At 44.7% G+C, this 288,358-nt stretch overlaps 1 protein-coding gene across 1 annotated transcript; it reads left to right on the top strand.

Annotated features, from left to right (window-relative positions):
• Positions 1-64,444: 64,444 nt before the first annotated feature.
• RAPGEF5 (Rap guanine nucleotide exchange factor 5) lies at positions 64,445-281,171 on the top strand. Its single transcript, XM_037136283.2, has 26 exons — positions 64,445-64,676; positions 111,689-111,739; positions 113,489-113,595; positions 117,262-117,383; positions 118,855-119,023; positions 132,207-132,273; positions 151,714-151,762; positions 176,578-176,651; positions 186,545-186,670; positions 215,173-215,282; positions 215,760-215,848; positions 236,997-237,075; positions 242,773-242,917; positions 244,121-244,218; positions 247,962-247,992; positions 248,856-248,934; positions 251,059-251,208; positions 254,926-255,023; positions 257,853-257,975; positions 259,639-259,817; positions 263,502-263,592; positions 265,775-265,825; positions 266,581-266,668; positions 269,740-269,804; positions 273,852-273,906; positions 277,141-281,171. The coding sequence occupies exons 1-26, from the start codon at positions 64,497-64,499 to the stop codon at positions 277,257-277,259; spliced, it is 2,595 nt and encodes an 864-aa protein (XP_036992178.2). The 5' UTR covers positions 64,445-64,496; the 3' UTR covers positions 277,260-281,171.
• The last annotated feature ends 7,187 nt before the right edge of the window (positions 281,172-288,358 follow it).

Below are 288,358 nucleotides of genomic sequence, written 5' to 3'. Positions count from 1 at the left end.
TGAGATCAAACCCATCACTCAGAGCCACAGGTGTGGTTCCCGTAGGAGGCACAGTGCGCCCTTTTGTTCTGTCGAAGGCCCTGGCCTCCAGCAGAGCCTGCGGTGCTGAGTGCGGGGCTCAGTGAGCTGACCAGTGAGTCTACTGGGACGGTCCAGGGGCCCTGCAAGGCTCCTGGGAGGTGTCGCTTCAGAAAACCTCTGGCAAGGAGGAGGGAGGTGGTATTTTAGTTTTCCTTTTTTCTTTCCTTTCTTCTCTCTCTCTCACTTTCTATGAGGGAGTAGGTAAGAGTGGAATGATACATAGGTAGAGGGAAGTGAAGTTAACATAATGGCTAGAGCCAGGTACACAAAAGCAACAATAACCCGCCGCTCTTATGCACTTTCGGGTTGCACTGCACCGTGTTAAGTGCTTTCTAGACATCATCTTATTTCATCCCCACAAGCCAAGGAGGTAGGTGCAGCTACTCCGCTCCCTTCAAGCAGAGGAAACGGAGGCCTAGGAAGCTGAAGCATTCAAACCATGACCTCCCCCAGAGCTCCAGCCTCCAGCCTCAGCCCCAAGCTGGCTCTGCCCCACCAGACACCCCGGCCTGGCTCTGCGCTGGTCTGCTCTGTGTGCTGCTCAGCTTGCAGGGACCTCTGGCTTCCTCGAACCACACAGGCTGCAGGTGCGGGGGGGCTGGGGAAGTGGGGCTCAGGCAGCACCCCCGTGAGAGCCAGTTTATAGGGACAGCCCCTGAGGATGGCCCAGAACTCTGTGAGGCCTCCCTCGTCCCATTCCCATGGGCTTGCACACGTCCTTCCACCTTCCACTGGACTCTAGCTCCTGGTCAGCTCCTTCTCTGGCCCGGACCCTGTTTGGCTGGGGTGACTGGGGAACTCTACATAAACCAAACTGGTGGTGGTGCAGGGCCAGAGGAAGTGCTTTGCCTGACACTCGGGTGTAGTGGGGGTGAACAGGGGGCGGGAGCAGAAGGCAGATGCCCACCCTAGACCTCTGCGGAGTCAGCCACACTGTGTTGTTATCTGGCCGTGGGGGGGCAGCTGCCCTTCTCTAGGGCTTGCTGGTGGCGGTCCCCGAATATGTCCCACTGTGGAAGGGCTACAACCACAGCACAAGTTATGTTGCATGGAACCGAAGTTCTGTTCAGCGTGGTGGGTGGGACGGTCATCTGCGTGGTTTTTCACCAGGTAGGAAGTACAGCTTTGAGTTTTCACCCAGAGAGAGCTGTTCCTGCCTGAACTCCTCCTGGTCTTTCATTCTCCAAGTTGCCTAGATAAGAGCGTTGCTCGCTTCTTCCTCATTTATCCACGTATCCCCAGATCCAGCATAGCTCCTGGTGCGTGGTGGGCACTTAATGAACACCTGTTAAAGTGACTGATTACATGAATAATTGAATGGGCGAATCAATCAAGCATTAATATTGGGTGCTACATTCCTGGAGACGACCTGAGAACATGGCCCCAGGATTTTCCCTGGGTCTTAAAAAACGAACTGTCCCTCTGAGAGATGTAGGGAGTATGTCGGTTCAGGTCCTACAGGGAGCAGGTTTATTGGGGGAAACTCCTGTGAAAAGTAAACAAGACAGAACTGGGTGAGCAAGACCACTGTGCAGATCTGACGGTCTTAAAGGAAAGGGAGGAGTGAGCCGTGGCAGGCGGCCACTGGTTCCCCAGGGCACAGGGCGGCCACCGGCCGGGAGTCCACTGCAATCACGTCCCCGAAGACACATCTGAGCTCTGAGAGGGGCACCTCCGCGGTTCTCAGGGAGAGCTGGTGGAGAGCTGTGGCAATGGCTAGTGCTTTTCCATCATCAAGCAATGCCTTTGCACCCCATGTTTCTGCCATTCAGGGGCCCCTGAGTCTCCATCCCCTCTACACCTCCTGCTTCCCGACAGCACCTGAGTTCTCCCTCCAGGGAAGGGGTGGGGCAGGGGACTCGGGACACCACTGTGGTGCTTTCAGCCTCGCCACATTCTCTGTTTCTGACCAGTTTCCAAATGTCTCTAACTCAACAAGTCCAAACTTCCCCGGAATGTACTTCTTCCCAGGACAATACTTCTTCCCAGGACAATTTCTCTCCTGGAATTCCACCTCTGTCAAGAGCACCGTCAGGCGCTGTCAGTTGCTACAGATAAGAATCTACCCTTCTTCCAGAGTTCTGCTCTTCCACCTCTCTCTGCTATGTCCCTTTCTCCATGTCTCAGATGCTCTACTGTCCACCCCCTCCAATCCCAGCCCCTTGAAGAAGGGCCCTGCTGGACTTTACTCCTGCCTCCAAGGGGGCCTGACGGAAATCCAGGGCCTGGCAGAACGGGCCACACTGCAGCCTTGTTTTTGTCACAAAGTGTCTGGTTATCGAGATCTCAGTAAACAGGCGACTGCAGGAGGTCCCTGTTATCAGCAGGGGAAAAGCACATTTGTTTTCTTGACTCCTTGCATCCTGGCAGTTGATGGGCTGAATAAACCATCCTGTTGACTTAAGTCGCTTTTCCTTGAAAAGCGCTGGTTCTTACTCCAGACCTTTCAGCCGTGCTGAGAGTATGAAGTTGTGTGTCAGGTCCTCCCTCCCACTGTGATCTTTTTTCCTCTCATGGTTACAGTGGTGGCCACTGACTTCCTCCTGTTCATCTGCTCATCAGTTCCTTCACTCATTCAGTTTCTGCTCATTCCAGAGTTACTGAGAGAGAGCCACAGGAGGCTGTACTTACAGAGGCATGGGCTCTCTAGCCAGACTGACTGGTCTCAAGTCCTACTGTCTTGGATGTGGGGCCATAGCCAAATGACCTGACCTCTCCTCCCCTCGGTGTTCTCATCTGTCAATGGGGTAATTAGAATGCCCATCTCAGAGGCTAATAAGGATTCAAATAGTTAAACAGTGCCCGGCACATGGTAAGATAATTAAAGGGATGCTGCGTCAGTAACTTCAAATCCTTGCTCACCAGGAAGTTCTTTCTGAATGATGCATGAATAGTCACAACAAACGTTGGTGTGAGCAATGACCAGGGTGAGCTTAGAACTCTCCAGCCTGGGACCCTTCTGAAATGGGGGTACTAGAATAATGAAAATTACATAGTTCTTGATATTATTTATTAGTTTCAGTGTACTGATAAAAGTATAAATAATTCTCTTCAAAAATTAATGTAAAATTTTTTTTTAAGATTTCATTTATTTTTAGACAAAAGGGAAGGGAGGGAGAGAGAAAGGGATATCAATGTGTGGTTGCCTCTCGCATGCCCCCTACTGGGGACCTGGCCTACAACCCAGGCATGTGCCCTGATGGGAATCGAACAGGTGACCCTTTGGTTTGCAGGCTGGCACTCAATCCACTGAGCACCACCAGCCAGAACATAAAATTCTTTTTCACAAATAGAAAATAATTTTGTGTGCATAAAGCAGTTTTTAAATAAATAATTTTTATAAATTTAGAAAATATAAGCAAAATAGAAAAATATTATATGTATTGTTCATAAATACATATTTGTACACTCTAATAAATATTTCAGTTATAACTGTGTTGCAGTATGTCTCCAGCATTTTTGAAGAATGTATTTATTTCAACGTCTTTTTATTTTTAATTCTTAAAGTAAAATCGAATGCCATATTAATCACACTTAAATTTTGTGAATCATAAGCTGGAAATTGACCCTTCTCTGTGGACCAAAATATCTTTAATCGAGAAAATACTCTCTCTAGATGTGCTGAATTATTTAGTAAGCTCAGAGCAGATGCAGCTTAATGGCAGATATTCTTAATGCTAATGTTTCCGAATTGGACTGTGTTAGTATTTCAGCCCAGATGACTTTACAAGGTTTGTCTTCTGCTCACATTCAGAGGATCTTTACTCAACAAATAATTTTACAAGGCCTGAACTGTCGAATGATTTCTCGCTATTTATGATTCTTTTGAATGTTTTCCAAAGATGGGGTGTTGTCACATTGCAGGCTTTTTCAATTCTATTTCACTTCAGTGCTGAATATAAATTGAGCTGATTAAAACCAGGAGCTTCGTCAGAAGACCATTCCACTAGGCAAGGTGCTGCGTACCTCAGAGCCTCTGCAGTCCATGTCCTCGTTTCTTTCCTGACCGGGGAGAGAGCATCTCAGCGCGTCACAGCGTAAGCGTGTTCTAGATCATTACATCGCAAAAAGCTTCGCTGCCTGAATTTTTCTGTGCTCTGCTTATTGAATAATTTGTTAAAACATTCCAATTGATTTTCATCAAAATGTTACCAACACACAGGGGTGTCCAACCCACAGCCTGCAGGGCTGCCTGCGGCCAAGGATGGCTATGAATGCAGCCCGACACAAAATCACAAATTTACTTAAAACTTTTTTTTTTTTTGCTCATCAGTTTTCATTAGTGTTTATGTATTTAATGTGTGGTCAAGACCACTTTTCTTTCACCACTGGGGCCCAGAGACGCCAAAAGGTCAGACGCCCTTGATTGAAGAATTATCCCAGGTCACATAGGTAGATTTACAAAATAGTTACTGGAAGGTTCAAAGATCTTAAAAATTGGATTGCTAGTGGGTGCCAGAAAATGTTTACTGTCATGCTGAACTTTTTGTTATTGTTGATAAATGGGGTTGGTTCATTGAGAGAGAGTGACTGGATACTTACCATAAGCTCCGTCCCAAGAATTTTGTACTTTACTTTGTTTACATATGGAAACTCTTGTAATTTTTGACAATGACACTTTCTGTTTCCTTCAGTGGAATATCACAGTTGTTTGGATGCAATCGTGAGTTCTGTGTTCCACAACAGTTTCCAAGTACATTCTTAATTTGGTAAGAACATTCTTTTGCATGAACCTCAGTGCCCCTCAATATTTGTATTCCTGTTACTCCTGCCAAAACACATCTCACCTTCAATGCTGAACTTTTGAACTGAATTTATAACAGCATTCCCAACAATTTCAGATATGTTACCGGAGAATAAACTTCCAACAGTTTTACTTTGATTTCATGAATTGTATGGGGAAAAAACCCACAGTCGTTGGAATCCACAGATTTTCTGTTTGAACTGTCTGGGGACCCGTAGAAAGCGGGCTTCGTGTGGCTGGTCAGCCTCTCCTCCCGTGGCAATGTCGCCACCACTGTGTGTGCACAGACTTGGAATAAGTTTGGGCAAGACAAATTGAGAAGAATGGTCCTTTGGTCGACATCAAAGTCAAGCTTCCCAGGGTGCTACGTAAACACACATGCCTTCTGCAGCTGCACATGTGAATTAGCCCTTGTGGGGCACAGCCTTCTGAAAATAGTTCTAATCTTTGATGCAGCCACTGGAACTTCTTTGTGCCATGGTGTCTGGTTTTTAGGCAGCCCAGTGTCCCCAGGATGCAGTGGTGGAGGGAAAAGTCATCAAAGAATTTCTACAAGTTACATATTTAACCACTTTTTAAAAAGTACTTATCTACTTACTTATTTGAGAAGGGAAGGGAGGGAGAAAGAGGAGAGAAACACTGATGTGAGAGAGAAACAGTTATTGGTTGCCTCTCACTCACACCTGGACGGGGGCCACACCCAAAACCCAGGCCTGTGCCCTGACCGGGAACCAGCCGGTGACCCTTTGCTTTGTGGAGTGACACCCAAGCAACTGAGTCACACTGGTCGGGGCCCCACTTTCTTGATGCCTGGAAATCCAGTACTTAGTTTTTCATTTGACATTCATTATCTGTGTTTTAATTGCTGCTGAAAACAGTTATCGCCAAGTTAAGAAGTGCTATCTTGTAGTAAAATAAATAGTTGTAATTTTATGCCACATTGTGAATGAAAGATTTCTACCATGAGAGCATTCAGAGTACTCATTACGTTCAGTCTCTAACTCCCATGTATTTTACACAGGCAGCCAGTGTACAATGTGCCCCGTTTTCCAGACAACACTAAGGGGAGGTCTGGGACTTGTCCATCTCTCAGGCCACTGCACTGGCCACGGCACACTGGCTGGTCCCCCAAGTGCCAGCAGGGAGAGCGGTGCCAGTCACATCCCCCATCTCCTTCCAAGGAGGGGATTATATATAGAGAGAGAGATAGATTATATATATATCGATCTATATCTAGAGATTATATATAACATATATATACATAACCCATATATATATACACATAACCCACATATATATGTGTACATCTATCTATATCTGTATCTATATCTTTATCTATATCTATTTCTGTATCTGTATCTGTATCCATATCCATATCTATATCTTTATCTTTATCTATTTCTGTATCTGTATCTATATCCATATCCATATCTATATCCATATCCATATCCGTATCTATATCTATATCCATATCTATATCTATATTTTTATCTATATCTATTTCTGTATCTGTATCTATATCTATATCTATATCTATATCTATAATATATAAGTGGGTGCTGTTCCAGGTGAAGTAGATGGAGGTATTATCTCACTGGTGATGAGTGAGGTGAGCAGACATCCCTTTGGGATGGAGACCCAGTGGCAACTGTCGTCAGGGCAGGTTCCTCAGAACAGTGAGTTCTCGGGCAGATCCGTGAATGATTGGTTGGAAATTGTCAGGTAAAGTATGAAAAGCGTTTAAAAAAATAAGAGCTCTGTGTAAGCCCTTTATTTATCTCTTGTGATATCTCTTTTATCACAAAAGTCCTAGGGGTGGATAATGCCACTGTACTTTTAGATAGGAAACCGAGGCTTAGAGAGGAATTTGCCTGAGGCCCCCACCTCGGTGAGGCTGGGATGCAAGCAGATGTCTGCGATGCCAGCACTGGGTGCCCGTTCCTGGCAGGGCCACCAGGCCGATCTGTACACACAATGGCTCAGAACAAGAGGTGGCGTGCACATCGGGAAACTGCAAACCATTTTGGCAAAAACAGTGGTGGGGTGGGGTCTGATGAAAGATGCCCCTGGAGGGAAGCGGAGGCCGGTTGTGACAGGCTCGGATGCCAGGCGAACTTGAATCCAGTCCTGATAGTGGCGAAGAGCCCTAGCAAAGCTTCCCTTCTCCGTGGAGAGCTCCAGGCGACTGCAGCCTTCACTTGCCCTGCTCCCTACCTCTAACCTGCAGTGCTTACCATTTACAGGTGAGCCGTGGCTGTACATACAGTTCAGTGCTTTACCGAATACTGTCTTGGGTAGTTTTCTTACTGTTCTACGTGTGTGTGTTTGGTCTCCTAAGCAAGAGCTTCAGCTTTTCTAAGGCAGAGGTCGATGCCTTATAGATACTATAGGTTTCTTAATAAGCCCCTCTTGAGGCTGAGCACACAGAAGTGTTCAGAAAAAGACATTTGTCGATGGTTGTCAGTCAGTGGAGTTCGGATTTCATTCCATTGATTTCTCTATTACAGTTGTGTTTCACTTTCAGGACGGGGACAGGCTTTGAGGCATGAGTCATTAGGTGATGTCCTCGGTGTGCTGACACCACGGAGTGCGCTCACACGAACCCGGAGGGCAGAGCCTGCGTCTGTGATCGCACACGCTGTGCTTTCCTGCCAGTGGCTGCGCGGCTGGTGTGTTTACGCAGCATCACACACCGTGTGGCCTTGTGGGTCTGCGACATCACTCAGCAGTAGGACCGTTTTAGCTCCGTTACAATCTTATGGGACCACCGTCATACTCGTGGACGGTCATTGACCGAAACATCATTATGGGGCGAATGTGACTGGAGTTTGGACCTGTTTTAATTCTGCTTTTTGACACTCGCCTGCTTCGTGCTGCCCCCCAAGCTTACTCTCCGTCCTGCTCTTGCCTGGGGCGTCCGTGTTGGTTGCTTGGCCTTGTGTCACGGTTGCCATTTCTACTTCCTTTTCTGCCCCATCTGAGTAACAGGCTCATTTTCTTCCAGACATTTATGGTCGAGTAAGTCCAGATGGGCAGGCAGTTGACCCCTTAGTGCCTCATTGGCCACGCCCATTGGAGTGTTACTTGACTTTAATCACAGTTGATTAGCCTTCACTCATGCTGGTAAATCTGGCCAGATCGACACAGGGCTAGAACTCCGCAACTGTGTTAGGCAGCGTGGTAGCCACTAGCCACGTGTGGCTATTTACTTTTTTATTTTTTTAAATATTTTATTTATTTATTTTTAGAGAGAGAGGAAGGGAGAGAGGGAGGGAAACATTAATGTGTGATTGCCTCTCGGAGGCCCCCTACTGGGGACCTGGCCTGCAACCCAGGCATGTGCCCTGACTGGGAATCGAACTGGCAACCCTTTGATTTGCAGTCCGGTGCTCAGTCCACTGAGCCACACCAGCCAGGGCACAAGGGGCTATTTAAATAAGATGTAAAATTCACTTCCTCAGTCATACTAGTCACATTTCAAGTGCTCCATAGCCACATGTGGCTAGTGGCTATCCCACCAGGCAACACTAATTGAGGACCTGTTCGGCATTGCAGAAAGTTCTATTGGAACAAGGCAATTGATTTGGGGTATGGATATTGAATAAATTAATAAATTCTGTAGCCAAAACTGAGCAGTTTTGAGAAATGATTCTTATTCCGGCTTATTTATTATTTGATATAATATTAACAGAATTCCCAGGGATAAAATTACTTATATAACTATTTGTTTAAGTATCTATGTCTTTCAACAAATCTGTGAACGCTTCCAGGATGGGGAACGCATCGTATCTTTCCCTCTGCCAGGCTTGGCTTGGCGTCTGGCACAGAACGGGCTCAAAACCTGTTTGGAGAATGACTCAGTACACGCTTGGAGATATCATTTAAGGTTCTCTATTGCTAACTATAGCTATTCGTCTCACAGATATTCCGAGATGTACCGATGTGTTTAACCTATTCTTACTATTCTTAATGCTGTGTATCCTGAGAATACGAAGGAAAGGAAAAGTTCAAGAATGACATAGAAATACATTTGAAAGTGTGAAAAATCTCTGGTGGGAAACACAGAAGGAAAAGCTCCCCAGGGGACCCACCGGGAGACACGTGGCCTCCTTTGTCTTCTTCGTGGAGTTGGCGGGAGCCGGCCTGGGTCATCAGAACTTTTGATGGCCACAGGTGCCCTGTCCTTCAGTCAAGGAAGGCAGGACAAACTATGGAAAGCCAGCTTCCTGTCCCTCTTCTCCCCCTGGAGGGCCCTCTGCCAGGGCCCTGTGATGCTTATCTGGGCTGTGCAGCTCCTCATGGTGAGGTCATCCGGGAAGTCGAATGCCTTTGATACAATGATCCCTGCATCCTCTGCCCTTTGTTCTCCTGGAGAATGACGGGTGACCCTCGTGCTTCTTACGTGGTTGACACAGCTGTTGTGAGGCGGAATGCCAGGTGCAGGCATCAGTGTGGCCGAGCATGTCCTTCCCCAGCATCAGGATGGGGCCCGTGGATGCGGGTGGGCTCCCCAGGAGGGGAGCAGAGACTTTATCCGTGCTGGGGGCTCTCCCTCACACACAAACGCACACTTACATACACACGTATGCACACACGCATTTGTCATGACAGAGCCAGTGGTTTTTCTTTTTCAATGATCTCAGTTGACAATCAGAGCAGTCCTAAGGGCTCATTCTTCCCTGAAGACGTAGGGGTGGGTAGCTTTTCGGAATGCGATTTCTCCGGGCCCGAGCCCATCTCTTCACATCTTAATATACATTTCCTTGTTGTATGAGGTCACCCTGTGGTATTTCCTACCCGGTAGGAACTCTCCTGGGTTGCAGGCCTTTCCCCAAACCTCACAACTCGTGCCTCGTTTCCTACATAAATCCCCTCTTCCCATCCTGCTGTGAGCCCTGGGTCACCTCTTCCCAGGGGTTACAGTGAATCAGGGTGGGGGTTGGAGCTGGCTGAGATGAGGGGGAACCTCCCAGCCATTGCCAAGGTCCAGTCAAATAACCAGACTTGCGAAGTTGTGCTTTCCTGTGGAATAACTCGGTCATTTAGGTCTTGATTCATTGGGAGATTCCCTGTCTACTCACCCTTTGTCTCCTGCATCTCTCTTCCATCCTCTCGTTGATTATGGAAACACGCTGTGAGCGATCAGGCAGCCTTTGCTGACAGAGACGGCAGGTCTGAAGATCTCAGGATTTTTCTGCCTGGGCTTGAGTTTATGAAGCAACTGGAAGCCCTTGGCTCTCAGGGAATGATGAGAGCATTTCTCTAGAAAGAGAAACGACTCTCCCGTGCGTGCGTACGTGTATGTATAAATGCTTCATTGTTCATGTCCTCAGTAATCCACAGCAGAGTAATGGGCTAGAATAGTAAACTGCCTCGTGGAGACCCGTGAAGGGGAGGGCTGCTGGGTCCCACTGGTGCAGGGGAGCGGGGGGAACAGTGGGTAACACAGGGCATCTGCTGACTGGGGCCCCTGGTATTCCTTCCCTCTTCCTCATGGGACATTTCCCCAGCCTTCATTCAGATGTGACGCTGGTCAAGGAAGGGAACGGGTGGCACAACCTGAGGGCTTAGCAGAAGGGCTGGTGACAGAGGTGTGGGCAGAATGCAGACCAGCAAGGGACGGAGGAGCGCTAAGGAGCTGGCAGCCGCTGAGAGCACTGCAGGGAAGGGTTTTAGATGATCTGGTTTACTGTATTATTTATTAAATACAGAACTCTTCAAACTTTCCATTCTTTCATGTAGTGTACAGGGATGCAACGAAGGGCAGACTTCCTCTGAGGAAATCACTGAGCCCAGACCCTGGGGCTCCTCACCTCCAGGGCGGCGCTCACTCCCCTGTGGGTCGGGGGCTCGGCCTTGTTTTTCTTAGAGGGTCTAACAAAACGGACACATGTAGCCTAATGAACCCCCACATGCAGAGAAGACAGAAAAGAGGGACAACAGTAACATTACTACGGTCTCCAGTTCCAAGGAAGCTGCCGTAGCCATTGAGGGCTGGAAGAGCCATTCGTGAATATGTGATGGGAAGTAGCTCTGGGAACCCTGGCTCTGTTCAGCAAGGGGTGCGGCTCGCTGGAAGTTGCTCCTTTGCATTTTCTTGAAAAGCCAGACCAGAAAGATCCACATTCCTCAGGATTTCGGCTCTGGCCTGGCCATCTCCCTGCAGTTCTGCTGTTCAGTCAGGCCGCATCCCAGGTGGCGGTCGGTCAGAGCGCTAACACTGGCACCTTGATAAGGTAGATTTTAAAAAATATTATTATTGGCTCTAGTGAGATAGTGCAGCCGTAAACAGACTATCCTTTAAGCAACACATCGGTGAGTTGGAATGCTCAGAACACTGTGCCGGTCCGCGGAAAACTGAGATGTTCAGTCCATCAGTTTGCTGCATGTGCTACCAAGTGACATTTTTCTAAAAACTTTGTCTCATTGAAATGATTGACTTTGGGCCTGAACTGACTTACCTGCATGGTTCCTTTTGATACAGGGATCACTGTGCTGGGCCGTGGTCCAATGCAACCGAGAGGCCTAAGAGCGGACAGCCCCGGGTAGTGTGATGGCTTGATAACAGTCTCCGCCCAAAATAACCTGCTGCTGCCAACCTAGCAGTTTTGTTTGTTTCAAAGTACATGAGTAATAGTACAACATTCTGTCCGGGGGATTAAATCATAACGTATAACACCAGTGTCTGCTCAGTGAGTCCTGTCCCGGTTTTAATAGATAAAGTTTCAATAAGTTTCGAAATATAAGCAATGAGCTAATTTGGGGGGTACCTGCCTTTGGTCTTTTGCTTTGAAGCTTTCCCTTTAAAGAGCATGAAACTATTTTTAGAAGTTTTCTAAAAATGATAAAAATATTATTACAATGCACATGTGAAAATCCCACCTACCCGGAGGCGGTGACGCTTAATACTTCAGTATATTTCCTTCTGGTTCCCCCCCCACACACACGTTTTTACTAATACAGATGACTCTCTATCCTGATGTAATTTCTTTCACTTAATTGGTGTGCTGATGGGCTCTTACCCCACTGAACATGTGACTCAAGTATTTCCCCCGTGTTGTTATCGCTGCTCCATAAGTATTTTAATGGTAACGTAGTATTTCATTGTGTGTGTGCAGAGCAGTTTATTTAAATATTATCCTATTATTAGTTAGGTTATTTCTGGTTACTTGTTATTACAAGCAATACTCAATTCAACATCTTCATACATAAGATTTTTTCTATATTTTAAACCATTGTCTTAAACTAGTATCCTATAATTATAGTAGAATTATTTAGTTAAAGTTATACATATTTTTCAGGCTTCTGAGGCAAACAGCCAAATACCCTAGAAGGATATCCTTGTTTATATTCACTCTAACAGGACACTTGAGTATTTGTCTCACTACACTTAGGCCAGTATGAAATATTACATTCTTTTTAAATTGCTATTTTAATTAGTAAAAATTATAGCTTTTTGAATGGGGGGTGAACTAGGTTCTTCATGCCCTTTACCCATTTATTTGTTGGGATCTTACTGCTTTTTTCTTATAGACTCATACAAAATCTTTACTTACTAATTTAGTTATTTTTGCCTATGTGTGATAGATATTGTCTTTATTTGCATTTTATTTTGCATTTTGATGTATAAAATTTCTACATTTTAATGTAATCATATCTATCATCCCTTTGCCCTTTTTTATGTTGAATTTATGCTTCAGAACCAGAAATAAATAGAAGGTAAATTTATTAGTAATAGTGTTTATTTTTAACAGTGTTGTTGAGGTATAATTTACATGCCATATGTAAAGTATATGTTTAGTATACATATACTGTTTTAAGTATACTATTCGTTTTAAGTATACTCTTCAGCGACTTTTAGTAAATTTACAGAGTTGTGCGAACCTCACCAGAATCTAAATCTGGAACATGTCTATCATCCCCAAAACAAACTTCAGGCTCATTTGCAGTCACTGGTCACTCCACCTCCCATTCCCAGGCAAACACCAATCTACTCTCTGCCTCTGTGGCTAACTCTGCTCTAGACATTTCATGTCAGTGGAATTATACAATCTATGGCATTTTTTTGGACTGGCTCCTTTTTTCTTAGTCTAATGTTTTCAAGGTTTAGCCGTGTGGCAGCATATATCAACCCTTCCTTCTCTCGTGTGGCTGAGTAAGAACCTGTTGATGGGTGTGCCACATTTGGTTTATTCCTCCATCCACTGACGGACATTGGGTCGTTTCTGCCTCCTGATTTTCACGAGGAAGGCCAAAACGAGCATTCGCACCCGAGTCTTTGTGTGGACGTACTTGCTCCCTTCTCTGAAGTATATATCAGGGTGTGGAATGGCTGGCTCATATAGTAAATTTATGCCGAACATTTTGAGAAAGAGCTAATGATCTTCCACAGTGGCTGTGCATTCCGCTTTCTCACCCGCACATCCCCATGTCTCCACATCCCTGTCGGCACGTGGCGATGTCATCGTGGCCTTTTCACGCTGCACTCCCTCATTTAAAGGGTGTAAAATAATTTCCCCATGACTGTGCATTTGTCGTGTCTCTTTGTTTCATTGCATTTACATTTAAATGAAGTATATGCATGGTCTTCTTTTCCCAATATCTCTTTCTCACATTCTTTACCATAACACATTATCATGTTCCTTCTCATCCAAACAATAGCTAGCACTTCCCTAAAACTTGGCCATATGAAACGCTAGGATGAACTCAACGTGACCATGTCAGAGATCGGTGACCACTTTGAGTCTTCTTGAAATTAGTGGGATGGAAATTTTATATAAAAATACTGCAGATGAGTATGCGCATCCTCAAAGCATTTACCTGAGTATTCCTATGAAGGTACTCCTCATATCCCTCAAGCCATTTCGGGGACTATTCTTTCAGTCATATCATCTGGGGGACTATTGCATTGCGGAGCCTGTGGCATATTATTTTGGTTCTCCTTAGCGGTTACCGTGTCTGTGGCAGGTGGAGGTTATTTTTAGAAAGGGCATAAAGTCATTTAGGACCAAACACACTCAGTAAGGCGAGTGATTGAATTGAACCTGAAATATGGACTGTATAGTCACATACACACATGTGCACACACACACAGAGGTACATTTTCTGTGTGTTCCCTAGATTAAACCAGAAAACAACTCTAAACATAGATGGGGCTGTTCATATTTTTAAGGAATAATATTATTAGCTAAACAAGAGAATAACTTCCTATAGTTAACATCTTTAAAGATAAAAAGATTCGAATAGACGTTCAAGTTCTCACATATTTGTTTAAAAGTTTATGCTACTATTTGATAATGATATTTAATTTCAAAGTTAACTTTGATAATTCCAAGGCCGGAGTTTTATTCATACTGAAATATTCCCACTGGATGTTCTAAGTGCAAAATTCAGGGCATCATGGAATAAGAGGTCTATGCTTTGGTTTTAAGTCCCCTACTGAACATGTAGTGAGTTTCTGGTCTCGTTGGCCTTGGTGTTGAACTCAATGAATATCAAGTATATCTTTGCTCTTGTAGGCTTCTTCAGGATGCTGATGATTCACGTTTCTCACGAAAATGCTTGGGAAGATCTATTTTCTTTTGGTTTACTGAGCTTCCTCCTACTATCTCTGTATTCAAAGAGTGTTGACAACACCAGAGCTCTCCTAGAGGCTGAACAGTACACTCTTGGAATTGAATTTGAATGCAAGTGGAACTGCCTAGCTGTGATGTGAAGTCGATGGAGAGAAACTCCAAAGAGTGTAACTCTACTCCCTCGTAGACAGAGAGCAGTCAGGGGCACCCCAGATTGTGAGACCTTTCATGTGCTGTGTGCCTTTTGATACCTCCCTGGGCCTCAGTTTCCTCAACTGCAAAATGGGCGCAAAATGAAAAATATTAGTCTCACAAGGTATAGCAAACTTGTAATGTAATGACATTCAGCACCATGCGTGGCACATATGAAGCATTCAAATAATGATAACTCTTACCGCCGTCACTATCATCAGCCATCATCATCGTCATCTTTGCGCCTCTTGCAGCCCCCACCAGTGCCTGTTTAAGGAGTTAAGGAGAGCACAGAGAGTGTCACCTTGCATTACTGTCATCCTTGTCGTCACTTAGCACAGAGCCTGGCCAACAGCCAGTGCTCCATAAATGAATGTTAAACAACTGAAAAAAATCTACTTTCACCAGCTGGTTGCCAGACATAATTCATATTGGATAGTCAGAGAAATGGTGTTTAACCTCGTTTTTTAATTAATTGAAATCTTCCTGTTTTTCTCTTCTGTTCTCTGAGACAGAGGCAGTAGAGTGTGGTTGCTACAAGCACAGATGCTGGAGCACCAGGGTTCAAACCCTGGTTGTGCCTCTTACTCGCTGTGTGACCCAGGATGAGTTATCTACCCTCTCTGTGCCCCCATTTCTTCTTCTTCTTTATTTGATTTAATCTTTATTGTATTTTTCCATTACCATTTAGTCCCCTTACACCCCCCTTCCCCTAGCAATTACCACACTGGTGTCCATGTCCGTGAGTCCCTTTTCCTTTTGCTCAATCCCTCTACCCCCTAACCTCTCCCCTCACTAGTTTTCACCTGCCTTCCACCTATGAGTCTGTCTCTGTTTTGCTTGTTAGTTCAGTTTGTTCATCAGATTCCACATATGAGTGAAATCATATGGTATTTGTCTTCCTCTGACTGGTTTATTTGCCTTAGCATATGTGGTAGGAAATTTAGCATAGTGTTCTCCAGGTCTATCCATACTGTTGCAAAGGGTAACATTTTCTTTTTTATGATTGAGTAGTATTCCATTGTGTAAATGTACCATAGCTGTTTTATTGACTCATCTACTGATGGACACTTTGGTTGCTTCCATATCTCGGCAATCGTAAATGATGCTGCAATGCACATAGGGGTGTTTATGTTCTTAGGAATTAATGTTTGGGGTTCCTTTGGATGTAGTCTCAGAAGTGGGAACTCTGGGTCAAAAGCAGATCCATTTTTAATTTTTTGAGGTATCTCCATACTGCTTTCCACAGCGGCTGCACCAGTCTGCATTCCCACCAACAGTGAAAAAGGGTTCCCCTTTCTCCACATCCTCACCAGTACTTGTTTGTTGATTTATTGATGATGGCCATTCTGACAGGTGTGAGATGGCATCTCACTGTGGTTGTCATTTGCATTTCTCTGATGATTAGTGCCATTGAGCATCTTTTCATAAGTCTGTCGGCCATCTGTGTGTCCTCTTTGGAGAAGTACCTATTCAGGTTCTTTGCCCATTTTTCAGTTGGGTTGTTTTGGGGTTTTTTGGTGTTGAGTTTTATAAGTACTTTATAAATTTTGGATGTTAACCCCTTAGCAGATGTATCAACGAATATGTGCCAGAGAAGAGAGGACTTTTAAAAGGGGGAGAGGCAGAGCCCCCTCCTCAGAGAAGCTCTCCAGTCCTCGAGGATCCACACATGGCAACAGGCACACGAAGGCAAAGCCAAACACATGAGGAGTTGAGGGTGACACAGAGGTTTTTGCATTCATGTTTAACAACCAGCTCTCTGAGAGGAAGAGCCCTGGTTTATAGCTTTTCCAGTTCCTGTGGTGTAAATATTCCTACTGTGGCCAATCTCAAGCCACCATTGTGACATTGTTGAATGTAGCACCAGGTAAAGGTGTACACAGTCAGTTCCTGCAAGCTGATGCGGGTCCGGGTCCAGGGCACTACTGGGTAGAAGCTGTAGGGCTCCAGAGGAGAGCTCCACGTATTGGTGACATGGGTTGAGGGCTCTAAAATACCAACAGGCGGAGAGTTCTTCCTGGTTTGGGGGACAAGATGGTAGGGGCCATGTTTTTACACAACCTACTACTTTAAAAATTCCCTTCTTATCTGGATAGGAGAGGTATGGGACCCTCAGCCCTGGGCAAAACACAGGTGGGGGCTGACCTTGGCCTGCACCACCCCAAAAACCCAGAACCTGTGTACCCTGTGGATAGTTACAGACCATGTCAGAGCACCGCTACCCTGCCCCAGCACAGCTGATCCTCCACAGAGGGCAGAGGCTAATGTCAGTGGTCACAGCCTGTCCTTGCAGCTGACTGGCCTGGGTAAATCCCTCCCATTGATCTGTCAATAGCAACCAAGTATAAACTACAAATGAAGGGTGTACTCAGCCTACACAAAGGGCACACCTCAAGTACCCAGCTTGGGTGATAGGGGAGGCTGTGCCACTGGACCCTATAGGACACCTACTACATTAGGCCACACTACCAAGACAGGGAGTCAGAGCAGCTCTGCCTAATACACAGAAACAAACAGAGGGATGGTGCCAAAATGAGGAGACAAAGAAACATGGCCAAAATGGAAGAACGAATAAAAACTTCAAAAAAAAAAAAACCCAAAATATAGAGATAAGCAATCTACCAGATGCAGAGTTCAAAACACTGGTTATAAGGATGTTCAGAGAACTTAGTGAGGACATCAACAGTACAAAAAAGATCCAGTCAGAAACAAATGATACACTAATTGAAATCAAGAACAATTTACAGAGAAATAACAGTACAGTGGGTGAAGCTGAGAATCAAATCAATGATTTAGAACACAAGGATACAAAAAACAACCAATCAGAACAACAAGAAAAAAGAATATAAAAAAATGAGGGTAGTATAAGCAGCCTCTGGGACAACTTCAAGAGGTCCAACACTCACATCATAGGGGTGCCAGAAGGAGAAGAGAAAAAACAAGGGATTGGAAATCTATTCCAAAAAATAATGAAAGAAAACGTCTCTAATTTATTGAAGGAAATAGATATGCAGGTTCAGGCAGCACAGACAGCCCCAAAGAAGATGGATACAAAGAGGCCCCCACTCCAAGACACATCATAATTAAAATGCCAAAGATTAAAGATAAAGAGAGAATCTTAAAAGCAGCAAGAGAAAATAAGTTAGTTACCTACAAGGAAGTTCCTATAAGACTGTCAGCTGATTTCTCAAATGAAACTTTGCAGGCTAGTAGGGACTGGCAAGAAATACTCAAAGTCATGAAAAGCCAAGAATGCTATATCCAGCAAAGCTATCATTTAGAATCAAAGGGCAGATAAAGAGCTTCCGAGAGAAGAAAAAACTAAAGGAGTTCTTCATTGCCTCCCAACATAGTCTTATTTAGGCATCTCAGGGAGAAAGAATTATACCAGAATCCTAGGTCCAGACCCCATGGGTGACATTAAGAAAGCACTTAAACTTGCCATTTTTTTTGCAGTTACCATAATACAAGGGGTAGAGTAACATGGTGGTCATTATCACTTATTCATAACAATGATTCTGGCTGCCTGCCTTCCAAGAGTGTGATAGGATCAACATCCTGACCACATGACTAGAGCAGTGCCGTGTGAGAGGAATGAGCCTTAGCTGTGAGCACAACATGGATTGCTAGGGCAGGACACTCCCGAGGGCTCTTTGCCTCTGCCACAGCCAACAGCTGTGTTCCAGAGGATGGCTGCCCGCAGATGACATGGGTGGATCCCCCAGGTGAGTCACAAGAGAGCAAGCAAGAAACACGTATTTGTCGTGTTAATGCACTGAGGTTCGTTATGGAGCACAACCTCTCTTATTGTGATACAAAGATCAGACAAGAGAATTGAATGCCATTATAAAGGTCAGACAGTGATATTCTGACAGCAGTGAAGTGCTCTCCCCAAAGAAGCAATCCACACTTCTAAATTAGCAAGTGGGTGGAACAAGTTGAGAAAATTCACTCTTGGAAACTTACTTGCAATTATTTCTTTGAAATAAAAACTGCTGAACTCTAAGGAACTACAGCATCAGACATCAGGTCTATACCACAGATCAAATCTGCTATTAGCTTTCCTGGTCCCAGGCTGGGGAGCCACCAGCTACAAGACTTTGAGGCTAAAGTTTTCAGGAGTGTTAGTGAAGAGCGGATTTTTTATTGTTGTTTAGGAACAGAATAGTGACTGTGTAACAGATGCACTTCCTTCAGTAAGTAGTAATAGTAAGAATGACCATTTCTTGAAGGCCTGAGTATCAAGACTTCATATACAGAAATGCCTACCCTGTGCACTACCTTGCCCTCTTTACTAAGAGAGGAAGCTTGCTGAAGTTTGTACAGAAAGAAAAAAACGGGAGCCGGGATCCCAACCAGGCCCGTTGTTAACTCTGCCTTAGTTAGGTCTTTCCAGAAGGAGACCCTGAGACAAGGATTCAATGCACATAGAGTATTAACCTGTGGACAATAGTTCTGCAGTGGGAAGGCAGTCAGTAAAGGAGGCATTATTACAATATATTGGCTACTTGGATGGCAACTGTGGTTAGATCCCAAGGAGAGAAAGTAAAGACCCTGTGCCCCAGAATCACCACACTTAAGGGTGGAAGGAGCTGGAGATTTATTCACCAACACCTGAGAGGCGTGGTGGAAGGCTATGCCCGAGGACAGAGAGGCCTGCTGAGGTTTGGAGAATGAAAGCTCTCAGGGGCAGAGATGAAGATGCTGGCAATTGGAAGCACCTTGAGTGCATGAATGTCCATGGATTATGGGTGAAGGCATGACAGCAGTTGCTCCAGGCTCCAAAGCCTGAGGTCTCTGCACCACAATCCCCAGCTTAGCTCCCTGGATCCCTGAGCCATGGGAGGCTCCTGAGCACAACCCTCTAACCTCATTGGGCCCCTCTAGGGTCATGGGAAGACCCCCATGGACCCAAAGGGCTTCATCTGGAGGCCATCTGGTACCCCGGGAGTAGAGGAGACAGCTCTTGGATGAAACTTTAAATAGAGGTGGTGGCATCCACTTGCTAGGGCAGCTGCAGAATCAAAGGAGTGCCCACAGCATTCCTGGAGCAGCGTCTGATGCATGGTCACTGGGCAGTAAATGTTTAGCTGTGACGGTGTTGAGGACAATGCATCGGGTAGGGCAGGACAAAGGGAGAGAACAACAAGAAGAGGAGGGAGAGATGAAAAGCTCTCGTCACAGTGTGTCATTCATAGGGCTGTCGGCAGCAGCAAACTGTGGTGGTCTTTCCTCTTCCTAAGGTTTGGGGGTAATGTACTCCCTTATCAACTAGAGCAGTCCGAGATAGCCTCCTGCAGCCTCTCCCGTTCCCATTCCTGCTCCTGGTTACACTCCTGATGGTTGGACTGGTGAAAAGACAAGGCAAGCGCCCTGGGGCTGGAACTCTGGGCTCCAGCAGCCTGGGAGGGGGCTTTCCAACTGCTTCTCCAGTTGAGCTGAAGGCCCAGATTTCCCTGTCTGCTTAGGTCAACAATTTTTAACCCGTGTGCCACAAGAATTTCTAAACCAGACAATACCTGACGACTTAAGAGCACTACCTCTTTCCCCTCAGATTATGAAATAAAAAAAGTCACAACAGCCAACACAATAGCCACGTGAATGAATCAAAATTATACCTATTTTTTTATCAAATCAGCGAAAAATGTATTTTTGGTGTGCTGCAGAATTTTAGTGATTAGTTTACGTGTGCCAGGAGATAAAGAAGGTTGAAAATCACTGGCACATGTGTGTCCGGGGTGTGTGTGTGCATGTGTGTGCACATGGGTTTAACTTGCGGGATATATGTGATTTTAGGTATTCTGGGAAATGGTTGTTTTGACCAGGACAAATGGCAGCCACCATTTCCTATTTTCACTGTAAGCTGCAGGAGAAAAGCAATGGCTTAAATCACAGAACAGGTGTTTCAGACTAGATATAAGGGGAAATTTCTTTTTCAGATGGATTCGATAAACCCTGGGATGGATTTTCAAGAGAAATTTTGAAGCCTCTTTCTCTGGAGCCTTTAAAACTAGAACGGATGCTCCTCAGCCTGAGAGTTGAAGCACAGCCCTACCTGGAGACGGGGACGGACTGGCTTCGGGTGGGGGCAGAGGAGAAAGGTCTTCCCCTGGGGTCTACTGACCACACCCTTCATTTCACTTTTCAGAGTGTGTCAGCATTGTTGCTGTTTTTAAATGTCACAAATGTTTACTATTTAAGATTCAGAGAACATAGGGAAATATGAAAAAGTAAAAATCAACAAAATTGTATGGTCCAGAGACAACAAAAAATGATTTATTTGGGGGGATATATATTGTTTTTTCAGATTTTTTATACATTACACAAAGCCTCTAAAATTATATCATACACTGAATGGTTTTGTAATTTAGCTCCCATACTTAGCAGAGTCCCTTCCATGTTGATAAATATTATTTTCTATCATGTTGGTAGCTGAAGATTGTACCATGCTATGCATGCAGCTTGATTTATTTAATCAATTTTCTATGGTGGAGCTTTAAGTTGTTTTCCCTGAAATTCTTGTACATATGTCCTTGTGGGATTGTCCAATTATTTCTTCAGAATAAATTCCTAGAAGGAAAATTGCTACCTTAAGGGGATGTCTGCTTAACACTTTTTACCTATTGCCAGATTCCCCTCCAGAAAGGTCATATCAATTTACATCCCCATCAGTAATGCTTGAGAGAGTCTGATTCCCTTTTTTCTAAGTAACATTGGCTGTTGTCCATGTTCACTGGCTATCCTCAATATTTTAGTATGCGCGTCTTTGAGTCCTATAAAAACTGAGGTTTTCAATCACTTATATTTTGTCTTTTGTGTTCTTCATTCATTTTTCTATGGGAGGGGCCTAGATATAGATAAGTGATAGATAGATATACAACATATGGATTGATTATATCTGTATCTATATCTATTTTACTTTGTTTCCAAACTATCTTTTAACTTCACTGATTATGGGTATGTTATACACTACAGAGATTGGCTACATTGAAGATTATTCTTTGAGATACATTAGTTGTAACTGGAATACAAGGACCTTCTGAAATCCTGGCCAAAACTGTGTCACCTGCTTCTGGGCCAGATGAAGTCTCAGGTCGCCAAGGTGTACAAGGCAGAGTTTGGGTAGGTGGGCAAGGATGTGTCGACGTGGCTAGTGCGTAGTTTATGGAATCAGGTCAGGGTGGCCTGTCGTTGAATGAAGTCAGAGCCACAGGCTTGACAACAGAACTTGAACTAAGCCTTTGACACAGGAGCACATGGAGGTGGGTGGAGCGGGAGAAAGGGGACAAAGGGAAGATAGGGAAGACGGCCCTTCAGAGCCAGCTCCCTCATCCCCTCCATTTAAAAGTAGCAGCACTGATGGGATGAACCAATCAATGCAATCAAAATGCCCGAATCAATAGTGTGTGACAGCCCTTTCAATAGGATAGCAAGACAATTGCTTGAAAAGGGTAAAAGTCAATCAATCAGATAGGTGTTACGCCAATACAATACCAGATAATCAGATGGATCTGCTTTTCCCAAACCGACACATTTAAATTCACGTTGTTTTTGTTCCACGGAGACAGCCAAGCACACTGTTTCTCCAAATGGAATTCAGGTACCGTCCGTCTGTTTCAGGGAGGTTGTTGCCACAAAGATTCCTGAGTCCCCACCCCAGACTTTCTGGATCAGACTCCCTGGTTCCTAAGGTTTTAGGCAGAGATTCTCACCTTGGCTGCATATCAGACCTACCTGGGGAGCTTTTAAATAGCCTGGGCTACACCCCAGCCCAATCCATAAGAAGCTAGATGGAACTGGGTCAGGGATGGGAGTGATAACCCAGACATCAATATATTTTAATGCTGGCCAGGCAGTTTCAAAGGGCAGCCAAGGTTAAATAAGAGTCACTGAGTTAAGTTGTATGGAAGGAGGCAGGTATTAGAGATCTCTTCAAAGCTTCCTGCAGACTCTTGTGGGGAGGAATTACAGAGCATGCCCTGTGAGAGATGTGACCTACACAAAGGGCATGCGGGCATTCTTTCTGAGTCCCCGGAGCTGTCTGCTGGAGCTGTGACTCATGGCGAGCTTTTGCCCAGCAAAAACATGTTAGGGAGAGGCCGCGGGTCCTGTGTCTGTTTATGTCTCTAACACAGCAGTGAGAAAGTCCCTACTGCCCAGATCCTCAGGTCCTCACATTCTTTTCAGTGGTATGTCATGGGCTCCTCCTCCCAGAGCTTTCCCAGGGGTGTCCTGCCTCCCCCTCCTCCCTGCCTGTGCCCTTGGGGACTTGTTCAGGCCTTCTCTCCAGCATTCAAAGCACCAGGCTTCTCTCCCACTGCTTGTGTGTGAGAACCTGCTACTCTAACCAATCAATTTGTATTCATGTAGACACGGGAATCGGGAGCTACTTTCCTCACGAAACTCTTGTGTTTTAGTAGGAGACTTTGGAGAGAATTCCTTCCATCAGATAAGGCAAAACTTCCTTCTGATCCGAGCCCCACTTGTCTTGTCTGCAACCCCTCCTCTCCCTCCCCAGACCCACCTGTATAGAACTGGGAAGTTGAGCCAGAAGGACATGTGGAGTGAAACCATGAAAACAGTTTTATGTCTGTTTCCCACTGCCCCTTTAAACTTGTTCAATGGGGTTTTCCCACAACTTTTCTGATAACTTTTCTCAGATAGCAAGAATCTTCTGGTCACTTTAAGTCACAAATTGAACATGAATTTCTTCTATTTCCCTAATGGTCCAAGACGAGCAAAAGTTGGTGACTTCTTTTTTCTGTGTCTTATACATTTCTACTCAGGCTAGCTGGACCTCTAGACCACATTGTCTGGACCTTCACGGTTGAAGCAGGAGGCAGGTTGGGGGATAAGGGAGGTTAAGTTGCTCATATTCATTTCCTAATCACTACAGACAATGTATGATGGGTATTGTCTCTGGGCCCTTCTCTTGTAGATGTTTCCTTATGTTCTCCTGAGAGCCCCCCTCCCCCACTGGGCCCTTCCAAATTTGGCCCTTCATATCTGCAGGTTTTACATCCACAGATTGAACCAACTGCAGATCAATTTTTTTTTTTTAATTGCAGGGAGTTCCAAAAAGCAAAACTTGAATTTGCCACGTGACGAACACTGCACACAATCCATGTGAATGATGTGTAGGCATACCCTGCTCTAGCCTGTATGCAGATTAAGGTTATATGCAAAAATGATGCCATTTTACATAAGGGGCTCGAGCATCCATGGATTTTGCTATCTGAGGGGGTCCCGGAAGCAGTCCCCCATGGAAACCAAGGATGACCGTACAGCTTCCCTGACTCAGGCAGCACCTCTCCTTTGACCTCTCCTGATACCCCTTCAGCTCTGTCCCCTGGTACTACACCCCCTGCCTCTTACTCTGGACCCCCATTTACTTGGGCAGAATCCACCGGCCGACGTTCCTGCCACAGTTCCCACGTCTCATTCCCAGGATCTGCACACCTTCGACCCGCCCACAGAAAGCGACTTCCTACCTGCATCGTCCCCTTGGCCGATGATGTGGGGCCACATCGGCGCAGTCAGACGTGAGCAAATGTGAAACATCACCAGCAAACATACGCTGACACTAGAAATTTCTAGGTGGTAAATAATGGGTAATCGTGCCATTTTTATGAGGTGTGCTCATTAAACCCTCAGATGAAGTCTCTAATGCCATCCTGGGAACATAAAGGATCATGCTTGGTGCCTAAAAATAAAGGACTGATTCACTATGAGATGCTAATATATCTATTGCTTTGGAAAAAAAAAAAAAGCAGCCATCAAGTAGCACAGCTCCTGTGCATGTAAAAGACTCCATTTACACTGCTAATGGCAGCCTTTTGCAGTTTCTGGTACTCTGCCACCCGAAATTGCTGCAGGTACAGAGCTGACAGGTTGGAGGGGTTTTTCCCCTCCCTCTCCCTGTGAGCAGCCTGGCTGTGGTTGTTTATTAACTCACAGCAAGAATAGGAGTAAGGAATTCACTAAACTGAAAACTCCACCATTGTAATGTGCAACTTGGCAAGTGATGAAATCTCTTACCCTGTCCACAGGCTTGGGGTCTATTGTTTTGATCCTACATTGTAAAATGCTGGACGTTTTTCAAATGGCCAGTCATGTTTGAGGGAAAGAGTGTGCCCTGGGGTGAGCAGCCCCACTTGTGTTTGCTTGCTTTGACAAATAGCCACTTTGTCCCCGGTCCCCAGCACCTCCCAGAAGTACTCACACAGCATGCCCCTCACAGTCTGATGCCGCGCTAGGAGCTGTATCTGTGTAAAAAGTGACAAGCCCACCCCACCCCCCTCTCTGACCGGCACCTCCTCCAGCCGCCAAAGGAAGCGGTCCTTCTCCTAGAAAGGAGTCCCAGGCAACAGTGCCCAGGATGGCAGGTTAGACTAAAAAAAGTCAAACATTGACAAAAATAGCCACTATTAATGAGCGTTATTCTATGTCAAGTCCTCCCATAGTCACTTTATATGTTAATTTGTTGAACCCTCCCAGCAACTCTCTGAACTAGATGCCACCAGTGTCTTTATCTTACCGATAAGGGAGCTCGGAACGCAGACAGGATAAGAAACTTGCCCAAAGTCACACAACTAGAAAGTGGCAGAAGCAAGCAACGAAGGCAGGCAGAATGGTTTCAGAGTTCAGGTTCTTGATCAACAAAGGTTTTGCAGGAAAAAAATGACTGCCGAGAGGTAGCCCACGTATCCTGAGGCCGTGTTTCTCCGGTTGACTTCTATGCGGCCCTTCCCTGCAAGGTCAGACCCGGACTCCAGCTGGAGTCAGTGGGCTCTCCGAGACATTAAAGCAGACAAAGGCCAGTATAGCAACCATCAAAGCTACAATTTTAGTCTTTACGTAAGCGGAAAATGTTCTCAAATGAGCCAATTCTTTTTTATGAATGTGTTACAGTTTCCTCTATCAGTTAGTTGCAATAGCAAAGCATTCTAAGCAAATGCCTCAAAGCAATAATTATTTATTTAGCTCACAAGTCGGTGGATTGAGTGGACGGTTCTTTTGGTCCAGACCAGTCTCAGAAGATACAGAGTAGCCAGGCCTGCCAGTTCGCTGGCCTGACTGGCATGTCTGGCAGTTGGATGGTTGTCAGCTTGGGCAGTGGCAGGTGGGGAAGGGGCGCTAGGTCTCATGGCTCTTGTTCCCCAGCAGGCTGGCCCAGGATCATTCACGGTGCAGTTCCTGAGGGCCAAGACCATCAGTGGAAGCATGAAAGGGCCCCTGAGGCCTGGGCTCAAAATCGGCACTTGGTCACTTCCAATGCATCCTATTGGCCTAAGCGAGTGATGAGACCAGCCCACATTCAACAGACAGGGAAAGAGATTCCACTGCTTCATGGGAAAAGTGCAAAGCGATGCACCAAAGCATACCAATCCAGAGAGGCGTGGACCATTGGGCCATGACTGCAATCGGTCTAGCAGAGTTTCTAAGAGAAGAGGCAGAATAACTATCTGAAAAACAGGACAGGAAACCCTGTTGATATCATTCATGTGGTCGAGATGAAAATGACATTAGCGAGGCTGACGTATTTTCACAGCCGGTTCTCATTGCTGAAAGAATCCAAGCCGCGTCTCAGGCTCTGTGTCTGCCCACCTCGTGGACCTGCTCAAGCCCAGTGTGTTTCGTAGTGTGTGCAGTTGCGCCCTGTCTTTGGAAAGCCCTGGGTACGAACGTTCACGCTGTCAAAAGAAAAATCAGTATGTCATTCTTTGATGGACAATTCTTTTAATTTTAAAAATATTTTATTTTTTATTTTAGAGAGAGGGAAAGGGAGGGAGGAAGAGAGGCCAAGAACACTGATGTGAGAAAGAAGCATCCACTGGTTGCCTTCCATATGTGTCCCTGTGGGTATACCTGCAACCCAGGCGTGTGCCCCAATGGGAAATCGAACTGGCAGCCTTTTGGTTTGTAGGATGATGCTCAACCAACTGAGCCACACCAGCCAGGGCAGAATTCACTTAGTTTTTAAGAGAAGGTTGTATTATAGGGTTTCTCAAAATAGTGAGTTCCTATTTACTACGTAACTTACTTTGTAGAAATTTGCCAAATTTTCTGGGCACTCCTAGCACAGGAAATGACACACCCCTATTTCTCTCAGGATTCCTTACATATTAAGGTGATGCTCTTGGTGTTGTTTTTCACCGTGTTTCTAAAGATGGAAAGGTCGAATCTGCCATAATAACATCTTTGTTCTTTTCTTTCTAGCGGTCCCCACTGGGTCGGGCAGAGGGTCAGTGGGGTGATTTTCTGCTTCAGTCGCAGGTCCTGGAAAGGACAGTAGGAGTCAGAGATGTGGGTTTGGTCTCAGCCATGAATCCTTTCTCGTTTACGACACATCATTGAACTGGTCTTGCCTTTAGTTCCCTAGGGAGGGGGGACCTCCAGTGTCCATCACTACATGATTCCTATTTGTCAACTGTGTGACTTCTCTGGGCCTCAGTTTCCTTATCTGTAAAGTCGGGCTAATGGTACTCACCTTGCCAATTTTACTGGCTGGTAAGAATCAATGGAAAATCAGTAATGAGTTTACTATCAAGCTCTGGATGGCTGAACATTAGAGCCCCGCCCTGCTGACATGGCTTTCTTCTAAGCAAATATTTTTTGTGCCTAATTTTGTCTTTATGACTGTGAAACTACCAGAGTTCCTTATGAAAAAAGAAAAGAATAAGGAGGATAATTAATATTAAAGAAAATTAAAACCATGTAACACATACACAGTTATATTTATTTATTAATCTATAAGGAAATACAAATAATAGGGGAAAGAATGAGGTGGGTCCTGAGGATGCCCAACCTGAGCAGGCCTCTGGAGATAAAGTTGAAAAGGGTTTTATGAGGGCTCTGCAGCTTAGGACTCGGGGTGCGATTCTTTCATTTCAGGCTTTCACGTCTGATTAAATGCAAACGCCGCTGGAATCGGCGGCACACAAAGACTTCTCTGTCATTTATACCGTAGGGTGTGAAACTTGGAGCTTTTTCTGAGAGCGGGTTTTAATGGATCGAGAGAGAGAGGAAAGCAGAAAGTATGAGATTCTAAAATGAGAGGGGGAGAACCCAGAAGGAGAAAGTAGGGTGATATCCAAGGTAAGACTCTGGCAATAACCAATCAGAAAGAAAGAACGTCATAGTCCCTGAGTTGGACTCTGGACACCTGAACGGAGTGGATCCCAGGTGAAGTCCAGAGTTTGGGCAGGGTTTGGAGAGTCGTACACCAAAGTGTTGACAAGGCATTTATTTTTGTGTGGCAGGAAGATTCCTATTTTCTTTTTTCAGTGCATACTTTTATGTATGCACCAAAGTGACAAAATGGACATGAATTCTCTGCATCAAAATATATTTAACATGTGAAAAACATTCTACATTTGAAAGCAAAGAGTATTGAGAAAGCACCTCACAGTCCTGGCCCAATGCTACACTGAATTGCGTGGGCCTTAGATAATGTTTAGATGAAGCCCCTTTCTACTGGGCAGTTCTGCATTTCCACACCTATTTGATGGAAGCATTTTCCCCCTGGAGCTGGATCAGCCTTAATAAGAATTTGTGAAGTTATGTAAAATTGAGTCTCATTTTCTTCTGGATGCCATTAAGAGACCATTAGCCTAGAAACTTTTTACTAGGGCTTGTTCAGTTGAATCCATTCACTTCAATTCTGTAACCATTATTTATCAAGTGGGAGGTATCAAGATGAGTCAGGTGTGATGCCTGCCCTCAAGATGCTCAAAACCCAGTGAATGGGACAGGTGCAAAGACAAGAGCCCTCACACTGTCTGTGGTAAGGGCTCTAGCCCCATTACCTCCTGCCCTCCCTCTCCTCTCCACCACCAATCTGTTGGTCTTGACCTCAGAGACAGGGAATTTTGGACAGCATTTCCTATGGAAGGCAAGTTTCCTCTGTAGCTATTTATTAAGCATGACCACTAACACAGACACAAGTCAAATTACTGCTCTCATTCCAATCTCTGGATTTTAAAACCTTGGTCACATTCTCTGGCTGTCCCATGGAGACCTCATCTCTAACTATGCTGGGATATTCTGGAACACTTTTCTTCTTCAAACACACTGGCCTTTCCTGCCTGACTTCTATGAACTTTCAATCCCACACCCATCACTCTCCCCTTGTATTAAAGGAGAGCGAAATCAGAGTGCCTGCATGTGACTTGCCCTGTTTTCTCCTCATTGCCCCAAACATCTGCTGCACTACCCTCCTTTGCCTGTATTTCCAACGTGGCCCACGGAATAGAGGTACTGAGTATGGAGGGAGTGGAGGAGAAATGAATTCCACTCGGGAAGGGGTATCTGAGAAGGCTTCCTGGAGGAGGAGGCATTTCCCTGGGGCCTGGAAAGGTGGCTGTGGTTTCAGAAGGTGAGGGCAATGCTTTCCAAAGAGAAAGGGCCAGATGTGGGCGAATGGAAGGTGGGAGAGGACAGACTGGGAGTCTGCTCTGGGACAGGCATGGCTCAGGGGAGAGAATTAAAAATGGAGAATGGTTTGCAGTTATTCTGCAAAAGCCCTTAGATGCTGGTGTAGGGAATTTAAAATGTATTCTTTAGGGATAACCCTAAATCTTGGTTGAGAGGGCAGCATTCCATGGAGTCATCTCGTTGCTGAAAGCAAGCGCAGAATCCTTTTTAAAAGCCTCTCCACGCAGCCTTCATTGCTAGATCCTCTCCATAAACCAGCAGGCTGAGCACGAGGCCTGCGAGGCCACGTTCCTATAACAGAACTTCATAGTCGGCCCCCGGAGGCCTGCAAAAGTATATGTTCTCATAGCAGAGAGGGATTTCCTCCTCTTCTGCTCTACAAAGAAATGTCTACTGAGTCTAGGCCAGATCCACAGGCGTGCGCTGGTAATCCTCAAGGCACCCAAACTTCACGAAAAATCTCTCCGTGTCCAATTTAAACCCATGAACCCGGGAGCCTCCCCTGAGTGGAGGGAACGTGTTGGGGAGAACAGATTTCCTATTATTTTCTCATGCAAAAGGACAGGCAGCCCCTCTTGCCACCCTTATCACCGGATGCGGGAAGTGAGGTCCGGCTGGTAGGGAGGCGAACGGGTGGCAGGGAAGAAACACGTCGGAGAAGTAATCCCTTCGGAGTCGTTCGGCAAATTGTCTTTGCTGATCCCCATGGTAAAAACAAAGTGCGCTTGATGAGTTCAGCTGAATAAAGTCCTGGAAAATTATCTGAATTTAAGAATATTTCAAAGCAGAGCCTAAAAGCGCTAGCAGGCTTTTGCGATTCGAGAAACTACATAGATGCACAAACGCACACACGCACTCGGACACACACGTGTCTTTTTTAATGTGTATCACAATCACTCACTTTTTAAAAGATTTATTATTATTATTTCTTTATCTTTAGAGGGGAAGGGAAGGAGAGAGGGAGAGAAATATCAATGTATGGTTGCCTCTCGTGTGTCCCCTGCTGGGAACTGGCCTGCAACCCAGGCATGTGCCCTGATTAGGAATTGAACTGTGATCCTTTGGTTCGCAGGCCCGTGCTCAATCCACTGAGCCACACCAGCCAGGGCCACACATATGTCTTAATGGTGTATCTGGTTGTCAGATAGGCCTCTAACCTCCAGTAGTGTTGTTTCTTGTTCATTTCACACAGAGAGAGGGAAGTGGAGGGCTAGTGAGAGGTGTGAGCTTTAAAAGAGACTCCAGGAGGGAGAGTCGTCACATGATCTTTTTTACTGAAAGGAGCCTGAGTCCCTTGTGTTTTGAAGACGTTGAAGCACTGTGTCTTGTGCATTGGACTTACCGTTGGATTTCTATGTCTGTGTCCTATATGTAGAATGGAGACATCTGAAATGTGTGTGTGGGGCACGTGTCCAGGGGAACAAGCAGAGTTCTCACTAGTTGCCTTTACCTGCTGTGGGCTCTCTTTTTTTGGAGCAGTCTGTGCATGGGAGGAAGAGAATATACAACTATCTCACTCACTCTCCCGTCCCCTGAACTTCCGTTTGCAGCACCCAGCCAGGGTGTGATACTGATCTTATATGTGTGGCCAGGGCTTCATAGAACCCAGACAGGTAGAGACTCCAGGCATCTAGCTCCAAGGACGGGCCGCAGGTGGCCAGGCTGTCTGCCCACTGCTCTGGGCCCAGCAGTCTCAGCAGTGGCTGCTGTAGCAGAGAGGCGGCTGATGTTCCGGGACATGCAAGAGGCTGAGAGCTCCTGAGAGGGTATCTGAAATGAGTCTGATACAGGGAGGAGCCAAAGGCGGTTTCACTGGGTTATTAGAAAGACAGACCTGTACTTCTGGCCAGATTGCATAACAATGCAGGCAGGTCGGCAAACTCTTTTCGATGTGACTCCAATCGGGAGTACATCATCCCATTTCAGCAATTATGCAGGGACTATAATCTAAGAGTATGAAGATAGGAAATTCTTTTTAAGGATGTGTGCAAGATCCTCTCTTGTTATAATGGTATGGCATCAATTTGTCAGTATTCAGTTTCATTTGCAACAGGCTCGTCCAGTCCAGGAAAGGGGCCCTAACGAGAAGAGGCTTAGGACCTTGTTCCAGAATGTAACACATCACTAGATTTTAATTGAACATTTACTAAGTACCAGGCCCTGTAAGAAAAAAGCCTACAAGGAGTAGACAGCGTGAGCCTGCTGTCTAGGCCTTCACTCTGCACGGGAAGAGGCCCTTGCTGGCCGGATTGACTCACGAGGAGGGCCCCAGGGTTTATTTGCTCTCAGGACCCCCAATGTCTATCCTAGAGTGATCCAACTCCTTGCTCAGACATCAGCTTCTCAAAGAGACCTGCCCTGGGCGCCCTGTTTTCAAACTGCTCTTCCTCTCCTCCCCTGCCCCTACTCCACCTTTCTTTGTACTTCCATACATGCATCTTCTAACATGCTGTATCACGTACATAGTCTTAAGACTATTATTTATGAACAGTTTCTTCTGCTGCCCCCAAGAATGTAAACCTCACAAGGCAGACATCTTTTGCGTGTTTGGATCACTGTTTTGCTCATTGATGTATCCCAAGTGCCTGCTTGCAACTGACTGATAGAAGAACCTTTGTGCAGTCACAACACCCAGGTTCCCTCTGCTCCCCTTGATGGGGGTTGGGACAGGCTCCCACTTGAGTGGACTTCTGGGCTGCAGCTGGGCCAGGTGTCTGTTCTGCCATGCAGACCACTGCTTTCTTCTCCTCGTTTTGCCACTGAACATTGATTGCTTGTTGGAACCTAATACAGGGATCTGGGGCTCTACCTTCTGAAGCTCTGGTCCTGGGCTGGGAACAGAGATTGTTTCTCTCTCATTTGTGTCATATCTCTGATCACAGTGCTGGGGTTCCATAGAACTCAGCACTTACTGCTGATTGAAATGAAACTTAGTTGGTCATGACATTTAGTCCCTCCTTTTCCAAACATAGGAAGAGCCCTATTGCACACTGTATCTATCGCCCAGGATTTGGCCCTGATTGTGTGTCTCCAGACAAGGCCACTCAGAGTGAAAGACTGGTTTGGTGTGTCTGTGGGGGATGTTTCCTGGTACCAGCCTTCCCCACTGCTTCTCCCTCTTTTGGGCCTCAAATTCCTCCCTAAGGAGTTGCCCAAACCCTCGCAGACGTCTGCAATCCTTGCTGTCCTCACCTGTCATCTGAGTCAACCTGTATTTAATCACACCCGTCTGTGCTGATTGGGTATCACACATCCACAATCAGAAATATTGTTTACATCTCCCAGCTCTTTTCTAGGTTACCCAAGACAAGCAAGAGGAGGAATTAAAATTAGGGCATAAGGGCCAAGAGACTCCTGAATAAACTCTAATGGGTCCTCAGGTCTTTCTGGGCCAAAAGTCCCATCTCTGATTTGCACTGATGGTGGGTTCCATTCCCAAGGTCAGCAGCCTGCCACAGAGCAAGGCGAAGAGTTGCAGTGGAAATTCTTTATGTTGCTTCATTTCTGGAAGGCTGAATACAGATGCTTCTGGGCACCTTTTCTCTCTTGATTACGGCTTCTGGGAAGAGGGAGGACAGTCAGTGGTGGCACACAGAATCTCTCTGTGGACATCAGGTGAGAGCTTGTGCATGAGGAAGAAGCCCTCTCGCCAAGCTACATCATTCTCCAAAGTGTAGACAAAGCCCTTGGGACATCTGGTGTAGGGTTGTCCTTTTTGCATGGTTATAACAAAGAGAGGGAGTCCCAGATTCCTCAAAATGAAGTCCCTCCTGCCTTCCTTCTCTGGGTAAGTGTCTTTACAGTTGTACCAGATCCCATGGGGATGAGCCAGAGTGGGCGGGCAGGGCAGGGGATCTGGGGCTCTAACTGGGAGGATGCTCCCCTGGTACCAGGATTCCCTTTCCTCAAGACTTTGACTGCTGTGCCTGTCAACACCCCTTGCCATTGGGAAAGTGGACAGCTGTGGGGACCCAGATCCCTGTATTGTCTCCTAATGAGCAATCGATATCCTTTGAGAGAATGAGGAGAAGGAAGCTATGGGGTTAAAAAAAAAACAACAGGGGATCTGGTCCAAATGGTGTGTCCTCTGCCCTTTTCTCTAGCTTGCTCCCTTGCCAGGACATTTCCCATGCCTTCGCCGACAGTGGTTCCCACCCCACCTTGCCCAGTCCCTACCCACCTATTCTCTAAGGACATAGGATAAGCCATGGCCGTAAACTCCAGGTGGGTCTCAGCAGAAACAGGTGAGGTCAACAGCTTCAGGTTCTGAGTGAACATAAGAGAAGTCTGTTCCCCAGCAGCATCGGAAGCTGCCCCCAGCTGCTGCTTCTCATTGAACCTAAGAGCAAGGGTGGTAGGGATGACCCACTGGCAGCATGGGGCTGGAGCCCCTTGGAGAATCCCAGCACCGTTGGGAAGCTCTCCACAGCTAACCATTTCCCTAGCTAAGGCCCCCATGCTCAGGACAGGTGGGGAGAACGCATGGGTGGGTGTGGCCATGTGGTCCTGCCAGAGCCTGTTTAGTTTATAGCATGCCCATTGTAAAACCAGTGTTATGTTGCTGAGAACAAGGGACAAGAAATGAGAAGAAAAAATAAATAAGGAAACAAGTCCTGGATGTGTCTATTGACATTGGCTTTCTGTTGCATCTGGAAGTAGGATATTCAGCTCTCCATTGTGCTGCGTCTTGGCATGTGATTTGGTCTGGTTCATTTAGGTTGAAATTAATTTTTTAATGTATTGTGTGGTAGTGCTAACAGAGACTCCCACCCATGGGCAATCATTGTAAGTTACAAGTGCTCTGTCTGGGAAGTCAATGAAAACAGTGCCAACCCAGGCTTTGCTGTCTATAAGTATTGTCACCTCTCTATGCATCATGGTCATTTCTATACACTATTTTAAAAATTTATGTATGTTTAGAGAGAGGGGGAGGGAGGGAGAGAGGAAGGGTGAGAAAGATTGATGTGAGAGAAAAACATCCATTGGTTGCCTCTGGTACTCATCCTAGTGTGCCCGGACTAAGAATTGAACTGGTGACCTTATGCTTTGTGGAATGCTACCCAGCCAAGCCACACCAGTTTAGGCAGTATCACAGTCATTTCTAATATTTTCTGTGGCTCCTGTGAAAGTATTAGAAGCCCACAGTAAGTAGAAATTACAGTTATATGAATACTTCTCTTTCTTGTTGCTTCCTTGAACTGATTTCTATTCTTGGCCAAGACGTGTATCAATGTTATTTGCTCTTTGTTTTCTACAGTGAATAGTGTTGGCTAAAGAATTGGCTTTTCTGTGAGCAGTATTCGGTGATATCATGTGTTTGAAAATGAATGCGCACCCACTTCAGGTAGCTAATATTCCATAGTAAATATAATAAATCTGTAAAAGTCCCCTGAAAATGCTGAATCCAACTAACCAGTGCTTATAGTATCTTTTCTGCAATGGCCAGCTGAGCCCGAGGAGAATGTCATGTTTGTTTACTCCTCCTTTGATAGACGCTCTGTGACACTGTGATCCCACAGACTGACATCCGGGAGAAGAAACACTGAAGGATGAGTGAAACGCCACTTAATTCCATCATGTCACTTGCTGACATCCTGGCTAGGCTCACTCTATCCTCGGTGCGACTCTGTATAGGGAAGCACGTCTGATGGGAAATACAGGTTTTTGTGTTCCCACTAAGCCAACAAAGACAATCACAAGTCCTGAGCTTGGCAGTGGCAAATGTCAATCTGAAAGCCAACAGTACCAGGCAGGTTTTTATTCTGCTTCTATGCACTGTGCTCTGTGACTTTGAGAAAGTTTGCAAAGACTGGGTTAACGCTCTGTAATTCAAGCATTATCCACACGGAAATCAGACGAGATAGAAGATCCGAGTTCAGGCTCTGTTTCACCAAATAGCAGTCTGCAGCTCTCTTAGCTTTTCATCTCTTTGGCCATAAAATGCTGATATCCACAGTCACATCCTGAAAATACTTTGGCAATTTTGAAGTGACATTCAAAGGGAAGTCATCATCAGGGTACGCCTATTGTGTTCCCTTTCTTCCTTTCTTTAAATAGTGGAGCAGGGTCTTTAACCAGGGTTCGTAGTTTCCCGAATTGATGTTACTGGATTAAAGGGGCCTGTTTACCAGCACGCATCAAATCAAAGCTCAATAAAATGTGAGTGGGAGTTTGCCACAAAGAAAGTAGAGGCTTATTGGTTGGGGAAATGGTGCCAAGCCTGGAGTCACAGGTGAAATCTAATGCTCTAAAATCTGGCTCCCCAAAGGCCCACCTGGGGACAGATCACAGATGGAAAATTATTAATCATGGTGATTAAGGAACTTGGGGTCATGGACTCTAATGATTGGTTAGGGTTCAGGTAGGGAGTAATTGATCATATTGGGTTCTGACATCAAACATGGTCTGGTTTCGTGAGGGTGCAGGGTCATTCTGCTTTCATGGGCCTAAGGCTGAAACACAATTGAAGTCAAGGTTGAGCAAACTCTGTTTCTGTGTTCAGCAGACCCGAGGCTTTGTCCTTAAGACAGTTCAATGCTGCCCAGGCTCTGATGGCCTAAGGGCTTAATGATAAAGGAAGGGAGTGATGAACAGGAAGGAGAAGGGTCGTGTTAAAGAAATGGAGTTTCTGGCTGGTTGCACTGACTTCATGCTTCCCCTCATGTTGCCCCTTAGAGATGATCTCCTGACCAGCCATGCAAAGCCACACACCCCTGCCCCCTCTTTCGGAGATAAAAAGCCAGGGTGGTGCCTCATCTTGCTGAGAAGACTTGACCGATTTTTTAATTGTAAGAATCTAGCTTTTGGGGTTTTTAAATCTGTTTAATAACCCCCTCAAGGTGAAACCCAGCCAGGGTAAGTAAAGTAAAATCAGCAATAACATCCTCTACTGAACTCCCAGAACTATAAGAATTTTGCATGATTTTAAAATCATGGTTTAAAAACCTTTTAGCCAAGGATTGCATTCACTGGTAAAATAATGGAAATTAAAGTATTATGCTCCTTTATTATTGTTTACTCTGGAAAACTACCCATTCTGTTCCAGACTGAGCACGCTTATGAAATCGAAGCTTCCTCACTTAATCATGTTGCATTTGGTAAGTGGGAGGAGTTTCCCTGGTCTCAGCCCTACGATGCAAGGTGTTGATGTAGGAGGTAGTCGGTGTGAGTCAACAACCTTGATTTGCAAGGTTTAGACAACCAGAAGGAAGCACAGGCTGGGTATTGCAGCAAGGAACCTATATCTTGGTTATTGAAGATCTTAAGGTGATTGAGATTATATTAAGGACCTGACATTCAAGTCTTAGTAAGTCTAGACAGACACTCATAGATTTAGAACTGGAAGTCACTTTTGTTTTTTTAGAGACAATCTAAACTTCTGCTACCAAGAGTGTGGTTCAAGGACCAGCAGCCTCAGCTTCACCTGGGATCTGGTTAGAAATGTAGAACCTTGGGTTCCACCCCAGACCTACAGAATCAGAGTCTGCATGTAACCAGGTGCTTAGGGGGACTGGAAGGCACGTTAAAGTTTTAGATGCACCAACCATTTCTCTTGTTTTCTAGATTAGCAAACTGAATCATAGAAAGCCTAAATGACCTGTTCAAGAGCTGAGAGCAGGTCATGGCAGAGCAGGGGCCATCCCACTTCAGAACCGGGTTCTCAGATCTGCAAATTTGAGTAGCATTGGGTATTGGGCCTGGTCCCCAAATCAAGGTGGGTTCTCTCAGTGAAATGTGCGATAGCGGTATCAAGCAATGCTGATTCAAGAAGTTAGTTTTCATGCTTGTCTAGGCTAAAATTTCTACACTATTTGTATAAACAGTTTGTTCTCACCAGAGTACCATAACTCTCCTGGTGGCAGTTTATTCTAATTGCAGGTTGAGTATTTAGATGCCTTGAAAATGGAAACTGTTAATGTGATAACAAAGAGGAATGTGGTTTTTCTTCCATTGCACCAGGTACTACAATGCAGTGTTGAGACGGGTCTACCTCGAGGCCTTTGCTCCTGCTGCCCCCTCTGTGTGGGCTGCTGCACCTCTGAATTTTCCTATGGCAGGCTCCATCCTGACACGCAGGTCTTGTCCTTGCAGAAGCGTTTCTTGGTCACTTGATGTGGAGTCCACTTCCCTCCTCGTCCCATTCCCCTCAGTCATTCTCTATCCCATGGTCTTGTTTTATGTTATCCATGGCAACTATTAAATGAATCATTTAGTTTCACTATTTGTTGTTCGTCTTCCATCCCAAAGTGTGTGCATTTGATAAGAACAGAGACCTGGCCTGGCTTATCCACAGCTACATCCCTGTTGGCCAGCAATAGTATTTGACACATAGTAGGTGCTCAATGATTGTTTGCTAAATGAATGAATAAGTAATTTATAATGAAGTTTGCTGTGTTCATGGCAAGGATAATCATCAACAAGAGCTAGTATTTAGTGATTTTGGCAATGTGCTGGGCACTGTGTTATGGGCTTTACAGACATTGTTTCATTTAATTTAATTTTGGATTCAATCGATTTGGTCTGGATTAAATCAATTGATCAATTTTGGGTTATTAAAGTTCCAAAAAGCAGGCTCTGGTGTTGACTGCTTGGAAGTTGTAACATTAAATGCCTCTTCCTAGGATTGGGGAGACTCAAGCCTGAACTTGACTTCAGGTCATGTTTTCCGAAATTTAGGAAAGCACTGAGTGGCCTTCTGCACATTGGTCCATGCTGGCTGCAGCCTCAAGGGTCCAGGCCGAACTGGTCAGACCGGGGAGGTAACTGCACCCTGGGCTGGGCATTGGTCCCCTTGCCACTATTCCTCTGAGCACATGAATTGGTACAACCGGACTTAGAGGGATGGGATGGCTTGGGATGAAATGCCCTGATACACTTTTCAGAGTGATGACAGAAAAATGAACTCTGGCCCCTTACCCCTTGCATGACCCACAAAACCATTTGTAACAGAAAATAACTGGTGCAGAGAGGCCTGCGTTGCCAACCAGAGGACAATCCTTGATCTTCTCGTTTTCCTCCAAAGAAGCAAAGCAAATTGCCCAATTTTGTCCTCAATCATCAAGTGCATTTCCTGGTGCCTACAGAGGGGGAAAGAGCAATTGACTTGCCCTCACCATAGCAACTCAGTTCTTCCGCATAATTTTTTCCGATTTAACATTTCCCAAAGTGCCTAGTCCCGATTCCCCTCCCCCTCGTGTTCCCACCAGCTCCACGAGTGCAGGACCGACCGTTTGTACCACGCTGCTGCAGCAGCTGACTCAGTTACACTAGGCACTAGGCCCACTGGTGATCAGAAAGTCGGTGGGAAGGCGCCTCTCTAACGAGAAGCAGGGGGATGGAAGGAACGCTCATTTCAGTAAGCGCATTTCATCCCAGAGAAGAGCTTTTTAAAGAACTATTTAACATTTAAAGTTCTATTATTATTTTTGGCAGCATGCTGGGTCCATGTCTCTTTTTTGGCTACTTTTCTAGTACTTTATGTATCTGGAAGCAAATTCTGCAACCCATTTCAGTAACACTGGGAAAGATTTTTCAGTGTAATTATAGGAGGTATTTAAATGCTAGCTAAATGTTATTTTGTATACTCACCAAATAAGAGGGACAACTTAAAATGATTGTTTAAAATGGCCTATAATATATGTTCATATATCATAGACATAGAAAATGCCTTAAGCATTGGTCATGCACAATTTGTATAAATTTTTAAAAATCTAATACCAGTTGCCCACAAATACCAAACTAGCTACCCAATGCAAAAAAACAGATGGTTATGTAAGACTGTGGGAGGCCCCTTCCTTCACACGGTCAGTGGCGGGGTCTGGCACCTACACACACGTAGAGAGACTACCTTCCTCCAGTTTCACAGTCACCCATCCACTGGCCATGCACAGCGATGGTGAGAGGAGGGGATGGTGGCGTGGCCCTTGTGACAGCTGGAAAGACACAACAACCGTCTATCAAGGCAGGGATGTGCCCATAACTGGTTATCCATGTTAATTAACTATCTGAAGCTGTAGATAAAATAGGTAGTTCACAGGGTTAGTCCTAACTTATGCTTTAAGGGTTGTGGGTTCAATTCTCAGTCAGAACAGCAGCCTAGTTTTAGGCTCGATCCCCCATCTGGGCTCGAAGGATCCCCAGTCTGGGCACATATGGGAGGCAGCCAACTGACGCTTCTTTCTTGCATCATTGTTTCTCTCTCTTTCTCTTTCCCTCTCCCTTCTTCTCTCTCCAAAAGCAATGGAAAAACATGTGGTTGGATGAGGATTAAAAAATCGAGAAAAAGACATCAGGCCAACAACATTTCAAGTTTGTAAGCATTTGTTATCCACCACGGGTCCACCCTTGCCCTAGATACTGTAATGGACATAAAGCGGTCATCAAAATGTTGGAATGGTAGGAGGTTTTCATTTTCCCTTCCACGTGTTGTCTCCTTCCCCATCATGCCACCTTGCTCTGCATCCTGGAAAGCTTCCCTGTACTTAATCCGAGCCCCCCTGCCTTCTGACTTCTGCTGGGTTGAGCCAGGGTGGCAGAGAGCAGGGTGCCAGTGGGGGCAGAAGAGGGTACAGGCTCATGTAGAATATGAGGCAGTGTGGCATCCAAGGAGTTTTAGTTGATTCAAAAAAGCAAATAGTATGCTCAACGTCACTGTTCCTTAGGGAAATGCAGATCAAGGCTCAATACCACACACCCCACTCACTGGAGTAGATATTATTGAAATATGATAACCACCACTGAGGATGGCAGAAACTGGAAACTTTGTGCATTGCTGGTGAGAATGGCAAATGGCGCAGGCACTGTGGAAAACATTATAGTGGTTCCTCAAAAAAGTAGACACAGAATTACTGTGTGATCCAGTCATTCCACTTCTGGGTGTATATCCAAAACACTGAATGTAGAGACTGGAACAGATATTCGTATACCAATGTTTGTAGCAGCACTGCGCATAGTAGCCAAAAGGTGGAAACAGTCTGAATGCTGCCGGGTAGATGAATGGATAAACACAATGTGGTATACACACAAAATGGAAATACTCATGGACACGGACAACAGTGTGGGGATTGTTAGGGAGCGTGGGGGCCAGGTGGTAATGGAAATGGTAAATGGTCATGGAAAAATACAATAAAAACCAACTATTAAAAATAAAGTAAAAGGCAAAAAAATTAAATGATAAATAAATAACATATATAAGGGGTAAAAATAAAATAAAATACAATATCATCCAGCCTTAAAGAGAAATGAAATCCTGACGTGCTACAACATGGATGAACCTTGAAGCCATTATGTTAAGTGAAGTAAGCCAGACACAAAGGTTCAAATATGACACGATTCCACTTGTGGGAGGCGTCTGGAGTCGTCCAAGTCACAGAGACAGAAGGAAGATTACAGGCTACCACGGCTGGGAGTGCGGGGATGGGGATTGTAAAATGGGCACAGAGATTCACCTTGAGAGTATAAAAACTTCCGAATATGGATGGCGGTTACAAAACAACCACCGAATTTACTGGATGCCACTGAACTGTACATCTAAAAATGACTGAAATGGTAAACGTTATATCGTGTGTTTTAGCACAGTGAAAAGGGGGTAGGCAGGCTGCATCTTTACCCACGAGCAAAGACGCAGTCATTTGCTTGGAGGAGCAGGTAAGCAGCCGTGTACAGGATAGAATATGCTCCCCCCTGCCCTGCCTAGTCAGCTATTTAACTTCTTACAAAAAGTTTCTCCTCCTCCTCCCCTTCCCCCTGCTCTTCCTCTTTAATTAGAACCTTCGTTCATATAGACGTGTTCTAAAGGAGGAAGGCGAGAACTGAGCCGTTTCATGCAGGGAGTTGGGGCTGCTTACAGAGAGGGGCAGGGAAGGGCGGGCGAGGCCAGGACTTGTCAAGGGGGTGGTCTGGTCCTTTTCATCATGGAGACTTGTGCATTTAATTAGGAACTAAAGCTTCAAGGGAAAAAGAAAGAGGAAGAACTAACACTTAGTGTGCTATTTATAGAGAACTAGCCAATAGTGTTGGCCAAATACTGGTTGTTGTAAACAAAATTTGCACTGAAGAGGCTTAATGACCCACATACATGAAGACTTCTGTAAACTGTCTCTTCAGTTACAACTTATTTCCAGGGTAAGCCTTCAGGATGCTATTTTAATAAGGCATATGCCACTTATTATGCCAATACAGAACAGATATTTTCTCCAGACACATGGGGTAAATGTCGAGTGCATCTAAGAACGAGTCAAATTCTGGAATAAAGAAAAGGGGGCTTTATCTGAAATTCGAGGACCTGAGTTTGAATGTCATCTGAAAACTAATAGGCAAATGTATAATACAATGTGCAGTGTTGTTATTCCTGTTAAATGCCACTCGCACATTGTTCTCCTTTACTTTACAGCATCTCTGTTCGTTACCCCTATGGTACAGGTGGGGAAATGTAACTGAAAGAGATTAGCTAATTCAGAGTAGTGGACACACACCCTAGCTGACAGGCTGATGTCACACCAATCTGCCTTCTTGAACAGCAGAGCTCTTTGGAGTCCGGCAGAGCTGCCAGAGGCAAGCAATCACACCCACGAATTTTCCAGATGACATGATCAGAACGCTCTAGTACCCTCTATTGTTTTTAGGGCAGAAATGAGAGTCCAGTACTGTGTCAATACGTCAGTCCAACCACACAGTGCATTTCTTCCTTGTGTTTTTTTTGTATGCTTCATAATTTTTAAAAGGTTTCCATATGATGTCTATTTCAATTCAAATAGGTGAATGATGGATTGAAGCTCATTTTACAGATGATGATATTGAGGTGCAGAGAGATGCCGTGGACTTCTAAGAGATCACAGTTTGCCAGTGGCTGGATGGGGGCTGAATCCCAGGACCCCTACCTCTGGGCTGCCGGTTGGCGTGGCCACGCAGAGGTGGCGCTGGTGTGGTTCTCAGACACGCTCAGGTGTGGAACGTGGACGTCATACTGACCGAGGCTGGGAACCACGGGGGGCACAGCCACTGCACACCTGTCTCTCACTCACACAAGTTGCCGTTGATAACAACAGTTTTTAAGAAAAGGTTTTTGAAGGAAAACTCAGAGTGGGAAGTACAGTTTTCATCCACTTTTATTTTCTGCAAATTGGGAGAAGACCATCATTGTTAGATGAATTTAAGAATTAAACCTTAAGAAAGGTTTGGATGTTCAGATTAAAGCAATTCTGCTTTTGCTCCTATGATCTCTCCTTTGCCAGCCAGCATTTCGGTGAGTCAGTTACACTGAAATGGAACTTCTAATCCTTTGAAAAGCAAACCCTTTCAAGAGGTGGATATCTACTGGGAGCCAACGGTATCTGTTTTCTCTAACTGCCTTGTTACTCCCACTGCCCAGCCTAAGACGCCTAATACACCCAGGTGAACGTTACCTTCTAACTTCATTCATTCAGTCTATAAATATCTATTGAGCACTTAACAAGTCCAAGTACCATTCTGGTCTCTGGGATATGTTAGCGAATAAACAAGAGTCTCTGCTCTCTAGAAGCTTACATTCTAACGACTTTGAAAGTAATTTACTAAGCAGATATTAAGGGCATTAAATATGTTGATTTCTAAGGAAAGTTGAATTCATTATAATATTCTGATGGAGAGCTTCTCCACAGAAGGAGCTGTGGTTTCTAACCACAGCCTTTTATTTACCAAATTTACTGGTCAATAATCTGAGTAAGGACTATTACAAGGAAATATTCTTTTTTAAAATACATTTATTTATTTTATTTTTAGAGAGAGGGAGAGGGAGGGAGAAGGAGAGGGAGAAGAGGAGGAAAGAAACATCTATGTGTGGTTGCCTCTCATGCACCCCCAAATGGGGACCTGATCCACAAGCCAGGCATGTGCTCTGACTGGGAATCCAACTGGCGACCCTTTGGTTCATAGGCTGGCACTCAATCCACTGAGCCACATCAGCCAGGGCACAAGGAAATATTCTTATAAACTCAATATAGCTTCTGAATTCTCCTGGAAGATGGGACAGCTTGGTGCTTGGTTGAAGTTCCGGGCTAGTAGCCCTTTAACAGTTAAGGTCAAATCAGAGCTGAGACGTGTTTCCTTCATAGCAGTCAACGTTAAAGAAACCTTTCCTTTCCCACGTCACTCCAAACGTTATATTAATCATTCATGGCTCGTGATTTTGGGGCATACATTGTGTTTTTCTGCACAAATGTTAGAAATAATAAAAACAAAGGTTCTGGGTGGAAGCAAGCAGAATAAGGAGGGAGAGAGAAGGACAAAAGAATATGCTTGTGGCTTATATCCTAAGTTGTCAACAAGCACCAAGAAATGTTGCATTATCTCCCACGTTGTCTCCCAATTTAGGCCGATCCCTTTGAAACCTAGTACAACCGTGAAAATTTGCCACTCAAAATCTGAAAGTGTTAGGTAATAGGGAAGGAGTGTGGGTCATTATTTCCTTTAGAAAACTTGTTAATGTGTAGCTACAAATGAGTTCAGTAAGTACATTTTAAAAAGCAAATGAAAAAAATATTGAGCTTATTACATATATTTATAGTTCAACTTCATGAACTTTCTGACTTATAATTTAGGACTTTGTTTTTTTTAATAAAAATTTTTATTTTGAGGTAATTATAAATCCTATGCATATTTTTTAAATTCCACATAATTTGTGTGTAGCTTTTTCACATAAGAAAATGCTATTTGGTATTTACCATGCACCCATCACCTAAGCTCTCCAAATTTCCCTGTTCGTTAGGCTCTGCTGATGTGAGGCATTATTTTCTGACTTTAGAATGTGGGGGGGCCCTGGCTGGTGTAGCTCAGTGGATTGAGCATGGACCTGTGAACCAAAGGATCGCAGTTCAATTCCCAGTCAGGGCATATGCCTGGGTTGCAGGCCAATTTCCAGCAGAGGCTGTACCAGAGGCAACCATACAATGATATTTCTCTCTGTCTCTCCTTTCCTTCCCCTCTAAAGATAAATAAATAAAATGTTTAATAAAAAGAGTGTGGGGGGAAGATGCTGAATAGTGCAGCACCCTTCATTAGGTGCTATCAGAGAACTTGCTTAAACTCCGTGGTGTGTGCTGGGGATGGAGGCAGGAAAGAGGGGGATTTTGTAGAAGAGCAACTGCTGGACAGAAGGGCCCATGGCTGACTGCCGAAGTTCTTAAAAAGTACCTGTGTTCTGCACTGGCGTCAAAGCAGTCTCTCATTCCAAGTAAAAAAAAAACAACTAATTAGAATGAATAAAACAGTCATCTCCTGTGTGGAGATCTGCATTATTATAACTATTCATCCTTAAAATATTTTTAAATGAATTATGTTAGGTTTCAAGCTTTCCTCATTGATGCATTCTAGACTTTTCCTTTCTTGGAATTTCTTGCTTTAATTCTGATGGGTACTTTCACTTAATTAGTGTATACTCTCATTAGCTGCGAACTAGAAGCATAACTCTTCCCAGAGTAAATGTCAGAGAGGTTTCCTTAATCTTCCTGTATTGCAAATTGGAAAAAATTGCTTGTCTGTCCACGCTGTGGAGATGTGTGTGGACAGAAGTCAGATTCGTAATGAGATAGAAAGGCAGAGAGTTGGCCTGAGTTCTCTCATTCTGACAAGCTTGTATGTGTGCGTGCTTTTTGGTGGAGAAACATTGTTCAGCTAGAAAATCATAAGCTGAGCTATAGGGCCTCCATTTCGTTTGCAGGTTTAGGAAATTGAATCAAAGGAAATATTGATTGGGTACAAAAGCAATGAATTGTGGGCCATCATGAGCCCTTCTTTAATTAGCAGAATTGCCATTGGCGTTGGCCTGGACCACGGGGGCAGCTTAGGGGACAGCCCCGTCCACACTGAAGCCATGTGCACACTACCATTGTCTGCAGAGCCACAGCCCTCCGGGCCAGTGAAAAGGATCATTCCATCACATCCTGCCACCAAGCGGCCCCCCTTTTAACTCCCCACTGCCCATTCTTGATATGCTGCCCTAATGTAAACTAGGATTGCCCTAAAAATCAGGGGGTGGGGAGCAAATAGTGGTAATTTTAACAGTACATTACGGAATCCACGAAAGTTTTCTGAATCTTTACTAGGAACCTGATAATATCGACATCATTATAATTCAAACCTTACTGTAAATGTACGTGCAAATTTTTAGTTTTAGTCTACCATTTATTGCTTACTCTCATACTAAAAAGTTATCAACTGTCAAAAAGACAGTTTTTTCCTAACAATATAAAAAGCAAGGAGAAAAGTATGCATTCTCATGACAGGTGAGATTCAAAGCTCTGGCCAGGAAACTACTCACAATACTTTGTGGGAATAGTGATTGGCTCGAATTGAGCACTCTTCCCTTGAGTCTAATGCAGAATCATTGGCTGAACACCGTTTTCCTGGCAAATGGCCCAGATTACCCTGCTCACCCACCCTCCAGCTTAACCAAACACTGCATGATAACTAAGTTTGACAGTAGGGTTTATACGGAATTCAGGGACCCTACTGACTGATGTAAACTCTATCGTGTTTTATGGATGGCAAGCTGTTTTTAAAATCTCTTCTCTGGGAGCTACTATGTCACAAGTGTGGGAAAGAACTGATAGACTAGAGTTTCCCCACATTTTGAGAAAAGAATCTACTGTCCTTTTCCCCTACAAGCTTCGAGGTATAATTAGAGACAATGAACTAGACAACACGAGACTCATAGGCGAACACTAAAAACGTGGTGTGGAATGAAAATGGGTTCCAGTAAAACGGAGTGAAGTGAGATTTCGCACAGCATCATTGATGCACACTAAAAACGCAAACACACAACCAGTGACACCACACATTTCATTGAGGACACACGCATGTCCAACACTTCAGGGTGACATGGGAAAAATCATCCACATGAGGGCCTTGCTCACACCAGGGATGTTGTGCTGTAGACGGAAGATATAATTCATCCACCTCTGTGAAGCTGATGGCTGAAGAAAAAAGAACAAAACTTTGTGATTCCTATTGCAAGGGTGAGGAAGACATGAGAGAAGTCCCTGGGCACAGGGGCAGGGGGAAAAGGGACATACTTAAGTCATACTTAGGTCATGCTTCCTCCTCCACCCTGCCTTCTACCAGGCACCCCAGCGAAGGTGGGAGGAGCAGCCAGGCCAGAGGGCGGGGTCAGCAGCTTCTTTCTACGGAGGACCAGGCTTTGCAGTGCAGAAGGTCTTTGTCACGGTGACTTGGCTTTGTTGCTGTAGCTTGAAAGCAGTCATAGATAATCCATAATGAATGTGCATGGCTGTGTTGTAGTAAAACTTTACTTACAAAGTGAGGGACAGGCTGCATGTGGCCCACAGACTGGAGTTTACTGACCCCTGGCATGGGGAGCTGGACCTCATCAACTGGCCTGGCCTTCCCTCTTACAGAAGGCCCAGGGCAGAGTGTGTAGGGCGGTTCTGGCATTCCAAAGTATGACCTGTGAGGACAAATGCAAAGGCACCAGGCTTATTTAAATTCAGAGTGAAAGAGCCTGAGGTCCACAGGGGCTTTCGTGACTGTAGAATCTCAGACACTCTGAGCATTTGCTGCTGGAATAAATAACCTGTGGGCAGGGTTCACCTCGTTTTCATCTGCTCATGTCAAGAGTGTGGCTCATAAGCAAATGCAGACCCTCGAGAGCCTCTCGGAGTTTGTAGCAAGTGTCAATGAATTTACATTTTGCCTCTCCCAGTAGACCTGTGTCCAGGACTCCCTCTCCACCTTTCTTGGACATCCTGGCTTAAGTCCTGGGGACATTCCCTCCATGCTGGACAGAAGGCTGCCTAGGCGGTAGCTAAACCCACACCTGCAGTTGGTATTCAGGAGACATAAGACAAAAGTATATAGCCATCAAAACAATCACTTCTAGAAGCACAGGCCAATCAAGCACTGTACTTTCACGCATAATGATCATCGGTGTTGTGATTTTCAGATGCCAGCAGGGAAAGGCAAACAAAATCAAGTGCTCCAGGCTGCCATTCACCCCCTGCTGGTCCATTCGCTTCTAGTTGCTAATTATTGTCCCTCGAGGCACCTGCCCTGTCTTCTTGTCCAGCAAGCATCTCAGACTCTCATTACTGAGTCCCCCGGCTGTTTCCCAGCAAAGGGACAACTCCCTCTGGCACGGAAGGACAGCCTGCACCCCGTGTGGCTGACGTTTGAATCCAGGCCTGTGACACTGCACTCACCCACCACGTTCCATTTGTTCCCAGTCAGCTCTCCCCAGGCGCCTCACCCCTGCATTTTACTCGTCTGTACTTTCTCCCTACGGCTCCTATGCTGTGCTCTCCTGAGGAGAGGTTGCGAAGCAGGAAAAGGACCCTTTAAAGCCTGTGTAAATTAGTGTAAGTCATAAAATCCACCCACAGAATTGCCCAGGAGTCTACGGGTCAAGAGAGAGGTGAGGAGAGTCATTAGCTAAGATGCTCGTCTGTGGGGACCCATTAGGGTTTCAGTGCAAGGTCTGCATTCTCCAAGCAGGCGGGGGTGGGGGTGCGGAGATGAATCATGAGTCTCCATGGGCCTGCTATTCCCCTGCCTGGTTATAAATCCAGAGTATCGAGATACTGAAACCTGTCCATGGAGGGAGCACAGCGCATTCATTTCTCTCTAAGTCACGGGAGCTCTCCCTCAGCATGGTTAACGACACCTGTTAGATGAGACGTTGAGACGCTAATCTGACCGTGTACTTCCCTATAAGTAAACGTCGCCTCAGTCACTGACGATGCAAAAATATTCATTACAGCTCACCTGCATGCAGCCTTGGGTTCTCCATAACAACGACCTTTACGATTTTTGTGTTTTGTCAGAATGAAAGGGACGCCTAACTTATAACTGTGGAGCGTCCTCTGTCTTCCTCCTCTCTGCACCCAGGTCAGCCATTGCTGTCGTTTTCTCCACCCTGAAACTCTGCTCTCTTGTTTTCTACATCTGGACCTTCAGGAAAAGCACCTACACAGCCCCCTCACCCTCAGAAATCTTCATTTCCCTGGAGGAGGCAAGACAATTGTGTCCTCTCCTTTCCAGGCACAAAGGTGACAGTGAACTCGAGAGAGAAACAGAGGGACCAAGAATTCCTTCCACTTACATGAACATACTGAGCACTTTGTTTACAGGGGCGATACGCCGACCTTCAATTAATAGTAATATAAATAGCTAACATCCTTGAATGCTTGCAATAGGACAGATGCTGTGCTTGTATATATTTTATGCTTACAATAATCCCATGTCAGAGGTATACACTGAATACCTCTTGAAACGGGGAAACTGAAGTTAGGTGAGTTAAAGGACTTGCCCGGGACACACAGCTAATAGCAGGGGCAAAATCTGAACCCAGGAGCCTGCTCCCTGCCTGGAGCCTCTGTGCTGTCAGAAAGAAATACAGGAGGTGCCCACCTGGGGCCGGCCACTCTGTGGTTACGCAGCTTCTCAAGGGGGACTCACCCCCAGCACCCAGGCAGGACGTGCTCTGTGCAACCTCAAACCGCGCCGTGGACTGGTCCGGCGGCCCACACCTTGTCTCCCTCTCCCTTCAGGAAATCAGCCCTGTCTCTTCAGGGCGTGTGAACTCAAGTTATTATTAGCTGAGGAATAATCACGAACATACACACAATTCAATAATGTACAGGTTAGAATAGTAACACCTTTTTTCTGTCCTTAGTCTTGTTTAAAGTGTTACCATGGAGGGGCATTTCGAGGTCCCCAACCTAACCTCTGAGACAGAATAGAGCTTTGTTTGGATTTAATGTAATTGTGGTATACATCCTTAGTGCAGTAGGGGTTGGATGTAGTTTTTGCTTTCTTTGTTTGTTTTTTAAAGACAAATGCCTGTGCCTGGTCTCCTAAGGGCATACCATGACCCCACTGTCAATGAAGTACTTTTCTACTCTTTTCCTCGGGCCTTTATTGAACGACGCGTAGGAAGTGGCCAGGTAGAGCCAGGATGGCAGAACCGCTTTGGAACGGTGCAAAACGAAGCATCCTGCCTGTGTGCCAAACAGACCTTGGCTCCACGGGCATTGCTCTCTGACGCAGGGAATCACCCCAGGACAGACGCACAAATGACAGAACGCCGGGGCGACAGTGACGACAGTAAGGGCTGACCTCCACTGGAGCTTTCCAGGGGTCGGGTGCTGTGCTAAGCAAATCACACATATTAAGTGTTTGCCATGCATTTGAGTGCACTATTATCACGATATAACGGGCGAGGAAACGGAGGTATAGAGAGGCAAACTACGTAGCCAGTAAAATAGTAGTGCCAGGATGAAAACACAGGTCTCACTGACTTTTCGAGTCCTCTGAATCCCCACGATACTCAGCCAAGGGACACAACCCCAGCTGCTCCCCGAGGCCTTCCACACTTGGTGATGGCAGCCCCAGCAAACTAATGCACACTTCTTCCTGTGGACTATGCCTCCTTTCGGTCATGCAACTTCAGAAAATAGGAAGTGGGCACCTATCTGCCTGAAGTCCATGGGAGAAAAATGTACTTTGGGAGAAAGGGCATGTTTGCCTAGAAACTCTGTCTTCTGGTCTAACCCCTGGAGATTAGCTGAGGAAGCCCTGCGTGACAGAGGTGCACAGCAGCCAGATTTTAAATCGCCAGCATCGTGTCTCTGTGAGAAGAGGTTCCCGCCTGGTGTCTGACACCTGCTCTGTCTGAGCTCAGACTGGAAGGACCAGAGAACTGATGCCCAGAGAATGCCGGGAGTCGGAGCGCAAGTGCCTCACAGGGGATGACTCCGACAGCTTTCTGTTGGCTTCCAGAGTTCTCCAGCAGGATGAAGCATCCTTAATCTTTCTTGATAAGGCACCTTTTCTTGGCTCCTCCCCTATCCCAGTTGGTGTTCTCCACTGTTCCACTGCTTGTTTTACAAGTCTTATTTCAGGGTGTGGTTCGGGGGGGGGATCCAGGCTAAGACAACCTGCTTTCTGGCTCTCTGTGTGTGCACATGCTACTTCCATATTTAAACATGGGCCATGGTTTCCACTTTAATAAGCTGCCTGGCATCACGTTCTTCCTGGGGTAAGTAGTCCGTGCTCTGGTGAAGTCTCAGAACCTCGCCTTGCAGGGAGGGGTGCTCCACAGTTCTGCCTTGTGTGGATGCCTGTGCCTCAAATCCGCCACTCTGCACTTTTCTCTTCTGTAAGCACAAAAGCCCAGTCCTTTGAATTCGTAGAGGCTTTCCTTAGCATGTGTTCTTGCAATCACATCTATATGTCAGGTGTAGCATCATATCATTTTAATAGGTTGGCTTGCAGCTGAGCCAAATCTTTCCTTATGGGGCTGTTCTAATAACTGCTGTAAAGTTTACTTTGTTTTCAGGGGCAGGGGATGTGGGGGTGATTCTGAATAGGAGTCCAAGAGACTGACAGAGGCAAGCTTCTTGGGAACCATGCAAGCTGCCCTGAGGGTGTGGCAAAGCATCGCCAAGGGCCACTGCCCCTAAGCCTATGCCCCTTTACTCACAGGTTGATGGAGTGTATGGCAGAGGTGTAGGTCTTCTCAGTGGCTACTTCAAACAATGCTAAGGACACGCCTCATTAAGTACCTTTCAGACTCCTGGGCTCCTTCGGCCCCCTGCAAACTCTTTACCCGCACGCCTTGTGGTTCTGCAAAGAGGAGGGCTCGGGGAGGAGCTCTAGAGGGGTGCTTTGGCAAAGCCTCACCTGACTAGGCATCCAGCCTCTACAGCTGTTTTGTCAGTGAGACCACTTATCTTTGCCCCTTTGGAAAAAGTTTTCTCATAGAAGCTGTTTCTTTGTTGTGCTTTTCATGAATCTTTTATAGGAATGCATAAATCCTAAGAAGCATTGTTGGCTTAAGGGACTTTTAAAATTTTTTTTAGAGAGAGGGGAATGGAGAGAGAAAGGGGAGAGAAATACCAATGTGTGGCTGCCCCCTCACACCCTCCCACCAGGGACCCGGTCCACAACCCAGGCATGTATGTGCCCTGACCGGGAATCAAACCATCGAACCCCTGCTCATGGGGTGACCCTCAATCCACCGAGCCACACCAGCCAGGGCTTGAGAGATTGATACAAAACACTCAAGCGCCCACCATAGTATTTGACCAGCGGTGCTGTGGGGTCTTCAGCACAGGGCTGAAAGCCAGAACCACAGTTTTAAAGAGTTCTGGCTGACTCACTCCATGCTAAATGTGTTTACCGTCCAATTTCCGGGGAAAAGAGAAGTAACAACACTGCCTGGCATTCTATTATTTTCCATCTAATTATGAAGAAAAGCCTCCTCTGCAAATTGATTAAAATATTATATGGAGGGAAGATTTCCGATAGGCCCTGGGTAAATCTACTAACTGCTGTAAATCCACCAGTTACATTTAAATGGTCTTCCTTTGAAGTAGGTCATTCTGCAAAGGGATGGGGGCCTTAATCCTGTCTCTAGTTTAAATGTGTTTTGGAAGATACTTTCTCCTAACACCTGCCGGGGTGTTAGTTTGGCCCTGGTGCAAACGGCGTTAATGATGATCTGCGAAGCACAAAGTCCCTTGTTTCGTTTCCCAGAATTTGTCTCCTAAAATTTAAAAAATGCGTTTTTTGTTTTTGTTATGTTTTAATAAAGGGCAGTGAGTTCATGGGGCAGAAGACTTGATATTGTCTTATTATTCTTGACAAGGCGCTGAGCATCAGAACCCCCTCGGGCAGCTCACTGAAAGCAGGTGTCGCCTTTGCTTGAAGCCACCCTTTGGTCTCCCGTCTCCCATCCCAGTATCTTGTGGGGTTTTGCTTCCACGTGTTCAGCTCTTCCTTTCCTCTTTATTCCCACTTAGACTGCTTGGTATCCTAAGTCGTCATTCCCTCAACCGGTGTTGCTGTGACACCTCCAAGCTGGCCTCCTGGATCTTAATTCCGGATGTTCTAGACAACTCTGCCCTCTGTTCTTGGCTAGCTGTCCCGACACATACTTCCACCATGTCCCTCCCAAACTCAGAAACAGACCAAGCTCCCCATGGCTTACCAGGCCCCTTCCAAGGTGCATAATCTAGCTTGTCCTGCACATCCCAGAATGCTCTCAGTTGTCAGTACTCAACATGTTTTGCTTTTCCCATTTACTGTGAATAGGTCATGGTCATTTCCAAGGGCGGTGGGTATGGTTGTGCAGGCTGCATACTTGCAAATGCCAAAGAGCATCGTTCACACAAATCATTCCCTGACCGACAGCCCCCCAGCACAGGGCGCTGTCAGAGCTGGTTGTGTCGGCTGCCATGATTGTCCTCCTTTCCAGTGCCGGTCTGCCTAAATCCTGCTCAGCCTCCAAATGGTCCTTAGCTACGATGTCTTCCTTAGCTGTGCCAACTCTCATTTGTCCCTTCCTCCCTGGAAGTTCTGGAAGTTGTATAAGCTCTTACCCCCAACAATTCCTTGTGAGAACTCCCCTGCTATAGAAAGCATTAGCCCTTTCTCGTTCATCATTCCGTCTCTACAGCAGAGCCCTGCAGGGCTTAGTGACTGATAAACAGCCTTCTCTTTTTTCAAATGCGATTGCGTTAACTCTCCCAATTAGTTTCTGATCCCCTTGAGGGAACAGTCATGTCATGCCATCCACAAATGTAGCTAGCTCTCGGTGCTGAGCACAGGGTGGGTGTCCTATAAATGCCGATGGTTTGATTCCTGGATGTGGTCTATAATTAAACCAGAAAGGAAAAAGAGCACCAAGTGACGATGTGTTTCTGAAGGTGAAATTAGCATCATCTCCGCTTTGATTCCAGAAATATGTAATATATAATCTTAAAGCAACATGGCCCTGTCCAGGAAGTTGTCAGAATGGCCCAGAGAGAAGAAAGAATTAATCATTTTTTAAGCAACAATAATAAAGGAAATTTCAAGCAAGGCAGCTTCAATTATTTTGAACACTGAGTAGCTAGCTATTCAAGATTATTAAAATGCAAACGGAAAGGTAGAGAAAGTAGGAAAGTCACATCTCTGCCCCCTTGTTAGAGACTGAAATTCTATGAGGATTACCTGTTGTCATGGCAGAAAACTATTTTAAATACATACCCGACAGTGGCAAGAAGGAGTCATAAATTCTCTAGTAAGTGCTCCAGAAAACACAGCCGCAAATTCTGTCGCCCCATCTGTCTCTCCCCTCACAGAGGGTGGCCCTGTCTCTGAGACAGAGACACAGGGCCGTCGTGAAGGTGCCTCTGCAGACGCCTTCTTTTGACATTTCCGCCCCTCGCCTTTACCTCTCACGTCTGATTCTGGGATGGTTGTCCTGTCTTCAGAGTGTTTTTGTCCTGAAGAGTGTCCTGTCTTCAGAGTGTTTTTAGGGTCCGAGCAGAGACAGAGGTGTTAGGTGTTCATTTGTTTTGCCCTTCCCAGACGCCCTCCAATTCCTCCAGACAATCTCTTTGTCGGCAGAGAGCGGTCTAGCTCACAGACCCTGCTGCGGCCTGCGGACTGGGCTCATTTTCAGATTCGTGACTGGAGATGGCGGGGGCACTGGAGGAAGACCGTTTCAGGCCAGTCGGACGTCCACTAAGTGAGGGAGCAGTCCTCGGAATGGGAGTGGAGTCCGTAAGTTCGTAACTCACACCTCAGTGTGAACGGGCAGCCTGCCTCCCGGTCTTTGCTTTGCGCTGTCTGTGCGGCTCACGTGTAGGGAGTTAAGCTCTAACCCAAATGCCGCAGGTCTTAGAAGTTTCCGTTACTAGATTGCTTACTTGAAAAACCAAATAATAAAGATAATCTCTAACACGCCTAGATTCCCAACTGTGCCAGCCCCATTCTCAGGCCTTTAACAGGCGGTATCTCGCTGTTCCCCAAAGGAATCGAACGAGGAGGGTCCTATGATTCTGCTCATTTTACAGTTAAGGAAACTGAAGCCAAAGATATAGCTTGTTTAACTTCTCAGGACTGGTGAAAGGTAGTGGGAGGTTCCCTGGCCGGGCGGTTCAGTTGGTTGAAGCATTTTGGTGTCTTGTGCACCAAAAGGTTGCAGGTTCGATCCCTGGCCAGGGCACAAACCTAGGTTGTGGGTTGGATCCCTACCTAGTCAGGGTGCATACAAGAGGCAACTGATCCATTATTCTCTCTCACATTAATGTTTCTCTCTCTCTCTCTTTCTCTGCTCCCCTCTCCCTTCTTCTTTCTCTAAAATCAATGAACATGTCTCTGGATGAGGATTTTTAAAAAGTCAGTGGAAGAACGTGCACCTGGCCAGTCTGGTCCCAGAGATCACCATACCGCCCCGCTGCTTGTTCATGACCCTGCTTTAGAAAGCGTGCACGGCGATGACACAGAGTGAGGTTCTGGAATAAAATGCACAGTACTTCCACGTCTCTCCTACGATTTTGTGCAACTTCTGCTTCATTTCATCTCTTCTAATGTCTGTACCATAAGTAGAGATCTAAAAATCTGCTTGTCCATATACCTTGAGGAAACTTTTAAACTTTACGAACTGTTAAAACCTAACAAACATGAAAGCGTATTGATTCTCTGAGTCTCCTTCATAAATAAACATGAAATTCTGCCGTTAGCATTGTGAATGGCATCTAAGAGAATGTTTCAAATCTACATATGCGAAAAGCGAAACAACATCAGTTTTGATCCAGGATTCTAAAGTCAGAGCTCCCTGCAATGCCACCATGCGGAGAACATCCTTGTACGTACTGAGGCATTTACGCTACATTCAGAAGTGACCTCTGTCCTTGGGAAGTTCCCAGACAGAGAGGAGTCGAGGGTGAAGACAGACACCCCACCAGACTGTGACCAAGACTGGCTGGTCTGGGATCCACTGGAGAATGGAGTCAGATTCTCTCAACCTTGGCAGTAAAGGCCTTGACATTTCATCAGGAATAAATAGAAACTTTATGACCACCACCTTTTTCTACGTCTAAATCAATGGACATAAAGGAGATAAAAGATTTAATTAGCAGCTCCGTCACTAGCAGTTATGAATTATCACTCCCTGAGGGCTTCTTCCTCGAGTCCTGTCTTCCTTCCCAAGGGACTGAGGCACAGGGAGAGAATCAGATGAGTGACGCATTTTAATTTTCTAAGAAAGTTCTTCATTGCTGCTCTTACTAATGTTACCTCTGTGAGTAGGCTTATTTAGAAATAAAGATTGATTATGTCTTAGTGGTTCTTTTTATGTGGCCTTGATGTAAACCTTCAGAACAGGCAAACAAATCGAGGGGACCACCCAGAACACAATCACAAAATGTGTGTGCCTGTAAAAATGCGTGCAGGCTTCACGGGGACATCCAGTGAGTGTGCACTTGTGTGTGCCTGTGTCTGTGTGTGTTTGTGGAGATCATTTTGGTTAAATATTCACTGTGGAATTTTTTTTAGGTTACACCAATTTTAAACGTGGAATAGATAAGATTTATTAATGACACTAACGTATACTTTTATACTTTGCAAGGTGTTTTTAAAAGTATTATGTACGTTAGCCTTTGTAACCACTTGACAGAGAGGGTTTGTTACCCCCGTTTTATAGATGGGAAATCAGGCTCAAAGACGTGAGTGCTTGGCTAAGGTCACAGAGCCAATACATGAGTAAGTGTGGACCCAACCTGGGGGTTCTGACTTCAGGCTCAATGTTTGTTCCAATTGTGCTACAACTTAACTCGGTATGTAAAGGATGCTGGAGCTGCATTTTGGTGGCTGGCAGTAAGAAAGGTACTTCAGGAATGACCTGTATAACCTTTACAAGATTTGGCTGCTGCCTGGTGAAGTCACCACGTGGGGGAAATTGGTAAAAACTCTCCCCACATGTCTGGGCCATGGCTGGTTCCCCAGGCCCAGGCAGCTGCCCTGGAGCTCACTGGGGACCGACGCACACAGACAGGTTAGGAGGCACCTCATTGGGTTGGATTAAGTCTTGTCTGGTCTCAACAAGCTAGAAATATAAGTATCTACGCAGAGCAGAACACAGGGGCTCAGAGAGTCTGAGCAATCTAAGGCCGCATAACTTAGAAAGATCTGGATTTGAATTCAGGCCCTTCTGAGTCCAAAACATCAGTCCCTTCATTTTATCCCTCCAGCTCCTGACCTTTGTGGAGGTCACCTGTCCTGTGTCGGGATACAAGTGGCATCCGCTCCAGGAAGACAGCTGGGAAGTGGGCGAGTGAGAAAGCTTCCTAAGCCTGCGCACATCTTCCTTTCCCCTTCTTATTATCAGAAGTCTTTTTCTGACTACGCCCTGTGATAGTAGTTCTCAAGTGTTCTGGTCTTAGGCCCTCTTCACCTTCTTAAATTATTGAGGATCCCGAAGAGCTTTTGTTTAGTGGCTTGTATCTATGGATACTATAGTAAAATTTAAAACAGACCTAAAAATATTTATTAATTTAAGAATAAATCAATCATGTTAATATAAATAATGGTTTATAAAACATCCTTGTTTCCCCAAATAAGACAAAATTTAGTGAGAAAAGTGCATGACTTACATTCTTCTTAATTTCTTTAATGTCTGGTTTTATAGAAGTGGCTGGCTTCTCTTATCTGTTCGTGCATTTTGTCTGTTGTAACATCACAGGTCCACAGCCTCTAAGAAACACCAGTATATGAGGTCTGTCTAGAAGGTATCCAGCCATGTAATATGAAAAATAGAGACATTCATGGAAGAACTTACAAGAAACACTGTACATGGGACAGTGATGCCTCGGTCCCCTTCAAAGTAGGCCCCTTGGGACCTCATGCAGTTCTCCCAATCTCCATCAGCTGCCCCGTTGGATTTTCCTGAATCTCATTGACAGTCTGAAATTTCTCCCCTTTAAAAGGTGATTTTAGTTTTGGGACAAGCCAGAAGTTGCAGGGTACCTAATCTGACTGTGGGGGTGCCGAGTCACCTGGGTGATTTGATGTCTCACCAAAAATCTCTGCATGAGACATGACACATGAGTGGCACCTTGTCATGAAGCTGCCAATCACCAGTTGCCCATAGCCGTGTCCTTCTGAATTATCCAAATAGTTTTCATAGAAGAATGTTCAACCTTCACACAAAATTTGATGCAGATTCATTACTTAACTTGCTCAGTCATTCTGCATGCGATAGCCACACAGCACGCATGCTCAGTCAGTGGCGTCTATTGCCCCACTGACTAGTTCAGTGAAGTCGTCACTGTTCACGTATGCACATTCCAGTCCACTCTCCTTGGCTACCAGGATACATTGACGTCACGCAAACCATTCTCATTATATTAACAAATGCTGGACTTTTCCATGCAGCCCTCGTATACTAATGAGAGAATAAGAACAAAGAGGGTAAATAACATTTTAGCATTAGTAAGAAAATACTTTTAACCAGGTAAAATCCCTGAAAGGGCCTTGAGGATGCCCAGCTGTCTCCAAACCACACTGTTGCCCTTATACTCACTTCCATACGGACTATGGACGGTGAAATAACTGAATCTTTGTGTTGGAAGAAATGTTACCAGACACTGAGTTCAATCACTTACGTGATGAAACAAAATCCCATGAATGTCCAGTCCCAGCTCCCCATTTTGCAAGGACAAGGACTCCCTTCTGTTCCAAGGACTTTCAATGGATTAGGTTGAGAAGACACTTTTTTCCCTATGGTTTCCCAATTTGGTCTTAATACTCTATAGGATAAGTCCCATTCCTCTTCCATGTATTCAAAATGTTTGAAAACAGCTACTTGGTTGTCTCTCGAGCACTGTCATCTTCTCCAAGCTAAAGGCCTTCTTCGTGTCGAAGAACTTCGGAGACCTTCCTACTTCAGTGTTCTCTAGCTCCAAATCTTTGTCTTCTTTCTGACATCTTTTAAAAAATATTTTATTTATTTTTAGAGAGAGGGGATGGGAAGGAAAAAGAGTGGGAGAGAAACATCAATGTGTGGTTGCCTCTTGTGTGTCCCCTATTGGGGACCTGGCCTGTAACCTAGGCATGTGCCCTGACTGGGAATCAAACTGGTGACCCTTTGCTTCATAGGCTCATACCACTGAGCTATACCAGCCAGGGCTCTTTCTGACATCTTCAAAAACCATTTTGAGTTCATATGATGTTGCCAGAACACTCTAAGGCAGATTTTCAAACTGCTTATTCTGTGCTTGGCTTGGGCTAGTGTTTAACATTCACAAACAGGAGGAAACATTTTCTTACAGGTCTCTCTTCTGGTTGCATGATCTTTGACACCCTTCTCCAAGGCATGGTTTCTCCTGCCCCTTCGCCTTCCCCTACAGAAAGGCAGTGCTGTAGGTGCAGTATGTTAGCGTTTGCAAACAGCTTTACAAACACCAGCTCACTTAATTAGCACAGAAACTGTGCACAGAATGGAGTGATGCAAATACTTTATGAACAACACAGAAAAAGTTTGCATTAACCTGATTTTATGGATTAGCATCTTCATACTTCATGCCTGGGATTCTATAACCTGCTTTGCTGGCTACCCAGCTTCCAGTGTCCCCCCCATTCCACATTATTCTACATACTGATGCTAAAATAATCTTCCTTCCCTGCTGATCTGAACATGCCACCATCTGGAGTCCATTTATAGCCTCCCATCATCCTTGGGATAAAGTATTTTCCTATGACCTTTGAGACTATGCAGCTGCTGAGACCTCTCTCCTGCTTTCATCAACAAGGATGTCCGTGTTTAGCTGCTAATTACAATTTGGTTCATTCATCCAGCATTCACTCATGCATGCATTTATTAACTTAGCATCTACTAGGCTCTAGGCTCTAGCATGCACTAGGTTCTGCTTTGGAGGAGAACACAAAGACAAATATATCTGCCTTCAAGGGATTCATAAACTCACATAGCTCTAACGTGCAAATATTTAGTTCAAATATAAGACAGACTGTGATCAGCGAGATGGTAAAAGTAGATTTGTAGTTGTAGGTAAGCCCTTAGGTTTACCAATGGGAAGAACAGAGAAGGGTTCTAGGAGGAGGTGTTGTTTAATCTGCATGTGGGTGACTGGATTCCCATGCACAGAGCAGGGAGGATGGGACAATATTGGCTTGGCTTTCTTGTTTGCTGTCTGTCAAGTTAGTTCTCTTATTGTACATTTGACCATAGAGATTTTTTTTTCTCCCAAAAGTGTCCTAAACACTCCAGGACCTGGTAATCTTGCACACCTGACTTAAATTTTTTCCTGGGAGATTAACAATAAATAGCATATAAAAAGGCATGAGCAGACAGATTTTATTTCAAGACGATGAGTGTAATGGATAGAAGACACATTTATGAGGAATGACACCCATTCTTATCAGCCTGTGTCTGGCTGGAGCCACCAATGCAAATAGTGGAAAGAAAATGTATCATCCCCAAGGGGAATATTTGCATGACACATCGTGTGTGATGTGCTACAGAAATAATAGCACAGTACCACACAGGTTCGTCATGAACAGTTGGATGGCAGATTAGTTCTATTTAGGATTCTTGAAAATGAAAATAAAGTGAGTAAGGCTTCACATTTTTAGGCTTGAAATCTGTTTCATTACTTTGCTATATTTCTCCCAATTGCATATTCATTCCATAAGAAAACATAAAAATAGGGTTAGTATCAAGTACATGGTTATATCTGGCATTCTCAGTAGAGGCAGTGTGGGCAGTATTGGATTTCTATCTGCCTTCTGATCTCCCACTGCTCAACCTTAGTCCCTGGGAAGGTCATATTCAATCCATTTTGATCATTACACAGTGAAGCATTGGCAGGCTTGGACAGGGAAACACTATTGTATTTAGGTTTCTTATTTTTGAGAGCCAGTAAAGCAATGCAAAAGATCTCAAATGGGGGATAAATGAAACACAGGAGTTGTTGGGGAGGGATGGACTGTAAGGAGGATTCATCAAGGTCCTGATGGCTATGGTGTTAGCATGGCTGTGCTTTGTACATTGATCAGGAGATGAGCGGTACTCAGGGAGAGGAAGAGCACAAGGGGATCCCAGCTAATAGATTCTTTCTGTGGGATTCGTTGGTGATCATACAAGACCACAAATATAAAGGAGGACAATCCAAGAGTCAGTTCTCCAAAGTCCATACAGTGGAACAGAAAGTCACTTGCTATGATGTGTTCTCCGAGGGCCCACCCTAGGCAGGGGCGGGCTGCCTCTGCTCCTCCCCCGGCCCCTGAGCACCACAGTCGGGTTTTGCCCTCTGTGGCCATATTTTTAGACACGGATACATCTGTATCTCCAGTCCTTTCTCTTGAGCTCCAGCCACTCTTCCTGGGTGGATTTTCACTTGGACATCCTCTAATTTGGTGAGTTTAACTGCTGTGTAAAATTAAAATTTGCAAACCAGCTCCCCCTACTTTCATGATACCTCTCAATCTGGACTATTTTTTAACCCTCACCTGAGGATATATTTATGGATTTTAGAGAAATAGAGGAACAGGGAGGAGATAGAGAGAGAAAGAGAGAGAGAGACATCAATATAACAGAGAATGACCAGTTACCTCCCATACAAACCCCAATTTAGGACTGAACCCACAACCTAGGTATCTGCCTTGGCAGGGAATAGAACCCACGACCTTTTGGTGTGTAGGATGACGCTCCAACCAACTGAGCCACCCAGCCTGGGCAGTCTGGAACCATTCTGCAAAATGTAATGTTAAAGATAGGTGACACATTCACATGTTTTTAAAAAACAAAAAAGTTATATATGAAAATTTTCCTATCTTTCCTTTCCCCATGTAGCCAATTCCACCTACTTGCAAGAAACTTCAAGTTTCTTCACCCAAATACAAATATGAATATAAATTTCCTTCCTTTTTATTCACAAGGGATGATTTTCTTCACGCTTTTCTGAACCATGTGTTCTATTGTTGCATAACAAATACTTCTAAACTTAGTGGCTTCAAACAAGTTCTTTTTTCTCTCTCATAGTTTGGTGAGTCGATTGGGCTGTGCTAGCTGTTAGTTCTTGCTTTGAATTCTCACTGTGGTTGCAGTACGATGTCGGTTCGTCCGGGAGTTAAGTGAAGGCTCGGCTGGACTGGGTGTCCCAGCTCTGCTTACAAACAGCCAGCAATTGATGCTGGCTGCTGGACGGCAGCTCAGCTGCCAGAGCACGTTGGCCTGAACTCTCCATGTCCCTGGGGCTGCTCCCAGCAAGGAAGGTGAGTTCCAAGTGGGAGCCTCTGACAGGTGAGCATTCCCAGAGAGCGGGAAATAGAAGCTACCAGGACAATTAAAGGCTCCTTACAGAACTGGCACCGTTACCTCTGCTGTCTTTCATTGGCCAATGTAGCCACAGGGCTGCTGAGGGTCAAGGGGGTGGGGAAATAAACCCTGTCTCTTCCTAGAGGAGTGGCAAGATCATATTGGAGAAGGTCTAGGGGAGAGGAATACTGTGCTGGTCGTCTTTGTAAAACACCACTTGTGACACCACCTGAAGTACTTTCCTGTTCCTCCTCACACGTGTCGGAGGTCCACGGTGCTTTCTTTCAGAAAGTCTAACATCTAACACCCGCCTCCCCCATTGCCACTGGCTCCATTAATTCAGACCTTCATCTCTTTGTAGCCAGTTAATTGTCAGAGTTATCTTCCTGCTCTCCAATTTCCCTTCACTGCAAATAACCAATAAAACCTGTGTTTTCTTACATTGGAATTTCCATAAACTTTAGCTTCGATGATGTCATTCTCCTAAGTAAAACATGGGCTTAAGTACCACGGTGGTTTTGTTTGATCTGTGCGATGTTGGCATATGTACTATTTACATTTTTAAAAACTTTCAACATTGCCAAATCCAGATTAGGTTCCTTTTGAAAAACTGGGTTCTCAGATGTGGAAATTCAGTTACTCTGCTGATATGTTCTAGATATGGAACAAAAGGGGAAAAACTGGTCCCTGTGTAGCTTAGATTATAGTGCAGAGAAGCAGACAATAGACAAATGAATAAGTAAAACATATAGAATTACATATTTACCTACAGAGAATAGATAAACTATATTGTGTGGCAGTAAGTTCTGTGGAGGGCTGGGAAAAGGATGGAAAAAGCAGTGGATGGGCGGGTCTACAATTTTAAATCACGTCGTCCTGGAAGGCCTCACTGAAATGACACATTTCAGTTAAAATTTTTGAGAAGAAAAAGGTTTCTAGAAATTTCCTTTTCCATAGAGTAGCCTGTCCACATGTAGCTTCTACAGTTAAAGTAATTCAAATTAAATTGAATTGAATACTCAGTTTTTTAGGGACACGAGCCACACTTTAAGTGCTCAGTGTGACTAGTGGCTACGAAGCAGATGTAGACCGCTTCCACCACTGCAAAAAGTTCTACTGGGCAGCATTGCAGAGAAATGATATTCCAGGCAGAGAGTACAGCAAGAGCAAAGGTCCTGGGGTGGGACACTGGTTGACTTAGCTCAAAGCTGGCATGGCTCTTCCATTTGCACATTCCTACAGCTCCCTGTTGTCTGCCTGATACTGTGGCTGAATAGCAATTTTCATTTATTACTTCATTTATTATTCAAGCCAGCTTTCCAAAGGTCCTTATTGATCAAGGCCATAGAATCTATAGGATGAAGTCTGAACTTCCTGTGAGAAAGCTGTGTGAACGGCAGTCAAGACCAAGAGTCTGGACTAGGAGACAGAACATATGTGCGCGGTTTGGGAGCAGACTAGGTTTATGATGTGATTCAACAGGTACCGTCAAGAATAAAATGGCACAAGCACCCGCCCATCAGAGTGAATGTTGACTGCAAGTGTCCTGGAAGGCCTCTGTCGGACCAGGACGCCTGGACCCTCAGCTGGTGTTTCAGAGGAAAGTCTGGAGTACAGGGTGACATTCTGGGGCTCCTGGTAATGCCTGGTTTCTAACTGGAGCTGAAGCATTTCAATATTCTATAAACCGGTAAGTCTTATTTGGTAAGTACAAGTGGGATTCAGCCATGCATAAACAAACACGGTCGGTATTTTGAAACTGTGGTGGACCGTCGAGTTCCTTGCAGAGCTCTTTCCACACAGCTTAAGGTGACGGGGTTTAAGGCCTTCTGCAGTGTCACCAGCATGCGTTCTAATATTTTCTCCTGCTCCCCCATTATATTTCTGTCCCTCTCTCCCTCCAGCGCAACACACGCAGTGCCCAGTAGTTCTGTGCGATACCACCTTGGCCTTGTTCCCATGATTTTCCTCTTTCCTTCGAGGACTCTCCCCGCTCGGCTCTAAGGCACAGTTTAAACTGGCCTCATTGGCTTTCCCGTGCTCATCGCAGGCCAGAAGCATGTCTCGCTCCTGCGGCTCGGAATGCTCATGATCCACACTCACTTGGCAATTACCTAGAGTACACAGCAATTCCTCTGTTTTTCTATATGTTTATTTTTCTCCTGGGCCAAATCCTAAATTCTTGGCAGTGAAAGGTCACAAGTCACTCTTCCTTTTTCCTGCCACATTTCCATATATATTCCCCCAGTGAGGGACTGAGGGTACACGGTAAACCAACTCAGGGCCCTGACCTTCTGTAATCCTTACTTGTCCATTTTATTTTCATTTTAAATGTAAGCTTATGAAATTCTTACAAGTCGTAGGCCAAGATGGGGGCCCCAGTGTCCTACTGATGAGTGAAAGCCCTGGCTGGCCTTCACTGACGATATGGGACTGAGGATTCACAGCCACCTGGACTTTAAGGCCCTGCTGGAACACCTTCCTCTCAGGGCTCCACCATCCCTCGCTTCTGCCCTGGTGCGAACAATGATTCACACGGCGCTGGCCTTTACAGTTTACCAAGCACATTCATCACGCGCATCAGGCTTTCAGAGAAGGTCAGGTTCCAACATGTTAACAGAGATTCACCTTCGGGTCACCAGACTCTTACCGATTTTGCTAAACACCTATCATAACCAACACAAGTTTTCTCCCCTTGTCCTTTCCAGAGGACTGCACCAAAGACAGGCCAGCGTGACGGTGGTGATGGAGGGGGCGCAATTCTGTGTCATTGGCGTACGACTTGTAGCAGAACACAGCTTATTTTGAAGTTCTTTGGCAAAAACCGTTTCCAGAAACAGCTATTGTGATTCGGGGCTAGGCTGTGCAAAAAGCAAGGAGGGGTTACAGAGAGGGAGAGTCTCAGGCTTCCCAGTTCGCCTGGTCGAAGTCCAAGTCAACCTTGGCTTTTAAGGAAAGGAAGTGAAGTGGGACTTTTCAGCCTAAAGGGAATTGGAGTTGGGGGTGGGCAGTAAAGTGGGTTTGCTGAAGGATTCTGGGAACCCCGCACCTACGGATGAGACAGTGCCTGAGGTGTCCTACCTACCCTCTCCTTCTCGGGTTCCAGGAGAGGCTGAGGGGGGCCAGGTCCGCAGGCTGAGGTGAGCCGCGGACGAGGGCGGGGCGGGGCGGGGCGGGGCCCGGCGCACCTGGGCGGGGAGGGGGCGGTGCGCCGGGCTGATCCCGGCACAGGGGCCCCGGCGCGCGCCCCTGGGCAGCGCTGGCAGCGCGCCCCGCGCCCGAGCCGCAGTCGCGCCCTCTCGCTGCCTGGCGAAGCGCGGAGGCAAGCGCTGGGGAGAGAAGCTGCCCGCGCCGCCGTCAGGGCGTCGGGATGGCCGTGGGCTCGGTCAAGATGCAGCCGCCGTGCGAGAGCCCGGCCCTGCGCCGCAGCCCAAGCGCCCGCGAGCGCGAGCAGCCGCCAGCGTCCCTGCGGCCGAGGCTGAAGGACCTGCCGGCGCTGCTGCGGAGCGGGCTCACGCTGCGGAGGAAGCGGAGCGTCGCCGGGGGCCGGGTGAGTGCCGGCTGGGTCCGGCGCGAGTGGGCACGGGCGGCGCGCACGTGGAGCCCGCGCCCGTCCTTGGGGGCCGCAGAGGGGGGCGTCAGGAAGTTGGGGAGGTGGCGGGAGGGGCACCCTTTTGCGGGACTAGGTAGAAGAGGGTCCGGGGACAGCGGAGTCGTACGTTTCCACACCCCACACACCCAGTGAGCGACAGTTTCCCCTCCCCCCACCCCCAGATGCACCTGATTTAACCCAAGGGCACCTGGCCTCCGGCAGCCGGACCATTGGGCATCGCCGGAAGAAAGGCAGTTCGCCGGTTCCCAGAGAGGCAGCTGCAGGTGCCCGGTACCTAACAGTCGGCCAGCCGGGTCCCGACAGCACGCTTCAGGGCCCACGAGTGGGAGCCACGGGTGTGCAGGAGGCAGTGGACGTGTGCGCTCGTTTTGGACGCCCGGTTGCCAGCTCTGGGCATCGGGAGTGACTCTGGACGCCGCCGCCGACGAGGGGAGACCCCGGAGTGGGAAGTTACTGAGCCAGCTTTTTTAGCTCCTGGGTTCTGGCGTCTCCAGCACTTAGTACTGGATGATGAGCCCCCCTCCATCTTAAATCATAATACTTCCTGATGGCGTATTGAAATATGGTGTTTAGGTGAAGGAGTGCCGCTCGTTGGGTGCCAAGAGCATCTGATGGCCCGGGCAGGTGGGACGTGTTTTGTGTGTCAGAGCAGCGGACGGCCTGCTGGTCCCCCGCATCTCTCAGGAGCCCCTCCGAAGGCCTCAGGCCACCTGGCTGACTTCTCACGTTTCCCCCCTCACCAGGGCTTCAGGGCATTTTTGGTGGTTTCCACTCAGTTTAAAAAAAATGTGTCATTATTAATCAGGCTTTACTGAGAAGCTGCAACAAGGTAGGTGTGTGTGTGCCGGGGGGCGGGGGGGGCTATAATTTTAAAAATAAAGTCTTTGTTGTCCGCCTCTGAAAGAGGACCTTACCAGGGGACTTTTAGCTCTCGCAAAGACACAATCGTGGAATCTTGAGAGGTAGGGAGAAACACTCGTTTCAGTGTGGCTTCCTGCGGGTAGGGAAGGGTCTGAATTGCTGTAGGTCTTCAGCCTCTTCTAGGCTGCATTCTTCCTTTTTTAGGCATTTTCCTCCCCACGTTGGGATGGCTGTATATGATCTACCTCAGGAGAGTGTTCTGAGGATTACGTTGGTGTTTCGGTTCATGACCAAGGGACTTTAGGAATTGCCCACATGTGACCTTAACGTGCAGCAGACAGAATGGCCTGCAAAGAATGCGAGGAAATATGTCCCAAAGATGTGATAACTAAATATACGCAAGAACCAGAGTTGTGGACTTGGCAGGAGTGTAGAGAAAAGTAGGTCAGTGCATGTTCCTGTTTTCCCTGACAGTTACTTTTTCATGGCACAGAATTCTGAAGGCCCGGCAGTCAGGGAAGAGCGTGGCTGAGGGCTCCTGGGCAAACAGGTCGGTGGCATTCTTCATCTGTAGGCAGCCCGATGTTTCTCGCTGCCTGGGGTGATGTCCTGTGCCTGGCCGATAAACAAATTTACCCCCGTCTTCTGAATTCTTCTGAATTCTTCTGAATGTAGTCCCTTCAAATATGTATTCTTCATTCACCCTTCTTCCGTGCTAAGACTGGTTCTCTTTGGGACATTCCAGACACAGTTCCTAGGTGCATGGCCAGTTCCTTACTGGGGGAGATTGTCCATTTTTCCAGCGTTGGAAACCCATACTGTACGACTTACCTTTCCCTGCTTTGGCTTTGGAACCACTTTTGTGAGTTTGGAATTTTCCAAAGCAAAGAGGTGGGAATTTGAAAGAAAGGAAAAGAAGGAGAAGTAGGTGGGATATGTGCCTGTATTAGTCAGCTCAGGCTGCCATAACAAAATACCATAGACCGGATGGGTTAAGCCGCAGAAGTTTATTTCTCACAGTCCTGGATGCTGGGACGTCCAAGATCAAGGTGCCAGCTGATTTGGTTTCTGGTGGGAGTGCTCTTCCCGGCTTGCGGACAGCCGCCTTCTCTGTGTTTCCTCCCTCACATGGCCATTCCTCCTGCACATGGAGGGAGCTAATCTCTCTCTTTTCCTTTCCTTATAAACCCGCTAAATTCCATCACAGAGGCCCCCCCGCCATGACCTAATCCACCCCCGAATACCCCTGCGGGCCTCATCTCACAATACCACCACACTGGGGGTTGGCTCTTCAACTTACAGATGTTGAGGAGATACATGCAGTCCCTAGTAGAAGCATTTTGGAGACATAAATATACCAAACCAGTTGGTGACTTGGGAGCAATGGGGATCTTCTGATTAGTCCCTTGGTTAGGGCAACGATGTTAATACAGATGACTCCGTGGCTAGATCCTTCTGCGGACCTTTCATTTTGTATCTCCCGGGCTGCACCTCCAGGTCATGGCCAAGTGTGATTATATGGACAACTTAACACAGAGTCATTACTACTGGCTTAAAAAAACAACATTTCTGTGCATTACACAAACTGGTAAGAGAGTTGGCAGTTTCTGCATTGACCAAGATCTGGTTGAGGAACCCTGGTGGCTCCTGTCTGTGCTGCCTTGGGCTGCCACAGATCCGCACAGTCTGATGGCCAGCGCCATCAAGTAAGCTCCCTGTGAGTCGTGTGGCCCCACGCCATGCCTTGTAGGTGATCTCTTACTGGGATAGGTGAAGCTGGCGTTTGGTTAACACTGCAGAACTCTGGGGCACCGTGGTTCAGTCACTTCTAATCACACTGAATTCCAAATGTACACTGATTAAGAAGACACTTTGCACCTCTTTCGGCTGAGTGGGGAATGACTCCATTTGCTGTGAAAGGACCCTAGCTACCTCCTGAAAGTTGGTGGTAAGATAAGGCCTGCTTGAATTCCCACCAAAACCTTCTCTTTGTTTTTTTAGAACTTTGTGCTAAACTTATGAGAGATTAGTGTAATAAGCACCCAAACTTCAACAGGTACTAATATTTGCCAGTCTTGTTTAACTTATCTCCTCCTTCCCCACTTTGTGTGTGTGTGTGTGTGTGTGAGCTGCTATATTTTAAGGTAAAATCTTAAACATCATGTCATCTCACTTATAAATGTTTCAGTTTATATTTCTGAGAAGGACTTTTTTCTTTAAAAAAACCAATTTCACCCTGTCCGGGTAGCTCAGTTGGTGAAGAGTGTCATCCTGATAAGCCAAGGTTGCGGGTTCAATTGTTCGGGTCAGAGCACAGACAAGAATCAACCAGTGAACACATGGATTGGGGGAACAGCAAGTCAATCAACTTGTGGTTCCTCCCTCCCTCCCTCCCTCTGTCTCTATAATCAAAAATCTAAAAAAGAAAACAACTTCAATGCCTTTTTTTACACCTAAACGTGTTAACAATATCTTATTATAATTCCCGTATTCAGATTTTGTCAAGCCTATCCTTTTACTTTTGATTTGTTGGAATCAGGAACTAAATAAGGTTCACATGTTGTATTTGGTCATTAAATTTTTAAATCTGTTTTATTAGTTGTCTCCTTATCCCCCGCCTCTTTTTTCATGCCATGGATTTGATAGAGGGAATGGGTCACTTGTCAATAGAATGTCCCACTTTCTGGGCTGATTTCTTACCGTGGTGTTACTTCATTTGTTGCTCTATTCCTCATGTTTCCTACCATCTGGAAGTTAGATGTAGAGGCTTGATTAGATTCCAGTTCGAGGACAAGCATCCTTTGTAGGCAGTGCTATGTCAAATCCATTGCATCACATCACAAGACACACAATGTCTAGGTGGCTCTTTCTGAAATGTTAAGACTGATTAGTGGGTTCAGGTAGAGCCCACTTACCTTTCTACCTTTCACCTAAGGATTTTAGCATCGTAGGTGGTTGTAGCCTAGATCCATTTCATTAGGGGTTGTAAAGTGGTGGTGATCTGGTGATCTGGATCTGTGATTCCTTTTTTAAAAAAAAAAAACACTCAGCCCTGGTCGCTGGCTCAGTGGCTCAGTTGGTTGGAGCGTTGTCCCAGAAACCACGAAGGTTGCATATGGGGGGGGGGCAACCAATCAATGTTTCTCTCTCTTACATCAATGTTTCTCTCTTTCTCTCTCCCTGCTCCTCTTTTATAATCAATAAAAAACATATCCTCAGGTGAGGATTAAAAAATGTTTATACTTTTCATTGAGGTATAGCTGACATACAACATTATATTAGTTTCAGGTGTACAGCATAATTAGTCAGCCTTTGTATTACTGTGAAAATGATCGCCGCAATAAGGCCGGTTAACATCTATCACGATACATAGTTGCAGAATTTCTTTTTCTTGTAATAAGAACTTTTAAGATTTATTCTCTTAGCAGCTCTCAGATATGCAACAAAGTATTATTGACAGTAGTTGCCACACTGACACATCACATCCTCAGGACTTATTTTTATAACTAGAAGTTCATACCTTTCGACTCCCTTCATCCATTTTGCCCACTTTTTGTACCAACAGTTTGTTCTCTGTATCTATCAGCTTGTTGTGGTTTTTTTTGGTCATTTTTAGATTCCACATAGAAGTGAATCATACCTATGGTATTTGTCTTTCTCTCTTTGTGACTTATTTCACTTAGCATAATGCCTCTAACTATGTTATTACAAATGGCAAGATTTCATTCTTTGAAGTGGCTCAATAATATTCTATTGTGTATATATCACATTTTCTTTTTTTTTTTAATCTTCACCCAAGGATATGTTCATTGACTTGAGGGAGGGGGGTAGAAACATTGATGTGAGAGAGAAGCATCAATCGGTTGATTCACCCTGAGTGGGGATTGAACCCACATCCTTTGGTGTACGGGACACACTCCAGCTGAGCCACCCTGCCAGGACCCACAGTTTCTTTATCCATTCATCCACTGATGGACATTTAGTTTGTTTCCATCTTGGCTATTGTAAGTGATGCTGCAATGAACTGGGAGTGCACATATCTTTTTCAAATTAGTGGTTTTTGTTTCCTCATTGCCTTGGCTGGTGTGGGTCAGTGGTTGAGTGCCAGCTTGCAAATCAAAGGGTCACAGGTTCCATTCCCAGTGTAAGGCACATGCTTGGGTTGTAGGCCAGGTCCCCGGCAGGGGGACTGCCAGAGGAAACCACATATTGATGTTTCTCTCCCTCTCTTTTTTCTCCCTTCCCCTCTCTAAAAAATAAATAAATAAAATCTTTTAAAAAAATAAAGAACTTACCCTCATGGACTATGGGGTCTCCTGAAATTTAGATTGTGTGGGGAAGACAGGGAAAAGGCTTAATTTTTCCTCTTATCAGCTTTCTGGGCAGTGATCTGTGCTCTAACAACCTCCTACGGTCGTCAGTGAGATCCTCTTTGCAAAGTAGCATCAAGAACTTGTGGAACTTAGTGTATTTGTTTTAGTCTATTGCAGTCAACATTCTTTCCGATGCTCAGTTTGTCCTTATCTCCTGTGTGATTTTACGAGGCCCCCATAGTCTCTCATGCTTCCTTGCTTTCTGGTACGAGAGATTCAAAGCTTATTTGGTCAATTCCTGGCTTCAGACCTGAGTCAGCCATTTTCCAGGGAGCACTGATTTGTTTGTTTGTTTGTTTTGTTACCAAAAACAATTTATCGTCTCCAATTTTTTGCCTCTCAATGGTTAAATTCTCTTTACCTTGGTCTTAAGCCTTCCATCTTGTTTCGTTTTTCTTTTCAAACCCTTCTCCCCAGGCTGTTTCGAAGACTGTCCTTTTCTCCCTCTAAGGGAATGGCCGTCACTGGCCGTCCCCTCCTACACGCACCGGCACCGACTCACTCCGGGCTTGGCTGCTGGGCTGCCTTCCGCAGTGCTCTGCCGCCTTCCCCAGCTCCTGGAAATCTGTGTCATTTCCAGCAGCCAGAAGGGTTCACCAGTGCACCAGGGTGTCCACCAAAGCCCTCCAGTGCTTCTCAGCCTTGGACTGGCTTCTCCCCTGGCCTCTGTCGCAGCCCCCACTCAGGCAGGGGCCCCGCGGCACGGCGGGTAAAGCTGGAGAAATGGGGAGAACAGCTGCTGGCTCTGTGAGTGAGATTCTCTCATTGTCGTTCACGGTCACTGCCCAGGGGGTTCCCTCTCCAGGGGGAACAAGGTAGCCCATTGCCTTTGCCCAAGGTGGAGTGCATTAATCGTGACTAATGCCCTCCTCTGCCGGAAATAAGACTGTTGACTGAGAAGCACATACTGCTCCAAGTTACCCCAGCAGGCCCCATTTATAGTCCTTTTATACACATATCTTACAGGCCAAACATATAATTTGTTCTTTGTATTTAAATGAAAACCAGTGGCTAACACGTCATGACACTTAATGAGGTGCTATGCATGTTCTCATGTGAATAAACCACGTTGAACCCTCGCACCAGGCCTGTGAGTTTGGTGCTATTATTTGCATCCTCAGATGAGGAAAGGGAAACACAGATGTAAGTTGCCCAAGGTCCCGGAGTGGGTGGAGTGAGGGAGGTTTGAATGCAGCCATTCTGGTTCCATAGTCCATGCGCTGAATTGACTCTCTGGTTTTCCTCAAATGCATTGAGGGCAAAGAGCATATTTACTCCAAACTCCCATAGCCTCACAGTACCTGCCGAGAGCACCTTGCCACGCTGAGAGGGGCCAGGTAGTGCTGTTGATAACAGCAGACGGAAACTCTTCTTTCATTTGAACACACAGAGGCTTGTGGTGGACCTACTGCGTGTGAGGGCAGGGAGGGAGAGAGAATTGTGACGGATGATCGGTAACTACTTTTACAAAAATTAGAACTAGCATTCAGTGTGTCATAAGTAAAAATCTCCAGGCCCAACTCAGTCAGAGTCAATCCAGAAAACTTGGAATTTACCTGTTTAGTTTTTCCTTATCTGTGTATGGTAGCCTCTCAGAGGATAAAGGCCTTTAAGGGAGGCACGTGTCTTCAGGAAAGGTGAGTCAGGTGAGACCGGAGGGACACACGATGATCTTACCTGAGACATGTTGCCACATTGCCGGCCTCCCTGCTCAAACCTCGATAGTGGGATAAAACTGTGTTGACTGTGGCAATTAATAAAGTAGAACTCCACGGATGCCACCTCTAAAAATATTTAATAGGGAAGAAAGGAAAGAAATTATTGATTCATTTATCCTATGTTAATTTCATGTGAATTTTAGCAAAAGAAGTCAGTAGCAAGTTCATGCTGTAACTGCTCATTTTTTTTTTCTTCCATCCAACCCCTCAAAGAGGCCTTGGTTGCATTAGATCAACAGGAAAGGGCCAGGGTTCTGGCTTCAGAATAGCCTTCGGACCCCGTTGCCATCACTCTGTGTCCTTGCCCTGCATTCTCTGAGCTTTCGAAGCCTCTGTCTCTTCTTCTGTAAGGAGATACACTGTGGGTCAGGTTTTTCCAAGAATAGAGATGAGATATAGAAAGTTGGGGGCACATTGCAGATTAAATTTTTCCTTTCCCAGCTGGATGCTTATTCTAGGCAAATGGGCCTTCGGAGATATATTTATGGAAACCTAGGCACAAAAATTTTTTGCTTTTGTATGCAGTGTCAGATTCCATGTTCTTAAAAATTGTGATATCCTAACAGTGAATGTTTTAAGTGCTGTCTAAATAATGGTGCCATAACAAAGTAGTCAGTTTCATACTTACAGCATCTCTTAAATTGACTTGACAGTGATCGGTAACTTGCACAGCTAAGAACAGGTGGAGAGGCAAGTCACTGGTGATGACTGAGTACTTGGGATTTTCTTTTTTTCAGTATTGCATAATAACCCTTGTTAGGGATCTAGTAATGTCCGTAGTGATACATGATCTGGAAGTAGTTTGTGAGAAGTCATATAAGTTTCTGTGAAGGCAAAATAGTTCAAATCAATGGCCTAACTTTTTATGGTAAATTGTGATTATGGTAAATCATTAATAAATGGATATGGAAAAGGGAAGTCTGCAGATGCCATTGTGGATACTGGCATGTCTTTATCAGTTTAAAACTTCAGTAGTCCCCTAACGGGGGGGAACTACAACCCAGAGAGGTTAAGTGACTTTTCCATGGTCACACAGCTAGGAAGTAGGAGAGGCAGATCGGAGCTCAAGACTGTCTGGTCCCAAAGCCTGTGTCTTTCCCACAAGAATATGTTATCTGAGACTTGGACATAATTATAACATGAGGTCCATTGGAACAGTGGATGCACTGAACATTTCACATCTCAGTGTAAAACCCAGCTGGCTCATTTTCTGCCCGGTGTCTTCAGGAACGGCTTCCAGGACCTGTCATCAGTTACACACAAGTCTGGGAGTGGCCGGAGCAGCAGCTGCCCCTCATCTCCCAGCTGCACCAGCCATTTATAAGAAACGTGAAGGTTTGGCGTAACCCATCCTAGAAGGCATTGTTTTCTTAGGAGGTTTGGAAGCTGACTGGCCCCTCTCACAAATGTTCTTGAAGATGTATAAAACAAGCAGGTTCCTCTTCTGGGTGCTTGGGAGACCAGATGAAAGGGAGAGAATTTCTGGTGACCCAGGATTTACATTTCTGGTGGTGATTTGATACTGAGGAAACTTCAGATTAGGAAGTAGAAAGTGCTTACAATGGAATAAAATTATTGAAAATACACTGATATCTTTTTAAAAAAATACTTTATTCTGTTTATTTATTTTTAGAGAGAGGGGAAGGATGGGAGAAGGAGAGAAAGAAGAGAAACATTGATGTGCGGCAGAAACATCCATCAGTTGCCTCTTGCACGCCCCCAGCTGGGGACCGGGCCTGCAACCTAGGCATGTGCCCTGACTGGGAATTGAACCTGTGACCTTTCGGTTCACAGGCTGGCACTCAATCCACTGAGCCACACCAGCCAGGGAAATATCTTTTTAATAAAGTTAAACTTTGGGGGTATATTTATTTTTATCTTTTAATGCGGTTGATTGCCCTGAGCAAATGGCTCCTCACATTTTGGATTCTGGGCCTTTTTAAGACTCCGAGGATAGCACCCCAGGAAAATGCACGTGCAGACGTAAGTTTGCATCTCATTTCTGATGGCGTGTGGATGTTGTGAAGCCTCCACAGACCCCAGCTGAAAAGCCCTTTCTACCCTGCTTTCCAGAGAGCAGCACATAGCTCTGTAAATATTTTACTTTTTATTTTTACCTTTCCGTCTTTCAGAAGTCTAACATAATATCAAGCCATGGTTCTGTTGTCAGTAAATATCTCCTTGAGTTAAAGTGTTTTGTCGGGCTGTAGAATGGAAATTGTTCACCTCTGAAGGCAGTGGATGTGTGTAGTGAGCTCCGGTGGATGCTCTTGGTGGCGATGGTGATTATGTAACAAGCCCCTGTAGAACATTTATTGTGTCCAGTTGTTTGAAGTACTTTAAAAGCTAACTCATTTAATTTTTATAATGACCTTAGTGTGGCAGATGCTCTCATTATCTTTTTTATTCCAAAGAGGAAATTGAGGTACAGAGAGGCTAGGTTGCCCGAGATCACCCTTTAGGTGGAAGAGCCAAGATTTGAACCCAAGAAATCGGGCTGCATGTTACAAGGGCGATTGACTCTGCCGTGTCTTCTCTCTAAATAAAATAACTAATTATTTTCTGATCACAGTCTCTCTCTCTCAACACTGTTGAAGTAGGGGTACTTGTTACAACTGATGTGATCATTTAGTGGGATACATTCTTTTCCTCTGTAAAGCTACTATTAAAACGATGGTATGTTGTAAAATTTTGGTGTTTTAGAATACAGGAGCTATAGTAAGTCACATTTTAGTTTTGAAAATTAGCTGCATAGTTTATCTGTAGAAATATCCAAGTAAATCGCAGCTTTAAAACAAAATCCGTATCTATTGGTGAAGTGTAAAAAATGCGAATAGAGATTACATTAACCGTGTACGTGAACACTGATATTGCTTAGGTCATGATTTAAATATCAGAGGAGAGTAACTTTAAATTTTTCCTTCGATAAACACGGATAATAGCCTCAGTGTAGGATTAAAGTGGAAGAAACTGAAATTCTCTTAAGTGGAATTATATATACATATAAAATCAATTACAGGTTTCCTCACAGATTTTTTTTAAAAGTGAATTTTAAAGGTAGACTTCCCGTATACATTTCTCATTCCCTAAAACTAAGGACTGTGAATGTGCTCCCACGACAGTAGACGTAGCCTGGCCTTTGAGTCACCAGACTTAGTGCGGTAAGTTGGCAGACCTGACCTGTGACTCAGTTCATCCTCTTCAGATTGTATCTGCTTTGTTCACGGGGCACTGGCTTCTCCCTTGTAAAATGCTTTCCTTTCATTTTGCACTCTTTGCGTTATCTGTAGGAAAAATCCTAATTCAGGTTGTAATAAAGGCAACACAAACCTTTGCTAAAGCTAAGGAGTCTGGAAAACCAGGGCGTCTGCCATGGAGCTGGTGTCTTCCTGTAATTTTTTTCTTCCTAACTGGTCTAGCAACTTAAACGACAGCCTCATTGGTGGTTTTGCTGTTCAGTTGAATTTGACCTTGTCAAATCATTTACCTGCAGCTGTTAGGAGGTGTACAGGCAAATACTTGTGATTGCCCCATACTGATGCCTTCGGTGCTGACTGTAAATTTGTTTTACTCTCTCTGTTCCTATTGAGGGAAGTGAACAGCCTATCACCTCTGCTTGATCCAACAGACTAAGTGTTGACTGTAGTGAGCAAACACTACACTTGATTTACTCCTCCGTATTGTGCTATGAGTTTATATATAGGTATGAAAGTTTTTGTAGAAAAGTAGGTGGAGAAGATGTACAATGATCCCATGTAGAAATAAGGAAAGGTATGTTGGCTGTGTCAGCCCATGAAGTAGAATCGGCAGTGGTGGTGTAAAGAGAGTGTTCTTCTGTGTCGGTTAATGGCTGGATGACCTGGAGAAAGTCAAATAACCTTTTGAGTCTCTGTCTCTTAAAACGGAATACCAGTCAGTATCCTATCATGGGAATCCATGAGGGGAGAGGGGTCAGTTTGCATTTCCTGCTCCGTGTCTGACCAAGGTCAGAGCGGTGGTCTTCTCCACCGAGAGGCCAGCTCAGCCCCCTGAGCACTCGGGCCTGTCGTCATCGACAAACTGGGAGAGATGGGTCTTTGCTACTTAGTCACCGTGTCTCTTGAGGTGGGGAGGGGAAGCTAATGCGTTAGCATGAGGAGCATTTGAAGATACAGGAAGAATCTTATTAAATCAAGAATCAAAAGTAAAAAGAACATCGATAAATCTGTTTCTGGAAGATTAAATTGTTTGGTCATAAACAGAATTCTGGGAGAGGTATCAGAAGAGAACTGGTGGCAATAGCCAATCTCCGTGTCTGAGAAGATGTACAGGTGGCTTTATCTGCTTCTGGATAAGAGCTTTGTTGCTGCTTCCTGTCATCAGTGAAGGCTGTTTTCAGCATCAAATTAGCATCAGTATTTGTTTTCCTCTAATATTTTAAATTTAGCACAAATCTTCAAATAGTACCATTTGAAGCAAATTTCCCCTCCTCTTGGCACATAACTCCTTTAAAAAAAAAGCCTGTTAGTCATATTCTAATTTACTTTGACTATCTAATGAAGTTAGAACTTAAAAAAAATAACTCAGCAACTTCAGTTCATCAGTAGTTGGTTATTTACTCTGCTCTCATTTGTATTGGGTTGGCCAAAAAGTCTGTATGGTTTTTTCAGTAAAATAAAAGAGACAATTTTATTTTCACCAGTAACTTTATTGATTTGGATAGTTTGAGTATGTCGGCTGTCTCTCTCGTGTGGAATAATGTTGACTGTTCTCAGTTAATGTCTTGATTTGATTGCAGTCAACTTCAGCTGGTCTACCCGACTATGGAGCATCGTCCAGTGAGAAATCTCCAACACAAAACTTTGCAAACCACTTTGACATGTTCAGTCAGTCACAGCACCTTCTCGACTCACTGCACAAATCTCTCTTTGGGTTTTCAGTTGCATTTTTACCTTTCTGGAAGTAAGAAAGCATACTATGTTGGAAATGTTGCATATTTTCTTTCATTTTCAATTTAAAATGGCCACACAAAAATTCACCTATTTTGATGAGGTTTTTTTTTTTTTAAATCCATGCTGATACGACAGTTGTCACAATTTTGTACATTGTAATCTGACAAAATTTTTTCGAATGAAGTTAAAGACCACTAAGCCCTACTAGAGCCATCCTATGAAAAAAACCAAACAAACTTTTTGACTAACCTAATATAATGCTTGCCATTTACAATGGGCTTTTACATCTTTATTTTACTGTTTTCATAGCTTTGGAGTAGGTGTTCCTTTCTTATGCAGACCCAAAGGCAGTCACTGCTCTTTTGTCTAGGTCAGGACCTCACCGTCTGTGAGGTGGACAGTGCCCGCCCCCTGGGGTGGTGGGACTGCGTGAATTAGTATGTGCAGGACTGTTAAGACAGCTAGGTATGTAGAGATGGCTCAGTAAGTGTGAGCTGATGCTGTTTTCACTGCCACCACCACTACCACCGTCATCACCCTCGTTGCCTGAAATGACAGATCTGAGGGTTCCCAGGTCAGTCCCTCTGACAAGCTGAAAGAGATCTTAGTGGTCATATTGATAGCAATTAAGTAGAAAAAGTGAAGCTCAGACACTGTTGCCTTGCTGGAGGTCACAGTGAGGAAGTGGAAAGGGTCAGGGGCTCCATAGACAGGGCCCCACTTAGTGCAAGTGACCGATGGGCCATCGGTGGACTGTTCTCCTTAGCACTCTCAGAGGTGGGGCCAACGGGGACTGCTCAACCTTTAGCATGCATGAGAACCCCGAGGGCTTATTAAAACACAGATTCCAGGGCTCCAGTCTTAGAGACTTTGATTTGATAATGCATGACCATACTGAGCAGCACTGATCTAAAGGGCCTCAAGAGTCTGGTGACCTTCATCGTTGGAAAATTTCTGAAGCCAGGAGTCTGCCTGGTTTTCTGTTCACCACCTATATGGTGGGAGACCAGACCAAGAGGCAAAATGATGATGATAAGACTTTTGCTGGATTAATATCATTGGAAACCTTCTCATTGGTTTCCATAAGGTGACTGGCAGTTACAAAAGAAGTGATGAACATGTGGGACGTAAAGGGCCCAAGGCAGCTCTGCTGGCTCTTGTATGCGTCCGTCCCATATGCTCTCCACACTCGTCTGTTCTGGTCTGCACCTTGGAGGCTGCCCTCCGTGGGTGCTCATCCCTAGGATTCTCTTGGCCATCTGGCTTTGCTTTGGGTTCAGTCGATAGAAGGCTGGGAGAGGAGAGAAGTCAGAAGTACCTGTTGCTCCTGCTTCCTCGCTCTTTCATTTTGCTGGCAGTGACCATGACCATCTATAACGAGCTACCCCCAGGCAGCCCCTCCTCAGTAGCTTTGGCTCTCTCCAGTAAAGCTGTGTCTTCTCCTAGTCCCTCCTGCCTGTGGCTGTCGAAGACTTGTCATTTCCAGCCTGTGTGCTGCAACACCTCCTGGCGGGTCTCTGAACCTTGCCCATACATCTTCGGGGTTCTTTCCTGAGACAACTCTTGATGTAGGGGCCCAGGGAAGAACAGTGCTGGGAGGAGAGGCAGTAGAAGGCATAGCCCTAGTGAGAAGAACCTCATGCACGGAGTAGTGGGCACGGGCAGTGACTGAGACAGGGAGACCCGCACATCCCCTGAAGTTTAGGTGGAGGGTGAGGAATGCGGGGGAGGGGCCTGGCCTCTATAGTGATGGGCTTAACCACAGAAGGTCCTGAGAGGTTCCTCATGGACGCCGTCCTGTACTAAAAGGTGACCCAGGGGCCTTTCCTGAATCATGCCTGTGTCCACACTGGGCGGCTAGGTTTCCGAGTCAGAGAAGCTCATCTGAGGAATTTGCATTCCTTCTCTACAATTGCCTGTGTTTTTCTCCCTACCCATGCTTTTCCCCACTCTTAGCATTGTCAGCCTGTACACCGGCGTTATAAGACCTTCAAGGGGTCCTTTGATCTTGCTAAACTTTGCATAGTGTATTGAACACATTCTGAAATACCTGCCAAAATTACATTCACGAAGTAACAAATAGTTGAATGGAGTAATTACACCTTCAGCTCCTTTGCCCATGGCTTTCAGTGATGGGCGTGTGAATAAGATGAGAAACATTTTTTATGGTTTTGGTGTCCAGCCAAGCCATCTTCTGCAGTCACCTCCCGTGAAGCCGGCCCACAGCACACACTCAGGCCAATTCTGTGCGTTTATTAGTTCTCGTGTATTGAAATGGCGCGCCCAGGTGGAAAGCTCTTTCACAGCTTTTGCAGATAGTTTGGGGCAGCACAAGTTGAATACCAGCATCCAAGTACCTTGCCTGAATAAATGAAATGTTTAAAGACAAATCCAGCCCCCAATCTTTAATTTTCTGTTGTTACAATTCTTCCAAAAGAAGAAAAGTTCTCTTTAATAGGGAAAATGAACTTGAGATTTTTGCCCCCTCTTTCTGGGTTTTAATATGTTTGTGTGTCAGGAAACACGGGTGTGTGAGGGAGTATGACCTCTTTTGAGGCAAATCGCGAGGAAATCACGTGCTACTCACTCTCCCCTCCTGTCTGGTCATTCATCCAATAAGGCTTGGAGGCCAGCGGCCCCTGGAAGACAAGCTACTGGAGCACAGTGGAGAGAGTCTCAGATGTGCAGGGGAGGGGGAGGTGCCTCCCTAGGTGGAGCCTGCCCAGGAGTGGTGGTGTGGGCCTCACCTGCTGGGGGGCCTGACCACAGGGAGGAAGAGGGGAGCCAGTGCAAGCGACACGGGGGACAGTCTGTGTTCTGTTCAGGGAACACAGAGGAGCTCCGTGGGCAGCAGCGGGTGCAGCCGGGCCTCGGTCCTGCGGCGGCGCTTCCAGCCTCAGCCCCTGCTGTGAGGACAGGTCTTGCTGGTCTCCCTCGTTTCCGTGTCCTGTCTAGAATGGAAGTGCTGGCTGGGGAAGGAGCCCTTTCTCAGTGTCTTCCTCTCTGGTTTGGCCCTAAAAATGTTTGGTTAGCCTTTCTCCTGGTTTTTCTGGAGACTCATCTTCTTACTCACTTCCCTTGAAGTGAATGAGCTAGCCCTCTTCATTCTGGGTTTGGTTTCCTTTGGCTTTACCATTCCTGTTTCTCCCTCCCTTCTCCTCCCCTCCAAGCTCTGTTGCCTTAAGGCTTTTCAGGTGGGCCACTTGCCCAGCATGTCTTTCCTGAATCAGCTCATCCTATTGTTTGTTTTCCTGGTCTCACTGCACAACCCTCCTATTTCTTCACCCTGTTACCATTTACCTGGCCTTAGCTGAGGGCTCTATTTCATAGGGAGGAGGGTACTAGAAGCTCTTCTGTGGAGTTCAGGTGATTTGAGGCTACCCAAGGCTACTTTTGCATGCTGAAGATAATGATGTTATGATTCTCCAAGAGGCCCTTATCCAACCTCCCCTAATTTTTTTCACGCTGCTTAAGTTCTTACACCATTTGTATTATCCACTCCTCTTCCATCTCTAACCCCGACCCCAGTCCACCCCCACTAGAAGTAGAACTTTACAAGGAAGTAACCATTATCTGCATTAGGGGGGAGAGAGTTTACAAGTGTACCCATTGCTGATTAGTATTATGATTTCAAAACTACCTCCTTTGTGTAGGATCTCTCTTAGTCAAAGAATGCATGCAAGAAGTTACTGCTCTGGTGCGATTTCGGGTTGTGAAATTCAAAATCAGTTCTATTTTTTAATAACTGTAATAAATGTAGGAGCTTCTATTTAAGCAATTAACCTTGGGAGTCCAAGTCTAAAGAGAAGACAAAAGTAAAGTGGATTAATGATTCTATTAATTGTTCTCTCACTATAGACAGCTTCTTATAATGTAGTGGGTTGGGCAAAGTTCACTTGTTGTTTTTTTGTTTGTTTGTTTTCCTGTAAAATGGCTGTAGTAGTGCCTAGCTGTCTTTAACTTCATTCGAAAAAGTTCTTAGATTACAATATACAAAATTGTGACAGCTGTCATATCAGCTTGCATTAAAGAATCAAAATTGGTGAATTTTTATGTAGCCATTTTAATATTGAAGATGGAAGAAAATATGTGACATTTTGGGCACATTATGCTTTATTGTTTCAAGAAAGATAAAACACGACTGAAACACACAAAAAAGATGTGTGCAGTGTGTGGAGAAGGTGCTGTGACTGATCAAATGTGTCAAATGTGGTTTGTGAAGTTTCATGCTGGAATTTCTCTCTGGACGATGCTCCACAGTCAGGTAGACCAGTTGAAGTTGATAGCGATCAAATCGAGACATTAATTGAGAACAATCAGTGTTATACTACACAGGAGACCACTGACATACTCACACTATCCAAATCATTAAAGTTATTGGTGAGAATGAAAAACGTGTCTTCACTGAAGACACTGAATGGGCCTTTTGAGCCGTCCGATAGCACTTACCTCCAGAACTGCCCAGTGTGGTCACCCTGACTTTTGCATTTCCTGGTGTCTCTAAAAATCTGGTGCTGCTGTGTTCTGTTTTGTCAGTCAGGATAGGATAGGTCTTGCTGCAGTAACAAAACTGCAGCAAAGTCTTCGTGGCTGAACACAAGTTTATTGCTTGCTCAGGAAAGGAACATTTTGTGGCTGGGTGCGCTCCAGGGCAGCGGTCGTCCAGGTCACTTATCTGCTCCCACCTCACCACACTTCTGTGCCAGCACCTTCCACAGTGATGCCACCCGTGGGGAAGGGATAGAGGCTTCCCCACAGGCTTTTAATGCTTCTTCCTGAAGTGACTTTTGCTCACATGTCATTCCCCAGAGCAAGTCACATTACCTGATTTCACGCCGAAGGAATGTCCTCTTCCCAGGAGCTTTGAAGGAGAAAAGCAGCACAGGTATTAGTAATGTCTTCCCCAGGCACTGGAAGCTGAGAATACAGAAATGAATTAAGGCACAATCCCAGCATCTTAACTCTACTTAAGAGATTACTTAATGGGAGAGAAAAATATGTTAATAATATTATAATACAGTTTTACAAAACTGCAAAAAAAACCCCAACAAAATACACAGCATGATAACCACCATGATAGTACAGAAAGTGCTTTGGGGTTGCACAGAGTGAGAGAATTTACCTCCCTGGGCCTGGGGGCCCTGGGGGTGTGTGGGGGTTAAGGAAGAACTGTGGAGCAGAGGTCACACCAGAGCTGGGATTTGTCCGTTCCCCGGGTCCCGGTCTGCCTTACCTTGGTGAGGGGGGTATCTCATTTTATTTTATGTGCTGTGTCGTATCTAAACGGATCACTGGGGACACAGCTCAGAGAAATAGGCTTATCTGTTCTGTAAGACCTCAGGAAAGAAGTGAAGCCGTCTGTCAGCAGTAGAGCAGGTCTGGCTCACATGCAAGGATCCTCTTAATGAAGACTTGCAGGAGCTCCTTTACTGAACAATTATGCTACTGACAGTTCTTTGATCTCAAAAATTAAACTTGCTGTTTCAGTGAGACAAGAACAAAGCCAAGTGTGAAGTAACAATCAAGGTGAGTTATTAGGCAACAAAGGTTGCATATGCGGTGCTTTGATTTGCCCAGAGAGGCTGACATATTTTACATTAGGTATAAATGTGACTGGCATGCTAACAGTGCAGAGAATTTGCTTTATAGACAAAAGAAGACAATCTCGTTCTCTGATCTAATAAAGCTGTATTCTTGTCCTTTTTCATTGCTTTTGCCCCTCTGGCCCTCTTGCCGGTCCTTCCTCACGCTGGGCATTCTCCCAGCTCAGGGCCATTGCACTCGTTCTCTCTGTCTGAAACCCTCTTTCTCTAGATACCTGCTCACCTGCTTTAAGTCTTCACTCAGAGGCTATTCTCTTGATGATACTACCTGGCCACCTATTTAAAACTGTGACGTCTACCTCCTTCTCCTGTCCTATTCCTGTACCACCTTCTAACATAAATAATTGATAATGAACTTGTTTATTTTATTTATGATCATTCTTCTCCTTCTAGTATGTAAGCTACCCAAGGGCCAGGATTATTGTCTGTTTCTGTACATGGTTGTCTTCCTGAGTAGTTAGACCGGTGGCCGGAGCTTAAGAGGTTCTCAGTAGTACTTGTCGAACACATGGGGGTTATTGTTTCCCATAAGGGTTGCTCTGAACTACACAAAGTTGTATATGTACATATATTTTTCTTCCATAGAGACTCACCAATTTTAAATTCAATAAATATTTTATAGTGCACCAATACTGCTCCCTAGGAGAGCAAGACCAAGGACCATTTAAGGAGTTCATCATCTGGTGGAGCAACTTGTTTGATTCTGCCTATATTTAATTAAAGTTAGCAGATTTTAGAGTGCCAGATGTGTGTCAATATTGAATAGGATTTCTGCTCTCTAGAAGCTGACTTTTCTATTTATTTATTTATCTATCCTCACACAAGGCCATGCTTACTGCTTTTAGAGAGAGAGGAATGGCAGGAGAGAGCGAGGGAGAAAAACATTGATGTGAGAGAAACATAGACCCATTGCCCCTCACGTGCATCCCAGCCAGGACTGAACCTGCTACCTGGCCACGTGCCCTGATGGGGAATCAGACCCGTGACTTCTGTTTACTGGGTGACTCTCCAACCAAGCCACCCGGCCAGGGCACTTCTTTTTGAGTGTGACATGCTAAGACGTAAGATTTGTCTCTTCATGTCATGAACTTTCATGGAGTGCTTCTTCGCCATGTTGCTTGGTGCCCTTAAATGGCTCTCAGGCTTTTCTCTGCCTTGAGATACGCCAAGGGTGGTGTCCACACACTAGACCATCCCACGGTGTGTTGAGTCCTTTGCCAACAAATGGTGGATTATTTTTTTCCACACAGATTCTACCAAGCAACACATGAAGTCGGCCTTCACCTCTGTTCTCCCACCTAGAAAGAACATTGGAAAAAGATGTTATTTTAGAAAACCAATCTGCTTTGATAAAAAAATAATTTCTTTGTAAACCTCAGTACTTCACTTACTAATAATAAAGCTTTTATGGCATGTAGCAACTAAGTGTGTCATTAAGACTCATTTAAGAATAAGTGGTTACCTTGGTTGGTGTAGCTCAGTGGGTTGAGCACAGGCCCACAAACCAAAGGGTCACAGGTTCAATTCCCAGTCAGGACACATGCCTGGGTTGTGGGCCAGGTCCCCAGTGGGGGGGGGGTGCATGAGAGGCAACCACACATTAGTGTTTTTCTCCTTCTTTTTCTCCCTCCTTTCCCTTCTCTCTAAAAATAAATAAAATATTTTTTAAAAAGAATAATTGTTTTCCAGGGGCGTCTACCCTTTTGGTGTCTCTGGCCCACACTGGAAGAAGAAGAGTTGTCTTGGGCCACACATTAAATACATTACGACACGTAATCACAAACAATTCTCATAATCTTTTAAGTAAATTTATGATTCTGTGTTGGGCCGCATTCATAGCCATCCTGGGTCGCAGATTGGACACCCTTGGTAGACAGTCTGTACTCTAATAAGGAGAAAGGATATTGAGCTCAAGTAGTAGGGTGTAAGGGGATTAGCGGGCAGAGGTAGTGGTTGAGGACAAGACTTAACTAGTTGGTGAGACTGTACAGAAGACATTAGCATAGGTCATGGCAGAAAGGAGCATGGCATGGGACAGGGACACCAAGGGGTGGGCCTGGCTGAGGCAGGAGAGAATAGGGTGAACAGGTTGCATCTGTTGACTGAGGGAAGGTGATCAGTGACCTTGAGTTTGTCTTTGTGTCAACCTTGTTATCAGCAATAGGAAACGTCAATAGAAAACCTATATACGATAGAAGTTGCCAGATTTCCTATTTAATGCCCTAGTAAAAAATGTTTTTAAGTGGGATCTAATGTATGATTTCAGACTTCTTTTATTTTGCAAAATAAAGAAAAATTGAAATCAAAATTCTTTTCAATTGACCTATTGAAAAGGATTCAATAGCTCTTACATTTCATAAGAGAAAGACATTTTAGCACAGGACAAAAAAACTCAAATAAAGGACTGCTCTTCATAATTAAATAAATGTAATTCTAAAAAACTGTATAAGTTTTTGGAATATTCATATTTGTTCTAGTTCTATATGCACTGAATGTGTAAATTGCTTTGGGCAGTATGGGCATTTTAATGATGTTAGTTCTTCCAGCCCATGAACACGGTGTGTGTTTCCTCTTATTTGTATCTTTCTCAGTTTCTTTCTTCAGTGTCCTATAGTTTTCTGAGCACAGGTCTTTTACCTCCTTGGTTAAATTTATTCCTAGGTACTTTATTTTCTTTATTGCAAAAGTAAATGGAATTGTTTTATTAATTTCTCTGTGTAATGGTTCATTATTGGTGTATAAAAATACCATTGATTTCTGAATATTGACATTGCATCCCGATAATTTGCTGAATTCATTTATTAGGTCAAGTAGTTTTTTGGTGGAGCTTTTAGGGTTTTCTATGTACAACATCATGTCGTCTGTGAATAATAACAGTTTTGCTTCCTTCTTTCCAATTTGGATACCTTTTATTTCTTCTTCTTGTCTGACCACTGTGGCTAGGACTTCCAGTACAATGTTGAATAAGAGTTGTGAAAGCAGACAGCCCTGTCTTGTTCCTTATCTTAAAGGACTACTCATTAGAGAGATGCAAATTAAAACCACAATAAGATATCACACCTACCACAATGGCTATCATTAATAAATCAACAAACAGCAAGTGCTGGCAAGGATGTGGAGAAAAGGGAACCCTAGTGCACTGTTGGTGGGAATGCAGGCTGGTGCAGCCACTGTGGAAAACAGTGTGGAATTTCCTCAAATAAAAACCCACTAAGAATGGAACTGCCTTTTGACTCAGCAATACTGTTACTGCGGATATACCCTAAGAATCCTGAAACACCAATTCAAAAGAATTTTATGCATCTCCATGATCATAGCAGCACCATTTACAATAGCCAAGATTTGGAAACAGCTTAAGTTCTCTTCAGTAGATGAGTAAATTGAAAAAAAAAAAAACCCTGTGGTACATTGACATAATGGAATACTACACATCAGAAAAAAGAAGGAATTCCTACCTTTTGTGATGGCATGGGTAGAACTGGAGACTCATGTTAAATGAAATAAGCCAGTCAGTGAAAGACAAATACCATATAATCTCACTTGTGAGAGGAATCTAATGAACCAAGTAAACTCATGAGCAAAATAGAACCAGAGGCCTGGAATCCTGGAACAGACTGACAGCTGTAAGGAGAGGCAGGTACTGATTGAAAGAAGGTGAAGGGATTAATCAAAGAACATAAATGAAGACCCATGGACATGGACGATGGTGTGGGGATTGAGTGTGGAAGTCAGGGGTGGGCTGGGTGGAAGGAGTCAAAGGAGGAAAATTGGAATAATTGTAATAATATAAGCAAGAAAATGATTTTTTAAAAGAAATTTTTGTTGAAATAATAAAACAGTTTAAAAATAAATTGGTAAAAATAAGTAGATTACCGAATAGGAAATTATTCAACAAAGAGGAGAGTGAAGTGAATATTATTTGTTTATTAGTTAGTAAGTTTATTTGTAACCTCGATTATATTAAAAGATAATTTTCTGTTAGTATCATCTGTATTAATAAAAATAAACAAAATGAAAAAAAAACAGTTTGTAGAACACATACTACATTGTTCTTATTCTCACTGCGCCTCACATAGACATCTTGGAACCACTTCACACAATACATGTGTGGGTTTTGGGGACACACTGAGATTGAGACCACACGTGGACATGATGGGATGGACGTCAGGTGGCAGTCACTATCAGTCGACAAAAGCATTTCTCTCGTGGAGCGGTCTAGGCTCGTGACGTGCAGAATGGAGGAAGGAGAAGGTGGAAGGCAGGGGAATCCTCGGGCCGTGGGCAAGGTGCCAGGAGCCGAGGCTTGTTCCAGGGTGGAGACCTGGAGAGTGAGAGGCCGGCGAGCTGGGGAAGAATGGGGCCGTAAGGTTTAGTGATTTCCCTCCTGCTTTAACGGACAGCTAACCGTCAACGAGCACTCAAGGTAAGTTCCCGGTGTTACAAGGACTGTAACTGTTGGAAATATGACCGGATAGAGACCACAGAGGTTGTCTTTATTCTACCATACATAGAAGGCCTCTTAGATTCCTGGGACACTTATTTAAAAAGTTATCAGAAAGAGTATATTATGTACATTCATCTAGATGAAAATTGCCTCTGGGTGTGTAAATCAGTTTATGTAAAGGAAAAAGAGGGAAAGGGGATGCCTTTTTTTTTTTTTTTTAAGACTCAGTGGTGGTATTTGTCTCCAGGACACTTTTTGAAGTTTCTGGGTTTTGGTTTAGGAAAGAGGGAACAACATGGCAGTCTGCTGCCATCCTAGCGTGTCTCCTCAGAGCTGGTACTGCCTTGTGGCCGCTGGACTGTCAAAACGGACGCCTTCCCCCTCCCCGCCCTCCACACCCCAGCACCTCGTCCTCAGGCTGCGTCTGCTCTGTGCCAGGGCTCCACCTTCAGTGCCCGATAAGCTCTGTGCCAGCTGCCCTCAAACCAGCCTTGGGTTAGGTGGAGGAAGATAAGGGAGGAGATAGCTCACGTGGGAAGAGAGGCAGCTGACTTGGTACAAAGGAGAGTGTTTATTTCCTCTAATCACTCCTGACTTTTTTCAGTCCTTAAATTTCTCTGTGTGTGAAGTTCAGGGAATTGTGGCCTGAACATTCTCAGAGCTGCTTTTCACAGCAGACTCAGGTAGAAAATTGTGAATGTCTGTAGCTGACCACAGGAAATCCACCTGCCTTCTGTTTGAAATTGAGAATAATGAGCGCCTCTATTTCTTGCCTTCATAAATGTCACGATAGCTGTGGCTTTCCACCCTGTAAGATGAGGGAGGATTTGGCTCATTTACATACAAGCATGCCCTCCTGCCCCATTCCTACCTTCCTCTTCCTGGGGTTTCTCAGGTAGTTGACTTGTTATTGGGCCAGGGTACAGGACAGGCTTTTGTGTTCACCTGAGCTTGTCTCTATAATTGGATTTGAGACCGCGTCCGCCGGGGGTCTTGACTGCAAACAGAGAACCCAGTGCTGAGATTACTAGAAAGACACTGGAGTGCAGGTTGACCTGCAGAACGTGTGGACAGCTGGAGAGGTGGGATCCAAGAGGGCAGGGACCAAAAGCATTTACGGAGAAGAAGCCGCAGAATGCAGGGAATACGAGCACAGACACTGAGACCAGCCAGCCTGGGTTTCTCTGTCATTCACCACCTGAGTGACCTTGGGCGGGTTGCTTAACCTTTCTATGCCTCCAGGGATAATTATGAGTAATAAATGCATTAATATTTATAATAAGTGCTTAAGCAGTGCCTGGCAAATAATAAGCAGTGTACCAATGTTTGGGACAGATTATATATATATATATAATACATATTATATACTTATATATATAATCTATATAAGTATATATTATATATACATATATAATATGTTATACTTATATATAATATATGTATATACTTTTATACTTATATATCTATTTTATATATGTTTGGGGGAGGTTATATATTATGTAAATTATATTATATTATATTATATCATGTTATATGTAATCTCCTCCTAACATTGTATATTTGGGCTGTTTCTAATTTAACAAATCAGAAACAGCTCAAATACACAATTATATATAGGGGTGTGCATGTGTGTATGTGTGTGTATCTGTCTGGAAAAACTACAGCCATTGTTAATGTAGTGAGAACAATTTGCATGATATCAATGTAACCTGGTAGCCAAGGAGAGTGGACTGCAATGCACACACGGGAACAGTGACAACTTCATTGTACTGGTCAGTGGGGGTGGTAGATGCTGCTGAGTGAGCACATGTACTGTGTGGCTGTCAAATTCAAAATGGTTGAGCAAGAAGAGCAATGAAATCTGGATCAAATTTTGTGTTAAGCTTGAACATTCATCCGCGGAAACTATTCAGATGATTCAGAAGGCTGTAACTATGGGCAACTGGTGATTGGCAGCTTTATCAGGACAACATACCTGCTCATACATCACGTAGTGTGCAGAGTTTGGCAAAACATTAAATCACTCAGGTGACTCAGCCCCCCCTACAGCCCTGGTTTGGTGCCCTGTGACTTCTGGCTTTTCCCAAAACTAAAAATCACCTTTGAAAGGGAAGAGATTTTAGATTGTCCACATGATTCAGGAAAATATGACGGGGTGGCTGATGGCAACTGGTAGAACTGTGTTAGGTCCCAAGGTGCCTACTTTGAAGGGGACTGAGGCATCATTGTCGCATGTACAATGTTTCTTGTATCTTATTCAGTAAATGTCTCTATTTTTCATATTACATGACTGGATTTTCATATTACCTTCTGGACAGACTATATATATATATATATATATATATAGTGTTTGTGTTGTGTATATAATATACAGGCACTTTACTGATGCTAGATATATACCAGGTTGCTCTCTAGGCTTTCGAGAGTCTATGTCCGCAACCTCTTCTTTGCTCGCACTGGCTTTTCCTTTATTACGAATTGCTAACTTTTGCCCAAGGGCTTTCAGTTTTTCATGGTTCCCTCAGGAACACTGATTCTGGAACATTAGTAACAACAGAAGCATATAAAGTTCCTCGTGTCTACATTTGGGGCTTTAGTTTCATTTGCCACCGTAGGGGTCTAGAACAAGCCCCACCCCAAGATGTGCCTTTATGGTATGCAGATTATTTAGAGCTAAAGGCAGCTGAGACCCTGTATGCTCAAAAGAGACTTCTGAACCTGCACCCCCAGCTATCTGGAGGAATTTGAACTAGGAGCCTTGCCTGTAATAAGAGATTGTCAGAGATAACTGATCCATACGGCAGGGTAAACTACTGATTACTGGACATGTACTCCCCCTATAATTGCCTTCTGAATCCCCAAGGTGCCTCACCTCACCTCACCTCACCTCACCCTTAGCCCAGGATGTCATCTACCTCATTTTCCCTTTTTCATCGGGAATGCTCATGTTCATAGGGCATCTGACTTTCTCATGTGTGCCGGGGCTCCCATACATCTGTAATTAAATTTGGTCATTTTCTCTTGCTAATCTGTTTCACGTCTATTTGAGTACTAGAACAGACAAAAGAACCCTGGAGGGTACAGGAAAGTTTCTTCATTCCACACACTGAGGCAGGAGAGGAAGAAGCTAGGAAAATGCTTTGGCAAGTGTAATGGGGATACCGACCCTGGCTCACTTGCCGCCTTCTCCTTTGCATGACCAGGACATTAGGCCCTCAGGACAGTGAAGTTCTCTTCAGTATCAGATCATCTGAGGAACAAAGCCTTGGGTCTGTTGGCCACAGAGACAGAATTTTGGTCAAACTAGAGATGACTTCTAGGCCTCAGCTGTGTTTTAGGTCCAGATCCAGAAGAGCTGCAAAACCAGATGAAGCAGTGTTGTGGCTGACATCAGGACCAGGTACAACGACATTAGTCATTGCGAGACCCTCTTCTCCAGCACTGACCAATCATTAAAGACCGTGATCCTGAAAGGACACATCTGGAAAACTGATGAATATTCTGTTGAGATGCTCCCCTAAAATTCCTGCATTTAGGAAACATTAAAACCCTTAAGGCAAAGGTTCCAGTTCTTTTTGTACCCCTCTCCCTCTCTCTTCCCCTCCCCTCCTGACATCTCCCCCTCTACCCCTCCTCTCTCCGTCTGTACCACACCTTACTTCTTCAGACATGTATCTTTGCTTTTTGTTCTCCAAAAGCCCTTCTTTTGCTTCTGTAACTTGTTCCCCAAGTCCACACAGCCCAGCTGGCTCACTTGTTCTATCTTTGTGCTAAATAAACTTTCTCTTGCACCAGAGCTCTTGGCTCTGAATTCTTTTTTTGCTGAACTCAAGAACCAAGGTTGCTGACTTCCAGTAAGGTGGCAGCGGTATAGGCAAACTTGGCTCACCTCTTTACACAACCACATCAAAATTACAACTGAAATATAGAACAACCATTGCTCAGAACCATTAGAAATCAAGTTGAATGGAAGTCTGACAACTATGGAATTAAAGAAACCACATCCATCCAGACTGGTAAATGGAGTACAGACATGGAACAGGCTTGTCAACCCTTACCCATGTGTGGTGGGTAAAAATTCAGGAGGGCTATCTCAGGAGCAAGGAGTCCCAGCCTCACACCAGGTGCCCCAGCCTGGGTTTCAGTGCCAGGAAGATCTGTCCCCACAACTTCTGCCTGCAAAAACCAGCAGGAATTGAGTCAGTGGAAGAAACTGTTGGAGCCCCAAGCAGTTCCTCTTAGGGAACCCAGACATGGACTCACCTACTCAGACTCACTCCCTCTGAGCTCTAGCACCAAGGTAGCAGCTTGAAAGGTTCCAGTGGTGTACAGGGAGAAACTGAAGTGTCTGGCACCCAGGTGAACAGAGGCCATTGTCCCTTTTCTAAACCTTATTCCCCTACAGAGCTGGCAAGCTGGTGCCGTATCTGAGACTCCATCAACCTGGCTAACACTGTTTGACCCACCTCGGAGATCCCCAGAGACTCTGCCCCACCCAATTTACAGACCCACCCAAGTAGGCCATTCCCATATGAATGGCTGGTCTTGGCTCATGTTTCCAAACTTCCTAACGAACAAAATTCCACTCAAACAAGCAACAGCTGACCTCAGTGAGCCCCGGGTCTGGCACTAGCAGCAGCCAGCCTAGATTCACAGCTTGGTGCCTCCTGGGAATCTCCAGGTCCAGCATAAGTAGCAGCTATCTCAGATTGCTTTATAACTCGGGCAAGGTAGCCCCGGCAAAACACAAGGTGGCGGCTGACCTAGGCCTGCACCAGATGGGGAACCTTAGGGCCAGCTCAGCCAGTAGACAGCTACAGACCAGGTCAGAACACCACCATCGTGCCCCTGGATAGCTGATCCTCCACAGAGGGCAGAGGTTTGTGGTAAGTGGTCACAGCCAATCCTTGCAGCTGACTAGCCTTGGTAAATCCCTCTCATTGACCTGTCAACAGCAACCAAGGCTCAGCTACAAGAGGAGGGTGTACTCAGCCCACATGAAGGGCGTACTTCAAGTGCCCAGCTCTTGGGTGATAAGTGAGGCAGTGCCATAGGACCCTGTAGGACACCTACTACATTAGGCCACACTTACCAAGATACTGAGTTAAAGCAGCTCTCTGGCTAATACATAGAAACAAACACAGGGAGGCAGCCAAAACAAGGAGACAAAGAAAAATGACCCAAATGAAAGAACAGATCAAAACTCTGGAAAAAGAGCTAAACAAAATGGAGATAAGCAACCTATCAGATGCTGAGTTCAAAACACTGGTTATAAGGATGTGCAAGGAACTTAGTAAGGACCTTAGTAGCATAAAAAAGATCCAGTCAGAAATGAAATATATACTAATTGAAATAAAGAACAGCTTATAGGGAAACAACAGTAGAGTGGCTGAAGCTAAGAATCAAATAAATGATTTGGAACATAAGGATGCAAAAAAAACAACAACAAACCAACCTATCAGAACAACGAGAAGAAAAAAGAATCCAAAAAAAACAAGGATAAATGTAAGCAGGCTCTGGGACAACTTCAAGAGGTCCAACACTCACATCATAGGGGTGCCAGAGGGAGAAGAGAAAGAGCAAGGAATTGGAAATCTACTTGAAAAAATAATGAAAGAAAACTTCCCTAATTTTTTGAAATGAATAGATATACAAGTTCAGGAAGCAGAGAGAGTCCCAAATAAGATAGATGCAAAGGGGCTCTCTCCAAGACACACCATAATTAAAATGCCAAAGAGTAAAGATAAAGAGAGAATCTTAAAAGCAGCAAGAGAAAAGAAGTTTGTTACCTACAGGGGAATTCCCATAAGACTGTCAGCTAATTTCTCAGAAGAAACTTTGTAGGCTAGAAGGGATTGGTAAGAAATATTCAAAGTCATGAAAAGCAGGGATCTATAGCCAAGATTGCTCTACCCAGCAAAGCTATCATTTAGAATTGAAAGGCAGATAAAGTGTTTCCCAGACAAGAAAAAAACTAAAGGAGTTTATTATAATGAAACCATTATTATATGAAATGTTAAAGGGACTTATTTAAGAAAAAGATCAAAACTATGAACAATAAAATGGCAAAGAACACTAATCTATCAACAATTGAATCTAAAAACAGACGAAAATGAGAAGAGCAGAGAGAGAGTTATGAATGTAGAGAGCGTTTGATGGTTGTCAGATGGGAGGGGGTTATAGGGGAGTTGGGTGAAGAGGTAAGGGGGTTAAAAAGTACAAATAGGCAGTTACAGAATAATCATGCTGATGTAAAGTACAGTATAGGAAATGGAACAGCCAAAGAACTCATACACATGCCCCATGGACTTGAACAATGGTGGGGGGATTGCCTGAGGGAGTGGGGGGTGCTGGGTGGAGTGGGGCAAAGGGGAAATATCAGGGCAACTGTAATAGCATAATCAATAAAACATGACTAAAAAAGAGAAGAACTGAGGTTACCGAACCAAGAGCCCACATCACCACTAACAACACCATACTTGGTGATCAGATAGTCAACTTTTCCTGCCACTTTTGTCTTTGTTGGCATTGTTTTCATGATCATTAGTAACATCCCCTTTACTCTTCCTCCTGTTGTTTTGTTAAATTAGAAATAGCACAAATGGAAACTCTCATGGAAGATAAACCATCCTACCTCAATGATGGTTTTTAGGAGTCCCTACTTAAATGGAGCAATATTTTCAAAATGAAAAATAATGGGAGATACTGGCAATATACATTCTTTTCCCTCTTCAATTTGGTTCAGAGAAAATGGCATCTATCCATTCTTTGGCTGAGATACTCTTTCTTTTAAGTAAGATTGTTAAGAGCATTGGTTATTCTAGCAGTGATTTAGTATATTCAGATGTTGAATATGCTGTTTTGGGCCCCCAGATTAGCTGGTTACTCTCTCTTTTTCTTCATACAAACACACATGTAATATGTAAGTATATAGTCATGCAATGCAGCCAGGTTTTGAATATGTAAATATGTAAGTACTTAAAATATTAATCTATTGAGTGTTTTAAAGATTCAAGTAGCACAAAATGTGGAAGTTATTTCATTGAGAGCACGAGAATTATAGAATCATTTTAATGGAAAATTGGCATTTAATATGAATATATATAATGAGGAGCTCAGAGTTTATCTCATTGGTGGGCAGTATGAGGAGATGATTAAAAGCCTTTTATTCCAGTTATATATGTATATATACATGTTTATGAGACCTGGGCCACCATATGAAGTATATACCTTTTTCTGGGTTGCAGTCCAAAGCAAGTTTGAAAGGCAAAGACTTAACAAAACAAAAATAGCCACCACAGCCTTTTCCACTTGTGTCTCTGCCCAGCTTGTAGCAGGTTGCTCCCTGGGGCACAGACGAGTGTGAGAAAAAGAGAGAAGATGGTCCAAGACAAAATGCATCAGCCGATGGCTGATAGGGCCACTGTTGGGCCACGGCGTTTGTTTTGTCATCCAGCCTGAGGTGCATAGATAACTCTCGGGCTTCACCGAGAGTTATGGGAAAGGAATTGCCTGCCACAAATCATGGAATTAATTTCTAATTGGAAAGCTTTCAGAAACAAGTTTCCCTGTGTGTCAAATGTAGTCAGTAACAAGAAATGGGGATTGGCTTTTAAAACCTTTGTTAGCAGAAATGGGGGTGAGAGTGCAGGGGAAAGTGCTTAGCCAGGAAAGAGCCAAATTCTGCACCCTGCAGGGGAACAGTCCTCGTTTTTTTTCCCTTCATAATGAAGGCTTTATTTATACCGAAGACTTTTTGTACCGCATTTAAATACAGTTCCGAGAAGACAACACGGCACACAATGGTATTAATTAACTCCTGGAGCTTCATTTGCTGGTGATTACATTTCTAACCTTGCCATTTAAAGCCTCATTGAAATTAAGAAATAGGTTTGACAAGGCATCAAATCTCCCTGCCAGGCAAAGCTGGAGACTGCCCTGTTCTCTTTACTTACTTTGGGAGATTATCATTTATAAGTACATTTGGACTTTCAGAATCTATCAAATGTGGTTTAATTTAAAAAATTTAATTGTGATAAAATGCAAATAACATAAAATTTACCTTCTTAGCCACTGTTAGGAATACAGTTCGGTGGTGTTGAGCACTCCTCCAGAATCGTATGTGGGTTTAAAGCCCGCAGAGTATGAGAGCTTGATTATAAGTATGTTTTTGCCCTAGGAATTTAACAGTATTGTAGTGTTCCAAGTTTTCCCATTACTCAACAAGTATCATCTGATTCTTGGCCTTGAAATATGTGACAGAAACAGAAGGATCCTTGGTTACTTGCTCACTGCTGTCCCCTTCTTTCTTGAAAGGTTGGTCAAGTCAGTGCCTTTTGTATCTACTTTCAAAGGACTCTCATGCCTTTATGCTGAGTGACACACATATTATCAAACTCAAGCCAACGCAGGAATGTCAAGGTCCTGTGGGCCCCACACCCCAGAGAGAGGAGTATCTCTTAGACAAAAAACAAAAAACAAAAAAAAGGAGAGGGTTTCAATCTTGTGTTCTTTTGCAAAGATTTTGGTCTAATTCAGTTTTACGTTCTGTCTGTGAGTTTTAAAATAGTTTTCAGTCTTGTTTCAGAACTGCTTTAAAAACAAATATCTTGGTGACTTAATCTTACTTTCATTGAAAGATCTGTGTGGGAAAGTAGTTGCTTGAATATATACGTAAGGGCTCTTTAAGACCCCCCTTCCCCTCATGGGTTGAGAACTTCATCCCCACCTGTGTGTTCTGAGTACCGAAAACATTCCCTTACGTGGAACTGGAGAGCTGTCACTCGGGATCCAGGAAGGAAAATGATGGACAATGCAGACCACGAAGCTGCCAAACCTAAATTCTTGCTTATGGCTCTGATGAAGCCAGTGGCCTGTTGATGAGGCCCATGATTAATAAACACATTGATGTGCAGCTTGCATATCCAAGAGTGGTGAATGCAGTGCTTGTGGTCTGGGGCAGAGGACGGAGTTTAGATTTTGTTAGAAACTGCATTGACCTTGTGCCTTCGTATCACCTATTAAATGTAGCTGCCACATAGTCCATTGTGTATCTCTCACTCTTCCTGTGGAAGCTGATCTCTGCCCTAGCTGTGCAGACAATTAAATTCAGCCACTGGGAACCCCGAATTATTGATGTTTGACTTAGGGGTATTTACTTCCTAAATTATTTTCTTTAGATGTGGTTAGCTCTGACATTAATGGCCAGAGAAAGTTATTTCCTACACACTTCAGCATTTTGAACACACACACACACACACACAAAAGATACTCTGAGCATTGATGTTATTAGAGTAGGAACACTTTGGGCAGAGCCCAGTTTTTGTCCTGTGCATAGATTGCGAGGGCGTTTTGAAATGGAAGGGCTGCCCGGTCCCTTATGCTGTGCTGTTTGACACTTCCCCACTGTAGTCCCTTCTTGTCTTCGCTCTCCCCTTGTCTCTCACCTCCATGCCTCCTCTCCGTGGCCCTGTCCCTGTGGGGCAGGCCGAGAGCCTGGCTGAATGGAGTCCATTGAGTAGAAAGGAGGAAGGGGTACATCTTTCCTGTCCTCTCTTACTGGCTTTTCGCCTTCTTGGTTTGTCTTTCCCTCCCCCACCCATAAATGCACTTACATTGGAGCTAATTTGACTATGATTTCTTTCTGACTGTGGACACGTTCTTTATCCTTTGTGTTTAAAGAATCACCATTTTCATCTGTGTAACTCTTTCTTTTTAGGGTTGGAGGTGGAAAGTTAGTGGTATGAGTGTAGGTTTTATCTTGCATTTAAGGTAGTTTTTTTCTGGTTGTAAAAGTACTGTATTTACTATAGAAAAGTCAGAAGTTTGGAAACAAAAATTTACCAGTAGCCTATCACACAGGGACCATTGCTATTAGTGTTTTGCTATACCCATATATTTCTACTTGTTTTAGTTGACTTTGCACTGTCTCTTCTGTTTTACTTACCCCCTCTCCCCACTTTCCACCAAAATATTTCCATGTGTTACAAGTTCTAAATTTTGTCATGGCTGCATAATACTTCATCGTGTACCTGGACGAGGGTGTGGGAGGGGAGGAGCGTGGATGGAACTGGAGTGGGGCTGCGGGCAACAGAAACAGCCCGTTGTTTGTAGATTTCCAAGGACTGTAAAACCCTTGTGAGTGGTAAAAATCCTCTAGCAAGAGGTCTCCTCTATGTTCACATACATTGTGTCAGTTAGTTCCTCAGTCACCTACTTGTGGAATGTAAGTTATTTTATTAGCCATAGAGCTTTCATCTAGAAACAGATTGTCAATCAATGTTAACATACTTAAAAAGGGGCCTCCTCAGAAATTAGGGTTGTGGTTTACTCTGGCTGAACTGAGTAAAGGTGGAGAAGATGTTAAGGTTGTTATCGAACTTCATACAGATAGAAAGCAGAAAGAGTACAGTGGTAGGTGTTGAAAATGAAGTTTGATTAAAGCAAAAATTGAGGGAGTTCTAAAAATGGAACCTCATGTACCTGTAAGACAGTAATTATGCTCAAAGAGGATGGGTGAACACATGAAACTTGAAGTTGCTTTGGGATCTTATTAAGCAGAATACATGTCAGTTGGAATCTGCATGTGTTTTTTCTCTGAGTTGGTGAAAATAGTAAAGAGGGGAGGCAAAATCTGTCTGGCAGGCATGGGCGGTCACAGGCTGCTGTCTTCAGGCGACTGGTAGCTCCGGGGATGGCCAAGTCCCCTTCTGTTCATCTTGGCTGTGGAATGTCCAGCCTTTGGGGCCAGGGCTGGTCTCTGCTTGGCCTCCCCAACCAAAAAGAAGGTGACATCACCTCTAAACTTGATTAATGTATGTACTTAAAGGTCGTTGGTAAACAGGCCAGCAGAGAAGGTTTGGAGGGGTGAGTGCAGTACTTTGTAATTGTTGGGTGGAGATGCGTATGCTCTGGGACAAGCTTTTTTTTTTTTTATTTCTTGATTTTCATTAAGAAATATCTGCTATAGAAACACTGAACAACAACAAAACCTGTTAGTGGGGGAAAATCCCTGGAGAGTCAGCCCGACACAGTGGATAGGAACATGAAACCTGGCCTGGCAGGGTGGCACCCACAAGGTGTGCTTCCGGGTCAGGGCACCTGCCTAGTGGGGGTTCCCTCCCTGGTCGGGGTGCGTGCGGGAGGCAGACGGGCAGTGTTTCTCTCTCCTTTTCTCTCTCTCTCAAATCAATAAACATATTCTCTGGTGAAGAGTTTTAAAAAATCACAAAAACAAAAAATATGAACTCTGGAGCCAAATAATTTCAGTGCTTCCTATTCCTTCCTAGCTGTGTGTCCTTAGGTGTTTTCTCAACATCTCTGCCTCAGTTTCTCCATTTGTAAAACTGTGATGATAATAGTACCTACCACATTGAACTAAGGGGATTGAGCAAATTAATAATTGAACAAGTATTTAAAACGAAGCCTAGCACATGGTAAGTGCTGTATGTATGTGTAAAACTGAAAAAAAATTTAAAAGACTAACTGGGTTAATTTCTCTGTGAGTCTTTCTGCCCCTACCCATATACATTTTTTTTAGTTGTTATGGTAGATATGGTAGATTTGTGTCCTTTTTATTCCTTTAGGACAAGCTTTTAAGTTCTGTGTTTTCTGTTAATGCCAGTAAATGTGCTTTGGGGCGGTAACAGATGTTTATAAACATAGATGAATCAATTTTTGAAATCCCTTGGTTAGATGTGTTTGAGAAATGCTAGATTAAACAGACTATTCACTGCGGAAATTCTTCAGTCCTGACATGTGCGGGTGCATTTTTCATCCTTAAAGCAGGAGAATAGAATAGGCAACATCTCTGAAACTCACTGTGCCCACGTGATCCTTTTTTAGGAGAATCTCTGTAGTATCTTTGGGAGCTTTATATGCTTCAGAAACATTTGTGGCAGAAGCAGGGTTTTATATCTGGATCATGTAGATGCCTGCTTGTCCAGTTCACTGCGGTGTGCTTCATGTGGGGATCTTGTTCAGCTCCATCTGTGAACCGTGTGGGTCTGGGATGGGACCTGAAAACCCACGTCTCCCTGCAGCGCTCCGGTGGTGCCAACACTAGGAGGCTGCCGTGCAGTAGACCCCCCCCCCCCGCCCTTTGGCAAAAGGGGGTTGATCACTGTCACCTGCATCTGGTGTTCATTCGCTGCAATGGGGCCTGAGGAAGGGAGCCCTTGCCAGGTGGCTTCAGTAACGTTCCAGGAGCCTCCATGGGAGGTCCCCAATGGGCAGGGAGACCCGAGTGGCAGTTGCTGAAGCCTGCTCTGGCGGGAAAGGGGGATTTCCGCAGGGAAGCCAGAGATCCCCTTGAATTCCAGAATATTTGAACACTGTGATGGCGACCAGCAGCGGGGCTGTGCTTTGTTTTCCATTCTGGCTGAAGGAATGGCTGTTTATGTTTGCTGAGAATGTATCGGTGCCGGAGTGGGGAGGGGGGCCGGGGGGCGGGAAACAATCTGAAGACGGCCTGTCTGTGATGATTTATTACAGCAGAGAAAGGCTGTCTAGACAGGTTAGAAGAAATAATTTGGTGGGGAGATTAGAAAGAAGGTGATTCAGTGGCGATGGAAGGAAATCTGAATCCGGGTCAAGGCGTCAGAAAGTGGAAGCCTGCAGCCCGGGCATCAGCAGAGCCAGTTCTGATTAGCGCTGCCCGGCCCAGAGAGGGCGCTGGGGGAGGAAGTGACCCTGCGAGGACCTCTGCACTTCGTGGAATCTGGTTTCAACAAATGATGAGAAGTGATAGTCCGGGCGTCATCCCTGGAAACAGTAAAAGGAAGTGCGAACAAGACGTGAATGAAATTCTGATTCTATGGTATTGCTGTTAGAATGTATTAGGAACCGAGAAGGAACTGAAAGAATCTTGCTTGGCTATCAAGTTAAGCGAACTTTCAAAGGACCTCCGATTTTAAAAAGACAAGTACTGAGAGAAAGGAGGCCATGTGCCCCAGGATAAATAAAGTTTCACAAGCCTGGGAGACTCAGGAGCCAGCTCATGGAGGGCTTGTGAACTAAGCAAAGGCCAGCGAAGCAGACAATTTTAGGTGTGATCAGAACAAAAGAACGCAAGGAAGGCCTCAGCCTGTTCCTTGTGACAGGTGGTAAGACTGACCAATGAGATGGCGCTGTGCTTATCTCCAGCAAGAGAATGACGTTTGGAACTGGAGCTGCACAAGATAGGCAGTGACAGAGTGTTCCCACCTGCTTCAACTGGCTTCAGGAAAGTTAGGAAAGCAACCCCCCACCCCCCGCCGTGACCCTGAAAGTCTGCACGTGGGGTCGCAGCACTGCTGCCAGGCCGCTGTGAATGGCGGAGGGTCTGCGTCAGAACCCTTGTGTGGCAGGTGTCATGGGTCTTGTGAGCTGTCTAGGTGCTATTGTAGACTGCTAAGGTCAGTGGATCCTCTCAAATCCTGAAAGGAACGATTAACCAAAAGATTTTGGAGCACCGAGGACGGTAAGGCAATATAAATTAAGAATGAACGCCAGTGTTTAGGTAAAACCTTTGATTATATAAGAATTGGCTGTACCTCGAATTTTAGACAGTGGCGCTGGCAGGTCTCTGCCTTTGACAGAAGCTCGTAGAGATCCTGTTTGCACTTGGGAACAGACTGTGGTCCCAAGAACCTTATGAAAGCTGATTGGTTCTGACTGAGCTTGTCCAGACTCCCAAGTGTGGGACATGGGGCCGAACCCTCATGGGTGTGGGTGGTGAAGGAAAGAGCCCATGTCCAAAAGGTCCTTGGTGTGGACCCCCTGGGAATGTTGCCAGGAGCACAGTTTTCTTTCCCCCAAATCCTGGTTTTTTTCGTGACTAGGAGGAGCCTTGGGAGACAGGCAGAGAATCCTGTCCATGCTCCCCTGGCCTTGCCGTCCCAGGCACCTTGTAGGGTCCCTGGGATGTAGGGTCCCTGTCCCCGGGAGAAGCTCACAGTGCAGTGGAGGAGACCCACATTCATGTCCCAAAGCATAGATGAGTCTGCTGAGTGCTCAGCCACAGTTAACGTTTGCTGAGCACTTACAATACAGCAGGCACTGTTTTAAGCTCTTTTAAAAATATATTTTTAAGTAAGTGCTTCTGCAGATTCACAGGCCTTGCTCCAGACCTGCTGAACCCCAGACCTTTGGTGATGGGGCCCAGCAATGCATCTGAAGTTTGAGAACCACAGTTTTAAGTCATTTAATCCTTACATCAACCTTAAGAGGAGATTTTAGTTCTCCCATGTAAGGAGGTGGAAACAGAGGCACAGGGAAGTTAAATAACTTGTCCAAGGACACGTAGCTTCTAAGTGGTACAGATGGGCCTTGAATCTAACGACATAAATCAGAGTGCGGCTCTTAGCCACCATGCAGGGTGGTGCTCAGAGGAAGGAGCTGTAAAGTCCAGAATGTAAAGAGTTAAATGAAGTGTTAAAAGAGCTGGATTTTCCCAAACACTTAAAGAGAATTAACTGTATGCAATGATTCATGTTAGATACTCTGGACATTATAAATGTGAGTTGACTGTATAGACCCTGTCTTTAAGATTCTTACAGCCCTGGCCGGCGTACTCAGTTCGTTGGGTGTCGTCTTGCAAAGCAAGAGAGGTGACTGTTTTGATCCCTGGTCGGGGCAAGTGCCTGAGGGCTCAGCCCCTGGTCGGGGGCACTTGAAGAAGGCAGCCAGTTGATGTTTTTCTTCCTGTCTTTTTCCCTCCCTTCCCCTCTCTCTTAAAATTTTTTTAAAAAAGGATTCTTACAATGAATTAGGGGAAATCCAAATGTAAATAAGTATCTGGAGTCTTAAGTGCCTTGGATGTAGATAAAAGAGCAATTGTAACAGGAGATTTCAGCATCCGAATGCATTTTAACATGGACTATATGCAAACTTAAGTGTGTGAAGGAGTAAGGCACTTTAGGCAGGGAGGGTATGTGCAAGACTCAGATGTCTGAAACCACGTATTCTCGGATGGGCCAGTACTTCTGTGCATTTGGCCCTCGGATCAGTTTCGTGTCGTCCAGATTTGCCTACATTACGAATTCCCTCGTTTGGAAGGATGAGTGAAACTCGTTGCTCTTTCTTTGCTTTAATTTTGGAAGCCAGAAAAAATTGTTTTGACCTATTTCTTGCTTTTAAGTAACATGTAAGTGAAGATGGAACTGTCCTTAAGCAGTTTTGGGGGAAATAATCTTAAATTGTAGTGGGAGATAATTTGGTTCAAAATGAAAAACAATTCTCATCAAGAACTGGTTCAGCACTGGAATACGTTGTAGAGCGCCTCCTGCTCTGTGAAATTTGATCATCTGCACCAGGATTGGTAAACTGTTTCCGTAAAGGTTGAGACAGTGAGTATTTTTGGCGGGAAAACAGAGACTCTATGTAAACAGATGGGCCCAGCTGTGTTCCAATAAAACCCAATGGAAACCAGGTGGCGGGGGCTGGGCCCGGGGGCTGCAGTGTGCACTCCCGATCTGGCTCCGTGCCCCCCCCCGCCCCCCGCCCACTACATTTAGACCAAGGCCGAGGAATGGGCCGGGGGCTTCAGGATGTCCTTTGTGGTGGTACATTTTCAAGGTTCTTTGTTTGCCTTAGTTGAATAACTGAGAAATAAAAGTCAGAAGTCATTTCATAAACATACTTTCTGCTAGAAGACCTTCATTGTTTTACAGCATTCAAAAATTCATGTAGATTCAGTTCCAGAGTCAAAGCAGAGGGAAGAAAGGTGGCTGCCCGAAGTGTATTTCTTTTGCTCATTCCTGACTTGTCAGTAACGGAGGAAAGGAAAAGTGAACATTTTCCCTCTAGAAGACTCCAGCAACTTAACTGAAATGTTTTTCATTACAAGGAATTAACTGGTATTGAAGTGCATCTTTACATTTTAAAACAAGCACATAAATTATTCAGGGTATAAAAACATACAGCAGGTCTTTGAATAAAGTTGTTTCATTAGACCTCATTTCGTTATAATGCTGATGAGGAAAAAAAGTGAACGATGGCCCAGGGCCAGTGTGTGTGTGGACCTTGCATGTTCCCGAGTGTCTGCGTGAGTTTTCTCTGGGTGCCCTGGTTTCCTTCCAGCCGCCAAAGCTGTGCAAGTCAGGAGGGCTGGCATGTCTGACTTGCAGAAGCCCGACTGGGTGTGGGTGTGGGTGTGGGTGCGGGTGCGGGTGCGGGTGCGGGTGCGGGTTTGGGTGCGGGTGCGGGTGGCCCTGCAGTGGAAGGGTGCCCTGTCCGGGTGGGTCTCACCTTGGGCCCTGAGCTGCCAGGACAGGCTCTGGCCACCCTGACCCTGACCTGGACTCCTCAGATTGGAAAAACATTCTCTTATTTGTTCTTATTAATCTTTCTTAAATGTATGTCGAGCTCACAACTACTTTATTGTTTAACATTACGAGTGTTTAGGATCTTTGTTTAGGAGTTTGGTGGCATTTTTGTGACCAGTATACTGTAGGAATTTAACTCTTTGTTTATATCCATTAGCCTATGGGAAAATTGGTGTGATTCTATATATTTTTTCTAATTAAAATTTTTTTTTCAATCACAGTTTACACTCAGTATTATTTTGTGTTAGTTTCGGGAGTTCAGCATTGTGGTTAGACAGCCGTACACTTTACAAGGTGTTCCCCCGACGTTTCCAGCTTGCACCTGGCACCGCACACAGGCATTACAATGTTACTGACCATAGTTTCTTAACTATACGTTACATCCTGTGACTATTCTGTAACTCCCAGTTTGTACTTCTTAATCCCTTCACCTTTTTCACCCAGCCCTTCAACTTCCCCTCCCCTCCCTTCTGGCTCTTCTCTGTGCCTATGAGTCTGTTTCTGTTTGGTTTGTACATTTATATTGTTCTTGAGATTCCACGTAAAAGTAGAATCATGTGGATTATATTTTGTGTATCTTAAAGTCACAGTTTCCAAAAACCTATCGATAACCTTAAGTGAGGACTTACTATGTGCTCCACACACATCACTCCACACGTGACCACTTAAGAGATGGGGTTGAGAAGTGACAGGAACGGCAGTGGTGTGGGGGTGTGGCAGAGGAGGCAGAGGGTTTCATAGGCTTCGAGGTGGTAACACTGTGTTTCCCACGTGGCCTGAGAGTCCGGGTCCTCAGGCCACGTGACCCCAGAGCAGCGGTCAGCCCTGTGACACACTGTGGAAGGCCCTAGATTCACAGCACGTAGAGTCCCTCCGGGGTTTACGAGGCTGGCTGAGGAGGGATGGTGCACATGTGTCACGGAGCCCGGAGACGTCACATTTCAGTGGTAAATGCACGTGTTAGAGGCAGGAGAGAAATCGTGGGAGGCTCAGGGCCTGGGCGGGCTTCTTGCAGTATTTACATGAATCGAAGGAAGAACAAGATATGGAAACGTAGAGAGAAATGCAGGGCTCGAGGTCACGGCACAGGCTCGGGTGAAGACTGGGAACATGGTCTGGGAGCACTCAGGAGAAAGTGAACTGTGTTCATTTTTAAATAACCATTTTATTTCTTCAAAACGAGGTGATATGGGAGGTCCTGTTAGGAAGAGTATTCTGATTTGTGGAAGGTGCGGGAGCAAGGAGGGTCATTCTGGCGCGCAGCCTAAGCTAATAAGCCGAGGGCCGTGCAGCTTTTAGCAGGAAGTAGGTGCTGCCTTTTGAAACAGTACTTGAAATTTTTTTGAGACTTTATTTGTGGGGAGGAACTTTTCATTGGGAGACAACTTGGGACTTAAAACATGTACAACTAATACACAGAGAGTTCCACTGTAGTCACAGTCCACTCGCAAACCCGGCGTCAACACTCGGGGCGCTCACCTAGGGAACTCGTTTGAATTCTGCCAGCCGCCCCACTCAGGTCCTCGCCCTCGTCCAGCTCGCCAGTGCCCTTCTCTGTCAGTTTCCACTGGTCTCTTTTAGTCAGAGGTCCTCCCTCAGTTGTTTGGTTTTTGGGTGTTTGTGTGTGTGGGTCTGAGACAACCTTGACCATTTTTGCAGAGTATGGTCTAGTTACATGGAAGAGTGACCCCCAGTTTGGAGTTGTCTGATGTTTTCTCACTGAATTCAGGTGTCCCTTTTGACAAAAATACCACAAAAAGTGTCTTTTATCAGTGTGTCAGATCAGCAGGCAAATGATGTCAACGTGTCTCATGCTTAGTAATGATTTTATCACATTGCTAAGGTGATGTCTGCTAATTCCCACTGAGAAGTTATTAAGTTTTCTCTGTGCTCATTCATAGCTTGTGGGGAGACAACATGTATGTCATTATACTGTGTCTATATCTGGTGTCTCATTATACTTTTCCCACTCATTTTGGCATCCATTGATGATTTTTTTAAAAGATTTTATTTATTTTCAGAGGGGAAGGTAAAGAGAAAGAGAGAGAGAGAGAGAGATCAGTGTGTGGTTGCCTCTTGTGTGCCCCCTACTGGGAACCTGGCCCACAACCAGGCATGTTGTCCTGACTGAGAATCGAACCTGTGACTCTTTAGTTCACAGGCTGGCACTCAGTCCATGGAACTACACCAGTCATAGCGCATTGATGATTTTTGTCTACATCAGTTAGTGCTGTGATGTTTGCCCAATGGTGGTTTTCTGGTTTTTTTTAATTGTATTTAGTAATTAGAATTATTCCATAAGGAAGAGCTGCTTCTCCCCAAACATTTCTTTATTCAGTATTTGTATCTGTGTGTACTCATGGATATTTATTTTGTGAATTTTAATGTAATACTTTAATTAGTTTGCTGCTCAGACCGTCCCAGCCTTGGCCGGTGGGAGCGTCTTCATGGTGGCTGTTGGAGAAGGGCCTTCTCTTGGACCCCAGGTGTGACTAGTGGGTTGGTGCCAATACAAGCCAGGAGCTCGCTGAAAAGTAGAGATACGCACACTTTTTAATTTGACTCTTGATCCAAATCTTCAGTGACTTGATTCCTAAACTTGAAAGGCTTTTTTGTGATTACATGAACCAAGGGAGCCCACCTTGTTAAGGCAAAACTATTTTCTTGTTTGTAAACACTGAGAAGAAAGGTGTTTTCCCAAGGATTGGATGACGTCACGTTGATGACGCTTTGGGGTTCGTTTCTGCCGTTCCTGTTCACGGTGTTTCCCAGAAGCTGCTGGCTCTTGCTGATTGTGTCCCTAGGCGAGCAGGATTGTGAAATATCTATAAGTGTTCCTAGAACCCACTTTGATTTTCTACTTTAGCTTTTAAGTGGGGCAAACATGTTTGCACTAGAAAAGAGTCCTTCAGTAATGGGAAGTAAAAGTCAAGTTCGACGTTGTGGGTGCCGCTGGAAGGGTATGCATGCCCATTGAGAAGGAGTGTAGGTGCTGTGCTGCTCTGTAGACTCCAAGGTGTCTTGGCTTCGGGCTGTGTCTCGGCCGGGCTCCGCAGAAAACACGCCACGTGAACAGGTGCAAGGTGGGATTGACTGGAACACTGGCTCTTTGTTCTTCACCAGCCAGACTTAGGAGCTCAGCCGCAGAGCCCGGTGCTGTGAGTCAGATGACTGTACTCGGTCGTGGTAGGGAGTCAGCCCGGACTGGCACTGAGGCAGTGTTTTCGTAGTCCTCCAAGCCTCATAGCTGAAGTGGGTGAGGAGAGGTGCGAATTGCCAGTTTCAACCACTGATCTGGACAGTTTCTCTCAAACTTGGGTTGGAACTACTGGGGGAGATTGGCAAAACCCAGCAGGCTCTGCTCCTAGAGGTTCTATTTCTCTGGGTCTGGGGTGAGACCTAAACACCTGCTCAGACCGTCCCAGACTTGGCCGGTGGGAGCGTCTTCATGGTGGCTGTTGGAGAAGGGGCTTCTCTTGGACTCCAGGTGTGACTAGTGGGTTGGTGCCAATACAAGCCAGGAGCTCACTGAAAAGTAGAGATACGCACACTTTTTAATTTGAGTCTTGATCCAAATCTTCAGTGACTTGATTCCTAAACTTGAAAGGCTTTTTTGTGATTGCATTAACCAAAGGAGCCCACCTTGTTAAGGGCTCCCTAACACCTGTTTGGATTTTTGTTTGTTTGTTTGGTTGGTTGATTGAGTTTCCTAGAAGGTTCTAGTTCATAACCAGGGTTGAGACCCACTAGGTCTACTACTCGTGACTTCTCCATGCAGTTTGATGTACTACTCCCTTATCATTTCCCTCTCAAGTCACCACTGTCTAAGTTAGAAGGTACATATGTGGGGCAGTGACTAAAGGTAGGCATCAGTTGCAAGCTTAGGTGAATTTCTTGGCCTCTTTTAGTTTTGTCATCCGCAAAGAGGGGGTCATAATAGTACCTACTTCATAGTTTTTCAAGGATTAAGTGATACGTTGCATGGAAAATATTTAGCACAACCTCTAGCACATACTTTCAATTTCTTATGATCTAATGACATACAACATGTTTTAGGAGCAGCAGTAGCTTTGGGTCCATCCCTTCTGTTTCGGTCCTGGCTCTGTAACTTTTCGGCCCTGGGGCCTTAAGTAAATTTCTAATTTTTCTCACTCTCAGGCCTCTTTTCCATAAAAGTATGAGTAGGTCAGTGCAGTTACTACTATGGGAAAGTGCTTAAGACAAGGGAAGTGCCCAGTAAGCCTTTCTGCCACCGTCCCTTTCATTCCATTTTCTTAACACACCCGAGTGCCATAGAAGTGTGATTTCAAGAACATCATGGACTTTGATGTGGCCAGACTGCGTTGAGACGATAATACAAATGGCCCTGTGGCTGGGACTGGCTGCTGGGAGTGTGCTCCTTGGGGAAATGGCTGTGGGAGTCATGGCCACACCACCTGCCTTTCTGTTCATCAGTTGGTTCATGTCTTCAGTTGGCATTCTCCGTGCTTAACTTGGAATGACTGTGTACGTCAGCCGGCATAGAGGCTGGGGTTCTGCCCTTTCAATCTTGATCAAGCTTTGATTGAGATATTAAGTGTATCCTGGGGCTTAAAAAGGACCCAGGGTCTCAGCACTCTGCTGAACTGCCTGCTGGATCCCAGCCTCCATCGTTTTAGCCCCTGATCTCTTAAGATGTACGCCCTCCAGTTACTTATGGAGCTTCATGGCTTCCTAGGATTGTAGGAAATCTAAGTATATTTTCTAGCTTAAGATCTTCATATTCTACTTAATCACCTGGAATGAGAAAAGGACAGTGGCTGAAGGTGATAGAAAGTTGTGTCATAAACTGAATTCTCAAGGTATGAATGAAATCGGTGGTTCTGGTTGGTTCCTGCTTCGTAGTGGGTAGGGCCAGTCATACTTCTTTGGTGATTGAAATGATTCCGCCTTTCTCCTCCTAGTTCTCTCTCCCCTTGGTAGCCCTAGTACTTTAGCTTAACCCAAGGAGAACATTAAGACATGTCCTTTAAAGGCCAATAAAAAAATGTGCCTTAAGTCCATCATAGAGTCACCGATATTTCCAGCGACTCGAATGAGTTCCATGCTTGATTCAGACCCAGACTCACAGATATTAGCGTTTCGCTTTAGTGGACACCTGACTTTAAAAGCCCATGACGGTAATATATGCTAACCAATTATTCTTTTGAGTTATGCTGTTATTTTTTTCTGGAAGTTCATTTGTGAATATTAAAGGGTTATAAATTTTTAATACATGTTTAAAATATGAGGCTTGCCTAGAATCATTTAGGAAACCCTTTTTCATGGTTTATTAAAGTGGAAAGGAAAGGAAATAAATTTGAGTTAAAATCTAATTTTATTTGTGTTGTTAGTGGTCTTCTCTCTATGGTGCACGCATATCTTTCATGAAATAATCATTACATCTAACATAAGTAATTCTAGGAAACTGGGAATAAGGGGCGGGGAAGAATCATTACCTTGTCTGGGCATTGCGTTTCTTTTTTTGTTTTTTTTTTTAAAGATTTTATTTATTTATCTTTAGAGGGGAAGGGGGGAAGGAGAGAGGGAGAGGAACATCAATGTATGGTTGCCTTTTGTGCGTCCCCTGCTGGGAACTGGCCTGTAGGGAACTGGCCTGCAACCCAGGCATGTGCCCTGACTGGGAATCGAACTGCGATCATGTGGTTCGCAGGCCCGTGCTCAATCCACTGAGCTACACCAGCCAGGGCCAGGGCATTGCGTTTCTGAGGCCTGAGGGTGAGAGCCATCGAAAACAGGCCACCCTGCATCAACTGGACCAGCCACCCAAGGTTATAGAGTACATCGACAGGACATTGGGATCAAGAAAGCGAATTCACGGGTATAAAGTGTTCCTTAGATCCATGTCTTCTGGTAAGTGGGTTCCTAAATCAGGGATGAGCCGGTATGGTGTTCATATGTATGTTTGTGGAAGCTCCCACAGTGCCTGGCGAGGGGCTCAGTGGGGGCTTCATAAGTAGTTGTGAAATGAATGAAAGTTAGTCACCATAGGAGCAATTAGATGAAGCCCTTGAATCCTGGGAGGAGAAATAAAACTCAGGGAGTCAAAGATAGGATGAACACAGCTCAGCACTCTACGATATATTGGAGAGAGCATACTGAAAAGGAGACAGGTGCATTTTCAAGGGGGTTCTTGTAACAACAGCTCTTCAGGTAGGTGCTGAGAGAGCAATTTGGGAGGTGCTTTAGAGCAGAGACTCTCAGGTTCCTGTAAGTTGGCCCGTGGTGTTCCCCTGATGAACTTAGGCAACAGTCCTTTCCCAATACCTGTAAAAAATGAGGTAACAGATTATTCTTCCATGTTCTTCTTTCAGTAAGTCTTTGGCACGTGCTACTTTTACAACTTACATAGAGTGGCCTCTAAAAAAAAAGGTACAGAGTTATGGTAGTGATTTTAAGCTTAGCAATAACAAATACTTTCCAGGGCTCTGCAGAGAGCTCCGTGGCTTCCCTGAGCCCAGCGGAGCTTGAGAGCTGCCTTCACAGGAGCCGTAATGAAACAGAGCTCCCCCGGGCCTAGTTAGAGAGGGCTTCACAGGAGGTTCTAACAACAGATCCAGGTATTGTGTCCTGCGGAGGCAGTTCTTGTGTTGCTCTTGTGGATGGATTCCCTGTGGGCCGGTAGCTTATCTATCACTGTTATCTAGTCAGCATGGAAGAATCCCACTGCTTTATTTACTCAATTTACCAGTCTTTTCAAATGAGCCATCCAGCGGGGAAGCTGCAGTGAAGTGGAATTGTGTGAGTGAAAGACGAGTGTTGAGAGAGCCAGATTCAGGCTGGCGGAGAGAAAGGAAGTGGTTGGCTTTCTTTTGTTCCCCTGCTCGGTTCTTTAGAACTTGTTTCTACCTAAACGCTCTCTTTTTAACTAGATCACAGGAAGTATTTGCTTTTCTGCACTGATTCGAGCAATTAGGTGAGTAATAAAGATTGTCAGTCCTGGCCTGCCACATTGATTTTTAAAAGTCTCTCTGTTAATAGGGGAGAAATCACTTTTCATGATGATTCATCTTCAAATGATAAATTTGGTACATATACAAATTTTAAGTGGTTCAGTATTTCAATAAGTGAATACATTACCGAGCCTCGGATGACAGAAGGCCTAGGAAGAGCCATTGGAAGTGCGTATAGACTAGACGGAAAGGGTAGGTGGATGTTTTATTTATACATGGGAATTTAACATGGCCTGTCTACCTTATGAATTTCATTTTCTTTGAAGCCATTGCAGATCTTTAGCAGAGTGTACCAGTTGGCATTTTTGGACAAAGAATCTATTTATCTATTTTAGTTTGATGAGATAAGAAGTGTGGGAGGAGTGTGCAGTGGGCAAGAGGCAGAATGGAAATTCTGTCTTATATTAAATTCTGGTACACGGTTCATATGCTGGAAAGCGATGATTGGCAGGGTATGTTGTGTAAATTTAGCAAATTCTAAGCAGTGGAGGCAGCAGACTAAAAACTGTGGGATCTGAAAAGATAGCAAGCCTGGGAATTAGAGGTATAAGAAGCTTTTAAAACATAGGTTGAAAACTCAGTGAATATGTGTTCCTCTGTTCTTTTTCCTATACCACAGTGGGAAATGGTAATAATTCTCTATTGTGCTTAAGCTTGTGTGAGTGATAGTGCTGTGTCCCGGATTGTTACGTAGGAAAAAGTAGCTCCTACATTAGTGATATGGAGATATAAATATCTACAAATAAATGAATAAACATCGCTGTGCTAGAAGCTGTAAAAGCAAAACTGTATAAATTGCCAGTACTCTCTCCAGGAGCTTATGGACTAGTGGGGGCAAACGCACACTCACAGCGAGACCACCGACCATGCAGAGCACCCAAGAGCTGCCTCATAAATGGCAGAAAAACAGACGGACGAACCCTAGTGAACTGGGGTGGGTCCAAGGAGCTCTGCCTAGGAGGTGACTGCACGACCTGGGCCTCAAAGTCTGGTGGCTTTCAGGAGAGTATCAGGGAAGATGGGGGGCTCTCCAGCGTGGAAAGTGGTGTGTGCAGAGGCAGCGTATGAGTCACAGGTGCTTCTGATGACTATAGTCTTAAACAGTCAAGGAGCCAGGTAGGGAGATGGGAAGTGAATACTAGAGACCTGCTGGCAGCAGAGGGCAGTAGGCCCAGCGGGCCGGCAGGGGTTGGATTGACGCACGTAGGCAATACCAGACCCCGCTGTAAGTTGAGGGGACAGTTTAGAGACATTGTTAGGTAGAGGTTTGTGGGATGGCCTGAGAGGGTGTGACTAGAGGACAGGGGAATCCGTGGTGAAGCTGAAGCATCAGTGAAGGTGGGTGGGGATGAAATCCTGAGTGAAACTGCTGAAAGTGGCAGGAATGGGAAAGGAGCAATGGAATCAGAATCACATTAAGAATAAAGTGATAAGTACGAAAACATCCTGGTCTTTCTGCTGCACTTTTAAATTTGTACTCTATAGACCAAATACCATTCAAATGGCTTATCTTGTCCGTTGGAGTAAATGTTGCCTGCATAGTATTTACCTTGAGTGAGAATAAGGATGTTGCTAATCTTCAATGGCCCGTGACTTGAGATTTAAGCTCCCCTTTTGTCATGGACTGTTAACTACTGGGTCTCCCCCTGTTGCATAAAGTACATCATTAAGGTATAGCATCTTCTATTTATTTTTAATTTTCCCCCTTTTTCTTTTATAATAGACTCTTTCAAGAAGAATTTCAAACCCATACCTTGAACATACGTCTTCCCAGGTATGATTCTTTTCTCTTACTGTATTTTCTGAAACGGTGCCTCACAGATCCTTACATAGAATTCTCCAGCTGTAGCTGTCTGCTTCGCTCCTGACCATGCCGTCTCCCTCACTTGAGATGACGCAGCTAAAGGGAGACGAGATATCTCGTCCTGAGAACCGTGTCATAATTCAAGATGTTCACTAGATAGGAAAAAGATTTCCCATCTGCCAAGTCCTCTGCATTATCAACGTAGCAGAGTTAATAATATAAATGTTTTCAATTTTCTGTATGGAAACACTGAATTTTAAGAGTAGTGGGTATTTTACATCAAAAACTGGCAAAGGGATTATTTGTACTTACAATTACTAATTTTACTAGAATATCACTGCGTGCTAATTGGTAAGAAAAGATGGTAAGTCAACAAAAAGTTGCATTTTTCAGAATAGCAGGAGATCATGATCTTGGTGAGAACAGAGTCCTCTCTGGCCTTGTTCCATTATTGCATCCTCTTTTTGAGGCCTGATAGCGGTTCATTACATGGTTTTTTTTTGAATGACTGAGTGACCGAATATTGGTACCTGATGCACCTCTCTTATGGTGATAGTTTCTGTCATCTGACTTGTTCCAGTTTGTTTTGTTTTTTGTGTTTAAGTTTTAACATGTTAAAAATAAACCATGTTCTGTCCTCCCTTTCTCAAAAGATTGTGTTTAGGAAGCAATAACAGGAAAATTAAAGAAGCATAAGGGTGGGGTTAGCATGTTCCCTGTCAATTTATAAACAATTATTATCAATTTGTTTGCTTTGAGAGAAGATACGTATATTTTATAGGGACAGAATTCTATAGCTACAAAAAGAGTTCACCAAGAAACAAGTAAACTCGGGGAAGGGGGGACATCTGTAATAGTGTCAACAATAAAAAATAAAGAAATGATAAATTAAAAATGGAAAGAAACAAGTAGCCAGATGTGAACGCATACCCGCTCTATGTATTAACTTTCACGACCTTCACCTGTGGAGACAGTCGCTGTCACTTGGCCTGCTTTGTTTGCCCAGCAGCCTCGTGCTGCGGCAGGCGGGGCTGATCCTGGGCCGATCCCAGGCCGATCCCGGGACGGTCCCAGGGACAGGAGGGAGCCTTCACAGGTAGACCCCTCTCCGGATCTAAGGAACACCCTCCGTCATCTTTCGGGAATCAGAGACTCACATGGGCAGATTATAAGATTGAAAAAAGAAGTCAAATAAAATTTTTATCTGGTAGATGGAATTGTGGAGCGGGTGAAATCAGGGTTCATGGAATTAGCTATGAATTCTGCCACTGCCTGAAGCTTAAAAGCAAAGCAGACCGCAGCCTGCTCTTGAATTGCGCCCTGGCGAGATGTTCACCAGACAGGACAGAGTTACTGTCCTGTCATCTGACCTTTACATGAATGTGGTACCCACATGGCAGAGTTACAATAAAAATATTCTTCGCTCTGCTATATGGATAGAAACACTCTGATTTTAAAAACAGAGTATTTTACACTAAAATCTTTGTGTAAAAGGAGATTATTTATGATTGTAGTTAAAGCAGATTAGCATATGGAAAACAGCTATCATGGCTTCATAGCATAAATGATCCAATAGCAAAAGTAAAATAAGTAATGTTTGTAGCCACATAAGTGTATTAAGCTTATGGATTTGTTCATGATCCTGTACATAGAATGTACTCGCAAATTGTCGCGTTATTGTTCTAAATTTACAACAAATGCTTGTTTTTTTCCACTTAGATTTATGGGGAGAATTCTTCATGTGCAGGAAGAGCGCTGAGGAATATTATTATCGTTCAGGCAGCTGACCTGATAAAGGACAGAGTGAACCTCAAGGGATTTTACAGGTAACACAGTTTTCTAACACCTTGTCAGAAATTCTCCTTGTGAAAAAAAACACCTGTGTTGAAATCATAACCTTGATCACAGAGAGACAGGCTACATCAGCAGTAGGAGGGGTCGGCCAGTCTGTTCGAAGTGTCCACTTGGGGCACTGGTGGTGACTTATCTCTTCTTGAGACTGAGCTCAGGGTTCGTCCGCAGTTGGCCTGCTGGTTCTGAAGGTAGGGTCTGGAATCCGCAAGTGTGGGTGGTTTTCTCTAAGATGGGATATCTTATAATCATTTTACTGGACACGTGCTGCCCTGGGACTACAATAAATATGGGTCCCCTCTTCAGGGACCTTATCAAGGCTCAGGGAGGGGTCCTTGGAAGTCCAGGGCTGAGAGAACTGTGACTGCACTCGCCAGGTGAGAGTGAGCATGCTCCTTGGGCGCTGGGAGGAGGGGGAGGGGCAGGTTGGCATGGAGACAGCCTTTCTTGGCCTTGGGCAGGGAAAAGGGCAGAGGCGTTAGAGTAGATGGGCAGGCTCGTGGCCAGTTTTAAAGTACAGCTGGACTAAGAGAATGGTCACTTAGAAGGTTTGGAGCACATTTTCATTTTCTGGTGCAGACTAAAGATAAAGTGAATTTTCACCTTTTCATTATGTTTCATAATTTTATTATTTTTATTTTAAGTAAAGATATTAAACCATACCAAACAATACCTAAAGAAAAGTGCAAATATAAAACAGAAAGAAAAACTGCTATGATTTTTTACCATTATTTCTTACAGAAATGAGATTATAATACTGTAAAGAATAGGAAGAGTATTCAGCATAAGTGACAGCAAAAAAAAAAAAAAACCTCCCAGAATAAATGGCATTTCTGTAACTAAATTTAGACATGTCTGATTTTTTTTTCTTTTTAACAAAAACTGTTAGTCTTTAGGTTCGGTTGTGAGCGAGCTCACAGGATTCATTTTAGCTGCCACATAAGGCTGCGTCTGGCATCTCTCGTTTTCCGCTTTGTTTCTTCACGTGATCTGTCTGCATATAGACCGGAAAAGAGCTGAGAGATGTACATGAGTCGAGTTCACGGAAAAGAACCATCGTCCACATTAGAACATACTGGTGGGAACAGAACAGGGAGAGAGCGTGTGCTTTGCTATTTCGGATTCCCGGTGGTCAGGCCAGAACCTCCTTCCTTGTAGAATTTAAGGACTGACTAATGTTCCGGGTGCGAAGTCCAAGTGCTAATATGGTGGCCCAGTACGGCTCACCTTCCTGTGAGTGGTAGTAAATCGTGGGAAAGTATCCCCCACGTACCACTTGAGATGACTTTCAAAACCGGTCTCCGAATACTATCACTCCATTAATATTCAAAACGAAGATTGTTTCTACACCATGAATCAGTTGCTAAAAATGTAACCAGAGACAGAAGGAAGCTTAGAGATGTTAAATGTCCCACTCTAGAGACTGTTAACGTAATGCTTTACGACAGCATTATAGCCTGGCAGCCAGTCACCTCCGTATCACAGGGTTCCTACCTCGTGTGCAGCTGTGGTTCGAGCCACACGCACGGCCGCAGAACCGTGTCTGGATTCCGGACACAGCCAAAAATACACCTGGCGTCAGAACTGCTGCCTGCATTCAGACTGCTGCCTGCCTTCAGACTGCTGCCTCCCGGCCAGCTCTGTTTTCTCCATACGGCTTCCCCTTAGATCCCGTGGATCTGAGTATTTTAACCAGATTGTTGCAGGCCTGGTCAGCAGTCCGAGGAGTGTGAGTTAAATGCAGAGGCAGCTCACCTCATTATTAACTAGTATCAGGGCAGTGCTGTGTTTTAGCATTGCCTCAGCCCTGCCCCCCAAACAGAGCGAGACCAGTAGAGCTGGAGGTGGGATGGGGGCGGGGTTTGTGATCACCAGCATCGTCTGGGACTCTGTCGGACCTGAGGACTCGCAGGCCCCGCCCAGCTGTACCGACTTTGAGAAACGCTGGTCTGAGACATTTCTTCCACGTCACCTGTGACCAAACATGCACACGTATCTGTCTAGACATCCTCTGGGATTTGGCAGTTTAGTATATTCAGAAAATGTTTCACTGTGTCCTCTCGTAGGACAGAGAGTAGGCTGAGGAGCCGTATTGTTCTGAGAATAAGGATTAAAAACGATACAGTGTGTAATCTCTGCGATAACTGCTGCAAGCAATTAGTTGGAAGATGCTGGCTAATTGACAGAGGTGTTGAGGAATTAATTAACACTTGGAGCCTTTAACATGAAAGGTGTCCTATAGAATTAGAAGTTAATATTGGCCTAATTGCCTGTTTTGTTGTGATCTGTTTTCTCATTTCGTTTTAAGAAAAACACTTATTTATTTGACTGTTAATCTTTTAAATGTCTTACTGCTAACCTGCAATTAAACATGCCTAGTATTACACTAATTATCTTTCAAATACTGACACTGTACCAAAAAAAAAAGTGATGCATTATCAAAAGCTAGAATATTTGATCAAATATCTCAGCAGAAAAACTCACTTTTGTCTTTACCCCAGAAAGTGTTGCCTATCGCAGCATTTTTTTTTCATGTTGTTGGTTACTGTGTGATCTCCGGGTATTTGTGCCTATGCCAGCCACAAGAGATGGGCAGTGTTGTTCTGTTTTAGGAATACAGATAAAGGTGACATCTTTTGGTCCTTAAATAGCAACAAATAGAACAAATGTAGCCATTTACATGATACATCATTGTAAAAAAAGGTTTTGGTGATAGTTTCTCAGAAGGGAGAGTGGGATTCAATGAAATTTCTGCAAATGGAAAACAGTTTTTCAGAATGTTTTCTTCCTTTGGTTTTTCATCACAGGCTGATAAAGATGCAGAAGTAGGCAGGAAGATGCTTTTTTGTGATGCCAGGATTGCAACATTCTTTGAATGTAGTTGTATATTTTAAGACAGATGACAGAGAAAAATCTTACATGTGTGTGGTTAGTGGAATCCTTCACACGCATCTGGGTCTATAGGTTTTATGATCTAAGTTGCTTAGTTAGGTTGCTTAGATTATGCTAAAAAGATTTACCATCAAATTTGTTGTTTTTGGAGAGGCAAATTTTAGGGTTTAATATCTGAGAAGTAGCAAAGAAAATTCTATACCACTCACTGTGGTCCCAACTTTGTCTAGCCTCCTCAGAATTATGTTGTTCTCATGAACGAGACGAGATGAATATCTATGAATGATTAACCCAAGTTTAAACTACTTGTCTTACCGAGGCCGCAGCATTATCTTCATGTAAAAAGGACTGGTAAATTCATATTTTCATTTATTCAAACCTACAAGTTTTGAGAGCTTACTGTGTACCTGCACTGTCCTGCGTGTTGGGGTTTAATAGTGAGTTATACATAGTCCTCGTTCTCCTGAAAATTATTCAGTGGGGAAAGCAGATATTATCCATTCAGAAAGATGTATGGTTACTAAATGTTAGGTGACATGAAGAAAAAGTATGAGAGGATTTGTGTCCAAGTTTCTCTAAGGAAGAGATATTTGAGCTGAAATCTGAAAGATGAATAAGCGGTATATGCCATTTATTATTGAGTCACTTGCTTAAAAAAGCAAGCACAGGAGAGGGATGGTATTAAATATCAATTTTTTGGCAAGTTAGCAGCAACAGTGTCTCATGTGAACGGCTTTGTGTGTGTCCAGGAGAAGCTGCGTTGGGTCGGAACTGGTGGACTGGCTCCTGGAACACTGCCCTTTCGTCCAGTGCAGGTCCATGGCCGTGGGGGTCTGGCAGCTCCTGCTGGACATGGGGATCATGTCGTCAGGTTAGTGCCACGTTGTAAAGGCAAAGCGTCGTTATTTTATTAAGCTACCAGACCAAAATATACTTGGCTTTCTAGAGGATGTTACAGTCTGCATGGAAATTGTTTTTGCAGGTAAATATTTGCATTCTCTTTAATTTAATAAATAAAAGTGACATGTCATCTTTTGATTGCTATTTCTCTCACACCTTCTGTAAAAATAATGAGGTACCCGCTGATTCACAGATGTGAACCATTGCATCTTTCACTTACCGCCCCCCCTTCTCTACTGAAACTGCTGCTCACAAGTTTATTTTTTAAATTAGTGACACCTTTAATTGCCCTAAATGTGTGATTTATCTTGCTGTACTTGGAATTACCATCAGAAACTGATTTTATGAGTGGAATGTGTATGCCATTTTGATTGACTAAGTAATCATGAACAGTTAAGAGATAGGACCTGTGAACGAGCTGTTTAAACAGATCAGAAAATTGACGTTCACTAGAAACTATAAAAAGATGATTGATATCTGTCTTCTTCGTTGAGCTCAGTGAATTGAGGAACAGGAGTAAAGCAACCTGGACCTTTTTATTTCGCTCTGTTACGCAGGTGCTGGTTGGTCACTATGAAGCTCTTTTTCTCTGTAGGTAATAAATATTGAGGGCCAGAGAACACAGAAGTTTAGAAAGGCGTACCCCAAGTCCAGTACAGAGGGGGGTGTGGGGATAATTAGTTTAGTGAGTTAACAATACCGAGCACTTGATACTCCTATTTGGAAAATCAGCTGCCTTTGAGGCGTGTCATCAGCTTGCTTGTGAGTTCAACACAACATTTTGTCAATGTGAGCATTACTATAAACATTGCGTTAATATTTTTGGGAAAAATCTCCGGTTCTGATTCCTTTACCACAGTGTTTCCCAACCTTGGTAGTGTTGACATGTTGGGTTAGATAATTCTTAGTTGTATGGGCACGTCCCGTGCAATGTGGAATGTGGAATGGCATTTCTTTCTTCTGCACACCAGGTGCCAATAGCACCCCCTAGCTGTGACAGCCGGACACATCTCCAGACATCGCCAGGTGTTCCCTGGGGGGCAGTTACTCTGGCTGAGAACCATTGACTGAAACTCAACATTGTGTTGTATTTTTGTAACACTGAAGTAATTACATGTATTAGTTTTCCTTGAGACACTGAAAAAATTTTTCTTCCCACTATCTTTGAATCATTGTGAATTTCACCTCTCCCGAAAGCAGAAAAACTATAAAATACATGTGAATATGCTGGTCAAAGCTTCAAGTAATAAAAGTAGATTGGTCAGTAAATCCTTTCTAGTTCACTGGGCTTGTGCCCAGGAATGGACTTGGGACGTATAATTAGAGTCCTGCCCCTGGCTTCTCCCTAATATTTAGTAGTGTTTTCAGTGTAGTATTTGGTTTACGACTCTCGAAATAATATACGTTAGAAAACTGACCCACACCTGTTTTGTTTCCAACAGTGGACCAGCATGTGTACTTTCAAGATACCTATGTGTTCTATCAGTTTTCGTCCGACGAGTGCAGCTACTTGTACTGCGAATTTGAAAGAGAAGACGAATGGCAGAACGGAGTCAGGCTGTTGCTGCAGCTGGTGCCTCTGCTTCCCTCCAGAGCTGGCCTCTGTGAGCTGTAAGTCTGCGCTGCTCTCTTCTGGGGTTACATTGTTGTCACTTTGAGAACATTTGCTGTGTCCAGGGACTGTGCTCTGCTCTTTAAGATTGCCATCTCCTATAAAAGGCAGTTTGTTCCGGTCCCATTTCTCAGATGCAAGTTCAGAAAGGTAAAATAAATTTTTAATAATTAAACCAGCTAAATAAGGACTCGAGCCAGAAGCCCGCACCTTGCCAGCCACGCTGTGCTGCCCCTTATTTAATTGTTGCTATTTGAGTAGGTGACCTAAATTAGTAACAAACATGATTTGGCTTGAGTCGGGAATAAAGCAGTATCTCGTATCTTACCCACTACCCAAGTCGTGACTTTCTGGAGCAAGAGCTCAAGAGACCTTTCTGAAAATGATGGAAAAGCAACATTTGGTGAGTTAAAACACATGAGTCATTTTCACATGAAGATACTGAGTCATTATATGATTAAAATGAGTTAAAATGAATTTGTTAGAGAAGGTTTGGGCAAAGGACTTGTCACGACTGGATGAGGCTGACGTGCCTTTGTTTGTCCACGCCGTTGGTGACAAGCTCCCGCCAGTCCAGAGCACTGCAGATGGAAGATGGCAGTTAATGACTTTCACATACCAAGTTCTCAGAACACATTCCTGTCCTGTTCACTCTTCCAGTTCAGTGAGATTAGCAGGCCCAGCAGTATTACCCCCATCTCTCCGGTAAGAAATGCCTACAACCATAACAAAGATAAGGTACCCTTGTTCAAAAGTGACGGTTAATGCTAAAACAGTTAATACAGGCTTTTAGAAACATAAATGTCACAACACTGATGAGGCGTTGTGCTAATGGAAAGGTTGATGGCAGAGAACACATTTTAAAGCAGGAACTAGGCTAAATGTTCTGTATTCCTTATTTCATCTTCAGATGAAGATGATTTCTTGAAGACAGTGACTACTGCTTCTCCTGTTTTGTCCGTGAGGCAATGGAAGCACAGAAGTCAGGCAACATGTCCAGGTCACCCAAGTGCAGTGTTGAGGGTTTCAGTGCTTGTCAGTCCAGCTCTAACAACCTTGCTTTTAACACCTGCTTCCAGGTCCCCAGGACATGAGATGGGGGCCATTCCAGCCCCCCTTTCTGAGATGTTACAAACAGAAGCTGTAAAAATACTAGACTGGCTCTGACACGGTTATGAATTCGCCACCACTGTTTATAGGGGACTGTCATTGGGAAGCTCTGGATCTGCCAGTCCCAGTACTGGCTGTAAAAAGACAAAATTACCGAACCACTGCAGGTCTTTTCTGGAGAGAGAAAACACGGATATTTTCTATAGTAGATCGAATTTTGGAAAGCCAAGGGTTAGGTTATCCAGACTTACAGTCAGAACGAAAGGTACCCAGGGACACGGTCCCCTTTCAGTCGTCACGGCTCTTCCTGTGGTTCGATGCTGCGATCCTGTCGTAGCTTCTGCTGGGATCAGGTGACCCGCACTCATCCAGCCCCACCCACACTGTGTATGCCCTTGTGCCGTGTGATGCTCTCTTTCCTCTGCCCCGTCCCGCGGAGTCAGGTTCACCCGCCCCTCAAGGGGGAGCCCACGCCCTGCTCTGACTGCGAGCCGTCCCTGAGGTCTCCAGGCCATGTCTGCTCCTCCTGCAGTAACTTACTCTTCTTGCTGTTTGCATCAAAATTTGCTTCTGTGTTTCTGTTTCTTAGTCCCATCCATCCTGCTCTGCAACCCATGACTTTGTATCCATTCTGCTGAAATGCCCTCTGACATCTGCTTGATTCATCCACTTAGGCTGACCACTCATGAGCTGAAAGCCCAGTTCCGTGGTCCTTTTAATGACCTTTCTAATATTTGAAGGCTGTTAGGGTCAGCCTGTGCAGTTCGCCAGTAAGCCTCTCCGATTTGCTGTCTTCTGTCTAACTCTCTTTAAAACTCTACGAGGAAACCTCTTAATGTCTCCATGTAAACACAACCTGTTCTGTACAAATGCATTTTTAAAAAAAGAAAAGTAGTTTTCTTTTCCACTTTAAAGAAATGTTTAAAGCAGGAAATAAAATGGAGCTGCTGCAGGTTTCAAGGCTAATTTAAGGCAACAAAATTCATCTTCCATAAAAAATAACTTTTATATCCAAACTGAGCAGGTAATTTGAAAGAAGTGAGTGAATCGGTTGTCAAGGGGATTGTCTCTTGGGGAGAAAAATAACAGACATGGCATCTCAATCAAACTGAAAGCCAATTCAAGTTACTCCAAATGTGCTTTTCTCTACCTTTTTTTTTGGGGGGGGGGGTGGCTCGGTGGTGGTAGGAATGCTAAAGGAACAGTTAGGGGAAGTCCACCTAATAATTCCTGAAGGACTAACGGGACATGTCTCTCTAACACCGACCTGTTTGAGAGTTTAGGCTGTGAGGCAGCCTCACTATTTCAATTCAGCCACCACTACAGGTGGGTGTGGAGGTCCTCTCCATAGTCAAGTCTGTGAACCTGGAATACATAAGACTACACTCTGCCAGGTATAGGACCATTAACATGTATGTTGTTTTTGAAAGAGCTGTAGAGGGTTGCTAAAATTAAACTCACGCCTGCCACACACAGGAAAAATGTAGCTTCTTCATTTTTCTCTAAGCAGTCTGCTGTTTGCTCCCTACGTCGGCCTCCCTCCTGAGGCCAAAAGAAAAGAGCTAGAAAGAAAAGAAAGGATAGTCAGAAAGAAAAGAGCCCCGTGTTTTTAGTCTACTCCAGTAAAGTCGTTCGAATCAAGTAAGTTTGGAAGTCCTTTTGGTTTGCTGTTCAGTGTATTGAGGTACAAAGGCTCAGCCTCTCTGCACCCTTCCACTGCCCCTCAGCAAGAGAGCCCGAGGGTCCCTGATGGGGGAGTGGGCCCTGGACCCTGGCAGGGCGGGCTCTTCCCCCTCCTCACTGATGTTGCCTCGTGGGGGGGCAGCCGGTTCCCTAGAGAGCCCTGAGGCTGTCCGCTGCGCAGGTCTGCCCTCCCGGACGCCTGTCGGCATTGCTTGTGCTCCTGAGGGTCCGGCTATGGCTCCATGGACAGCTCCTCCAGCCTCTCGACCTCTGCTGAAGCAGTCCCCTCTCATCGCATCCCAGCCTGGCTTCTCTTGTTTCTAACCACTTTCTTTAAGTCATACTTGTCCTCTACTATTGTTGAGCAGCGTACGAAACCAGCTGGTGTGCTAACACTCAGATTCCTCATGAACCACCCCTAGGGAACACTTGGGTCAGTGGGTTAAGATGTATTTCTTAGCATTCATGACTCCATGCTCTGGAGAGAGCAGCAGAGGCTCCTGAGGGAGGTGGAGCGGTGTAGAGGGCATGAAGCCGGTGAGACCGGTGGCGTACTGGCGAGTGCCAGGCAGCTCCATGTCCCTGGAGCTGGGTCACACCCAGGAGAACTCGGGCTTTGAGAGGGTGGGAAGCAAGGCTCAGACTGATTTCAGGACTCTGCTAGTCCACAGGGAAGCCACGCATTGTCTTTACAATGAATAAAGAGAATGACTCAACTGTATATCGATGCTGCCGAAATAAATAGTTTCTTCCTTGAATTCACAGTGACATTTTTGTCCTGTATCCGCTCACTCAACATGTAGAGTTTATGGGTCTGTGATCTGTCTCTATGTTAAAGGAGTTCCCCTGCTTAAAAAATGGAGAACAGCTGACGTAGTCATTTTGCCTAAACTGCCCTGAGAGTGACAACAATAAGAACGGCACGAACAGCAAGAGCTAACAGTTCTGTAGCACTGGCTGCATACAGGGCGCTGTGCTGAGCATGTGGCCCATCTGGTTCTGGCTGTTTAGACAAGGGAACTGAGCAAGGCAGGGTTACCTCGCTTGCTAATGGGACAGGCTTCTGTAGTTAGTGGCAGCCATGTGGATTGAAGGCAGACAGAGTTGAAAATGACCTCTGTCAGTGGTACTCAACTGCGATACATTTAAGAAGAGGAATAAGATCTATTGAATTGGGATAGAGAATAATACATGGATATCAGTGTTTTCTGTACATTTCTAAAGGTGAGGCTAATACAGACCAAGGATGAGAACTACTACTTTATGACGTTACCCTTATAGAAAGAGCTCTGTTAAGTGATAGAAAATGTGAATATTAATTAAATCAAAGTCTCAAAATACTATGTAGAGAAGTCAGGTTAATATTATCATATAAAAATTTTTATTGAGCATGGTGCCTATCACCGCTTGGCTTATACTTCTGAAAATTCCATAAATTTAGATGAACATTTATATCTGGAAGATTTTTTTCTAGGTAATTGGATTTGTCACTTGTAATTCTTAGGTGAGGAAAAGAGAGAGAGCAGAGGCTCGGAAAATACAGCCACTTGTCACCGACACTCTACTGAGTGACTTAACAGACATTTACTGACCATCCTTTTGTGTAAAGGACTTTGCTTGGCTCTGTGATGGATGTGACAATACGTGAATAATGTAAAAGCCTTCTGTAAGGCCAATAGTGTGACAAAGTTCAGAAAAAGAAAACAGACAAATATAACTCATGACTTAGAAGCACAAAAATCTTTCTCAACAAATACTAGTAAATGGAATCCATCAATGTATAAAAATGATACTACATCATGAAAAAGGAGAGTTTATTCCAGGAATACATGAGTGGTTCAACATTTAAAACTCAGTGTAATTCATCATATTCACAGTGTAAAAAATCTATACGATAAGCTCTATAAATGAGATAAAACTTGTGAGAAAATTCAGGATTCATTCATGATAAAAATTCTCAGATAACTAGGACTGTGAGGGAACTTCCCCAATCTGATAAAATCTATAGTGGACATCATATTTAATAGTGAAAGACTGAATTCTTTCCCACTACGGCTGGAAACAAGACTAATGCATCTCTTCTTATCACTTCTGTCCAATACTAGCCAGCGCAATAAGCAAGAGAAAGAAGTAAAAGGTACACAGAAGTAAAAGTTTCAGTCCTCGAATTCTCTTCTTCTCTCCCCTTTCCACGTGCCCTCACCCAGTCACGCGTTTAAGTCACCTCCACAGGGACGGCCCCCAGGTTTACAGCCCTGTCCCCTGTCAGCACCCACCGCCCTGGCACCTGTGCCCCCTGACTTTTCCTTTTTCACCGGACATGCGGCAGCAGAATGGGAAATCCACGCGTGTCCTTCCCTTTGGAAATGGTGCTGGATTAACACCCTCGAACGGGGGCGGAGATCAACTTCAAGTGTGGTGTTCCCATATCCCAAACCCACCCTTCGTAGCGTTGACTCTCCCAGTTAGAGTTTCACTCTATGATCTTTGGAGAGGGTGAAATACTACCGTGTGAGTAAACAAACATGTTTTGAGTATTTTTCCAAAAAAATTTTCATGATGAAATTTGGCATAAGTTTTGTGTTAGGATCGTAAGTGAAGGAATGACCCATTTATCATTTTAAATTGTTTGTATAAAAATTACTGTGAAATCAGCTGACCTTAATCTTGACTGTCACTTATCACCCCTTATCCCAGGGAATCACCGAGGCATCCAAAATTTCCACTGTTTACACGCAGGGCTTATTCCAGGTGTGGGGTCAGATTATTATCTTTGTCAGAGTACATTTATATTGAAGAGTAGCACAGGAATTTTAACACATTGAACTTTTAGGCCTGGTTGTGCTAGCATTCGAATTGTAATATCTGTTTAAGTAAATATTAAGCACTAATCCTAAAATCCTCAATGTAAAATGTACAAAAGAGATATCAGTAATAACTAATTTTATTCAGTTTTAGATGAATATTTAACTATAAACCTCAGACTCTTAATGAAACCTGTCTCATTTATAATTTGCTACAGTTTGGTAAACTTCCTTTACAAACATAAATAGTAGACTATTGCTGTGAAAAATTTATGTTCTTTTAAAAAGGTGTAAGAGGTATTTGTATTCATGCTGTCAACAACCAAAGACCTTGAAAAGGATCCAATCCTCATTGTTCTACCATCCCACTTTTTCTTCTTGTCATAAAATTTGCTTTACTAAGAAAAACAGAGCCCTGGCCAGGTGGTTCAGTCGGTTGGAACATCGTCCCCGTTCACCAAAAGTTCGCAGGTTCAGTTCTCGGTCAGGACACATACCTCGGTTGTAGGTTTGATCTCTGGTTGGGGAGCATAGGGAAGGCAACCAATTGATGTCTGTCTGTCTCTCCTCCTCTCTGCCTCCTACTCATTTCCTTTCTTTTCCTCTCTTTCTAAAATCAATTAAAAAAAACAGACCCTTGGGTGAGGACTGAAGAAAACAAAACAAAACAAAAAACAGAGCTGTCCAGAAATATAGGTGTTATGGGAGGGTGTCGATGGGACAGGCCTTGAGTGTTAGACGGGGTACCCTTCCCACCCTCTTGGCGTCAGCAGGTATTAGATGCGGTAGGAACTGAGAGGTCCCACGCCCTTGTCCTGGCGTCCTGCTGCAGTTCCAGGGCCAGCTGCACCCGCCAGAACCTCACTGTGGATGCCACTGTTCCCAGGATTCCCCTGACCATCACGGATCAGGCCGAAGGACCCTCGTTTGTCTTCGCAGAGTATCTTAAAGACATTTTGCTGAATCTACTGGATATTTTGATTTTTTTCACACATATGTATGCTATGCGTCTCCTATCAGTCATGGGATCATGTTTGAGAGGTCCCCGTACAGTTCATCTTGGCTCTAATAGAGTCTCTGTCCTAGAATTGCATGAGCCCCCAGCAGGAGTAGTCTGAAGTCCAGCCTAAAAATTGCATTTCTCTCCAGTCCCTCCAACCCAAATGATCCAGAGTAGGTCAATGTCAGCCTGGCTGCGAGGGTTGCAGTGGGAGGTAGTGGACAAGCTTTGTCTACCCTGGAAAGACTTTGACTTTCTGCTGAAGGAGATGGAGAGTCCTGTGGGGACTTTGAGCAGAGGAGGGACATAGTCTAACTTCCACAGTCACAACTGCACTCTAGCTCCTGGGTCCAGGTAAGAGATTTTGTGGCTGGACCACAGTGTTAGCAGTAGAGGGTGAGAAGTGACCAGATAGGAGATACACCTTGAAGCCAGTGGGATTCCAGGGTGGATACAATGTGGACTATGAGTGAGTAGGTGGTTTTGGGGAGGGGAGATTCAAGGATGACCTCCCTGCCTGCCTGACATCCCTCAAGGTCATTCTCTTTCCTGTAAGAGTTCCCACTTGACGACAGGTGTGTTACCCACCCTCATTAGTCCCAATCTAGAATATCTGTTTCACACCAAGGGTGTTATGCAGTATGTGTGTGAAGCACACTCCGAAGCAAATGAAAGCCCCTGAGGTGCCTGCAGTAGCACTTCCCGTAGAAGCCGGCCGAGGACCCAGGTCCTGTTGTTAGGTGTCTCTGTAACGTCCAGCAGCGCCCTGCCTGGCAGTGTCGATCACGGGGCCTGCGAGGCCGTGAATGACACCCCGGCTGGACTGGCAGGTGCCAGTTATGCACAGTCTCTGCCTCGTGAAAAACTGGACTCCAAGTGTTAGTCTGTTTTGTGGGCTTTGGGATGCACTTCACACACTTTCCTGTAGGAGCAGTATTAGATGTAGTACTGCCTCTTGGCAGCCCACACACGCTGTTCAACATTGAAACAGAACTAGTGCATTTTAAAAATTACACCATAAACAAAGGTGAAATAATATTATTTGGGTAATATTTCCCCAAGTGCTGCCAGCCTTCTGCCAGGGAACAGGAAACCTCTCCCACTTTGAGAAGGAAGTAGGATTTTCCAACTCCAAGGTGGTACGGTAGCTCTTGGAGTTTTGAGGCACAAAAGTTTTGATTAAAACCTGATTAAGGAATGTGGATTCCGTCTCTTGTTTAGAACAGTTACAGCAAGCTTCAATTTAAAAAACCGTATTAGAATAATCGCAAACCCATTATACTAATTCTCATGAAGGAATTTTTACAAAGAGACTCCTGGGAACCTCTGCAGGGGTGCCAGGCACATCCAAGTTACTGGAGGTCATCCTGGGACTGGCTGCTATACAGGGGCGCCCCTGCCCAGTGCCTGGTCTGTGTGTGCTGCCTTCCGAGGCTCTTTATTGGAACTCAGCCATGTCCGGTAGGGGACCTCCTGCTTCTTTTCTTTTGCATCATGGATCATGTAAATGACTGCCCAGCGATTGCCTAGGTTGCATAGTGTCATGAAATCTGCACTAATTATTTCTTAAGGAAAGATGAGGAGATGGGGGTGATCATTAAGCTGCTGTTAGTTAATACAGATTCAGAGTTACCGGTTCTTTAGGATTAGATATAAGAAAGGCATTCCTGTTGGATCTCAGTGACAGAAGGTCCCGGAAAGGAAGGGCTGCTGCAGGGAGCCTGAGACAGAATGAAGAGCGAGAGGAAGGAGTCCCTGAGTATAAGCAGGATCCTCCAGTTGAATTGATTAGATAACAAGGTAATATTTTGCGCAGTGGTACTTCTGGGAAGGTCATTCACAGCAGAGCATTCGTTGATGTTTAAGGTACTCAGTTAATATGCATGGTGGGGCTTTTGTAGGTACACAGTTGTTCATATGAAAAATAATACAATAAATAATGAAAAAGAAACTGTTTTGTGTACTCACAACTGTAAACCTACTTTTGATCCACCTTGTATTCAGCAAATATTTATTGAATGACTCTCATGCCAGGTTGTGTTCTAAGTGCTGGGGATGTAACAATGAACAAAACAGACAGAAATCTCTATCTCCATGGACTCTACAGTCTAGTAGGGCAGGACAGAATGTCGTAAATGAACACATTTACATTGGTTAAAGGGGGAAACCTTTTGAAGGAAATACAGTAGGAAATGAAGGGTATGGATGCGGGTCAGGAGAGGCCTCTCCAGGAAGTCGACAGAGACTCGAATGAATGGTGCGGGAGAGGAGCAGTGTGGACGTTGGAAGGCAGTGTCCCAGGTCGAGAGGACAGCCAGGGGAAGGGCTCAAGGCAGAAGCAAACAAGTGTGGCCAGAGGAGAGAGATAAGGGGGAGAGATGGGAAACTACTGGGAGGTTGGATCCGAAGGACTTTGTCTGCCCTGGAAAGACTCTGACTTTCTGCTGAAGGAGATGGAGAGTCCTGTGGGGACTTTGAGCAGAGGAGGGACATAGTCTAACTTCCACAGTCACAACTGCACTCTGGCTCCTGGGTCCAGGTAAGAGATTTCGTGGCTGGACCACAGTGGTAGCAGTAGAGGTGGTGAGAAGTGGCCAGATAGGAGATGCACCTTGAAGCCGGTGGGATTCCAGGGTGGATACAGTGTGGACTATGAGTGAGTAGGTGGGTTTGGGGAGGGGAGATTCAAGGGTGACCTCCAATGGGAAGGATACACTTACCATTAGTTAAGGTCGAGGGAGACCATGGGGAAGGATGGACTTTTGATTTTTGCTTGTTGGTTTCGTGGTGCTGGGTAGAATGGTAGTATGTCCAGTGTGATGGTCAGAGGGACAAGGGCAGAGGACCGCCACCTTCGCCACTCCTGTGTTCTCACAACTGCACCTTTAGACACCAACCTCTTGAACTTGAAGGGACACCTGCCTGCAGCATGGGGACTTGGGCCCAGACTGGGGCTGTTGTGGAGCAGAGGCCTTGAGAAGCAGTCAGGAGAATTTTGAAAGGCAAGCGCCTGTTGGGCCAGGGCTTCCTGCTGACACAAACCCTCCGGGATGGGTCTTCCTTCCTGGGTCACTCCTTTTCCCTTCTCTTTCTTAATGTCACCTTGTCATCGCCATTCCCTGCTGGTTCCAGCCAGAGCTTCTTTGCTTCCCTTCCCGACCACTGACCAACCACATTCCGGATGCTCTCTTCCTCTCTGGCTCACGGAGCAGCACAGTCCCCTTGTGCAATGATGGGAAAATACGCCAGCATTGAAATCGATTCTCTTCTTTATTCTCCTTTGCCTAGGCTGTTTCAGTTTCTATTTTGATCTGATACATGAGAACTTTCTCTTCGCTGGGCTGCATTGATGTGTATCTAATACATAAGATGATCAGAATTCACCTACGTTTTATAAAAAATGCATTTGCTGGGAAAAGAGAGTCTGATATTTCCGGGCATTTTTACATTGTGCTGGGGGACCCCCGTGGTGGGGAAGGAGGGTGACTGGCTGAGGGTTCACCTTCTCTCTTCCTTCCCCCTCTTCAAACTTCCACTGTTGCTTGTTCCCACCTGTTCTGCTCCCAAGACTCTCCTTTTGGCCAGGTGAGATGCAGGTGGCCTGCTGGGGGTGGGGGGGACATGGGGCACATCAGCGAGAAAGGAGGAGGGTTTTTGAATTCCAGAGCTCTCCAGAGCAGGCAGCAGGATCATTCTTGCTGGTCTGGAGTCTGGAACAGCGGCTCTGATCTGGGTTTTAGAAAAGTAATCCTGCTTTCTCTCGGAGACTGAGCACAAGAGGAGAAGCCAGAGGCAGAGAAGGAGGTCAGAGGTGGTTAACATAGTTTGTTCAAGGGAAGGTCAAGGCCTCGACTGTCGGGCTTGACCGTGAGGGACTGAAGGACAGCAGAGCTTGAGAAAGGAAAGTGGGGGGCCTGGCGTCTGGCAAAGGCGGAGAGTGGAGTAGGAGGGAATGGCCACGGGGGACCAGGAAGCTGAGCTGCGAGAGCTGCCACAGGTTCCCCACGTGGGCAGGGATATCCTGGAATTGCCACGACAGCCACTTTGAGGCAGATGGAAAGACAGGGTGAGCTCAGGGGAGGTTCGGGGCTGGAGAGCCACTTGGGAGTCCGGGGCATGAGTCCCGGTGATGGAGGTGATGGCGGTGGGCTAGGAGCTGCGGCATGGCTCCCTGGAGATCATCGCCCTGTCTTTCTAAGACACACGCCCTTCAGAATCCCTTTTGCCGAGGCATGTTTTATGCTGGAAGAGTGATGAAAGATAGCTTTGCCTCTGAACAGGAACTAAATTATTTGCCACTAAACCAGCAACTGCTCAGCCATTACTCATGAAAGGGCCATTATCAGTCACACACACAAGGGCTTCCCTCGGAATTTTGAGTGTCTTTCAGCAGATTGTTGAAAAGACGGTGGTGACAGAATCTGTGGCTGTACGAAATACCTCTTCCCATTAACTACGCCTGCGGGTGTCTGCTGGAGTCCGACAGGCACAGGACAGCACGGCCGGCCCACACCTCCTTACAGACCCAGGCCGGGCGTCCAGCCACTGTGGGGTGTCTCGGGCGGGTGACACTTCCTTTCTTGTCTCATCTGTTTAGCCACCTCCACTTATTCATATAAATTTGGTTTTGGTGGCTTAGGTTCTAAAGGGTTGCACAGCTCTTCGTAGTATAACTTCAGGTATAAGGAAACTGGTGAATAGATAATTTCAATAATAAAGCTCATTGTTTGAAATAGTCATTATCAAGGTAACTTGCTTTGGGGGGAAGATGGTAAATTATACTGCTTATTTCCCACTGGTTTTATTTCCCACTGGGCAGGTTATTAGCTAACGTTTCAAACACTTTGCTGCACGAGTCATTATGCTGTCGGACAGTGTATCGTGTGGTTAGTTCTTACAACAGAAGTAGTTTGTAGCTCGCTGCTCTGGTTGAATAGTATGGCTTTTTTTTTTCTCCCATAAAAAGGTCTGATAACACGTACAGGAAGCCAGTGCCGGGATCGGTCCGACTAGCTTTCCTTTCCTTAGAGAGCTTCTCCTTCGCTTCCCCGAGAGACGCCCTCCTGCCCACCAGGCAGCGCTCCAGCTGGCCTGCGGCAGGTCCCGGGACGGGAATCAGTCACCAGACAGCCACCCCGATAACTGCTCTGCGGGGCAGTTACCACCCCCTGCAGTTCCACAGAAGGTGTTGAAAGGGACTGCTTGTCAACAATTTTATATAGTCAGTTGGCATCAGTTAATTTGTTTCTTTAATCAAACCAGGAAAAAGAATGCAGATTTTAAAGATTTGTTTTATTTTATACGTAAGTATGTGCATCTGTGCGGTGAAAAATTTTTCATGAACTTTACTGTTAAGGTGATTTTCCTAAACAAACAGGCTGATCTTATTCTGTGTAATACATTATATGTCTCTTTAGTTATTTAACATGCGCATAATTTTTTTGGCTTCTCCACCGGGCTGTGTCTCTTAAAAAAGGATAAAGAGCTTCTTCTGCTATTGCTTTCCATGAAAATCCTATCATAGCATTAGGTCTATAATAGACCATTTTATAATGCATCTGCCTTGGATGAAACTCAAATGTGGTGGAAAAGTCATGATTCATAATTTCAAAATCTGGGTTTCATTTGGACTGGAGGGAATCTTAGTACTTAACCACCATATATTCCCACCTACTTATGCTTCGTGCCTGCCCATGCCTGTAAATGGAGTGTGTCAGGGTTGTTCCGTGAAATCCCTTGGGGACCAATACTCCATCCTCAGGATTTAATCGGTGTTTTGTACAGGGTTCTGGCCACCTGACTTTGAAGGAACGGTTGGGCCGCAGCAGATCCGTGCTCCTGTGGCATTACTGACACCATGTTATTTCTTTGGGCACTTTCACTAATGTATGAGAGGGACGACCCCCCCAAAATGGAATTATCTCCTGGAGGGCAAGCCCCTTGTAGTACAGGCTTCCCCTGCTAGGTGAGTGTTCCAGGAACCCATCTGTAATAGTGCACCAGCTGGCATTGTTGTGAGAGGCTGTGTTTGAGTTAAGTGAATTTTTTTTGAAGACTGTTTCAGCGTGTTTGCTTGTTTCGTGATGGGTGATTTACAAACACATCTGCCCACACTGCGCTGAGTGTTCAGCAGTTTTTGACCAAAAGCAGCATGACCCTGTGCTGCCCCAGTTCACCTGATCTCGCCCCTAGTGACTTTTATTTTTGTTTCCCTGGATGAAAAAAATCCCCAAAGGGAAATGTTTTGCTGATGTGGAAGAGGTGAAACAAAAATATAGGAGAGGCACTAAAAGCCACCAAAATCCATGAGCTCAAACCCTGTTTTGAGCAGTAGAGAAAACATCTTGATGGGTGTATTACATCAAATAAAGCACACTTTGAAGGTGACTGAAATATAAACATGTGAGAATAAATACACAAATTTTTATAAGTAAATTCTGTTTTTTTGGGTTCCCCTCGTATTAAACAATAACATATTAAATAATAATGTGTTAAACAGTGGAGAATGCCACGTATTCCCCATCACTGGACAGATGAATTTGAGCAACCGAAGCTGAAGGGTCATTCATTCTTTGTTTTTCAAAGGTCTCCCCAGAAAATCGAAGACTCGGAAGAAAGCAGCGATGAAATTCTCGCTCGTCTGACGTCCGCGGTAAGGACACGCAGTGCCCCCTTCTCAGGGTGTGGAAACAGTGAGTTCGGGGCTTCGAAGGGAGGCGTTTGGGTGACCATGTGGAGGCACCTGCCCTGTGCCCGCTCGTCACTGTGAGAGGCCCAGGTCAAGGCACAAGGGGACAATGACGCTGGCTTGCTGCACTTGATGCAGCCTCTCCTGCGAGAGCATCGATATTCCAGGTGGAAAATTTCTGGAACCTTAGTGGAGGCCTAATGTCTGATTTTTAAAGTAGAGAAAGTTGTGACCTTCTGCACACAGAATAAAAGGCTGTGTGTTTCATTAGCGGGGAGAAAAAGAATTTATCCACAAAAGACCACATTGTTGGTTTTATTATTTATTTATTTATTTTTTAAAGATTTTATTTATTTTTAGACAGGGAGAGGGAGGGAGAGAGTTAGAGAAGCATCAGTGTGTGGTTGCCTCTGACGTGGCCCCCACTGAGGACCTGGCCTGCAGCCCAGGCATGTGCCCTGACTGGGAATCGAACTGGTAACCCTCTGGTTTGCAACCCACGCTCAATCCACTGAGCTACACCAGCCAGGGCCACATTGTTGGTTTTTGATGTGCCAGATTGCAGTATTTTCACTGTGTTTTTTGAAGCCCCAAATCAGAGTTGGTAATTGCCTTGTTGGTTGAAGAAAAACATGTGCCTGTCCTCATAGAAAAAGCTGGCTGTGGTCGCTCACCATGGCCCTTCTTCAGTTCTGAGGCTCGAGCGGTCCTTCATACAAAATCTCTATCCAGTGGCTTGGCTCTCTGGGAACTTTTCTAGCCTACCAGTGATTCTCTAATTCTGCTTTAACTGTGTCATTTCGAGGCGGCAATGGCTGCAAACCGTGCTGGGTTGGGTTATGATGTGGATGAAACTGACTTTGTTCAGTTTTACACATCAGGTTGGCATCTGGGCACAGCTTCAAAGTTCAAAGTTGCCTTTTTTGTTTTTCTTAGACACTGGTTAGAAAAGTAATTTTTGACTAAATACAGTGATTGGTGGTCTAAAACTTCATGTGAAGTGGAATCTTGACAGTGTGTTAAGAAAAACTGTTTAGCATGAACTTTGTGGCTCTTTATTTATTTATCTTTTTTATTAAAGAGTAATTGATATGCATCATTGTATTAGTTTCAACATAATGACTCCATATTTTCATATATTATAAAATGACCACCACAGCAACTTTAGTTAAAATCTGTCACCATATATAGTTACAGAATTTTTTTCTTGTGATGTCAGCTTTTAAGATCTACTCTCTTGGCAACTTTCAGATATTCAATACAGTATTACTAACTGAAGTTACCATGGTCTACATTACATCTTCATGCCTTATTTATTTTTGTAACTGGAAGTTTGTACTTTTGACTCCCTTCACCCATTTTACTTACCCCTAACCCTGCTTCTGAATAATATTCCATTTTCTTTATCCATTTATTTGTCAGTGGACACTTAGAGGTGCAGATATCTTTTCTAGTCAGTGCTTTCCTTTTCTTGGATAAATTATCTAGGTGTGGAGTTGCTGGATCATGTGGTAGTTCTGTCTTTAATTTTTTGAGGGACCCCCATACTTTTGTCCGTAGTGGTTGCACCAGTGTGCATTCTCACCAACAGTGCACAAGCGCTCCCTTTTCTCTACGTCTTTGCCAACACCTATTATTTCTTGTCTTTTTGACAAGAGCCATTCCAACCAGATGTGCAGTGACATTTCATTATGCTTTTGGTACTCACTTCCTTGATGATGAACGATGTTGAGCATGTTCATATACCCATTAGCCATCTGTATGTCCTCTTTGGAGAAATGTCTATTTAGATCCTCTGCCCATTAAAAAAATTCTTTTTTACTCTCACCCAAGGACATGCTTATTGATTTTAGAGAGGGGGTGAAGGGTGGGAAGGAGAGAGGAAGAGAAACATCAGTGTGGGAGAGAAACATTGATTGGTCAACTCTCATACACACCCTGACTGGGAACCAATCTCGCAGCCTAGGTATGTGCCCTGACCAGGAACCAAATCCATGAGTTTATGGGCCAGTGCTCCAACCAACTAAGCCACATGGGCCAGGGCTCTACCAATTTTTAAATCAGATTTTTTTTGTTTTTCTTTTGTTTGTTTTATTTGTGCTATTGGGTTATATGAATTCTTTATATATTTTGGATATTAATCCTTTTCAGATACGTGATTTGCAATTATTTTTTCTCATTAGTTCCTTGTCATTTCATTTTGTTGGTGGTTTTCTTTGCTGTGCAGAAGCTTCTTAGTTTGATGTGGTCCCACTTACTGATTTTTTGCTTTGGTTGCATTTGCTTTGGTTTTAGATCCAAAAACATCATCATCAAGACTGATGTAAATGAGCTTATTTCTCATGGTTTAATCTAGAATTTTTATGGTTTCAGGTCTTACATTCAAGTCTTTAATCTATTTTGAGTTAATTCTTATTTATGGGTTCAGATAGTTGTCCAGTTTCATTCTTTTGCATGTGGCTGTCCAGTTTTCTCAACACTGTTTACTGAAAAGATTGTCTTTCTCCCATTGTATATTCTTGGCTTCTTTGTCATACATTAATTGACCATATAAACCCCATTGGGTTTATTTTGGGGCTCTCTATTCTGTGCCATTGATGTATGTGTCTATTGTTCTGCCATACCATACTGTTTTAGTTACTATAGTTTTGTATTATAGTTTGAAACCAGGGAGTATGATGCTTCTAGCTTTGTTCCTCTTTTTCAATTTTTTTTTGGCTATTGGGGGTCTTTTGTGGTTCCATAAAATTTTTAGTATTATTTGTTCTTTTTCTGTGGAAAGTGCCACTAGAATTTTGATAGAGATTACATTGAATCTGAAGATTATGCAGTTTAAAGTATTGACTAGGCACTCTTCTAAAGAAGAGTGCAAAATCCTTAAAAAGGCACTCCCCACAGACCACATACTATGGTGAACATTTTATATGTGTACATACACATTCTGTTCAACTTCACAACATCCCTATGAAATAGGTGGCATTATCTCTGTTTTATAGCTATGAGAGTTTGTGGCGGTTATTTGCCCAAGGTCACCCATCTATAATAGAACAGAACAAAGCCAGGATCTAAACACAAAATTTCCACTTCCTAATCATGTTCTCTTAACTACTATGGCTTATTTTTTTCATAATGTAATATAGTTATTGAGATATTTTTTGGAAGCAGCAAATACATGTAAGATGTGCTTCCTACACCCTTATCAGGAAGACAAGTACTTTTTGAAAATTAATGTATAAAGTGATTGGCAATTGGGCACCAAAAATTGTGATATACAGGTAGTGAACTCCAGAACAGTAAGAGAAAGCTTCATTGAAGAGACTGGACTTGAACCATCATTGCAATGTCAGGTTCTGAGCAGGTGATGAGGAGGAGGGTGTATACTCTAGCTGTGGGGTTTATTGTGTGTGGGCAGAGGAATGAGAAAGTACAGTCAAAAAGTTGCGAGTAGACCCACCTGAGTAGAGAATGTCCTGGTTAAGAAAAGTGATGAAGTAGACATTGAAGAGAGAGGTGGGGACACTGGTTGAGAGGCTGATGAAAACCTAGTGTGTAGTGGTTTTTGTGGGAACCAAAACAGACCAGTTCAAAAAGAAGCACAAAGAATTTTAAAAAATCAACAGAACTGGCTATAAAAGTAGAGGAGGAGTCACATGACTAAAGTTCTGAACTTGCTTGAGTGGGAAAGTGATGATTGATACTTAGGAAGTTGAGCAAAATATGTGGAAGGTGAGATGATATGTTTTTGGACAGACTGAATTTGAGGAGGTAAGGACATAAAAATACTCAGGACATGCCTGGAGATGCGAGTCTGGAGCTCAGAGAGGTCAGGGCCGAAGCACCGGGAATCACTACAGAGAGGCCGTCTGCTGGAGAGCAGAGCGGAGGGTAGAGTCCTGGGTAGAAGGGCAGTAGGGAGGTGACAGCGTAAGTAGGAATGACTTCTCTCAAGAAAGTCAAATTCAAGAAAGCCTATATAAAAAAAGGGCCGGATAGCAAAGTGTTTGCTGTATATGTGGTTGAGGTCACCTTCCTAGAAAAGTCTCCAAGCTAAAAGACTGAATAAATTGAGGAGAGGTGCTACAGTAGTGGTGTTGTGCACGAGAATTAACAGCAGAGGAGAAAATTTCATCCTTTCCATTGGCCCAGAATAGTGAAAATATCATTAAAGGGAGATTGAGGACCTTGATTCTTAATTCTTCCAGTGGTGTGACCTTGGTTGTGCCAAGTCGAGTGGTTAGAGTAGACAGTATCCAGAGTCTAAAATTTCTTCAGTTATTGCATAAACATTTAAGGGACTGTTGTGCTTCGGTCTTTATGATGTAATTATTCTTATTGATAGTGGTATGAAAACCCTGGAACCTGGGTGTTAACACGGTGCAGGAAGGGAACTATTTACATACCTCACTCAAGTTAACAGTTCTCATCTCCCGGGACCCAGAACGCATTCATTAAAGGAAAGCAGAAGTGAGGTCTGCGTTGCAGCGTTGCTGAGGGGCTGCTCAGGGTGGGCGTGGTTTGGGGGACCCTGAAAGGGGGCAGCAGTGATATAGGCCCCTGTCTTGTACACTCATCTCTCTTTGTTCAAGCTTGGGAGTTTTGTAGGTGGCTGTCTTTCAAAAAAGTCCTCCTTTCTTTAACCCCCATAGTTTATTTCTTAGTCCCAGGTTAGGTTCGTCAAAGGAAGCATCCTGTCATCTAAGACATAGTAATTCCTGAAATTCTACCCTGGAAGAAAACATAAGTGAGTTTTCATAGGAAAGGAACATGAGAAGATAGCACATGTGCAGAAATTAAAAAAATGTCTATAATTGAGTCAGATTTGCGGTTATTGAGTGTATACAAACATGAATGATAAAAATGTCCCAGCCATGTTTCTGGTGATTTTCAGCAGAGAGCCACCCTCCCAAGTGCCCGATGTCCACAGACCTAAACAATAAAACTCCGTACGAAGTTTTCAGCTTGTGGGAAAGGGCATGGATACAATAGAACCCTTCTGCTCTGTAAAGTCCACACAAACACTCCGGATATTATTATCTGAAAACCGTTTCTCTGTTGCACATGCGGTTTCTGCCTTAGCAGTGTAGCTTCCTTTTGAATGTCTCCTGACCCTACAAGCTTTGTTACCTTGAAGATTTTCTCCTTTTTATTTACTACGAGTCTGTTGGTTTGGTAAAGCTGGTGGGCTAAGAAGGTCCCTTGAATGACATAGCCTGTGTATTCCCATTCTTGAAGTTCTGGGCATGATTTTATTTTATTTTTAAATGATGAATTCTTTCTGCGTCCATGACAAAAAGAATATTCAGAATTGATAATATGGCCTTGATATATTTGTGTTACAATGTAGGGCAAACAAAATATAGGGAGGCGTTTACAATGAATTAAGTGTTGCTTTGAAAGCCATAGTTCTTCAGATGTAAGTTTTGGAACTATGTTAAACTTTGAGGCATCGCAAAGGACTGAGAGTACTTGGGTAGCATCCAAAGACAGGAAACAGAACCAAAGATATCCTTAAATAGGAGCTCAGACTGATTCGAGACTTTCATCTCTTGCTGCCTTAAAGTCAGCATCCCAAGCAGTTCCTGTTAGACTGTTTCTCTTTCTTTAGGCTACATTTTCCTGATGGAAATTGTAGGCATAATAGAACACAAGCATCGTGTCTGGACTTGAGTGAAATTTGTGATTTTTTTTCTGTCCACACAGTCTAATTGTCAGGCCGCTGAAGCGATGTGAGTTAGGCTAAGATGTGAACTTTATATACTAGATGCTGCATGGTGGCACCGTTACATCAGTGGCATTTATAAAAGGATGGGGACACGTGGTGTGGTACCCTATGCTACTTGGTCCCGTGGAATCCGCCATCCCTTGGATGGTGGGGATGGTGGGGGTGGTGGGGATGGTGGTGGAGAGTTTGTGGCCAAATCTTGAGGGATGAATTAAAATTACAAATCAGGAGTTTAGAATTTAGGAAGTGATGTCAGCGGGGATGAGAGCAAAATCTAATAATACTCGGGATCACTTAACTAGATACTCTTACCCCCTCATACTCCTCCTCAGAGCCGATTTGGTTTGTAATTTTCACCAGTTTAAATGTCTCCGCGCATTTGTGTGTATAGCCTCACTCGTTTCTTTGGTTCATCCAGCTTCAACATGGAATCTAAGCTTCTGGTACTTTTAGTAGGATTTTCTAAATTTCTTCTCTTGGGTCTTCCTTCAGGTGCACTGAAGAAAATTTAGCCCAAAGAAAGAGAAATAATCTAATAGGGATCATTTGGGATGTTGTTTTAAAGGAAGCAGGAGATGAAAGTCTAGACCCAGTTTTGATCTCCTGTTTAAGGAGATCTGTGTTTCTGCTTCCTCCTCTGGATGCTGCCCAAGGACCCCTCTGAGCAGCGCTGCTGAGCTAAAAAACCTCACTTGCCAGTCAAACCCAAATTACAAAGGAAGGTGTTTGCTCTAAGTTCTAGAAGGTCTTGCAGCCAACGGACCCCTAAAAAGCAAACAAGCCATGCCTTTGATGAAAGTGTTGGAGAAAAGAAGCCTGCTCTGGAATTTCTTTCTGTATTTCTCTAGAAAGAAAAAAAGAGAGATGATTACTACTTACTGCTGCACATTGTCAAGTTCACAAAAACATTTTTCCCTGCTCAGCATCCAGACATTGTGACGTAACTTCACCATTTTCCATCAGTTGTGAACTTGTTCTCTCGTACCTCTAGTATTCTTTCTAGGTTAAGTCTTGTTCTCATTTTTCTCTCATTTGGGATCCTTCTTGATAGGTGAGATGGGTCTGATTTTACTCTCATTAACTAAGGCCTGCACTTAACCTTTGATTTTTCTTCCAAGTCGTCTTTTCCTTGTAGTTCTTGAAGAAAAAAAGAGTACTGGTCAGAGAGGCACAAGGAACTGCATTTACTGAACAACCACTGAGTGCATGTGCTGTGGAACTCAAAGATGCCAACTTTAAAAAATTATTTATTTATTTATTTATTTTTAGAGAGAAGGGAAGGGAAGGAGAAAGAGAGGGAGAGAAACATCAATGTGTGGTTGCCTCTCAGGCACCACCTAGTGGGGACCTGGCCCACAACCCAGGCATGTGCCCTGACTAGGAATCAAACTGGCGACCTGTTGGTTTGCAGGCCCGCGTTCTATCCACTGAGCTACACCAGCCAGGAGATGCCTAGTTTATAAGATTTTCTGTGTTGTCAGCCATCTCCTTCCTCATTGCTGCTTCCCAGATTTTGTTTCACTCATGTAAAACTCTTCTTTGCCGTGCTTCATCTTTACCCGAAGTTTGTTATTTTTTTTAGGGCTATGTCTTTTGGGATGTGTTTGTACCCTTTCTGGGCCCAGAAAGCATACATGGTGGCCAGGATTCCTGTGGTTTGTACCTGAGGAATCTGCAAGTTGGGTTTGATTCATTGGAGAATTTTTTTCTTCAACAGTCGTATCTGAAGATAACAATGACAGCTTTTTAAATCGAAAACTTTCCGATTGGTACTGGTTCAGCAAGGAGTAATAGCACAGGATTTTGGTTTTGATGACTCTCAAAAAGCTGGAATTGTAGAGATTTAAGCGACCGTATGCCAAGTTAACAAGGTCTAGAAATAATCATAGGTTAGTCGATGAGGAGAGCATCTGTCACCTTTAATACGCGATGAGCACAAGCTAATGATGATTTTTACCACATTTAAAAATATGTTTTTTAAAACACTGAAACACGAGTTTCCACTCACCTTTTACCGGGCTGCCTGCCTTTTTTTTTTCCTGGGAAATGGAGAAATGGAGTGTAGTTAATCTCCCTTTGCTTCATCTGTCACAGACCTGAGCAAGCATGTTGCTTCAGAGAATCAAAGGAAGTCACTCCCTCGGGGGATGACTAACTTTCTGTCTGGCTGCCATAGGATCATGAACATCTTGTTACCTTATATTTCTTATCTGCAGGGAACAAAAAAATTCCTACTTGGAATCCTTAGCCTGGCTCCAGCTCTTCCAGAGGCTTGAGAGCTACTGTGTGATTTGGAGGAGGGCCAGCTAGATTGAGTTTTTAGAAAAAGTGTCAAGTGAGACCCTAGAAGACAGATCTAGTTTCAAGGAGCATTTGAAAAGCACCAGAGGAATTGTAGCACATTTCTGATATAGTATTCCTCATTCTTATTTTCTTATAAGAAGTCATGGGGCTGGTTATTGTAGCTTCCCTCATCAGCTACTACATCCGAAGGGCCTTGGGCTGTGAACTGTAGGTCCCTAGGGCCATGGGAGAGCTGTTTCCGTCAGGAAGGGTCACAGTGACACCTCACACACCTGGGGCTGCCAACACCTGAACAGGCAACTGAATGGAATATTTCTGTCCTTTGTCAATTAAAAAAATGCATATACATTCTATGTCTATTGTAGATCAAAATGACTCTTCATCCTGGAAATGAACCCCCATATTCCAAAAGATATAGATGTACATACACGACTTTTAAAAATTAATTGCTAAGTTACCATCTCTACTTCCAAGAAAACCTCTGCACCTACCCAGACTATGTGGCAGTCTAATTTGTATCTAGCTTTGAGAATTTAGTTTGGCGAGCAGTATAATGCATGCTGATTTGCTACTGGAACAAGCCCAGTGTGGGAACATTAATTTAAAAGCATCTGTTCAGGAGCCCGTGAGTGCATAGAAGCCATTCAAGAACAAAAGGTGTCTCAAGGAATCCTTTGTGAATAGGGGAAGAATGTATGTATGTGTGTGGAATGCACATGTGTGGACATGCATATGTATACTGTGGTATTTGGCCATCTCTTCCCAAGATGAAGGAAATTAGTTTGAGATGCAATACACATAGAAAACAATGACATTTTTAATTGACAAGGAATAGACATACACCCTTCCGCTATTGATTTGTGTATTGCCAATCATGAGTTTGTGAAGTATTACTGGGAAGTTCTGTGAGAGAAGCTAAAGGAGCTTTGAAAGGATGATCCAGTGGCATTTCATGTTGGGCTGCTTCTTTATTCATTTCTTGAAAATAAAACTTATAGCTGCTGCAGTGAAATGTGATTTTGCATTCTTAAGTTAATGTTAAAGCTTTATGTGCTTATTGCAGAAGGACCTGGAGGTCCTTACTTACTTACTTATTTTTACTTATTTATATGAATAAGTAAAAAATTACTTGAATTTTTTTGGCGGTGATGGAATAAGGTAGATTTTAAATGTTTCTGTTTTATTTTGTTGTAAAAATTAGAATATAATGAAATTCCATGTGACTAGTGGGTAAAAATGGAGTGAATTCTATTCCTATGTTCGTAAGCGTCAAAATGGTGGTAACCCTGGTGGGGAGCTGTCAATACCGGGGATTATGCTTTGCAGTTTTCTTTTTATTTAATGGACACTCGATTGTTTAACTTGGACTTAAAGACTTCACAATTTTTTTAAATCCCAGAACAGAAAAAATGCCCACAATGAAACCACTCAGAAATAACTTATTATTAACATTGTAGTGTTTATAACCTTCTAGGCCACTTTTTGTGTGTATATATTTTTTATATTAAAAATGACTCTTTGATTTTGTGGTCTGTACTTTTCATTTCATTTATAGAATCCCATTCTATGATTTACCATTTCCCCTACTTTTGGATATTGTGGTTATTTTTAATCTTTTATTACTCTAAAACAGCACAGAGATGAACTTGTGTGTGGGTAAAAGAGGGAAGAGTCTTGCTTGCAGATGTTAATTTATTAGCCTGTTGATTCTGAAAGACCTGCGGAGAACCGGGGGAGGAGCCTAGGAGTGGCCGATGCGGATGCGATGCTCTCGGGGGCAGGGAGCTGCTCCCGCACGGCGGCCTCATGGCCTCCCGTGACTGAGCTTGTCGGCCTTTCCACCGCAGACACAGAGCCTTCCAGACAGGGAGTAGGAATTAAGAGTCCACATTAATTAAAAGTAACAAAACTTAGGGTTCAGAAAGCAATTTTCACATTACCTTCACTTAAAACATGTTCTGGTTACTGAATGGTCTCCACAAATGCGGTTTAAGGTGTGATTATGGAATTTTTTAAATTTAAATAATTGTATGAAATGAGACCTGCCAAGTTATATAGTAAATAACATTTTAATTTTTAATCTGTTAGGAATCATTAGATACTGGCAAATGTGTCTGTGTGGTTTAGCAATTTATAATTCGTTTAGACTGGTTCTGAGGTCTTCTGGTTTTATTATGCGCGCTCAGAAATAATTGAACTCTGGTAAAGATTTTAAAATAGGTAAACCATTTTCCAAAACCGACTCTACTAGCAAGTTACTCTAAGGCCCTAAGAAGGTGTTGAGGGATGGTTTCTCAAAAAGGCTCTGAGGGTCTGTGCTGCTATTCCGTGGTAGGTAGACCGGTCCCCCAAAGATGAGTACCCTAATTAGTACCTGTAAATGTCACATTAGATGGTAAAAGGTGCATTGCAGACGTAATTAAGGCTACAGACCTGGATTGTCTGCATGGATCCAGTCAAATCCCACAAGCCCTTAAACACTAAGAGCTCACTCTGGCAAAAGTCAAAGAGAAATGGCAGAAAAGAAGGCGCGATAAAAAAAATTCCAGGCCTGAGAAAGTGGAAGCATGTTATTGCTGGCCCTGAGGGGGAGGAGCCTCGTGCAGAGAGTGTCCTGGAGGGGTTAAGGGCGGATTCCAGGTGCGCTCAGCCAGGCAGCAGGCGCCTCAACACTGTAGACAGATGCAAGCACTAGTTCCCTCCCAAACGGGAATGAACCGGGAAGCATGCGCTCCCCCAGAGCTTCCAGAAAGGAGCGCAGCCCTGCCCATCCCTTGATTTTGGCCTCTCGAGTCATTAAGCAGAGGATCCTGTTGAACCACACAGTACCTGGGCTTCTGACCTCCAGAAATGGGAAGGGATAAATGGATGTAATCCATTTTTAACAGCCTTTTTAGGCTGCTAAATGGGTAGTAATTTGTTATGGCAGAACTACAAAATTAATACACATTTTTGTCGAATACATACCCACAATCCCTTGATTCATAAAATAACAGTTACCTCTCGAATGTCAAAAGCTGCCAGGCCACAGCTAGTTGTTTGAGACCTTTGAAGTTTCAAAGTGAATTTTTAAAACTAAAGTCGGTCCTTCTTACATTTATAAAGGCTTCAGGATTCAGTGAGTGTAAAAGCTTATTTTTAAAGTAAACTGAAACGACAAGGACTTGAAGCACTGTTCACAACTTTGATGAAACATATTGGCCCCTTTTATGCCAGTTGCATGGGGGCTGGTTGCTAGGTCGGGGGCATGTAGTAAGCAGAGGTAATACTGGTGCTCAAGGAGTTTATTTATAAGTTAGGTGGGAAGAAGGGGCTTAAACACAGGAAATGTTAAGGCAGTTAAGGACTGGATTGTCTTCTGTTTATTTTATTGTTAAGCTCAACTGTATTAACTATAATAATGCACTGATGGTGGTGGTGATGATGATAGCTAACACTCAGAAAGCGCTTGCTCTGTGTCCGGCACCGACCCAGGTGCTTCAGCTATTAGCTCATTTAATCCTGTAACAGTCCTATGGGCCATGACTCCATCCCACCAGCTGGGGTCCTAGAACTTCTTTCAAGGTCGGTGTAAAATAAACACAGATTTCCTTCTCCTCTTTTAGGCTTTTGGATCTTGAGTTCTGAGTCTTGTTTGCCTGGGAACCCCTCCCAAGCTGGCAATTTTTATAGATAGACTTTCTAGTTGGAAAAGGTCTTACTTGATCTAGATTCGTCGAAATACAGCATTTCTAGTGTGAGATCCCTTCAAGCTTCTGCAGGCTCGACCCCCTACAGACAGGTGACCCCTGTGGTGGGAGATCCCCCAAATATCGGGGACCCAACTAGTGTTGTGGTTGAACATTTCCATGGTTGAGAAGTTTACCTCCAAAAAGCACACTGATTGAGAAAAGGCGTTTTACTCTGCAAGAGTGGCATGTAACATGAACTAAGAGGTATGTTAAAACATAGGTTTGCAAGTTATATTATGCCTTTAAAGATACTTTGTTAAAGTAGTTATATCATATAAATCCACTGAAGAATCGTTTAAATGTCATATAGATTGAAAATACTCTGGGCTTATCAGAAAATGAAAAAAAATGTAATGATGTAAACATAATCAGTGCTTTGTTTCATTATTATAGCAAGATCAGAATGTCCAAAACATACTTGTTCCCTTAAAACACATTTCATTTGTATGAATTTTTTAATCTCTTGAGAAGCCAGCATTGAACAGCAATCACGGCGTTGAGGAAATCCCAGATCAGGAGTGGTGGAGAGCAGCTCTGGAGATTGAGGGAGCAGATATACCCACTTTTTTGAAAAGATGACAGTGGCGTTAGCTTGCTCTCTGCAGGATTTGTTTGGTTTTTGTTTGTTTGTTTGTTTTTCCAACCAGTACATCTGCAGCTTTTCCTGTTCCTTGTGCCGCGAAATTTATGAGATTCCCCCAACCAAAACCAGCCCCCACAGTTACTTTTCATCTCTTTGTTAAGGTTTGCACCACCCCTGGCTCTGTTGGGTGGATTAAACAGCGTTAGCATCGCCAGCTGTTCATGCAGGCTGACAGATATCACCACCCCCTGGGGGCTCGTGCTTGTTCTCTTTTGACAGTGGATGATTTGGAAAAGTAGCTTTCTTAAACAAATCTTCAGCACCGAGCCTTGGTCTGGGCACTTCTGATACTTACCTTCCCGCATGAAGCAGGTTCTACTGAACCTCATGTACTCAGACCCTTTCCACTGTGGACAGCTCTCATTATGTGAAACTTCTGAGCGCTGCCCCAGATCTTTTTGCAACCTCTTCCCATTAGTTTGAATCTTACCTTCAACCTTTTAAATATTTGAAGCCAATGATCATGTTCCCCCTAAGTCTTCTCTTCTCAAGCAGCAGCCACAAACACTTCACTTGTGTTCCTGAGCACAAATATATGTATCAGGGGTGGTAATAGGAGCCAGGGGCAGAATGATTAGTAAAGGAGTTCATTTCCATAGGCTCCTAATCTGCTATTTAAGAGCTCCAGCTAGCGAGGTGACTTCACTAGCCTGTGTGACGGTGTTAAAATTGAGGGGAGGATAGAATGCTACTGGAGTATGGGGAGGACTCCACTCAAGGAAGATAAGTTGGCACTTGAAGGACAAGGGGCAACCACACAGAGGTGGGAGAGGCAATCATATGGAAAGGCCCAGAGTGAAAAAAGAGCCCGGCTTCTCCAGAGAATTACAAGAGGGAAAGGAAGCCTTGAGGGAAGAGAAGTAGCAGCCAGAAAGGAAGGAGAACAGCGTGGAGCGTGCGCTGGCGTGGAATCCCCATGGTTAAGAAGAGAACGGGTAGCAATGTCAGCTGCTGTGGAGAGGACATGGTAAACGAGGACTGCTGCCACCTGTTGCATTTAGCTACGAAGTGGTGGCTGTCTCCTGGTTGTCCTCCTGTGGATACTGACTGCTCCCCAGAAACCTAAGCAAATGGTACCCCCAGCCAGATGCCATCCGCATGTTGGTCTTTCTGGAGTCCATCATTGTCTTTGTGTGTGTGACCTGAATGCCATTCTTCTAGGAATAGGTACTATTCCTAACAACATAGTTATCATTCCAAGTAATCCAGCTGCTGTTGTTAACTCATACCGTGCTTGTGACCCTCTGAAAATTATCAGGTCTTTTCAGCATGACCTTCTGTCCAAGCAGATATATGCGTGTGTAGCAGATGTAATTAAGAGGCTTAGAAGCCTAAATGTAGGACTCTATCCCTGTTCATTCTGTTACATTCAGGGCAATGGTACAGATCTTAGACTTTGAATAGTCAGCTATGGGCTAAGTTGTAATGAAATTAATAGGCATATTTGTGTGTATTCAACAAAAAGTCCATATAAGAAAAAATTTTAAATATCCCTAGCCTTGAAATAGATGAGTAAGTATAAGCATATTTCATCCTCGGAGCATGCTGAACAAACACGTCTTTGATGTGGAGACAGCAACTACTGGGAAAACAACTATTTGTTAAATAAACTATTAGGTGGAGAGCTGTAGTGTCTAGACAGATATTTACATATCTTTCTTAATTTCTCAATTATTGGTTGACATTGACAGGTAGTTGCAAGATTATCCAGGTGTCAGACATGTGGCAGTATTACAGAAAATAATGAACTTGGAGATAGGAAAACAGGCTTTCGAGGAACAAAGGAAATTGTTAGTTAGCCCACGGGTATTCATAGGACAAAAGTCTGCCTACAGTCCTTGCTCAGTGTGTGTTTTATCTAAGAGTATGTTGATTACTTTAAGAAGCATATTTATTTGTTTTTTTTTCCCTAGAGTATTTAAAGTCCTTACTAGCTTAAAATTTTATAGAGGTAAAAATGAGTATATTTGGGAATAAAACAGGAAAGAATACTGGATTATGTTTTTTCTTACATTTAATTTAAGAAATGAGAAAATGGGTTCTGTGTTTTAAAAAAACATTTCTGTCATGCTATCAAAATGTAAGGTTTTTAAAAAATTAACAGGTTTACTAAAAACCCTTAGGAAATGTGTGGATTGCTGATTCCGTGGAAAATCCATTTGTGCAGACGACCCTCTAGTTAGCTGAGATGTTGGCCACTATTGGTCTCTCCTCCAAAAATGACCTTCATTCTCCCCAGCTTCTCACTTGGTTTTCAAGGGCCTCTTGTTCCCCGAAGCCTGCTCATGTCTTCTCCATTGACCTTCCTCATGGAGATGCTCCCAGCACTGAGAGTTTGCATTTGGCTCATTTTGTTGCTGCTTGAGTCTTTGTGTTGATGCAGAACAATTTGGGGGGCATTCAGATTTTGAGGCTGAAGGCTCTATTAAAGTACCAGAGAAAAAAGAAGACCGAATTCTGGAAATAGGAAGGGCCCTTGGGCCTGTTAAGTTGCAGGGCTATGTTGTGAACAGCCCTGCTGGTTATTGAAGATAGAAAAACCAAAGCAATTCAACATGTGTTTGATGGGTAGCCAGGGGAGAGAGAAAATTTTGAAATACATCTTATCGGTCCCTGAATTATCCTCTATTTAGACATTTGTAAGAGCAAATATACCCTAAGCTACAGATGTGTTTTGAATTATATAGTTTTTTATATTGACTAAACCACATTTTAAATTCAAGTTTAAGCTTCTTGCAAATCATCCTTGCAATTTTTTTTTTACTTGAGTAGATCCTGTCTGTCAAACTGCTGATAGTAACTGAGTCTTATTGCATTGGATTATAGCATCATTTACCTCAGACATAAAGCAGAGTGAAGGCCACATTCCTTTGCAAATGCATTAAATTAGAGGAGAACAAAATAAAAAGTAAAGATCAATCGTCCATTGAAAGGAGTATAGGAGTAGAAGATGGGGTCTTGGGGAAACTAAGCTATCTTCCTGACTAGCGGAATGATTCTCAACCCTGGGTACCACCCAGAGTCTCTAAGGAACCTTCGAAACACCAGCAGCAGCCGCAGATACTGATGCCTGGTCCTTCCCCCAGAGAGTCTGACTGAGTTGGGGCCCAGGTAGCAGTAGTATTTTGAAGCTCCCCAAGTGACTCTAATGTGCAGTCAGTCAGGTTTGAGAACTGCCGAAGTAGGCAGATGAACATCCAAATGATTTTTTAAAAGCATTTATTAGTAGACTTAAGTAGTGACTACATAGGTATTTGATAAGAGGAAACATGAGAAAAGGATGAGGGAAAGAAATTTTAGTGTAAAATTAGTAGAGTCTTACAATCCATTATTCAGTTCTGAAATAGAAAAACGCTGAAAAACAAAACCTTTTCATTACTGACTTTTTGGCGAGGTGGGCCCTACTGAACCTATCTGGTGGAAAATCTTGAGGTTTTGTCTCCATCCCATTTGGTGTGAATAATCATACATCTTATTGCATAAATATTAATGTGTCTGATTTCTGATTACAAAGTGCTGCCCCAGACCTCACTGAGGGTGTGACGTAATTAGGGTACCTCTGGGGAATACATACAGTTTTGAAGTGTGACATCCATCTAGCCCCGGGGGTTTTGGACCATAGCTGGGAGGGTCTGTGGCAGGTAAGGCCAAGGTAGTAAAGGACTCTCTGTCCTGAGTAAGAATGCCTTTCTTCTGACTACCTAGGCCACGGTTTAGTGCCCGCATCAAATGACAACAATGGCCACTATCAGACGTAGCCCTTGGCTCCACAGGCGAGTGGTCCTCCAACCTGACCCGGAAGAGGTTTCCATTCCGGTCGTGGTGAGAGAGGCAATGGCTAACCAGCAGCACACAAGTAGAGAAGTAGAGAAATAACCACCGACCTCCAAAAGACTCTGCGGCATAACCAGTGACCCCCAAATGCAGCTGTTTAAAGCAACACATATCTTTGATCTCAGCTTCGGAATGTCAGGAATTCAGGAGCATCTTCTAGCTGGATGGTTTTGCTTGTGGTCTCTCAGGGAGCTGTCAAATCCTGGGCCAGGATATGAACCCTCTGAAGGCTTGACTGGTGCTGATCCATGGTGTTTGTTTTTTAGTACCAGCGGGTCTCTTATGAATACTGAAAGGAAGTTCCAGTCTCTGCTTCTGCACTTGCTCAGAGTTTTAGTTTTCGATCTAAACTTAACAGTTCTTTGCAGGAGAGGCCTTGCGTGCTGATATGTCTGAGTCCCGAAGATTGATGCTGAGAGCAGTTTATTAGTGGGCAGTGCCTCCTCTTTCGATCTTCGTTGTCCTCCCTGGGCAGCTTTTTCTCTGGGCTAAACCTTTTCTATGCACCCACCGCTGGGGGTCGATGAATGAGTGTTGATTGCCCTGGATTATACTGTAAAATGGCAATCAGGTCTCTACCTCAGTGGCACTTCCCTCCAGAAGTCAGGCGTTGGTCATACAATTGAAAATGATTAAATGATCACCAGTATTTTAAAAAAAAAAGAAGTGCCATGAAGATGCAATAGCAGGTTATAACGGGATCTGAACTCACTTCTGGTGTTGCCAGATCAGTGCTTTGTGGTTTGTGTTTCATAGGGAGAATAACCTCCCTTTGGGGTTCTGTCGAAAAATCTTTTCCATCCTGGGGCAGTGGGTGCTATTCCACCCCCCACCCTGCACAGAGCAAACATTCTTCCATCCTCCCAGACTGCAGACATGCAGGGGATCACTAAATCCGATGGTAACCCCATTTACTCTGTGTTTAAAGGAAGCTTAGGTTCCAGTTGACCTCCGCAGTTCTTCTTCCTCACTGCCATCTCTCATCTCCTTCCCAGCTCCCCAAAATGCCGTGTCGGCTTCTCGCTCATCCCATTCCTCCCTGTCTCCCCGCTGCCCCACTTCTTTGAAAAGATGTAGCATTATTCAATGGTAGGAATAGAATGCCATCCTTTTCTGAAATATTTGTATGTTGATCTTTATTTCTAATTAGAGAAAGAAAAGCTGAAGATCTCTCTCTGACTGGTATGACTCAGTTAGTTGGAGCATCTTCTCATAAACCAAAATGTTGCGGGTTCTATTCCTGGTAAGGCACATACATACCTGGGTTGTGGGTTCAGTCCTCGGTTGAGGGTGTAGGAGAGGCAACCAACCGATGTTTCCCTCTTGCATCAATGTTTCTCTCCCTCCCCTTCCCACCCTCCCTCCGTTCTCCTCTCTCAGAATCAGTAAGCACATCCTCAGGTGAGAATTAAAAAAAGAAAAGGAGAAGAAAAGCCGAAGGTCTCATGGAGAGAATTTCAGGCATGGAAAGCTGGAAGAGGAGGGCAGAGATTGGTGTTGACTCTGTGAGCAGAGGAGGGATCCGGGCAGCACTTTGCGTCTTTGCTGTCGCTCTGTCTCTGAGCCCTGGCAGGGCCCTCTGAGGAGGCCCTGACATCAGGCCTCCATCGACAAGATCCCAGGGAGTGTTTACGGACTGTATCTTCGCCCCACCCCCCAAAATCTGTGACTGTGAAGGAGCACAATCCTGAAAAGAGGTGGTAGTACTACAATAGAACTGATTAACAATTTTAAATATATAAAATACGCAATAGTTGGTGTTCAGTGTTGCTGCTGTTTTCATTTGACTACGTACGCAACGAGTATCTATGAGGGTTTTCCTACGGGCACTCCTCCCTCCTGCCTCCCTCAGCCCTCTTTTTTCCTGTAAGACCTTGAACTGCAGATTTTCCTGCCAGGAGCATTTTCAGAACTGAGACTTCCACGGTTGGGGTGGGACTGATTATCTTCTCATTACAGTATGATTTTCAGGAGAGAGTCTTCAGGTGTCAGGGAAGCAGCTTAATAAGGGTACTCCCTTGGGACTGGCATTCGGACTTGCCAGCCAGGGAAGTGGCCAGCCATCTTGGCGGGGAGGGGGGGGATGATGTCCCTCCCGGCTGTCGTGAAAGTGGCCCTGAGTGGAGTCCCAGTGTCTAGCACATGACGCTGTTTTTGCCTACAAGTGAATGAATAGAAATTAGATTCATTTCAACGGCAAATCTTATTTCACCTTGAACTTCCATGTTCTCCCTTTAAAATGTCATTATCAGGACCCCTTCCAAAGTCACTAACACCACCTCCTCCTCACATCCAAAGATGCCTGTACTTCTAAGTCTCAAAAGTTGTGTCCTGTGGAGAATGAGCTTGTTCCAGAGGGGATTTTTAATCGCCACCAAACACAGATTTCCCGAAGATTATCTTGGCTAACTTTTCTTTTTCGCATTATCCTTGAAGGTGACTGTGCTTAACGTTGTTTTGGTCTCTTTTCTGTTCCTCTTTGAGAAGGCTTTGGAGAAGGGATTTAAAGCATTCAAAGTGTGTGGGGTTGGGAAAAAGTGAGAAAGCAAAAATCTGCACAGATAAGTGTGGGGGGGGGCGTGTTATTGCACTCGGAGGTTTTAAGTTTGTCTCGTCTGTTTCCATTTCATCCGCCCTATGAGTCGTTATGTGGCATATTTCCCGAACTGTTCTCTGTAAACCAGTCAGACTTCAAGTGAACACTTACTGTCTTCGAACGGAAGTCCAGTTAAACCAGGGTCACCTAATTGTTCTAGAATTTCTGAATGAACTAGAATCTTTGAGGGATAAATAATAGTTAGCATCCTTGCCAGCTTTTGTGCCTACTTGAATAATTTATTTGCATCATTTCTGAATGTTTTATGATTATATTTTTGAGGTTCTTCCCATCTGTGTGGCAAAAGTACCAATGTTTTATAATACATATACTCTGGGAACTGTCTGATTTCTTTTTAAAGAAAGTCAATATGATTATTTAGGATTTTTGATCTAGAACTCCTCAGCAGAGTTTTTCCACATTACCAAAATCATACAAAAACCCAAAGAGTGGCAGGAAACTTAGCTCTAATTGCAATAGATTTTAATTTGGGTTGCCTATGTAAAAACAAATTACTGCTTTTGATAGCTACAATTTTCTATTCTAATGGATTTTCCCCCTCATATTTTATTAGGTGCAGAGAGAACTAGCAGCTGTTATCGCTTTGAGAGCGAAGAAGTCTGGTGAGTAGTCTTTTATGGGCCCTAAGGAAGGTCTTATTCTCAGGGAGTGTTTCATTTATCATGTGGTAGTGAGCAGTTGAGTGTATTGCAGGAAGTTTTGGTGTAGAATGCAGAAAGATAGCATTGTTTAAAAAATCTTTTTGTACGATCAGAATAGCACAGGATGCTACACGTGGTTCTTTAAAATTTCTCTGCCTTGCTTTAACTTATTTCACATTTCAAGGAAAATGAAATTTAGAATTAAAAATGTTTCTAGTTCATTGCAACCATGAAAAAGTCTGGGTAAAAAACAAAGCAAACACATTGCATTTGCCTATTACAAAGAGAGAGGAAAATAAATAACATAAAGTTGTCTTTTTTAAAGATATATTTTTATCTCAAATACTTTCTTTTAAAAATATTCTTATTATGTAATGCCATTTAAAGCCAGCGTTTCCCATAGGACTGATTGCATGGATCTCATTCCTGATACTGGTAGGAAATAGTCCGGGGAAGTGATGCGTGGAAAGGGAGCTTTCAAATACGTTTTGAAAGAGAGGCTGAAATTTAGCACCGACTGGAGACTCACTGAGTTAGAAAACACTTGCTCGGGGCGGAGGGGTGTCAGAAGGGGGCATCCTTTGCTCTTCAGAGGGAAGAGGTCAGTGCTGACTGGAATGACGAACACAAGGGAGATGCTTTCTGGATGATGTCAAACTAGAATAAGAATTTTCAGGCAGAAAGACATAAGGCAAAAACTAAGAGAGATAATAAATATGAAGAAATAAAAGGAATGGAAATGTCTTAAGAACACAGGTCATACATTTTTACATCATTCTTTTTTTCCACTTGGAAACTCCAAGAATTTGCTTTTTTCTCAGTTACTTACCAAATCACGCAGACCTTAGTATGAATTAGCTAATTATATGTATAGTAATCTTTGTTGATTTGGCTTCTATAGAGGACACAGGGACTGGGTGTTATAAAGGTGAAAAGGGCGATGCAGAGAACACCAACCTTGACCCAAAGGTTATCGAACGCAGAGGGCAGGTGCATGGAGCCCCTCAGTGAGCAGCATTAGACTGTAGGTATTTGTGTGGGTGGAGCCTGACCTGGGGGGAAGGCACCAAATAAAAGTTGTAGGAGGGAGGGCTTAGAAATCAATGGTGCTGGAGGTGACTTTGGTTCCTGTAACAATAAGGAGACAAACTTACAGTCTGTACGGGTTGGGATGGCAGTGCCTTGGAGGATTTTTTTTTTCATCTTCAGAAAATGTTAGGAAAATAATAAAAAACCCATAGTGTGTCATTGCCAGAGAAAAACAGAGCAGACACATACAGACAGGGAGGCTGGAGGAGGGCGTTGCTAATTTGCAGAGCGTGGGTGGGAAGGCCCCTGAGGGAACCTCTGAGCAGAGACCTGAGGTCAGTGAGGGGTGAGCCCTGTAGCTCTCCACATGGGAGTGTGTGGGTGGAAGTGTGTGAAAAGTATTTGAGGAGTGGCTGCAGCCAGGTGAACAGGGTGGAAAGAGGTAGGTTTTGATGGTCAGGCTCAGAAGCGTGAACTTTGTGGAGGTGAAGGGAATGGAAGAGGAGGAAGGCCCATGCGTGTTAGATGGTGCAAGTCGAAGACTGGGGTGAGGTCAACTGTGTTATGCCTTGAGGTGGCCGTAGGAAGTTAGTGTGGCTTCTTGTTACTTGTTTGACCTGTGGAGCTGGGAATGCGAACACAGCTTTGGCAACTTCTGAGGGACAGAGTGAAATGGTCTCTCACACATACTACTGATGATGGGACATAAATTCATAGTTTCTCAGGATAGCAGTTCTTCAGTGTTCTGGTGTCTCTAACTCCATTACCCAGTGACTTGTTAACTAGAGTTCCAGCTGTTGGGGTTAATCATCAAGGCATGTAAAGATGCCAGTACAAGGAACCTATTGCATTGTTATTGTTCTTAACAATAAGAAATCGGACACCATCCTTATGGGAAGTGGTAAAATTGATAGATCAGTGCGATGGAATGTTGAACAACTTTTAACATTTAGAAGAATTAATGTAGTACAATGTTCAGTGGGAAAAAATGTACCACAAAGATACATTACATCTCTTTTTCATCATAAAAATAGCTTTAATTATTTTTCTTATAATTATAGTACAGCATGCCCATTGAAAGAATTTTGGTGATGCATGAACATATTATAAAGAAATTGAAAAATCACCCATCATGTCACTAACAGACATCATGTCACTCTTACTCTTTGCTTGTACAGGTTTCCAGACATTTCTTTATCAATATGTAGATACTATTATTATATATTAATATGCAGATTGTATAAAAGTGGACTCATGTGCTCTCTTACCTTGAGGTAATTATATAAGCACATGGAGTTGTAAGAAATAATACAGAGACCTCATGTTCCCGTTACCCAGTTCCCCCCAGATGGTATCACCTCACAGAGCAGGGGTGCAGCGTCACAGCCAGGACACAGGCATTGACTCACACTGTCCCCATCACCGCACGCTGCTCTTCCATAGCCACAGCAGCTTCCCTCCTCCCCCACTCCCTGCTTCATCCCTGCAATACCATTCGGTTCTCTGTTTCTGTAATTTTTTCATTTCAGAAACATTACATAAATGGAATCATACAGGATGTAACCTTTTGGGAGTGGCTATTTCCACTTGCCATAATTCTCTGGAGATTCATTCTGGAGGTTATTTCATACATCAACAGTTCATTACTTTTTGTTGCTGAACAGTACTCCATGCCATGAATGTGCGGCAGTACGTTTAATCATTTACCATTGAAATGCCCAGGAGTACAACTGCTGGGTCATTTAATAGTTGTGTATTTAGTTTTTTAAGAAACCGCCAACTGTTTTCCAGAGTGGCTGTACCATTTTGCAGTCTCACTAGCGAAATATAAGTGATCCAGGCTGTCTGTGTCCTTGACAGCATCCAGTATTCTTACTATTTTTATTTGAGCCATTTTAATAGGCATGCAGTGGTACCTCACTGTACTGTGTATTTGCATTTCCCTAATGGCTAATATTCTTGAATATCTTTTCATGTACTTTGCCGTCTGAATGTTGTCTTTAATGAAATATCTGTTCATGTCTTTTGCTTTTTTTGTAGTTGGATTGGTTTTTTTCTGTTGATTTTTGAGAGTTTTTTAAAAAATATTCTACATACCAGTTCTTCCTCAGAGATGTGACTGGCAAATATCTTTTCCCAGGCTACAGTTTGTCTTTTTGTTTTCTTACCAAAGTCTTTCACAGAGCAAAAGTATTAAATTGTGGTGAAGTCCAATTTATTAATTTTTTTTATAGGTCACGTCCTCCGGTTGACTGTAAGAACACTTTGCCTAATCCCAGATCCCAAAGATTTTCTTCAGTGTTTTTATTTTTCTTGACAAGTTTCATAGTTTTACTTTTGAATTCATGATCCATTTTGAGTTAGTTTTTACGTGAGGTGTGAGATTTAGTTCAAGGTTCTTTTTAAACCTCTTTTTTTTTCTTGTTTGGCTTATGACTGTCCGATCGCTCCAGCAGCATTTGATGAAAAAACAACTCCTGTTGCGGTGCTTTTGCGACTTTGTCAGAAGCTAGTTGGGGTATTTGGGTGGGGTCTTTTTGGGCTCTCTGCTCTGTCCCACTGAAGAGACCCCACTGGTATCCACAAACACCACTGCCTCCATCACCAGAGCTGCACACAGTCTGCTTTGATGGGTTCATTTCCGTGTCAGCGATGCAGGTCTGCATCGTCATTTTATTGGCTGTACTATACAGTTCGTTTAATGAACTCTCGGTTGTGTGTTTAGGTTTTTATTTTTTCTGTTCTATTGTAAATAATAATAGAAGGACCTGAGGATATGTTCCTGTGCACGTCTTTTAGCCCTTTTCCAATTATTTTCTCAAAATACATTACTAAAAATAGAATAGCTAGATGAACAGCTAGGTATGGACAGCATTACAATTTTGTTTTTCCCAGTTAGGACCTTAAGTTGTCTGGAATTATTTTGTATGTGGTGTCAGGTAGAAAACAAATTTTCTGTTTTCCTTGTGCTAAGCCAGTTACCCCGGAAGCATTTATTGGATCTGGTGCTAACTCTGCCATATATGAAGTTTCTGTATATGCTTGGGCTTATTTCTAGTTTCTGTACTCCTGTGGTCTGTTTGTCCCTGAGCCTGCACTATCCTGTTTCAATGACCAAAGCTTTATAAATAGGACTTCTCACCCTGGCTGGCGTAGCCCAGTGGATTGAGCGCGGGCCTGCGAACCAGGGGATCATGGTTTGATTCCCAGTCAGGGCACAGGCCTGGGTTGCAGGCCAGTTCCCAGCAGGGGACGCACAAGAGGCAACCATACATTGATGTTTCTCTCCCTCTCTTCTTTCCTTCCCCTCTAAAGATAAATAAATTAAATATTAAAATAAATAAATAAATAGGGCTTCTCTTGGTAGGGTGGGGGGCGGAAAGGGAAAAGGCAATTCTCTTCTGTTTTTGTTTTCTTCATAGTTTTATTTTGTCAGTTTCCGTGAAACCTCTTTGGGCTTTTTCTTAAACATATTGAATTTATAGGTTATTAGGTGAATTTGATGCTTTGGAGGTAAATGTTTCCATCCTTGAACCTAGGATATCTTTCCATTTTTTTTCAAATTTTCAACATTGTTTAAAAAATTTCTCTGTTAAGGTCTTGCACTTCTTTTGTTTGATGTACTTTTAAGTACCTTGTGGTTTTGGTTACTATTATAAATAAACTATTTTTTCTGTCTCTCATTTTTTATAATTGTCCTTATTCTGTGATGATTTCTCAAGTCTTTCTCTTTCATGACATTTTTCTTAAAATAGATTACTTTTTGGAGAAGTTTTTATTTTTACTTTTAAATTCTTTCTTTTTAGGGATTTTATTTATTTATTTTTGGAGAGAGGGGAAGGGAGGGAGAAAGAAAGGAGAGAAACATCAGTGTGTGGTTGACTATCACGTGATCCCAATTGGGAACCTGGCCCACAACCCAGGCATGTGCCCTGACTGGGAATCAAACCAGTGACCCTTTGGTTTGCAGCCTGCACTCAGTCCACTGAGCCACACCAGCCAGGGCTGGAGAAGTTTTTAAGTTCACAGAAAAACTGAGCGAAAAGTACATAGTTCCTCTGCATCCTTGTTCCCCCCCACCCCCGCCACAAAGAGCCTCCCTCACTGTCAGCCTCTGGAGCGGTACATTTGTCATCATCAGTGAACCTACACTGACACATCATTGTCACCGAAAGTCCATAGTTTACACTGGGGTTCATTCTTGTTGTACATTTTATGTTTTGGGACAAATGTTTAACGACATGTGCCAGCCACCATTATAGTATCCTACAGAGTGGTTTCACTGCTCTAAACACCCGTTGTGCTCCCCTGTTCATCCTCCCTCCCCATAACCCACCACCACTCCCCTTTGTACCTGTTTCCAGAATGTCATGTGGTTGGAATCATAGTTTGTAGCCTTTTGGGGTTGGTTTCTTTCAGTTAGCAGTCTTCATTTGAGGTTGTTCCTTGATTTTTCACGGCTGAATAGTTTATTTCTTTTCAGCACCAAATAATATTTCATCGTCCACATGTTCCACAGTTTATCCACTCCTACTGAAGGGCGTCTTGCTTGCTTCCAAGTTTTGGCAATTATAAATAAAGCTGCTATAAGCATCACTGTGCAGGGTTTTGTATGGATGTGGGTTTTCAACTCCTTTAGATAAATATCAAGGAGCATGATTGCTGGATGACATAGTAAAGGTATGTTTAGTTTTGCATTTCCACCAGCGATGAGTGAGAGAATTCCTTCTGTTCCGTATCTTTGCCAGAATTGGCTGTCAGTGTCCCAGATTTTGGCTGTTCCAATAGGTGTGTAGTGGTATCTCACTCATTGTTGTTTCAGTTTGCAGTTCCCTGATGACATGTGATGTGGAGAATCTTTTCATATGTTTATTTGCCATCCATACAACTTCTCTGGTGGGGTGTCTGTTAAAATCTTGGGCCCTCTTTTTACTCAGGTTGGTGGTTTGATTTTTGAGTTTTAAGAGTTTTTTATATACAGGGTGGGGCAAAGGTAGTTTTACAATTGTTCATATGGAAAATAATACCATAACTAAAAAATAATAATGTGAAAATAAACTCTGTTTTTACATACAACGGTGAGCGTGCTTTTGCCTCACTCAGTATTTTGAATAACAGTTCTTTTTATTTTGCAAATATTTTCTCCCTGTCTGTAATTTTATCTTCTTATTCACTTCACATTGTCAAAGAACAGAAGTCTTTCATTTTCATGAAGTTGAACTTACCTTCCTTACCTTTATTTTATGGGATTATACCCTAGGATGCCATTCCCAAGGTCATCTAGGTTTTCTCCTGTGTCACAGTCTAGGAAGTTTATAGTTCTTCCTTTTACATGGTGACTTAATTTTGTGACAGGCGTGAGGTCTGTGTGTAGGTTTTTTGTTTTGCGCTTGGATGTCCCTTTGATCCAGCATCGTGTGTTGAGAAGACTGTTTCTGTTCCCTTGTATTACCTTTGCTCCTGTGTCACGGATCAGTCGACTGGGTTTGTACAGGTCTGTTTCTGTGCTCTTCGCTGCGTGGGTCTGTTTGCCGGTCGGTTCCCCAGCCCCTGGCTCCCTGATTACCCGCCGTGGCTTTATCCTGAGCGTAGACTTGGGGGTGTCAGCCCCCTAACTTGTTCTCCTTCAGTGTGGCGTTGACTCTTCTGGATCTTTTCCTTCGCCGTATACACTTTATAAGGTTGACACTCACGTCTGTTTTCTCATTGGTTGTGTGTCTTTGCTGCACGAGAACTCTTGATTTTGAGTCTAGCAAAAGTGTTGAACTCAAATGGGTTCCAGTTGCTTGTTTTAAAACAATCTCGGATTTTCTGCATGGGATAATACATCATGTGTCCATCGTGACTATTTTGTCTCTTTGTTACCAATCCAAATAACTCCTTTTTCCCCCTCCTGTTGTTTTATTGGCCGTGGCCCTGCAACATAAGTTTGACTAATATCATTGGTAGTTGCATTATTATTTAGTCCCTGGCTTGAACTAGATATAATATTTTCTGAGTAGAAAAGTAACATGAGCAAACAAGATTACTTTAGAGAAAAATAGGACATTTCTCTCCTCACCCCCAACAAAATTTTAAAGGAATCTAAAGACAAATATCACCAAAAATACTTAAAGAATTCAAACATAGAAGTACTAGAGATACTGTTCTACACTCACATGGCTTTAGTTGGCATGGAGAGTACATGAAAAGTCAAAGTGACAAGGGACAAGAGAGGCCAAGTCACAGGTAGTGCCTTCATTCCTTCGTCAGATTCTAATCCGGCATCTACTGTATGCCAGGTACAGTGTATATATACGATATACAGGTACTATATGCAAAGGTGAGCAATTATGGCTCCTGCTGTTTTTAAATCACAACATGTGTTTTATAAATAAAAACATTAGTAGTCAATGGCTGGCTGAAATGGGAAAACTCATTACTGTATAATTAGGAGGTGATAAAATGCAAAGCTGTTTAGCACAGCCTTAAAAGACTTCCAGCTACAGAATGGTACTTTCTCTGTGTACTTGTTTTTTGAAAATGGGCTTGTTTGTTTTTTAAAGAAAATAAACTGGTAAACATGTAAGAAAATGTCTTAAAATGATAGTTGGTACATCTGTGACTTGACAGAAGGAATTGATTACCCTAATATCTTATGTCTTGCAGGAAAATGTTAATTAGGGCTCAGGTGGTCATACCAGATTTATGTCTTGCTGCGAAGGGTTATTAAAACAAGAGTTAGGATAAAGAAAAAGTTTTTTTATTTCAGCCCACCATACAAACAGAAATGAAAGTAACAGCCAATCGATACATTATATAAATGATTCAAGGCTCTAGCTTAGTAAAAAATCCATTTTGTTGTAATTTTCTAAGAGACCATTAGGATGTGCCTTTAAACAGTTTTCTCTCCACCTGCTAACCTTAAGTGCATGTGAACAACATTTTAAGGCTTCACAAGATTTTTTCAAACTAGCTCAGATATCCTTGCATGTCTTTTCATTGGATTGCTTATTTTACTGTTAATGTCTGCTAATTAGACTCTTAGGAGATAGGTTTCTTCTTTTCTCCAGGGAGTTCACAGCCAAAGTGCTTTTACATGTGTTTTCTTTCGGTCACACCAACCTTGTGCCAGGATGGGCTTCCATGTCCAGAAAGCTGGAAATCTCGTATTGGTGCATCTGTTTGGCAGTTTTTATATTTCCTTCTCTCTGCTCAACCCATGGCTAGTTAAGTGTTTTAAAACTATGTATCTAAGATATTAATGGTTAGAAAAGAAGGGAGGGTTTTTAGGCTTTGTTTATGTCATTAAATATCTTTGTGACCTTAGTAAGAGGACTCCAGTTTGTGTCTTGGGTGGGGGCGTGGGCAGGGGGAAGTTGGTGTAGATTCTGGCAACTTTTAGAGATCCCTTCCAGCTCTAACATTTAACTATAACCGTGAATATTTTCACTCATTTTCCTTAACAGACTTACAACCCTGGAAACATTTTATTCAGGACTCTTTTAGGTGCAAGTGATAGAAAAACTGAAAACCGGAAATGATTGATTGGCCCAGAGAATTTATGGAGTTAGCAGTAAACTCAGCAGGAAGAGAGCAGTCTTGGCGGGGACCTCGCTGGAGCCATGAAATGCCCACCTGTGGAGCAGTGGGAGCATGGGGTGGGTGGGCGGGGGCAGGGAGATCAGATCAGCCCCGCGCAGGACACAGAAGGAGGCTAGAGCAGGTAGGCGTGGCTCCCAAAAGAAAACCAGCGGAAGGGGCAGGGCTGCTGGTCACCGGAGCCCCAGTGTCTGCCTCAAGTGGGATTGTTCGTGTTGACCCAATCTCCAGCTTGAGAGAGGAAGCGCTGTGCCTGAGATCACTGAGGCTAGGAAGTCTGCAGACAGAACGCAAACCCAGGTTTTCCCACACGCGACTGTTACAGATTATGAGAGTTAAGATGTGATTTGTGAGGAGTCATTCCCATTTTCCTTCCACTTTTGTTCCTGGAAATGGAAAACAACTCAAAAAACTTTTTAATTAGTGGATGGCAGCATTCCCCCTCTTTCTAGGAAAAAATCAGCCAGAGATTCAGGTTAAAGGGTTATTTGTGTAGTAAGATGTAGTAATAAAATATCTTACTACATAAATTATCTTTTTGACATACCAAAATTATGGAACATAAAATAGTGTAAAATGGTTTACCTGTTGCATTTAATTACCATGGACAATTTGGCTTTTTATAAATACTATTTTTAATAGGCTAGAAAGGATAAGAGGGCATTCAGTGTTTTACACTGGAGTTGAATTGTTTTCTCCTGGCCTCAGAGATCCTCTGGTTTGATTACCCTCATATCCAATATTCAGGCTTCACTAAGCACTTGAATGGTGTGTGATTTCAACGACCTGGTTACTAGTATTTGCCATGCATTGAAGTGTGTAACACATTCAAGAAGTCAGTCTCTGGCTCCAGTAATCATGATGGCAATCAACCTACCAGGCAAGTTCAGGGTCTTTTGTCATCCTGGTACTCTGGTTAAATTCCCAGCTTTTAAGATCCACTGGTAGTAGCAATCGCCAGTCACCCATAATGCTTTGGAGGAAGTTGTACCAGTTCTAAGCCCCCTTCCCAGGTGTCTGAATGGAAAACTGGGGAAGTCGGATGTTGGCAGGAAGCTCTGTTTGAGGTTTGGGGGCTGACACAGTTGGGAAGAGATGCTCTCCTTCAGGGCAGAAGTGCTCCAAGGAAAAGACTTTCTTGTTGCTTTGGCACAAGAAATGAAATAGATTGACTGATTGTTTTTAACAGTAGGAAATAAGACTTTTCCTTTTGCACATTCAGAAAAAACAACAACTGTTAAACCCATGCAATTGCTCTAACATTTATGGTACTCTGAATTCTTAGCTTTTACTTTTGGTTGACAGATTCTTGTTTTCCTTTACACCATGTTTGACTTGACCCTTATGCCCCTGTAAACATGTCACTCATATACCCAGAACTGCACGATACAGTGGGATTTTAGAGTAGATGTTAATACTAAAATTAAGGGCCAGCAAAGATGGACTCACTTGATAGTACAATTATTGCTATCTCAAACTCCTTGTCTATCTTTTGGTTTCCTGTGGTAATTTTTTATTGGAAAAAAATTAAATGTGCTTAAAAGCTATAGCAATCATCTCTTGAATGTCTTTTTTTTTTTTTTGGTCTAATCTCTGAGTGTTCTTGTAATGATTCTTTGACCTAAAAAATACCAGTTTAAAATGGCAGACGTCTGTTGACTGCATTTACATAATAAGATATTGTGCTTAATTTTTAGTGATGCTTTCAACCACTTAAATTTTTGCACATGTTTCACAGTCTGGCCTCAAAGAATGCACCTTGTTCTCTCTGACGTTTCCACATAGTTTAGTTTTTGTCCTTTTCTTCTCCTTTGTCACTGCCTGGGTGCCGAGCTGGCCAGGGGCCACCACTCCATTAGTGGCCAGCACCGACCTGCTCTGATTGTCCTGTGACCCCACTGAATGTCGCATTTACATTTGTTGACCAAGAGGAAAGAAGTAGCATGTGTTTTTCCCCTGAAATAATCAACCACATTCTGGTCTCCTGATTGATTGATGGTCTAGGATGTTTTCCCCTGAAGAGAGAGCTTTATCTAACACCATGCTGATTGCTGAAGTTTGCAAAATCTCTCTCTTTCTCTGGCACTATAATAACCCCTTGTTCTAACATTGCCCGAGACCGTCCTGTTTCTGCTTGCTAACAGATTTTGTACATTCCCGTCCCATCCCGCGAGTATTCTTACTGAACAGCCATCAGTTCGGTGGTTGACAGGTTGTATCTTCTTTTTTTATTTTAATGGCATGAAACCACAATAAGAATCTGGAAACCATAATTCCCAGTGCAGTGTCAAGTTAGACGATACTTGAAAATGTAAAATTCTTACCACTGAGAAAATAATAGCATTGCTAAAACCCAAGAACAATTGAAAATGCACGCAGCAGATGCTCTGTAAATTTTTCCTAACTCTCCCACTGGGATACAAAGAAAATTGCCTTTTAAAAAAAATCCCGTGGCACCGTCTTTTGTAATTAGAGCTATTAAGTCGGAATGATAAATAACCATTCAGTGACATACTATAAAAGAAAATAGCCCTTTGCCCTGATTTCTCCTGAACAGCCAGAGAGAGGGCTGAGAGTATCAGCTATAGGAAGTTGGAGTCCTTTAACCCTGAGGATCGTTCAGAATTTAGGAAATTATGAAGCAAGGCAAGATGATTGTCTTCTTCACTCTTCAACACGGTCGCATCTATTAAGATGGTAAATGAAACTTATCTGCCAAGGAGGTGAATAATTATAATCACAACAGAGCATAGTCAAGAATGCAAGGTTTTTGAGGCCTTTGTTTTCAGAAGCGTGCTGCAGGGCATTTCTGTGGCAGTATGTAGTGCTTATTAGACAGAAGTAATTATTGCTCTAAATGGGCTTTTGTTCCCATTTTAAGAGAATCAGATACAGGAAAGTAGAATGAGCACCGAATGTCCCTGAAGCAGGAATGCGAGGGCTCGCAGACCAGGGTCTGTGTGTCCTGTGTGGTCCAGGGCGGTGATTTTACATCGGCCACATTCCTACCTATTACCGCCTGTGTTTCATAAATGCTGTCAGGTGCAGAGAACCGGTTTGCTGAGGTTTGGAGTGGAGAGGTGGGTGTAAGACTGGAGACAGGCGTGAGAGGGAGGGTCACCTTTTCTGCAGGAATGCTGAAAAGGCAGCGTCTAGCATTGCAGCTCTCGGGAATGTAGTTTCTATGCGGGAACCAAATGAGTGTAATGAGTGTACCCTGTGCACAAATTCAATATTAGTTCTACACCCAAGGTCAAATGAAAGTTAATGACCATTTGCACACCAGAGATCTGAAACCCACATTTCACTTCTTTCTCATAATGACAGGAAAGGAGAGCAATTTATATTTAAATTGATTTAACTTTCAAAGCATAAACACAGAGGTCTCCCCGGTACCCCTTTTTCACAGTGAAACTTCCTGGCAGGGTTCGACTTCCATAATAAATGAAGCCCCATCCCATCCAGCTCCCCAGTGTGGACAGTGTTTTGTTTTTGTGGAACTACCCTGTTCCCTCCCCGCTGGGTTAGTGACACCAAATCAGAAGCCAGCAGAGCAATCAGGGCCACTTTCTTTAATAATTTAGGTTTTGCATTTGTTGAGCTAATTAGCTGATTGAGGCAACTAATAGCTGTCTTTAATACACTGTTGGCAGGGCAGCTTCCCCGCCAGGGCTACCAGGCAGCTCAGAGACACTTGGGGAGTGGGCGTGGCCTTCCAGCCGGACACGTGATCAGTGCCTACCCGCCTTCCGACTCCGGCCGGAGGGGCTGATAGGCTGCTTACCAAGTGCCCCAAAAGGATGTGCATCCACCTAAAAGCATACATCTGATTAATTCCATGTTTGAAGACAAGTTTATGTTTGAGGGTGGGTGAGGGTGGGAGGTGGGTTGAGGTATAATCTGCTTTCAAAATTTATAATTCTGTGATTGCTTCTCTGTACATCCCGAAGGTACAAAATAACAGCAGTCTGCAGATGTTTTAAAATATTAAATAGAATAGGTAAAGAAATATTAAAAGAAGATGATTAGATAATTAAGAAGCAAGCTAGGTTAATGGCTAAAATCATCTCCCTTATGAACTAAAATATTCCTTAAGAAGAAGAATCCTGGCCATATGCTGTTTTTAGAAGGTTATGAAATTCTGCTGCCTGGTAAACACAGTCTCCTATTCAGATCCAGACCTCCTAGGCTTGTAGTCAGGGAAGCTGACCCCGCCCCCTGCCCCCAAAAGCTGGCCCGTGTTCATGGTTACTCTGGTTCCCTCACCCTGGGTCACCATTGTTTATGAGGGAAGAGGTCAGGCTGACTACGAGGTGCCCTGCAGGGCCTGCTGTTAGATCCTAAATACCAAGTGCCCTGCAACTTTATTTTCATCATCATACAGTGCTGTCTGTTTGATAAGAATATAGGAACAATCACTGCTGATCATTTAATTGGCTTTCCGAACTTTTTCATGTCATTGACTTTGTTCTAAGTGAGAGTCCACCAAAGGCCCGCTTCCTCTGCCCCCCACCCCCGCACCCCACACCCCCTGGGAACGTTTTCTGCTGTCACTTGTATTGAGAAGTATGAGCCATCAAGGGAAATCTTTGTCTTAGCCATATGACCCAGCTATTGTCCATCATTCGCCACATTAAAAGTCTAATTGTGTAAACAGCCATGAAAATGGAGCGGTTCTCAATAAAACTGAAAATGGCATGAACACCCTATGTGTGAATATAAGCAAATAATGGGAAGTGTGCAATCTAATTTAGCTGAATTCTGCCAGAGTGAGTGAGGCCGTTTTGATAAAAGTGAAATCTACTTCATATACTATTCTTTCCATCGATGTGACAGGTACGTACTTAACACTTGATCGTTTCTAAATCAGACATTTCTCCTTGAAGGTGGCTAAACAAACTGGCCCTAGCTATTTGCATTTTGCAGATACACTTTAAAAAAGACTTCATTTTAACACTGCAGACAGTGATTGCAATCTGTTTTTGTGATCAGTGGTGGAAATTTTGACCTTAGAGTCAGTGAAGGCTTGCACTGTACTCTTTTGATGGAAGTGGGTTTTGTTTGGAGATTAGGAAAAGGGAGGAATACGTGCTGTTCAAAACAATCCTGGGTTTCTTTCTGCAAAGCTACATCAGCATTTCTCTTTGAGTGAAGGAGTGGTCTCCAGACTGAATTTGCCATCTCAGGGAGCGAGCTGGGGTTTTATGACGGGTGTTGGCCTAATGAACCATGCATGGCAGAGGGAATCCACCATAGTATACTTTTGCTACTCACTCATTTATTGGACCATTGCCTAACTTCTCAGTGTTTTTCTACCTTAAAGGAGACTTAATCATGGGAATGGTAATAGAATCACTATAAGGTTCCCATGGCATTGGCAGTAAAAGCTTTGTAAATGAAGAGAACAGTTACCAAGTTTTATTGGGTGGGCAGGCTCAGGAATAAGTACATATTCTCCCTGAAGTTTCTACACTAAACTTAGCAGGAAGGTGTTTTGCCAGGAGTGATGTGCGCTGGGTTAAAGAGAAGACTTCAACCCTGGCTCCAAAAAGTGCACCTGCTCCAAAGCCATAGCCTTATAAACGGTGGGCAGGTCCCAGGTCAGTAGAATGAAGGAAGGGTCTTGCCCGGGTCTCCTTTTGTCAAAAAATAGCTAACTTCTGTCTATTGAAAATGCAAACATTTCATAAAAATGAAGCGTTCACTTTAAGACCTATTAAGACCAATTGAGGAAGTTTACACCTTATCCTGTTATTGTTTTCTGGTAGAAGAAATGACTGAGAAACTTGAGATTGGGGTTACCTTTACATCTTTAGGAACAGATGGCGGATTTTAGAAATGTTGCCGGTTTTTCCTCCACTCCAACCTCAGTAGAGAGCCAGGCCTGGCCAATCACGATCACCAACTTTGTTTTCTGTGTTCTTATTTTCTTCAGTTTAATTTTTAGTTTTGTTTTCCCGTGTTTAAAAAGACCCATTTCCATATCGTATTTCCAAAGGCGGAGGTAAGTGCAGGACCTCCTATTCTGTCTGAAGGGGCCTCATCCAGCAAACAGCACGATTAGTAAGAGGGCAGAGCCCCTCACCCCATCCCTGAACCCATCTTTCAGATAGGGCATGCGAAGGCTGATCAGAGATTGTCGGTGAGCCCAGCCACTGCACCTCTTGCTGACAATGGAGGTGGCTGAGGGCAGGAGAGGGCACTGTCCCAGCAGCCTGTGGTCCCCAGGAAGTGGAATGACTACCTTGTCTGGTCCTCAGGGAAGGGACCGATGCCATCATTGGGTCCCGCAGTGTGGCAGCAGCACACCGAGGCTGGAGCCCCTTCCTGGGCTCCTCATACCCCTCCGGTCCTCTCAGAGCCATTACCACAGTCAACAGAGGGCATGGAATTTAGGTTTAGGGTTCAAGCCTAAATCCAAGCCACTGAAGCTGCTTTACTTTGCTGATAACATGAGGCCTGCAAGAGTCGGCTAATTTCAGGGTTAGTCTTGTAACCAACGGGCAGTCCCATCAAGAGATCCCGTTTATCAGAGTGGTCCAGGCCCCTCCCAGCGAGTTTTCCTGCCCTAAGCCTGTTTTTCATTAACTTGATCTTTCAAGAAGAGAGCCAGACAGATAAAAATAACCTATATTTTGTCTACTTTATATGAAAATTCAAATGCATATACTTTTACTTATGTGAGCGGAAGTAATGGCTCAGGGCCTTTGGCAGGAATGTGAAAAAGAGTTTGGGCTGATAGCCAATGCTGTAGGGAAACTTTTTTTTCCAAATATATTTTCACTTTGTTTGTTATCTGGTGATCTTATAAGTTTGATTTATCTTATGAGCCACTAAAGCACTAACTCTGATACTCAAAGATGGTTGAGTAACAGGTTCTCAGAATGATTCACCCAAGTGTAGATGGGAGATGCCGTGTTCTCTGTTTTCGACAGCTGGGCTGTGGGCCTCACAGGCTGCTACCTGCTGCCAGTCAGCAGCTTTTCAGCTGTTTCTGATTTGGACTGTTTTTGTGGAAAATGGTCTGTTCAGAAAGTTGCACCTGCCCAGGCCTAGTCTGAATCCTCCCTTTTGGACCACTCATCCCCGGGGGCCCCGCAGTACCCCCAGGCTCCTCTGGCCTCTGCAGGGGTGCCTATGCTAGTCCCTGCTGCCCCCGGAGGGTTTGCAGCTGGGTCAGCATCTCTGGGCCTTACTGGCTGTCCTGTGCCCACATTGCCTCCTGCTATACCCCGTCACCTGCCCCATTCAGCCTCTCCCTCTTTGTGAGGGTGGGCTCCTTTGCTGGCCTCTGTCCCCAGGGCACATAAAAACTTTGGAGTCCCTGTAAACTTCCCATCCTGGGAAAGGAGAGCAACTCAGGAAAAGCAAACTGTGCATCCGGCTGCCTCTGGCCTGACCGTGCTCACTGCCCGTCTACTGTGAGTGTGCTGAGCCCGTGTAGGGCTGCAGGCAGTCTCCCTGGTGGTCTCCCCGGTGGTCTCCCCTGCAAGCCAAGGCTCCTCCTTCGGTGTCCTGTCTTCCTACTCCTGTCTTCAGTGTCCTCACCTTCTCAGAGCCCAAGCCCAGGAAGATGGGGCCCATGCCTCTGACCTGCTGTCTCTGTTCTTCCACCCCCCATCTCCTTCCCACAGCCCACTGGGAGCATCTTCGGGGCAGCCTTGGGCTTTTCAAGCCCATTACTCACTGACTGCCTCCCTGTGGTGTGGCTGCCCCAGGAGAGAAGGATCAGAGAGCTGAGACTTCCAGAGCTCTTGATTTTGTATTCCTTGTCTTCCATTCTACCCCAATAAGAGGTGGGTCTGATTAGAAAGAAGCTCCCATCCACAGATGAAAATGCAAAAGTAAAAAGCACATGTCCATGTTTTTAGTATAACGTAGCTACCCTCGATGAAACACTTTACGTCCATCCTTTCTTCCACAGGCCCATGCTGTGGGGTAGTGCTTATTACCATCCCCCTTTTGCAGGGAATGAACTTGAAGTTTGGTGAGTGGATGTAACTTGTCATATACCAGAAATATGTAGGAAGAATGCTGAATGTGTAACAAAAGGAAATTCCTTTAAATTCTAACAGGTAAGATTTAGATGAGGGTTAAGGAAAATTTTCAAATCTTTCCTGGCCGCCTCTAGGGCTGTCTACCCTGCACTGATTGGTCGATCAATGGATGGATTGATTGAACCAACACTCTGCTTGTGTTTGCAAACATGAGGTCCCTGGAGAATCCTTGGTGGTTCCTGTGTCATGAATTCTATCGTGGCAAAAGGTTGTGATGTTATTTTTTAAATGTAGATGCTTGTCTGCCATAAAACCTCACTTACCCAGGGAGTCAGCGCAGACCTGACTTGTGTTTCCTGGTTTACAGTCCCAGAGGCAGGTTGCGTAGCTGCGAGAAAGGAATCAGCTGACTCGGGTTCCGTTCTGCCTGAGCCACCCACTGTGACTCACTGGCTTCCAAAGGCTCAATTTCTTATTCTATGAAGTGGAGCTGATGGATATGGCTCTGGGGCTTGTGGGGGTGTTTTTTTGGGGGGGGGGCAGTGAAGAGGGGAGGGAATTAAATGGGATGGAACATAGCTTCATGTTGGCACTCAGGCTCAGAAGTCACTTTTCTCCTACCCCCAGCTTAAAAGTCTTTTCACACTTTAATCCCTGAGGGAGGTGACAAGGACGGAGTAGGAGAGTGCGCAGGGACCTCGTGAGAGCACATGTTGTGGGGTCTGAGCGGCCTGGCTGCCCAGACCTTCCACCGCCCGGTCAGAGCAGACTGACCGGAGCCCATCCCGCCCCCAGAACAGGGCCTGGAGCTGCACTTAGAAAACTAACGCTTGTCTGTTTCTCAATGAAAATGCTGAAGGAAAATTATAGCGAAGGTTAACTTTTTTTTTAAATTGAGGTTTTATTTTAGTTGGAGTATGTAGAAGCCATCTTCACATTAAAAGGAAACTTGTTTTTTTTCTGGGACCTTCCTTATAAGAAGGGTAAACAAATGGGTATTGGAATTAAGGACGAAGTTAGCTCTTTATTTCTCCGGCCTGCAAAGCAAATATTTATGATCTAATTATAGCGTTTGATACAGGACAGACTTTGCTCTGGTAGCGTGATCATTTTTCTCAGTTGAATAACTTTTCCATGTACTGGACACGATTAAATGTTCCTCCAAAGAAAACACTGTAAAAACCTATTAAAAAGTGGAAGGAAAGGAAGCTTGTAGGGTTTCCATCACAAGACAGGGACAGAGGACTGAAATGGAAGCCTGTCTGCCTTGGCGGGGCATTTTGGGGGAAGGGGGTTGGGGGCGAGGGTAGGGGAGAAGGGGAGAGGTAATTCAGGCAGTCAGCCAGTCTTCTGCCTGGGTAGCAGCTCTGTGGCTTCTGCTGCCTCTGCAGCCTGTGTGCTTGGAGCGGCTGATGATGGGGGAGGTGGCCATTTTCCCGCTGCCTCTGATTTTGGCTTCTCACTGTACGTGTTTCTTGTTGTCAGGGTGCTGTGAGTTTTCAGAACATCAGCATGCCTATATTCAAATGTTACTAAAAGTAATACATTTCCTTTGTGCAGCAAACCTTATTTGCTCTCTATAAATCCCTGGGTGGTGAAGCATGGGAGAATTATAGGGGAAATGGGTGTGTGGGAGCTTTTAAAAATGAACTGGTCAGGATGGCCCCAATTTTCAAAGACACTGAAGTCCTAACAGGAAATTCAGTCAGTTCTTAGTCTGTTTGCAATAAATCTCCTGTTTTCTGTCTTTTCAGTCTCACTCCTGTTCAATTCATTTCAGACAATTTAAACTTTCATAGCATTTTAGAGCAGATAAAGAATAAGACCTGGATATTTAACTGTCTCCTCCCCGACTTCCTGTGTCATTCCGCTCAAGCTATTTAGCATCTCTCGGCCTTGGTTTTCTCATCTATAAAATGTGGATAATTACACTAGCGCTAGGAATCTGATTAAGGAGAAAGCCCACCATACACCTGTCCTAAGACGTTACTTGGGAGTAGATGTCCATTCTGGGATAACAGTTTTATGATCTCATTTAGTTTAGATTTCTATATGAAATGAATCCAGGAACTGTTCGGCGCACCTGGGGATAGAGTCTAAGGCCCCGTGGCCCAGCCTTCCAGGCCAGGTGGAGGCTTCGGCCCGAATGTTGGCCAGTGTCTATTAATGAAGTGGGGTCGCAGGTGTCAAGGCGCTCAGCTTGCACCTCCCTGGGCTAAGCCCCACTGCACTGGGAACACTGTGGGTGGGGGCCTGGAGCCTGAACTGGTTGGTATTAAGCTTCCTGTGTGCTTCTCACTGTCCCTAAGTGGGGAGAGGTGGGACTCTGAAGGGGGGGGTGCCAAGATCAGGCTGGCCCCCGGAGAAGTGGAACTTGGGGCAGCTGTGTGGAGAATGAATGGATTGTGGGAAAGGCTGTGGCCGTGGCCCCGGTGAGAGGTGGTGAGATCATGAGCTACGGGCCGTGGCAGGGAAGAAGAGGGAGGAAACGTTTCAGAATAGAAGTGACGGGATATAGTGAAAGACTTACGTGAGGACTGTGGGGGAAACCATGAAGATGCCTGGGGCTGATCTAAACCAAAACACGGACCCCGGGAGGAGGAAGAGGTGCGCGGTACACAGTGAGGATGCTGCGTGTTAAACAGATGGCTGTTTCCTGAGGACAGAGGTCGTGCCCCTGCACTTGTCATAGCGACTGGTGCCCAGCAGATATGGGAGGGTCTGCGAAATGGAAATGTGAGGCGTGTAACTGGAGCGGCGGGCCCGGAACTGCGGGAAGAGAGGGAAGAGAGGGGGACGCGGCTTCGGGAGGAGCCCACAGGACGGTGCAAGCTGAAACCAGGGGAACAGATAAGATCTCGGAGGGAAGAGAGCCTGCAGGAAACTTGCATTTTTAGAGGGTGCAGGGATGATAAGGACCAAGAAAAGAGAGTAAAAACAACCGTCTCAAGTTCAGCTGGCAGGCTGAATAGATAGGGGCTGAGAAAAGGTTGTTTGGACAGAGATGAAGTGGCCGTTGGTCAGCTTTCAAAGAGAAGTTCGAAGGCCACTGAGTGGGCCAGATTATAACGCTGCCTGTCATGTATACTGATGGTGAATACTGACCGCTGTTTTTCAAATGTGAACACTTAAAAAAAACACTGATAAGGTGAAAGCTGCAACTGCTCTTTCTCCCGTGCTTTTTTAAAGAATAGAAAAGACTTGAGCATTTTGAAGCATTTGTGATTCCATCCCTGGCACCCACAATCGAACACACGCCATCAGCATTTCTTGCCGCAAGCTCGTCTCCGAACCCTGCCCCAGGGGGTGCGCTGCTCGCTGAGTGAGGACGCTGTGCTGTGGAGGGCCTCCTCCTAAAGTAAATATTAGGGCCCTTCTCCAGGCACGGCACAAACAAATAGCTGGTTATTTAGATGATGAGGAACCAGGTCCTGCCACCTGTGGCTCGGAAACACGTCTGTGTTTTCCTAGGTTTTATGTCCACAACCCATGGAACACACAGCAGAGCCTGAGCCACTGCACATCTATCTCACCCACGTCCGGGAGAAATACCGGTGGCAGTGCACTTGGATTTGTAAATGTTCCTCTGTTCTTTCCGTTGTATTCTGTTCTGTCCTTAAAGAAGTGGGCAGAAACGTGGGTCTGTATGAATGGATTTGCGATGTGCAGCGTGACCGGCACTGCGCTGCTCCAGCCTGGACCCGGGTACGCCGGGCGCATGGAGCACCAGCACAGGCTGCTCGCCTGTAGAACGGGGGCGGCTGGACCTCCCCAGGTCGTCGGGTCGCGTGAGCATCAGATGAGACCCTTTGTGAAAGAGCTTTCTCCCGGGGCAGCGCTGCACAGGTGGAAGGTTATATTACTGACAAAACTTCAACTCTTGGCAAAACACTTAACCAGTTATTTATCTTAACTACGTTTGTTGATTTCTCACATGAAGACCCAAAATGCTGACTTTCTCTCTGTAGTTACATTTTTGGTTGGTTTGTAAGTAAAAAAGAAGTTTGGTTGATTTTTTTTAAAGAATGCTAGCAACGGCTGTCACTCAGGGAGTTACGATCCTTTTGTGTCGCAAGTGTCAGGGTGGCTCTTACCTTCACAAAGGGGATCAGCAGAAATTAAATCGGCATTGTTTTCAAAGTACATCGATCCCCTCTGCGTTTAAGTAATAATATTAGTAGAGTTATGAGGAGAGTTTTCTTGTTCACCATTCCAGTAAGTGGTCGCAAGAGAGTACCTGTTGTCCCCAAGGCAACAAGAAAGTGACATCAGGTAGGCCCTTCCATTCTCAGACTGTCGACTGCGGCTCCCCATGAATTGCTCTTGGCTAACTTACAAATCGGTACATTTAAGCTAAGGGCTCTTATGTGATTAGTGCTAAGTAATTAATCCACATATATTCTTAGTTCTCATGTGGGCTCTCATGTTCACCGCTCAGAACACATGCTTTTGATCGCGTGCTTCTGACTTTTGTTGTGGCAAGTTGTTTTCAAAGGCCTTTTCTTGCTTTTGGACCCCGTGTGTTGACAGATCAGGGCTGGTTTGTTTTGACAGAGTTGGGCTGTGGGCCTCCCTGGTCCAGCATCACACTGGAGGGAACTGTCCCAGAATCAATATTTGCAGAGAAAAGTTCTCCCAACCTGCTCTTATTCTGATCAGATAAGTGACAAAACGAAGCTCAAAAATCCAAATAACTGCTTCCTCCTCCTTCCACCATGTGAGCCGCACCCGGAGGAGGCATGAAGAGAGGAATTGCCTCCTTATTTATTCCTTGACATTAATCTCTGTGTGAAATGGTTGTGGAGCACTCCCTTTGAGGTGACTGACTGTGTATCTTACACACGAGCCTTCATGGAGAAATCATAAATTCTTGAAAGTCCAATATAAATTCGGTTTTTGTTCTCAACTAGTATATATGAACTACTGGCTACAATGCATTTTTGGAATCATAATGTTTGGTATTTCCAAGAAAATAATGTTAACTATGTATTGGAAGAGACCAAGGTCATGAGCACTGGCTGGGTGGCTGAGTTAGTTGGAGGGTCATCCCATGCACCTCACGGTTGCTAGTTCAGTTGCTGGTCAGGATACATACCCAGGTTGCAGGTTCAATCCCTGGTCAAAGCGGATATGGGAGGCAACCAATCAGTGTTTCTTTCTTATGTCAGTGTACCTCTCTCTCCCTCCCTTCCTCTTTGTCTAAAAAGAAAAAAATCAATAATCATATCTTCGGGTGAGGATTCATAAAAGAGAGAGTGACAGAGGTCTTTTCTTCATGATCGGAGTGCTGAGGTTGGGAGTCCACCAGAACTTGCAGAGTCTCCCCGTTATGCTGATGGAGATAGATTGCTGAGTTCCCTTTGCCAAGTCCCTTAACTTGCTTGTGTTTCTGATTTTTGCTCTGTTAGCCAAAGTGTAATGCAGGACAGCTATATTGAGGTCTTCAAAGGCATGACCAAAAAATGTAGCGCTGTCGTCAGGGAGAAGCTGAAACTGTAGGACTGAATATTTGTCCCAAGGAAGCTTTTGTGCTGATCTCTTGCCTCCTTGAGTCTATTAATATGTATTAAGAATTTTGACTAAAGATCAAAAATAGTATTAACTCTCAATTCTGAAATCATTATTCATTGTTCTGCATGTCCTATTTCTTAGTATAATAAGGTAAGGAAAAGAAATACCTTTACCCCAGAACATTGTTGTTTTAAAACAGAACATGAACTTAATAGGTAAAAAAAAATACAAAATTTAGTTTTCTTCATCAAAACTAAAACTTGAAGGAACAAAAGTTCAAATAAAGCATAAAGTAAGTGCCACAGTATTCTCGCTGCTTCATGCAGGTGAAGTTGGCATTGGTATGGCGTCAAGCTGTGCCCCCACCCCCAGGAAAATTGCAGCACATTACAGGATGAGAAAAGAAATATTATTACAATTAGTTGAGTGGCGTTCCTTACTTCAGTTGGTAGGATGGAGTTCCAGCCCATTGTGTCTTTAAGTAGAATTTAGGATGTTATTCTATACTTTATTTTTTCCTTTGCATTCGCCTCCAGTTTTTCAGAGAAAACATTCATGTTTTTCTTTATTCTTAAGTTTCCTCCGAATCGAGCAACAGTAGCAACAGGGGACCTTCTTTGAACAAGTATGAATGGAACTTGCTGCACAAAGAAGAAAAGCTTCTGCCCACCTTCCCTGCGCCTGCTTTCCTTTAGATGCTCAGGTGGTAGGAGTTATCCTAGGTACCCGTGGAGCTGAACAGAAGTTCCCTCCTCTCTCTTTTCATAAACAGTTATGAAAGACGGGGCTTATGTAAGTGGTATCGTCAAGCCGTGCCGTTTCGGTCACTTGGGGAGAAATTGTTCATCCCGTTAGCAGTTACAGGGCTCATGCTGTGTGTATGGCACTGAAGAGGGTGTAAAAGGCATGCAAAAGCGAAAGGAACATGAAATGATATTTTTAAAAATACAGAGTAGAAAACATAGTATTTGAAAGTACACAAAACAATGTAAATTGAATCCAAGAGTACAGTGGGTAACCTCGGTGTCAACGAGGTTGGTATGCTTTTGGTCTGCTTTTTAAATTTTTTAATTTAAAAAAATTTTGGGTTCGCTCTGGAGAGGGCAAAAGAATAAACACTGTGATAGATATCAGCAGTAACTCCTTCTACTTAGGAATCGTCCTTGATTGCTTCTTCTCCCCCCTCATGTCACCCCCTGCAATCAGTTCATTGGCAGATTGTGTTCATTTTATCTAAAGTTACAGCTCAGGTCCTCCACATTTCTCTGGCTTCTTGTCCCCTGACTGGTCTAAGTCAATGTCATCTCTCACCAAGGAGGGAGCAGCGGTCACCTAACTGGTCTGTCTCTCTGTGTTGACTCTCTCAAGTCTGTTCTCCACAAAGAAGGCAAAAAGAACTTTTGAAAAAATACATCAAATCATGCAGTTCCCGATTTTAAATTCCTCAGTGCTTCCCCATGTTCCTCGGCTAAGATCTGAATTCACCATGGTTTATACTCCCTCCAGGCAGGTCTCCTCATGTCACTGTCACCCGCCATGGGTTGTCTCCATCTTCAGGTCTCAGCCCAGCTATCACTTATCAGAGAGGCACCACTGCACGCTGCCTCTCCAAAACGACCTCTTCCACGTGGTTACTGTCGTTTCCCCACTTATCATGATCTTTAATTCCATTTTATTTTTTAAAGTGTCATTATTATTATTACCGTTAGTTGTAGTAGTAGTTTTTGCTCATTGGTGTGCACTTCACAAGGTCAGGGGCACATCTGTAGTGTTCACGGGAATAACCCCGTGCCAGGCACATTATAGGTGCTTCATAAATAGTTGTCAAAGTGGAAGAGCAAACTGTATGAAGACAAAAACAATGAAATCACTGTGCTTGTATCAGAGTTGGGTGCAATATGTTTTGGTGTTGAAGGTCAAGGTGAAGTTGGAGACTAGGAAGAAGCTAGAGAGTTCAAGGTGGACTTTCAATGATGAACAGAGTTCGAACGTGATGAGATAAGCGATTCATAGTCCAAAGCATGGCACTTGTTCTGTTTTTTCGAGGCTGATCATTTTAGCAGTTCTCCCCATGCTAGACTGTGTCAGGGCGAGGCTGGAATCAGGGGCCTTGTGATGGGAAGTTACAGCCCCAGCACAGAACTCGAGACAGAACTCGGAGAGGGTGGTGCTGGGAAGTACGGGGAGAAGGGCGGAGTCAAGGCTCCACCGTTCAGAATCTGGTGGTGGTGATGCACTGAGCCATCCAAGTATAAAATATCATGCTTCCTTCATTATATAACACTAAACTGTTAGCCAAAAAATCACATTAAAAATGTTCTGACATGAACTTGATAGAAATCTTTGCTACACTCCAGCTCCGTTTGGGCAAAGCACAAAACTAACACGAAGATGTCCTGACAGGTTATGGTGAAAAGGAGGATGAGATCAAAGTTTCCCACTGCCATTGATTTAATAAACGCAATAATGCTCATGAAAAGTGCACAGTGCTATTGGTTAAACTGTTCATCCAAGTGATAGAAAAAATAGTACTGACAGTTACATTGTTTTGAATCTACCTAACATTTTTTCCTGTCAAATTGCTTTCAGAAAGACAATGATCTGAAACAGATTTTTTATGGTGCTGCATCTAATACTCTTCTTTTTTATTTATTTAAGCAATTGAACAAGATGAAGAAAACAGTGACAAGCACATGACGGTGACAGAAGTGGACGGTGTCCCGGATTCTCAGGTATGATCAGTTCTGGGACAGACCCTCAGTCACCTTTCTTCTGTGTTGAGAAAGGTGAGAGAGCATAGGTTTGATGTAGGTTTTGCCTTTTGTGTTTTGTAAAATAGTCATATCGTGGGAATAAAGGACTTATTTATGTAAAGAGACATTTCACAGGGAAGGCTCTCAATTGATCAGCACATGGATGATTTATTCATGGGGGAGAAACAGGCAGGGAGACACACTCCACTTCCCAGGAAAAGCAAGAGAAGGAAGTGAAGGACCATCAGAGAGCACCCTTTGGGCAGACCACCCCCTTGGGAGGGCAGAGGAGGCTCGGCCGACAGCCCGGCCGGGCCCCGCCAGACGGACCACTGTGATGCCGCACCTGCCGAGGATTCTGTGCCAGCCCCCGTATCATGGCACGGATGTGCTTTCAGCAGCAACCCATCTCCAGATGCTATTGCAACCTGAAAACTTGGACCCCTCGTGCTATCAGCTGTTAACTTTATGTCAAAGCAGAACATTTAAAGGGTTTTTTTTAAGTGGGGACAGCAGGAAGAAAAGCAGAATGGTGACTTTCTTTTGCAAGTCCACAATAATTCAGCTCTGCTCCTCAGAATTCCTCCCCCTTGATGCCCAGCTGCAGCATTCTGCGACATCACTAATTAGCCAGCTGCCCAAAGCTAGTTTCGTAATCCTTTGGAATTTTAGGTTACTCACCTATAAACCTATGTGATGGGAGAGTTGTGAGGATTAAAAAGAAAAGTATGGAAAATAAATAAGCCACTGAATTTTATTTCATGGGAGAACATGGGAGGAGTAGGCCAAGGTGAGTCTGCTGTTTGGAAGTCTATTGTGGCATGGATGGTGCAACGGGCTGATCTGGCCAGGCAGAGAAATCGGGCAGACTCTGTGCCCAGGCAGATGCGGTGCCGAAACTGGAAGCAGGTGAGCCACCCTGCAGGCTGCTGCTCCGTTCTCCTCCACCCTGCAGCGGGAACGGCCTTTAAGGGTCGTGGCCACAGTATCACAATATCACATACGTTCACACTCATCAAAATGCGTACGTTAAATATGTGCATATTTTTGTATATTCCGTATGCTTCCAAGAAAGCTTCAAGCAGGGAAAAAAGATTCTTAGCTTGGTTGACCCATTGGCTTCACCTTTAAAGTTCTAAAAGTCTTCAGAATAATTACGTCACGTTTTCCAGTCAACACAGCACAGAATGCAGTGTTAACAGGGTCATGTAAGGAATTGTTTGGAGTCTTTTGGCTGTGCTAATATTCTAAATTCTGCCATCCACAAGTCATACCGAAATTACCTGTCAGGTTCCCAAGCAAACCTAAGCAGGAATTCCTTTCTTGAAGTTTTCTGTAATCATTAAGTTATTAGTGGGACAGATGTTTCCAAACTTAGTTATTCTTTATTTGTTTTGAACTAATTCTATGGGGGAAAGTATGTCTTCATGCAATTTCATTTCTTTGTGTATCTCAAAAGGATACACCGAGCTTGCTCATCGAGACCTTATGATTTTCATCAGCAGCAGTGACATAATCACACAGGGTGTATGAAGGAGTGAAATCAGGAAACTGTTCAAAGCCAGTGAATCAATAATTAGACCAGGAACAGATTCTGTTTAGGCTTGAAAGTCATGAGTCAAGTTCACTGGGACGCATAATTACAGGTGTCACAAGCCGAGCCTACGTAGGAGGGGAGGCAGCTGTCACCTTCTCTGATGCATCCGAGAAAGCCTTGTCCGGCCCTGGCAGGTGTGACTCAATGGGTTGGGAACCATCCAGCAAACCAAAAGGTCACCAGTTTGATTCCCGGTCGGGGTACGTGCCTGGGTTTTGGGGTGTGCAAAAGGCAACCAATGCATGTTTCTCTTGCACATCCATGCTTCTCTCCCTCTTTTTCTCTCTCCCTTCCTTTCTCTCTAAAAATAAATATATAAAATCTTTATAAAAAGAAGAAAGAAAGGAAGGGACAGAAGGAAGAGAAATGGGAGGGAGGAAGGAAGGACGGAGGCCAAGCAAGCACACACCTGTACCCCCGGGTCTCTGGTATTTCACATGATTGCAGTCTTCACTCCAGAGCATACTTTAAACACGTCAAGTGGAAACTGGTTTGCCATTCCTTCCCTGTAGGTGATGAAATATGTCACCAGGGGAAAAAATGCCCTTCAGCTGTGGAAAACTTTGGGTATCTGAAGGGGTAAAACCATCACTGAGCCCAGAGAAACTGGCCTTGTACACAGCTTTCCCATCTACCGGAAAACTCTGGTTGTCCCCTAATGTGTTGGTTCCTTCTTTTTTCTTTTTTCACAAAAAAAATCTTTTCTGCTTAAGCAACCCCGTTGTAAAGCAGTAAATGCAGGCAGAGTGAAGAGAGCGTGCAGAGTGGAGCCCGCCTCCTGCCCGGCCTCCTCCCAGCTCCCGCCTGTAGGCAGGTTCTTTATGTCTGAAACCTGTAAGTTTCTGTAGGGCAGCATCTGCGTCGTTGTCACCAAAGTGTCCCCATGGTGCTGGCAGTAATTAGCAAGCTTGGTTTTCATCTCTGTAAACTGGAGATACTATAAAGTTGTCATGAGTTTGAAATGAGGCAACATAAAACACGCCTGCCGCGCTGGCTCGTAAAAGAGTCACAGCAAATGTCAGGCAGCGAGGGTGAGGCTGACGAGAGCAGTGTCAGGGCCAGATGGGGGGGGTCTCTTCCCAGCTCTGCCGCAGCGGTGGTGGGCCAGGACCCCACTCGCCTTTTCTGTACCCGCGTGGGGAGGTAACACCTGGTTTGCCACACCTCGTGCCCTGGGCACTCTGCTGAGGTCGTCGCGTTCCTTAATGTGTTTAAACCTCGCACCAGACCCTGTGAGGCAGGTAATGTAAGCATCACCGCTTTACAGAGGAGCTGGTGAAGGGTGGGGCCAGGAATCAAACGGAGGCAGCCCGGCTCTGGCAGCCTAGCTTTTCACCACTGCAGCACTGCCTCTCCGACAGCTATAAAGTGGGGGTAGTCGTTAGGTTGTTTTCAAGGTTAAATGAGTGTATGTGAAGTAGCTAGACCAGTGCCTGGCATGTGGCACTAAAGGAAGTTAGCCTGGTGAGTTGTCATTATCGTGATCATTTATCCCATTGCTTTTGGCTCGAATATTTAAGGGACCTACCCTGGCTGGGCCAAAGTAGGACTGTCGAGCCACTGTTAGGGTCTCTTCACAAACAGACACATTCTTGACCCTTCACTCACGGTAACTCTTTCATAGGACTGGGGGTTAAAACATGTTTACCAGAGTGTGTAGACGTTTTGCCAGGTTCTAGTTTAAGGGCTCTGATGAGATCTTCAATGAGTAATTTATAATGTGTGACAGTTTGGAAATGCTCACATTTATTCAGATGGCCACTGCCCACTGGATTTAGTCATTGTTCTCACTGTCCCCTATTGGAATCAATTATTTTAATATTAAGTGGCAATAACTGTTAATTATATGCAAATTAACTGACATATATTTGACCGTTAATTTATCAGTAGCCAAAGTGGGACTCTTATTTAATAGACCAAAAACAGTGCTCATTTAATGCCAGATGGGTGTTGTAGAAAGAGGGCAATTCTTTTAAATCACAGATGTTAGAATTTGCTTATTCTCTCTTTCTACTTCCTTATCTGTGAATTTTGCTGCCCTACTTAGTAGTATTCAGTAATAGATACAGATCTGAGCTGTAATATCTCTCAGGTCAAAACAAGCTAAAATATGGGTGACCTCCCTACTCTAGTCTGAAAGCACGAGGAATCAATATACATAATGAGAGAACACCTTACTTCATCCAGTGTATAAATATATATTATATTTAGTTTCATCAGAAGAGAACATCATATGAGTAAAATAGATGAAGAAAACGTTTGAGGGAAATCACAGTAGCACATTCCACATCACCACGGTTTCTGCCTTCTTCCCTGCTCCCCACACGCAGGACCACGGAGCGCTTGTATTGGACGGACCTGCCTGCCCAGCGTGGTATATTGGCACAAGTGCTTCCACAGAGCAGGAGGACCGGAGAAATGAACTTGCATTGCCTCCGACTTTTACAGTGAGGGGCTAGGTAGTCACTGAATGATTTCCACGGCCCTGTGACACCCTGGCATGGTTCTTGAGGCCTGCACTAGCGATGTCCTGGGCATTCGTAGGCCTGCCTTGGCCGTCACACGTTGTGTGGTAAGCAGGTGCACGGGGAATGCCTCAGGGTCCTTCCTCAATCATCGGTGGGTGTGTTTTTCTATCCTAATTAGGAAGAAGTGATTCTTAGTTTCCTTCCTTTCTCTGAAGGAATTTGAGAAAATGAATACTTGCTACCCTAATAATAATAATAATAATAATAATAGTGTTTATTATTAATTGTGTTCTGAATTTTCATGGAAGAGATTAATATTTTCTTTGTTGGCAATAGGTGCAGGCAGTTGAGTGATGGGACACACCATCCTAACCTGTCACTGTTTTACTCTGCCACTTGGACTTTCTGTTTCAAGTAGTAAAAAACATACTTTATGACTTTCTATTTAAGGTTTAATTTTTAAAGAACTGACTCTGTTTTGTAAGAATTGTTCAAATACCCTAAATGCATATTGAATGACATTCTGTAATTGTAAACATGCTTTGTAGACGGTGGACTCTCTCACCCTGGCTGGTGTGGCTTAGTTGGTTGGAGGGTCATCTCATATCCATTTTCTCTCTCTCTCTCCCAAACCCTCTAAAAGCATTGAAACAGTGTCCTCGGGTTAGGATAAAAAATAATAATAATAATAAGGTGGACTCTTTTATCCTGGATTTTCCCTTGATAGCAATTTCACGTGACAGTGATTTTAAAAGTTACAATCATGCAGAAAATGCTTCATACATACAACTGTGCCCTTTCACCTTTTGCTGTAAAGGCTGTTCATTTTTCACTATAGCTTTTCCTGGGGGAATCCTGTCCAGGTTTCATTTTACCACTGAAAAATGAGCCCCACATTTTTAGGACTCCATTTATAAAGGAAGCAGACTTTTCATTTACATTCATAACATTTCTCAAATACTGAAAATCATATGAATAGCTTTAATTATACATTGCACAGATTTTTTTTTTCCAAAGTAGACCTTGAAGTAAGGCTCTTAAATAACTCTTCTGACACTGATACATTCATCTTTTTTTTTTCTGGCCTAGCACTGTTAGGTAAACTGTTTATAATTAATTTCACATCAATAAATTAAATAGTCCAGGAATGTAAAAGTCCAGATCAAGAGCTGTTAGTCATCTTGTTTCTTCTGCCATAAAAAAGCTCCTAAAGTATATTAATGAATTCATGGGCTTTTTGAATTGGATCACTAAATTGTGGAGCTTTAAAAGGGATCCCCAGAAAACATCTGCTTTAGTGTGGAACCTACAAAGAGGACTGCCCTATGGAATGATGCAGGATGTATGGGCATCTCTGTTCTCCAGGTTCTTCAGGGAATAAGGAAGGATTCATGGCCCTCCTTGAAAGCCTTTTTTGTTAAGGGTCGTGTAGGGAGTGCTTAGAATCGATCACCTTGTGAAAACGCATCTTAGGAATCATGTAGAAACTAGAAAGTCAAGACAGCAGTATTCCTTTTTTAATTATAAGATTCAGTTATAAACATGAAATCATGAAGACAATCTGAAACCCACTGAAAAGTAATAAAAGCCTTTTGTGTTTAAGATACATCATTTGTATCTTAAACTTGTAGACTTGTAGCCAAGTCTCGGGTTCTAATAAAAATCTATTTTCTTAAGAAAGAAAAGTCTGTTTTTAGAATCTTAAGCATATGATATGAAGAATGTTGAGAGTTCCTTAAAAACTCATGCTTACACAGAACCAACAAAATATTTAAGTCAAGGTCTCTTAAATTTTCTTCATGCAGTCTCACCCTGTTATTGCTGATGATATTATCAGTTGTGTGTGTGTGTTTAATGTATATGGGACCCATAAGCAGAAGGAAAGACTCTTCAAATGGGAGCCCAGAGGCGTTTAGCCCAGTGTCTTTGGAGCCTGTGCCGGTGAGAAGGCATGACAGGCTCGTCTACTTCCCAGATGAGACCGCTCTGCAGTCCTGCGTCCGCCCCAGCCTGGCCCCAGGTTCACGTGTCCTTTGTACTGATACCCACCCGGTGCCACCCTGGGGAGCAGGGAGGTGAGGACTAATCCATCACACTGCTGAGCAGACAGCCGGGGAGCAGGTTCTGAGGTTGCAGGACGTTCCCTCCTCTTCATGGGCAGGACCGGATATTTAAAACCGTGAGGATGATGTGGATGGAGAGAGAATAAATTCTAGGTGGTCAACATAAGTGGATTTTCCAGATAACAGAAACATATTCCTTTAAATGTCAAAACATTTAAAGAATGTTACTCATTTTTGTGTAGAAATTTTTCTGAGGAGTTGCCTTCTTAATTTAAAGGATGGCGCTTAACACCACTGATTTTCTTTCACTCTCTCCTACTGATGTAAAAAGCGTCTTCAAGATTGGCTCACGTATTTAGCATTATCTCAGGTTAAGGGCTCTCTTAAAACTCTGACAGACAAAAATGCACCCTCGGGAGGATGGCTGGGGCAGGGAAAGGGCCTAAAAATAAAGTCAAGTGGGTCCTTAGTGAAGCCTGGCAGCCTTATTCTGCTTCCCTCGTCCCGCTTCTTCTTCCCTGAGGTCAGGAGTTGAGGGACTGCAGCCTGCTGCCTGTTTTTGTGAGCCCAGTGTGACTGGAACACAGCTGTGCTCTTCCATGCACATATTTTCTCTGGCAGCTTTTGCCCCAATGCTGGGAAACTGCAGAGTTGCCACATGCATGGCCCGCTAGGCCTAGACTGTGTGCACTGTGGCCCTTTACAGAAAACTTGCCAACCCTCACAGCTGAAACGACTTCTCTTCTCATACCGCCAGCATCTTCTCGCAGTCCTGCTAATGCCTTCTCTCCCTCCCACACCATCAGGTGTCCCTCCATCCTGGGTGATTGCTGATAAAGATACAAATGCTGCAGTGCCCCTCACCTTACACAAGCAAGCCAGCAAAACTCCCTTTGGCCTCACTCGTTAGCTAGCGCCCCATTTCTTATCATGAAACCTTTGAGAAGAGTTGTCTCGGTCTCTGTTGAACCCAGGCTAAGAAGGATTTTCTCCCCTACCACTTTTCTCTCTCTTTCTCAAAAAAAAAAAAAAAAAAGCTACGTGTAAAGTCACCAAATCCTTTTGTGAAATTCAGTGTCAGCTATTTTGCGCCCATCGCCTTTGTAATTTCAGTGGCTCCTTGGAGCACCTTTTTCACCTGTCTCTAGGTTGTCCCCCTACAGCCACTCTTTCTCAGTCTCCTCTTAGGTTATGTTTCATTTCCCGATGTCTAAACACAAGATTCGGTTCTTCAATCTCTTCTCTGCTTATGCCATCCCGTTGGTGACCTTGCTCATTCCCCTGGTTTTAAATGCCGTCTACACTACGATGACTCCCAGATTCCTGTCTCCAGCCTGGACTTCTCCCCTGAGCCCCCAGACTGCATCTCCACTTGGGTGTCTCATAGGCATATCCCCTCCCAGGCCTTCTTCCCAGTCTCCCCAATCTCAGTACATGACAAGCCTGCCCTTATAGCTGCTCAGGCCAGATGTCATGGGAACAACACTATCTGCTGCTCCTTCCTTTGAAGAACACCCAAATTCTAACCACTTGTCACCATCTCCACCACGACCACAAGTTCCAAGCCATTTCTTGTCTGAAGATCTATCTCCTTATTGATCTTCTAGCTTCAACTACTTGTCCTTATCCAGCAGTGTTTTCTCAGCCCCGGAGACAGAATGATCCTGTTAAATGTAAGTCAGACTATGCCAGTCCTATGTTCAGACCTGTAAAGGTCTGAACATAGGTTTCCATCTTGCTCAGAAAAAGAGTCTGAACTCCTTACACAGCCCGTAAGGAAGCCACAGAATTTGGGCCAGCATCTCCTCTCCCACCCATCCTACCAGTCCCTCTCCCTTACCCATTTCTGCTTCAGCCACGCTCTTCCTTGAAGCTGCCAAACACCCCCAAGACTCAGGGCCCCTGCACTTCTCTTCCTCTGCTTGAAACACTCTTCCTCACTTCTGTTAGGTCTCCATTCAGATGTCATCTTACTACAGAGTCTTTCCCTGACATTTCTGTCTGAATCCTCTAGTCATTTCTTTACGAACTTTGCTTTATTTTCTTTCCTATTGTGTATCACCACCTGATATTTCATATCTGTATGTTATGCAATCCAAATTCCTTATTGCATGTAAACTCAACGTGGGACTTTGTCTTTTTGCAGTTGTTGTTCACTACTATCCCTAGAACCTATGGTAGATCTTACTTAGCACATGACTATTGCTTAAATAAAGTCTATTGAGTGAGTGAATCAAAGAACGGATGAATGAATAAGTGAAGTAGAGAGCTGGGGGATATAGAAGGGAATGCTAAAAGGAGGCTATCATAAATATTGGTATTTAAATATTTGAAAATGGTTATATTGAATAAATAGAGTTTCAGTTGCTTTAAAAGGCAAAACTAGTGCTCATGGTTGAAATTCAGTGGTTTCAGAGTTTTGTCTAGTGTTCAAGGGACTTTCCAACAATTCTGACCCTTCAAAGTACACAGGCTGTCTTAAGATAAACTGAGACGTCTGTACGAGGAAACCTTGGAAAGAAACTGAAATACCTCTTGTGAGGATGTTGTAAAAATAAATCTCTGACTCGGGTGAGGGAGTTCCACTTGCTGTCCTCTGGAATTCGGTGATTTGAGGCCACTTAGGGGACTGTTTTTATTTCCTTCCTACTTGTTGGAGAAACTCCTTGATAAGTAGTGGCCCTCACCCTGGGGAATAAAGATGTAGCCATTGCTTTGTGCATGTGGTCCCATTTCTCTGATGCCCACTGAACCTAATGGGTGTCGTTAGCACTAAGTGGCAAGACCATGAAGCTGTGATTAGTTCTAGCACCTTTGCACATTTCATTATTTTGCTGAGTTCATTTAAATGGTGTAGGTTGTCTTGGGTAAAACAAAAACTCCATATTTTGACTCTTCCTGCTAAGAGTCACTGTTTATTTCTCTATTGATCATGTCCTGATATGTCGGTATGAACCATTTTTGAAAGAGTTTGAGCAGAAACATTTTATAACTTGTGTATAATAAACATACCTTTTCATCTAATCAAAGTCCTAGATTCTCCTCCTTCATATTATTATTACTTAGGTACTTTGGGGTAATAAAAAATATGATGCTTTATGGATCATTTCCAAGTCCTCGAGAAATTTTAAGCCTTTTTTTCCAGCTTATTTTTGAAAAACTTTTCCACTATCTTTTCTGCAACATTGGAAGTATTTTGCTAATAATGACCCATGGTAACTTTCCAGCTGTGAAAAAAAAAACCCAAAAAATAACCTTGTGATCTTGTAAACAGTGTATTTGTACATGGAATGATCTGGTGGAGCTAGAGAATGAGGAGGTTGTGTCCTGTTATTTTTAGAACTCTGTATCACTTCACCCTTTTTGCCAGAGTGGTTCCTGGCTAACTTTCCCATGAGTTTTTAACCTTCTTGCTAGGCTTTGCTTATGTAACAGGAAACAGGCTGTCAGGAACAAATAGTGGCGTATCAGGAGCACACATTAGTAACAAATGATTTAGTTTGCTTGGCCCTTCGCTCTCTTAAAGTAGACTGATCGATGATCTCAACTTGAGGACTTTTGATGTGGCAGTCCTTGATTTAAATAATACAACTTTAGTGTGGAGAAGGCCAGTTGTTTTACCGGGACCATGATTTAATCCTGGCGACAGAGAAGATGAGCTTATTCTAAGGGAAACTGTGCGGCGGTGTCATGTCCTGGGACTGTGGATTTAAGTATATCTTTGCTTTTTCCCCAACTCTGAAGGCAGGGGTGATGTGCAAGCTTCAGGAGAGAGATGACATGGGGCGAATTGAGCTGGTCCAGAAGCTGGCGAGAGAAAACTGTCAGTTTTTGCAGACGGACAAAAAAGACCAGGAGAAATCTGAACACGTAAGCCCTTTTTCTTTCTTGGGGGTGCAGGTCTAAAGGGGTAGGAAATGTTTTTGCCTGGTTGTATGTTCGAAGGAAACAATTTTTTATTTTACATTCTTGAAGGGTTTTTTTTTTACCCCCTAAAACATCCTTCTTAGTAAAAATACAGCTTGAAGCCAGTGGTTATGACACCAGATTTATAAGAGAACTCTTCTCAAAAGTAAGTCATGTGGAAGTATAAGAACACACGTTAGCAACTATGAATGCATATCTGTTATGGTCCTGATTTGATGGCTTTCAAGTTTGACTTTGGGAATGTCATCCCGTCAGAAAGTTTGTAGAGTGTGAATTTTGAAAGAACCTGTAGTTCTTTATAATTAGGGCAAGAGTGGTTCTAGTTACCAAACAAATGTATCCCGAGCCACTAGAAAGAGGCCAGAACAGAAGAACAGATTATAGATACTCTCACCAAGCGGGAGAGTCAGAAGGGAGTTGTCTTGTGAATGTTTGCATTCCAACAAGAGTTATATTGTTCAATTGTAGTTAAACTGGAGGAAAGGGTCGCTCTGCTCGGATCCCCTGAAAGCATTTATTGAAAGCATTTATTCAGAGCGTGCCGTGGAGCTGAGACGCTGCCCTCATGCTGAGAAGACAATAGAACCACTTTCTTCTGCTGTACTTTGTTGTCTGTTGGCTTTTGTTGTTGTTTGTCAGACTTTGCTCCCAGGGCCAGACTAGCCAGGGCTGCCCATGGAGGGGAAAATTCCTCAGTTCTTATAAACATGACTTTAATTTTCCTTGCAGTTTTATTTTTCAACCCTTTCCAAAAGGGAGAAAAGTGCTTCATGCTCTTTCTGCTGCAAGGCCATCAATACCAGAGGGTTTCCTAAGCAGGAGAGGAGGATGTTCAGAGAGCAGGCTGTTTAGTTTAGTAACATAGCATCTCTCCCGGTGTAATATCCAGTCATAACAATGGGTGTCTCAAGGCACAGAATAATTCAGCAACTTCAAAGCCTTGTAATAGAACTATTTCTGGGGGTGACTATTGACTTTACAAACGGAGGTCTCAGGAGCCCTCACTTCGTTAGGTACTATTGAAAAATTTAGGGACTTTAGGGATTGAGCAAAAAGGAACAGGACTCATGGATATGAACAGCAGCATGGTGATTGCTGGGAGGAGGGGAGTCTAAGGGGACTAAATGGTAATGGGAAAAATGACAATAACAATTCAGTCAAAAAAAAAAGAGAAAAGTTTAGGGACTCAAGTTGTTAAAAGCAATTGGAAGGTTGGCGGTATTGAAGACCGACTCCTAACCCCTGCCATGTCCTAAGCATATTTGCATATTGCAACCTATGGCTTAAGTTTCTCAAAACATTATTTCTTTTCATTCATTTTAATGAAGGGCACCCATTTTCACATGCCATATTTCATTGATTTCACAATGCATCACTGAAATCTGCATGAGGAGTAATGATTGATGGCATGAAAACATGTTATAGTTTAGTTGTAGGCATGTTTCTTTCCAAGTGATCCTTAAAATGAGCAACAAACTTTACAATGAAGGTGCTGCCCATTCCATTTAGTGGGCCAGTGACAGCCTGAGCATAGAATAGGATCTTTTGAACTCAACCGAACAGTGGAGTACCGCTTCACCAAGGTTAGAGAGCACCAGCCTGAGGCCACAAACAACTGTATGCTTGTTTAAAAGGTGCCTGTGTTGCCTTTGACTTGTATTTAGTTCAGTTCAGAATACTTACAGTTTGTGAAGATATAATACCCTCCAAATATATAATAATAGAAACCTGAACTTGATGCCGGTAATTGTAGACTTAACGTGAGACAAACTTAGTGGTAGGAGGTTGGCAACTTTGCTTATGTTCTCTACTCTGTTGTCTTCAAACCTTCATGTTCTGATTGTAAAGTGGAATACTAACGGTTTGTACTTCTTGCATAATGTCCTAATATGGGTGCATTCTTCATAGCTCTGAAGTGTTTGTGCTTTTGAGAGGAAAGGTGGTGTATAAGTAAACATGGAACTGTGTGCCTTTTCTATGTAGAATTTTACTACTGAAGCTGAAAGGAAGGGAAGATAAGGATCTTTCTTCCTTGGTGATAAATAAAAATGTAGGCATTCTGTGGTCTCCTTCCTACAGGATGACACCAGTTGAACTAATCGAGTCTCAATGCTATTTTTTTCTTAATTTAAAAAAAATTAATTTTTTTCTTTGCCCTTCACATTCTTTCCCATCACCATTTATGCCCCCGTCCTCTCTTCTACCACCCACCCCCAGTCACCGCACTTTTGTCCATGTTCATGTTTTTCTTTCCTTTTAAATGTTTTACTTTTATTTGTCAATTACAGATGGCATTCAATACTATTTTGTTAACTTCAGGCTTATAGCATAGTGCTTAGACATGTATATAATCTATGAAGTGACCCCTCGGCAAGTCTAGTACCCTTCTGACACCGTACATACTTATTAAAATATTATAGAATCTATTCCCTAATAGATTACTTTGCATCCATGTGACTGTTCTGTAACTGCCAATCTACTTCTTAATGCCTCACCTTTTTCACCCAGCCCCCCAGCTCCCTCCCCTCCGGCACCCGTCAGTGTGTTCTCTGTATCTATGAGTCTGTTTCTGTTTTGTGTGTTTCTGTTGTTCTTTACATTCCACATAGAAGTGAAATGATATGGTATTTGCATTGCTTTGTCTGCTTTGTGTCATTTAACGTAACACCTTTAGGTCCATTCATGCTGTTGCAAATAGTAAGATTTCATTCATTTTTATGACCACATAATGTTCCGTTGTATATAGGCACCAAATCTTCTTTATGCGATCATTGATTGATGGGCACGTAGGTTGCTTCCATATTCAAGGCTGGTGTTTGTTGGGTACTCCTCTAAATGGATTATTTGGTACTAAATGCTTACACTTTTTACAATAATTTATTGGGAATAAAAACCATCTGGTAGGTTACATTGCTCTTTTATGTCTTCAGCATTCAGTACATCAATACCTGTGCCTGCACATGACGTTCATAGTGTCTGTGAGTTGGGGGCAGCGTTTTTATTTTTCCTGCCCTTGCTTTCTTTTCAGTAGTCGTCATCTGCTCTTACTCACAAGAACTCAGTTACAATGCACAGCAAGTACAGAGGAAACTACAGTTTACTTAACGTAAACCTAGGTCTGCAGTTTCCTCCTCTTGTTATAACAATAGCAAAAATGATCAAACCCTGGAGTGACTTACAGATTTCCTTTTTTAATGGTTTTTTTTTTTTAGATTTTATTTATTTATTTTTGGAGAGAGGGGAAGGGAGGGAGAGAAACATCAATCAGTTGGCTCTTGCACGTCCCCAACTGGGGACCTGGCCCACAACCCAGGCATGTGCCTCGACTGAGAATCAAACTGGCAACCTTTCGATTCACAGGCCAGCACTCAGTCCACTGGTTTTTAAAGAGACAGTGGGGAAACCTGAGCTAAGGTCCAAGGTGCCATTTGAGTCATTCTTCATACAAAACTGTATTTCTTTTCCAGTTTTACAATGCCACATCCTTTTTTGTATGTATGTGTCAAAACGAGAAAGACAGGAATTTGATAGAATAAAGCTTTTGTTGGTAGCATGTCTCGTTACAAATTGAAGGGGCTCAGAGCTTTCTGAGTAGGCATTTTTAATATTTGCTTGAACTGGTAAACGCCATGATTACAAATGCATGCAATTAGAGGAACATTTCACTCTGTGCTTTTGCCAAGGTATTTCTGAAATAGAAAAAGAAGTTAAATGTATAATTATCACAAGTTTCTCAGGAAGCACTTGGTTTCCTATTTTCTGTAAAGTAGCTGTAGGCAAAATTACCCAGCATGTATTCCTAAGTGTTGAAAATTATGTGAGAACTTTAAGAAGAGGACAGAAATTGGCTATTTCTTCTAAATATTATGATAGTGAGCTTAACTTTTGGCTATTGATTCTTTAAAGAAATTGCCTCTTCTATAGGCATCCTATTTCCTACTTAATTCTGTGATTATATCAATAGAGAAGGGGTCTGTGTTACCAAATGGGGACTTTGGAGCTTGACCTTGAAGGATGACCGATGTTCCTAGAAGGGCAGGGTGGGGACGTGTGTTTCAGGCAAAGGGACCAGCAGGAAGACACATGACTTGAGCACTGGGTGAGTCATGGGGAACGAAGGCAGTGGTAGGGGAGGTTCGACTTCAGTTGTGAAAGACTCAGTAAGCCACCCTAAGGAGTTGAGACTTGCTTCTCTGGGAAAAGAAAGCCATCAGAGATGGGAAGTGGCATAATCAGATGTGGTTTTCATAAGATCTCGCTCACATATCTTTAGAGGAAAAATTGAGTGCAGAAGAGCAAAGTGCTGGAGGGAACCCTTGGGACGTTGTTGCAGTGAGCCAGTTGAAAGATGTTAGGTTAAACCAGGGAGATAACTATGGGAAATAAGAAGGCTGTAGATGTTGAGAGTCAATTAGGTGGCAAATTTGGCAGAATCTAATGACTGGTAAGGGTGTGTGTGTGTGTTATTTTATATTAAGCAATTTTTGAATTTTAAGGGGTTTTTTGGTATTGTGTAGACAGAAGAATGTTCCAGAATGGTTGGTCACCTTGCTTTGTTCTCCTGCAGTCTGTCTGATGAGGCTCACGGCGGTTATCTCGTTGGTAGGTGGGGGTTGTGGCTAGCAGTGTGGGGCTGTACACACCATCTTCGTAGACCAGGCCCCTCGATGATACCTTTGCCAGTGGCAATCACTGGTGGCCCCAGAATAAGCTGCGTTCTTTGGCCAGAGCTTTGGCCTTTGCTGCAATGATGTGTGTTCCTCCCTCAGAATTAACTGGCTCTAGAGATGCTCTCCTTACCCAGCCAGTCTGAGCTGGTGCTGCCACACTCTTACTCTAGAGTGCTCTCACTCACCTGTTCATTCAGGAAAGCTCTGCTGAAGTTCACGAGGTAGGGGGTCGAGCTTGACTGTGGTGCCTTCAACCTTGAGGTGGTGTTGTCAGGCTCCTGCCCCAAGCGAGTCCAGTCAGGCTGTGGAGAAAACACGTGGACAGAAATCGCAGACACAAACGGGCAGAGATGATGGTCCTGAGAGAGAGGCACAGGGGTTAGAAGAATTTACAGCTGGAGAGACAGGATTCTCCTGTGGCAGAGGGAGAGTTTGATGTGGACCTACAGTGGGTTTTATGTTGAGTTTAAGTAATTCAGATAGAAGAAAAGCAATTCCCAGTGGGAGAAATGACATTAGGAATATGCAAAGCAAAGTCAGAATAGAAGGGATTTTTTTTGGAAATCCCAAACCGATCGATGTCCCCAGACTACCAAGGGCAGTGGTGAGGGAGGAGATGGTGACGAGGAGGAGGAAGAAGGAAGATTTAGTGAGAAACAAGATTGGGACCAGACTACGGAGAATCCTGAGGGCTGGGAAGTTGCACTTCATTCTAGAAAAATTGAGGAGCCATTGAGTAGTTCTGTGAGTTTTTGTAAGAAAGGAGGATGGGGACTTCCATGCGGATGATGTTATTACTTCAGTTTGACAGATTAGGAAGCTGGGGCTGCCGAGTGATGAGGCAGAGCTGGAGAGTGAACTCAGTGGGATGGCCTCTCGGCAGTCGTTCTTGGGGGGAGGACTGAGAGGAGGATGGGGGTCCTGAGATGGAGGACAGTCCTGCGAGAAGGACACAGCGATGACTTACGGAAATGGTGGTGGAAATTGTGGGAAGGATCAAAGGAAAAGGAACGCTAAGGTGCTCAATGGGGTGGTGTCCTAATGCAGGTTTGCAAAGCATATCAACTGTTCACACTTTATCAGTGAAATCTGTATTAAAATACATGTTTAGATATGGGCCCTATTTCCTGGAACGCAACTGCACTATTTACCAGAAAACTGAAACTGTTTTTCCCGAAATGTAGTTTATACTGTATAATGCAGTAACTTGTAGAGGGGAAATACCAACAGCAGCTTCTGAACCAGGTCCTTAGTTTCTCAGTTGCAGAAACTGAGATCTAGAAAATGTACGTGAGAGCCATGCTGAGCAGCACGTTCCCTAGGGACCCTGTCTGTGTCCCTCCCTCGCCCCACCCCATTTTCTTCAGTTCCTTTGTTAAGTCTGGGGACCCACCCCGCTTCCTTCCCCGTGTCTAATTCACCGATAAAATATGGGTGAGAAGGGGATTCTGCACATTCTGAAACCAAACCTTGGCACAGTTGGCTGCCGGGGCAGGGCCCCTCTCACTCAGCCCCGGCCGGGATTTCCTTTGCCCTGTTTCCTGCAGCCTCATCCTGGAATTCTGCCGACGTCAAAGGGTCCTTGTTCAAGGATTACTAGGGCAGATGTGGTGTGGAGTATTCCGGCTGCTGTCACTCTTATTTTGCATGTTCAAAGTTGGTCTCTGCCTTTTCCCGACTTTCATCTCATCTATTGCTTTGTTTTATTTTTTTAAAGCATAAGTATAAGCTGAAAGCCCTCTTTCTATTCCGTATGAAATACTAAAAGGCCACATGGTCTTATAATTTTATATTCAAACTTGCATCATCCATCTAGTCAAGTAAAGAGCAATCTTGGCATTATTTGAAGTTTAATTAATGAAACCAAGAAACTATTTAAAGACAATGAGAATTTCATGACATTGTTGGTTAATATTGAAAGCCAGAACTCAGGTGTAATAGGCAATTCCTAATACATTAAATCACCCACCTATAAACTGAGAAATTGCTGTGTAGAAACCATGTTATTTTTCTTAATAACAAAACCCTGACTTTGTGTTGGTTTGGTACTAAAGCACCTTTTCAGAGGAAGTACCTTCCTTCCTCTGAATTTTAGTTCATTTTTAGCCAGAATTAATATGGCCACCAGAGTAACCCAAAAGTGGGAGGGGATAGTTCTTGCCTCCAAGAAGTACACAACAAGCTGGGAGAAAGCCACACAAGGGAAACAAGTAACCCTTCCAGACAGCATTCGGCGAAGTGTTTCAAATAATTAATTCCACAGGCGTTCGGAGAGTGGGAAATACCTTCCATAGACAGGTTTCACGACTGCATCAGTCATGTTCTTCAGAAGCAGGGTGTGTGTGTGTGTGTGTGTGTGTGTGTGTGTGTGTATGTGTGTGTTTTCCTCCAGAAAAGTGGCGGTGAGGCAGCCAGGGAAAGCCAGTGCAGGGCCCCCGCCTGCTGCGTGGTGGAGCCGTCTGCTCATTAGCTGCATTTTTAGGTTCTCACGAGAAGCCCATCACAAGTCCCAGCAGTTTCAAAAATTTCATTTCAGCATTTTTAAAGATAGAGAAATTTGTCATTATGCTTTTTGTTTATTTTTCTGGAACTATCCAAGTTTATTTTAAAACACCCAATTAAGAAAATTGACACTGGTTCAGTTAGTTTGGTTTATCAAACTGTTCTCCAAGGATCTTCTATTCTGTACGGTACAGATGCTCCCTAATTTTAATAACGTTCTTGTTGAATTAAAATAGCCATATATTCTCTAGTATGTTACATAAATTGTTAAAGTGAAATATTGAAAAACAGGTTATTTTTCTTTGGCTTTTGTTTTCCTCCTTGGTGTATCTCGTTCCAGACCCTGTATATTCTTTTTTCTCTACCCTCATCAAGTCCCGATCTGAATTAATGTAATAACTTTGTTATCTGATAGATTGTTGTCTGACCAGATAACACTGGAAATCTTTGCTGGTTTAGTTTCATTTGGGTCTATAATAGATGCCTTAAGACAAAAATGTAGAGAAAAGTTGGGCAGTCCTTCACAGACAGATGGATAGTTCTTCATGACAACGTGTATTGCTCAGGTTTGGAGACATGACATGAAGAGATATAAAGCAGTAGAGGGACACGGACACCCACTTACAAGGTGCGTTGGGTCCTGGGACAGCCCTGGTACATCACTACCTTCAGGGAGCTAACGCTCTGCAAGAAACTCAGAGGCTGAATTCACAGTCACCTGTTGGGCACAATACAGGGTGCTACGGAAGCTTGTCACGGGGAGCTCAGCTGGTCCAGGAAGACATGCATGTGTCCCTGACAAAGAGACAGAATCCGAAGGGTCAGGAGAGTTCCTAGGAGAAGACAGGGAGGATGGGCATTCCCGGCAGAGGAAAGAACATGTGTGATAACTCGAAGGGTCGAATGCAGAGATGACACGGCTGCTCTGGTAGAGGCAGGACCAAGTGTCTGGAGCATAGAGGGGCAGGGGGCACGAGGGAAAAGGCCGGCCAGTGAGCCAGGCACAGGGGCCAGTGGATACAGGGCCTCACAGGCTCAGCAGAAATTGTGTGCTGAGAGCAAGATCCAGCTCTTGTAAGGCATTTAGTAAGCAAGAGAGAGAAAGATGATTAGATTCGAATATTTGGGATTCCTCTGCTGCAATACGGGAACGGATTTGCAGAAGGATGGGTCATGTTCGCTGCTCTCAAAGCTTTGCTCCTGGCTCTCTTTTCTCCCCAGTTCTGTTGGGTTTACATGAAGCAGAAACCAGCTTAAACATTAAGGCTTCGCTGTGGGGAGCTCAAGTGCAGGGACTTGAGCTACAGTCCCTGTGAAGACAGAATGTCCAATTATAGCTCAATTCTAGTTCATTAGCTTTATCCTAAAATATGCTACTGCATCATCGTCTTCTTTCAGAAGTTGACTGATTCAGTCCTGTTTCTGGAGAAATGAATTTTGAGCTTGCCTGTCATATGACTAGTTCCTGTTAATAAGCCCCATGCAAGCATATATGTTCACTTTCAACATACTTACTCTGCTGCGTGATATTTGCCTCATTTTGATTCAGCTGAAGTTTGGTGATTTCTGAGTGAAAAGGAATGTATGAAAGATTTCCATATGAGATGCAAAGAACCATTTTTTTCTTTTTAATGAGAAGTGGGTGGAAAGGAAAAATTCCATCTGGTACGCAGCAGCCCTAAATGTTGTTTTTGAGACAGCAAAAATAGAAGATAGCTGAAAATACCATAACAGAACATAACAGACTGTGGGCAAGTGTGCAGTACATATTTCTCTAATAACTCATGTTAAATACCCCTATTTTACTTAAAACATGACCATGTTCTTGTTTGTCATTACATAAAAAATTTCTCTTTAGTTTTTAAAAAATAGTCTGCTCCATTAATGAGGGGGGAAGGACTTGCTCTAGCGTTTAGGTTTACCTGATACAGGTTTTTTCCAGTTTTTTTTTTTCTTTTCCAATATTTACCTCCTATAACAAAAAAAATGGAGAAATAAGATATGGCATGTGGGTTTCTTTATTATACGTTTGTACATAATTCAGTGAACAGGGCTCAACACTTTTAACAAACTCTTGTAAATGTTCTCTTTGATCAGGTTCCAGGAATGGCTGGGTGTGATTGAGGCAGGCTGAGTCAGAATGAAGGATTAGGGGCTCCTGAAGATCCAAGAAACACAGAGAGGGCGAGAATAATGGTGATAATAAGACAATTAAGATGGCAGGAAGTGGCTTGGGGATAGGGATTTGTCAGGAGGCTCATGAAAATGTAATGAATCACAAGCGCACATCTCGGCGACCACAAAGGTGGGGTGGGGTGGGGTGTGGTAAGGTAAAATTTGAGGGGTTTTTTGCAATTCACAGAGGGGAGAAAGTGTATACTTCACACAGATGATTCCTTAAACCTTTCATGGTCTCCCTGGCTAGGACTTACAGAGGTAAAACAAGCTCTGTATTGCTACTCATACGAACAAAGAATTCTAATGATCCCCAAATGGTGCACTGCCTGACAAAATCCCAAACTGAATTTGATGGCTGATGGACACTACCACTTTCTTCCTGCTCAGTGAAATTGTTGTTTTTAGAAGTTGGGGGGCTGTGAGGACGCGCTGTTTTTTGCAATCAATCTGAGGATCACGGAGTGTTCCTCTAACAATTTTAGGCACTGCAAAGAACCTTCACTCGCATGTGTCTTGATTGTTTGGGTAAGAAAACATTTCATTTAAAAACTGGCACCTGAACATGTATACAGGACCCATGGACAAAGCCAAAGTGAGGTGTAATCGAAGGTGGGAGGTAGGGATGGCTGGGGTCGGAGCGAGTGGGAGGGGGAGAAATGGAGACAACTGTACTTGAATGATAATTTTAATAAAAGAGAGAGAGAGAAAAAAGAAAAAAGTTAATTAAAAAAAAACTAGCACCTGCTCAATAGGATTATGAAGAGTTTCCTCTAAAATGGGTAGTAAATACTATATAATCCACTAATTTTGTTGGGAGTTTGTTAAACACAAAAAATTTTAATTTACTTTGTATATTCATTGATAATATTCTTTTAGTGAAAGATACCTTTTATCCTCTGTAATCAGAGCACAGAATTATGAATAAAAGAAGCCATCACCAGCGACCTTTCAGGTTTGTTAGAGAAAGCTGAAATTCAGTGTTGGTGTGTTCATTTCCGTGTGCTCCTGAAGTTGAAAGTGTTCGTGGGGCCCTAGTGCAAGGCTGCCTGATTGGAAGGACCCTTACCCCAGTCAACCGTTTCTGTTGAACTGCTTCTCCCCGACTTATTAGCAATTACCCCATTGGAAAATTAGCACAGCACCTCCCAAAAGCAGGCACAAACAATTTTTGTCAGCAGAAAATAAATGGAATCATTCAGCACTTCTTATTAAACACCCACAGGGAAGCACAGACCTAAACATTATCTCAGTATTAAAACAAGACTCAGGTACAACTCTGAACACAAGGGAGTGAAGAGGGCAGTGGAACCCATGGAGTTCACACTAGTCTCCTCCAGTGAGTCACATGGCCTGGATTTTAGAAGATAGGAGTAGAACTACAGAACAGAACGGCAGAGATGGGAGCACAGGTGACCCACCTGCTGCTGCTGTGTGTCTCTGAGTTTGAGATTAAGGGATAGCCAACAAGTGACGCGGGGAAGATTTTGACCTTGGATAAGGCAGAATTCTGACTGACCCTTAAAATCCAAGGGAAGAAACTTTAGAACAAAGTGGAGAGCCAACTTTACTCTGATTGTGTGTGAACGAATATACTCGAATGCCAGATGCGTGTGTTCAGAAGCCTTTCATGAGTTGCTGAACTATTCAGTGCCATTTCCACTGTGATTTGGCAGTCAGATCTGACCTTTGTCTCACTTTTCAGTAGATCCCATTTCCGTCCCAAGTCAGTAAATCTCGAATTCCTGTCCCTCAGTATTACTCATAATCTTGGCATATACAGATCTACACAGACTGGAGCCTAGCTTGCCACACCCTGGAAAAATCCTTATTAATAAAGATCAGAGTGGCCCCAGGTAAATTCAACATCTGCAGCTGCTTACTCCCCAGGGCTCCACCCTCAGTTGTTTGCCAGTTTTGCATCTTAGCTCTGGCTTCTACTTTTTCATTCCCCACCTGGCTACTCCAGAACCTTTAGGGAAGACTGTAGTGAGAGTGTTTTTTGTGGCCCCTGTTGGCCCCAACCCAAGTTTAGCTTCAATCCAGAACAGAAACGCCATGACTTGGTGCCTCTCCTGCTGAGTGATGCAGGATGGCAGGCTGCAGACGGCTCAGGCTGGGGGACCCTGGAAAGGGAGAGTTAGGTAGACCCACAGTGAACTGAATGTGTCCGTAGCCAAATGTGCAGAATTTGGGCACTTACCTCCCTTCACGGAGGTCTTCACACGGAGGACAACATCCCTTGTCGAGCAGTCAAAGACTCCCTTTCTCTACCCTTAGCAGTTACCCCAGATTCCTGTGCTTGAGTTCGCAGATGTCTTTAGAATCACACCATTCAGCCATAACTCATAAAGCTGACTTTGTTGAGGGTGTAAATAATTTTTAATCTCAGGAGAACTTTCTCCTTTTCACAGATAGAGCACCATTTTTTAAAGACGTCTGCTTAAGAGTAATTTATTCTTACCTCCTTGTATTGAGAGAAGCATTTGTTGAGCACCTGGGAACCAGGTGTCACAGAAAATGATGGTGCTGAACAGGATCCGATTCGAGCCCCAAAGGCCCCCACCATTCAGTGAGGGAGGCAGATGAGAAAACAATGGTAGCAAAGAGAAAGAGCAGTCAGCAGACAGAAGAGAGAAAGGGGTACACTTTGAATAAGGTGTGTATTTCCAGAAAATTGTTTTCTCACATTCCTGCTAAATTAAACACTATTTTTTTAAACTTCCTGGGTGATGACCAGATAAGGACAAAAGTTATAAAGGGCAAAGTTTATAAATCTCAAATCTAAAGAAAGTAGGCATTTACCATTCTCCAAATGATAAGTGCCATTTACCATTTATCATTTATCACATGGTAAATGGCATTTACCACTATTTCCAGCTACAAAATATTTTTTCAAAAAAAGTATATTGTGTAGTTCTTGACCTGTTTTACAGTTGAATTTGTTTTTGAAAACAGAATTCATTACCAAAGAGGTTTATAAGTGTTTGAAACTGCTAAAGGACAAAGGTACCAGGCAACTGGCTGGAATTCATACTACATTTCTGTTAAAGATTTTTTTTTTTGGTTTAAAGTTATCCTACTCTAAAGAAAACTCTAGTTATCCTACTCTAGTTATCCTACTTTAAAGAAAAATTTAGGATAACTAACCACAGTCCCCCCTCGCCTTCCGGGTATGTGCGTGCATATGAGACTTTCCTTAGGTTTCTGTAACACACTGGACGTAACCGCCCTTCCTCTGGGTGACACACGTGGCTTCCAAACTTTGCTGTTAGAAATGACCTGACATGCACATCTCTACCAAAAAAAAAAAAAAGGAAAAGAAAATCTTTACCTAAGTTCATATTTCTTAAGGATAAACTCCTGAGTAATTACTACCTACAAGTATGAACCATGTTCATCTCTCTTATGTTTTTGCTTAATTCCTTTCCACCAAGCTGGTGCCAGTTTTCACTTACATCAGCAATGCAGGAAAGTACTTGTTCTGAGATGCCCTCACCCTCACCTTCACCCTCTCTGAGTATTATGTTTCTAAGGAGAAACGAAGTATTTTTGTCAGGTTGATGGGGGGGTGTATTATTTTGTTCAATATGCATTTCTTTTCTAGTGAGGTTGCATATTTGTGATGTGTGTCAATCCATTTCTCTTTCTTCTGTAATAATCTGTTTACCTCCTTTGCCCATTTTCTCATTGGGATTTTTCTCATCGATTTGAGTTTGCTCTTTACAGGGATATAAATCTTTGTCATGTTTGTTGCCTGTAGCTTTCCCCATTTTGATTCTTATTTACTTACTTTATACATATATGAGCAAAACTGTTGATGCGTGTTTGTCATTTTTTAAATTGCTTTTAATATTAGAAACTTCTTTCTAATTTTTTGGCCAAATACCCAATTTTATTTAGTTTCTTCTGTGCTAGAGTTGCACGTTTCACTTAGATCTCCAGTGTAGCTGGGATTTGTTTTTGTAGAAACAAGATTTCTTGATTAGCTACCACATGCAGAATTTTGTAGTCATTTAAAAAATCCATTCTGTTTTGGAGGAATTGAAATTCTGTTAACAAACTTTCTCCAAGTTAAATACAGTTAGTACGAATTTAGTGAATCACATTACCTTCAGTGTTCTCATCTGTAAAGTGAAAAGATGAAAGATCTAAGATTTCTTCTAGCTCTGATATTTCTTCCTTAAATCGAAGACCCCCTCTCAAATTCAGCAGAACCCGAACTTTTGAGTGCCAAATGTTCTTTGGGGAAATGTCACTGTGTAAAGCGGACAGCAACTGATTACTCAGGAGGTTCGAGTTTTTACTCTGGTTTAACATGCCTATCAATGCCAAGAATCACTCTGTTCTTTTATGTTCTAAATTTTCTCCTGTGGATAGAACTTCTAAAAATTTACTCTTTGTGAAATGGTGTTGATATGGGACAGATGGCGGATCTAACATGCCCAACTGGAATGATCTCTGCTCGCAGGATATTAAAGCCGTATTTCAAGTCAAGTCATTAAATATTTGGAGTTGTTTTTCTGAGTTCAGAATGTCCCAAGGAGGACTGAGATACAGAACTCCCAGATAATGACAGACTAAAAAAAATGCTTCATCTTACTGCCTTAAACTCTTAGAAATGACACGGAGGTGGCCTAGTTGTTTATACTGGCAGAGTTCATTAAATAGCCCCTGTCCACAGCCACGCTCCAAACCACTGCTTTTACAAAACGCAAATTGATATCTCTCCCATATCTCTCTCACAAAGAATTCATTCTTTGGACAGTCTCCATGTTTTATTTGAACTTGTATCCCCAGCATCTAGCTCTGGGCATTGAGTCGAGGTTTGTAGGCCTGAATCTGGCAGAGAAGGCAATTGTGGGTGATTTGAGTTTCCCAAGTTCAAGCCCTCTCAAATCTCTACAAATCCAAGTTGTGCCAGCTCCAGGATTCTAGTTCGTTGGGGATTTAAAGTTTTGAATGAAAGGTTTTGTACTTTGAGAAATTAACCTAGAAATGACAAGCCGAAAAAGCAGGAAGGTTTATCATCGATAGTCAGTTTGTACCTGTAGACAAGCCTTTGAGAGAAGTCATACCTGGCAAAGAGTAGGCACACACTTTCAAACTTCAGTGAGTCGCAGTTTACGGAGCAAGGTTCTTACCTGGGCAGGGTTGTATGTGAGGACTTCCATCCTCTTTGGCACCCAGGTCCACATTAATACTCAGGAAAAGAGGACATTTTTGTTGTCTGTACTCTCTCTGAAATACTTTCATTTCTTTGCAGTGCCTTCTTTTCTTTCCGCTCATACCCATGCCTCACCCCAGAAAAAGAGGGAGAAGGACTAGGTGACCACGTTTGTCTTCTTTTAACCTTCTCTTTTTATTTCCTAGTTTTGTTTGTTTGCCTGTCTAATCATTTTAGCAATATTTCACTGCATTTTTAAATTCTCTTAACCTATTTTAATACCAACTTTCATCGCACGGTTGTGCAGTGAACCAAGAGTGACATGATCTTACCTTTCTCCCAGTCTTGTGGCAAACTATGAATGAGGTTTCTGAGGTGGTTACTGCAGAGATCAAAGGGGCGCCTCTCTAAAAACATCAAGGAATGTACAAAACATGAAAAAATAAAAATGTTTACTTAAGATGCTTTGTATCTCCATGCTCCCATGCCAATGTGATCTAGCAGTTGCTATGGTAACTAGGAATTTTTCCTTCCATAACTTACATAAGTACCAAGGCTGCCCTTTTTATTAATGCTGTGCCCTCTGTGAAGTCACACACACACACACACACACACACACACACACACACACGTGTGCATGCAGACACACACAGGAAAACTCACAGACACATACGCACAGAAGAGATTGAGAGAGTTCCTTGACTTGAAGCCTTAGCATTTCCTAAGCATATTACTTTATATTATCTTTACATTTTATTTTATTTTTTTCTGGCTTTATTAAGGTATGACTGACAAATAAAATTGTATATATTTAAGACACATGATGTGATGTTTTACTATACTTATACACTGTAAAATGATTACCACAATCAAGCTAATTAATGTATCCATACCTCACACAGTTACCATCAGAGAGAGAGGGCGAGAGAGACTCTTAAAAGCTTCCCTCTTAGCAAATTTCAAGTATCCAGTACTTTTCAAATTTGAAGAATGCTCCTCTTAGATCTGTTCAGAGTTGTAAGAGCTAGCTTCCTCAAGTAATTTCGTTTATAAATTAGGTCTGTACTTAATCGGGGGAATTTCCTACCACGACTGAGTTTCCAGTAAGAGGAACTTGGGAGGAGACACCAGGCCGCAGGGACCGGTGGGGCCACCCGTCAGGTGCTGTGCCAACGACCCAGACCGTCCTCTGGTGCTCGGACTCGGGAGGTTCTGTAACACTGCTGCTGGGAGTTACTCGCACCCCAGCTGACAAGTACGCCTGCTGCTAGGATGTAGGAACTTCGAGTCTTCATTAACATAGTTTTTTATCCCATCTTTGGGCTGCTTGTCCAAGTGTCACTGTTGGTATTTTCCCTTTAGAATGACTGTGCATGTATGTTACATACACGAACAGTGATTTTAGAATTCTTAGACACCGAAATGTATTTCTATGTAACACTTATATTGTCGTTACTATAAAATCTAGGAAGCAAGAGTCCAGATTTTTTCTTTTTAAATCTCAGGAAACATATGAATTGTATTTTCAGCGCCACCAAGACACACCAACAATAAGAGGTGGCAAAAGGCGCTGTTCCCAGTGCTGAGTCACCTCCTGGTTTTTGCCAATCCCAGTGTGACAGAACCTGTCACAGACATATCTTACAGACAGTCTGCATGGATGCCGTGGGTTGACAGAACTTACATGTTCAACGGATTAACAAAATTCCCTCCAGTGACCGCGAGTGATAGACCAGTTTTCCCTGTCTACACATTAGGAAATGCTTAAGGATCTAGTTAAAGGATTTGAAGGCATCCTCATTTCTTGTGAGTTCCCTTCAGTAGGCCTCTCTCAGGCATTGTACCCCTGCCCCCCATGCCCCTTGGCTGGGCATCTTGATTCCAGAGAAGCCAAGGGGTCCGTGGATGATTTCCCAGCTCAGCCCTTTGTCTGTTTCCTTGGGCCCACTAACCAGGGTGAGTGTACGTAACCCACGAGTCTTAGCAGAATGCAGTCACTGCTGTATTTGGAGTGGAGGGAGGCAGAGGCGGTGGATTCCGTGGCTTTACCCCTGTGGCCAGGGCTGATGTTCCAACTTGTTTGTTTCTGCTGGTGTTTGTACCTCAGGCTTGCTGATGCTGGTGGGCGCTGACCGCCCCCCTGCAGCTTGTCCGGAACCCCACCCAAAGACGAGGGGCTCATCAGGCCTTCACTCACTCCTGAAATTTTATTTTATTTTTTAATGTAAGAGTCAGAGATTCGCTTTCTCCCTTCTTTGAGACTTCAGCCTCTACACGTGTATGGCTTCATGGTGAGTGAGACTTACTACAACGAGGAAGGTGAGTGTGGTCAGAGAGAAACAGCCCTGCGCTCCCGCGGAAATGACCCATTTCCAGTCCCAGTCCTCTAGCAGAGGGGCTTCGCGCCCTCTTTCCTCCAGGCTCCGTGAGCTTCGTAATGAACTTCGTGGTGGCGTCTGGCTCTCAGTGGGGCATGCAGCTCACAGGGAGCAGTTATCAGTGCGACTGAAAAAATTTGATGACATTGGTTATGCGTTTCTTTCAATGTGGATGATGTTTAAACACATGTGCATATACACAAAACTGTCCCAAGGCCCTGATACAAATCCAGTTTTATAACGTTTTGGTGTTAACAGACTTGGATGTCATACAGTTGCAATAGAGTTTGTGTGTTTTCCTGCATCTACTTATTGAGGGCTTTCTCTGGGTCCAGCATTCATAACTGGGTCAGTAGGGGAGGTGTTATCCCATTTCACAGGCAGTAACAGGCAAGGATGCTCAGAGAGCTTAAACAACGCAGCCAAGATCACCCAGCTAGTAAGCGGCAAGTCTGCGATCTGGACCAGGGCAGGTCTGTCTCCACTTTGGTGTGGCTCTCAGTTTAATTTGATTCGGGTCATAAGGGCTTTTAAGGGCTGTCATCATCTGAGTTTAATTTTTGTGCTAAGAACTGATTATTACCCATGAAATAGAAATGGACCCTCCCCTTTGTATGGGGTCCGGTGAAAGGGAGCCTGGTGAGGTGGGTGTGTGGATTGATAAACTAGATTATCTAGTCACTGGTGTTCGAAGGGTAGTTAGGGTGAGACTGTGCTAGGCCTTTTCCATACACTTCTTTTTTTTAGTAAATTGATGTGAATTGCAGTAAACTGACGTAGGCATTAGACACGAAAGAGTGTCCAGACAATGCTGCACGCAAGCTTCAAATCGAGTCAGGTGGGGAGTGCTCACATACCTTACTCTGAAAGCTGTGTGGGTGCGAGCTGTTTTCCTGGCATCAAGATGATGGACGGCATGGCCTGTGTTGAGGGACAGGGACATCTAAATTCATAAGTGGACACAGGCTTCCCTGGAAACTGGAAGGTCAGGTGTGCTAAATTGTCCCGATTTGCATCCGCTCCTTCATTCCAGCCTGGCTCTGTGCCGCAGGCAGTGAGTCCTGACCCCTTTGGAGTCGATCTCCCGTGACCTCTTGCCTCCCACCTTCACGTGGGACTTGGCCCTTGGGAAATGTCACCGGAGACGAGGCAGTAGAGACAGGTCAGGGTGTTTCTTCCCACCCCTGACCCGCCTCCTACCGTGGTCCTGGCCACGAATGACCACACCCATCTGGTGACTGCCGCCCCCCTCAGGAGCCTCTCATTCCCGTGGCTCCCAGTGGGGTCCAGTACTCACTCTTGCCTCCTCTTGCCCCTCTTTGCTGGTTGATGGCTAGCTCACCATTTTTAAGGGGTTAGTTTCCTCAAACCTACCCACACTTCTGTAAATAGTCCCTTTATTAAAGACATTCAGTACCCTACCTGAGTGTGCATGTCTTTTTTGCCAGAATGATCCATTAAGCAAATAAATCTTATTGAAATATGCCTGAGATGCAAAGATATTTATAAAGTTCAAGATTTTACAGTCTAACCTCATCTCTTCTGCTCTTTTCTGCAGTAGGCTGACTAGAGGGAGCTGGCCCCAGGCTCACATTCCTAGGCTTGTCCTAATTGAAGGGTTCTTAGACAGCTTGTTGAAGAGGATAATCATTAGAGGCAACAAGAGTTAATGAGTGCAGTTCTCTAGCTGCCGGAGCTTCCTATCCCATCCTATTTGCTGGTTTTCTGTGGGACTTGGTTCATGTCCCATAACAACTTGTTTTTGCTTCCACACCTACGGAAGTCAGACTTTACCTAGATTTGGTAACTTTGGGGATGATGAGTCCAATTAGTCCTATTCAGGCTTTAATTTGAGTCACTCATCTTAATGTGTGTGGGATTTTCAAAAGGAACCAATTACCACTATTTAAATACTCTGTTTCTGCCAGAGTCGCCTGTGCAAAGTTGTGCTTGTCAGGCCAGAGCTTTGCAGTCCAGTGAACCTCAGTCGCCGCTCGCCTTGGCACACATCTGCTTGTTTATTCCTCCTCTTTGCACACTCTTCTAATCAGCTCTGCCTTGCCAGCAATATTTTTTGACCTTTTTCTTTTACATCTGTTTACTTCTTTTCCATGAGAAAAAAGAATCATGAGATACATTGTCAGCAAATTTCATGAAGGCTGTTCTGAGGCAAAATTGTCTCTGGCCCGAAGAGATTTTCTTTTAGATAAGTGCTTCGGGTCCACGGCACCCTCGCTCGCAGTAGAGAGCAGACGCGGGCACTGGGGGTCTGGGTTGCTCAGCCGGGTGCAAATTTCCATGGTACAAGATGAGGGGAGATACCTACTTGCTAACTCATGGGCCTCGTTCCTGTTTAGGAGAGCCGGCAGCTTGAACGTCTGTGGGGAAAGCTGCTGCGGCCATCGTGCCCAGCCCCCACTCACCGAAGAACTGCCTTCCCTTGTTCTACAGTGCTGATCGGCTCTGCTTCAGTCCAGCAAGAGCTCATTCCCCCTCTGTAGTCAATACTCCTTCAGCGAAGCCACAGTCTTCCTCCTCTGTCTACTACCCATTAATGGAAGGTCCCCTTCCTAGAACATCGTGAATAATGCTATGGGTCCCTTTCCCACAAGGCAGGGAGCATCAGAGAATGGAAACTACCTACTGTGGTTTTATTCTCCTGACCTTTTCTGTCTCAGACATTTCAGCTACCTGGACCGTAGGTCACAGGGCGTTTTCTCAGACCCCCTGTAGCTCCTCGGTGCAGGGGCCCAAGTACCCCATCAGCAAACCCCTGTGCCCGCAGGCTAATCACAGCCGTTATTCTCTTTAGGTAAAGATTACATAGCATAAAATTAACTATTTCCAAGTGTACAATTTAGTGTCTGCCCAGCGTTTGAACCCATGAGGCTCAAGGCAGCTGATGCCCTGGAAGCCCCAGCAGCCTTCACCTGCCCGTCTCTGGGTGGACCCACGTTGCGTGGACAGGCGCCCACAGGTGCCTCGGACCCTGGCCGTGTGTACCTGTGGTCCTGCCTGCGCTGTGTTTTCTCTTAAGCTCTGCCCTGGTCTGAGCCAACTTAGCTGTGATCCCAATACCACGCTCGGCCCTCGTCAGCCCCTTTCTTCTCTTGGAATTCGGTCCCTTGATAGCTTTTTCAAACCAAGCTGGCCACCCAGAACGAAAACTGGCTACCCTCGTAGTCTTGAGCCTCCCTGTGGCTCGGCCACACCTCTGCCTGACCCACTGAACAACCGATGGGCCTGCTTTGGCTTTCAACACCAGGGCAGACCAAGTCGGCTCAGATAGTTACAGTCTCTGGTGCATTTCACTGACCATCTTTAGGGGCGTCTATGGTGCCAGGTAAGAGCTCTGTTGCTGAGCTTCGTCTGGTTCAGTTGCACTTTAACGCGCCCTCATCCTGTGATCTTGCTTGGCCGAGTCACTTTTCAAAACAGCGGTTTTACTAGCAGTTTCCTGAGAGCATTGTTGTAGTGATTAGGTAAGGTAGCCAGGGTTCAGCTCTCAGCTTTGCCTGGCGTGTGGAAAACCTTCAGTAAGTGTTCGTTGTCCGTGCAGATTTATCTGTCTGGTCTTCGCCAGGGTGCTCCCCTGTCGTCTGTCGCTGTTTGTTGTCGCGTGCGGCCATGCTCTCTCCTCAGTTCTTCCTGAGTTGTGGTTACTGCTACCACTAGGAGATAAAGTTTTATTAGTTTTTGATGGTCCAGTAACTAAAAATTGTATTTTTATTGACATTTTATATTTCACGCAGTATGTATTGTGTATCCTCTTAGATACTGGGCAAGTCCTGGGGCTGCCTCACCGTGATGGCCACGTCAGCTGCCCTTAGGCCAACACCCCAAGTCGGTGCAGGACGTTTTGATCTGATGGCAACCCCTTGCCTTTATTATTGTTCATTTTGATGAGCATGTCAACTTCTGTTTTGAGTTGACCCGTATCTGTTTGAGTGCCTCATCTCAGTGGATGATCAAGATTCAGAACAGGAAGGGACATTGTCATGTGCCACCAGAGTAGTTGGATGGTCCTTAGGAAGGGCACGTCTCAGCAAAATGTCCCCTGTGTCAACACCATCAGAATTTACCACTTGAAATGTATTCTTCAAGATTTAAGGTGTCACTCTCTAAACCTTCACTCTGCAATGCACATTTATCCATTTACGTTTCTGTTCATGTATTGCATATACTCAATCAGTTCATGTTCTTTTGGTATCTGTGAAGTGGTAAGACCTGGCTATTTCTCGGGAATTCAAAATTGGAGACGTTCTGGTGCCAGCCCAAAAGCGAGCTTATGCTTCACAAGGGAGACGGAAACGCGAATCAGCCTGTGGTCCTCGGAACGCTGAGTCGGAGGACTCACGCACTGCTGAGGGGCCGCAGAGGAGAGCCAGCCATGTCAGGCCGGAGGTGGGTGGGGCAGTTCCTGGAGGAGGTGATTCTTGAAGTGAACTTGGTAGGATGAATAGCAGTTAGACCAAGTAGGTTATGACATGAAGAGTCATGACAAGCTGTTGGCTATAAATGCTGTCTTCGTCTGTTTGGGCAGCTCTAACAGAATACCAGATACTAGGTTGCTTACATGCAGTAGAAATTTATTTCTCATCATTCTAGAAGCTGAGAGATCAGGGCACTGGCAGATGCCATGTCTGATGAGAATTCACTTTCTGGTTCACAGGTGGCCATCATTTCACTGTGTCTTCATATGGCAGAAGAGATGAGGGATCTTTCTGGGGCCTCTTTTATATGGGCCCTAATCCCATTTGCAAGGTCTTGACCCTCAGGAACTATTTACCTCCCAAAGGCCTCACTGCCAGACACGGCACACTGGGGATGGTATTTCAATGTATGAGATTTTGGATGGGAGACACAAACATTCAGTCCATAGCAAATGCCTTCCTATAAATAAGTGGACATCTTGAGTTACTGTGTTGACAAACCTGAGAGAGAACAGCATTGTGACTTGTGCTACTTGTGTGACCTTGAATGCCATGGCATCAAGCTAGGTGACTCTTTGTGTTCTCCATCTGAAGGTCTCTGCTGCTGTCTGCTTTAGACAAGTTTGATCACGGAGCACTGGGCCACTGAGGAATGTTGAGGACCCTAGCTGGGGCCCAGAGGAGCAGGCAGGGGAGATAAGAAGCCAATACCCATCCCCTTTTTTTTCTTGTGCCCTAGACTGAGGGACAATACCATTTAGTGAAGGACTCCCTAGTGGTATGTTAGTTACATGGCCTCCCATACCACTGGGAGTTTAGTTACGTGGGAGTTTAGTTTGGTAGAGTTCTGACAGATGGAATAATTAGTTATGATGCTCAAGTTCAAAGCACAGCTATCTCATGGGATGAGCTTTGTAATAGAAAAGTGACTCAGTGGAGAGGGTAAAGGATGCCTCCAAGAAAGAGTGGCCTTTGAGCCACGTGAGATAGAATGTGTTGATTTAAAGGTAAGTCACTCACTCTCTTGCTTACTTACTAATTTGCTTGTTCAGTTAACATTTATCACGTGCCAGGCCTCTGTGTGTTAGGATGAGGTCGCAGTCCCTGCCCTCAAGATGTCATCCTTTAGTGGAGAACATCCTTCAGGGGACGTGGGTAACTAAAAGTCGATGCGATGGGGTTGATGTCATGGCAGGGTCTTTGCGATGTCACTGGGACAGGGGCAGTTCGTGCCAGGAGACTTGTCAAAGAAGCTAAGGTGATAAACAGGAGTGGCCGAGTGTGTGGAGTGGTCCGTTACTTTCTGGAGTTCACAGGTTCCATGAGACTTCAAACTCCGGACTCTGCCTAGAGCAGTGTGCCTACGTATAAAAATTTTATATACTCTCAGAGGGTCCTCTACATCCCTAAAGCCCCTCCATGAACCCCTAGTGAAGCGCTCCTGCAAGCTTCTGTGCCCGGTGAGATGCAGGGACACGATGCCTTGGAGAATGCCCCGGCTGCTTAAGTGAGGACTTGGGAGAGGAATTTTCCATTGTGCCTGCTTAATGGAAAATCAAGCAAGTGGTTGTGGCAGTTCCAGCAGGCCTGAGAAATCCCTTTGTGATCACTTTTTCTCGCTCGTGTTGGTGGTAAGTGAAAATATAAATACAGTCAGGAACATGGCTCAGGGCAGTACAAGTTAAGACCTGCTAAACTGCAAACGTCAATTTTTCACCTGACTTTTAAAAAAGTCAATATTTTTATTACTCTATAGGTATTTCATTAAAGTGAGTACGTGTTTTACATGAGTAAATGAAAGAAAGAAGTTTGATTTCAGAGTACAGAAGCCGATCATGACCACGGAAGTTAATCCAAAGTAGGCCAAAGGCACTGGCTCTAGTACTCATTTCAGAACTCACAGTGGGACAGCAGTGTGGCCATGGAAAGGAAAGAAGTCGAGGTTACTCACCCAAACGGTGGAGCGAAGATGAGGAGCAGGGGAAGCGCTGATGCCCTCCTCTGTTTTCACACTCCTGATGGGCCCTGTGCAAAGCACCTGGCCCCCCAGCACCCCTGTCAGCCAGCACCCCACTTTCAGCTGAGGGCTCCCCTTTATTGTTGGAATTTTTTGTTCTCCCCACCCTTCCTTTCGGAGGGCAGGGAAAAGAACTGGTTCTTGCAGATCTGGTGGCTAAAGGATGTCTTGGGGAGAAGGGAGATTTCTCATGGACCATATTCCACCCAGGGTGGAGCTCTACAGGCAAAGGCATGAAGAATTATGGCGCCTAGTGGGAATATACTCTGTCCCCCACCTCACCTTCCGTATCACTGATGTACTTACAGAAGTCCCTGCGCTCCTGAGGCCTGTGCCCCCTGCTCGGGTCATCTTTCCTGTCCTCCCATGGTGCTCTTCCACTTTCCTCAGAAGCTGTATTACCTGTCTCCTGTCTCCCCACCTTCTGAGCCCTGTTCCCTTGCAATCACTTTCCAGAACATTCCTGTGCGTGACTCTCATCACCCTGACAAGGGAATGCTTTTTATCCTTGATTCTAGCAACCACATTTCTACACTGCCACATACCAAGGCCAGGGCAGCATCTAAAACCTCTTGTCAATGTCTTCTAGCTAGAGACCACTAGGAACACAGTCGTAGTTGAACAAGTTGGGTTTATTGCTGGGTGCAGTGATGGAGACCACACCACACTTTGGGGGACTGTGGGCAGTTCAGTGTAGGACAGTGATAGAAGAAAAGGGCTCAGAGGACTTGGGTTCGTGTTAGGTGACTTGGGGGAACGATGTAAAGAAGAGGGCTTTGCTCTGGATTAGATGCTGTCAGTGAGCGGGGTGACTGTGACTAGGTATCTTAGCCTCACCTGCAGAGAAGGTAGATGAGGCCTAAGCTAAAGCTGTCAGCAGGAAAGAAGCAGCAGTCATCCCATTACCTGGGCTTTTTGGTATTTCATGGGTTGGCCAGTGTTCACAGTTCATCCGTGTTCAGATACAGTTACCGAGTTTTGTTTTTGTTTTGTTCCATCTTGGTCACAGAGTGACCCTGATTTTCCATGAAATCATGGCCGTTCCGCAGCAAAACACCCAGGCCCAGCTTTCAGGGTGAGGCCAGCTCCCAGATACCAGGGGCTGCTTTCTCTTTCTGGGTCTTCACCACTGTGGACCACTCTGCTTCAGATACGTACTTGCCTCCTTGGTCAAAGCCTCCACCTGCTTCCTCCTCTTCCTCCTGACTGCTCCCTTAGCTCCGGTGGGGACTGTCGTCAGCCGCTCCATGTTTCCCAGTTCGATGGTTCCTTCCTCGGCTCACTCCTTCCCCTCAGCAGACAGACAGCACTTGGTGATGAGTGTCGTCCTGATGTGCTGACGGCCGCCCAGAATCCCTCCCCGGTCACGTCCTGTTGTTCCCTTTGCCCATCCCTTCTCCCCGGTGGCCCCGTTGCTGACCATTTCCCTCTGAGGCTTCTGAGCACTTCAACAGAAAGGCATAAAACTGTAGGCAAGTGTTTTCCACCCTCAGCAGTCCCCAGGTGCCTCGCAGTCCTTTTATTCACAACTTGTTTACTGCCTGTCGTGCCCCCTGAACCCATTTTTCCAATAATCCCATTAGGCCACCAACCTCTCCATGAAGTTCCATCAGCTGGTCTCGGTTCCCGCTGTACTAAGAAGAAAAAACCATCACCTAGAATCTACCTCAGCTTCCTCATTATCTCCGCTTTCTCCTAAATCTTCACTATCCCCTTCCTCACCATCCTCTCTGAAAAGATGAAATCTCAGTCCTTTTGTAGCCTCGCCCCCCACCACTTGTGTTCCAATCCTGTCGCGTCTCCCCAGGACCCCACTCCCCTCCCTGCCATCCCAGCCGCACAGGCTCTTCACTCTGAATCCTTCCTTTCGTGACAACGTCCCCGGGACAAGGCCTCCCTCCCTGTTCACTTCTCCCCACTCACACCTCAACACTGCCCTTCCCACTACTGAGCCTCCCTCTGTCTCCGACTTGCCGTCTTCGTGAACTCTGCAGTGTCAGAGAAACTTTTTCTTGGACTCTCCAGAGGCGGTGTCCCCCAGGTCTTCCCGACTTGTCTGGATTTTAGTTTTTCATAGTCTCTGTCCCTAGGGTCCCCCATGACCCTGATGCCCTACCCCTTCCCCCGACTTGCTGTGTGTTTTCTTTCTTTATCCCCATCTTCCCAGTTCTCTTTCTCTCCTGTTCCCTCTTAACAACCTCATCCACTCCCCAAACTTGAGGAATTCACAGATTGGTCTCTGTCCTTGACCTTTGTCCAGGGGCCTTGTTCTTTCTTTTTAACTGCCTGCTAACCATCCACAGCGTGATGAATTGTATTCTCGGTGCTAAAACACCATCTTTCTGAAACTGGACTCATCACTCTCACCAGAACCAGTTTCTCTGGGCATTTTTGTCCCCGTTCATGGCGTCCCATTCTGTCACCATCAGGTCCCAGGGGTTGCAGCTTTGCATTGCCTCCTGCATTGTCACCTCCTCTTCAGGTGCTCACCGTGTGAGACTTACGTTGGTAGGGAACCTGTCATTTAAGGGCAGGGCACGTGTCACTCATCTCTGCATGTCGCTTGGTGACCAGCACAGTGCCTTAGCAAGGGAGGGCCTCGCTGTTTGTTGAACAAATGGCCTTAAATTGAGTGTGTTAATGCTTTGCTTGCATTTCATGAGCTGTTTGTCACTGAACATATTTTTCGTCATTAGTTCTCTAATGCTTTTATTTTTAACCAAGCAAGCACTGGACTAAAGTTTCGAGCCCAGATCCCCAACCACGGGGATCTGTCTTTCAATAAGACAGATCCACTGTCTTTCAATAAGAGCAAGCAGGAAAGGATGCAGGTGCTGGAAGGTGTTAATTTAACCTTTCTTCTTTAGAGCCACGTACAATACAGAGGGTTATTACATGTTCACGGCAATTTTAGAAAGCTTACCTCTCCCTTCATACATTGATTTTTCTGCTTTTTCTCTTCTTTATTTTGAACAGGTTTTCAAAATGGAAAGTAGGACTGTCATTAGATGCTACTGATAGTCCATCAGTATGATTCAGTTCTCCCCCCGCCCAGCAGAGTGTGGCTGCTGTGTGTGTGTGTGTGTGTGTGTGTGTGCGCGCTCGGCCCTGTAACACGCATTAGTTACACAGGCGTCAGTGGGGCCCGTCCCATCCATATGTGTGCGCATGGCCTGGGGAAGTTAATAACGCCATATATCACGCGCACGTAGAATGGAAAATGTACTTTGGAGTGACAGTGGGCTCATAGAAAATGAGCCCTGGCTTACAAGCACAGGGAGACCAGGGAGAGATTTTTGTCTTCTCAAATCTACTGTTTACTGCATCATTTGTTTCTGGGTGTCTCAGTATCCCAGACCCCCATTCATTTGGGGCTTTTTGTTGTTGTTGTTTGGTTGATATATGCCCCTCTCTTTAGCCACCGTATTTCACGTGGATAACAAAAGAACCCCTTTGGAGAAATGAAAGATAGCAATTACACATTGGTATTCACGTTACAGAGTCACACCACGGCCCTTGGGGAGTTGAACAATGACTACTGCACATTAATTGCCACAGTAACTGCATGTCTGACCTTGCTGAAACGTAACGCACCAGCTTTACATAGTGAAATGATTTGCCACTGAAAGAGTTAAAGAGTAAAGAGACTCATCATAAAATTATACTGCTGTTCAGAATGACCAGTGTTTTTGTTTTTGAGACAATCTCAGAGTACGGAAATGACTAGGTCAGTACATTCTCTTAGGAGTCAGGCCCTGGGAGTTGAAATCATAATTTTATCACTGATTTGGTTGCCAATTAGGACAAGATGAGTGTCTTTTTTTTTAATGAAGGGTGAATAAAATACATTGACACCCCTGATAGATCTGTGGAGCTGATTAATAATAAGCTGATTAATAATAAGCTGATTAATAATAATAAGGTAGAACGGACCTAGTACCTTTTATCATTTGGGGGGAATATTCTTTATGTTTGTAGTTAATTATAAGGTGGGGTTTTCTGCCAGTAGCAGAAGCAGGCTGAGAACCCTAGGGCATGTTTCCTTTCCTCCCGAAGTGACATCACTTTTCAGGTGAAGCCTACTTACTATCAACTTTTCTTGCTTTGGTCTTTTGCGCAAATCCTCAGATAGACAGAAGCTAGATTTCTTACATGCATTTTAAAGTTCTTGCCCACACCCACCCCCGCCCTCCCCAGCTATCTTACACTTATCTGGGTGTTGCGAGTGCATCCGGAGAATTTCACCGAACTCTGGGAGAGTTCATCACTCAGGGTCGGGCTGCACTTTGCTGGGTCAGCAGTGAGCCCGCGCCGACAGCCGCGTCAGCGGGCCACTGGGCTCCGAGCTAGCCGTGGGAGCTGCGTGTGCAGAAATGAAGGATCGTTCAGCCTCCTCCCTTTTCAGAAGGACTGAGGGGAAGAAAGTCAGTGCACTCACCCATGACGTCTGAATTTCAGCCCGGATGAGATTCTTACTGAAGATCTATTTTTTGCTTGTATTCTGGCAAAACAAGTGCACAGTACATTAGAAGGCCATCTCAAGTCTGAAAAAAAATGAACCGAAGGACAGAATAGGTAGTTTTTGGCTTGCCTTTTGGAGCAAGCCTGTGATGTGAGCAAACATGATGTACCTACCACAGCTACTTAATGTGGCTCATTCATTTTTTTAGTGTTTAAATGATGTTGTAAGTACCTTTCCCATTTTAAAAGAGTGATTGTTTAATAAGCCTCAGCCAGGTACTAGGTAAAAGGGAATACATGCAATTCATATGTTGCGTTTTTTGAGACTTCGAACTTTGGATTTCTTAATTCATATCAATCAGGTAGCTTTATAATTGAACTCTCTGAATCCTAGCCCCACTTTACTTTTTTCTGTTTGCTTTAAAGTATTTATGTCTCCCTCACGCCCTACGTGTCCGTAGAACTTGAACCTGGACACTGTCCTAGAGGGAGATTCTTGACCAGACTCCTGGTTTCTTCTGAATCTTTAAAGAAATGATGATACAAAGCAACCCAAGGAAATTCAGCTTTACTTAGTTCCTTTCTTTTTTCTCTTTAATTTCCTCTCTCCCGTTTTCCTGCCCCCACCCCCTATTCGAGCAGGACGAAGAAGTGATGACTGTTAGAGAGCAGGAGCAGAATGTCCTGGTGCTGAAGAAGGTGCAGCGCTGTGGCCCGGCCCCCCCAGGCGGGAGCGCCGACAGTGATTGGAGGTGAGTTCCCACCGCGGCACGCGCTCCTGTTTCCTTTCCCCTGCCTGCCTGCCTGCCTGCCTGCCCTCCCTGCTCCCTCTCACTGGCTGGCTGGCTCGCTAGCTTGCTTGCTCTGCCTCCTTTTCCCTCCCCCTCCCTTTTCTCTCCGCCTCTCCAGCGTTCTAGCTGACTGCAGAGCCCTTAGCAGCCAGATGGACTCAGTTCTCAGTGAAAAGACTGAGGTGGCCAAGATCTTTTAGCATTTAGGGGATGCCTTTGTTAGTAGCCGGGCACAATGGGCAGCTCCCGGCTGAGGGTCTTTGACCCTCATTTAGAGAGGAAGGATTCCGCAGCGCTCTCAGACCGAGAGCTGCCCCTGCCTACCTTCGATGTGCCTTATTTCAAATACATTGACGAGGAGGATGAGGACGATGAATGGAGCAGCCGCTCGCAGTCTTCAACCGAGGATGATTCCGTGGACTCTCTGCTCTCTGACAGATACGTGGTGGTGTCTGGGACCCCGGAGAAGATCTTGGAGCACCTTTTGAATGACTTGCACCTGGAAGAAGTCCAGGACAAAGAAACAGGTAAGACTGGGGTATCTCCTGCTTCCAGACTCAGTGGTGGCTGCCCTCGTCAGTGTCCTTAGGGGCAAAGCTCCCGCTGTTGCTGACCCAGGGTGGGCTGATGCAGCCTGTGCCCTGCGCCCTTCCCCACTGTTTTGTTTAAATCCGGTAAATGGACACATGTAGGTCTAAGCAGTTGCCTGGGAAGTAGCTGTACAAAGAAAATGATACGAAGGCAAATGTTCTTGCTCCTTTGGCAATTTTTACCCAATAGTACCTAAAGGCATTTGGCAAGAGGCCAGCATTCAATAGCCAGTGTTCAATAATGGGAAGAAATGCAAGGCGGTTAACGAGCATTCACCTGGCCTGTGCTGGTGCTGAAGTGAGGGAATTGCCTTCCACAGAAATGCTAACAATTAATGCAAGTACTCTGCAACTATAAGCTTAGCAAGTTCTGCCTTTTCCCAAGTGGTTTACAAACTGCTCAGAGCACGCCCTGCTGTGCAGAACATGACATGCATGGCTCCTCGGACCAGGGATTATAATGCACTAAAGTCTTACTGATCAGACCTCCTGTCCTTTCTTTTAATCTGGGAGCAATAGATCTGTTCAGCTGTTTCACCCTTGCACTCTGGCAGCATTACTATTGCATTTGCAGAATGACCTGCCCACACTTTCTTTCTCACAGAAGGGTTAGTACTTGCTTCTCTTCACCAGAATTTGTCATTTGTTCCAGTCTGGAGCAATTGTCCCGATGAGTAGGCCTCTGGCTGCAGCCTGACTTCTGTAACTTGAACCTCGGACTAACATGCACTTTCTGCTGCCCCCAGAGCACCTGTGAGGCCCGCAGTTTGCAGCAGCGTGTTGACTGCAGCAGGAAAGGGCCTGTTTCAGTTGCACTAGTACAGAGTGACTCCTTGGGTCTTTCTCGTGCAGGAAGGATTGTGAAATGACAGCTTAGGTGGAAGCAAGAATTTCCTTGGGTCCCAGAAGGTTCTTCTGAACCTAACCCACATCTGGCTTCTATGTTGCATTATAAAGAGGAACAAAGATGGGTACAACATGTCAGCAGGCGGGGGGGGGGGGGGAGCGAAATGGCCCAGCCAGGTGTCTGACAGTAATAGTGTGTTCGATCTGACAAGTCAAATAAGGACTTGATTTTGCATATGTATGTTTGGGGGAGAAAAAAATCAATAATCGTCATTTGTTCACAAACAACTTAAAAGAAAAATGTGTTCTCGTGACACTTGCTGGGTTTTTTCCTACGCCCATCGATTAGTATCTCGTGCACTGGAGCAGAGTTCCCGGGTTGAGCTGCATCAGAGGTAATCATCACGGAACCGGCCGTGATTTCCCAGGTGCTGACCGCCGGGCTGCTGTACACAGGTGGTTTGGACTAGAACACTGGCAGACGACCCACCGTGAGGCACACGCCTTTCAACATGGGTCGAGGTTGCGGGGGGTTGAATTCTGTCTTCTTAGTGGCACCCGTTATTTAACACAAGACTTTGTGTTTCGGTCACTCAGATAAGAGTAGAGATTATTGAAGCCAACTCGAGGCCCAACTTGACTTCTTTTTCCTTCCTTTCTCACTGTCGTTAGTTTTTTGTGAAAGATAGCCTAGCTGCTCACTAACGGGTTCCCACCGTTGGACCCTCGGGACGGACAGTCGCCCCCATCGCTGTTGCTAATGCCAGGAGTTGTCTCCTAGTGGGACATGGGGCTGTGTGTGGTGTCTAGTGATTGTCATTCCACCTTCCTATCAATTGTAACAACACTGGGATCAAATGTGCCACTTGAGCCATGTGCCCAGCAAAGCAGATTGGACGCAGTGGATGGACGGGGAGGGACGGCACCATCGGGGTCAGCCTGGCATCCTCCCCACTCCTGTTCTCAGAGTTTGAGGAGGACGCAAGTCACGTTGCCACACAGGCACTTGAGGGAAGAAGCCGTAACAACTTTTCCTCCTGTCGACGGAGAATTTTGCGGAAATTAAAATGTCAGCTTTAGATTGATGTGCATGTAATAGGGACACCTCAGTGGAAGCCATAGGCAGTTTTTCAAAACCTCACAAACAGCGCTTTGCAGAAAACTCCACAGAAAACCAGCATGTGGTTTCTGCTGATAAAATTAAGAGAACTATCGTAAATATGAAATTAAATGCATTGTATGTACAAGTGGAAGAGAGCTGGTTATGAGTTCGTTTTAGTTTGAATACTAGGTGAATGACCTATTTAAAGTAATCAAGGCCCCTTGTCATGGACAGAGGGGTAGTCTAGCTCTTTATCTTGGTCAGCCCCACAGACCTCATGATAAAGGCCTCCGTGTGCAAGAGCCTAATAAGAGTCTCGTAAACATATGGAGGACAGATGGAGGAAAATGAGAAAGGGCTGCAATAAAAGTATATGGCCGTGTTTTTATGTTCCTGAGCACCCCTTTCAGGGAGATGGAGCCATATGGGGCTGGGTGGATCCATATGGTGGTCGTCCTCACAGCCCCAATGGCAGTGGGGAGGAAAGGGGACACAGGAGGAAATAAAGGTCCCGGTGGCTTCGGTGAACCTGTTCTGCATTCTGACATTCCTGTACCCCCACCCCCCACCCAGAGGCTGGGGGAGATAACTGAGCAAGAGATGCAAATTATTCCTAATCTCTTCTCCACAAAAGTCACTCAGTTGTGAAACGCCAAGTAGAAGAACCCTTCTGTATCACAAAGGACAAACTGAAGTGATTACTAGTTGATGTTGACTTAATTAAACGGAATAGAGAGGAGAATGCCAGGGCAACGTGTTTCTGTTGCTACCTGAATTGACACGGCATTCAATCACCAAATCAAGCTGCATTTGAAAAGCAAAAATAACGTCAGTGATGCTTCAAAGCAGTCTACCAGTGATTTTCCCGAGTGATTAGATCCACTCCTTTACCATGCTGTCTTTTACAATCCCCTGTGTGCCTACCTTTCTTTCCTCCCCAGTAGTACCAGGCACAAGGAGTCACCAGCCAATGTCTGTGGACTAAATCCATGAATGAGTGACCCATAATTGTTTAAAAGGGAACAAGTATTTGATTCTGGTAACTGGACATCTGTTTGTACACATGAAAAGTGATTGGAGCCGTTTGTCAAAGATTTCCTTTTCTTTCAAGGTGCAAGTTCCAACCTGAAACATTTGGAATGTTAGAGAAAAATCATGCACCTGTATCTTTCATCTCCCCAGAAATAGGGCAGACATCACTGGGCATTCCCAGCCCGGGAGAATTACAAGGAAGGCAAGAAGGAAGAAAAGCAAGGAGGTGTGAGGAGAGGGGAGAGAGGAGAAAGTCCACAGCCATCCCTGCTCTGAAGGGTCGGAGGAGGGTTCCGCCCCCTATTTAAGCCTTTCCTGACCCAGGAGAGGATGAAGTGTGTTTTATTAGAGATGCTTCTGGGAATCGTAATTTCTGTTTCAAAGCAGAGGCCAACTATGTTTCAGATGGATTATATAGAGAAAAGCCTTATTGATTTTTCTTTCTAAATCTGTATTATAATGGGTTGACCTTAGAGAATACACAAGAGGAAATGCATTATGTGGATACCCCTCCTTTTATTTCCTATTCCTTATTCATCCTTTAATTTTTTATTTTTTTAATTGATTTGAGAGAGAGAGATTGATTTGTTATTCTGCTTTTTCATGCACTCATTGGTTGCTTCATATATGTGCCCTGACTGGGGATCAAACCCACAACTTTGGTACCTTGGGCTGACACTCTAACCCATTGAGATATCCAGCCAGGGCTCTTTATTCATCTTTTTGATGAAAATGCACTATGATTACAGGTGTCCAAGCAAAACAAGCAAAAAGAAAATAGGATAGGGGAACTAGGGAAAACCTACCAGCTGATTCTTATTAAGCGTGACCTGATTTCTGCAAGGCTTGGCTGGCTTTTTTTTTTTTACCCCATGGGGTTATCATTCAGTATATTGTATTACTATGTGCTCAGCATGGAACTCTCTACTCAGCCTGCTTCGATCATGTCCTGGATGCTTAGCACCTCGTAGGTGGAGCACACCCTTGTAATAAGGCAGCAACCTCCATCAGTAGGATCCAAGAGTCACTCTCCATCGCCAGCTTCATGGCGTATTCAGAGCATCACTGCACTGGCAGAACCTTGAGTAGAGCCAGGACAGGTGCCTTACTTTCTATGAACTTTAAAAAAAAACTTCTTTCCTGCAGCGCCAAGCCTGTCATAAGCACTTGATACATTTTTCTTGTGAAGAAAGATTAAGAACGCTTTTCTCCTGGTCATTGGAAAGATAGAGTACAATTTAGGTGAGCTCCTTCCTTGATGTCCTTACCTTTGCGAATTTCTGGAAAGATGTCCCGTGCCTCCATCCCAGGCTTTCTCATGCAGGCGGCACAGCCTGGCCTTGGCAGGACTGCAACTCTTTGGTGGTAGGCACGCAAAGTTTTAGGTGGCGGTAAGTCTCTCCCTGATTTTGTTCAATTAATATACACTTAAAGTTGTCTTTAAATTAATATACATGTAATTTTCTTTTTCTATTTGTACTGTCATGTACCAAATAGATGAGTGGGTCTTATCTGTGGCTGTACATCAGCAGCACATGGGGCATTTTAATACTGATGTTAGGGGCCGTCCCCGAGATTCTGGTGAGTGGACCCGAGCTGGAGACCTAAGGCTGCTGGGCTTTAAAACTCTACCGGTGGGGTGCTGCTGATACTTAGCCAGGTCTGAGAGCCACGGAAATAGAGCCTGACTTTGTCTCACTCCTCACTTTTTTTGTTTTAAGGATGTAGCCCAAGTTGCCAATAGTAATAAATACGTGGCTGCCTTCTAGAGTTAGGGACTTCATTCCTGCTTTCCCCCACCTCCCCATCCCCACTCCCTTTCCAGGGCTCTATGTCCAGCCTCCTGTCCTCTGGTGCCTGTGCAGCTTGAGAAATTCAAAATCCACAAACCTGCACTGCTTGTCCATCCACTGAAATGATTTTGAGAAAAGGAGACAGAGGTGATGGACCCACAGCTGTCTGGCTTCTCAGCCGCAGAAAGAGGAGGTGATGGCAGGTGAACAAAACCCGTTCGTGTGCTTGCCCCCGGGTTCTGTCACTCTACGCGAGTCTCTGGGTGGTCCCCGGGGCTCATCACCAAGAATGCTTACTTCTGTAAGAAGTAGTGTTTTAAGGAAGGAGAAAATGCAGACAACAGAGTGGAAAGGAACTAAAGTGAGATTCTGAAGCCTTGGGTTCCCGCGTCTAGACTCCATTCATAAGCCAGCCTGAGACTTTGACCAAGTCACCCACGAGATGATCTCTGGAGTGTCTTTCAGCACTAAAACCCTGGCTGAGAGGCCTCTGTACCAGCTTCTTCCCTTTCAAAAGAGCACAGAGTGAAAGAAGTTTAGATCTGCGGGGGACACTAGAATTCACGTAAACAGCCTCCAGAACCTTGTGGTCATTTTATGCCAAAAGCACCATCACTTAGCCATTGCACAAGGATTACGGCTACTCAGTCTAACTTCATGTTGCTTTATATTACTACTGCATTTCTTTGGCCCCACTGAGCAGTTAGAATGTTGACAGGGTAGGAAACTTGGGGTCCAAGACTCAGTGGCCATGACTGGTGATGATTTAATAAGTATGTTTCCATATGAATAAGCTTGTCTGTTGGAAAGCTTTTTAAGTTCCTTTGAGGAATTATGCCACATTTCCAAAGAGTAACTTTGATGTATCACCCAGTAGTAAAATCTTTTTGCAAAGTTTTATTGCCAAACCATCTTGGGATATTCAGAAGCAGTCTGTTGCTGGAGAAAAGCATCAGTTTTCCCCAGTGATGAAATTACTACACCCTGTCTCTTCTACCCGCCGCCGCCCTGTAATTCCTTTACTCTTAATTTGACACACTGCTTCTGTAATAAAATATAACAGTGTACTTGTAAGTATTCGGTTTCTATACGAACATGAATTAGTACCTTCAGAAAATTTAATTTCTTCATTCCATACATCTCGCTGAACTCCCATTATGTTGGCAGTGCTCCAGATTGAGGAGACAGCTATAAACAAAATACACAAACTCTTTACCTTTGTAGGGCTTACGTGATGGGGAGGAAGTGAGACAAAATCAAGTAGGAAATAGTGGATATTAAATTATGGGTGCCAAATCATCAGTATAACTACACGTTGAGGATAACTTTGTCTCCGTGCCTTTAAAGATGCTAGAGGATTTGTTAATGCGCTCATAGTATTCTAGAGAATTAGCACGAAACCTCTGGTCCTACTCAACAAAGTTCAGAGCCAAGGGAAATGGATTTAATTGGGGAAAAAGAGGAAGGAAAGAAGTACAAGAAATTTGAAGTGGGTACATGTACTCCAGATGGTACTAGCAGCAGCTAGAAGCTGTGGCATCTTCATTTGCGGTAATAGCCTTCGTTTGATAGCAGGCTATTACCACATTGACCTGTGAAAATAGCTTTCTTGGAGACAAATCACAAGATTACGTTGCCACTTAGGCCTTTTTCAGCTTTAGGAAACTGCCAGTTTTAAATATTAGGCTAATTTTTGTTGGCATACATGCTAATAAAAAAATCAACAAAAGACTAAATAAATTCATTAGCTCCGACTCCAGCTGCCCTGAGCGAGCCTCGGAGACAGATGCAAAACAAACACCGATGTTCTGCGGAGGCTTGTTTTTCCAGGTGAAGCGAGGGCTGGGAACAGCCATCCGCTGTGACCAGGAAAATCCCTGGAGAGCTGTCGAGGGGGGAAGAGCTAGGAGTAGAAGTGCTCTCGTTGGAATACGGTCTCTGCTCTGCACTCTCGTCTTTGTTACTTGGGGTTTAGTTTCTTCAGTTTGGTTTGGGGTTTTTTGTTTTTGTTTTGGGGTTTTGGGTGGGGGGGGTGTCAGTTCCCTTAGCTTCTCTCCTAATTACCAGTATGAAGAATGTAATGTACTTGCTGTAAATGAAGCACTGAGATATTTTATAAATTGGTATTGACAAAGTAAGGAGATCATTAGAATTGTGGAGAACTTTTCTTCTCAGTTGCCTCATTCATGAAAGCAGAGGACTTCAACCATGTGACTGACGCCTGAGGTCCCTTCCAGATCCGAGAGCCAGGATTTGAAAGTTACTCAAGACTATACTCCATTTATCCAAACTTCCTCTCTATTAGATGGATCCTTGTACAGGATAATTATCTTTATCTAATGAACTGATAAGCTAAGAAAGATGGTAACTAAGCTGTTTCAGAGATCAAGTGATCATTTGAACCCAGCAGTGAACCCCTGTATATTTCTTGCTTTATTGGGTTTTTTTTCCTAGTGACTAGAATCATGGGTGAAAGGCACACATGAAATAAAAACCTGCCATTCCACTCTAACTGTAAACCCCAAGTCAGGAGCTTTATAGCCACTTAAAAGCGATCTCCAGCACAGACCTGTTTCTTGGTTTCCAGCTGTGAGCAGAATGGCCAGTGGGTGAACGAACTGCTTCAAGAAGGTTGCAAAAAAAAAGGGGAAAAGGTCCTAGTTTCAGCCGTTGGTGCTGTATCAGACATTCACATGAGAAATGATTAGAAACCAGATTTGGACTGGGGATTTCATCTGAGGTGTTTATCTTCTGGACTGATCTATTCACACCACCTTTGAACATGTGCTATTGTGTATGATAACAAGGGAATTGATGCTGTTACACTGCCAGTAGATTATGGGTTAATTAATATTCTTGTTGGTAATGAAGCAAGGTGAAATGAAGTGAGACAGAGCTGAAGCATGAGGTCATTAACATGCACTGATTAATAATGGAAATGGGGAAGTTTTCATTACAGTATAACCAGTGGGCAAAGGAAGATGTTTAATGGGTAAGGACATAAGTCGGAGTACAGCATCCGTTTCAGGGACTTAGTCCCTGTTCAGAATGAAAATGGATCGTTGGAATGTTTTAATTGTGTAATTTTCATATTGACTCCACATGCCCTGTTTCAATGCTTAGAGATCAAGAATAAGTCTAGAGCACACTAGAAACAAACTAAAATGTTGTAAAGCTATGGGAAATTGATTTCAAAAGGATCCACAGTTAGGAAATGGAGAATGAAATATGTGAGGGGCAAGAATTACCTTAGAAAGTAGACCTTGAGCCTCTTGAGTATAGAATTTTGGTAAACTTGAGCATGTTAGCAAGAGTTTTTAGACTTCCTTCTTTGAATGCTTATAAGGAAAATACCAGTCCCTTTCTGATGGGTTAGAGCAAAGGCCTTGTCCTAGAGCCTGCAGGTGAGATAGAGGGCCTTTGAAAGTTTCCTCCACACTGTGTTCTAAATGAAATACACACATAACTGCTTGATTCTATAAAGTCAGTCTCAGTGGTGATGTCATTACCAAGCCCAAGTTCTTGTGCTCAATGCCTCAAAAGGCCAGATCTTAAAACGTCAGAGTTTGGAGTAAGGAGCAAGGTTCGTTGACTGAGAAGATGCTGAGAAGACGGGAGACCTAATGCACTGATTAGACGGGAGGCCTCACATCCATCTTGCTCACTGGACTAGGTTTAGGGTTTTTAAGGTGGAACAGGTATATGGAAGTGCTTGGGGTGGGGGCAGGTTTTAATTGAAGGACCTTGAATCTTGGTCATGGAGCATCAACACTGAATCTTCCTGGACAATGGACCCTTGGCTTCTGAACGGATTCTGGTGTTCAAGTTCTGGTTATGTCCTGGTCCTTGGATTTGAGGGGAGAGGGGATGGGAGTCAAGTCTTTGGTTCCAGATGTAGCTGGAGGTCAGAGTTCTCTCCTCTGTATATGCTTTGGCTGCATGACTTGTAACTTTGGTCTGTCCTCTCTGAAAAGCAACTCAGCACCATTTTGAATTGGCTCTGCAGTTACAGTGTCCTCAACCCACTAATCACAAGGGGTTTCCCTGTGTAAACTGTAGCCAGTATGGAAGACTTAGAAATGAATGCACTTTCTCCTTTATTCACATTAGCACATTTGCTCTTACATATATTGTATTTGCTTCTCCTGAATTGCTGTCTGTCTACCTCAGGTGCCTCATTTGATACTCATCTTTCTAGACAGAGGACTATAGAAACCTTAGCTATTTCTATCTTTCTTGTTCAGTACATTTCTAATTTTCTAGAATATCTAGAGAATGACTTGTTACAAGTAATATAATATTCTGGCACATTGACAGTTGCCGTAAGTATGTAAATGATTTATCAATTTTCAGAGAATCAGAATATATAAAATGATATTCTGCTTTAAATATAAAGCATAAAGGTCCTGTCTGATAGGTCACAGAGTTCACATAGAATTAGGTCCTAACAGTTTTTAGTTGTATTATTATGTGACTAAGATACTGGCTTGCCCTGGCCGAATAACTTGGTTGGTTGGAGCACTGTTCTGAAATGCCAAGGTTACAGGTTCAACATAAGTGTTCTCTTTATATTCTGTCACACTAATTACATGCTTTGTAAGAATGAAGACTGCTACTTCCATTTCTTTTTTAATCTGTAGTACTATAATCTCTATACCAGTGCCTCAGTAGTTTGCTACTGATTTTTGTTCTTGTAATTTTTTTCTATTTTTTGTTCTTTTAAAAGGAAAATGGATTTTTGTTCCTTTAACGAGAAAATGCTGTTCTAAATCTTCAAGTTTTTAAATGTGTCATACTTTGTGAGGGAGTTCAGGTCCATTGTCATATTTAATATTGTACTTCAGGAGACATGCTCCTGCTTTTCTCAGTATCCAGCCATTTTTCCAGCAACCTGCTCAAATGTGCAGTGTAAATCAGGCATGTTTGCAGCAGCAAATTGAAAGGAGCAGTAGGTTCAGAAATTCGTGGAGACAAGATATTGTGTTCAATAGGGGCTTTGACAACCTCGTAATTCTGGGAAAACCACAGTTTTACTGTAACATCAATGGCTGCAATTACTCGAGGCTATTTAAGATAATGTCAAGGATGAAAAAACTCTTTTCTCTCTGTCTCTTTTTGTCTCTCTCTCAGAGATCTCATGTGTCATCTCCCCACACAGTTGATGGATTGGAAGTGACATCATCAGATGTCCTCTCTTTATTTTTAAATGCTGTGACATTTTCCTCAACTAAAATTGAGCATCCTATCAGAAAATGAAAAAAAAGTGGAAGAGTGTGTACTTCAGTCTTATAAGTGTGAGGAAGGAATGTTAGTGGATGGCAGTTTGTTGATGATAATCACTGCCCGTTAATCTCTCACAGTGTCTTTCAGTCCAATTGTCGCTTCGTTGAAGGGGTGTGTTGCCACAGAATTGCTGTCATTGACAAGCACATGTCTAAAAGGGATATGCTTTGAGTGGGAGAATTTTTGCCTTTAACATACCTATAATTGAGCTTTTCCTCATTTCATTTTGCAGTCTTTCTTCGTTATAACCTTCCCTCCCATTTCCCATTATCTCCATTTTCTGCCCTTGGGGCTGCCTTGCTCTACAATTGGAACCATCCTTTCATTCTCTTTGCAGCTTTCTGCCTTCTGCTTAAGGCAGCTCCTGGGCTGGCAGTCCTTCCCCAGAAATCAGAGGCAAATACGAAATTAGACAGAATTGTTAAATGTGAGTGAGCAGAAAGTGTGGAAAACTAAAATATCTTGTCATCACACCCCAAATACCTTCTTTTAATCTAAATAGTGACAGAAAATTGTTTTCAGAGCAGTTCTGTATCCTCTCCTATTTCCAAATTACCGTTCTGGTTTGTGCTTAGAGTATAGGATAGTTGGTGATTCTTCCCAGTTTTTAAGTCATTTAATCCTGTAAATGAGCTTGACTCAGCTTGAAGATGAAACGTACAAATTAAAATTGCCCATTGTGTGCTGGGCGGGATATCTCTACCTGAATTCTCAGTCTAAAAATGGACCTAGTTTTCGGGGAAAGGATGTGTGGATTAGAGCTCGTGATGGACAGTAGTTCTAATATTAAAGCATCTGGCATTTTCTCTTATTGTGTCCCTTGTAATGCACCTTAAATGTGCTTGTTTTGAGGAAGGTGTCCATAGCTCTTAGAGCCAGCTAGCCTTTCTTGGTTTTGCACATTTCGTTTTTGTACAGGAGGCTTCAAGACATCGGAAACCTAGTGCCGTGCGTTTTGTTAAGAAAACAAAGGACAGAGTGAAGATATTTCATCCTGATTTTGGATCTTCCCCCCAAAATTGGACATGTAAAATGTAGCCTATTGTGTCCTGGTTCAGTGTGATCTGCATTGGAAGGCATTGCTGCCCTTTATCACCGATGCTTCCATAGAAATAGTTTAGTGAAGCTCAGGTTCTGCCCGTGCTGATTGGCATGATGTGAGTGCACGTTTCAGAGTTACAACGATTCCACATTGTTTGACAGCCTCCCAGGGAGGGCATTCTTAAAAAAAAAAAAAAAAACATGCAAAGTAAATGTGTCTTCATCAGAACATTCTAGAATCCACAGTACTTTTCTCCTCTTAAATGTCCTTATCCTACTTTTGGGAAAGTTTGGAATCTTCAGAGCCAGACCACATTACTGGTCATGTATTTGAGTTCCTGAAAATTTTCCATGTGTGCGCATGTGTAATCTGTGATGAGGCATGACTTCACACAACAGGAGAACTCTGACGGTGCCTTAGACAAGGTTGTAGATACACTTCTCTCCCGTGAACATAAAAATGGAGAAGTCCCGTCCAGGACTGAGATGCCTCCCAGTTCTTTGCTCCAGTGTCCCTAGGGTCTGAGCAGCACCTCATGAGCCAAGACAGATGCTAGCATTGTGGTCCGGGTATCAGGATGGAGCGGGTCAAGAAAAACACACCTGCTTGTCACAGGAGTGGCTTCCACTTTTATTCATGAACCGAGGCTTATTCACGTCTAACTGTAAGTGAGGCTAGGAAACACATTGTTGGATTCTTTTAAAAATATCTGGGGAACAATATGGCCAAAAGAAGCGACAGTTTGATTCCTAAAGAGAAGGAAGATGACATGTAATTTTATAAGTTGAAGTTTATGTTAGTTTTTTTGATACTTTAGACCCTAGGCCTTCATTATATATTTCTTTCTCTTCAAAGAAATATAAATATATTGTGATTTAAAGCATTGTGTAATCACTCTTAAAGACTATGAAGTGGTTTGGATTAGCTTATATTCTTAGCGACAGGTGAATACTGACAATATGTTTCACTCCAGATTCTCCCTATGGGTTGTTAGAAATATTTTTCATAAAGTAAATGAAATGTATTCTAAAACATATTTTATATATGGTGGCTTCCAAGAAGTTTTTTTTAAACAATAACACAAATTAAATTTGTTCTTCTAGTGTAGCTTATAGTATATAATTGTATATAATGATATTCTTGGTGATTTTTCAGAACTCATTTGTGCCCATTACCTATGAGTGTGGGCCAAGTCACCGTGAATCATACGATTTCAATGCTAAGAGAAGGGCCTGGGGATGTTCTTAGCTATGTGAGTAGTACACCTATTTTAACACAAAAAAAAAACTGACTTTTAACTAAAGTGAGGGACACTCAAGACTTGGATGTGGAAATCCGTTCTTCTGATTTAGGAAAGAGTAAATAAAATATAAAGTGACTAGTGATTCTCAGTGTCCGTAATATAAACATGTATAATTGGCCATTAAAAGATGTTTTATGAATCTGTGGATATCTTAATCCCTCTGTGTGATTGTCAGCTCTACCTTTAGAAGAGCAAATTAGCTGATCTTTTGTAGCTATTTTCTATTGCCAAGTGTTCGCTAGAAAATAAAAATAAAAATAAAACTTGAGTAGGAATAAAGGAATCCTGCACTTTGGCACATAGATGGAAAATGACTTCGTCAAGACATCTTGAGGGACAACGAAAAGACCAAGTTCCTGTGTCTGTGGCACTTCCCAGAGTCCAAACCCAGGACTTGCCTGCACTGCCTTCCCCGGTCTCAGGGTGGGCTGCTTGGGCCCATGTCCTCAGGTGAGCAGAGTGCCGTGGACAAGTGAGAGCTGGGCCTGCACCCTTGGGGACCTCAGCCCCCTCTGACACTAACATACAGTAACTCAGTGATTAGTCCCCTTACCTATCTCAGTCTCGATGTCACCATCCATAGAGAGGATGGAAGACTGACCTCCTAGGGTGGGCGGGAGGAGCACAGACCATGGGGGTGAAGCCCATGGAGCAGAACACAGTATGTGCTCATTAAAAGGCAGTTGTTAAGATTATTTCCAAATAGAGTAGCTACTGTCTTCCCTTCCCTACTTTCCTCATTGCCCAGCACAGCCACCACTGGCTTCCTGGTGCACAGGAGGAAATAGGTGTGATTCCAAGCAAATCCAGGGCCCCCTGGGGCTAATGCGTGTTGAATGGTGGTGGTAGCAGGGGTCCACCACCTGGACCCCAGGGTAGACCAGGTTTGCTCAGATGTTCACGTGAATGGAATATGTATCAGCCTGGGTTTGTAGGTTGCTTTGTGTCATCCTTTACTGTTCTTACCAAATTCTAAAGCCCTACAGAAATTGGGTTCCTACAGAAGCTGTAAGAAGTACCATATCTTACACCTTTGTCCTTCTCCTGGCAGAGAGCTCTGTGCTGAACCCTAAGGAATAGGTCTTTGGTTATGACCAAACCTTTGTGACCCTAAACCACGAGTCTCCCTTTCACCTGTGTGAGAAAGAAAGCAGCTTTGTTCTATTGGAAACAACTCCAGTGCCTGTTCTGGACACCAGAACACAAAGGCATGCCTGCTGTCAGCCACGGGTAAAAACGTTTGTCCTAGAAATACTTTTTACTACAGGAAATACATTAAAGGAAAATTTTTCCATATTGGAAGTTTTCAGTTTGTCTAAGATCTTGTGCCGGATTGTTTAGAAAGAGCCCTGGTAATATTTAGTTGCATTTACTTTAAATTAGCAAGTTTGTACACTATCTTCTTATCTTTAATATATCTAGCTATCATGCTGATCGTTAGTTTTAAAGTAGGCAGATGACTGACTATCCACTGCTAAACTGCAAGGAAAATAACTTCTCTCTAGTATCCCTAGAATTTCTGTTAACCTGAAACAAAAATAAATAAGATTTTACTTGTCTGAAGTTCAGTGCTAATGATTCACAGTGGCCGAGGGGAAAATTAGCTTTCGAAATTGTGCTATACCGTGGTTCCTCCGTAGTTGCCATTGATTCGTTGTGGAACTCGTGGGGCGTGCCGGAACCGAGGAGCACCGGAAGGTGAAGCATTTCCTCTTGCAGGGCAGCGGCGTGACTCGTACAGGTTCTAGCAAGGGCCATGAGTCCCAAGCAACCTGTAGGCTGAAACATTTTTTCTCATCAAAATGCAATGGGTACAGGGCTTGACAAATTCTGAAGCCGATGAGTACCAAGGTGTGACGATTTCTAATTTCAAAGGAAAGCTGATAGTAGACATTCTTCTTGGTTCTTGAGAGATAAAATATTCAAATATTAGAGTCAGTGCTCGAAATAACCATGCCCCAGGCTACTTATTTAAGGTGTAATGTTTAAATTTTTGTTTATTTATGGCATGAGATTTTAGAATGTTTCATTGGCGAGTCCTTAGGAACACAGCTCATATCGTGAGAATCCGTTATGTGATGTTCATCATAGAAAACCGAGCAACCCAGAGGGCACAGGTCTGTTCAGCCGAGTGGGTCTCACAACCGGCCGTCAGTTTTTGTTGGTAGATGCTGGCAGATTGGTATTGAAGGCTGCACACCCATGACAATTCCCACATTCTAATTTATGCTGTTAAGTAAAATGATTCTTGCATTGATCACGAAGAAATTTTTCCTCCTGGCTCATTTGTGAGAGCAACTGCTGTTACTAATCAATAAGCTATACAACTGCAGTAAGAGTCTTCAGGGGAAATCAGTGATAGATGGTGTGAGAGCTGATTTTCAGAATATCCTTAGTTCCTTTTAGTCTAACTAGAGTTTGCATCTACCAGTTACCAAGGAGCATCTCTCTAAAGCCGTCAGGCAGGGACCATCCACACACCAAATCCAGTGGTCTTTGAAAGCCCAGGCTCATGAACCTCCTTCTGACCACTATTCTGATACTTAAAATCTGCTCGTTTCCAATCCTTCTTTCTTGTTGGCTTTTATGACATTTTTGTCTCCCCATTCTCCTATTTCTCTTTTTCTTCTCTTTCTCCTTCCTTGATTCATCTTTCTTCTACTACTGCCCAAGTGTGAACACGCCCCAGCTCAACCCTCAGACCCCTGCTTGCCACCTTCCAGGATTAAATCTGAGAATCCGTGTTGTTCCAGCCACTCTCTCTCTCTGCAGTGGCTCCAATCGCCACCCAGCCCTCTGGTCTGGAGACCAGACCAGCAGGCTCTGGTCTCTGATGTTTATGTGCAGTAGCTTCACTTAAACCTAGGGAACTCAAACTCAGGCTCAAGCTCAAGGTGTTTAAAAGTCAGTGCAGTCTCTGTCCCCTTATTCTCTATCCGGTCTGACCTCTCTGACGCAGCAAACGTAATCTGTGTCTCTTGTCACCCCTCACCTTGAGAGTCAACACTCACTCCCCTCTTCCTATAAAAGCAGCGCCATCCTTTTTAGTCTGGTGCTCAACGTCCCCCTAGAAACGGATGCCAACCTACTTTTCTAGCTTCATTTTTTAATTATGCCATGTGATCTCTTCCAGAACCGATTCACACATCCATGGGCAGTTAATACGAACGAGTGAAGCCAGCCAGGGCAGATCTGTGATAAACTAGAGCATACACGCCCTGCACGAAAAGACCAGCTCAGCTCTAAACTGTGGTTAGCATATGAGATGTGAGCCTGGTGTTGCAAGATCTTCTGATTTTTAAATACTGTCATCTACCAAAAAAAGGATCTTTAAGGATTAAACAAGGCCCGAAGGTCACATGTCTGATGTGGACATGCCCACATGCGCTCCTTTCTCCTCGCCTCCTCCTCCACCAGCTCTTCTGGAAGGTTCGGGGGGTCATCTCACAGGTCCCGGTCGGGTAAAACCTTCCCTGGCATACCGGCATCTTTTCTTCATCCCCTGTGACATCTGTGGTCGGTGTGGCTCAGTTGCAGTGTTGTGTGTCTTAGTTCATTTCATGGGGATACGGGTCTCAGCTGCCTAACCAATCGTGACCTTGAAGCTGGGGCTCACTCCTGTGCTTTCCTAGCTCTCAACCCTGACGCTGTACGAATGCCTCATATTAGTCAGTTCTCCATACTCAGTTTTTGTTGCTTGAGTGGAGGCACTTGAAGAATGGGGACAGGATCTCAATCGAATTTTATGAAAATAAAGAGCAGGTAGTATTATTTATTGATAGTGCCTGTCATATGCTAGGTTCTCTGCCAGATGCTTTAGATGCACTGTGTAATCCTGACTACAGTTCTGCTTTGTGTGGGTATGATACCCATTTTACAGGTCACTCAGCCAAGGCCCAGAGAGGGCAAATACTAAATCTCAGGCTACCCAGGTGGACGGACATACAGCTCTCTGGTTCCCTTTGATTCTTAACACTGTTTTCCGAGCTTCCTAGCAAGCATGGCAGACTCATGCATGAGCCACAGATGGGCCAGAATTATAATTGTGCCTGGACACTGAGAACAGCTGAGATGGGCTAGGACAACGGGAGCTCTTAGTGCCTGTCACCTCTCTCAGTGCCAGGGGACCTGCAGACATGACCCTCTGTGTGGAGAAGGTAGGCAGGCACTGTGTTGGTGCCCCATGATCCTTTTTGGCATTTTTAAAAGGCAGCATGTGAAATGTATTGTAGCTAAGAACATAATACCTGCTGTATTCAAATCATTCTTTCCTAAGGAAGGAATGATGGGGTTCCAACACCACATGTTACAAGTTAAAATGAAAATGAATTTCATTATTTGAAGAGTGCCACCCACCCCTGCCTGTAGCAAGTTCCTGTCATTCAAGGGGTGAGTTTTAAAGTTTCATGTAGAAACTGCATTAAATAATAAGCCTTCCTTGTGAAACCAGTATCAAAAAATAAGATTTGTAGTTTTCGAATGGCTAAGCAATACTCTGGTGAAATTGTAGAAATATGCAGGAATCGAGTGAATTTAAAGCTGTGGTAAATAGTTCAGGAATATAAAATGCACTGAGAAAGAAGAATAGCATTTAACGGTGAAGCACTTTAACCTATAATTCAAACATGAACATGAAAATTTTTGTGTGTGCTTAATCAAATTACATGGTACTTTTTGGCACCACTTCTCAAAAAATAGTGGTAAGTTGGAACCTTCGTAGTACAAAGCTTCTCCTGGCTCCCTGAAATAAAGGTTAAGCAGAACGTATTTTAGAGCGCCTTGAATTCCATTGCATCTGAGATGGCAACGCAGGTGAAACAGCACTGCTGACAGGACTGGAGGGCATAGGAGTTGGTGCAGAAATGTCGAATTTTCACATCACCTTCCTTAGATGAAATGGCCACTGTAAGGCTGTTGTCTGTCAGAATTCTTTCCATTTGCTTTCTTGGCAATTCAGTTTAACAGATGAGTGGTTGTGTTATTGCGATGGATTTTGTTTATGAGTGTTGAAAAATAACTGAAGTAGATTTCTCTAATTGCTCCTAAGTAACTCTATACTCCTGTGATTTCTAGACTTTAGGGTATGTTTTATGAGGTTTTCTTTTTTTTACCAAAAAAAAAAAAATCGAGCTTAGATCTTTTGGAAACATGTAGCTCAATTCCCCTCATTTGATTACATTTATGTATAATAATAGAGCCCTGAAAAGGATCTGCACCAACCCCATTACGATTCCACCAGGACACAAGTCTGGGAGCCTCTGCACTTTTTTTGCAGAGATAAAATGGAAATTATTAGTGCTTGCTACACTCTAAATGAGAATGAGAAAATAATTTATACATTCAAGTAAAACCAAATAAAAACAGTCCGTTCTTATGCCTTAAAATTAAAGCAGTAACAGATGCCAGGGAAATGTCCTGTATTAAAAGCATCGCGGCTGGTTACAGAGATGACTTTAGAGCCCTTTCTAGAGGCTCCGGGTTGTGACTGCACCTGATACACTTTCTTTCAAGTTACCCAACACCTGAAACTGTAAGGCGTTTGCCTTCCAGCTCTGGTTGTGGCCAGCATGTTCCCTTTCAACTGCAAGAGTACTTCCTGTATTTTAAAAAAAGTGCTACAAAAAATATTCTTCTATTTTTGAGTTCAGGGGCTATTCCCAAAAGATGGCTGAGTAGTTTTGTCAGTGATGAGCCAAGAATCTGGGATTAGGTTTAGTGATTAATTTAATGAATAGAATTTCAAAGGTAAGGTTTTTTTGTATATTGATACCTCACTATTCACAGAATTAGAAATCAAAATGGATACATCATTTCATTAAAGTGTTAGTGTACATGGCAACTATGAATTTGTTTAAATGAAAGATGCTTTTATACACAATGGTGCTTTTCTGCCCAGTCTTAAATTACTATTAATTGACCATTATATGATATAATAGGTAATTACAGTGTTTAAATGTGGATGCCAATGGATTTGCTAGTCTCTCTAAATGGGTATTGTTTTCTAATAGTCTTCAGGGGATCATTTGCATAGCCATTGTGACTCTAAAAATATTTTTAAATACCAATGGGACAGCCTTTTTTGAAGCATGATTATTATAAAATGCACTGTTATTTGAAGTGCACCATTTTGATGATATCATTCAATTACTTTCATGTACAACAGGAAAAAAACAATGCTAAAGAAATAAAGGGAAGCTCTTTATGCATCGAAAGTGTTCAGAACAATATGGTAATTAAATAGAAAAAGATTTGAGTTAGGAGTATTGAGAATCTGTTCTTTACGATTTTTAGCTATTCTTTTCATTAGGATTTAGCTGGAAGTGTTTTTATGTGGCCTCATTGTTTTCATTTAATATTTCTATGGCAGAGAGATAATTAGGTAAATGCATTAAATATTAAATATTGTGGTAACTTTGGGGAAATAACATTTCTGGGTCAAAACCCTTAACAAAATACTGTCACACGTGAGCTGATCAGTTGAACCGAATGCAAGATTGTTTTGCTACCATCCAACTAGTAACTCGGTTCATTATCTAAGGCTGTTCCAGGATGGAATGACTTGTTCTATCAAAGTTAACGGTGTTCTTTTTAATCTCAGCTATGAACGGAGTCATAGCTGAAATTGATTAGAGAATCATTTCTACCTTGTTAGATGAGCTCAGTGTATGAATATCCCTGAATTCCACATCAGGCATTTCAAGTGTTGGGTGGATAAGGTTCTCAGCACCGTCACCCAGGGGTGCCTCTGTATCTTACTGGCTCCAATCTGTACAGGCTTTAATCTAAAACGGAGTCTAGGCTACTCTCTGGTCTTTGCAGCCTGTATCTAATATTGAATGTGAAAAAAAAAGGTTCAATTTCTAATCAAGCCGGAGATGCTATTTGCATCATTATGTTTAGTAGAGAACAATGTTACAGTCTGTGGACATTACTGTTCAATAGCATGCCAGAGTGACAGAGTTCAAATTGTGTTCCAAAATATCCCAGGGATTCAGACGTTATGCCTTTGTTGTTTATTTAAACTGTTTAAAAACCTCAATGAAAGAGACCAAGTTTCAAATGTGTATTCCAAATTTTCCATTAGGGTGGCCAGGTTAACAAGTTGGGGGGGCAGATGTTTGAATAAAGCTGCTCCTGCCTTTTTGTGCACAGATTTCAAAGGTCCGTGACAGAGACTCTGGTAGAGCGCTCCTGGGTCTTCTGTCCACGTGGCTGTGCGCGCCCACTCACCCCCCCCCCCCAGTTTCCTTGCCCTGGACTGACTGATGCTGTGCGAGGCCCAGGCACGTCTGTTTGAGAACTCACCATTGCCATAAAGTAGCAGTAAGTTAGACTCATGACTGACCCACATGTCACCATGTGATACAACATTGTAAGTTTATTTTACACGTTAGGTGCCATCTGTCAAATTTATTTTTCAAGAAGGAACTTTGTTATGTATCTAACAGAAATCAATACTTTTGGGAAAAATTCCTGCAATCCCTTGTTGTTGTTGAAAATTGCCATTTGCAGCCACTGACCTGTGTGAGTGGAGACTGTCCTGACCTTCTGCAGCACAGACGAACACAGAAATGAACTAACCCCTGCAGCTGATGCAGCGTCATAATCCACAGCCTCTTCGGTCATGGTTTTGTGTTTGCAAACATAGCCTTGTTGCTTTGCATCGATCGACTTTTAAAGTAAATGTTACTGGTTGTTTCTAAAAATTCTGGAATTTTCCCAGTCTTCAACAGTTCTTTCTGTCTACACACTTATAGTGTATAGGCTTTGGAGAGCATAAATGCTCTCGAGTAGACAACGACCCCCCTATCCTTATTACTTATCACTATTTCAAGTATAAATACAGGAGATATGGAAATGAAATCATATAGTGCAATGAATCTCAAGGAGATTAGATAAAGACTGTTATGGCAAAAGCTCCACTTTGTGTTCTACATAGAATCTTTTCTGTCAGTTGGAAGTTACATTTGAGGCCAGCGGTGGCCAGATAAGCAGCTCCATCTGAAATGTCAGCTGGGCTCTTCAAAGAGCTCTCAAGGCAGAGGGGCAATACAAATGGAACCTGTTCTGGTGGTTAAAGGGGTAGAGGAGGAATTAGGAAGGAGCATGAACTTAGCTGTGTCTCTCTTCACAGCAATAAGAAAATCACTCACCACTTTCCCTACTTCTTACAGATTCATTTGAGAGATAGAGGTGAATGCCCTTGGAACCTGATATGTGTCCTCTGGGTTTCATTATCCATTGTTCTCGCCCTAGACTTAGGTAAACGGCTGTAGGAAGCCGTATTTTATTACAACACATGGGCTTCGTTCCCTGTAGGACTAGAGTGTATACCTCAGAAATCTTATAAAATGTATTTCTAAAATCTCATGATTTATGCATTGGTTTCTGTAACATCTTTACCCACAAATATAAATGATGTTTTTGGGGGAAAAGATGACAAAAGTTGTATGTTTAGAGTCTTGCAGTAAAAAAAAAAAAAAATCTCATTGCTTGGGGCATTTTGTGTAAGGCATTTTAAAAACCTTCCCTTTAATAAATAATGTGTTTTGTGGCTAATGCCCCCCCAGCTCCTCCACCAGCGTTTATCCTGTCTCTGCCCTGCACTCGTCTGGGTCTGCGGGAGCAGCTGCCCTTCTCATCACTGCTTTGCTCACCTTGCGTTTGTTTTTCTCCCTTTGCAGAGACCCTCCTCGATGACTTCCTCCTCACGTACACCGTCTTCATGACAACTGACGACCTGTGCCAGGCGCTGCTGCGGCAATATCCTTCATCCACGGGAGGAGGCTGTCGCCTTCCGCGCGGGCAGATGTCTCTCATTAGGAATTAACTGCCTTTCTTCCTAATGTACTCAACCCCCCGGTAGGGTGGGGCTGTGTTCAATATGAATGTAATGATATCCAAGGTAAAAGATGAAATGAGACAGGATAGGTGGGCGTGAGGGGGGTGGAGGGAGCTGGAAATGCGGCTTCTGTTTTCACGTTCTAAATGGTACTGTCTGTTATGTTTTCTTTCATAGCTCTGTCTCAGGCTTTAGAAATCTCGAGGCAGATTTGGCCTAGCGGGTAAGCCCCAGCGTCCACAGGTTGAATGAGGTGGCAGTAAGTGAACTGATAAAACAGTCCCTCAGTTAGTGCCGGACGGCTTGGGCAGGAGACTGCACGTATGGGGTCTCATGTCTCTGGGCACGTGTCCCAGGGACACGAGCCATCCCCCCACCCGGGAGGTCCACATTGTCCCTGGAGTCCACTGTCTCCTTTGCAGAAGCGTGATCTCTTAGAGTGATGGATGTGCTTAGAAGGTGAATGACCAGTTAAGGAAGCTTTATGATTTATACACTAAATAGAAGAGATGCAAGAGGTGAAAGGCCAAAAAGCCAAGCTAAGAAGACGTACTCAGTTCTCCACTAGGGCTTCTTGCCTCACAGTGTTTCAGGAAGATGCTTCGGGAGCATTTATGTGGCCAGTTACCTGTCAGGGCTTTGGTAATGTGAAGAGTCCATTCGAGCCCATGTGAAAAATTTTAAAACGGTGGATTTTTTTTGTATGTACCCGTTTTATTGAGCCCTAGTAATAGTCTCAGCTGTATCTCTTTCCTGTTAAGTAATTGTTATGTTTCTCCCCCCTTCAACATTTTTTTGCTTAAAGTAATACTTTAAAACTTCATAAAGGGTACAACCTCTCTTAAAAATACATAAAGTAGAAATAGTGCTCACTTAGTGCTCTACTGTACCTTGTGGCCCCTGCAGCTATCTTGAAGCCTTTTTAAAATTTTTAAAATATATTTTACCGATTATGCCCTTACAGTTGTCCCATTTCCCCCGCTTCATTCACCTCCACCCTGCACACCCTCTCCTACCCACATTCCCCCCTTTAGTTCATGTCCATGTGTCATAAGTTCTTTAGCTTCTACATTTTCTGTACTATTCTTGCTCTCCCCCTGTCTATTTTCTACCTACCATCTATGCTACTTATTCTCTGTACCTTCTCCCCCCTTTTCCTCCTCTCAGTCCCCTGTTGCTAACCCCTCCATGTGATCTCCATTTCTGTGGTTCTGTTCCTGTTCTAGTTTTTTGCTTAGTTTGTTTTTTGTTTTTGTTTTAGATGTGGTTGTTAATAATTGTAAGCTTGCTGTCATTTTACTATACATGTTTTTTATCTTCTTTTTCTTAGATAAGTCCCTTTAACATTTCATATAATAAGGGCTTGGTGATGATGAACTCCTTTAGCTTGACCTTATCTGAGAAGCACTTTATCTGTCCTTTCATTCTAAATGAAAGTTTTGCTGGATAGAGCAATCTTGGATGTAGGTCTTTGGATTTCATGACTTGGAATTCTTCTTTCCAGCCCCTTCTTGCCTATAATGTCTCTTTTGAGAAATCAGCTGACAGTCTGATTCAGAGAACTCCTTTGTAGGTGACTGTCCCCTTATCTCTTGCTGCTTCTAGGATTCTCTTCTTCATTTTAATCTTGGCTAATGTAATTATGATGTGCCTTGGTGTGTTCCTCCTTGGGTCCACCTTCCTTGGGACTCTCTGAGCTTCCTGGACTTCCTTTTTCCTTTGCCAGATTGGGGAAGTTCTCCTTTATTATTTGTTCAAATAAGTTTTCCACTTGTTGCTCTTCTTCTTCCCCTTCTGGTACCCCTATAAGTTGGATGTTGGAACATTTAAAGATGTCCGGGAAGTTCCTAAGCCGCTCCTCGTTTTTTTAAATTTTCGTTTCTTTATTCTTTTTCTGCTTGGTTGTGTCTTTCTTCCTTCTGGTCCACTCCCCTGATTTGAGTCCCAGTTTCCTTCCCATCACTATTGGTTTCCTGTGCATTTCCCTTCATTTCACTTAGTGTAGCCTTCATTTTTTCATCTAATTTGCAACCAAAATCAACCAGTTCTGTGAGCATCCTGATTACCAGTGTTTTGAACTGTGCATCTGTTGGTTGGCTATCTCTTTGTCACTTAAAAATATTGGCTCTGGGGCTTTGACCTGTTCTTTCATTTGGGCCTTTTTTGGGGGGAGGGTGTCTGGTCGTGCCTGTTATGAATGAGGGGCAGAGCCTTAGGTGTTCACCACAGCAGGGTAACCCAGTGGCTGGGTTGTGATGCTGTATGTGGGGGTAGGGTCAGAGAGGGAACAGTGGCGCTTACTCCTCCTCTCTCTTGGACCTCAGTCCCCACCACCACTTCCCCCAAGCAAACTGGACCCTTCTGGTGCTGATTCCCATGTGGGTGGGTTTGTGTACATTCTAGGACCCTGTGGGTCTCTCCAGTGAACTCTCCTGTGAGGCTGGGAGTCTCTCCCTGTGCCTCAACCCCCACCAGTATTTTCAATCAGTGTTTTGAGGCTTTATTTCCCAGCACTGGGACCCTGGGTTGCACAGTCTGTCTCACTCCCCAGTTATCTGCTCTCAAATGTGGGACCGCTGCCCAGTCAGCCACCTACCTTGTTCACAGTGCCTTGCTTCACAATTGCCACCTCACTGAGTCTGCCCGTTGCCACCCTGTGCCCGGGGTCTGCCAGCCGCTGCCTGCATGCCCAGGGTCTGCCCTCTGCTGTCTCGTGCGCCCAGGGTGCCTTGCACACCTGGTGTCACCACTTCTGGTGCCATGACCCCTCTCCCCTTGCTCAGCCACCCGACTCTGCCCCACCTACCGGTCTGGATGAATGTGTCTATTTCAGCTCCTTGTCTCTCCAACTTCCGTACAGTTCAATTTTCTGTCAGTTCTGGTTGTTATTTATTTTCAATTTTTTTGTTGTTTTTATTTTAGTTGTGTAACGGAGGCACAGTGTGTCTACCTACTCCTCCATCTTGGCCGGAAGCCTATCTTGAAGCTTTTCAGAACCAGTTTATAAAGCTGATCTTGAAGCGTAGTTGTGAATTCGAAAATTTTCAAAAACAGATTTCTTCTAAAGCTTCCAAGTGAGGTGTTACTAAGAAATTTAAAAGTAACCACAAAGTTTTAAATTTCTCCTTCTTTAAACATGGCCTATTTATGAAAAAAATATGGCTTATTTTTACTATACTTTAATGCTAACAGTTTTCCAAGGGTGTTCCCATCCATTAAGTAATACAGTTTGTTTTATAGCAAATTATATGCTTTCAAACTATTGTTGTTAAAACTGATCCTATCATAATTTGTGATCACATTGAGTAATTTAATGCCTCATAGAACTTCCCTGAGGAATCCCTAAAACTTTACTTGGCTAAAGACATGTCTGAGTCTTTGACTAAGACATTTTATACAAAAAATTATTTCCAAAGGGGATTACCAAACCCCAGGAAATCCAGAACACTTTAAGTCAGGAGTCTTTTTATGTGGCCATTTTGATACATTTGCAGCTTCTGCCTTTTCTGAAGTGATGCAAACCGCAAACAAAAATATGACACCTGTATTTAACCTGAGAGAGTGGGTTACACATTTCAGTGACGGTATCTTTTATAGTCTACTACTGTCACATTCTAAGCAATAGCCCAGATTATTTTTTGTTGTTTTCCCCCAATGTTTTTGAACATTATTTAGAGACTGGAGCTGTTTGTGCTGTGTTGGGATATCATAGGTAGATATTTTTATTGTAGTAGAATTTAATACCTCTCAGCTTTTATCATCATAAAGAGAGTTATTGAAGCTCACAGCCCTAAGTGGGCTAATGTTCACTCCATTACATGAATACCTCCCCACTATCTCTCCCCACCCTCAACTAAATTTATAAATCGTTATAACTTAGCATGAGCAAATGTATGAACATACATTTGTATATACCTAATACAGAAAACCAGAATAACATGAATATAAATTAGTAAATATTTTTAAAATACGTCTTGTAGGGGAGGGAACATGATTAAGCAAGTAAATGGTAGTATCTAAGAATGAAGAAGAGTTGTTGATATTTCAGTTCCCAAAATTACTTTATGCTGAACGCCCATAATTGTAGAACGTATATGCGGCCTTAACAAAAAGCTTACCTCTTCACTTATATATGCTGATCTGTTAGTAGTACTTAATTTTCCAGATTTTTTTCTTTATATTAGTCAAGTCGTGATAGTTACAGGAAAAGAAGAAAAGGACATTTGCGTAAGTGGAAATAATGAAGGATAAATCTGTATACATTGCCTTTCAAGAGAAAAACTGAAAGAAACGAGTCCTTTAACAGACTCTGCATGTTTGTCTGCGTTTATTTCACCAGTAGAAATTAAAGAAATCAGATGGCCCTCGTGTATTTTTGCAGGTTCAGGAGACAGTGAATTATGTTTTTAGAATATTTACGAAGCCTGATAGAGAACCTGTCCCTCTTTTGCAATTACGTGTCACCATCAACCCCACAGCTTACCCGCATTTCGTGTCCCAGCTCTTCCTCTTCCCAGTGAACCTTTCATGTGTCCAAGATACTCGGAAATGGTGATTTGGGGGAGAAAAACACTAGGCTGGTTTGAAAAACAGCAAGCTTCTGTCTCGTTCCTCGGGCTTTAAGCATGTTGCCTGTGAGGTTTGTTATTTTTAATCATTTTAACAACATACTTAACACATGATCATTGTATACAAATTAGAAAATGCTTATAAGTATATTAACAATTCATGGGCTCTGAAACCTCATTACCTTTAGAAGCTGCTCTTAATCGTCAGTGTATCTTTCCCAGTAATGGAATTGTTCATATAAATAAGCATAATTAACAAAAACAGATCATCCTAACCTATTCTCTTCTTACTGTCCTGCTCATCCACTTACTGGGGACATTCTGTCAGTAAATGTACTGCTGGGCTGTCAGTTTTGTGACTGCAGAACAGCCCGTTAGATGGGGATGGAAATAATTCTGTTAACTCTCCGCAGTGGGTAAAGCATTTAAGTTATTCATATTTTCTGTTTTTTATTCCAGTGAAAGTTTAAATTAGCAGTCCTCTTTATTTATGTTTGCACATTTACCCAGTCCTTTTCTTTTTTTAAGTAAATTCCTAGGGATGGGCATTTGGAAAATGGTACGAATGATGCTTCAGAAATCTGTGCTCATTTGGGTCTCTACTTGAGAACTAACTGGTGTCACAGAATGTGAATTTCTGAGGGTCAAAGGAGAGCTGACCTAACTCTCTTCTAACTTGTATGGAAACAACGTCTGCCTTTGGAGCATGGCCAGGTCTCTTGGACCACCCTTGAAATTAATGGGCCGCCTGGTATCTCTGGGAGGTGGCATTGACCTGTGCCCCCGTGGAACCATGTCCGAAGCCGTCGATGGCACCGTCTGACCTTCATCTTCATGGCCTGTCGCCAAGTGTATGGGAATCATTTTCCTGGCTTTATTTTTAACCTTTTTAATGTGTACCCATTGGTCTCGCCACACGTTATTCCTTTTGTCCTGCATGCATGGTTAGATAGGTGTAGATTCTTTAGAAAGTACGATTTAGCAAGAATAAGTGGATCTCTTCGTATTTTTGTTTTCAACAACGCAGTATTCTTTCTTAACCACTTGCACCTATTCTGCTAAGAAGTATCAAGGCAAAGAAGAAAACTCAGATGTCCCTTGCCGGAAACGGAAGGTGTTACATCTCGTTTCCCAGTGGATTTCTCTGTACAAAGACTGGCTGCATGAAGATGAACACTCGAAAATGTTTTTAAAGGTAATGTAAAACTTCCGGATATCCTCTAAGGCCAGATGGCTGCTTTTGTTTTTAGTTATGCATTTCAAAAGTCTCAGTCGTAGGTGGCATTCACTTTTTGTAATATCTAAGTTGTGATTCGAACAAAGCATTCAATTATTTTGACTTTGAAGGCCTGGTATTCCTTCTATAGGTAGACTTTTTTTCATTTTAAAAAATGCATTAAGAAAAAATATAGAGGGCAAATTTTACATTCACTAATTTAATGTTATTTCATAAAAGTTATGGGATGTTTGATTACAAATGAAATAATTAAGAAAGGCAAAGTAAAACATACTTCAAAACTTAATAGTATTTAATTAATATGTTGAGCTTTATTACAATTTGAACTACCCAGCTTCATTTATTCAATAATTGGATAAAACATTGTCATTTAAAAATTATATTCATGATATGCACATTATTAAACTTTTTCAGGATGTATATTTTGAAAATTTTAAGTAATACTAACTTGTAAAATAGATGATAATCTATACTTACATGTGGATTTAGATGAACTGATATATGTTTTGAATCAATAATAGGCTGCAGCATCTTTTCAACACAGATAATTCCCTGGAGATGATTTGTGGGTAGTCGGATTCCTTTGGCCACCAAAACCATGTTAGCCTTGCAGGTTGACACAAGGGGGGAGAGTGGGATCTGGACAAGGACGAGCTCTGCCTCAAAATAGGCGAGCGTCTAAACTGCTTCTGCCTTTCAGGAAGTAAACCATTTTGCATTAAAAATTCAGCTATCATTTAGTCATCCAGCTAAAAACTCTTTCACCAACTCCTTGACTAAACTAATGCTATTTCAACACAACTGGGTCATTTAATTCAATTGATTTTTTTCCTCCCAGATGATTGTGTGGATATCATTATTTTAAAATATAGAATAGGCATGGAAGTCTCAGTAGCCAGCCAGAGAGATCACTGAGCATTTCCAGCCCATGGCCCCTAAGTGCTGCGAGAGAGCCCTGCTGGCCGAGTTGGGGGCTCAGAGGGGTGACCCCACCCAGGCACTCCCTGGTTCCTGGGTGGATCCCCTCCCTGGTTCCTGGGTGGATCCCCTGCATTTTACAGAGTCCCACCGATTTCTTTGGGCAGGTCAACCACTGTGTGAGTCTAAATTCTTGCTAAAGGGCCTTCAACCGATTCAACTGACACTCTTCTTTCCCCCCAGACCATATACAGAAACGTACTGGATGATGTATATGAATACCCAATACTCGAAAAAGAATTGAAAGAATTTCAAAAGATACTTGGAATGCACCGTCGTCAGTAAGTTATTTCTTTTTCCATATTTCAGTTAATGAAAGAAGGCAGCAAATGTGATAGAATTTGAGATGTCTTATAAAGTCTATTTTGAACATTTTGAATCTGATATTCATCTCGACTCTTTAGCTTTTCTAGCTGTAAATTGTTTGTTTTGCTTTTATATCGAAATGAACAAACATTAAATTGAGCGTATCAACTATTTTTTAGCCCTATTTTAATACAGGAGAAACAAACAGCCATGATAAGTTAGGTACCTAAAAACAATCATTTGATAAATTATTATTGAGTTTTAACAGTAAATATTTAACTTGTCATTTAGGTAGCTCATAGCTATTCTCTAATAAAATAGAAAAAAAATGTCTTATAAGTAGGTCCCAGCAAATCATAGAGCATTTTAAAAGCTCAATTTTATGTTCCTGAGGTTTGGTTTTATCAATTTAGAAAGATTGAAGATAACCATTTACTCAGTGACTTTCAGCGTGTCAGGGTATCCCCCGGGTATCTCTCATTAGTCTTTCAAATTGCCAAAACCTGACTTTACTCTGTTTATGTGAACTCTCCTTATTTATCTTGGTAAATGAAAACATTAAGTCATTAAGCTTTAAGATATAGCTGCAAAGTTAACCTGAAGGGAAAATTGGCCTCTGATTTACAGTGTAGTTTCCACTTAGCAAACATGAAACATATCTGTTGTTAAGCTGTAAAAGCGTCTGTTAAGATTTAGTAGTCATGGTCAAGTTGGGGACATAGGTAAACACAGCTCACCTCCTCGCACAACCACAGCAAAAATTACAACTATGAAATAAATATCCCCCAGAATTGTCAGAAAATTGTGCTGTATGGAAGTCGACACGCAAGGAATTAAAGAAGACATGTTCGTCCGGTTGGGTAGGAGGGCAGGGAGGAGGAAGCAGAACCAGCAGCCCCACACCCGTGGGGGTGGATAAAAATCAGGAGGGATACCTTGAGAGGAAGGGGTCTCTGGCCCACACCAGACCACCTAGCTCAGGGATCCAATGCCAGGAAGATAAATCCCTATAACTTCTGGCTGTAAAAACCAGTGGGGGTTGGGGTGGCAGAAGAAACTGGGATTCTCAGGCGTCTCCTCCCAAATGACTCACAATGGACTTAGGACTTATGCAGACCCTCTCCCTCTGGGCTCCAGCACTGAGGCAGCACCTGGAAGGGCACCAGTGGCACACGGGGAGAAGCTGAAGTGTGTGGCAGCCTCCTCCCAGGTAAAACTTCAGAGGCCAGGCAGTGGCCATTGTCCGTTTTCTGGGCGCTCTCACAAACAGAGACACAGAGCAGTGACACCATATCTGAGACCCCCCTCAACCTAGTTCACACGGGTTGCCCGATCCTCGCAACTACCTAAGGCCCAATCTAATTCAAATTACAGGTGACTTTTCCCCAAAAGGCCACACTACTAAGACAGGGAGTCAAAGGAGCTGTACCTAATACACGGAAACAAACACAGGGAGGCTGCAAAAAGGGGAGACAAAGAACCATGGCCCAAATGAAAGAATAGAACAAAAGTCCAGAAAAAGAACTAAACAATATGGAGACAAGCAACCTATCAGATGCAGAGTTCAAAACACTGGTTATTAGGATTCTCGAGGAATTCATTGGGTACTTCAACAGCAAAAAAAAAGACCCAGGCAGAAATAAAGATTACACTAAGTATAATAAAGAAAATTTACAGGGAATCAACAGTGAAGTCGATGAAGCTGAAAATCACGTCAACAATTCGGAACACAAGGAAGGAAAAAAAACACTCAATCAGAACAGCGAGAAGAAAAAGAATCCAAAAACATGAGTATAAGACTCTCCTGAGACAACTTCAAAGTTATACCAGCATTCAAATCATAGGGATGCCAGAAAGAGAAGAGAAAGGGCAAGAAATTGAAACCTTATTTGAAAAAATAATGAAAGAGAACTTTCCTAATTTGTTCAAGGAAATAGACATGGAAGTGCAGGAAGCATAGAGAGTCCCAAACAAGATGGATGGATGCAAAGAGGCCCACTCCAAGAGCATCATAATTAAAATGCCGATGGTTAAAGATAAAGAATTTTAAAAGCAACAAGAGAAAAATGTATAGTTACCTACAAAGGAGTTCCCATAAGGCTATCAGTTGATTTCTTAAAAGAAACTGCTGGCAAGAAGTATTCAAAGTGATGAAAAGCAAGGATCTATATCCCAGATTATTCTACCCAGCAAAGCTGTCATCTAGAATGGAAGGGCAGATAAAGTGCTTCCCAGATAAGGTAAAACTAAAGGACTTCATCATCACCAAGCCATTATTACATGAAATGTTAAAGGGACTTATTTAAGAAAAAGAAAATCAAAACGATGAACATTAAAATGGTAATAAATTCATAACTGTCAACAACTGAATCTAAAAAACAAACTAAGCAGACAAGCAGAACAGGAACAGGATCATAGATGTGGAGATCATTTGGAGGGTTATCAGTTGGGGGGGGAAGAGGGAAAATGGGGGGAAAGGTACAGGGATTAAGAAATGCAGATTGGCAAGTACAGGATAAATGGGGATGTTAAGAACAGTATAGGAAATGGAGAAGCTGAAGAACTTACATCCATGACCCATGGACATGAACTGAGGTCGGAGGGGCAGTGATTGCCTGAGGTAATGGAGGATACCAGGTAGAGGAGGGCAAAAGGGGAAAGATCAGGACAACTGTAATAGCATAACAATAAAAAATATATTTTAAGAAAAGATTTCAGCAGTCAGAAATACACATCTCACAGAAGATGTTCATTCCGGCCTTCCAGATTCCTGACTTGAGATATAGAGCCTGACTTAACTGCAGTAAAGGGAGGTCCGACTGTGGGTTAAATGTCTATGTAATTTTCAGGAGCCAATAAATTCTCAGTCATGAAAACCACATGTTTAGAAATTCCAAAATGAGGTGTAATTTAGGACAGTGAGTGAAAAGTGAATGTTGTGAATTTTGGTGGCCTCCTTCGATCAGAGTCTGCAATGCATTGTGTCCATAGTCGAGGGACTAGTGTGAAGGTGGGAACAACTAAGTGAAACAAGAAAGACAGAGTCAATGTCAAAGTTACCCCCCACGTGGAAGTGGGTCTGTGCTGTCAGGGAGGCCGTATTACTGTTGGGAACCTTCCATCCATGGTTCCACACACTTAAATGCACCAGAGGCACTCATGAAATTCAAAACATTCCATTAAAGAGCCTAATGTAAAAGTGGGAAATAAAAGATTGAAATAAGAAAATGATGGGATGTGGTCCTTGTATCCTTGGTATAAGATTATGAAATCTTTAGATTCCGGAAGAAGCTTGGAGTTGGAGACCTGCTGGGTGTCCCCCAGCTCCACCGCACATAGAAATATCCTGGGAAAGATGTAGTTCGGCCACGTGCTTAGTCACCTGAATAGCAGTAATTTCAGCTAAAATGTCATCGGTGTGTGAGAAAACTAGAATGACCGTGCACTGAAGAAGTGCACTTCCTCCTGCGGGGTTCACTTTCTGTGGGTGGAAAGCAAACCGTACCTATTGACTAGACAGCTTCTTTCCTTCCTGGTGCACTGGAAACCCAGAGCCCAAAGTCAAGTGTGTTATACACAGTGAACTAATGAGTACTGAGCCTTATCTTTTGGAAAAGCAAAAGCCCCCGCCCAGTGTCTGAAAAGTAGTCTGCCGCGACAATGACTGCATTATTCTGGGCGTGGGACAACGATTGACCTCTTGTTCTTTTCCTTTCAGCACTGTAGATGAGTATTCGCCGCAGAGGAAGGTAAGGCAGGCTGCTGTCCCTGGGAAATGCGGTTCAGTTTGGAGCCCCGGCCCTGCTCATTCGTACTTCCTCAAGCAGGACAGGGCAAGGCAGGGGCTGGGGCTGCAGCTTGTACCCTGGGGTTTCAGCTTCCCTGTGCTGGTGCAGGTCCCGTGTCAGCCCTGTACCTCTGCTGTGCTCTCACCTGCCTGGTTTTGTGATGCATTTTGAAGTCTCAGAGTTTCCCCTGTGTCCCTAGAGTGATATAAATTTGAATGTCAAACATTGGTGGGGAGAAAAGAAATCCAGGCAAGAAGCTTGACTGCAAGAGTAAGAAAGGCTTTGTAAGAAAAAGTTTTGCACTTTTCAACCCAATGGAGAGAGAGCGGGTAGCAAGAATGCATGTGTTTCCTATCCAACTTGAGGGAGAGACTGTAAAGTGAGATGTTAGACACAAGTTGCATAGACGCTGATAAAGAACCTGTTGCCCTTAAGAAAGTCACTGTACTCCAGCACTGAGACCATCTCAAGTCGCTTTACCCACAGGGAAGGTTGATATGGGGATGGGGAAATGGTGTCTGTGCAGAAGAACCTGGGGTGTTGTCGTTAGTAACCAGATTCCCCTCCAGCATGTTGCAAGGAAGGATTATGGGGACTTTTTGCCTGGTGCTGGCCTTGGCGGAGGCCTGTCGTGTTGCTCAGACTCTCCGATTCCACATGCTTTCACTGAGGCAACTCCCAGTCTATTCCTCTATGATTGGATGGTGCATTTCATACTTAAAAAACGAAGTTGGCTAGCTTGTTTGGAACATGTTGTAAACAGCTGTGGCTTTCCAAAGGGCAGGAACACATTCATTCATTGTTCTCTTTCTCCCTTCTCACAGAGTAAAGCCCTTTTCCACCAGTTCAGTCTGAAGGAGAACTGGCTGCAGCATAGAGGGGCCATGTCGGAAACAGAGGAAAGTGAGTGTGGTTCGGACGGGGTTTGGGGAGGTGAGGGGCTGTCTGTCCATCAGCGGGGCTCCCCAGCATTCACACAGCAGCCTGCCGTTAACCACCTCCAGCTGTCACGCCCTTTAAGGAGCATATTAACGTCAAAAAATGATGGCTTTTCTTTTCCGGCTTTGGCATTACCATCTTCATGATCATGTACTGGTGTCCCAGGGACCAAGGACGGTTTCAGTTGGGGAAATAAGACGAGGAGACAGCAAAGAGCCTCCTTCGTTCCTGGGGAGAGGGGCAGGACTGCCTGGGAACACAGCCTGCCCTGGGGGTGTCCACTCCCAGCTCTGTGAGCCCATTGCCTGGGACTCACCGGGAAGTCCACCGAGGCCCACATGCAGGGCACATTTAGAGGGGAAATCTCAGCAAAAATCATAAAAGGAAGGATGTGCAGTCAGAATTCCTATGAGGCAAGGCTGCGCCAGGCATTGTCACACACCCAGATGTCCTCACTCGGTGCCCGGCAGTGCCCCAAAGGGCTCCTGACCCACCGGGAAGAGGGCTGGCCCGCCAGCTCGAGGGGAAACGCTTTGTTAGTGCCCTGAATACGCTGGCGCGCTTCTCTGTGGTAATATCTTGTAACACAACAGAACCTCATTTCCTCCTGTTTGGATCAAGGTTGAGTCAAGTGCAGAGCGGGAAACACTTCCAGCAATTAAAGTGGTTACACTATTGTGACTCAGAGACTTTCTCTTTTAAAACCTTTCCAATAAGTACTGAAATTCTAAGCGTGAGCATTTAACATCGGCTCAACTTCTTAAACACATAAAAAGCAAATTGCCACAAGCATACTTCTTCTGTCACATTGTTTGTGTATAAAGCCGCCCCTGAGGGTGCTGTCGTGTGGTGATAAGAAGAAGAGCAAAGGAAATGATCTTGCCTCCTAATTCCCTACTTGCTGACCTTCCTTGCCTCTGCGCCTCTCAGTTTAATTGTCTGATCTTCCAAGCCGAGTTTCAAACAGGCCGAGTATTTCAGGGCCCTGGTCCTCTCTTTGTTCATCAGTTTGTTGAGCAAGCTGTAAGCTTACATCATAGTTAGGGGTTAGTCAATCAGATCTTTGCCTCGCTCAAAAATTCCATGGTTCTGTGCGTGGAAAAAAAGCCTTCTTGTCTCTCACGAGTCTGTTGACAACATATAAAACAACTCTTTGTTAGTTGCTATTGTTTTAGTGGCACGCCTTACCAAACCAAAAGCAAAATACGGCCAGCGCCTCCTGGTGGTGTTTACTGTGAGGCTCACACACGTAAACGCATAGTGTGTCTTTTGCTTTACTTGCATTTCTGTGAAAACATTCCTGGGTTTATTCTTGTCGTGCCGTTTAAGTCACACATGCAATTTCTCTAGCAGCTGCATGCCTCTTTTAAAAAAAATTTGTAATATAGGAGAGGAAAATATCTAAGTACATTATTGTCCTTCTGTGTTTTCTAAAAAAGCTAGTGTTTTATTGTTCGGAATAGCTGATATAAGAAGCAAACAATGTGCCAATTATCTGCATTGCTATTGAAACAGTTTCTGCTATTAAGTCATAAAGAAACATTTTTCCCGGACCTGTTCACCCAGCTAGTGATAATGTCCTAGTAATAATAATTAGCACCGCAGACAATGAAAAAGAAATTACAACGGCTAGAAACGTGACCTCTCTTTGGAAACAAAGCTCACCACCATCTTGATCAGGAAAGGGGGGTGTCGTTCTTAAAAAATCAGGAAGACTGAACAGAAAAACAGTGGCAGATGACAGATTTTTAGATAAGCACGTGAGAATTCTAACAACGACCGTGCAACTGCCCAGGAGTGGAGTGTAAAGTAAAAGGGTATGTGTTAGACGGGCGGCGTGGGGAAGCTAAGCCCTCCTCAGGCTTGGTCACCGGCTTCCACCGAGACCATCCATGTCTTGGGCGTGCGAGCACATGTTTGCACGCACGTCCCCTCAGGTGCCTGTGTGCAGACAGAAACAGGTGAATCTAGCTATGGGTGTTTTGCACCACAGAGACGAGGGAGGAAGGTGGGTGCCTCAATTTAGGGAAGTCTGCACCTCATCGGCACAGTCCTCTGCTGTCTAACAAGGCTTCTCGTCTCATGCAGTTTTCTGCCATGTGTACGTGACAGAGCACTCTTATGTCAGTGTGAAGGCCAAAGTTTCCAGTACCGCCCAAGAGATCCTGAAAGTGGTGGCCGAAAAGATCCAGCATGCGGAAGAGGACCTGGCTCTGGTGGCCGTCACGTTCTCTGGGGGTAAATGGCTTTCTGTCTTTGAATAGTAATCTCTCACTGGATCTCCTCCAAGAGGAGAGAGTTGACATTTTTATAGAGTAAACGCGCAGCTCGTGTCTTCTGGGTCCGCAGCTGGGTGACCACTGGAACAATGAGGAGCCACCTACCAGAGGTGTTTCCATGACAACGGTTGGGGACTGTTGGATACTGAATTCCCTCCCCTAGAACTGAATTAGAGAGGCAGGCCCATGTTTTGAAATATATTATAAAGCTTTTCTTTCGCATTTGGTACTCTAGATAAACCTTCTATTTTCGTATTTAAATTAACTTGGGAAATGGCTAAAGGATGAAATTACTTTAGGAAGAAAAAAGAAAGACAGCCTTGAACTAGTCATGGTGCTGGCTGACAATTTAATACTTAAAGACTCCCTGCTGAGGGAAATGAGAACCGCACCGTGCTCCCGAAGCTCGTTCCTTCAGGTGGACGCAGCGAGTAGGCCTGGTCACAGCCTTTTCTTCTGGTGGGCCTTATTTACCCTCCGAGAAGGGTTTACTGTCTGTTTGGAGTAAGATCACACAGACGACAAGCTGACACTATTGATCGGTGCGACCTGCACAGACCCCTTCATTCTCACCAGAGCCTGTCAGGCTTCCGTGCCACCGGCCCCCTTGTTGGCTTACCGTCTTTATTTAATATCTCATTAACCCTGAGGCAAATACCAAGAAAGTGACCTGGCATCAATCGCTGAAAACTAGGGAGGGCCAGGTGGGGGAGCGGAAGCAGATAGCCGGCGTTTCTGCTTGCCCTCTGTTATCATCACTCTAGAGGCAGGACAAGGGTGTCCAGTGCCACAGTAGAGCATTAGGTGACAGAATAGCTTCCATCGCTGCGCGTCACTCGGCACCAGGTAAAATGGTCCTAACAGGCTCCTCAATTACACGTGCAAACACACACAGCCCTAATGAACGACAGCGTCCCTCCCTCTCCCTCTCCTCGGGCCCTCATTGTGCATTCCTCCCACGCTGTCTTCCACGTTGTCTAGAAAGAAAGGGGCAAACATTTGAGAAACATGTGGGTTACAGGAAGTTTAATTAGGGGGTGATGAAATTTTTTAATAAAATATTTCAGACATTCCAGATGGATATGATAAATGCACATTATAGTTCATTTTAAGTGACCAAAAACTATTGAATGGTTCGAACCAATATTTGGTCCTATGAAAACCAGCACTTTGACAGAACCAGCACAACAAGTGATCGCTGGGTCCCTGTTTGGACAGAAGGTGCAGGAGAAGAGAGCACCCCGAGCGAGCTTGGTGGCACAGCAGACTCCCCTGGGACCCAGCAGGGCCACGCGTGAGCCTGGAGATGAACGAGTGGCTCCTTTGCTCCCCGACATCCACTCAGTGGCCCTGAGATACCGTGTTACACTCTGTTCAGCAGGATGCATCAGGGTGGCTGGTGGCGTAGAGAGAGACTCATTGCTGATCATCACTAGAAGTATCAGCTGATCCCCGAGTGATCCCACAGCTTTGGAAATGTGCCATCATTTCCCTTCAATTAGTAGTTTTGTCCCTTAAGAACCTTTCTGCCTGCAGCTTAACATCCCCCCAAACAATCATGTTTTTATGAGAGAGGAAAAGAAACAGAGCTTAATGTATTCCTTGTTCTAGCTACATAATTTTCAATAAATAATGTTTTAAATGCTACTGCAAAATGAAATGACAATGAGATCTACTGTGGATTTAGTTTTCAAAAAGAGTTTAAAGATGTTGGCAATCGGTTGGTTTTGTGAATTTTTTTAAGGGACCGGTAGCGATGAGCCCCGTAGCTTTTGATAGATGTAGAGCCGTTTTTATACCAAGGGTGCGTGTGTGTGCGTAGGAACAACAAACATGCCCGGTTATTCAGAGCTGAAGATTTTATCAGTTTTTATAGTGCAGTGACCAACCTGAAAATAAGGGAGAACATTTCTTAGCACCTGGAAAAACGATGGAGAACGCCGCGGCGATTTACCCCCTAGCAAGCATGGGCTCCCTCCCGTACCTTCCGATCTGACGTGTACGGGGGCACACAGCGGGTTGTAGGAAACTGTAGCCAGACAGAGGGGGGAGATGGAAGCACTTCAGGGCCCAGCCCCGTGGGACCGTTCGTTACACACGTCCGCAGCCCGACCTGCTGGCCGTACAGAATATATTAGATTATCATTTGTGTGCTCTCTATGAAGCAGAACTGTTCAAAACAAAATTTGGCATTTTAACTGATTAAGTTATATAGCAAAAGATGTGGGGTATTGCATTTCCCGACCATGCTGGATATCTGAAGGGCTGCTTTAGGAGAGAAGCTGGTTATATTACCGTGGAATAAACTTGAGTATTACTTGAGTCAACTCCCATCCACGTCTGTAGTTAGGAGGAGAATACTTCTCCGTTGTGGTGTAAGAGAGCACCAGCGATAATGCAAAAATGGTCAGAGGATAGGAACCATTTGCAATAAGGAAAATAAAATGGAAGAAGAATATGTGAAAAATTTCAGCTTCAATAGTAGTCAAGAAGTACAAAATAAACTGCAAATCCATTTTTGGTTTCCACAAAAGAACAGACTTACCAAAACTGACAATAAGTGTTGGTCAGTGTAAGAATTAGAAAGGGGTTTGACAGTTTGTATCGAAAACTTTAAAATTACTTATCCCTTTTCACCCAGTAATCCCACTACTGGGAATCTATCTTAAGAAAATCATCACCCTGACTAGCGTGGCTCAGTTGGTTGGGCGTTGTCTCACAAAGCTAAGGGTTATCAGTTCGATTCCTGGTCAGGGCACATGTCTGGGTTGCAGGTTTGGCCCCCATTCAGGGCATGTAAGACATAACCAGTTGATGTTTCTCTCTCCCAACAATGGTTCTCTCCCTCTCTTTCTCCTTCCCTTCCCCTCTTTCTACAAATAAATAGTCTTTTAAAAAAAGAAAGAAAATCGTCAATAAGCAGCCCGAGATGTATGCACAAGGGTGTTGATTTCAGCAATGTACGTATGGCTGCCATAATAATAGGTCCCATTAATAAGCCCCTGGTATGTGTCTGGCCCTGTGCTAAATGAGATTTAGCAAACATCTTGCCATCTCATTTATATGAGGAAAAAAAGAAATGAAAAATGTCCAACAAAAGTGGAAAGTTTAAGTGATGCTATAATAGACTGTTATGTAACCAATTAAGCATGACATATATAAATAATTTTGACAAGTGGTTAAGTGCATGTAATAAAATTAGAATATAAAACTACATATGGAATAATTGCACACATATGTATTCATAATAAGTATGTATGTATGTATAAATAATTGCCAATATATGTATGTGTATACACACACACTTATACATAAAGATCAGAATAAAAATATACCCAAATGTTAACCAGTATTACTATCATGTGGTTATACTTAGGGTGATGGGATTATGAGTGAATTTTACTTTCTCCCCTGAAATGTTCTGTGTTCCAAAGAGCAACTGAGTATTATACGAAAAAATCACCAGAGGATTCCCCTTTATGGAAAACACGGAGCGACGCCCAAGCCCTCACCGGTACCTGTATAGAGTGTGCAGAACTAAATTCAATCTACTTTACATCCTATTTACTTCTAAATATGCTTCTCTGGCAAGTTTCACTCTTTAGATGTACCTTGTATGCCTACTGCTGTTCTTGTGCTTCTAATTACTCTGTTGTGTTTTTTTTTTTTAATAAAGAAAAGCATGAACTTCAGCCAGATGACTTGGCGATCTCCAAATCCCTGGAAGCATCTGGTCGGATATATGTCTACCGGAAAGACCTGGCTGACACTTTGGTGAGGACCTTTGGCCTTGTCCTTGAAACACACAGACACAAATGCCAGATGAAGAACATACTTGTGTGCGTTTTACAGTGAATGTTAGAAAAATACATTGAACGATTTCCTCTCCTAGCCAACAGTACACTTATCAAGTTAACACTGCTTTGCCAAATCAAAGACGCACAACCTGACGAATTCTAAACCCTTCCTCAGTCAAATCCCCCTTCTCTCTGAGCCCCTCAGACGAGGGATTTGAGACCTGGGGTCCCTCTCCATTGGGATCTTAATTCCATTTCTTCATTTCTGGAGGGTGTGTGGAGAGCAGGCTGAGAAATGCACCCTGTGTGAGTGGAAGGGGGAGGGGACTGCCTTCGTCACCGTGCATTTGGTGCCCTGGGAGTGTCCCTGCCCTCGAAGAGAGGGGGAGGGCTCAGCCTTCCCTGGGTGAAATGGTCTCATAACAACAATGGGACATCGATGCCACTGAAGAAGAAGCATCTGAAATAATGTGGGCCCCACAGTGTAGGATACTTTCAGTTCAAATTTAAGACCATGTACACCCAATGAAATGATTGGCGGGTTGTTTCTAACACCCTCAGTTTAAGGCTGCTTGCTGTACAGTGGGGTTCATCTCCCAGAAGCAGCAGGCTTTACCGACTGGGACTGTAACATCTGGTCTTACGGTCCTAGTCTGCTTCCTTGGGTCAGAACCAGGCTGGGTCTACTTATCTGGTTCCTGTTGTATATATAATTGGGGACTATGTACACCATGTGGGCAAATGAAAATTGCTTATAATAAAAATGCTTTCTGTTAAATTATCTACAGGATATCAAGCTACCATAATATCAGTCACTGTCATTTTTAATACTTAACCAGAAACATAGGTGCTGAGTAACTCACATCCATATCTCATTTAACATTCCCAGTGACCCTGTGAAGGTCGCAAAGGCTGCAAGTAGCTTACTCTAGCTTCCAACAACCAAGGAGACAGTGCTAGGATCCAGCCCCTGTACATTCAGCTCTAGAGCCCCTGTGCCTTCCTTTCATTTGGATATGATGAGAGAAAAGAGGGAAACCTTTTGTTTAATGTGGGCCCCTTCCAGTTCTCAGTGTCCCACGGGTCAGTGGTCCTGTGGCTGCAATGATGTAATTGCATCAGTGAAACATGACATGCTGGACAATGTTATGCAGTGTCTTTGAGTAAATAACGAGATTGATGTGACTTCACTTCTCTGGAGGAGGACAGTCTACGGAGCAGCTGCTCTGGGCTCCTGGCGGTGGAGGGGACCTGCAGCCTAATCGTCTCCCACCCTCTGGCCTTGTGCTTCCCAGACTTCTCTCACAAGTCCCGGGTGCCCAGCTCCACTGCCCAGGGCCAGTGGCGGGGGAGGGCAGGCCCCGGTCACTGTCTTCATGGGTTAGTAGGTGCCATGCGGTGTGTTCTGAGAGGAGCCAATCAATGTTTCCCCCATGAACTTTGCACACCACCTAAAATTTTCCTGTTGGACTCATAGCTGTAGGTCTTTTATCTCCAAAATATTTCTGTTGAAATGGGACGTTGCAAGGGAAGAATAATATATGAAACCACTAACACACACTCTACTTGTCTATAGATTGATTATATCTTGGAAAGCAGGAACTAAAGTGTGGAATGAATGGGAAAAATACATATAAAGTGTTTCTTTTTTTAAATACTTTATTTATTTATTTTTAGAGAGAGGGGGAAGGGAAGGAGAAAGAGTGGGAGAGAAACATCACTGTGTCGTTGCCTCTCATGTGTCCCCTACTAGGGACCTGGCCTGCAACCCAAGCATGTGCCCTGAGTGGGAAACTCCACACCGTCTCCCGCTCTGGGAGCAGATTCAGTTTGCATCTGCTCTGAGTGAAATTAAGTCTGTGAGAAAGCTCGGTGGGGGTCTTTGGCCAACTGTTTATAAATGTAAGAATTCTAAAATGCAAACAGCGTATCTTGCTGTTGAGAAACAGATTGATATTTGGAATCTGAGCTATTCCCTTCATCCTGCTATGTCATTTAGTTCGTAAAGTCCTATTCTCTTTCTCCTAAGTCATTAACTATTTCAACGTCATTAACTATTCAAGTCCAGACCCTCAAATGGGAGAATTTATATCTTAATTGAAAGTAACATATTTTGAAAAGATGCTAAATCATTTTTAATACGTTGAACAGTGACAATAGACTTGAACTTGTGGTGGCATTGGGTAATTTCATGCTGTATTTTAAGGAAATCTGTCACCAAACATGTACCTGTGTGTACAGGGAAAGCAATTGATACTTAACTATCCACCATGGGGTATAAGTGAAGAAAGTTTTTTTATTTCATGTTTCAATTTTTTTTTGTTTTTGTTTTTTTGCTTTCCACAAGCATTTTAATAAAATTTGTACATGTGTGTCTGGGCTGAGACTTGTTAAACATATTTCCTGTAAAAGCTGTGTCTGCCTTTATTGAAGTGCACCGTGCCATTTCTCCTGTTTGTTTTTGTACCAGCCCTGCTGGCACGTGGATTCTTCCCAGAAGCCCAAGTGGTTTCGGGGCTTCAGCCTTCATTACGCTGCCTGCCCCGGCCGTGTTTCACAGTCAGAGTTGTGTGGGTACGTGGGAAGGTGGCAGGGACGGGCTCACGCACTGATCACTTCTGCTGTCCTCAAGGCTGCTTCCTAAAGTGGCTGTAACTCGCTGAAGGTGAACAGACCGGGGGAAATATTAAGTGCCCTCAGACAAGATTGCCTTTCTCATCTGGGCGTCTAGTGCCTTTCCATGGGAAGCCAGCACAGAGCCAAATGCTGGGACTTACTGAGGATCCGTTTGCTTCTGTTGGTTTAGAACCCATTGGCAGAAAACGAGGAGTCGCAGCAAAGGCCGATAAGGATTTTGGGAATGAATACTTGGGATCTTGCTCTGGAATTAATGAATTTTGATTGGAGTCTCTTCAATTCAATTCATGAGGTAAGGAAAGGGTGAAACAATCAAGGAAATGCTAGTACTCTTTGTGAATTCTTTTCAAAGAATGTTTGTGTGTGTGATTAGGTTTTTAAAAGATCCATCATCTGGTGATACTATTATGCTAGGGTACCATGGTCCAGAAAGATATTCGAAAGGCTGATCCAGTCCTAGGAATCAGAATACAATGCTGGGCTTTATTTGGTCCTGATACAATCACATGTTTGTACAATTAGTATAAACATGTCATATTTTTATATGTATGAACACGTGTGTATGTGTATCTATACACGGAGCTCTGATGGGATTGAAGAGCCATTTTGTGTTTGATACCTTTGATACTTGTATTAATTTTCCCCATAAAGTTTATAATTAAACAAGAACCACACATTATTTATGTATATACATGTCTATACACACACACACACACACTCATCCTTTTACTGAAGAACATTCTGTAAGTTCAGACTGTCCAGCAAGAAGACTTCAAGTGCTTTCTTGAAAACTCCGAGATATATTTCAGATTTCTGTGTCCATCAACTTCTCCCTTGAGGACAGCTCGTAACAGTGACAGACTATGGGGCAATGCTGCTGACAGTTCATGAATAAATGGAGCCGGCGGAGAGGTGCCCAGGAGTGAGCGGTGTGGCTGCTCCGCAACCACCCGATGTGGCCCTTGCTTTGCCACTGAGGGAAGTTTTTCTTATGAAACGGCCCTTCCTTCTGAAGAGAAGCTCGTGCCCAACTTAACCCAATTCATTTGGGAAGGACTTTTCAGTGCCCTCATATTTTCTTGTTGAATTTTCCATGTGGTGATGTAATTTTGAGTAAGTAGGGAAGTCATTCCCGCTAAATGTCTCCTGACTTTGGAAATGTCGGTAGAATGGGATGTGTCCCTGCTTCTGCCCTGGAACAGTGCCAGTTATTTCTGTGAAATGCACACACCTCCATTTGAAATGAACCTGCTCCATTGCTTTACGTGTAATCAACCTGTACAGAGTAAATAGTTACTAGTTACTGGTCTTACTTGTTTTTTGTTTTTGTTTGTTGGACCCTGTTCTTTCTGTTTACGGTTTGGCACTGTCTTCCATCAGTGGTTCTCCAACAGTAGGTCTCTAGAACAAAATCATCAGCACCACCCGGAAACGTGTTAGAAACAGACATTTTTTGTCCCCACCACAGACCAGCTGAATTGGAAACGCTGGGTGGGGGGGTGTTCCTGATTCTTACTGAAATTTGAGAACCCTCGTCTGGAGAATCTACCTGCGAGGGTCTAATGTGCATCTGAACAAATGCTAGTGATGGTATTTATTCATTTGCACGTGAATTTGCCAATAGAACAAGTTTAGGAAGTTTGGATCTGATTCAGCCTGTGATTTAAACTTCGAATGCCTTAGATTTTCATGTAGAGGCATCATTCTTACACTCTTAAAAAATTTATATAAGGGCTCTAAGTGAACGTTATTTAATGAGGCATCGCTAAAACTAAAGATAAGTTTATCTTTAAAATGAAAGAAAGTTTTCAAATATAATATGTTATTATTTGTCACATTCTCATATTGTGATATGACGGTGGCTACCAGAGATAGCTCTTTAAAATGGACTAAATTTTGTACCAACTTGACTGTGTGCTAAAAATAAACACTGACGTGAGCGTATTTTCTTTCAGCAAGAGCTGATCTACTTCACGTTCAGCAGACAAGGAAGCGGGGAGCACACGGTGAACCTCAGCCTCCTGCTGCAGCGCTGCAACGAGGTCCAGCTCTGGGTGGCCACGGAGATCCTGCTCTGCAGCCAGCTGGGCAAGCGAGTGCAGCTGGTGAAAAAATTCATCAAAATCGCTGCTCAGTGAGTTTCTAGTGGCGAAAAGTCCAGTCCCTCTCATCTCCTTGCAAGAGTACTATTTTATTTTCCTTGTGATGATAAGAAGGGTTGGATGTAAAGGGGTGATCCTGAGTTAACTGACCAAATGCTTGAGACGGTCTGTCCATGCATAGTTATGTATTTGCATTTGAAGTATTTATATTTTAAAGTAAATGTCAAAATATCAGACTGAAGCACTCTGCTCCATGCTGTAGAACTAATAAGCACACATACCTCATCCTGCAGCTAAATTACAATGTGGCCAGGGAGCTGCAGTAGCCTAGGAAAACAGGGTAAGCTGAGCGAAGGGGAAATATCGTTGAAAATGCAGTGTGTTCGAGAATCCTGCTCTGGGCTCCTGGGTGCCCACAGTATGAACTTTACAAACTCCTTAGCGGGGCCCACATTGGCTGGTCCCTCCTGACCTCTGAGCCCCACCCGCTGGGTGCACCCCACGCCACAGCCACTCTTTCCCGTGCACCCGGCCCCCAAGCACGGATGCGTGTTGCCACCTCTGCTAAAAGCGGCCCCTTCCACCCAGCAGGCTGCTGCCGCTCTTTACAGCATAGGCCAAATGTGACTTCCTCCTGGAAAACATTGGTGATTTTCAAATGCAAGGTCAGCTACTTCCTACCCTGACTCCCTCCCCTGCACACACATAGACATGAGATTTTCTTTTTAAAAATTTCTTTATTCTGTGTATTGAACTTCCCTCTTTATGTAGGGCTCCTTCGGGGGCTGTGTTAACCTCCAGCGGACAGGGACCAGTTCTAATCAGTCACTGCTTTGGGAGCCTGGTACAGAACTTAGTGAGTACCAACGACCCAGTAAATGTTGGCTGCATGACCTTTTTTATTAAAGTAAGTTGCTGGGAGCATCTCTTAAAATACCTGGTCCGCATCCCCAGACTGCCCTTGGGGCAGCTCCCAGCAGAAGCAGGCAGCAGCAGCCAGGCTTTCCCAGTGCCGGCCTTCCCAATTCATTTCTCCTTTGTCTTCCAGAATAGTTGTTGCACCAGAGTGTTTTTGAGTGCCTGGCAGTGTAACCTATTCGGCGACTATGGATTGATCACTCGTTAGAGGTGCAGATCCATGCAGGCTGTTGTGGGGAAGTCCCGGTACCCCGGGCCCTGCCTTCAAGGAGTTTGCGGTCTGCTGGCAGAAGGGACTGTGTTTCCTTAATGCAGAGTTCCCACCTTGGAGGCTCTGTTGGGGGGAGCTCACATACCAACGATGAGGCAAAGGAGGGTTTGAAAAACAACTTGTGAAAGTTAAGTAGCATCCAAGGTGATAATGGCATCCTGGGTAGAATTTGACTGTTATCAGTACAAAAGAGGTCAGAGTCATGGTGGGGGCGTGGGGGAGCAAGACACAGAGAACGTGTGGTCTGGGGAAGGACCCGCATCCAGTTTGACCCCAGTGGGGAGGGTATTGGTGAGGAAGTCGTGGGAGACTCATCTGCAGAGAAAGATGGGAGCAAATGGTTAAGGATTTGGGATTTCAGACTGAGGAGTGCAGCCTGCCTTGGGGAGCCACTAGGGATTCCCTGGCAGTTTTTGTGCAGGAAACTGATGATCAAAGTTGTCCCTCGGGAAGGTTGGTGTGCAAGTTGCACGGAGACTGAACTGTGACCCAGAAGCAAGGTTGTTTTGTTCACTTAGATGACAGATAGTGGAAGTACCTGACTTGTTCAGTGTGATTGGACTGGAGGGAGAGAGAGATGAGCCTAAACCTTGGACTCTTTTTTTTTTTTTTTAATTTGGCCAATGTGTTTTCATAATAGTCTGTGAAATACTTAAAGGTGAGGCTTTATTGGGTCAAAAAGTCCTTATAAATATCAGTAACTAGGATAAATGGGATACTGATGTCTCAAGGAGTAAAATGACAGCACACAGCTCTGTTCCCAGTGTAAGATTCTACTGGTCCACAGGGAAATAGAATCTACTCACATCCTCTCTGTGCGGCATCATGATCTTGAATTATTTACAGAACTGGTCTCTAAGCCTAGCCCGTGGTCTGGAATGCCAATAGGAACGCAAAGTTAAATTTTTTATAATCACAGGAGTAGGAGTAACCGCCGGAAAATAATAATTTCCATGATCACGAAGTGTGTTTCCTGCCTAAGGCATCCTATTTGCATATTCATGTTTCCCTTCCTCTCACCATCCCCTCCCCCCACCTCTGTGGATTGGGTGGGTTTTATTCCCTCACACAGACAAAGGAGTGTTGGCTAAACTGGAATGTTTAGTGTCAGGCAGCCCGTTCTTATCACGGAATGAATGAGTCTTGGGAACTGGAACGGTGTCCAATATTTGTGCTGCCTCAGTTTGTCTTCTGGAGAAATTGTGTCTGTGTTCATTCCTTTTTACAGATTCGGGTGTTGGTTACATGTGCTTTTTTTGTTTTAAGTATGAATGAAAAAGAGATCTGGACCAGGAAAATTATTTGGGTGGGGGGAGTGGCTAAAAGATAAAACGATGAGGATTATATCTAACATTCCACAGAGATAAATGCTGCTAAATGAAAAGAAGAATAGATTTTTTTATAATGAATAATAATAGAACCATTTCCCCCCCAAAAGTCTTGGTTTCAATTCTAGTAAATGCCATCTGAGTAGCTTGCTATATGCAATGTGTAATTTAGTATGGCATGTAACTGCAAGAACAAGATACAAAGTTAATGTATATACGCTGTTCCCAAAGTCTATCTGAGATGCTGGTGGAGATGTCAGGGAAGAGATGGCATCTGAGGGAAGCTAAATTAACATACACTAAGTATTTTTTCTGCACCCAGCTCGCTGCTAAGCACTTGCATATTTTTCATGTTTAATTACCAAGTTAGGGTAGTCTCTTCATTTTAAGGACTTAACCTCAGAGCAGTTCTCCCCTCCTGAGTCCCAGATCAAGCAGTGTCTAGAATTCACAGGCTGTTCTGGCCAACCTGGAAGTACAACCTCCCTGTGGTCTGGCAAATGCCCTCAGCAGGCTTTAAGAATTGGTGGAACTTTGACCACTTAGGTCAAGGGCATGACATTATGCACAGCAGAGAACCTTGCAGAGTGAGTGGGGTGCAGTGTGATCTTGTTTTGCATTTTATCTCCTTTTCTCTTTAAATGAGAAATGTGGGACAGGGTCCCTATAATATATGCCATATTTTACGTAAGTGCATAACACAGTAGCAATTTTGTTCATGGCAAAGAAAATGTGTATAAATGTAATGGGATGGGCAGCTTAGACCCATGAGGTGAGGGGGGCTTGTCTCCCACAAAGCAGACAGCTTGCTGACACAGGGGCAGGGCTAGAGAGCCTGTATAATGAGAGCAAGGGGTATACAAAGAAAGACGAATGTAAGAATTTTTAGTTGAAATTGTAAATGCATCCAAATTAGGGTTTTTAAAAGGAGGAAGTTTTTGAAGTGTCCGAAGGTATCAAGAACATAGATCTCCTGCAGGTAAGGATGCACTCAGGCGCTTGGCATAGGCTCATTTCTGTAAGAGACACCTGAAGGGGCCCCAGGGCACTCGAGGGTGTGTGGGCTGTGGAGCAGAGTCCAGCCCTGCCCCAGAGGTTGAACTCAATGGCCTAGGGGAGTATTGCCAGGGGCAGCTTTTGTGATCGTCTAGAGAAAGGATGTTGCCTCAGAGTGCCTTCTGCCTTCTTTTATGCTGCAGCTGCAAAGCCCAGAGAAACCTGAATTCTTTCTTTGCCATTGTGATGGGTCTCAACACCGCTTCCGTCAGCCGGCTGTCCCAGACCTGGGAGGTGAGCCCATCGGTCTTCATGGAGAGGGAGGAAGAGGGAGAAGGAGGGAGGAGGAGGGAGAAGGAGGGAGAGGGGGGATGGATAAAACTGAACGGACCCGGTCCAGCAAGAAGCCTTCATTTACAATGCACAGACTGACTTACACGGCTTAAGTATGTACTACTAGAAAAAATGTTTAAAAAAATAATGTCCTGGCAGGCACCACTGTGATCAGATGGTCTTCACAGTGGCTGTGTGATGTGTAGGACAGAGGTGAGAGCTGCCCCCAGCTCCAGCCAGCCTTCCCCTGCGCTGCGCCCGTGACGGTGTGGCCCCGGTCCCCTAGGGAGCCTGTCCAAGCTCCCCTGTGTGAGGTTACGGGGCTGGGAGTCTAAGGAGTCAAGCTCGTGGGCACCCCACCAGCAGGGTCCTGGCAGTATGTCCCCATGGGTGATGCACATCTTTGTAAAATTTGCAAAAGTAAAGTAACTTTGTATTCATTTTCTTAAAGAAGGCCCCACAATACTGTAAGTTTCGGGCCTCCAGGACCCTGGCCCTGCCCCTGTTGGTGGTGTGTGAGGAAGGCTGTTTAGGTTCTCAGATGGAGGGGCCCACAAACGCGAGCGTGTGTTCCCAAACATGGACTTGAAGGGTATACATGCAGGAACTGAAATGGGGACTTCCCTGATTTTAACCAGACACAGAGGTGGGGCTCTCTGCCTCGCCCACGGCCCCATCCCTTCTCTCCTCGGGGTTTGTTTCCTCTGCTCTCTGCTTCGTACCATGGGCCATTCTCTGCCTCGTCCCGTCTCTTCGTCCATCACATCTCCCTGCTGGCTCTGGCCTGCATGTGGCTCCCTGCAGTCTCCTTAGCCTCCCTCCACTTTTCCTAGATTCAGCTCTCATCAGTGACTGCGCCAGTCTCTTCCTGGTTCCCAATGTAAACTCCCCTAAGAGAGAGGCTGAGAGGCCAGCTATTTCTCTTCTCACTTTAGATCTCAACGTAGGTCTGTGGGCAACTTACGGACCCATTTTCGGTGAGGCAGGGAGATGCTCTGGTGGGGCACGGTGGCGGGTGCCCCTGGGCCATCCGTGCGGCAGGCCCAGCAGACGGCGGTGTGCTGCTCAGAGGCATGATGAGAATACGTTGCAGACGGCTACGTTATCTCTGTTCTCGTGCCATTTGTCCCCCATTCATTAGTGCAGTTGTGCCTATATAACAATAGTTTCCAAACAGATTAAAGTGCCCACTTGCTGTGGTTAACTGAGTCCAAATTCAAAATTGTCAAATTGAGAAGTCTGTTTCTAAATAATTCAAAAGGCTAATTATTGGGGGGGGGGCCCTCAATCACTTTGATTTGGTTGGGAAACAGAAAGTCCCATGAATATCTTCCAGAAAGTAGGCATTTGTGTTCATACCTAGAATTTGTTAAGCACCAACCAGGAGCAGCACACTTTTTATGGCCATCTCCCTATCAGTCAGAGAGCTGGGAGCTGGCAACAATCCACGCAGCTAGGAAGCCACAGAGGCAGAGTTCAAGTTCAGACTGTCTTCTCACTGCATCTGTACGAAAGGTGCCCAGCTTTTCACTCAATCACGTAAAAGGCTGGCGGGAAAATGCCAGACTCTTCTTCCTCGGACCCAAATTTGTACCTGGGAGGATGGCATACCCTCTGCTGTTTGACCCGCTACCTGTTCGTGTGGTTCATCTCCATAGTTCAGTGAGTCTGCCTGTCAAACCGCCAGCTTTGTCACTCAGGGTTTTCATGGCCTTTCACTAGTTTAGGCCTCTGCTGTGAAACATAATTATATCATTTGTACAAAAAAAGTCAGCTGACATTATTATTCCCAACCAGCAAGGCTATTTAAGAAGATGAGAGTGTCCATCAAAGGTAGGTTATGAACTGAAATCCAAGTTTTTATTAAAGAACCACCAGTGTGTGGAATGTCCAACCAGCTGGATTCCAGTCACATGGCTGGCTGTTAAGTATTTTAAGCCATTTTTAGCCACCTTCCTAAGGAATGTACTGTTTCTCTGGGAATGAAAATCGCGTCATGAGAGGCAGTCTGGGTGGACCCGACGAGAGATGGGTTTATGTGGGGGTGCGGGGCACGGGAAGCCCCACGTAACAAACATTCCCTGGTCACCTCTCAAATTAATGGACTTCTTTGACCTTTTCTTGTCTGTGTGTTTGTTTTTAGAAAATCCCTGGGAAGTTTAAGAAACTTTTCTCTGAACTTGAAAGCTTGACCGTAAGTACTTGAGCCGGAGGGGGCTTGTTCTTCGAATTCTTTGCCAGTGTCTGACTTGGTCCCAGACCCCAGTGGTGGGCAGCTTGGACGGGGGCACCTGTGTGTGAAAATTCAGTGTCACTTCCTAGGAAGTGAAGCAAGTCTGCAGTTCATGCTGCTGCTTCTTCGTGGGAAAACGTGGTGAAAAGGGTCCTTTCACTATGATTCTGAGAAGGTGGATTTCTAAGGACAGTCCGTTTCAAAGCCTGTGGAATTGGTATCAGTTTAGCGTGCAATCAGTGTCTCATGCATTATTTTTCTCTCCGTTCTACCATTTCTTAGGTTTAGATACAAAATGTATAGCTTCTTCCCAGAACACAGCGAGACAGCCTTCTCTTGTTTTCTCGCATTGTGAGGGCAGTTTTTTTGCAGTGTACCTAACCCAAGACGTTGGGGTTGCTTCGTGATAGAAATTACACAGAGGAAACTAGACTTGAAGAACCAATTTGAGGAAAGTAATAGGGCCATCCAAAGGTGTCTCTCTTTTGCAGTCAGTTCCCATTATTGTAACCCAATAACTTGGCTTTCATTCAGTGCCTAGATTTCCTGCCCTAATTTAGTGAGTTTATTTTCCTAGGAAACCTTTATCTACTTCATTCTTAGGGAGGACCTCTCAGTAGCTAACCCATGTTCAAATCGCATAGCAAAGTGGCTTTAGAAGTCTTTCTGTAGCACATTGATTTTTCTCTCTCTCTGCAATCTGCTTGCTTCGGCAGGATCCTTCCCTGAATCACAAAGCCTACAGAGATGCATTCAAAAAGATGAAGCCGCCCAAAATCCCTTTCATGCCCTTATTGCTTAAAGGTAATGATTTTTTATCTTTTATGGTATGTAATTCCGTCTTCCAGGAATTCGTCACTGTTACTGTATGGGGCCAAAAAAAGGACTCGGTTTATTTCTTTAAAGTGAGGTTGACATTCAGACCAAACCATGTTTGCTTGTGATTGTTTCTCAAATGCTCAGTTACTTCTGAGACACCTAAAATCCTGCATGGTACTTGAACAGACATCAAAGCATTTCCTCTCGACTCAGAAAATTCGGCACTTTTGTGTTTTTACTCCACCCTGCTCCTCAGTGCTGTTCTGCTTTCTGTGAATGCGTAAGCCACGTCACCCAACCCAGTGTAGGCTGGCATACGAAACCCACCGGCTGCCCAGTCGAGCTCCATGAGCACCCGAGTTCCAGAGCTGCGGCCCACGGCCCGCCACGGCGTGTGAGAAAGGCCTCTGGTCGAGGCCTCTTCCCGGGAGTGGAAGCCGTGTAGGAAAGAGGGCGACCGCTCCAGGCCAGTCCACCGCCTTCTCTGTGCAGCAGCGAACACGTCATACAAGACGTGTTAGTTAACTTTGCTGGCGAGATCTCAGTGGTCTCTTTCAGACCGAGGGAACTCATGAAGGGGAAGTTCATTTTAATCTGGCTTGTGCTCCTGCCTGTGTGCTTTCCAGGGGAAGGGGATTTGGTCGTTTTTCTTGGCCATAGTTCAATTCCACGGGATTTTATAGAAATATGCTTTTATTATAGCCTCTGCTCTTCAGAGGCTTGTCACTTCAGCGGGGTCGCATCCCCATGACTGGCCCCATGAATGTGATTCTGGAAACGAGTGACAGGGGAACTGGATTGCTGGTTGGCCGGCCCGCACCCCACACCTCACCCCTGTGACCCCCGCAGTGCCGGCCCTGCTGACGGCAGAGCCGAGTCTCCCTCTTCAGTGTCTTCTCCAGAGCAAGCAGAGCTCGGAGAACGACTGAGTTGCTGCGCAGTCTTGCAGCGAGTCACTGAGTCTTCCTCGAGGGTGAAGTCAGAGTCCCTGTGAAACAGTAAACACAGTAATGTATCAGGACAGCAGAGAGGCTCCGTCGAAGCTGAAAAGATTCCGCTAGATGCCAACGGACGAAATAAAGGACAGGTGGCTATATCAAAATACTGCAAACGTTTGTTTGGTTCTACATATTTATTTTCTTATAAGACACTTATTTAGGCTTATGATTTTTATTTGCAAAGGAAAACACCTTCAACTGGAGAACAGGGGCGTGGCAGGTGGGAAGTAACACAGAGACTCATTCAGACACAAATGGGAGAAAGAGAACATGAGAACAGATCTTAGAAGGGAATGGACTTTACGAATGAAAACTTTGGAAACAAGTATTTTTAAGGTGATGAGAATTTAGCAGACAGCGCCCCTTTTATGTAATTAGACATGAGCAGAGCTTTCTGCTGTTTATTAGTGCTTTTCCCGGGAAAACACTTATTGCACTCAAGTGTCTCACACTTGTGCCTTGGTGCAGATGCAATTTTCCGCTCTGCTGAGTTTCTCTAGACCTCTGTGTTAGCGGCGCACCGGATTTCCCTCTTTCTACTGAACATACAGTCACTCATTCGCGCTAGCAAATTAAACACGTTTGTGTTTAGACGCTTTCTTGAGTTAAACAAGCACTTATTCTTCCTCTAATTATAGAAATAAACACTCTATTATATTACCACTCTATTATATTTAAAGTTGCCATTTTGCCTGAAATAATGTCCAAAGGAAAACAGAGTGAAATTGTGAAACATATATGTATCATACAAAGATAAGACATTTGGGGAAAAATAAAGAACATTCATTCTTAGGGGTTTTTTAACTGCAAAAAAAGTTTTCTTAAAAGTTGCAGTAAAATACTTTAAAGGAACCAGCTTTTTAATGAAAACGGCCCCCCGCCCCTCACTTCCTACTTTGGGTTCCTTCTGGTGGGAGAAAAAAGATGAAACTGAGCTCCTTGGTGCTGAGAGGTGTGAGGCCTCCCGTCCGGAAGGTCTGGGATGCCTTGAGGACAGGGTTACGTTAGCGGTAGCGCCCGTGCAAGCGTAGCCTGTGCTGTCCCCAGCGGGCAGCCCAGGTTAGGTGTGCGGCAGGCAGGTGTTGGAGCACCCAGCACTTATGGGCCCCCGGGAACCAGCAGGATCAGAGTCTTGATTAAATGCAAATGCTTCCCCTTTCCATTTAAGGGAATTGTAAGCTGTTCATTTCCCACTTGTACATCAGGTTATCGCAGTAGATTTTTGAAGACATTCTTGTCTGTGGCAGTTTGCTAACGCCCAGCCAGCGCTGCTCTGGTCCGAGGGTTTCTGTCATCCACTCCCACTGCTGCAGCCGCTGCCTCGATCGCACCCAATTCCTGAATCCCTGTCTCTTGGGAGGCGCTCCTGGGCTCCTTGCAGCCACAAGGAGGGGGAGCTGTGTTTGAATTTCTTCTGTCGCTGTCAGTGCAGTGACTTTCCCTTCCTCAGACAATGACCCCTCGTCCTGCTTTCCTTAGGTTTTTTCATCAGCGGTGTTTTCTTTCTGCCGGTTGAATAGGGACCATGCCGATTGCAGCCCTGTCTCTTTCCTTACGTTTCGTACACAATCAGGCCCTGACTTTGAGAGCCCAAAAATCTAAATTTAAACTTCTAAATCTAAATCTGAACATTTTAAATAAAGCAGGCTTCCTACACTTCACCAGAAATTGTTTTAAAAAACCAAACGTGTAAATATCAAATCCTACTGTTTCTGGAGATTCCGTTCTTTTCTGCTCGATTGTTCTGGCCTGAAAACATGATGGACCAGTTGGGTTAGAGAACAGTGGTAGTTTATCTAATCAGAGTGAAGTCAAACACTTCACTGTAAATGCAGAATACATACAGTGATGTTACAGTGTTTCCTCCCTACACACAGAGTGTACATACCCTTCCTCCCTGACTAGTGTAGGATTCAATGTCAAGTTGCCTTGTCAGGTGCGCGGCACGACTCACGATGCTGAAGAAAATGAGTAAGTTCCCCTGCATCTAGACCTCCTCAGCCCTGACTCATGATCCATTCCTAATGGTGCGTGTATCTTTTTGTTTTTAATTTTCAGATGTAACATTCATTCACGAGGGAAATAAGACCTTTTTGGATAATCTTGTCAATTTCGAAAAGCTGGTAGGTAAATTTTGTCATTTCTCCTTTTCTAAATGTATCCTTTCCTTTTCGGCACCAGGAAATCAGAGGATGAAGCCCCTGCTTCACTGAGTGCCTGGGGACTGCCAGGAGCTTATCTGCTGCATGTTGTGCATTCCCAGTACAATGTACTCCAATGAAAATAAGTGTGCTGGCAAGGTTTTGAGAAACAACTACAAAAATCTGCTCTTTGTTTTGAAAAATGGAACTTCGTTAGATTAACATCAGCAGTTGAGTTTATGTTATTGAACAAAATAAAGCCGTGAAAGACCTGTTGGGGGCAGTTCACACTCGGGAGGGCAAGCTTTTCTGCTCTGAAGGCACCTCTCTCTGCCCCAGCATGCACCCTGCTCCTGGGCACCAGAGAAAGCTGTCTTTCTGGGGGGGCACCCGCCTCCCCACACGCCCAGCTGGGCTGTGAAGGCAGAATGGGTAGGGTCTGCGTGTGAGGGGAAGGCCACCGTTTACCAGCCTGTGGACAGGAGGTGAGAGCAGAGTGCCCCCCAGCTCACGAGGTAGGGGTCCCCCACCAGTCCTTTCTTACTTCCAGGGCATGCAGAGGTCTCTCCTGGCCTTTCTGACCAGCCCACTCCGAGGGTAGAAGGGCCGTTCTCTGTCAGATTGGACAAGGATACAGTAGGAGTGATCTGAAGGGACCCGGCTGACAAGAGGATGGATTTGCCTGAGAGATGAACTTTGGTCATAGATTAGACTGTCCTTCATCGTTAAAAACGATACCAGTGACCCCCGTCCATAGATCCTGGCCTTTGAGTGACCTTTTCCGTAATGGTGATGGATTTGTGAGCACTCTTTCAGGAACTGGCCCTGGTTCCCTGTGAGCCTGGGGCAGGCATTTGCGAGGCGGCCGAGTGGGGTGGGGGCTGCAGACCACGACCCAAGAACAGTGCAGACGGATGAGTCCGAGGTTTGGCGTCTGAGCTTTGCCTCACGGGTGCCCTGCTCCCACTGGCCCTGCCCAGGCCGGGGCAGCACAGGGTCACTGCCCAGCCCGAAACCCAGGCCCTGGGAGGCACATGCCTTAGCCTGTCTGGCCGTGGGTCCATTTACTCCCTTGAAGTCGATCTCTTTATAACTAGTTATTTTAAACGTGGATGTGTCTATAACTTTCCAAGCCTCTCTCTGCACCAAGTGCTTTGGAATCAGAGCCTGACGGTTCACTCACTCAAACGAGCACAGCTGGAAATGGGGATTCGGAGCACTGAGGCTCTGGTGCCGCTTCTTTGCACGTGAAGGCCGTGGACCCCACACTCTAGTCCCAGGCAGATTAACCTCTGGCGTTTGGTGTTGATGAGACAGCTGCAGGCTCGGGAAGCCTTGGGTCCGCACTTACTCCGCATCCTGGCCGACCCATGGGGTGAGAACACCACATACGCTGTGGAGGGCCTGTGTGAAGAGGGGGGAGAGCGTCGTCCCACCCGGCGGAATTCCCCACGGAGGTCTAGTTCCTTTCCTTCCGACTGACCGACAGACCGAGGGCTGTGGGAGAGCAGTTGTGCTGTCTGAGCCGACGCGGATCCATTGTTAGCAGCCGGCTGGTGGCTGACCTTCTCCCAAAGGGAGCCCGTGGTTTGGGTTAAGTTCATTTTGTCACTTCCCCTCAGATAAGTGCTGCCGGTGCTCGAGAACAATGCAGTAAGGGCACAAAGGGGAGAGAGCGATGGGACGGACCCCCACTCCCGCCCCTCTTTGTTTCTGGCCAGCGTGGCTGGCCTTGCCTGCTTTCCCCAGCAGTCCGGGGGACGGTGCTGAAAGCCAGCAGACGTCATCGAGGGTCTCGCTAGGACTTCACACTGACCCCTGGGCCTAAAACAAAGTCTAACAAATAGTGCTTCTACCACGGCCACTAGTTATCTGTATCCTTAATTCTTTAAGGGAGTTTAAAGAAGTAGCATGGCACATCTAAGTAATATTACATTTTAAATGCTAAATTCCTGAGGAGAACTTTTAATTAAAAGACAGAAGATAAATACAGTTATCTGTGAGGCCCCCCAGGACAGTGGGTCCCTGGCCCAAAGACACAGCACACCTCACGCTGACCCCTCCTCGCACAGAATCGACAGGCTGATGTTAGAATTTTGTAGAAGGGCGAGTACCCATTTTATATTGTACATAGCCCTGTGTTATACTTGGATGCCGGGGAGTGAAACTGAATTTCCTAGGAGAGGCAGTATTTCAAGGCGTATTTCTTCGCAAAGGACAGGGTTTCACTTAAGCTAAAAGAGGATCATCTTTCACAATAATGAACCAATAGGATGTAACTGAATTAACTTGTGAGGAGCCAATTCCTCGTGATGGATATTAGCTCAGGCCGGCTCACAGATAATGCAGTGTATTATCTTTATCTGGCTGGTACAGGCCAACACATTAAGTCAGGCGACGGGAAGACCCAGGAGCGCTCATCGGGTCTAATAAGATTTCCATTGTCCCCCGTGCAGTAAGGAAGAAACCAGCGCTCCCTCCTTTTCCTCCCTTTATCCCTCATCGTTAAGAGCGTCATCTTTTACGGAGCGTCTGTCCTCTCTCAGAAAACCTCCAGATGAGGATCCCGACTCGGGTTTCAGCGAGGCACTCAGGCTGAGCCCCGCAGGTGCTCCGCAAATGGCACCCGATAGAAATCAGTGTGACGCCAGAGCGCAGCCCAGCCAGGGAGCTGTCCTGGGAACAGCGGTGCATTTGGGAGAAAGGAAACTGAACAATGCGCTCGCAGACCTGAGTCAGGTCTCATTTCCTTCACAAAGGCAACTGGAGCTACTGCTGTAATCACTGCCCTAGTTAATTTTCCACCATTGAGTAGGAAGACAGCTGTGCGAACAGTTTAGTAAGTAGGTCATGTTCAAATACAGTTTCTGTAGTTCTGCTGGATTTTAAGTAAAAAAAAAAAAAACTTTAACTTTGTTTTAACAACAGCTCATTGAGGCTTTGCTGTACAGGGGCGGGCCGTGTTCGGGGTGTGCGCATGAGGCGTGTGGAAGGCGAGGAGCTGCATGGGAAGGGTTGCGGTGCCAGCTGGTGAACACTGTTGATTCTTGAACAATGGGATGATGTTTGGATTTTGATATGAAGCAAAGTAGGGAGTCGCCGTGGGTTTTCCGGAGGCAGAACGTGACAGCAGCAGTGTGTGGAAACTGCTCTGGCCACTTGATGGGGGGAAAGGCAGGGGAACTCTGTGTTCCCCTTCATCATGGGGAGCTGCGAACAGTAGGGCTGCGAAGGCCGCGGCAGGAGCACGGACGAGAGGTGGAGGGGTCTCGTCGAAGGCAGCAGTGAGTTGAAGGCTTTTTGCCTGGAGACCAGTGAGAACTTTAAACAAAGACATCGAAGTAGAATACTGAAGTGTGTAGGAGGGAATGCAGATTATAAACAGAAAACTGTCTTTGTGAAGAGACAGAAGTTTTAGAAAACACTTGCCTTTCCTTCTCGCTCCCTGCCGCCATTCGAGATACTTGAACCTTTGATTCCACAAACATCTTTTCCTGCCTTCAGCAGGTGTGCGCGTGGGTCATATGCGTGACTGATGGTGGATGCTGGGTGCACAAAGCCCTCCGGTCGCACCGGGTCCACAGGAAAAGTTACACGACAAATAGGACAACACAAAGCCTGTGTATGTTGTACAAAGAAGAGTGACAATGTTGAGAATGACGCCTCCCAAGTTCCGAAGGGAGGGCTCAGTAAAACCTCATGCAGAAGAGGCAGGGCACCGCCCCCCGGAGCGAAAGGCCCAGGCAAATGAGCACAGGTGGGCAGGGGTGTGAGCACCGTGTCTCCTTACGGTTGGTGTTCCCGTGGCTCCGTTAGAATCACGTAACTGGGTTTGGGAGCTGCTGTTTCTGCAGACTAGGAAGGGTCAGTGTTCTTGTGTCACAGAAGCTCAGGGTCACCAGTTACAGCTGAGTCCAACTCCAGACTGCGCCCAAGGGTGTGCGTGGCCGCGGACCCTGGCAGGCACGCTGCTTCAGCAGTGCCCTAGGGGGCCTCCCACTGACCCGTCGTTCCCTGTCTGCCTTCCAGCACATGATTGCCGACACCGTGCGGACCCTGAGACACTGCAGGACCAGCCAGTTTGGTGAGTTGTTGAAGTCGGCGTGCCGCGCGTATTTGCGTAGACTGTGGCCCTGTGACAGGTATTTGGTGGGGACAAACTGAAACGGATCGTACGGTGTAATGTGCATGTCGTACGGACACACTGCATTCTCTGTTTCATCACCGCGTGTGTGGAATGCAGAGGGAGGGGGGACAGGGCAGCAAGCTGTGGGGGGCTCTGACCTTTGGGCGTCTCTGCCCCACACTGGAAGAAGAAGAGTCGTCTTGGGCCACACATGAACTACATTGTGCCTTGTAATCACAAAAAATCTCATAACGTTTTAATGTTACCATTTCGTGTTGGGCCCCATTCACAGCCGTCCTGGGCCGCATGTGACCCCGGGCCGAGGGCTGGACACCCCAGTGTCGAGACTGATGTTGGACCACCTGAAGCTCCCACCCCCCCCAACCAGAAAGCCTTGTTTGCTCGTGTGCCCGTTGGCACAGAACTACCAGTGGGTTTAGCAGGGGCGACCCTGTCGCTAACCTCCATGCTCAGAGCCTGCCTGGAATAGGAACACAGTCTGTAAATGCAGCCTCCCAGGGCCTTTCCTCCTCTCCAACAAAAACTTCCTGTCTGGGGCTGCCTTCACTGGAAACGTGTTTTTCTGAGCGCTCTCGTAGACTCCCCACTGAGACCAATGTAAGTAGGAATGTTTGTTCTTTTCTAAATCTCAGCCACAATTTACATTCTGTTGAAATTGCATTAAAGCATTGCAGGAAGGAAGGAACTCGCCCTCACAGTGTTCTCCTTCTCGGGGGCTCTCACGTGGGCAGTGGGGCCCTGCCTCCCGGGTCGGTGGGCAGAGCTCCTTAACCCCACGCGTGGGGCAGAGAAGCTCAGAGGGCCCCTCAGGCCGCCGTTAATCAGGCCGAGTCTGCCCGACTTCCCGGTCCATACCCTGTCCTATGCCCTGAGAGGTTCTGTAGATATAAAGGGCAAAAAAAAGAGAACAAACAAACAAACAGAAAGTTGAATTCAGTCACTATAAATCATTCAAAGGTGTCCGGTAAATCAAACTTACTTTGTTGACAGTACGTCCTCATTGTAAAACAAAGTCAGGCTTCCGGACGGTAGGTGCGGGTGCGTAAGAATCCTTTCTGTCTGGACCGGTCAGATTGCCCCTGCAGTGCAGCAGCTGAACGACTATACGAATTATAAAGTTTCTCTTCAAGAGGGAGAATTGTAAATACAGGACCTAATTCTAAGAGTTCTTATCACTTAATACCACTTGATATGTGCGTATATAATTCTCCATTACGGACACGGGCACAAGGCTGCTGTAACAGAAACAGTGATAATAACACAGCCGTTCAGATTCAGTCCAGTGGGCCAGCGTGACGCTGCTGATGAGTTCATAGTTCTTCCATCCTCCTCTGCTTCCCCAGTGTTTGTGGGTACTCGGCTAATTCTGAGACTAAAGAGTCAATTGTGAAGGCACTCTGTATGCTCAGGGGCAAAAGTCAGTTTACAGCTGTTGTATGGAAAATAGTACAGTAATTAATAAATAAGGATACAAGAATAAACTGTGTTCTGCTTACTCACAACTGTAAACCGACTTTTGCCCACCCCATACGCTGCGTGTGTGGGCAGAAAGGTTATTTCGACGTAGCTGGCCTTGACCCTGTCTGTACATCTATGTCATCACCAGAGAGTAAGTCTCCTTAGCACAAAGCAGAGGAGAAACATAAGCAACTCGGAGGCCTGTTTGTGTTGTGTATTTCTGTATCTTTAAACATTGTGTATGGGACTGAGTTACCTAAGCTCATTCTGACAGCTAATATGGACACAGTAAACCAGTGTCAGCGTCTGGGGTAACACAGGTCATGTTAACCAAGCCTCCTTACAGATGACAAAGTGCGCACGTATGTCCCTTGTCCTGGTTAGAACCACTCATTCTGTCAACTTCTTTTAAGGCCCAAACTCAACAACATAATTACCTTGGTAGCCTCGTGTTTGATAAACCAAAATGAGCCTCTCAGCATCTTCCAGAAAAAGCGCCTGGAATGACGCAGCGTTTTGGTCATTTTCAAACAAGTGGGGTGGTAAAAACTTTAACTTTTGATGCTTTTACTTTTTGAAACCACAAAGTCTTATTTCTATTAAACATAAAATTTATAAGCCACCCATGACTGAAAGGCCTTAAATTACCCAACACATTGACATAAGGGAGGCAAAACACATATTTTCACCCAGAGAAAAAATTGCTGCCTTAAACTGCCCAGCCTCTTTTGTTCCTCGGGTCTGAAACTCCCGAAGCAGGAGCCCGTGACCTCGCCCACCCGTTGGCAGGGTGACCCGTTCACAGGGTGACCCGTTCACAGGCTGTGGTCTCTCCCCAGCGCAGTTAGCCAGCCGGTCTCCCGGTGCCAGGGGTGTTGGAGGAGGGGCGGTGTGGATTTCACTTGTCTTTGAGTTTGGAAAGTGCACTAACCACATTTTCCAGGCCACTCATCCCTGGTTCTTTATCAGAGCTGTCACCAGCAGCGACTCGTGTGTTCATAGTGCACCAAAGCCTCTCGTGGCCCTTCGACTTTTTAACACCCTGGATTTGGGTGTGGAAGCCCCGCCCCCGGCCTTGTCTCTCACCGGGTAGATGTTAGCCCTTGCCCAGGCTTACGGGGCCAGCTTTGCCTGTTAGCCTTCAGTTCAGTTCTGTGATACCTGTTCATTCAGTTGGTCCCTTAATGGTTTTTTTCCCAAAAAAATAAGGACACCAAAGGATTATACAAAATCTTAAGTAAGATTGAAAAAAAAAGAACGAATGTGTCTGCACACTCACCAGCTCGGCACCCCAGGCTGAGACTAAGAGCCAGGGGAAGCCATTTAAACGGCAGCGGCTGTGACACAGGACCTCAGACCAGGACTCGGCCGCATGCCGCCACTCACATGGTGTGTGTCTGTGCTGTTTCCTTTCTGAGAGGGAGGTAAGAACACAGTCACTCAATGCTGTGTAGTGCCACATGATACACACAATGTAAATGTAGGTGAAACAGATACCTTGCCAGTCTAATTACCTGACCCGAGGAACCTTGTCTAAGCTGGAAAACCAACCCCACCGTCAGAACAGAGGTATCTTCTCTCCTACGATTCTGACTAATGAGCGTCTGCCTGGCAGGTTTAGTCCAAGCGTTCATGTGGGGTTTCACTGGTGTTGAGGAACAGCATTACGACTCTCCTGAGGCTGACTGGCTTTTCTTTTCCTCCCAAAATCAGGAGGTGACATGTCTCCAAAAGAGCACCAAGAGTTAAAATCCTACGTGAACCACCTGTACGTCATTGACAGCCAGCAGGCCCTGTTCGAGCTCTCACACCGGATGGAGCCTCGGGTGTGAGCCCTCACGCCCGTCCCCGCCCCACCTGCCCGCCCCCCTCTCCGAGCGGCTGCAGCACTTTGAGCCTCGGGAATGTCCATGCCGAGCACGCCCCTTCCTGCAGGAAGCGAAGTTGCTGAGTTTTATCGGTCAGTCACAAGACGAACACAGGAAAGCCAACCAAAGTGTGCTTAGGAAGTGACATCGGCTGCCAGAGGTGGGGAGAGGCCTCTCCCCACTGCTCTCAGAGCAAGAAGACAGGAGAGCCAGAGCGTCCTCGAAATGGAGAAGTCTGGTTTCTTATGCTGACATGGTCGATGCTATCTAAATTTCAGTTTGAGATGTGCCGCCACCAAGACAAGAGAGCACACCTTGGTGTGAAGTGACCAAACATTTCAGTGGGAGTGTGTGTGCAACAGGAAGCGTCCGGACTTTGCCTGGTCGCAGACCATTTTTCTCGGTTGTCAAAGAAGTAGCTCGTCTGAAGCAATGGCATCGCCAGATTTCCAGGGAAAAGGCGTGGTCTCTATTAATACAAACTGTGACATCACCAAGGGCCACTCGTGTCCAGGGAGTTAGTGAGGACCAGCGGCTGGCACCCATGCTCTGACTTCCAGAAGGGCAACGCCAGGGCACAAGCTTCTTCACCCCCCCAGTCACTTACAGATGCCGGCTCCCCGGTGAAATTCCTTTCTGCACCACTCACCTGCAGCCACAGGCACGTCAGGCTAAGTCTCTTTGCCAGTAAGGAAACAATAGGAATCTCTAGGGAAACTGACTCATTATTTAATTCCTGGGGATTTTCTTTACATGTGCGAGAAGGCTCTCATCTCCTGTTGGGAACAATGTGATTTTTGGAAGAGCTCAGTGCCTGACACATTGTGGGCGCTCCGTAACTGTTGGTCGAGGTGACAGTCACAAAGGTCTGCGCACCGTGTGCAGTGACCACAGCCCGTCCTGGGAGGGTGAGCGGGGGTGGGGGGCCGCGTGCAGAGCACCCAGCAGCCCCTGGAGAGGAGCTGGGGGAAGAGATGGCGCTCGCCTGTCCTACGGCAGATGGAAGGAGCCCAAGATCCCCAGATGCCCGTTGTGTGGTGCACTCTCACTAGTCCCATTGTCCACCTTCCAGCCAAGAAAGCAGATTTCCTGTCATTTTTCCTTTTTATTTCAGTCTTTTAAGTCTTTTTTTATGCCCATTTTTATAGAGTAGGGCTCCTCTGGTAAATGAGACGCCTGATATTCTCAAGACTGGTTGCAGCTCCCTCGACTTCCACATGAACAAAATAGCCTGTGGGATGTGGTAATGAAGTCCACCCTCAAGGCGAAGTGCTTGTCACGGCACTAAAGCACACGCGCGAACCCTGGAGCGTGCTTCTCACCGCTCCCGCCTGTTCTCCTCTCAGGAGCCTGCGCAGAACTGCTTCCTTCTGTCTCATTGGCACCTCATTCCTGCGCTGTGCCTGATGCTTTCTGACACCTTGATGGCAGTGCGTTGCCCAGGCTCAGGAACCTCACTGCTCTTGGCAGATTGATGGAAGTAGCCCCAGGGAGAAGATTTATTTTGGTAGGACTTTCAAACAGATTCAGTCCCTCCCAGCATATAAAACTCCAGTCCTGAAAAGTTAACAGCATTCTGTGGAAAGGCACCGTCCAGGGCTGGCCCACTGAGATGCTCCAGGCTGCGGGGAATGGAATGAGACCCAGTGGAGGAGACCAGAGCTTTGGAACCAGGGACATGGACTTCTCTCCTCGCTGATCAGACGCTGGAGAAGCTCTGGCAGTGTCTGAGGATAGTGCACACTTACCGCCCACACGGGGGATCTGGTCTGTTCTCTACGCCGGGGCGTAGCATTGGCCCTGTCAAACCACGCGAGGCCCTTTGGACATTGTCTCCATGTTTTGCAATTGAAATTTGATTCATGGGAAGCCTACATCGCTCCAACTAAAACTATTTCAATTGCTCTAGTGGAGAACTCTGGCAGTACGGTACCTGCTGGTTAGAGCTCAGTTCACAAGCACGCTCAGCCGAAGGAGTCCCCACGGGCATTCAGGTTAGCCCCAGCTCGAAGGCGCAGGCAGGGTCTGCCTCCCGGCACAGGCGGAAACAGCAGGGGGAGAGGGCGGGTGCCTGTCCACCACTTCCTCCCCCAGGGCCCCGGGGCTCTCGGGGCACACAAGGGACAGGAGGGTTTCGTTTAATTTAGATTTGCTTTTCCATGCCCATCTTCTGAATGTTGGAATCTCTGAATCTTTCTAAAATTTAATAGCTGTCTCCGGAGATTTCCCAGGCAGCAGTCCTCAGAAATTTCAGAAGCTCTGAGAAGAGGTAGATCTGGAATTAAAGAATTCAGGGCAGAATCATGGGAGCCAGAATCACTCAATGTGAAGCTCTTCCTAACAAATCCAAGCTGCCCAACAGTGGACAGGCTGATGCGGGACTTCGTGGTTCTCTGTTAACAGGGAAGGGCCGTGGTCGCTCTCCCGGCGTTTGCCTCGGGCCCTGTGGAAGGGATTATGTTCCAACCAGAAGGTCAGACTGGAGAACATCAGCTCTCTAAGATTTTTATGATCTCTTAGAATCTCCATTCCCTCTGAAAATCTGTACTCTGCCACCTTCGCTGGCGAGGGGTGCACAGCCACTTCTAAGAGGCTCTTTCTACTACAGCACAACTTTTGACGGTCCTACGGGTCTGCAGGTCTGTGGGTCTGTGGGTCTGTGGGCATCCCAGGGAGCCAGCCCTGCTGAGAAGTTAGCACCAGCCAGGTTCTTGTAGGCAAAATCGCAACCTTCCCAAATACATTTTTCCCATACCTACTTAGAGATGCTTCGAAGCCTGTAGTGTTTCAAACTCACTTTTTGTTATAATCTGCACAATTGCCAACTGGTTGCCATGATAAATATTATGGACTGCGTTCATTCAATGCTAGTATCATTAATTATATTTAGAATACTTTCATTTTCCCAGACCCCTATCCACAGGCAAGTCAGGGCATGTGTACAGTAAACCCACCCCCCTCCCAGTTGTCAGGAAAAGGTGTGGCCCTATAAGGCTTACCTGCCTCCTAGCGGGAGAAGCAGTTACAGGAGACGGGGTGACAGCCACATCAGAGCCCCCGAGCTGGCTTGCCCTGCTGCCTTGTTAGAGCATCATGTACACAAATCCCAAACTTAGCGACCCTACGTGGCACAACTAATCCAAGCCTCTCGGGAACTGGGCACAAGCATCACAACAGGGTGATCAGGTGCACTGCAGTTGTCAACACCGGGGTTCTTCTCAATGCTTCAAACACGTCCTTAAAATTTCAGCCTGCCTACTGACAGGCAGGCCGGTGTGCTGAAAACTAGTGGGGTGGGTGGGGGGAGTTTTTAAAAATTGCCAAAAAGTTAGATGAAAATATACTACTGTAAAAAGCAGAGCTGTATATACGAAACGTTTTCTAGCAGAGTACTATTTATTTGCATAACCTATTTATTGTACTCATATGACACTGTTAGGGAATCCTGGGATGACACCCATGACCTGGAGCAGGGACTCCTGCCTTCCCACAGGTCACTAAGTAGGACCGCGTGACCTCGTCGGCTCGAGGTGACAGTTGGAAGAGAGCGAACCCGCCGCGGTCAAGGTGTCTACCTAACTTCTCAGGGACTGCATTCCGTAGTTTGCCGCCATTACCAGAGCTGGTGAATATGAAACGTCGGTTGAATTACCAGAATCGCCATTAACAGTATTTTCTTTCTCAGACTTCATGCTTTCTGCTTCTGTACATAGGACTGTGCTGTGTATTTATCGAAGCTAGTGAGCAATAATTTATATGTACAAAAGGCCAAGCAATATAAGGTGAAAACTTATGTAAGTCATGGTTACCTTTCCTTGTATTTTCAAGTGTTTTTTTTAACTGCTTTTTCCAAATATAAGATTATGTTAAAGATACTATTCATGCCTCATAGCTTCATTTCATCTGCGATGCCTGTGGGGGCCACAGAGGCGGTTTGGAACTCAGAAATCATTCCCTCGCCGAGAGAGCCGCGGTAAGTGAGGTGGTCTCGGGCAGCCCACGGGCCACTGAATCCCTTCAGCTGGTGCTGAGTTATTGCAGAACCAGAACACCTGTGTTGGAAGGTGCATCCGTGTTCTCATACCCTAGGATTTGGGGGACTCAAACTAGTCCTCACCTCGTGCCACTGGAGTAAGACCAAACACCAAGGGCAGCGCTAGGCACTGGCGGTGGTGTCCCGGCCTGGAGTACAAGGCCCGTGGGCAGGAGACATGGCAGGGGGGTAGCCACAACGCTCTGGGACAGTGGGACATCCGGGTGTGTAAACACCGTAGTGGACTGTCCTTCAAAGGCCTCTGCCCCTCCCTACAGAGGACAACACACGCTGCCCAGTGAGGTCAGGCTCGGCCTGCGGCACATGGCGGTCCCTCCCTGCAGGGGGTTACGTGTCTCACCACGTTGAACTCCGGAGTAGCCTAATGTCTTACTCTGTGCAATGAAAACAAAGAGACCCATGTGGCTTGTAACCCAGAGCTTAGGAAGCAACCTGCGTCACCGACCGCGAGGCCTGCAGTGTTGCAGGTAAAGCGGTCTCCGTGCCCCTGGGCCTCCAGCTTGTGAAAGATGTGTAACCTGAGTGAGAATCTGGAGCAGTGCAGGCCGGGGAGGGAGAGTGTGGAAGCCCTCAGCTCCGTGTTGGAGGGGAGTGGGGAGGGAGGGACATTCCCACTGCCCAGGACACCAGGGCCTGTCTTCACTGGGATTGCCCGTGCTGGGAGGGTGAGGGCTCCTGCCAGCTCAGCAGAGTGTTCTTGTTCACGTGTGCAAACCCAGAAATGTGCTTTCTGGTCCTGGCCTTGGTGCAGGAACCACCCAATCCTGTCTCAGGGCTGAGGGCTCCCTGTCTGGTCAGGTTCTTCTTCCAGGTCTTCTGGGTCCCACAGTGTCTGGCATTCACTGCTTTAAACCAAAGAGGTTCCTAGAGCTTCAGGAGCACTACTCTCAAGTCAAGTAGTCCTGGTCCGGGCACGATTCTCTCTTACCTGCCGGAGAGGCAGCCATCCCCCTCGGCGCACCTCACAAGCAGGGCAGACAAACCCTCAGAGGCACGGGGTCCTTACTACAGGGCTCCTGTGTCCACTGGGCTCCTGGGTACCAGGGCCAAGACCCCTGCTGTAGCCACACACAGCGCTGGTGACGTCGCAGCTCTCGATTCCGTTTTTAGATGGTGACTTGGTGTTTGCTCAGGAGGAACGAGGCCTCCGCCTTGCCCTGCAGGCCTTTCCCTCAGGCTGGGGGTGGCCTTCCGGGGGCTGGGCTAGGGTCCCCTGTGTCGCCGGCTTTCAGGGCCTTTCTGCAGTGAGGTGACGTCAGTCCTCACCATGGGCACGTGCACCCCCCTCTGGAGCTTCCCCTTCCTCCTTGCACGGGCTTTGCGCTCCAGGGGGAGTGTGGGGACTACTCCAAGCCCTTCCCCGCTGCCTAACCTCACCACCTCCCCATTTATTTTCTCCTAAAACCGCACCATGGTGCAGATCTTCTCAAAGGGCCACCTACAGAGAGAAGAAACAAGTCCCCCATAGTGGAGTGCCCCCCCCCATATCCAACATTCCCGGGCTTTCTACAGGAAAGTGGGGGCAGAGGCCCTGGAGGAAACCAAGTGGTGCTGACTGGACTTTTCTTCTCCCCGGGAGACCCCCCAGGCAGCCCCAGTGCGGAGCCTTGTGGGCTGGAAGTGGCACCTGGGAAGCGGTGGTAACGAGCCCCCCACCCTCTCCTGAGGCCCCTTTCCTGCTCACAGGCTGTTGGGTGTCCCCAAGTTGTCCGTGTGTGGTCAGAGGCCATAATTTCTAGCAGCACTTGAGTGAAAATAATCGCATTCTGAGAAAAATCTCTGCAGTCGACTAGTTCTTGAGTCATAACCAAAGAAAAAGCTGCTGAGAGCTTGAAGTCTAACATCAGTCAGCCCGCGGGAACTCGAGGCAGCGGCAAGCTCCCTCCCCAGCTCTGTGGCCACGGCCACTCTCGGGCAGCTCAGTGCGCACAAAGCCCTCCCTCCAGGACAGTCTCCTCACATGGCAGCGATGCCTGCACCCCCAAAGCTGGACGGGGGAACCGTTGTCGCTCCCCAGCCCCACAGCCCCGGTCATGGAGTTCTGCACCAGCTGCCCCTTCGAGGTCCCCCGCCCCTGCGTCAGTTCAGACCCTGCTGTCCCTTAGTTGGGTCACTGCAGTAACCTGCCTCCTCTCCCTCCCTCTATACTTCCCTCCTGTAATCTCCAAACTGCTCTCAGAAGTATTATTTTTTCCTAAAATGTAAATCTGATGGTGTTTTTCCCAGCTCTAGATCCTTCCATAGTGCCTCCCAGGCTACAGAATTAAATAAAATCAGTTGCATATAAGCTCTTCACATTTTGGCCTCTACTTATCTGTTCGGGGCCAAAGAGATGGGGCAGGTACCACTTACAATGTGGTTGCCTCTTCAAACTGATATTGTACATGTGAAGATTAACTAATGCTTACTAATGAAAATAGCATGCACCAAACACTTGGCAAACAAATAAGTGTATGTGAGGCGTATTTGCTACATACAAGGTGTTAAACCTTGCAGCCAGAGTGATACACAGAGAGCTGGGGTGGGGGGCCAAACCCGAGGAGCCCAGGCCACCGGAGGCTTGTGGTCCCTTCAGTCCCTGGTTGGGAGGAAAGCTGGTGCAGACTTGTGAAGCTAGAGCTAACTTTTGTTTTGTTGAAGGAAGTGACTTGGCTGCAGTGGGAAGTAAGGACCGTTCGTGCCCCTTTGTATTTCACTGACCTGGGCTGGGCCGCAAGCTGCAAGGGAAAAGGCGGTGGGCGGAGGCCGGAAGGAGTGCCCCACCCGTTCCCCGTCCTGTGCCCACTGCTGACTCCACAGTCCTACCTGGGACACAGGCCTGCTTGAACGACCCAACAAAGGCCCTGAATCAGCACAGCAGGGCCTGCCCCCAGGCACCCAGCTGCTGCCTCCGGAAGACTAAGGAGGGTGCACAGTAGGGGAGAAAGTCCCAGCTCCTGCCATGCCCTCTCCCAGGCTCCCTGCCTGCACCCAGCACTCAGGCCTGGCTGGCCATCTCCTCTCTGCCCCTGCATGCAGTGTGCCCAGGACCCCTTTCCCACCGCCCATGCAGGGCTCATTGGCTCCCACGCCCCCGCTGGGTGACCCCAGACTGACCCCCTTATCCCTTTCTGAATTCCTACAGTAGGTGCCACCAGTTACTCTTGGGGGAACCACCCTGCCTGGCCTGGCCTCCTGCCCAGCTGCCGTGAGGGCGAGGAGCAGGGTCAACAGCTTAGACTGTGCAGCCAGAATGCTAGACCTGGTGAAGGTCTCACCTTGACCTTAACTTTTGTTTCTGCACCTCATAAGATGGGGGTTAGTATGCCCCCTCCTTTGCAAGGTCGTGTGAGAAATAACAAGAGACAATGCGTGTAAAGTGCTTAGTGTCAGGCCTGGTACCTCGCGGGCCCTGACCTGGAAACCACTGCAGAAGATGATGATGACAGTGACGATGGTGGTGGTGATTGACACGGGACTCACCCCAAAAGATTTGCACCCACAGTTCTCCTCCACTGACAGCAAGTTTCTTAACTTCTTATACTTCGTTCTGTCAGTTGTCAAACAAGGCGCTTTGCAACATGTGGGCCTCGGGGCAGTGGTGCCAAGGAAGTAGACGGTGCAGGCACTGAAGGGAGACACAAACAGCGAGGTCTTTCGAATCCCCGCTTGCCTTCCACGGTGCTGGGACAAAGCAAAGACTCCCTGAACGTCTGCTGATGATCTGGACCGAGATGTGGGAACAGAGTCTGCAAACCCTTGTGTCGGCATTAACATCGTCAGTAACGTGTTAATAACACGGGGAGAAAAAGGGCTGCCCTGCCCCTGGGCTGTTCTCGTCCTTCTGATCTCGGGCTGCAATCACTTTGAGGACTCCGTGCAGCTCCCAGGAGGGCTTCCTCACCCCGCCGGCTCCCTGCTGCCCCTGTTTGGACCACAGGCCTGGGGAACTCTTAAACAGCAGCTCCGCCTGGCAAGCTTTGGGCTTCCAGGTGGCAACACAGAAGCATCCCAGTTTCTCACAGTGAAGTGGACACACTTCATGGTTCTCTAGCTGCCTCCCCTGCAGTTCGGGGAATTTTCTCTGGTGTCATTCAGAGTCAGTTGCTACGAGACTAAAGGACCAAACCTATGCTCTGAGTCCCGGGTTGAGATGAAGTCCCTTTTGTAAGGCAGGAAGAGCAGGGGAGGCCAAAAGGAACCCAGGGCTCAGAGCGTAGGTTTGACCCTATAGTCCCGTAGCAACTGACTACGAGACGAAAGTCCGTTGCAATGATGAAATTGCAACTAATTGTTTTAAGAAAGACAGTGGAGGTGGTAGGTTGAAGGGAATCTCGAGAGCTCGGTTTGGGATGTTCGCTGGACACAGACTAGAGCCAGCGGGAGTTTCTTTTCACCTGACCACGCTTGTAGACTGGACACACTGGACCTCCAACCCCGCTCCTTTCTTGGATCTTCCTGAGGGTCCAGGTGAAAGTCGGGGCCATGGGGAGGATGGGTGCACTCTCTTGGATGACTTAGGCTCGATGATGGTCCTTCAAACCTCTGAATCTCTGCTCCCAGCATTCCTGTAATGGAACCCCCGTATCCCACCAATCACACATCACCCAGCTGGGCAGCAGGTCATCCTGTGGGGCCACCCACTGAGACTCTAGACACCCACCCTGTGTCAACCACACCTTCAACACTGACGTCACAGTTTCATTCAGGAGCTGCCCTCTCGTTCAGGCTTCTCTTCCCCAAAGAAATACAAAAAACGTCAGTTCCGGTTTTGCCGCCACAGGTTCTGGACCCTGCGTTTAGCAAAGACGAACGCATCTGCCCAAACCCACGCAGGAGAGGCTCTCAAAACAAGTCTTTTAAAAGTGGTTCCAGACTTTTGATTCAAACTCTCTATTGCACAGCCAGAGGCAAACTTTATCTTTTATGGAGAAAACCTTCTTTTATCCTTAGAACAATTTCGTGAGAAAGGCTTTGTTAGCCACAAAGCGCTCAGCCCAGCGCGCCACGCGGTGCACAGTCCATGCTTAAAGGATAATTTGTTGATGGAAAGAGGCTTGTCTACCGTAGTGACCAAAATGTGAGACATTAGCGACATCTGCTGGCCACGTGGTGCTCCTGCGCAGACTTTAATTCGGTTAGGAGTGAGTGTTCTTGAGGGCAAAATGTTCGGACACTATGGGCCCTGTTAGAAGTCGGTAGCAGAGTGGGAGGCGGTGGCCTGACTGCCCTGCCTCACCAGGTCGCCTTCCAGTGGGTTGCTGTCCTCTGTTTTTACAATATGATGCACAGTCATTTTCTAAAATGGGGACATGAAGGGAATGAGAAAGGAGCCCAACTAGAGGGGTGTTTGAGGGGGTCTGGCAGGCACTGAAATATGTTGTCTCCCTAAGCTGATGAGAAGCAGGAGGGACGGGATGGACCCTCTCCCTGCCATTAGCCCTCAGGAAAAAGCAACGGTCCCCTAACATGGCTTCCTGGGCACCCCCATCTGACCCGTTTCCTTCTCCGGCCCCTCCTCGGGGTACCCCACCCTACCCCAGTCCCCAAGAGACACACACACGGGCTCCACTCGGCTATCTAAACCTTTCTAAACCTGGGAGCCCTGGCTCCCAGGCCTCTGGACCAGTCAATTCTACAGCCCATTGGGGAGTGGGTTCTTCAAGCACCAGGGGGCGCTGTGACAAACACGGGGCTACAACAGTGAACCGGACTCAGGTTCCCTTCCTTCCAGAGCTCACTGAGTTATGGTCGTGGGCTGCCTCTACCCCTGTCTCTCTCGGCTCTCCACTTGGGTGACTCTCCCTCATGCCCAGGTCTCAGCACCTCCAGGACAGCTGCCCAGCCCCTCCGGCCAGCTTGGATGCCCCTCAGAGGGGTGTCTGTCCCCGTCATGGCAGGTACTCATTTGGCTGTTGGAAGAACTAAAGGCCCCAGGTAAAGCACAATTGACTACACAGAGATGCTGCAGCAGGAGGAGACCCGGCCGGCCGCATCGCCATCAATCACAGAGTGAGCTCTGCTGGCTTTAAGTCCCTGTGAGGGTGGTGGTCACCCATGACCCTGCCAGGTACAGTGAGGGTCTCCCGGAGGCTGGTGGAGAAGGGTGGGGGTTCCCTCTCAGTGGGGTCCCTCCCGGTGGTCTGGTGTCTGCCTGTCCAAGGATCTGGTAGTAATTCTAGCACATCCCTGAGCACTTACTAAGGTGAATCCAAGCTCACTTTCCTGGAGCAGACTCCAGGAAGCCAAGCCTGAGGTCTGTGCCAGTAGGTAGCAAGCAGTCAGGGGGACCTGGGACACCATTGTCACATTCTCCCTCAAAGCTCCAGGACACCATCCCTGGTTCAGAGGAGCTAAGTGCGGATCAGAAAAGACACTGGCTGATTTGGGGGTGCTCTGCTCAGCTTTCACCTCCGCACCCCATCACCCCAACCATCCTGCCAGGGCTTATTATCACTTTGGCTGCTCACAGAGCCCAGGAGGGCTAAGAGTTTCCCCGACTCTTGCGAGGGCCGAGTGACCCTGCTTCCTCAGCCATTTATAAGCGTCCAGAATGTTCCCAGGTGTGGCCTCAGTCCACCAGATTGGGGCGGAGGGGGCAGAGCAAGGCCAAGCCTCATTTCCTTCCCTCCTCCCTTCTTTCCCACGAAACAGTGTTGACAGCAGATCTAGGCAGAAAACCCAGCAGCTTTCTCTTTCTCAGCCGCCAGTCCCGGCCCCCAATGGCTGCTGCTGGGCTCCTTTTGTTCTTTGGCACAGGCAGGGTTGGGGCTTCTCTGGAAAGGCCAGGGTCAGGATGCTGGGGTCAGCCAGCGGCCCTGGAGGAACCCGTGTGTTCTGTTGTGCACTGAAATTTCCATTTCCCTGGGGCCGAACTGCTCCTCAGAATCAGAGGTCAGTAAAGGCCAAGCACAAAGCACAGACCCAGCCTGGAAGCCAAGCAACACCCATGAACGTGGAGCTAAGTGGGCATTTGAGAGCAGCTCAGGCAGGCGGCGGGGGCACTGCCCCTCCTCTGTGCAGCATTGCC

The sequence above is a fragment of the Artibeus jamaicensis genome, unplaced genomic scaffold, assembly GCF_021234435.1.
Source record: "Artibeus jamaicensis isolate MK-2021 breed Jamaican fruit bat unplaced genomic scaffold, CSHL_Jam_final contig_3230, whole genome shotgun sequence".
NCBI classification, from domain to species: domain Eukaryota; kingdom Metazoa; phylum Chordata; class Mammalia; order Chiroptera; family Phyllostomidae; genus Artibeus; species Artibeus jamaicensis.
This window is presented reverse-complemented; position numbering and strand designations above follow the sequence as displayed.

Excerpts from the sequence above, each read along its gene's own strand:
- RAPGEF5 (XM_037136283.2), top strand. The coding sequence starts at position 64,497 with ATGGCCGTGGGCTCGGTCAAGATGCAGCCGCCGTGCGAGAGCCCGGCC. Across the intron at positions 111,740-113,488 it reads TTGAACATACGTCTTCCCAG|ATTTATGGGGAGAATTCTTC; the intron begins GTATGATTCTTT and ends TTTTCCACTTAG. Across the intron at positions 244,219-247,961 it reads CTTGGAATGCACCGTCGTCA|CACTGTAGATGAGTATTCGC; the intron begins GTAAGTTATTTC and ends TTTTCCTTTCAG.